Source organism: Ranitomeya variabilis, chromosome 6, assembly GCF_051348905.1.
Source record: "Ranitomeya variabilis isolate aRanVar5 chromosome 6, aRanVar5.hap1, whole genome shotgun sequence".
Taxonomy (NCBI): Eukaryota; Metazoa; Chordata; class Amphibia; order Anura; family Dendrobatidae; genus Ranitomeya; species Ranitomeya variabilis.
The window spans coordinates 111,446,962-111,735,319 of NC_135237.1; the positions used below are offsets into that span (position 1 = coordinate 111,446,962).

The 288,358-nt window shown below is 45.5% G+C and overlaps 1 long non-coding RNA gene across 1 annotated transcript; it reads left to right on the forward strand.

Annotated features, from left to right (window-relative positions):
* Positions 1-812: 812 nt before the first annotated feature.
* LOC143781938 (uncharacterized) lies at positions 813-2,131 on the forward strand. Its single transcript, XR_013216841.1, has 3 exons — positions 813-907; positions 1,730-1,925; positions 2,080-2,131. It is a non-coding gene; the product is annotated as an uncharacterized LOC143781938 (long non-coding RNA).
* The last annotated feature ends 286,227 nt before the right edge of the window (positions 2,132-288,358 follow it).

A 288,358-nucleotide genomic window follows, 5' to 3' on the forward strand; every position in this document is an offset into this window, starting at 1 on the left:
TTGTATTGTATTGTTCTGGGCTGCTATATGCCATTCTATTTTCAATTGTATTTTACCTTTTTTTGGGGGGGTTTAAACTCTGATGGTTTTACGTCGTTTTCCCTATGGCTTCCGTATGTATCTCCTTTCTTGAATGTTTCCATTGACAAGTGTGTAGTATGGCCTTTATATTAATAATTTTTTTTTGTTGGGGGCCTTTTTTTAAAAATTTATTGTGTTTTCTTTTCTATTTGACTATGTTTTATCTTTTGGGTTGCTGTATATTGTAACAGCGGTTGACCCGTAATGTTTATTGCTTATTATCTAGAATGGTATTTAGCGCCTTTTTCTGATGTATTTCTGTGGATGTCACCAGATGGTGTTGTTTTGGATCATGTCTTGTTGTAATTGTAAATTATGGCGTTCATTAGTTTGCTATTTCATTGTGCCTTTTTTTTTCTGTATTTATTTTTTTGATAATTTTGTAGCTTTTGAAAATTTTACATAGGTGTCTATTTTTGCTTAATTTTGTTTGGGTCTATTCTTGTATTGTTTCTTCGATTTTATTCTCTTGCAATGTATGGCATTGTGGTGTCGCTTTTTGAGTTTGCATTGTCCTATCAGTCAACAGTCAATTGTGGTTTTTTAATGTTTTGGGCCTATTTTATTGTATGTGGCATTGGATGTGATTTTTTGCTCATTTTTTCATTGCAGCACAAACTTGCAAGAATGCCAAGTTCTTCAGAACATAGCCAATCGGCGCGGGGGAGTGCGGTGAGTAATTATGTCCAGTTGCTTACTATTAGCTGCCATTTGTAGCATTGACAATAATTTTTGTATACAATTTTTCCAGGCTTCTTCAAGTGAGGGGGAAGGCAGTCAGCGGGAGCAGAGAGATCGGGGCCAAGATGTGGCGTCAGGCCGGCGAGTGAGTATTTTTTTTTTTTATCTTTTTTTTTTCAGTAGCATCCTGCTGTGAGGAACATTACATTTGAGGAGCATCCTGCTTTCACTAGGGATGTTTACTAAGCTTAGGCCCCCGTCACACATACCAAGATCGCTAGCGAGATCGCTGCTGAGTCACTAGTTTTGTGACGCAACAGCGACCTCAGTAGCGATCTCGCTATGTGTGACCCGTACCAGCGATCAGGCCCCTGCTGTGAGATCGCTGGTCGTGTTGGAATGGCCTGGGCCGTTTTTTGGTCGTTGAGGTCCCGCTGACATCGCTGAAGTGGTGTGTGTGACACCGATCCAGCGATGTCTTCCCTGGTAACCATGATAAACATCGGGTTACTAAGCGCAGGGCCGCGCTTAGTAACCCGATGTTTACCATGGTTACCCGGGTGCTGCAGGGGGACTTCGGCATCATTGAAGACAGTTTCAACGATGCCGAAGTCGTTCCCCTGATCGTTGGTCGCTGGAGAGAGCTGTCTGTGTGACAGCTCCCCAGCAACCACACAACGACTTACCAACGATCACGGCCAGGCAGTATCGCTGGTCGTGATGGTTGTTAAATCACTATGTGAGACGGGGCCTTTATACATTATAGATTTTCAGGGCAGCAAGTATTGGGGGAAGGTAAAATAAAGTTGAACTCCCTGCACACAAACATTCCAAAACACAGGTGTAGAAAACATCAATATACATACATCAAATGGCAAAGGATAGGGCAGAGGTACCTATCATGCCAGGTGCTGGTGGTTGTTAATATTTGCATATTTTTAACCTATTTGTTTTCTAATTTTTCTAGGTTTCACAACGGGCCCAAGGAGAGAGTGTAGATGTGGACCTCCTTATTTCAAGCATCCAGGAGCGGGGCCCGTTGTGGGACAGCCGTGACCCTCGGCACATGGACCAGGTGGTGTCTAGGCGTTTGTGGGCAGAGGTGGCAAACTCGCTGTGGGATGGCTTTGACAGTGCCTCAGCGAAGGACAAAGGCACCTTTAGTGAGTATTGCAGATACGCTGCTATGACCCATCTTGCTAGGATAAACACAACCGTGTGTGATGCGATCAACGCCTACACTTTGCATCGCACACGGTTGTTTTATCCTTTTACAATGCTAAATATGTAACAATTTTTTTGTCTTTACATTAACAGTGAAAAAGTTGAGGACCAGATGGCGATCCATAAAGGACCGTTTCAATAAGGGGATTCATGCTGAGGAGGAGCAAGCTCGGAGCGGTGCTGCTGCGTCAAATTCTGTGCCCTACAAGTACAACAGGGCCCTCCAGTTCCTAAGACCGGTCCTTACCCGCCGACAGTAAGTATTTTTGCCACATACCATATTGCACAGCCACATTGTACATTGCCCAGACACATAGCATATTGCACAGCCACATAGTACATTGCCCAGCCACGTACATTGTGCATCCACATAGTAGATTTCCAGGCCACTATATCGCAGCCACATAGTACACGTTCGAGCTACATATACACATAGTATATTTCCAAAGGAACATAGTATATTGGCCATCCATGTAGTCATCGTAGCATTTTGGCCATCCTTTAACCCTAGTGGAATGGTATATAGCCCATTAGTAATTTTTTGGGTTAGGCGTGAGTCATTGTAGTCCATGACAGGTTACGTTCTGATATACAAAAAGTAGCCGCACTCAAGTCTTGATTCAAAATGTGAGAAATTCTTTTAATTCAAGTGCACAGGCACCACCAAATAATTTTTACAGAGAAAACAAGTGATTGCGGACAATACGGTTGACGTTTCGACCTGCTACGGTCTTTTTCAAAATCTCACTGCAAGAACAAATGCAACATATAAGTGTGCTGTACAGGTATACATACATAAAGAAAAAACATATATAATGCCTAAGGACAAAAACTAAACTTCCTAAATAGAGCCACAAGATCTACATATATGTTTTTTTTAAAAAATAACAATATATACAAGAATAATATATACATATAAATATCCACAAGTTGCAATATACTAAGTATACTAAATACGGACACATCTATGTCCTAGGACAATAAATAGTAGCATATAGAAGTAAATGGAAATACCCTGAAATCAGGTTGCGTGCGAAGACTGTTCAAAAGAACATTACTGTACTGAGACATAATACTGGGCAAAGAGTAAGCATATAATACTGGGCTAAGAGCAAGCACATAAATATATAGAGCACTGTTCAAGACGCCATAATAATGTACTGACCTTAAGTAAGCAGAGTAGTTTAGGAAGAAGAAAAATAGGGAGAGAGTCCCCAAGGACTAGAGAAAAGCAGAGAGGACATGGTTAAATATATGGTAAACTGGAAACAAAAGGAGGCAAAGGGTGTTGGCACATCATTAAAGCGCAGTTTTTACCAGCTCTAAGTAGACTTCAGGAGTAAGGTGTCCGTCTCATTGGTGGTGCAGTGGCTGGTATAGCCGCTGTAGGCGCTTTAAATACACCGCAGAAGCGGTCATAACTGGTGTCTGTTGTCGTGCCCCCCTATGTATTGAGAGCGAGGTCTGCACCACAGAGCGGCGTGCGTCTCAGACCGGCGCCTGCGCAGTGGTTGCCAGGTTCGGGGATAGGTATTGCAGCTGCGCATTTAGACCAGGGAGGGCGGAGCATGCGCAGTACCGTTTAGGGTGACCGAACCAATGAGCGCTCATATAGGGGGGAGTGTAAATGAATGGTAGCGGCGATCAGGAGGCAGGAGTACTCAGCGCTGAGCATAGGAAACACTTATATACATGAGAGATGCCTCCTGTCATGTGGCAACTAGAGGCAATGATCACAATGAGGCTGGGATGTACATTAGACGGGAGGAAATATGGGAAGAAAGGGGAAGGACTCCATGGAAAATAATAGAGTGAAATGCAGCAGGGGAAAGAATATAGATACATGAAATATATAGTTCCACATATAAGGACCATAGCCATGGTACTGTAGAGGAGTATCCCCCTTTTTTTCCTCCTCTACAGTACCATGGCTATGGTCCTTATATGTGGAACTATATATTTCATGTATCTATATTCTTTCCCCTGCTGCATTTCACTCTATTATTTTCCATGGAGTCCTTCCCCTTTCTTCCCATATTTCCTCCCGTCTAATGTACATCCCAGCCTCATTGTGATCATTGCCTCTAGTTGCCACATGACAGGAGGCATCTCTCATGTATATAAGTGTTTCCTATGCTCAGCGCTGAGTACTCCTGCCTCCTGATCGCCGCTACCATTCATTTACACTCCCCCCTATATGAGCGCTCATTGGTTCGGTCACCCTAAACGGTACTGCGCATGCTCCGCCCTCCCTGGTCTAAATGCGCAGCTGCAATACCTATCCCCGAACCTGGCAACCACTGCGCAGGCGCCGGTCTGAGACGCACGCCGCTCTGCGGTGCAGACCTCGCTCTCAATACATAGGGGGGCACGACAACAGACACCAGTTATGACCGCTTCTGCGGTGTATTTAAAGCGCCTACAGCGGCTATACCAGCCACTGCACCACCAATGAGACGGACACCTTACTCCTGAAGTCTACTTAGAGCTGGTAAAAACTGCGCTTTAATGATGTGCCAACACCCTTTGCCTCCTTTTGTTTCCAGTTTACCATATATTTAACCATGTCCTCTCTGCTTTTCTCTAGTCCTTGGGGACTCTCTCCCTATTTTTCTTCTTCCTAAACTACTCTGCTTACTTAAGGTCAGTACATTATTATGGCGTCTTGAACAGTGCTCTATATATTTATGTGCTTGCTCTTAGCCCAGTATTATATGCTTACTCTTTGCCCAGTATTATGTCTCAGTACAGTAATGTTCTTTTGAACAGTCTTCGCACGCAACCTGATTTCAGGGTATTTCCATTTACTTCTATATGCTACTATTTATTGTCCTAGGACATAGATGTGTCCGTATTTAGTATACTTAGTATATTGCAACTTGTGGATATTTATATGTATATATTATTCTTGTATATATTGTTATTTTTAAAAAAAAACATATATGTAGATCTTGTGGCTCTATTTAGGAAGTTTAGTTTTTGTCCTTAGGCATTATATATGTTTTTTCTTTATGTATGTATACCTGTACAGCACACTTATATGTTGCATTTGTTCTTGCAGTGAGATTTTGAAAAAGACCGTAGCAGGTCGAAACGTCAACCGTATTGTCCGCAATCACTTGTTTTCTCTGTAAAAATTATTTGGTGGTGCCTGTGCACTTGAATTAAAAGAATTTCTCACATTTTGAATCAAGACTTGAGTGCGGCTACTTTTTGTATATTTGAAGTCGGATGTTTAGCCAGCACCTTCATTGAACTTTACAGTGTGCCCATTATATTATATTCTCTTCTGGATACGGTACTTTATGTTGATGGTTGCACCTGTTTCCTGATGTCTACGAATACCTTTGCCTTCGATGAAGTAACAGCATCTAACATTCTATCCAAAGTTACGAATTCGAGTGAATTTTTACGGACACCCGCACAAGATATTAGAAGCAAGGACTATGAAAAAGAACGCCGAAGACTGATGTCGTATGATTTACATTCCATCACCCTGGCGGAGTATTACAAGTTGAGCCGCATCCCGAGGGGCCTCCGATGTAACTTACGTCCTACATTATTCGCAGATAAACCCGACTACTGTGAAAGGTACAAACAAATTCTAAATAAGTGTTCACTGGATCTTATCCTTCTCACTATTGAAACCCTCCAGACGGCTATACTCGAGACAGAAACCAAGGTGAAATCGATAGAAGAACAACTCTGCTCTACCATCTCCAACACAGATTGGCAGAACCTGAAAACTAAGACAGATAAAATTATAGAGGACAATCGGAAAACACTTCAAGAAAAAAAGAGGAACAAATTCTACAGGGACTCAGAAGACTACAGATTGGAACGTGTCTACAAATGGAACGAGTCTACAAGCTTTGGCCAAGGTCGAGGATACTATTCCTCAAGACGACCCGGCTCCTTCAGCTCCGACAGCAGTGGGTCTTCACACCAGGGTCGTTTTTTAGGGAACAGACCACCTGGAAGGGGCAATCCGAGACAACGTGGAGGAGACCGACTAGGAGGTCCAAACGTAAATACAACCGATCGCATGGTGACGAGATCACAGGTAGGAACACAAAATCTGTGATAAACATATCCTCCTATACTCTAAATCCCATTGAATTAGCAGTCTTACAGAAGGGTCTTTCTTTTTGCCCAACCCCCCCATGGGATAGTTTTAAACTTGAGCAGGATCTACAATACTTTTATCGCAGCATAAGATTAAAAACACATTTTGGTTTACAAGATAACCCTTTCAGTAATAGACCCCCTTTCAATGACAATAGTCAAAGCCCCGAGCTATCGATTTCCTCCCTGGGTCTCTATAACAAGAGCTCGTTTCGCCCACCCTGCACATATCATGCAGCAGAGGCAGTTATTGATTTAATTCAAAGGGACACCCAGGATTTACTCTTAAAACAACAAAAGGGAGGCTTCCCCACAAGACACAATATTTCATCCATAGAGAAACAGGCTATAGATTCCCTACGTACCAACAAAACTATAGTTATCAAACCAGCAGATAAGGGTGGGGCCATAGTCATCATGAATCATCACGACTACGTTAAAGAAATAAACAAGCAGCTAAGCGATACATCCACTTATCAGAAGCTATCACATGACCCCACCCCCAACATTAAATCCAAAATTGATGGAATTCTTGAAAAATACCTTGCCAATAACTGTATAGACCAAAAAACAGCCACCTTTTTAACAAATGCATGTCCTACAATACCGGTTTTTTATGTGCTTCCAAAAATACATAAATCCTTGTCAAATCCCCCGGGCCGCCCCATTGTGGCATCAACGAATTCCATCCTTTCTCCCTTGTCCATTTTCCTGGAAAAATGCCTTACTCCATTTGTCAAAAAGACCAAATCATTTGTCCTCGATACAGGTCATTTTATCGGTATAACCAAACAGATCTCCACCCTATCACCACAATGCCTCCTGGCAACTCTGGACGTCAAGAGCCTTTACACGGCGATCAAACATGACTTAGGCCTGGAGGCAGTGGGCAACCTCCTACAGACCTCTGACTTAGGTCCACAAGCCCAACATCTTATACTAGATCTCCTCTCTACTGTCCTTAGAGAGAATTATTTCCTGTTTGGTGACCAGTTTTTCCTACAAACCTGCGGTACCGCCATGGGGTCCAACATGGCACCAGCATATGCCAACATTTACATGGACACATTTGAGAAAGAATATATATACAACAACGTCCTCTTTATGTCACATTCAAAATGTTGGCTCCGGTACATAGATGACGTTTTTTGTCTATGGGACGGACCAGCAGACACCTTCTCCCTCTTTGTATCGCAGATCAACGGGATCAGACCCGAATTACAGTTTACACCCAACTGGGACACCAATAGGATTCCATTCCTAGACACCTTGGTCAGTAAGAACAACCAAGGTGGTCTAGACACCGATATCTACACAAAGCCTACTGATTCTAATAACCTGCTCTTGTTTTCAAGTTGCCATCCTAAGTCTACACGTGAGAGCCTTCCTTACTCCCAATTCCGCAGGGTCACCAACATTGTGTCAAACACTAACCTAACGGAGTCTCGATTAGATGACATGGTAAAAAAATTTAGAGACAGAAATTATCCTGACAGGATCCTTCAAAAAGAAAAAGCAAGGGCCCTTGAGTACCTCCCTTCTAGACCACGATCCCTTAAACAGGAACGAATTCCGTTCATACACACACATCATCCCACGATGCCCCTGGTCTATAAAACCATTAATAAACATTGGCCCCTGCTCAAGGAGGCCTACCCACAGGTAGCTGCCTTTCAAGCTCCAGCACTGATGTGCAAACGTAGACCAAGGAACTTTAGGGACAACTTGGTCAAGGCCGACATCGGCAGCTTCATCAAACAACCAAGACAACAATTCCTTGGAACTCAAAGGACGGGTACATTCCCCTGTCTAGGATGTGCCTGTTGTGCTAACGTAATTAAATCAAGTGAGTTTACACATCCACACACGGGTAAGAAGTTTAACATCAAGGGATTTTATACTTGTGAAACTAATTTTGTTGTGTACTTGATCAAGTGCCCCTGTGGTCTCATGTACGTGGGTGAAACCATACAACACGTACGTGACAGAATCTCCAGCCACAAGTCTACCATTAGACTTAAGAAAACCTGGCTTCCACTTCCCCATCATTTTGTCTCAGCCAACCATTCCGTGTCTCAACTCCGGTACCAGGTAATTGAAAGAGTGGAACGACCAAGACGGGGCGGTGACCATATAAAACTTCTCAAGGAACGAGAATCATTCTGGATTTACACACTGCAGACTCTGGCCCCTAAAGGCCTTAATAGAGAACTGGACTTCACCTTCTAAAATAATACGAGCCGAGTGTATATTAATCATCTTGTGTTTTATTCCTTGTATGTCACTGTATCAAGACAGCCTTTCTAATTATTCTTTGCCTTTTTTCCCCCTTCTTCTATAGACTTCATAGGTATGAAATGCAGGAAAACCCTATATTTTTCCACCACAATCTACCACTCTTGGTAAGTTTACCATGATCATGGTTTTAATTTTTTATTTTTTTTTTTTCCTTTTTTTCATCTTTTTTTTCTTTTTTTCATTTTTTTCAATTTTTTTTCAATTTTTTTTCATTTTTTTTCAATTATTTTTCAATTTTTTTTCAATTATTTTTCAATTTTTTTCATTATTTTTCATTATTTTATTCTGTATATTTCTTTACTTAATTTCCTTATTACTTAGTATCCATTTATTTTTATTTTTATTTTATTTTTATTTTTATTTTTATTTATTTTTGTCATTTAATTTCATCATTAATTCCTCAATTGTTTCCAGCAATTTACTACAACACTCGTTTTGTTTTCTGTTTTTTGTTTTTTCTTTCACACTTTTCACTTCTCTTTGTTTTATTTTATTTTTATTTTTATTTCTATTATTTATTTTTATTTTTATTTCTGGCCTTTATTTTTTATTTATTTTTCATTTTTATTATTTATTTTTTATTATTTTTATTCCTATTTTTATTTTTTATTTTTTATATTTTTTTATTTTACTACTTAGATTTCTGCAGAATACACATCTTCTATCTATCCCCCTTTTTTTCCTCCTCTACAGTACCATGGCTATGGTCCTTATATGTGGAACTATATATTTCATGTATCTATATTCTTTCCCCTGCTGCATTTCACTCTATTATTTTCCATGGAGTCCTTCCCCTTTCTTCCCATATTTCCTCCCGTCTAATGTACATCCCAGCCTCATTGTGATCATTGCCTCTAGTTGCCACATGACAGGAGGCATCTCTCATGTATATAAGTGTTTCCTATGCTCAGCGCTGAGTACTCCTGCCTCCTGATCGCCGCTACCATTCATTTACACTCCCCCCTATATGAGCGCTCATTGGTTCGGTCACCCTAAACGGTACTGCGCATGCTCCGCCCTCCCTGGTCTAAATGCGCAGCTGCAATACCTATCCCCGAACCTGGCAACCACTGCGCAGGCGCCGGTCTGAGACGCACGCCGCTCTGCGGTGCAGACCTCGCTCTCAATACATAGGGGGGCACGACAACAGACACCAGTTATGACCGCTTCTGCGGTGTATTTAAAGCGCCTACAGCGGCTATACCAGCCACTGCACCACCAATGAGACGGACACCTTACTCCTGAAGTCTACTTAGAGCTGGTAAAAACTGCGCTTTAATGATGTGCCAACACCCTTTGCCTCCTTTTGTTTCCAGTTTACCATATATTTAACCATGTCCTCTCTGCTTTTCTCTAGTCCTTGGGGACTCTCTCCCTATTTTTCTTCTTCCTAAACTACTCTGCTTACTTAAGGTCAGTACATTATTATGGCGTCTTGAACAGTGCTCTATATATTTATGTGCTTGCTCTTAGCCCAGTATTATATGCTTACTCTTTGCCCAGTATTATGTCTCAGTACAGTAATGTTCTTTTGAACAGTCTTCGCACGCAACCTGATTTCAGGGTATTTCCATTTACTTCTATATGCTACTATTTATTGTCCTAGGACATAGATGTGTCCGTATTTAGTATACTTAGTATATTGCAACTTGTGGATATTTATATGTATATATTATTCTTGTATATATTGTTATTTTTTAAAAAAAACATATATGTAGATCTTGTGGCTCTATTTAGGAAGTTTAGTTTTTGTCCTTAGGCATTATATATGTTTTTTCTTTATGTATGTATACCTGTACAGCACACTTATATGTTGCATTTGTTCTTGCAGTGAGATTTTGAAAAAGACCGTAGCAGGTCGAAACGTCAACCGTATTGTCCGCAATCACTTGTTTTCTCTGTAAAAATTATTTGGTGGTGCCTGTGCACTTGAATTAAAAGAATTTCTCACATTTTGAATCAAGACTTGAGTGCGGCTACTTTTTGTATATTTGAAGTCGGATGTTTAGCCAGCACCTTCATTGAACTTTACAGTGTGCCCATTATATTCTCTTCAGGTTACGTTCTGAGTCAGGGTAGTTCTGATTGCAGGAATAATGATGACGTCTCGATCACATGATCCTAACGTCATGGCCATTCCTGCGATCAGATCAACAAAGTCTTTTTTTTAAAGTTTTTGGGTTTTTAAATTTTATTCTTGACTTTAAATTTTCTACTATTTTTTTTGACATAGGCATTATCTAGATTTGTTTTTTTAAGATGACAGGGGTATGCATTGCCTTTGCCAACTTGAATTAACAGTCATTATCTGCCGTCGGTATGTCCATGATTGTTATCGTGAGCCCTAATGCTCAGCTGGCGATAACAATCAGCAATTTATTATAGGCCACACAGACTGAGAGACAGGGGATTGTAATGTTTTGTTGTGTCATGTAATGTAAATTTTTTTACAGGAGTTGGCGTATGTGATAGTTTATTAATTGAAGACTAATTTTTTCCTTTTCTTTTCACAGGACACACAGCAGCACCCTCCAGCGAGCTCCCCCCTGTGAAGCGGAACTTCATGGATCGCCATCTGACCCGTCACAGCCCTCCCACAGCGGCAGCAGGCTTGCACCACCATCATCTGGAGAACCGGCTGCCGGTACATCAGGTTTTCCCCTGCCCGAGGCCTCTGGCGCACCTTCGTTCGGGAATTCCCGACAGCGCCAGCGGGCCTCGGACAGGCCAGCCATGCCCGAATTTTTGCACTTGAGCACGGTGTTCCAGAATGGTTTCAAGGCGATGACCGATAAAATGTCCAGTATCGAACGTCGCCTTGAAGCCATTGAAGCCGAGCTCTCAAATCCGGCAAAACATTTTTTAAGCACAATTGCTAAGGGCATGGTGGAAAACCTTACGCCGGAACTCCAGATTTCGGTGATGCAGGACTGCAACAATTCTTATGTGAGGGCTCTGCAGCAGTCTCGGGTCGCGCAGTCAGCGACACTGCCCGTAGTGCCGTCGCTGGCTAGCGTGACTCCGACTACTGCTGCAGAGTCACTCCAGCCACCCCACCCTGGTCCAAGTGCCGGGCGACGCCACCACAGGCACCATACCAGTGTGCGGCCCACTCCTGCTCCTGCCAGGCCCTCATCCTCCCGTAGGAGTGCTTCTGGGGGAGATGCCGCAGAAGGCAGGAAAAGAAAAAAAAAACACATAAGAGGAGGCACACAGACACACACACAGAGGCACAGGTTCTGGCTGCTCCAGGACAGACACCATCTCGTCGTGGCTCTAGCCACAGCAGGAGCAGCCAGGGCCAACCAAGCCAAAAACGCAGGCGGCTTGTGTTGCCTCCTCCCTCCTCTACTGACGAGGCGGTCTCCCTAGTGTACCCTGCGGGGGGTTTGGACCTGCCATCAAGCCTCCTCGAGTATGGCGGCTCCTCCTCCTCCTCCTCCTCTACCACTCCCACTCCCAGGTCCAGAACTAGAAGCTACCGGTCACCGGTGGTAGCGGATGTTGATCCCCCCTCGGCTGTTGATACCCCCTAATTTTCTTTTCCCTTTTTTTCTGTTTCCCCTCAATAAAAATTTATTTTTTTGTATACAATATTTGGTCTTCTTTTCAAGTACACTGCTCGGTAATTCACTCCGTGCGTCGTTTATTTGTGCTTCAAACACCTCATATATGCAATGTCAGACAGTATTTTTGGATTTTTTAATTTGACCGTTTCTTTGGGTGTCTTTCATTGCTGTATGAGGCGTTTCCAAACACTAAAGTGTATGAGTTGTTTTCAAAGAAAAAGGGTATGTGTCCACGCTCAGGATTGCATCCGGATTTGGTCCGGATTTTAATTCAATATTTGTAGCCAAAACCAGGCGTGGGTAATAAATACAGCAGTGGAGCATATGTTTCTATTCTACTTTTCCTAATTGTTCCACTCCTGGTTTTGGCTTACAAATATTGATGAAAAAACCTGAGCAATTCAGGATGCAATCCTGAACGTGGACACATACTGTAAAGGTACCTTCACACTTAACAATGCTGCAGCAAAACAGACAACGATGCAATTCACTGCAGCATCGCTATTTGGGAGCTGGAGAGCGGTCTGTGTGACCGCTCTCCAGCGACCAACGATGCCAAGGTCCCCGGGTAACCATGTTAAACATCGGGTTGCTAAGCGCAGGGCGCACTTCCGATGTTTACCCTGGTTACCAGTGTAAAATGAAAAAAAAAAAAATATTCACAATCGCATCCCCCGGCGTCAGCTTCCCTGCACTGACTGAGTGACGTCCCTCACAGCAACGCTGTGCTGTGCATTCACTTTACGGCCGGCGCTCACTCAGTGCAGGAAGTGGACGCCAGGGGACGCGAAGATGAGTATATTTATTTTTATTTTTTAGTTTACAATTAACACTGGTAACCACGGTAAACATCGGGTTACTAAGCGCGACCATGCGCTTGGTAACCCGTTGTTTACCCTGGTTACCAGTGTAAAACATCGCTGGTATCGTTGATTTTGCTGTCAAACACAACGATACACGGCGATCTGACAAACAAATAAATATGGTATGGTATAAATTTTGTCTTGGAAGCAGGGTAGAAAACGTAAGAAAATTTTTTTATTAAAACACAACATTTTAAAAACAAAGGTTTCCAAGTTTTTTAGATAAGGCACATTTACATTGGTGAACTATTTTTAGCATAGTCACACCAGAATACAGTCCAACAGTTTATTACACCATTGAATCTTGCCATGACAGACGGCCAACATCTGACACAAAATAGGCCGCAAAACGGTCCCTCATCTGCGCAATTTCCACACTTGTCCTCAGAGGATGATCATGGAAATTGGGCAATGGGTTGGCTATGGTTTCATCCAGATCAACGTTCAGTCTCTCTTTGGCCAGAATAAAATTGTGGAGAACCACACACGCCTTCACCACCTCATCCACTGTCTCAGTTTTCAGATTAATGGCGGATCCTAATATCCGCCATTTAGAGACAAGGATGCCAAAGGCGCACTCCACAGTCCTTCTGGCCCTGGACAGTCTGTAATTGAACACCCTTTTCGTGTGGTCCAAGCCCCGACTTGAGTAGGGTTTCAATAGGTTGGCAGACATTTGGAATGCCTCATCCCCAACCACAACAAATGGCATCGCAGGGCCTTCGGTGTGGGGAAGAGGTCGTGGCTGGGGGAAATTGAAATTGTTGCCATATAATTTTTGGCCCATATCAGACTCTTTGAATGTGCGCGAGTCATTTGACCGGCCAAAAGCACCAATGTCGACTGCCAGAAAACGGCAGTCCGCACCGGCAATTGCCATCAGCACAGTGGAAAAATATTTTTTGTAGTTATAGAAAAGGGATCCACTTTTCCCTGGCTTGGTAATACGAATGTGCTTGCCATCCACCGCGCCAATACAGTTTGGAAACGAACACACTTCCTCAAATTTCTCGGCGTTGGCCAACCAGATATCGCTTGTAGGGACGGGTAAAAATTCTTCACGGAGGTTATCCCACAAAGCGCGGCAGGTCTCAGCAATAATTCCCGAGAGAGTGGAGACTCCAATCCGGAACTGAAATTGAAGGGATCGCAAGGTCTCTCCGGTAGCCAGGAAACTGCCAAGAAGATAAAGAAATTACATTAGTACATTGCAATTTATAAGGGTATGTCTCCACTGTCCGGAGACGCGGCGCTATCGTTGCAGCGGCGAAGCCGGTCGGCGATAAGCCCCGCCCCCTTCCTGGGACGCGATGGTGCCGGATGTGTACAGTACACATCCGGGATCATCGCACCCCTCGCCGTAGGGCCCTGTGATATACCTTGCGGGGACGCTGCGTCCCCGCAAGGTGTACGGACATGCTGTGTTCTGAAAAGACGCGCAGCATGTCCGGAGTCGCAGGGCCTCCGCGTGCGGGTTTCCACGCATAGTGGAGACGGGATTTCATAAAATCCCCTCCACTATGCTGGAACATCTGGACGCTGCTTGTTTGACGCTGCAGCGTCAAACAAGCAGCGTTTACTGACCGTAGAAACACAGCCTAAAAGTACATTGACCATACCACCCCCAAAAAAAATTAAGAAAAAAAAAAAAAAAAAAGGGAAGATGTGAACGTAGCCGAACATATCTCAGTCATTCAAACAGCTACGTACCGTAGAGTCACCAGCAGCCGTTCCTCTGCGGAAATAGCTCTCCGGAGCTGAGTGTCCTGCCTGCTAATGGCTCCTTCCACCCGACGCAGAAGATACCGGAAGCTCTCCTGAGACATCCTGGTGTACTCGAAATATTTCTCCAGGTTCTCATTCAGTTCGCCAAACAAGCTATGGTATGCTCCACGGCTCTCCCGGACTTCCAAGATAGGGTGTATCCAAAATCGGCGATGAATCCATCTCCGTTTTTCTCTTTCTCTTTGATGAGCACAGGCGACAGCATAGGCATGAGCCAAGGCAAATTCCATCTCCATATCCATGACGATACTGTCCATGGGACGCTCCATCATGAATACCAGCAAAATGGGAGGAATTCATGTCTGCCATGGTATATATACACAATTACATAAACACCAACCCTCTTCTAGCCATTGGTGGTCCTTATCTATTGTGTAGACACTTTTTTTTGGGGGTGGGATGAAGAATGACTCACTGCTCAAAAAAACGCATGCGGCGCAAAACGCTGCGTTTTTTGTTGAAAACGCAACTGCGTTTACAAAAAACGCTGCGTTTTGCGCCGCATGCGTTGAACGCATGCGGCGCAAAACGCAGCGTTGTGTATGCGTTTTGCTGCGTTTTTGTTTGCGTTGTGCGTTGCGGCGACGACGCTGCGGCGCACAACGCAAATGTGAACGTAGCCTAAGACACAATGACAGCCCTAATTTCACTGCAGAGCCATTACTTTTTTCTTGAGCACAACAGACATAAGTGTGATACTGACACACTCAGTAAATCATGAGAGCTGATGATAGAGTTTGTAATGTGATACAGTGAAATGTAGCTGCATTGCACTTTCCCCCTCAATGACTGATGCAGGAAGTTAGACCAGGAGATCACAGCTGTATTATTACATCCCTCTCACTGAGAACTCTGCTCTAAGCTTCTTCCTTCATTTGATTACTTTGATTGCTGCAGCCTGCTTATGACTGTTCAGCATTATACAGGTAAAAGAAGTACACACACCCAGGTTACAATGGCTGATAACATCCACTTGCACATTTAAAATAAGTTAACTCATTAGCTGCCAAATATTTTGATTGGTAATCCCTCCTCATAGGAGAGGATAAATAAAAACAAAAATTATATTCTGCAGCCACTATTACATCCTCTGACCAGTTCAGCATGAAAAATTTTGGTGAAAGGTCCTCTTCTACTAAGTGTAATATGATCAAAATGTGTCACTGCAGTTAAATATGGCAGTTAGGCCGGCGTCACACTCGGCGTAAGACAATACGGTCCGTAAAAAGTTCCCAGGCTGCAGTTCATGAGAACATCCAGCAGGGGAGCATCACCGCGACTGAAGGAAATGTAGGTCAATGACCTACATTTCTTTCATTCGCCGGGGAATTACAAGCACGAGCACAGCTGCATTTCCAGGGCTCCTGCTTGTAAATTATTTTAACCCCTTCAGATGGATTACCTCGTGGGACGTGACGGGTCAGCAGAAGGTATGTATATTGTGGGTTTATTGTTTTGCCAAGCGAGGGTCTGCAAATGGATTGAGAGAACAATAAAATATTAAAACAACCGCTGTGTTTATTTCATTAAAATACTTTTAAATCATGTGTGTGTGTGTTTTTTAACCCTTTCAAACAATTGGATTAATAATGGATAGGTGTCATAATTGACGCCTCTCCATTATTAATCTGGCTTAATGTCACCTTACAATAGCAAGGTGGCATTAACCCTTCATTACCCCATATCCCACCGCTACACGGAATGGGAAGAGAGTGGCCAAGTGCCAGAATAGGCACATCTTCCAGATGTGCCTTTTCTGGGGTGGCTGGGGGCAGATGTTTTTAGCCACGGGGGGGCCAATAACCATGGACCCTCTCTAGGCTATTAATATCTGCCGTCAGTCACTGGCTTTAACACTCTGGCGGAGAAAATTGCGCGGGAGCCCACGCCAATTTTTTCCACCATTTAACCCTTTATTTTAGCAGCTACAGCGCTGAAATTTTGCACATACACACTACTAACATTAGTAGTGTGGAATATGCAAAAAAAAAGGGGATATGAGATGGTTTACTGTATGTAAACCATGTCTCATATCCTGTCGGGTTTAGGCAGGAGAAATGAAAAGCCGGCAATTGAATTACCGACTTTTCACTAACACCGCTGCGTATTTCTCGCAAGTCACACTGCTGGTCCGTGTGGAATCCGTATTTTTCTCGCCCCCATAGACTTTCATTGGCGATTTTTTTGCGCAATACGCTGACAAACGCAGCATGCTGCGATTATGTACGGCCGTAGAAAGCCGTATAATACTGAACCGTAATATACGGCTGATAGGAGCAGCCCCATTGAGAATAATTGTGCCGTTTATTTAGCGAGTTTTACGGAAGTATTTTCTGCGCTCTTACGTCCGTAAAACTCGCCAGTGTGACGCCGGCCTTAGTGCAAGAGATAGGGAAGTCCATTGAATTTTTGTATTGCAGATAAGACCTTTTTTAGTAATAATTCCCAGCAGAATTTAATTCAACTCCTTTCTGCCATCAGACGGAATAGTACGTCTGATGGCAGAACCCACGCTTTGATGTGGGCTCCGACGGTGAGCCTGCATCAAAGCCAGGACATGTCAGCTGTTTTGAACAGCTGACATATGTCCGCAATAGGCGTGGGCGGAATCGCGACCTGCCCGGCCGTGCCTATTAACTAGTTAAATGCCGCTGTCAAACTCTGACAGCAGCATTTAACAAGCGCTTACGGCGACCCCTGTCACGTGATTGGGGATCATCGGTGCATTGGCATAAGAACCAGAGGTCTCCTTCAGACCTCTATGGTTGTTCATGCCAGATTGCTTTGAGCGACACCCTGTGGTCGACGCTCATAGCAATGCTGTAATTCTACCACATAGAGGCAAACTGAGCATCACCCCTATGTAGCAGAGCCAATCAGGCTATGCCAGCTTCTAGCCTCCCGTGGATGCTATTGAAAAATGTCAAAAGTTAAAAAAAGGTTTTAAAAAATATGAAAAAAATAAAAAAAACATAAAATATAAAGTTCAAATCACCCCCCTTTCGCCCTGTTCAAAATAAAACAATAAAAAAAAATCAAACCTGCACATATTTGGTATCGCCGCCTTCAGAATCACCCGATCTATCAATAGAAAAAAGGATTAACCTGATCGCTAAACGGCATAGCGAGAAAAAAATTCAAAACGCCAGAATTACTTTTTTCGGTCGCCGCGACATTGCATTAAAATGCCATAACAGGCGATCAAAAGAACGTATCTGCACTGAAATGGTATCACTAAAAATGTCAGCTCAGCGTGCAAAAAATAAGCCCTCACCCAACCACAGATCACTAAAAATGGAGATGCTACAAGTATCGGAAAATTGCGCAATTTTTTATTTATTTTATTTTATTTTTTAGCAAAGTATGGAATTTTTTTTCACCACATAGATAAAAAAAGAACCTAGACTTGTTTGGTGTCTATGAACTCATAATAACCTGGATAATCATAATGGCAGGTCAATTTTAGCATTTATTGAACCTAGCAAAAAATCCAAACAAAAAACAAGTGTGGGATTGCAATTTTTTTGCAATTTCACCGCACTAAGGGTATGTGTCCACGTGCAGGAAACGCTGCGTGTTTGACGCTGCGCAGAGCCGCAGCGTCAAACACGCAGCGTCCAGATGTTACAGCATAGTGGAGGGGATTTTATGAAATCCTGTCTCCACTATGTGTGGTAACATGCACCCGGCGGCCCTGCGATAACGGACATAAGATCGCAGCATGTCCGTGTACCTTGCGGCGACGCTGTGCCGCCGCAAGGTATATCACAGGGCCCTATCTGTGGGGTGCGATGATGCCGGATGTGTGCAATGAACACATCCGGCATCATCACGTCACAGAAGGGGGCGGGGCTTAGGACGGAGCGGGTTTGCCGCTCCGTCCATACCGCCGGCCATCCTGAAGGTGGACACATACCCTTTGAATTTGTTTCCATTTTCTAGTACACAACATGGTAAAATCAATGGTGTCATTCAAAAGTACAACTCGTCCCACAAAAAACAAGCCCTCACATGGCCATATTGATGGAAAAATGAAAAGTTATGGCACTGGGAAGGAGGGGAGCGAAAAACGAAAACGCAAAACCGAAAAATGCATTGGGGTGAAGGGGTTAAAAATAATTAGGCCTAATATTGGGGTTCAGCCAGGAGGCTCTATTTACTAATCAAATAAATTGGGACAAAACTGTTTTGCAGTGAGGAATCAGGAGGCCCCATTTACTCTTAAAAATCGTTATTCCTAATATTAGGGTTCAGCAAGGAGGCTCTATTTGCTTATCCAAATCATTTGGGATTAAACTAGGTTGCAGTGAGGAATCAGGAGGCTCCATTTGGTCATCAAAATCGTTACGTATAAGAGCGTTGTTCAGGCACACCATTTAAAAAAAAAAAATAGTGATTGTTCATTTAGTGACGTGACTAACAGGCATGAGCCTAAAGTTTTGAAACAGCAGATTAAAAGAGGGGAAGACTGCATACAACATGAGTGGGAAAAAGCGAAGTCATAGTGGAAGGAGGAATAGGCTTGGTGTTCAACATGTACGTGGGTTAGGTGTTAATGTTGAAAGCTCAACTGTACAAACACCTTCTCATCCTATCCAAAGACCACTGACAAAATCTGTTACTGGATGGGCTACTTCACTCCCTTTCTTTGGCAGCCACCTAGCAGTGCGCCTTGTAGATGAAAGAGTATGTGCTCCAGTGGATGGCAAGCGCTGCATCAAGTGGCCTCTTCTCTTCTTCCTCCAACTTAACATCACACACAGTACCCCAATCACCCTTGTTTTCCTCCTCATCACAAATTTCCAAACACCCAACTCACTGTGGGGAACCACAGATGGGCCATTCTGCGGAGCTGTTCACACACTCTATTCCATGAGCATCAAATGTCTGCTCCAAGATTCACAGAATCCAGAGGAGGAAAGCATCTGCACTGATGCCTAAAGTTTTTTCATGTTGGATCCAGGACCGAACGAAGTAGGGTTAGAGCAGAATCCAGACCCTCATTACCAGATGTTAAACAACAGAGGTGGACGTGATCCTGATGAGACTCAGATACCTGACTATACTGTGGTGTCAGGGCAGGAAGAGGAGGATGACTCTCAGGGTGAGGAGTGGGAGAACAGAAAGGATGATGATGACGTTGTAGATCCCAGCAGAAGAGGTGGAAGAGGAGGAAGATGTGGAGGTTATGTTGCGGCTTCCCATATTAACACGAAGTGATGCAACTACATCAACCACTGCATCATCAGCCACAACTCTGGCTGTGACCAGCACCGGTCATGATTCTGCAGTCCATAGGATTGCCTAGCCTGGGCCTTTTTTGAGACTGCAAAGGCTGACTCTACTCAAATTATATGCCAAATTTGCCAAAAAAACTCAATAGAGGCAAAAATTTGAATAATTTGACAACTACATGAATGAACCAGGATAAACATGCCTTAGTCTGGAAATCTCACTGCACTAAAATGGAGACTAGCAGTCCTCACTAACCACCCACCATCCCATCAACCACATCTGCTGCTTCATCCTCCTCTGTCACTGTGCCAAGTGTTCTCACACAGGTCTCCAGCAGCAGAAACTCCACTTGTTTACCCCCTACAGTCAGGTGGAGTGAAAGCCCATCAGATGTTACAGAAATGGACATGCTTGCTGTTTTTGTGCCATCTAGCACAGCACATCTTTTTCAATCCACCATAACATCTCTGCCTGCACCTCTCTCAGCCCAGCAGTTTCTCCTGTTCACCCTACTCCACCCGCTCTTAGCACAGCAGCCTGCCCTTGATCCCACAGTTGTGGTTACATAAAAGAATGATTCCTCCTACAAATTTCAAAGCTAAGAGCTTGAACTCCACCATCTCCAATCTGTTGTCCATCAAAATTCTGCCTTTCCTGCTGGTGGACACAGGTGGTTTCCAAAAGTTGATGGCCATCGCAGTTCACCAGTACCAGTTGCCCTGTTGCCATTACTTCTCTAAGAAAGCTGTGCCTGCGCTACACCAGCATGTTGCAGACAACATCACCTGTTCCCAGAAAAAATCAATGTCTGTCAGAGTGCATTTCACCATTGACACCTGGACAAGCAAACATGGTCAGGGGCATTACATCTCGCTAATTGGGCACTGGGTGTTATGATCCTGGTGGCAAGGATCGCAAACTGACCTGCTAAGTAACAGAAATCCTTAGGACAAGCTCTGGGGATGTGGGAGCTATACTGACCGCAACCCTGATTCTATCAATACACACTATAGGCAGCCGTGGAGCGTTACCTAAAATCCTAGACGCCTCGTCACAGCCTGAGAAACTAGCTACCCCTAGAGAGAAAGCAAGCCTCACTTGCCTCAGAGAAATCACCCCAAAGTTTTAGACAGCCCCCCACAAATAATAACGGTGAGTTAAGGGGAAAACACAAACGTAGAAATGAAAACAGGTTTTTAGCAAATGAGGCCCGCTAACACTAAATAGTAAGAAGACAGCAAGGGATCTGTGTGGTCAGTATAAAATGCTATCAAAAATAATCCACGCAGAAATTACAAGAACCCCCACACCGACTCACGATGTGAGGGGCGCAACTCTGCACCCCAGAACTTCCAGCAAGCGAAAATATTACATATAAGCAAGCTGGACAGAACTCATCATATACAGAGAAACATTTTCAAGGAAATAATGAGCAAACATAAACTAGCAAGACTTAGCTTCTCTGGAGGAGACAGGTAACAAGGAAAGTCCAGAGAGAACAGAACCAGTACTGACTACAACGACAGCAGGCAAAAAGTGAAGGTCCAGGTGGAGTTAAATAGGGGCCAGACTAGCAGAAACGAGGCAGCTGGATTCCAGCCACAGACCCGCAGTAAGCACTAAAGGCCACCAGAGGGAGCCCAAGAACAGAACTCACACAATACCACACATGACCACAGGAGGGAGCCCGAGAACGGAATTCACAACAGTACCCCCCCCTTGAGGAGGGGTCACCGAACCCTCACCAGAGCCCCCAGGCCGATCCGGATGAGCCAGATGAAAGGCACGAACCAAATCAGCCGCATGGACATCAGAGGCGACAACCCAGGAATTATCCTCCTGACCATAGCCCTTCCACTTAACCAAGTACTGAAGCTTCCGTCTCGAAATACGAGAATCCAAGATCTTCTCCACCACATACTCCAATTCTCCCTCAACCAACACCGGAGCAGGAGGATCAACAGAAGGAACCACAGCACCACGTACCTCCGCAATAATGACCTATGGAACACATTATGAATGGCAAACGATGCTGGGAGGTCCAAACGAAATGACACAGGGTTAAGGATTTCTAAAATCTTATAAGGACCGATGAAACGAGGCTTGAACTTAGGAGAGGAAACCTTCATAGGAACGAAACAAGAAGACAGCCATACCAAATCCCCCACACGAAGTCGGGGACCCACACAGTGACGGCGGTTAGCAAAGCGCTGAGCCTTCTCTTGTGACAACGTCAAATTGTCCACTACGTGGTTCCAAATCTGTTGCAACCTATCCACCACAGAATCCACCCCCGGACAGTCCGAAGGCTCAACCTGACCTGAGGAAAAATGAGGATGAAAACCAGAATTGCAAAAAAAAGGTGAAACCAAAGTAGCAGAACTAGCCCGATTATTGAGGGCGAACTCAGCCAATGGCAAAAAGGACACCCAATCATCCTGATCAGCCGAAACAAAACATCTCAGATAAGTCTCCAAGGTCTGATTAGTTTGCTCAGTTTGGCCATTCGTCTGAGGATGGAAGGCCGACGAAAACGACAAATCAATGCCCATCTTAGCACAAAAGGACCGCCAAAATCTGGACACAAACTGGGATCCTCTGTCAGACACAATGTTCTCCGGAATCCCATGCAAACGAACCACATTCTGAAAAAACAGCGGCACCAAATCGGAGGAGGAAGGCAGCTTAGGCAAGGGCACCAAATGGACCATTTTAGAAAAACGATCACAAACCACCCAGATGACAGACATCCTCTGAGAGACTGGAAGATCCGAAACAAAATCCATGGAAATATGCGTCCAAGGCCTCTTTGGGACAGGCAAAGGCAAAAGCAAACCACTGGCACGAGAACAGCAAGGCTTGGCCCAAGCACAAATCCCACAGGACTGCACAAAGGAACGCACATCCCGTGACAAGGACGGCCACCAAAAGGACCTAGCCACCAAATCCCTGGTACCAAAAATTCCAGGGTGACCCGCCAACACCGAAGAATGAACCTCGGAAATAACTCTACTGGTCCATCTATCCGGGACAAACAGTCTCTCCGGTGGACAACGGTCAGGTTTATTGGCCTGAAATTCCTGCAGCACCCGCCGCAAATCAGGGGAGATGGCAGACAGAATCACCCCCTCTCTGAGGATACCAGCCGGTTCAGAAACTCCCGGAGAGTCAGGCACAAAACTCCTAGAAAGGGCATCAGCCTTCACGTTCTTTGAACCCGGAAGGTATGAAACCACGAAATTGAAACGGGAGAAAAACAGCGACCATTGAGTCTGTCTAGGATTTAACCGTTTGGCAGACTCGAGATAAGTCAAATTCTTGTGATCCGTCAAGACCACCACACGATGTTTAGCTCCCTCAAGCCAATGTCGCCACTCCTCAAATGCCCACTTCATTGCCAACAACTCCCGATTACCAACATCATAATTCCGCTCGGCAGGCAAAAACTTTCTTGAAAAGAAAGCACATGGCCTCATCATAGAGCCATCAGAGTTTTTCTGCGACAAGACAGCCCCTGCTCCTATCTCAGAGGCATCAACCTCGACCTGGAAAGGGAGAGAGACATCCGGCTGATGCAAGACAGGAGCCGAAGAAAACCGACGTTTCAGCTCCTGAAAGGCCTCCACGGCTGCAGGAGACCAATTGGTCACATCAGAACCCTTCTTGGTCAAATCCGCCAAAGGCTTAACAACACTAGAGAAATTAGTGATGAAGCGACGGTAAAAATTAGCAAAGCCCAAGAACTTCTGAAGACTCTTCACTGATGTAGGTTGAGTCCAGTCATAAATAGCCTGGACCTTAACTGGATCCATCTCAATAGTGGAAGGAGAAAAAATAAAGCCCAAAAAGGAAACCTTCTGGACTCCGAAGAGACATTTAGAGCCCTTCACAAATAAGGCATTGGCACGCAGGACCTGAAATACCATCCTGACCTGCTTCACATGGGATTCCCAATCGTCAGAAAATACCAAAATATCATCCAGGTACACAATCATAAATCTATCCAGATACTTTCGGAAGATGTCGTGCATAAAGGACTGAAACACGGAAGGTGCATTAGAGAGCCCAAAAGGCATCACCAAGTACTCAAAATGGGCTTCGGGCGTATTAAATGCCGTTTTCCATTCATCGCCCTGTTTTATACGCACAAGATTATACGCTCCTCGAAGATCTATCTTGGTGAACCAACTAGCCCCCTTAATCCGAGCAAACAGATCAGACAGCAATGGCAAAGGATACTGAAATTTGACCGTGATTTTATTTAGAAGGCGATAATCTATACAAGGTCTCAGAGAACCATCCTTCTTGGCCACAAAAAAGAACCCCGCACCCAAAGGGGACGAGGACGGGCGAATATGCCCCTTCTCCAGAGACTCCTTTATATAACTCCGCATAGCGGTATGTTCTGGTACAGATAAATTGAAAAGTCGTCCCTTAGGGAACTTACTACCAGGAATCAAATTTATAGCACAATCACAATCCCTATGAGGAGGTAGGGCACTGGATTTGGGCTCATCAAATACATCCTGGTAGTCCGACAGAAATTCAGGGACTTCAGAAGGAGTAGAAGCAGCAATGGACACCAAAGCAGTATTGCCATGAATCCCCTTACAACCCCAACTTGACACAGACATTGCTTTCCAATCCAGGACTGGATTATGAGCCTGCAGCCATGGCAGACCCAACACGACAACGTCATGCAAATTATGTAACACAAGAAAACGAATCACCTCCTGATGTGCAGGAGTCATGCACATAGTCACTTGAGTCCAGTACTGAGGCTTATTCTTGGCCAATGGCGTAGCATCAATTCCCTTTAGTGGAATAGGAAATTGCAAAGGCTCCAAGATAAAACCACAGCGCCTGGCAAATGACAAATCCATCAAGTTCAGGGCAGCACCTGAATCCACAAAAGCCATAACTGAGTAGGATGACAGGGAGCAAATCAAAGTAACAGACAAAATGAATTTGGGCTGTACAGTACCAATGGTGACAGATCTAGCGAACCCATTTGTGCGCTTAGAACAATCAGAGATAACATGAGTTGAATCACCACAGTAAAAGCACAACCCATTCTGACGTCTGTGATTCTGCCGTTCAATTCTGGTCAGAATCCTGTCACATTGCATAGACTCAGGCTTCTGCTCAGAAAATACCGCCAGATGGTGCACAGGTGTAACAACTCTGCTGGCATCACGGCATGGCCTCGCATTTCTCACTCTATCTTACCCACTGCTCCAGGTCATGATGTGGTTTCTGTTTCTTGCCAGCTCCATGTTCTGTGTCTCTGCTCTGCATGCTTCATAGTTCTGTGTATAGAGGGGCGGCGCCTGAACTCTCTGGTTCTTATAGGAATCAGGTGCATCTGTCCAATCTGTTCCTGACCAATTGCCAGGAGACCTCCAGTATTTAGTTCAGCTCCACCCAGTGGTCTGGGCCTGTGCAATGTGTTAGCTCAGTTAGTGTCTTGCTTCTGAGTTTGCCTGGCCTTTCTCTGAGTTACTCCCTCTCTGGAGGATTCTCCGTGTTATTTCCTTGGTCTTGTTGTCCGCCCACCAGGAGGCAGTATATCCTGGTCCCAGTGTCTTTGTCCTTGTGTCTTGTTCCATTGCCTTGTCTGTACTTAGTCTTACCTCGGTCTCCTTGTCTTTGGCTTCCTTCCCTGTTGTCTTTCCTTGTATTCTCAGTCTGCTTACACTCCGCACTCTTGCAGCTCTGCCTGCTCTGAACCTTTGTGACTTTACCTCTGCTCCTCACTTCTGCGTTTCTGCTCCTTTCTACTCAGCTTATCTTCTGCTGTTGCAATTATCCCTTGCTGCAGCTTCTCTCCACATTCCTTGTGGCTCTGCTCAGCTTTGCTGCAGAGACCTCTCCCGCAGCTCCTCTCCGCTCCTTGCGGTTCTACCTGGCTCCGCTCCTTGCGGTTCTACCTGGCTCCGCTCTTTGCGGTTCTACTTCTCCTGCACTTGGCTCCGCCGCCAGCTCTTGGCTCCGCCTCCTGCCTGTCTGCACTTGGCTCCAGCTCTTGGCTCCGCCTCCTGCGGTTTTGCACTTGGCTCCACCTCCTGCTCTTGGCTCCGCCTCCTGAACTTCTGTTCTTGGCTCTAGCTCCTGTGCTTTCGCTCTGCATCCGCTCTTGCAGTCTTTTTCTACTTATTCCTAAGTCCTCGTGTCTGAACAGGTTCTTACCCGTTCTACATACCTGCCTGCAGACCGGTCCCTACCGGTTCTTCCAGTGTGCCAGTCTTGTCCACCAGTCCTGCCAGAGAGCCAGCCGTGCCTGCCTACCTGAGAGCCAGCCATGCCCGCCTGCCTGACAGTGTTCCTGTTGTACCCGTCTGCCTGCCTATGTGCCAGCCGTGCCCGCTTGCTTGTCTATGTTCCGTTCCCCGGTGGGATCAGCAGCCACAACCAGACTCCACCCTGGAGTGGTACCTGGTAGCTTCCTATTGCACAAGTCTGACCTCACCATCAGAGGCTCCAGCGAACACCTAGGAAGCTACTTAGTTACGCCCCTTCCAGGGAGGTTTGGTCTGTGGTCCAGTGGGGCCACTCCCCCGCACGCCCGTGCCAACCAGTCTGGGCGTGAGCATGACAGTTTGCACAGGCCATGGCCTCCGCTGTATCCCATGTCCTACCGCTCGCAGAGCATGATGAACTTTTTTCCTGCCCGTATGAGCAACCTGAAAAATTTGTTCCACCAAGGGTGGTTCAGATTGAAGAGACCTCTGACCCAATTATTGTCTCTAATGCTCTCTTCAAGCAACTTCAGGCCTATGAGCAGGAGCACTACCCAGCTGACCCACCTAGGTTCTATGGGAATCCTGAAGAATGCCAGGGGTTCCTGAAGCAGTGCTTACGCTACATCCTGCAGAATGCAGCTTGTTTCCCCTCTGACTGGGTCAAGGTGGGTTACATCATGTCCTACCTGGCCGAAGATGCTCTAATATGGATTACTCCCCTCTGGGAAGCAGGGGATCCTATCGTCATGAACCTAGGGGCCTTCCTGGTGGCCTTCCGTAAAGTCTTTGACAAGCCTTGTCCTGCTGCTCCTGTTAAGTCTTCCCCATTTAGATCCGAGAGGTGCTCCAGACGGGCGAAACCCGTGAAGAAACCCCCACGTCAAGCCATGACCGTCTGTGACCCTCCTGTTCCTCTACCCGTTAAAGCAGCTACCTATGTGAAGCCTAAGAAGGTTGATGAGAGTGGGCTGGTAAAGCAGCAGCCTGAAATCAGCCATAAGAAGGGCATACAATGTCGCTGCGGTTGTGAGGAACACCTGGATGGCCTCTGTCCAGGGGATCTTAAGCTCCAAAACCTCGGGCTAGTTGGAGAGGCTGCCCCTGGCGAGAGTACTTCCTCTCCATCTAAGTTAATGACTGTTTCTCTGCCTTCTGGGAGCTTTGGTGTGTTTAAGACGCCTATCATACGGAGTCGGTGTATGGTCTCCGTTTTACAGCTCCAGAACCCGGTGTGGCCGTTGCCTGATAATGGCCGAACCCTGCTAAAGAGCAGTCTAGTCCTGCAAGGACAACTACAGCTCCAAGTTGGAGCCTTATACACGAAGAAGTTTGTCTTCCACATGCTGTCTGTTATGCCCATGGGTCATTCTGAGCCAAGGACTCTACCACCCGCTCTGGTCAAGGGTTCCAGCAAAGTGCTTCGTTTGAACTTACCCAGTCTTGAGAACTGTCTGGTTCCCATGCGTCAAAGACACTCAGCAGTGTCATCTTCTTCAGCTGGTCTGCTAGTCGACGAGTCAAGGTGTGCTGACGTCACCGAAGATGGGGAAACGGTGACTATGTCTCCACACATCTCCAGCGACTATACCAGTAAACACTTAGTAGTCGAGTCAAGGTGTGCTAATGTCACCGAACATGGGGAGGCGGTGACTATCTCTCCACACATCTCCAATGACTATACCTGTAATCCGTTCCTAGGAACATCCCCGCCGCTTGGACGATTTCTTCTGGATAACGGGCACAAGATGGTTCCTATGTTTATACCTTCTGCGTCCTTATGGCCGGCTGGTGAAGACTTCAAAACAGAAGTTTGTTCACCTCAATTGTTCTCTGACCCGGTGGAGCTGATGCTCTCCACACTCATCTCTAGTGACTTTTCCTGTGTTCAGTATCCGGGAGCTTCTCTACTACCTGTTGGGCAAAATTTGAATCCTATGAGACGGTTTCCAGTTTCCAAGTGTCTGGCTGTTGAAGATATTAAGACGGCAGCATTCAAGTCCCTGTTACCTATGTACCTAGAGGAGGTGGTCCTGCTCATTGTGGAAGCTAACCCTGTTGAGTACCAAAAGACTTTGTTTTCTGAGATACCTGGTGACCCTCCTGCCGCCTTCTACCCTGAAGATGTCATGTTGGCCTGGACTATGTGTGCTCCCATCCTTCTTCTACAAGTTATTCTGGTGGGCTTGAAGAAGAGGGGCCGTAAAGGGGGGGTACTGTAACAACTCTGCTGGCATCACGGCATGGCCTCGCATTTCTCACTCTCTTACCCACTGCTCCAGGTCATGATGTGGTTTCTGTTTCTTGCCAGCTCCATGTTCTGTGTCTCTGCTCTCTGCATGCTTCATAGTTCTGTGTATAGAGGGGCGGCGCCTGAACTCTCTGGTTCTTATAGGAATCAGGTGCATCTGTCCAATCTGTTCCTGACCAATTGCCAGGAGACCTCCAGTATTTAGTTCAGCTCCACCCAGTGGTCTGGGCCTGTGCAATGTGTTAGCTCAGTTAGTGTCTTGCTTCTGAGTTTGCCTGGCCTTTCTCTGAGTTACTCCCTCTCTGGAGGATTCTCTGTGTTATTTCCTTGGTCTTGTTGTCCGCCCACCAGGAGGCAGTATATCCTGGTCCCAGTGTCTTTGTCCTTGTGTCTTGTTCCATTGCCTTGTCTGTACTTAGTCTTACCTCGGTCTCCTTGTCTTTGGCTTCCTTCCCTGTTGTCTTTCCTTGTATTCTCAGTCTGCTTACACTCCGCACTCTTGCAGCTCTGCCTGCTCTGAACCTTTGTGACTTTACCTCTGCTCCTCACTTCTGCGTTTCTGCTCCTTTCTACTCAGCTTATCTTCTGCTGTTGCAGTTATCCCTTGCTGCAACTTCTCTCCACATTCCTTGTGACTCTGCTCAGCTTTGCTGCAGAGACCTCTCCCGCAGCTCCTCTCCGCTCCTTGCGGTTCTACCTGGCTCCGCTCCTTGCGGTTCTACCTGGCTCCGCTCTTTGCGGTTCTACTTCTCCTGCACTTGGCTCTGCCGCCAGCTCTTGGCTCCGCCTCCTGCCTGTCTGCACTTGGCTCCAGCTCTTGGCTCCGCCTCCTGCGGTTTTGCACTTGGCTCCACCTCCTGCTCTTGGCTCCGCCTCCTGCACTTCTGTTCTTGGCTCTAGCTCCTGTGCTTTCGCTCTGCATCCGCTCTTGCAGTCTTTTTCTACTTATTCCTAAGTCCTCGTGTCTGAACAGGTTCTTACCCGTTCTACATACCTGCCTGCAGACCGGTCCCTACCGGTTCTTCCAGTGTGCCAGTCTTGTCCACCAGTCCTGCCAGAGAGCCAGCCGTGCCTGCCTACCTGAGAGCCAGCCGTGCCCGCCTGCCTGACAGTGTTCCTGTTGTACCCATCTGCCTGCCTATGTGCCAGCCGTGCCCGCTTGCTTGTCTATGTTCCGTTCCCCGGTGGGATCAGCAGCCACAACCAGACTCCACCCTGGAGTGGTACCTGGTAGCTTCCTATTGCACAAGTCTGACCTCACCATCAGAGGCTCCAGCGAACACCTAGGAAGCTACTTAGTTACGCCCCTTCCAGGGAGGTTTGGTCTGTGGTCCAGTGGGGCCACTCCCCCGCACGCCCGTGCCAACCAGTCTGGGCGCGAGCATGACAACAGGTTTGCGCTCCCGCAAACGCCGATCAATCTGAATGGCCAACGACATAGACTCATTCAGACCCGCAGGCGTGGGAAACCCCACCATAACATCCTTAACGGCTTCAGAAAGACCTTTTCTGAAAATTGCTGCCAGGGCACACTCATTCCACTGAGTGAGCACAGACCATTTCCTAAACTTCTGACAGTAAACCTCTGCTTCATCCAGACCCTGAGAGAGAGCCAGCAAAACCTTTTCTGCCTGGTCTATTAGATTAGGTTCCTCATAAAGCAATCCAAGCGCCAGAAAAAACGCATCCACATTTAGTAATGCAGGATCTCCTGGCGGCAGAGAGAATGCCCAATCTTGAGGGTCACCACGTAACAAAGAAATAATAATTTTAACTTGCTGAACAGGGTCACCAGAGGAACGAGGTCTCAGAGAAAGGAATAATTTACAATTATTTTTGAAATTCAAAATCCTAGATCTATCTCCAGAGAATAACTCAGGAATTGGTATTTTAGGCTCTGACATAGGACTGTGAACTACATAATCCTGGATACCTTGTACCCTTGCAGTGAGATGATCCAGACTAGAGGACAGACTCTGAATGTCCATGTCTGCAGCTGAATTCTGAACCACCCAGAGATTAAGGGGAGGAGAGAGGCTAGCCAAACTGCAGAGGAAAAAAAAATGAACTCAGGATCTCTCTTATCCCTCTTTTGCGATGCATTAACTCTTTTTTGGCCTGCTGTACTGTTATGATCCTGGTGGCAAGGATCGCAAACTGACCTGCTAAGTAACAGAAATCCTTAGGACAAGCTCTGGGGATGTGGGAACTATACTGACCGCAACCCTGATTCTATCAATACACACTATAGGCAGCCGTGGAGCGTTACCTAAAATCCTAGACGCCTCGTCACAGCCTGAGAAACTAGCTACCCCTAGAGAGAAAGCAAGCCTCACTTGCCTCAGAGAAATCACACCAAAGTTTTAGACAGCCCCCCACAAATAATAACGGTGAGTTAAGGGGAAAACACAAACGTAGAACTGAAAACAGGTTTTTAGCAAATGAGGCCCGCTAACACTAAATAGTAAGAAGACAGCAAGGGATCTGTGCGGTCAGTATAAAATGCTATCAAAAATAATCCATGCAGAAATTACAAGAACCCCCACACCGACTCACGATGTGAGGGGCGCAACTCTGCACCCCAGAACTTCCAGCAAGCGAAAATATTACATATAAGCAAGCTGGACAGAACTCATCATATACAGAGAAACATTTTCAAGGAAATAATGAGCAAACATAAACTAGCAAGACTTAGCTTCTCTGGAGGAGACAGGTAACAAGGAAAGTCCAGAGAGAACAGAACCAGTACTGAATACAACGACAGCAGGCAAAAAGTGAAGGTCCAGGTGGAGTTAAATAGGGGCCAGACTAGCAGAAACGAGGCAGCTGGATTCCAGCTACAGACCCGCAGTAAGCACTAAAGGCCACCAGAGGGAGCCCAAGAACAGAACTCACACAATACCACACATGACCACAGGAGGGAGCCCGAGAACGGAATTCACAACACTGGGTGACTCAGTTGGCTGTGGGGGCAGGCGATCAAGGGGCTGCTCCATAACTCTTGTAATCCCAAAGTCTTGCAGGACAAACCTCTGTATCTAACATTTCCTCCACTGCTTCTGGGTTCTCCACCTCTTCTCAGGCAGTGTTAAAGTTAACATGCCTTGGAGATGACAGTCACACAACAACAAGAGCTGTGGACAGCTATCCAGGCTGAGTTAGAGCAATGGCTGTCTCCACCGAACCTGCAGCAAGGGAAGGGCATGTGCAATACCGATGCAAACTTGGTGGCGGCCCTACGTCGGGTCAACCTCACACATGTGCCTTGCATGGCTCACTTCCTCAACCTTGTGGTACAGGAATTTTTCCGCTACTGTCACGGCCTTGATGCGCTACTGCAGAAATCACAGTAACTGTATACTCACTTCTGACAATCGCATCCCGCAGGTCATCGACTTGCATCACTACAGAGGTCTTTTGGCCTACTGGTTAACCGCTTCAGTTGTAATGTTTCGACAATTGGAATTCCACTCTGCACATATTGCAGCAACTGTGGCAGCAGTGACAAGTCCTGGTGTAGTATGTCCTTTTGTATAGCATGGGCCAATGCAGTACAGACGTGGTGCAAATCATGTTTGCAGAGTGGGCACAGATGAAACACCTGTGCACCTTTCTGCACAGTTTCAAAATAATTACTAAGATGGTTAGCGCTGACTAGGGTTGAGCGAAACGGATCGGTCATTTTCAGAAATCGCCGACTTTTAGGCAAAGTCGGGTTTCATGAAACCCGAACCGATCCTAGTGTGGGATCGGCCATGCGGTACACGATCAGAGCGCCAAAGTCGTGTTTCATATGACGCTGTCACCGCCGTTTTTCATCCAATGAAGGAGGACGCAGAGTGTGGGCAGCGTGATGACATAGGTCTCGGTCCCCACCATCTTAGAAAAGGGCATGGCAGTGATTGGCTTGCTGTCTGCGGTGTCACAGGGGCTATAAAGGGGCGTGCACGCCGACCGCCATCTTACTTCTGCCGATCTGAGCATAGGGAGAGGTGTTGCTGCAGTTAGTCAGAAGCAGGGACAGAGTTAGGGAGGAAATATAAACCCCCAAACCGCTTGTGCTGGAGCGATTTTCACTGTCCCACACCACCTTTTTGTGCAGGGACAGTGGAGGTCGTATTTTAGTGCAGCAGCTGCATAGCTGTGTGCACGGTGCTGTGCAAACCAACTGCTTTTTTAAAAGCAAAATTCCTGTTGCTCCTTTCTGCACAGTTACCTATCTTGTTTATTTGTCCACATTTTTGTGTTCAGCAGTCCTTTTTATTGCTGCCATACTTGTCCTGAGCTCATTGTAGGGAGCTTCCTTTTTTTTTTTTTTTTTTAAATAATAATTCCAGCCACTTTCTGGCACGTTCATAGTGTTGTGTTATACCACTGGGCCAGAGTTGTGGTTCTGTGTCTCCCCCCCAAAAAAAGGGAGATTAAAATTCGCACACAGTGTATATTCTGCTGTACTGCTAGTGTGTCGTATATATCAGGCAGCCACTTTCTGCCACATTCATAGTTTACAGTTATACCACTGGGCCACAGTTGTGGTTCTGTGTCTCCCCCCCCAAAAAAGGGAGATTAAAATTCGCACACAGTGTATATTCTGCTGTACTGCTAGTGTGTCGTATATATCAGGCAGCCACTTTCTGCCACGTTCATAGTTTACAGTTATACCACAGGGCCACAGTTGTGGTTCTGTGTCTCCCCCCCAAAAAAAGGGAGATTAAAATTCGCACACAGTGTATATTCTGCTGTACTGCTAGTGTGTCGTATATATCAGGCAGCCACTTTCTGCCACGTTCATAGTTTACAGTTATACCACTGGGCCACAGTTGTGGTTCTGTGTCTCCCCCCCAAAAAAAGGGAGATTAAAATTCGCACACAGTGTATACAGGTCCTTCTCAAAAAATTAGCGTATAGTGTTAAATTTCATTATTTACCATAATGTAATGATTACAATTAAACTTTCATATATTATAGATTCATTATCCACCAACTGAAATTTGTCAGGTCTTTTATTGTTTTAATACTGATGATTTTGGCCTACAACTCCTGATAACCCAAAAAACCTGTCTCAATAAATTAGCATATCAAGAAAAGGTTCTCTAAATGACCTATTACCCTAATCTTCTGAATCAACTAATTAACTCTAAACACATGCAAAAGATACCTGAGGCTTTTAAAAACTCCCTGCCTGGTTCATTACTCAAAACCCCCATCATGGGTAAGACTAGCGACCTGACAGATGTCAAGAAGGCCATCATTGACACCCTCAAGCAAGAGGGTAAGACCCAGAAAGAAATTTCTCAACAAATAGGCTGTTCCCAGAGTGCTGTATCAAGGCACCTCAATGGTAAGTCTGTTGGAAGGAAACAATGTGGCAGAAAACGCTGTACAACGAGAAGAGGTGACCGGACCCTGAGGAAGATTGTGGAGAAGGACCGATTCCAGACCTTGGGGAACCTGAGGAAGCAGTGGACGGAGTCTGGTGTGGAAAGGCGTGTGCAGGAAATGGGCTACAGGTGCCGCATTCCCCAGGTAAAGCCACTTTTGAACCATAAACAGCGGCAGAAGCGCCAGACCTGGGCTACAGAGAAGCAGCACTGGACTGTTGCTAAGTGGTCCCAAGTACTTTTTTCTGATAAAAGCAAATTTTGCATGTCATTCGGAAATCAAGGTGCCAGAGTCTGGAGGAAGACTGGGGAGAAGAAAATGCCAAAATGCCTGAAGTCCAGTGTCAAGTACCCACAGTCAGTGATGGTGTGGGGTGCCATGTCAGCTGCTGGTGTTGGTCCACTGTGTTTCATCAAGGGCAGGGTCAATGCAGCTAGCTATCAGGAGATTTTGGAGCACTTCATGCTTCCATCGGCTGAAATGCTTTATGGAGATGAAGATTTCATTTTTCAGCACGACCTGGCACCTGCTCACAGTGCCAAAACCACTGGTAAATGGTTTACTGACCATGGTATTACTGTGCTCAATTGGCCAGCCAACTCTCCTGACCTGAACCCCATAGAGAATCTGTGGGATATTGTGAAGAGAAAGTTGAGAGACGCCAGACCCAACACTCTGGATGAGCTTAAGGCCGCTATTGAAGCATCCTGGGCCTCCATAACATCTCAGCAGTGTCACAGGCTGATTGCCTCCATGCCACGCCGCATTGAAGCAGTTATTTCTGCCAAAGGATTCCCGACAAAGTATTGAGTGCATAACTGAACATTATTATTTGATGGTTTTTTTGTTTGTTATTAAAAAACACTTTTATTTGATTGGACGGGTGAAATATGCTAATTTATTGAGACAGGTTTTTTGGGTTATCAGGAGTTGTAGGCCAAAATCATCAGTATTAAAACAATAAAAGACCTGACAAATTTCAGTTGGTGGATAATGAATCTATAATATATGAAAGTTTAATTGTAATCATTACATTATGGTAAATAATGAAATTTAACACTATATGCTAATTTTTTGAGAAGGACCTGTATTCTGCTGTACTGCTAGTGTGTCGCATATTTCAGGCAGCCACTTTCTGCCACGTTCATAGTTTACAGTTATACCACTGGGCCACAGTTGTGGTTCTGTGTCTCCCCCCCAAAAAAGGGAGATTAAAATTCGCACACAGTGTATATTCTGCTGTACTGCTAGTGTGTCGTATATATCAGGCAGCCACTTTCTGCCACGTTCATAGTTTACAGTTATACCACTGGGCCACAGTTGTGGTTCTGTGTCTCCCCTCCAAAAAAAAGGGAGATTATAATTCGCACACAGTGTATATTCTGCTGTACTGCTAGTGTGTCGTATATATCAGGCAGCCACTTTCTGCCACGTTCATAGTTTACAGTTATACCACTGGGCCACAGTTGTGGTTCTGTGTCTCCCCCCAAAAAAAAGGGAGATTAAAATTCGCACACAGTGTATATTCTGCTGTACTGCTAGTGTGTCATATATATCAGGCAGCCACTTTCTGCCACGTTCATAGTTTACAGTTATACCACTGGGCCACAGTTGTGGTTCTGTGTCTCCTCCCAAAAAATGAGGAAGTCTGGTGGAAGAGGCCGTGGGCGGGGGTTGTCAGCTGGTACTGATGGTGGTGCTGCATCTGGTGGTAGTGGCAAAAGCACAGTAGCACCTAAGGCTGGAGGTGTTGAGCCTGCGTCATCGTCTGGCTACACAAGGCCTCGAAGGCTCCCTTACCTGGGAGAAGGAAAACAGCTTTTAAAGCCAGAGCAGCAGGAAAAAGTTTTGGCTTTCCTTGCTGACTCAGCCTCTAGCTCTTTGGCCTCCTCTTCCCAAAGTTCGAAATGTCACAGCAGCCAGTCGACAGTGGATGCTCCCGGTCAGGAACAAGACGATTCCTTGTGTCCTTCTCCCAAACCAAAAGTGAAGGATGCGTCAGGCGACACAACAGGTTACTCCATGGAACTCTTTACACATACCGTGCCTGGGTTAGAAAGGGAAATTGTATCCTGCCCATTACAAGAAGATTCGGACATGGAGTGCACTGATGCACAGCCACAGCTAGATTATGATGCTGTTCCATTGAGTCAGATCACTACATTGCCCTCGCAGTTTGCTGAGCCACAATCTGACCCTGATGAGACTATGGTGCCCTGTCCCGAACGCTTTAGCACCTTACACGGTGACACTGAGGAAGGTGCACATGACATTGAGGAGGAGGAGGTGATAGATGACACAGTTGTTGACCCAGATTGACAGCCATTGGGGGAAGAGGGTGGCGCTGCCAGTAGCTCAGAAGCGGAGGAGGGTTATCCGCAGCAGCACCAATCTACATCGCAACAGCTGTCATCTGGCAGGCCCGTATCAGGCAAAAAACATTTGACAAAACCAGTTTTAGGACAGCGTGGCCATCCTGTGAAAGTTGCACAGCGTGCAATGCCTGAAAAGGAATTCCATAGTAGGAAGAGTGCAGTGTGGCATTTTTTTGACCAAGATCCCAATGATCAGTCAAAAGTGATCTGTAAAAAATGCTCAAAGACCTTTAGCAGAGGGAAGATTCTTAACAATTTAAATACAACGTGCATGCGTAGACATTTAAACAGCATGCACTTGCAAGCCTGGACTAACTACGTAACGTCCCGTACCATTGGTGCACCAGGTCTGAATGAAGGTAGTCAGCACCGCAACATTGCTTCCCTCACTGTAAGCCCACCGATTAGGACACCAGCAGCAGCAAATGTGGAGGGATCGTCGCTAGGCGAATGCAGTCAGGGAGTCAGAAGGTTATTGGTAGGAAGCACCGTATGTGAGCCAACATCACCAACTCACTCTCAATCTGCCATGTCCACAACCACCACCACCGCTAGTTCCACCATAGGCAGCTCTCCAGTCCAGCTCACCCTAGAAGAGTCTCTTGTTAGGAAACGAAAGTACTCATCCTGTCATCCACGTACACAGGGTTTGAACGCCCACATTGCCAGACTTATCTCGTTAGAGATGATGCCCTACCGGTTGGTTGAAAGCGAAGCTTTCAAAGCCCTGATGGCCTACGCAGTACCACGCTATGACCTACCCAGTCGCCACTTCTTTGCGAGAAAAGCCATCCCAGCCCTCCACCAGCATGTCAAAGACCGCATTGTCCATGCACTGAGGCAGTCTGTGAGTGGGAAGGTGCACCTCACAACAGATGCATGGACCAGTAGGCATGGCCAGGGACATTACGTGTCCATCACGGCGCACTGGGTTAATGTCGTGGATGCAGGGTCCACAGGGGACAGCAATAGTGGGACAGTTCTGCCTAGCCCACGATCTAGGAAACAGTTGGCTGTAGATGTTCGCCACCACACCTCCTCCTCCTCCTCCTCCAGAAGCGAAAGCTTGTCAACAGAGCGCTGTCGCATGACCACTCCAGCTGCAGCTGCCAGTGCTGCACACGAGGTGTCCCATTACGGAACAGCTAGTGGGAAGCGTCAGCAGGCTGTGTTTGAAATGAAGTGTTTGGGCGACAACAGACACACCGCGGAAGTTCTGGCCGAGTTCTTGCAGCAAGAAACTCAGTCATGGCTGGGCAGTGTACATCTTGAGGCAGGCAAGGTAGTCAGTGATAATGGAAGGAATTTTATGGCTGCCATAGCCCTCTCACAACTCAAACACATACCTTGCTTGGCTCACACTTTGAACCTGGTGGTGCAGTGCTTTCTTAAAAATTATCCGGAGTTACCAGCCCTGCTCTTGAAGGTGCGAAGACTTTGCTCGCACATCCGCCGGTCGCCCGTACACTCCAGCCATATGCTGAACCATCAGCGATCGCTCAGTCTTCCACAGCACCGCCTAATTATCGACATTGCAACAAGGTGGAACTCCACACTGCACATGGTTCAGAGGCTGTGTGAACAGAGGTGTGCTGTCATGTATTTGTGGGAGGATACTCATACACGGGCAGGCAGTTGGATGGCTGACATGGAGTTGTCTGGTGTGCAGTGGTCCAAGCTACAAGACCTCTGTCAAGTCCTTCAGTGTTTCGAGGAATGCACACGGCTGGCAAGTGCAGACGACGCCATCATAAGCATGAGCATCCCACTTATGCGTCTGCTGATGCAAAGTTTGATGCACATCAAGGAGCTGGCGTCTGCAGCCGAGGAGGAGGGAATCCTTGATGACAGTCAGCCATTGTCTGGTCAGGGAACTGTCCAGGACGAGGTGGCGGTCGAAGAGTATGAGGAGGAGGATGATGGGGATGACTATGTATGGGAGGAGGATGCTTCTCAGGGGCCACTTGAAACTGGTGGCGTTGCAAGGTCAGGTACAGGTTTCTTGCGGGACACTTGTGATGTGGATTTCCAAGAAAGTGCTCCTCAACCCAGCAGGACCAGTGTATTGACAACAGGAACATTGGCCCACATGGCTGAGTATGCCTTGCGTATTTTAAAAAGGGACCCCCGCATTGTCAAAATGATGACCGATGACGATTACTGGTTGGCCTGCCTCCTGGATCCACGCTATAAAGGGAAAATGCAAAACATCATGCCACATGAGAACCTTGAGCAAATATTGGCTACCAAACAAGCCACTCTTGTAGACCGTTTGGTTCAGGCATTCCCAGCACACAGAGGCGGTGATGGTCCTCAAACTTGCCGTAGGGGGCAACATGACAGAGGTGCTAGAGGTGCCGAAATCCGAATTGGCGTTGGACAGAGGGGTTTTCTGACAAGGTTTTGGAGTGATTTTTCAATGACCGCTGACACAACAGGGACTGCTGCATCTATTCAAAGTGACAGGAGACAGCATTTGTCCAGTATGGTTACAAACTATTTTTCATCCCTTATCGATGTTCTCCCTCACAGGTCATTCCCCTTTGATTACTGGGCATCTAAACTAGACACCTGGCCTGAATTGGCAGAATATGCTTTACAGGAGCTCGCTTGCCCTGCTGCCAGTGTGCTTTCAGAAAGAGTCTTCAGTGCTGCTGGTTCAATACTGACCGAAAAAAGGACACGTTTGGCTACCCAAAATGTAGATGATCTAACCTTCATTAAAATGAACCAATCATGGATTGGCAATTCTTTTGCCCCACCTTCCCCTGCTGACACCTAGCTTGGGTGATAAATGACTCGCTTTTGCCCACCTCTTACTGACTTTTCCAATTCCTCCATTTGCAGCTGCTGAATGTCAATCATAGGCCATTTTTATACCTCCCTAAATGGGCTGACTCCCTTCACAGGACCGTGGTCACCACTTGGCGCAAGCACCCATGCAAGTGCCGTTTGCCTGGACAGGTGGGTGCGCCCACTCTACCTTTACTAAACAAAGCGTTTGAATCTACAGGCTTTCGGCCTCTATCAACAATATGAAACTGCATTTGCCCTGGTGCTTGGTTTGGGCCTAGTCATGTCTGCTGCTGCCTCTTGGTTTCCTCAAAGAAACAAAGCTGAGTTTGAATCTACAGGCTTTCAGCCTCTATCAACAATATGAAACTGCATTTGCCCTGGTGATTGGTTTGGGCCTAGTTACATCTGCTGCTGCCTCTTGGTTTCCTCAAAGAAACAAAGCTGCGTTTGAATCTACAGGCTTTCGGTCTCTATCAACAATATTAAACTGCATTTGCCCTGGTGCTTGGTTTGGGCCTAGTTACATCTGCTGCTGCCTCTTGGTTTCCTCAAAGAAACAAAGCTGAGTTTGAATCTACAGGCTTTCGGCCTCTATCAACAATATGAAACTGCTTTTGCCCTGGTGCTTGGTTTGGGCCTAGTTATGTCTGCTGCTGCCTCTTGGTTTCCTCAAAGAAACAAAGCTGCGTTTGAATCTACAGGCTTTCAGCCTCTATCAACAATATGAAACTGCATTTGCCCTGGTGCTTGGTTTGGGCCTAGTTACATCTGCTGCTGCCTCTTGGTTTCCTCAAAGAAACAAAGCTGAGTTTGAATCTACAGGCTTTCGGCCTCTATCAACAATATGAAACTGCATTTGCCCTGGTGCTTGGTTTGGGCCTAGTTATGTCTGCTGCTGCCTCTTGGTTTCCTCAAAGAAACAAAGCTGAGTTTCAATCTACAGGCTTTCGGCCTATATTTAGAATTTGAAACTGTATTTGGCCTACTAGTTTGGTTGGGCCCTACTAACGGTGTCTGCTGCTGCTTGTTGTTGTCCTCCACTGAACAAAGCAATGCTGCCTGTTTACTCCTGTAACCAATTTTTTCCAGCTTTTAGCCTCCTTTTTTATTTTGGGCCTATATCTGTGTTTCCTCCTCATCCTGCCTATTACCCAGCCACTGCTTGATGGGTCTGCTGGTACATTGACCCAGACCACTACATTCCCCTTGCACTCTACACAGCCAGAATCTGACCCTGCTGAAAGTCAGGTCCCCCTTCCCGCATACTATACCACCTTACACGGGGACAAAGAGGAAGGTGCATATGAAAGTGCAGGTTCCTTCATGAGGTGGGGGGGCATACTCGTTGGTGACGTCACTGTCACAGGGCCCGTCATAGTACGCAAAAGTGTCACTGTCGGTGGGAGGCGCCCCCGCCGTCAAACACAACGCCGTACTTTGAGGGGCCCTGTGCCAGTGGCAATGCGAACGAGTGTGCCCCCCCTGCTTGCTCATGATCACAGCACTTGCAAAGTTGAAATACTTACCTCTCCCTGCTCCACCGCCGTGACGTAGTCCGCGTTTCCTGGGACCACGAAAAACTTGAGCCAGCGCTACTCCCCCCACAACTGTTGCCAAATTACCCCCAAATTTTCAATGGCTAACTATTATTATAAGGTAAATTAAGATTGACAAGCTTAAGTAACAATAATTGATGTTTTTGACATTAAAATGGGCTCGGTAGGTGTTTTCCTGTCCTCCACTCACTGCCGACTTTTATTCCCCATTGACTTGCATTGGGTTTCGTGTTTCAGTCGGCCCCCGACTTTTCGCAATGATCGGCCGATTTCACCCGATCCTTACTTTTGACAAAGTCGGGTTTCGCGAAAACCGACTCAATCCTGAAAAAGTAAAAGTCGCTCAACCCTAGCGCTGACCATGCCATCATCAGAATCATTATTCCGGTCATTTACATGGTGGAGCACACTTTGAGCAGTCTGTGTGAGGAGGTGATGGTCCCGAAGGAAGAGGTGGACGCAGAGAAGGATACAAAAGGGATTACAATATCTCAAAGTTGAGTAATCGAAGGGGGCTCATGGTACCATACAAATTCTTAGTGAAGGTACAGGAGCTGAGAAACAAATTAAGGAGGAGGAAAAGGTGATGGATATGCAACAGTCAGGAGCAGAAGAGGATAATTATCCCTGTGCAGTCCATGGTTGGTGGGAGGGAACAGAGCTAGCAACCTTGAGAGGCACCAATCTAACCCAAGAAGAGGTTTTAACTGGCTAAAAAAGATTAAAATAGATAAATCTCCGGGTCCGGATGGCATACACCCACGAGTACTAAAAGAACTAAGTAATGTAACAGACAAACCATTATTTCTTATATTTGGGGACTCTATAGCGACAGGGTCTTTCCACAGGGCTGGCACAAAGCAAATGTGGTACAAATATTCAAAAAGGGCTCTAAAAGTGAACCTGGAAATTATAGGCCAGTAAGTCTAACCTCTATTGTTGGTAAAATATTTGAAGTGTTTCTGAGGGATGTTTTTCTGAATTATCTCAATGGGAATAACTTTTTAACTCCGTATTAGCATGGATTATGAGGAATTGCTCCTGACAAACCAATCTAATCAGTTTTTATGAAGAGGTAAGCTATAGACTGGACCAAGGTGAGTCATTGGATGTGGTATATCTTGATTTTTCCAAAATGTTTGATAGCGTGCCACACAAGAGGTTGGTACAAAAAATGAGAATGCTGGTTCTGAGGGAAAATGTGTGTAAATGGGTAAGTAACTGGCTTAGGGATAGAAAGCAGAGGGTGGTTATAAATTGTATATTCTCTAACTGGGTCACTGTGACCAGTGGGGTACTGCAGGGGTTGGTGTTGGGGCCTATTCTCTTCAACTTATTTATTAACGATCTGGTAGAAGGTTTGCATAGCAAAATATTGATATTTGCAGATGATACAAAACTATGTAAAGAGTCAATACAAGATAGTATGCTGCTACAGATGGATCTGGATAAGGTGGAAAGTTGGGGCAAGAGGTGGCAGATGCGGTTTAACAATGATTAATGTAAGGTTATACACATGGGAAGAAGGAATCAATATCACCATTACATACTGAACGGGAAACCACTGGGCAAATCTGACATGAAGAAGGACTTGGGGATCCTAGTTAATGATAAACTTACCTGGAGCAGCCAGTGCCAGTCAGTTACTGCCAAGGCAAACAGGATCATGTGGTGCATTAAAAGAGGTCTGAATACACATGATGAGAGCATTATAATGTCTCTGTACAAATCCCTGGTTAGACCACACATGGAGTACTGTGTACAGTTTTGGGCACCGGTGCTCAGGAAGGATATAATGGAACTAGAGCGAGTACAAAGGAGGGCAACAAAATTAATAAAGGGGATGGGGGAACTACAATACCCAGAGAGATTAGCAAAATTAGGATTATTTAGTCTAGAAAAAAGACGACTGAGGGGCGATCTAATAACCATGTATAAGTATATAAGGGGACAATTCAAATATCTCTCTGAGGATCTGTTTATACCAAGGAAGGTGACGGTCACAAGTGGGCATTCTCTGCGTCTGGAGGAGAGAAGATTTTTCCACCAACATAGAAGTGGATTCTTTACTGTTAGGGCAGTGAGAATCTGGAATTGCTTGCCTGAGGAGGTAGTGATGGCGAACTCAGTCAAGGGGTTCAAGAGAGGCCTGGATGTCTTCCTGGAGCGTAACAATATTGTATCTTACAGTTATTAGGTTCTTTAGAAGGATGTAGATCTGGAGATTTATTCAGATGGAATATAGGCTGAAATGGATGGACAAATGTTGCTACTCTGTTAGATCCATGGTAAAAGAGTATATTTTGCCAGATGTGTGATGCCCCAGAGTCCTGGTTGTCACAGCGGCATTGCTTTCCTCTCAGGGAGAGTGATGTCACGCTTGGAAGCAAGGGAAGATCTCTTCTATCAGGTAACCACAAAGCACACAACATGTTCACACTCCAGGCCAGAAGGGGGAGCTCTGAATCTGGTTTTCAGGGGAACTCCCCTATTGATATATTCTGGCTTGGAGAAAAAGCAGTCAGTCGGTCCAGGAAGACCAAGAGAGAAGGAAGTCTGTCAGAGGGACAAAGCAGAGAGAGAAGGCCAGACAGCAGACTGGAGCAGTCTGAGGCAGGAAGGAAAGTTTGGGAAAGCCAGAGAGGAGCTTGTCATGGAACTTCAGCTGAGGCAGAGCTGGTATGATAGGAGAATAGCTGAGCAGATGTGGGGGTCTGCAGCTCCTGGCGGAAAGGGGAAAGAAGAGAGACATGTGAGGAGCCATGCGGCCACGAGAAAGAGCTGCAGCTCCAGGACATGGAAACAGAGAAGGAAGAACAGTGTAAAGTGAGCATGCAGGAGAGCGAAGTGCAGGAGGGCGACACCAGGGGAGGACAGCAGCATGTGGGCTATCTCCCTGTGGAGCGCAGATTCCCGGTACCCGGAAGACCGAGGTTGTGTCAGACTCTAGGAGGCACAGCAGAAACCGGCAGGACAGCTGGATTATTACACGTAACCTGTCCGCCCTAATACCCAGGAGACACAGTGACACAGAGCCCGGGTCATGATAGAGACCCTGTGACAAGCCTCGAGTCACCTGTCATATGGGTTTGTGTCCTAACCTTCATGGATGATAGAGAGAACTGTGAGGACCTTGCCAGAAGCCATAGGCAGTAAGAGATTACAACATCACCGTGCTTATAGGAAGGCTTCTAACTCCACCTGGTAAAGGGGACTCTGAGCTTGCTTCCAAGCCGGCTGGACCCTGCCTTACCTGTGATCTGGTGCCCTGGACTGCGGTTGCCTGAAGCCTTCAGTAAACCAGGTAAAGAGACTGAAAACCTGTGTCCTCCGTTGTTTATTGCACCACTCACCATCCTCATCTATACACCGGGAGCCCTGGGGACCTACTTCACCTGTGGGAAGTTATACCATCCTAGCTGTCATAACATCACCCCAGAGGACCCCTTTAACCCCTTCCCGACATTTGACGTACTATCCCGTCGAGGTGGGGTGGGCCCGTATGACCGCCGACGGGATAGTACGTCATAGCCGATCGGCCGCGCTCACGGGGGGAGCGCGGCCGATCGCGGCCGGGTGTCGGCTGCATATCGCAGCTGACATCCGGCACTATGTGCCAGGAGCGGTCACGGACCGCCCCCGGCACATTAACCCCCGGCACACCGCGATCAAACATGATCGCGATGTGCCGGCGATGCAGGGAAGCATCGCGCAGGGAGAGGGCTCCCTGCGGGCTTCCCTGAGCCCCCCGCAGCAACGCGATGTGATCGCGTTGCTGCGAGGGTCTTACCTCCCTCCCTGCCTGCTCCAGACCCGGATCCAAGATGGCCGCGGATCCGGGTCCTGCAGGGAGGGAGGTGGCTTCACAGAAGCCTGCTCAGAGCAGGCACTGTGAAGCAGCCTGCACTTCTCGCAGATCGGTGATCTGTCAGAGTGCTATGCAAACTGGCAGATCACCGATCTGTATTGTCCCCCCCTGGGGCAAAGTAAAAAAGTAAAAAAAAAAATTTCCAAATGTGTAAAAAAAAATAAAAAAAAATATTCCAAAATAATGAAAAAAAAAAAAAAATATTATTCCCATAAATACATTTCTTTATCTAAATTAAAAAAAAAAACAATAAAAGTACACATATTTAGTATCGCCACGTCCGTAACGACCCAACCTATAAAACTGCCACACTAGTTAACCCCTTCAGTAAACACCGTAAGAAAAAAAAAAAAAAAACGAGGCAAAAAACAACGCTTTATTACCATACCGCCGAACAAAAAGTGGAATAACACGCGATCAAAAAGACTGATATAAATATCCATGGTACCGCTGAAAACGTCATCTTGTCCCGCAAAAAACAAGCCGCCATACAGCATCATCAGCAAAAAAGTAAAAAAGTTATAGTCCTGAGAATAAAGCGATACCAAAATAATTATTTTTTCTATAAAATAGTTTTTATCGTATAAAAGCGCCAAAACATAAAAAAATGATATAAATGAGGTATCGCTGTAATCGTACTGACCCGACGAATAAAACTGCTTTATCAATTTTACCAAACCCGGAACGGTATAAACGCCTCTCCCAAAAGAAATTCATGAATAGCAGGTTTTTGGTCATTCTGCCTCACAAAAATCGGAATAAAAAGCGATCAAAAACGGTCACGTGTCCGAAAATTTTACCAATAAAAACGTCAACTCGTCCCGCAAAAAACAAGACCTCACATGACTCTGTGGAGCAAATGTGGAAAAATTATAGGTCTCAAAATGTGGAGACGCAAAAACTTTTTTGCTATAAAAAGCGTCGCTGGTTTCACACTTGCGTTTTTGTCTGCAGCGTTTTTTGCACAAAAAAACGCATGCGTTTTTTCCCTATATTTAACATTGAAAACGCATGCGGTTTTTTTGTACGCGTTTGGTCGCGTTTTCAAACGCATGCGGTTTTTTTCTGCATGCGTTCATTTTCAGAAATACAACCTGCAGTATTTTCTTGCGTTTTTAAGCACATGCGTTTGTTTGCGTTAAAAACGCATGCATTTTTATCGAAAAAAACAGAAAACACACTGAAAAGCCACCCACCACCATCAAGGTGATAGAGATCCAAACCCTAACCCTAACTCTACCCCTAACCTCACCCCTAACCGTTTAATGAACATTTTCTGACAGTCATAGTGCCACGTATTTCAGTGCCACGTATTTCAGTGCCACGTATTTCAGTGCCATGTATTTCAGTGCCACGTATCACGTATTTCAGTGCCACGTGTTTCAGTGCCACGTATTTCAGTGCCACGTATCACGTATTTCAGTGCCACATATTTTAGTACCACGTATTTCAGTTGCACGTATTTCAGTGCCACGTATTTCAGTGCCACGTATTTCAGTGCCACGTATTTCAGTGCCACGTGTTTCAGTGCCACGTATCACGTATTTCAGTGCCACGTATTTCAGTGCCACGTATTTCAGTGCCACGTATTTCAGTGCCACGTATTTCAGTGCCACATATTTAAGTGCCACATATCACATATTTCAGTGCCACTTATTTCAGTGCCACGTATTTCAGTGCCACGTATTTCAGTGCCACGTATTTCAGTGCCACGTATTTCAGTGCCACGTATTTCAGTGCCACGTATTTAAGTGCCACGTATTTAAGTGCCACGTATTTAAGTGCCACGTATCACGTATTTCAGTGCCACGTATTTCAGTGCCACGTATTTCAGTGCCACGTATTTCAGTGCCACGTATTTCAGTGCCACGTATTTCAGTGCCACGTATTTCAGTGCCACGTATTTCAGTCACGTTTAGGGTTAGGGTTAGGGGTAGGGTTAGGGTTAGGGCTAGGGTTGGAGGTAAAGTTAGGGTTGGGGCTAAAGTTAGGGTTGGGGCTAAAGTTAGGGTTAGGGTTTGGATTACATTTACGTTTGGATTAGGGTTGGGATTAGAATTATGGGTGTGTCAGGGCTAGGGGTGTGGTTAGGGTTACCGTTGGGATTAGGGTTAGGGGTGTGTTTGGGTTAGGGTTTCAGGTAGAATTGGGGGGTTTCCACTGTCCAGGCACATCAGGGGCTCTCCAAGCGCGACATGGCGTCCAATCTCAATTCCAGCCAATTCTGCGTTGAAAAAGTAAAACAGTGCTCCTTCCCTTCCGAGCTCTCCCGTGCGCCCAAAAAGGGGTTTACCCCAACATATGTGTTATCAGCGTACTCGGGACAAATTGAACAACAACTTCTGGGGTCCAAGTTCTCTTGTTATCCTTAGGAAAATAAAAATTTGGGGGGCTAAAAATCATTTTTGTGGGAAAAAAAAGATGTTTTATTTTCACGGCTCTGCATTATAAACTGTAGTGAAACACTTGGGGGTTCAAAGTTCTCACAACACATCTAGATAAGTTCCTTGGGAGGTCTAGTTTCCAATATGGGGTCACTTGTGGGGGGTTTGTACTGTTTGGGTACATCAGGGGCTCTGCAAATGCAACGTGACGCCTGCAGACCAATCCATTTAAGGCTGCATTCCAAATGGCGCTCCTTCCCTTCCGAGCTCTGTCATGCGCCCAAACAGTGGTTCCCCCCGACATATGGGGTATCAGCGTACTCAGGACAAATTGGACAACAACTTTTGGGGTCTAATTTATCCTGTTACCCTTGTGAAAATACAAAACTGGGGGCTAAAAAATCATTTTTGTGAAATAAAAAAAAGAATTTTTATTTTCACGGCTTTGCGCTATAAACTTTAGTGAAACACTTGAGGGTTCAAAGTTCTCAAAACACATCTAGATAAGTTCCTTGGGAGGTCTAGTTTCCAATATGGGGTCACTTGTGGGGGGTTTGTACTGTTTGGGTACATCAGGGGCTCTGCAAATGCAACGTGACGGCTGCTGACCAATCCATTTAAGTCTGCATTCCAAATGGCGCTCCTTCCCTTCCGAGCTCTGTCATGCGCCCAAACAGTGGTTCCCCCCCACATATGGGGTATCAGCGTACTCAGGACAAATTGGAAAACAAATTTTGGGGTCCAATTTATTCTGTTACCCTTGTAAAAATACAAAGCTGGGGGCTAAAAAATCATTTTTGAGAAAAAAAAAAAAAATTATTTTCACGGCTCTGCGTTATAATCTGTAGTGAAACACTTGGGGGTTCAAAGCTCTCAAAACACATCTAGATAAGTTCCTTAGGGGGTCTACTTTCCAAAATGGTGTCACTTGTAGGGAGTTTCAATGTTTAGGCACATCAGGGGCTCTCCAAACGCAACATGGCGTCCCATCTCAATTCCAGTCAATTTTGCATTGAAAAGTCAAATGGCGCTCCTTCCCTTCCAAGCTCTGCCATGCGCCCAAACAATGGTTTACACCCACATATGGGGTATCAGCGTACTCAGGACAAATTGCACAACATTTTTTGGGGTCCAATTTCTTCTCTTACCATTGGGAAAATAAAAAATTGGGGGCAAAAAGATCATTTTTGTGAAAAAATATGATTTTTTATTTTTACGGCTCTGCATTATAAACTTCTGTGAAGCACTTGGTGGGTCAAAGTGCTCACCACACATCTAGATAAGTTCCTTAGGGGGTCTACTTTCCAAAATGGTGTCACTTGTAGGGAGTTTCAATGCTTAGGCACATCAGGGGCTCTCCAAACGCAACATGGCGTCCCATCTCAATTCCAGTCAATTTTGCATTGAAAAGTCAAATGGCGCTCCTTCCCTTCCAAGCTCTGCCATGCGCCCAAACAATGGTTTACACCCACATATGGGGTATCAGCGTACTCAGGACAAATTGCACAACATTTTTTGGGGTCCAATTTCTTCTCTTACCCTTGGGAAAATAAAAAATTTGGGGCAAAAAGATCATTTTTGTGAAAAAATATGATTTTTTATTTTTACGGCTCTGCATTATAAACTTCTGTGAAGCACTTGGTGGGTCAAAGTGCTCACCACACATCTAGATAAGTTCCTTAGGGGGTCTACTTTCCAAAATGGTGTCACTTGTAGGGAGTTTCAATGTTTAGGCACATCAGGGGCTCTCCAAACGCAACATGGCGTCCCATCTCAATTCCAGTCAATTTTGCATTGAAAAGTCAAATGGCGCTCCTTCCCTTCCAAGCTCTGCCATGCGTCCAAACAATGGTTTACACCCACATATGGGGTATCAGCGTACTCAGGACAAATTGCACAACATTTTTTGGGGTCCAATTTCTTCTCTTACCCTTGGGAAAATAAAAAATTGGGGGCGAAAAGATCATTTTTGTGAAAAAATATGATTTTTTATTTTTACGGCTCTGCATTATAAACTTCTGTGAAGCACTTGGTGGGTCAAAGTGCTCACCACACATCTAGATAAGTTCCTTAGGGGGTCTACTTTCCAAAATGGTGTCACTTGTAGGGAGTTTCAATGTTTAGGCACATCAGGGGCTCTCCAAACGCAACATGGTGTCCCATCTCAATTCCAGTCAATTTTGCATTGAAAAGTCAAATGGCGCTCCTTCCCTTCCAAGCTCTGCCATGCGCCCAAACAATGGTTTACACCCACATATGGGGTATCAGCGTACTCAGGACAAATTGCACAACATTTTTTGGGGTCCAATTTCTTCTCTTACCCTTGGGAAAATAAAAAATTGGGGGCAAAAAGATCATTTTTGTGAAAAAATATGATTTTTTATTTTTACGGCTCTGCATTATAAACTTCTGTGAAGCACTTGGTGGGTCAAAGTGCTCACCACACATCTAGATAAGTTCCTTAGGGGGTCTACTTTCCAAAATGGTGTCACTTATAGGGAGTTTCAATGTTTAGGCACATCAGGGGCTCTCCAAACGCAACATGGCGTCCCATCTCAATTCCAGTCAATTTTGCATTGAAAAGTCAAATGGCGCTCCTTCCCTTCCAAGCTCTGCCATGCGCCTAAACAATGGTTTACACCCACATATGGGGTATCATCGTACTCAGGACAAATTGTACAACAACTTTGGGGGTCCATTTTCTCCTGTTACCCTTGGTAAAATAAAACAAATTGGAGCTGAAATAAATTTTGTGTGAAAAAAAGTTAAATGTTCATTTTTATTTAAACATTCCAAAAATTCCTGTGAAACACCTGAAGGGTTAATAAACTTCTTGAATGTGGTTTTGAGCACCTTGAGGGGTGCAGTTTTTAGAATGGTGTCACACTTGAGTATTTTCTATCATATAGACCCCTCAAAATGACTTCAAATGAGATGTGGTCCCTAAAAAAAAATGGTGTTGTAAAAATGAGAAATTGCTGGTCAACTTTTAACCCTTATAACTCCGTCACAAAAAAAAATTTTGGTTCCAAAATTGTACTGATGTAAAGTAGACATGTGGGAAATGTTACTTATTAAGTATTTTGCGTGACATATGTCTGTGATTTAAGGGCACAAAAATTCAAAGTTGGAAAATTGCAAAATTTTCAAAATTTTCGCCAAATTTCCATTTTTTTCACAAATAAACGCAAGTTATATCGAATAAATTTTACCTTTAACATGAAGTACAATATGTCACGAGAAAACAATGTCAGAATCGCCAAGATCCGTCAAAGCGTTCCAGAGTTATAGCCTCATAAAGGGACAGTGGTCAGAATTGTAAAAATTGGCCCGGTCATTAACGTGCAAACCACCCTTGGGGGTGAAGGGGTTAAGCAGCATCGGTCCCACTGACTGAATACCACAGGTGGCATCACAAACACAAACTTTATTAAACCCTTAAAAGACCTTTCCCTTTATTTGGGCACCCAGGGCCACGGACAGGGTCGCCGCCACCGTGACATCCCCCTTTAAGTACCGGACCCATTACTGAGTACCCCACGGCTCTGGCGAGTGACTCAGATGCTGGGTCTTCATCTGCTGTGTTGGCTGTAGTGGAAGACGTGTCGGTCCCTATTATACTATTTCTACTCTCGTGAAATTGATGCAACTTTGTTGGTGTCTGCCACCAATTGTTGGAAATGTGGAAATTCCTGATTGGGTCTCTCCATCTGCTGGGCTGGCTGAAGTGGAAGAGATGTCGCTCCCCATTGTACTGTTGCAAAAAAACTTTTGAAATGTGAAGACTTCAAGTTGGATCTCCATCTGGTGGGATGCCTGTAGTGGAAGGTGTGTCTGAGGCCTATTATACTATTTCTACTCTGTGGAATTTGATGCCACTTTAGTGGTGTGTGACAAGAATATTTTGAAATGATGAAACTCCAAGTTGCCTGTAGTGGGTTGTCTGTAGTGGAAGGTGCACAGAGGTTTATTATACTGTTTTTACTATGTGAAAATTGATGTTTCTTTAGTTGTGTGTGACAATATTTTTTTGAAATGTGGAGACTCCAAGTTAGGTCTCCATCTGGAGGGATGCCTGTACTTGAAGGTGTGTTAGAGGACTATTATAGTGTTTCTACTCTGTGGAAATTGATGCCACTTTAGTGGTGTGTGACAATCATTTTTTGAAATGTGGAGAATCCAAGCTGGGTGTCCTTCACGTGTGTAGCAGTAGGGCTCCCAGACAGGCAGGCCTACAATAATTTTCACTTAACTGTGTTACTATCCTTACATTTTTATTCATTTAGTACTCTATGAAACTGATATTTGTACCATCTGATTGTGAATGGGTAAAAAAAGCTGTTGAGAGGTATCGGGGCTCCCAGCAAAAAAGTCTTACATCGCTCCCTTAAACACCAGGTCTTAATTGAAACTTCAATTCAAAGCTCATTGTAAAATGTTCTACTGTGGGTCAATTGGTCAGTCAACAACCTGTTTTACTTTCCTTACATTTTTCTACCAATAGAACTCTATGAAACTTATGCTTGTGCCATCTGAGTGTGGCTGGGAAAAGAAAAATCTGTTGCGTGAGGTACAGTGCTCCCAGCAAAGAAGGCTTACACAGCTCTCTTAACCATCAGCCCTTAATTTAAACTTCAATTCAAAGCTCTAACTGCTGACCCAGACCCTGATACCTCATGCTTGGCCCATGGCTGACTTCTGCTTTGCCATTAGCAAATTTGTACTGTGGGTCTATTGATGCTACCTTGCCTCTTCCTAGAAGTCCTGCACATCATGGCTTTGGTGATTTATGAATTGTCACTACATTATGCATCAATCAAGTCATAGTAAAGCACTGTCCTCATTACATCCACAATCAGCCAACCAGCATCTTCGCTTTATACACTGTGTAAGAGGGTCACTGGAGGGGAGATATGTTTTACTGAAATTATTAGCTACAGAACCCAGAAGCATGCTCTGGCATGTTATGTGTATACAGGAGTTAATCGGCCATGACAGGGTCAGAGGGACGGTTTTTGTGAACAGATAAACAGTGGGGCGGGACAGTTGTTCACCATATCTCTACCCTAGTGTGTAGTCCAGGAGGCAAAATGTAAGCATTTGGACTCACTGAGGGTTCGGTGTGCTCTGAAGGTGAGCAGACCTCCAGAGCTGTGCTCATATTAAATCGGAGCCGAACCCTATTTCTGAGAGGGCAGACCCCGCAGTGATACAGACTGTTATGAGTACTGTTTTTTATGCCAGCAAGACTAAATATGTTCAGTCCAATATTTGGTGTTATTTCCTCTATGTGTATAATAGATCAATGGCCAAACTTATATGTGCTAAAAAACAAGGAAATGTGAAATATGTGAAATATGAATAGCATACTGGCTTATGAACTTTATGAACAAACACATGAGATTTTTAGCACAAGATTTGCAAACGTTGTGAGCCCATTCACCAAAACGTCAAGGTAATCTCAGATCGAATGGGTAACTACACTGACTGTCTGGTGTGAACACTTACCTATGGTATCTGAGCTGAATGCCTAATGTGAACACTTGCTTATGGCTAATGACAGGGTAAAGCCTACTTATATAGGACGCTCAGAACCAATTGTGTTGAGATGTAATTAAAACATGGAGAAGGGCAGGGCGTTCAAGTCAGAAAATAATATATAGTAAATAGATCAACTGACCGAACAATATATATATATATATAAATAGTTTGTAGCCAAAAAAAGTCAAATATATAATAGATCAATGGCCAAACTTATATGTGCTAAAAAACAAGGAAATGTGAAATATATGAAATATGAATAGCATACTGGCTTATGAACTTTATGAACAAACACATGAGATTTTTAGCACAAGATTTGCAAACGTTGTGAGCCCATTCACCAAAACGTCAAGGTAATCTCAGATCGAATGGGTAACTACACTGACTGTCTGGTGTGAACACTTACCTATGGTATCTGAGCTGAATGCCTAATGTGAACACTTGCTTATGGCTAATGACAGGGTAAAGCCTACTTATATAGGACGCTCAGAACCAATTGTGTTCATAAGCCAGTATGCTATTCATATTTCACATATTTCACATTTCCTTGTTTTTTAGCACATATAAGTTTGGCCATTGATCTATTATATATTTGACTTTTTTTGGCTACAAACTATTTATATATATATATATATTGTTCGGTCAGTTGATCTATTTACTATATATTATTTTCTGACTTGAACGCCCTGCCCTTCTCCATGTTTTAATTACATCTCAACACAATTGGTTCTGAGCGTCCTATATAAGTAGGCTTTACCCTGTCATTAGCCATAAGCAAGTGTTCACATTAGGCAGTCAGCTCAGATACCATAGGTAAGTGTTCACACCAGACAGTCAGTGTAGTTACCCATTCGATCTGAGATTACCTTGACGTTTTGGTGAATGGGCTCACAACGTTTGCAAATCTTGTGCTAAAAATCTCATGTGTTTGTTCATAAAGTTCATAAGCCAGTATGCTATTCATATTTCACATATTTCACATTTCCTTGTTTTTTAGCACAGATAAGTTTGGCCATTGATCTATTATATATTTGACTTTTTTTGGCTACAAACTATTTATATATATATATATTGTTCGGTCAGTTGATCTATTTACATTTCCTCTATGTGTACATATTCTATGAACTCTACATATGGACCTTTTGTGAATATAGTTTTTTCGTTTACTTATTCTTATTCACAGTGCATCTGCGGAAGATCAAATGACCGAAACGTTATGCATATTGTGTGGGATACCTTTGTATAATAAACTATTACCAGATTTCATTGATTACAAGTGCCAAGTTCCTTGTTTGCTATATTGGGGATGGATCGCACTTCAGCGCCACGACAACAGTAGTCTTATTCTTATCTAATTTCTTGAATCTCCATGAGTCATCTTGTTTCATTGCGCAACACGCAGAGTTTCTCTCATTTGTTACTCTAAAATTTGATTTTTTTTGGGGGGGGATGTTTCCTCTGTTGAATATGACAACTGTATATCAAAATTATTATTATCATCATTATGAACGTAATACACAAAAGGGGCAGGAACATAGTAAATTATTTAAAGCAAATCTGTCGGCTTAACCCCTTCATGACCTTGGGATTTTCAGTTTTTCCGTGTTCATTTTACGCTCCCCTCCTTCCCAGAGACATAACTTTTTTATTTTTCCGTCAATATGGCCATTTGAGGGCTTATTTTTTGTGAAACAAGTTGTACTTTTGAACAACATCATTGGTTTTAGCATGAAGTGTACTAGAAAATGGGAAAAAAAATTCCAAGTGCGGTGAAATTGCAAAAAAAGTGCAATCCCACACTTGTTTTTTGTTTGGCTTTTTTATTAGGTTCACGAACTGCTAAAACTGACCTGCCATTGTGATTCTCCAGATTATTACGAGTTCATAGACACCAAACATGTCTAGGTTCTCTTTTATCTAAGTGGTGAAAAAAAATTCAAAACTTTGCTAAAAAAATAAATAAATACAAAATTGCGCCATTTTCCGATACCCGTAGTGTCTCCATTCTTCATGATCTGGGGTCGGTTGAGGGCTTATTTTTTGTGTGCCGAGCTGGCATTTTTAATGATACCATTTTGGTGCAGACACGTTCTTTTGATCGCCCGTTATTGCATTTTAATGCAATGTCGTGGCGACCAAGAAAACGTAATTCTGACGTTTCGAATTTTTTTCTCGCTATGCCGTTTAGTGATCAGGTTAATCCTTTTTTTTATTGATAGATCGGGCGATTCTGAACACGGCGATATCAAATATGTGTAGGTTTGATTTTTTTTTAAATTTTTTTATTTTGAATGGGGCGAAAGGGGGGTGATTTAAACTTTTATATTTTTTTCACATTTTTTTAACTTTTTTTTTAACTTTTGCCATGCTTCAACAGCCTCCATGGGAGACTAGAAGCTGGCACAACTCGATTGGCTCAGCTACATAGCAGCGATCATCAGATCGCTGCTATGTAGCTGAATTGCAGGTGTGCTATGAGCGCCGACCACAGGGGGGCACTCACAGCTAGCCAGAATCAGTAACCATAGAGGTCTCAGGGACCTCTATGGTTACCATTCTGATGCATCGCTGACCCCCGATTATGTGACGGGGGTCAGCGATGCGCCGATTTCCGGCCGGATGGCCGGAAGTGCCGGTTAAATGCCGCTGTCAGCGTTTGACAGCGGCATTTAACTAGTTAATAGCGGCGGGTGAATCGCGATTTCACCCGCCGCTATTGCGGGCACATGTCAGCTGTTCAAAACAGCTGACATGTCCCGACTTTGATGCGGGCTCAGCGCCGGAGACCTGCATCAAAGCAGGGGATCTGACATCGGACGTACTATCCCGTCCGAGGTCAGAAAGGGGTTAAAGGGAACAAGACACCAAAAAGTGATATGTTGGTTAAAAAATAATGTGTGTGTGTGTAGAGAGATAGAGATAGAGATATACTGTATATAGAGTACAGATAGATACATATATAGAGATAGAGACAGAAATAGAGAGAGAGATACTGATAGATAGATACAGAGAGAGAGATCTATATCTGTATATACTGTACTGTATATACATAATTTTTCTATACAGTTTTGATATTCTTTTATTTTACAATTCACTATCTATATTTAAAACAAAAACATAGAAATCTTGCAATACTAGTAAAATAATATAATATAAATATTAAAAAAATATAATTTTATACTGTCCACAAGAACATATACTAGATGCATATTTTATCTGTTGTACAGAAAGAAGACTTTCAGCAGTCTCATTTTTACAGATAGATCGAGCAATAGATAGAGAAAAACTGTAAAATCTATAAAGATATCTCCAAAGAGGGGACATATCATCCTCATATTGAACATATGGGATTAATTATACCTGGGAAAATGAGAAAGAGCTGAAACTTCAACCTCCATTGAAGTAGGACCTCTTGCCATAAACAGGTATTTACAACAGGGGATTGGCTGAAAGCCTAGGATTCATATACTCAGAGGCGAGAAGTATACTTCCGATGCAAGAGCTTCCTCTGATCAAATGAATTATCTCAGACACTGTGGAGCCAGTGGACAGTGATGAATATTGGGGTCTGCATTGATCAAATATTTATGGAGGGTATATTTTCGGCGTTGTGTTGAAGTAATGAATATAATGCATTCACTCACATCACCATAAGACCGGCCTAGCACCTCCAACTTAATATCCGTCAGATGAATGATGCTATTCATGCCATGTTTCATCATGTGTTACATGCTGTCTCATAATCTTCTAAAGACCTAAAACATCCAACGATCAGACCCCCATGTGAGCTCACTAAGGAGATGTATGTGGGTGTAACCTTGATCTAATAAAAATCAGAGTTTGATTTTTTGTCGTTTGTCAGTGATGGAAGACACAGCACTCTGGGGTTCTGTCTGCTGCTCTAAGGAGTTGCTCTAAGGAGTACCTTCCTCCGCTAAACTCTGAGCCATTTCCGTGACACATGTTTAGTATTTTTCTTTTGTTAGCCCTTTTATCGTATGTGATTTTTATGATATGTGATTGTATGTAACTTTATATTGTTTTGTTCCCATTTTGTAATATTTTTATATATTTTTTATAATCACTGCCTACTTTTCCAGATTAAATATGTAAAATTTAATAGCTCATTCCTCTTGCTCTGTAAACCCAACCCCTGAAGCCATACGCTACCTCTCGGGTGTCACATCGGCCTGTATAAATTATTGACAGTGGCAGCTAGGTTTTCTTGGGTTATTGGGAAGCTTGGCAATTACTGTACCATAATATATTGTGTATATATATTCCATGTGTTGGATGTGTATATACCATATGTTCACTGTGATCTTCCTAATATCCAGCCTAGTAGAGAAAGCGGTCTTGTCCATCAATCGTCAGCCAATTGCATAATTGTCTTGATGATTGGAGGCGGCGGAGTACTGGTTTGTAAACATTGGGCAATGGTGGGGAGATATCTGTGGGATCTGCAGACTGTTCCCCAGACAGATAAGATTACAATGAAAGGAAACACACTACATAATACAAGAACTACCATTCAGAATAGGTGTAGCCTTTATACAAACAAACAGGGTCTGAGTCAGTCTATTGAATGGTGCTGCTGCTGCTGAAATAGACTGGAAGTTGGAGTCTAATATTAGGTCTAGTGATCTTTGTGGAAATTGCAAGATTTTTTTTCAATAACATATACATAGTGATATGAAAAATAAATATAACAAATTGTACAGAATACATTTAACATAAAAATCTGCTCTAAGCATTAGGTACAGTCATTTTTTTTGCTTACACATTCCTTGTAAGATAAGCTGACAGATATTGGAGCACGATATTGTAGCTGTAAATCCAGAACCCTAGTAGCTAAAAGTGTAAAAAAAAAAGTGTTAAAAATAAATGTATGTCATTTGGCTAACAGAAGGGCTAAAGCAAGGCAACATAGGCTGTCAGATCAACGTGAAGTTGTTTCCAAATAGGGTCACACCACTTATTGCTGCGAATAGTTATACAAGGAATCTGCATTGAATATGACGGGGAATCATTGAGTGATCCCTACGTAGGTCACAATGTTAATTACATTTGCACCGAGGGCTTCTAATTAGAGAAAAGTGACTTTTAGCATTTAAGCATTTGCCTAATTCAGTCATCCAAGTGTTTGGATTTCATGCTATAATTATTAGCCAGGAAGGTCAGGAGCAGGACGTTTGCTTGCTATATTACTACCACTGGCCGCTATCAGTTCTAATGTTATACTAAGGAAGTTATTTTTATATAATTATGGGCCCAACAAACACTTTTCAGTGGAAGGTTTAGAAATAATGTTATGATAGTTTCAAGCATATTTTTAGAAGGCAAGTTTGTGAACATGTCCAAGTTCCTGTTTCATACACACCCAGTTCTATTTTTAATGCTGCTTCAACTTTTTTGACCCATAAACAAAGTGAATTTTAGAGCCGGAAATATGTTCTATTCAGGTCTTTACTGTAATGATAACATTATTATGTATTTCTTCTGCTATTCTTGTAATGGTTTTGTTCAGTGCAGGAGTCTTTTTTTATAACTTTTTAACAAATTCCAGAAGGAGTTTAAATTGTTTATTTTTCTTTAAAGGGGCAGAGGTGTATCATGGGGTGAGGGGCTTCTGCCATGGGTGGAGCCTGCAGGGGGTGCCATCAGGCCACCTAATCAAGCGGTCCAAAGTGTTTCCCCTGGCAGCAGCATTTTGCCCCCCCAATGGACTGGGAGTCGGACATTCTCTGAGCCAGCTGTCAAACTTTCAAATGCAAGTACAATTAAAGCCCTGACCGCCAAGTCAGGGCAACACCAGCACCGTGACCAGGTCACATCATCATGCTGCCTACATTACTCACCAGCGGGCAGAACATTGGTGGTAAGTGCTCCTGACCAGTGGAGCTGAAAACACAGAAGATGAGTGGGTGTGAACACTATATGGTGAGTGTTGGTTTGGGTGCAGGCACAGTATGATGAGTGTGGGGTTGGATGTGGACACAGTATGAGGACCCAGGGGGAAAATGTATGGGGGGATGGGTTTACACACAGTATGGTGAGTGGGGGATGCAAAGTATGGGGAGCAAAGGTGGGAATGTATGCGGACACTGTATGGGGAATAACTGGGGGTATGGGTGCAGACACAGTATGGTGAGTGGGTGGAGGGGTGTGTACAGTATGAGTAGCAAGCAGAAAAATATATGCGGACACAGTATGGGAAGCAAGGGTGATGGGATGGATGCAGACACAAAATGGGGAGTCCGGGGGATGTGTAAGGAGGCAGTATCGAGAACAATGGGGTAAATATATGGGAAGACAGTATGCATAGCAGGTGGGATTTGAGAGGAGACAGTATGAGAAGGGAGAGGAAATGTGTGTGGAGACTATTTAGGGGAATAATGTGAGGAGACAGTATGGGGGAAGAATAGTGTGAGTGGACTCAGAATCAAGACTGAGTAGTGTGGTGGCTTGCATGGGGCACAGTGTAAGGACACAGCCAGGAGGGAACAGTATGCCAAGGAGGGGGAGTGTGATGAGGGGGAACAATATAAAGACTGGGCCCAATAGGGGGGACACAATTTGAGATGAGAGTCTGAAGAGGGGGCCCAGTATGGTAAGGAGGGGTCAATGTGGAGAGCATGTACTATGAGAGGGACAGTGTGGAGGTCATATTTTGTGCAGGGAATATAGTGAGGGGCAATTATTTATTCAGGGGTTCAGCTTAGGGCAGATATTTTTATTCAGGAGAATTGTAATGACACTGCTAATTTTTAATGGCAACGTGTCAAGATGTGCTGCAAAAGACCAGAGAAGATGGAAGTCTGCAGAGACGAGTTGTGGATGAGAAAACTCATCATGGAGTCTAAACAAGATGAAGAAAAGAAAGAGAACAATTCCAGTCGGAGACAATGTAATCTGTCAGGTAGCTCGTGTCTCCCCTTTTCCTCATAGTTTGTAAGCTTGCGAGCAGGGCCCTCATTCCTCCTGGTATCTGTTTTGAACTGTGATTTCTGTTATGCTGTAATGTCTGTTGTCTGTATAAGTCCCCTCTATAAGTTGTAAAGCGCTGCGGAATATGTTGGCGCTATATAAATAAAATTATTATTATTATTATTATTATTATGTAATGGTTTTTTTGTGATTCTGACTAATTCTCATGTTTGAATTTATGTTATGAGCATTAAAGGGGTTGCCCAAGATTGTGATAAGTTTGCAGTCATTCTATGTGACTGCAGACTTCTGAAATATGACAGTGAATATTGCACACTGACAAGATTCTCTGGTGTTGGTGATTTGCATACATGTGGTCACAAGCCAACTAGACATGGGTGGCCTCACTGAATAAAAATAAATTGAGCGAGTCCTGAGTCCTGACACATTTAGTCATAGTGTTGTCAGAAGTATACAAATCACATGCTTGTGCTGACATGAAGCCCTGTAGCATGCCAATCTTAACAGCGTGTAATATATTCACTGTCAGGATTCAGCTCTGCTTGCTTGGAAGAGCAGCTCGTTGGCATGTGACTTAGTGTGTAAATCGCATATGTGTTTTGGGGGGTGGGCGCCAAACTGAATTCTTGCCCTGGGTGCCATAAAACCTAGATACACCTCTGTAAAGGGATGTTTTGGGCTTAGCAAATAAATAAATAGCGATAAGCACTTTGAATAGTTGTATTTTTTTTTTTGCCACAATGCAGAATTGCATGAAAAAGTGTACAACTTTTGATGTTTTAGTCTATGTGCACACGGTGCGGATTCGTGTGCGGATTTTTCACTGTTTTTGCAAAATCCGCAGGTAAGACGCAGATTTTCTGCACCATCTCTGCACCCATTAAGTAAAGCTTACTTGCATTTTTTCGAAAATACACAGCGCAAAAAAAATCTCCAAAAACTCATCATGGAAACATAGCCTTATACTTTCCACTCCTGATTTTGGCTTACAAATACTAAGGTATAATACTGACCACATACTGAACACGAGAACGTGGCCTAAGACTGGCATCCGAAACACCAGTCTTAATAATTCTTAATCACAGAGTTTTTGAAGCATTCAAAAACTAGGAGTTTTCTGGTGGAAACTACTTGAAGAAAGGGTACTTCTTCTGGCAGTTTTTTCACATTTTTGACAAGTTTTTGAACAATATAGGAAGACTTTATTCCTGCAGCATTTTTTGTTTGTTTCTTGCAGCCTTTTGATTGAACAATGTCTAGTTTGGTGCTAATTTCATCAGGAGCCTCTTCAAAGAAGTGACATCCGCTTTCCTTTTTTTCCACCAGTCATTTTTCAAAACCTGAAGCAAACCTGACAAAAACGCTCCAAAGGCTGAACTTATGACCAGTAAAGTGGTTTTACAACTGAAAAAAAACACAGGAAGACTCTTTCTGGGATGATTTAGTGAATCCTGCTTTGAGCAGGGGGTTGGACCAGATGACCCAGGAGGTCCCTTCCAACTCTAACATTCTATGATTCTATGATTCTTTCTAGCAATTTGATAAACATCTTTTTCATGCATTTTCTAAAGCAGACCAACTCTCAAAAAACAACTCTAATTAATCTATGTGCACATAGTCTTATTGTTTGCATAGTTAGATACAATTTGCAATACACTTTCTGTATCGATTGTTGATGATTTTCAAGAACTCTGTTTTCTGTTATTCTATATGTAGCTAGGTTTTGGATCAGAATTTATGATAATGTGATGGACGCACAGGGGCAGGATTACAACTGTAGTGCAGTTACCAAAGCGTTGTTCTAACAAACCGTGCACCAATGCAAGGAGCTGGATAGAATTTTATGCACTCACATATGGGTTTGAATAAATCATTAGATTTCTTTTCTGAGAATCTGTCTGCTATTCCTTCCTGTTCCCTCTGGTGACTTGCCCACGATCTGCAATGTGTGTGATATCCTACACTCATTATTGCATTTTTTTTGCAAAATCGACCCTTATTTCCTGCTGGACTGCACTTACACACTGTATGATTTCACATATTATTCAATGTTAAATGATCAATAAAGCATTCATATGTTAATAGATGGGGCTTTTTTAGCACTACTTGTCCTTGATGGTAGTTCAATTACTCTGCCAATTAAATGACTGTGAATAGACCTCTTGAAAGTAAATGAAAAACTGTATATTTAAAATATCAGAATAGGATATTTTTTAAATATTTCACTTCTCTTTTGGTTTAGATTAGTTTAGAATTGTATACTTTCCACATATATATATTTCATTTTTCATCTTCATCGCATTGCTACATCATCCAGCTGTTAACAAGTGAGTCTATGAGAAACATGTTTCATTTTTGCTACGGCATAGTAAATGGGTGCAGGGAAGTGAAGGACTAGGGTGTTTCAGAAGCAATACCATCTATATTTCTTTTTTATTAATGGGAACCTATCACGTAAAATAACATGAGGTAACATGAGGTTAATCTACACTTAATAGTGTCCTGACACCTTGCGGCACCTGTACTGAGAGCCCTGCTGCCAGGAGGAAATTAACTATTCCTCATAGTAATGTTTGACATTCAGTTATGGGGCGGCTCACAGTCTCAGGCCAGTTTCACACGTCCTGATATATCCAGTACCGGAAAAAAACAGTACCGGAGATATCTGTGTCCGTGTGTGTACTACGTGCTGCACACAAGTGGCAACCGTGTGCCACCCGTGTGCCGCATCAGTACCACACGGACGGCCACCGGGGAAGAAGCGCTACAGTAACCGCTGTTCCCCGGCTGCTGGGTGCTGAAGCTGGCTCTCAATCATTCTGATATGATGCCCATATGATGCTGATATTCTCAGGCTGTTAAAGGGCCATTGATATAGGCCCCCCTACCCTAAAAACAGCAGCCCGCAGTTGCCCAGAAAAAGCTGCAGTCTGCTGTTTTTAGACTGGGGGGCCTATATCAATGGCCCCTTACCAGCCTGAGAATAGCAGCCCCCAGCTGTGAACTTTAGCAAGGCTGGTTGTCAAAAATGGAAGGTCCCCGCGCCTTTTTTAAATTATTTATTTAAATAATTATAAAAACAGCGTGGGGACCCCTCTATTCTTGATAACCAAGCTTGCAGAAGCTGACAGCTGAGGGTTGCAGCCCCCAGCTGTGAGTTTTGTCTGGTTGGTTCAAGAAATTAGTGGGGAACCCAATTCGGATTTTTCATTCATTTATTTAGTTAGATCACAGGCGGCGGCTGTGGAATACGCCAGTCATCTGCTCCTGCTGTCACTGTTATTAGTGGCAGCAGGTGTCAGATGATGGGGGTAAGAGTCCCAAAAGCTCCCCCTGCTGTCATCGTTCGGACATCAATGTCCTCTGCTCGCGCCGATTGCCGACAGAGCAGGGGAGAATGATGAGAGCTGACTTCAGCACCTGCCACCGGGGAACAGCGCTTACTGTAGCACTTCTTCCCCGGCGGTCGTCCGTGTGACACTGATGCATCACACGGATGGCATCCATGTGTTTACACGGACCCATTGACTTGAATGAGTCTGTGTGAACGGTGCAGCGGCACAAAAACGGACATGTCTACGTGTGGGTCACTCGGACACACAGTCCATGAAAAAACACAGATATGTGCACAGACCCATTAATTTGAATGGGTCTACATGTGTCAGTGTCTCCGGTACGTGTGAAAACTGTAACCAAACGTACTGGAGACACTGACATGGGAAAGAGGCCTCAGTCACTGTGCATAGATACTGGTGGATGAATCCACACCCTGGCAAAGAGTAAGACCCAGCCCTAATGCTGAGCCTGCTGTCAGTCAGTGCCAGGAACGCAGTTACAGCCACCGCTCTCTAGGCACAGAGCAGTGACTACAACCATACAGGTGCCACCCCTGTGACTGAAAGCGCGAGCCAGGAGGGAGGAATAAAGTTAAGTCTCAGGGTTCTCAGTGCAACAGCTGCATGGTGTCAGAACACTATTAACCTACATATTAACCCCTTTACCTCCAAGGGTGGTTTGCACGTTAATGACCAGGCCAATTTTTACAATTCTGACCACTGTCCCTTTATGAGGTTATAACTCTGGAACGCTTCAACGGAACCCGGTGATTCTGACATTGTTTTCTCGTGACATATTGTACTTCATGATAGTGGTAAAATTTATTTGATATTACAGTCATATGAAAAAGTTTGGGCACCCCTATTAATCTTAAGCTTAATGTTTTATAAAAATTGTTTTTTTTGCAACAGCTATTTCAGTTTCATATATCTAATAACTGTTGGATACAGTAATGTTTCTGCCTTGAAATTAGGTTTATTGTACTAACAGAAAATGTGCAATCTGCATTCAAACAAAATTTGACAGGTGCATAAGTATGGGCACCCTTATCATTTTCTTGTTTTAAATACTCCTACCTACTTTTTACTGACTTACTAAAGCACTTTTTTTTGGTTTTGTAACCTCATTGAGCTTTGAACTTCATAGCCAGGTGTATGCAATCATGAGAAAAGCTACTTAAAGTGGCCACTTGCAAGTTGTTCACCTGTTTGAATCTCCTCTGAAGAGTGGCATCATGGGCTCCTCAAAACAACTGTCAAATGATCTGAAAACAAAAGATTATTCAACATAGTTGTTCAGGGGAAGGATACAAAAAGCTGTCTCAGAGATTTAACCTGTCAATTTCCACTGTGAGGAACATAGTAAGGAAATGGAAGAACACAGGTACAGTTCTTGTTAAGGCCAGAAGTGGCAGGCCAAGAAAGACATCAGAAAGGCAGAGAAGAATGGTGAGATCAGTCAAGGACAATCCTCAGACCATCTCTAGAGAGCTGCAGCATCGACTTGCTGCAGATGGTGTCACTGTGCATCGGTCAACTATACAACGCACTGTGTTTTTTTGCCACCATGCATAACGCCTTTTTGTATTACCAAACAACTCAATCTTGGTTTCATGAGTCCACAGGACCTTCTTCCAAAAAGAAATTGGCTTCTCCAAATGTGCTTTTGCATACCTCAGCCGACTCTGTTTGTGGAGTGCTTGCAGAAACGGCTTCCTTTGCATCACTCTCCCATACAGCTTCTCCTTGTGCAAAGTGTGTTGTATAGTTGACCGATGCACAAAATTTTTTTATAAAACATTAAGCTTAAGATTAATAGGGGTGCCCAAACTTTTTCATATGACTGTACCTGCGTTTATTTGTGAAAAAAATGGAAATTTGGCGAAAAGTTTGAAAATTTCGCAATTTTCCAACTTTGAATTTTTATACAATTAAATCACAGAGATATGTGGAGCGCCCCCACGTGCAAGGGCAATGGGGTACTCGTTACCGGGTCCTTCGGTTCGGGGAATGTCACGGTGGCCCGACCCGGTCCGTGGCCCTTCTGAGGGGCGCCCAATTAAAGGTGTAGTCTGTATGGTGTTTGTGACGCCACCTGTGGTATTCGGTCAGGGTGACCGACGCTGCTTAGGGGTCCGCTGGGGTGATGGAATGGCAGCTAGATGGTATACCTTCCCACAGGTGAAGTATGTCCTCAGGGCTTCCCAGATGTGTAGGTGGTGATGGTGGACGGTGTAAGGTGCAATGAATAACGAGGACACAAGGGTTGCAGTCTCTTTACCTTTTACTGAAGACTTCAGCGTCTACAGTCCAGAGTACCGTTCACAGGGCAGGCAGAGTCCGGCTGGTCCGAAGGCATATCCAGAGTTCTCTTAACCAGGTGGAAATCAGTAGCCTTCCTACTAGCGCCTGTATGTTGTAGTACCTCCCTGCTGAGCACCACGGGATAGTCCTCACAACTTTCGTGGATGTTTTGTATGTTCTCTCTCTCTCTGTCCCCCAGATGGTCTGGATAGGACAACCCGTATGACTGGGATAGCCTGGGGCTTTTTTGTAGGGACCCTAGAGACGCCCCGACCCCCACAATTTGCCACCGTGTCTTCTTAGGTATTAAGGTCGGGCAGCCAACTTGGAATTGACTGTCCTGCCAGTCTCTGAAGTAATGCATAGAGTCAATTACTCCCTCGGTGTTCCGGCCACCGGCTACGCGCCTGAGAAGGAGGCTGCCGATCTCGGGGCAGAACTCCTCCCGGTATTATCTCCTTGTGCTGTGACTTCGTTTCTCACTCTCCACAATACACTTCTCCTTGTGTCCTTTCTTAGGATGCTGCCGCACATGGGGCAGGCGCAGCTCCGTGACTCTCTGTCTCGTGCTAGACCTCTGTCACGATCCCACCCCTGACAGGGACCCTCTGTCTGCAGCTCAGATGTTCCTCCTTTTCCCACTGTCTGCCTGACAGGAACTCTCTGGGTCGAGACCCAGGCAGCGTTTGACAAACTTTCTATCCAACCCACCAGTTTTACCCTTCTGTGAGGAGTGCCCTAATAGATAGGAGCAAGGCTCCCCCTGGTGGACTGGAGTGTGAAGTGTCGTGTGTGACTGTGATACCTGGCAAGGTGAACTCCTTTAGTACCATCAGACGTAATATCACTCCCGCTGGTGAAACAGCAACATCACTGCATCAACCAGGACTCTGGGGCGCTGCATTCCCCCCCCCCCCCCATTAAATCCAGTACTCCGGGACTGGGAAAAGAAGAACAACAATACATGTTAGCAAAAGACATACAACATTTTTGGAATGCTGTAAACAAATTAATTTAACAGTGCTTCCCTTTATTGGAGGTGAGGACACTTGAACGTTACAAACAAGAACATATTTACATTGTGCAATAAACAGTTGCTAACGCAATTACCCATACGAGTATTCTATCTATTAATTACTAAGTGTTATCTCAACAATAAATTGACATTTCTTTATTCTTCTCTAAGGGTACCGTCACACTAAGCGACGCTGCAGCGATACAGACAACGATGCCAATCGCTGCAGCGTCGCTGTTTGGTCACTGGAGAGCTGTCACACAGACCGCTCTCCAGCGACCAACGATGCCGAGGTCCCTGGGTAACCAGGGTAAACATCGGGTTGCTAAGCGCAGGGCACAGTGTAAAATGTAAAAAAAACAAACTACATACTCACCTTCGCGTCCCCCGGCGTCCGCTTCCTGCACTGACTGAGCGCCGGCCCTAACAGCAGAGCGGTGACGTCACCGCTGTGCTGTGCTTTCACTTTATGGCCGGTGCTCAGTCAGTGCAGGAAGCGGACGGCGGGGGACGCAAAGGTGAGTATGTACTGTTTGTTTTTTTACATTTTACACTGGTAACCAGGGTAAACATCGGGTTACTAAGTGCGGCCCTGCGCTTAGTAACCCGATATTTACCCTGGTTACCATTGTAAAACATCACTGGTATCGTTGCTTTTGCTGTCAAACACAACGATACACGGCGATCTGACGACCAAATAAAGTTCTGAACTTGAATCAACGACCAGCGATATCACAGCAGGATCCTGATCGCTGTTGCGTGTCAAACACAACGATATCGCTATCCAGGACGCTGCAATGTCACGTATCGCTAGCGATATCGTTTAGTGTGACGGTACCTTAAGTGCAAAGTCTACTAATCCATGTAAAGATAAAAAAAAGTGCACTTACCCGTATTCGATAGTCACAACTTTATTTGGACATGGTACAAAAATTGCAGGGAGGGATGTGAAACAACGTGGACAACGGCCGTTTCGTGCCTCAGCACTTCAACGGGTCCTTTCACTGAAGGGGAATGCAGAGGAATCCTATACACACCTGTAACAAATGTGACTCCTCCTTCTAATCCCGTCAGTGAACAAAACACATATAATTCTAAACGTGAACAAGAAAAATCAACACATTAAAACATAATTAAAAACACAGCACCAAGAAAATATAAATATACACGTATATTGCGTTCATTTCTGAGAGATCTTAGAGGAACACAGTCATGTCTATCCTTTCATTGAGACCAAGAGGTCCCAATGCGCCTGCGCGTAATATCCATCTCCCTTCTCTTTGCAGTAGAAGGCGTTGCAGATCACCGCCTTGTCGGGGTAAGGAGACCTTCTCTAATCCTGCAAACCGCAAGGTCTGTGCATTACCCCCGTGATGGTTTCTGACATGATTAATAAGTTTCGGGACCCCCTTCCCTGTTCCCTTATTCTCACAAATAATGGTCGAAATGTCTTACCGATATAATAGAACCCGCAGGGACAGAAAATCACATATACTATATGGGTGGATCTACAAGATATAAATTCCCTAACCACATGCTCAATACGGGTAAGTGCACTTTTTTTTATCTTTACATGGACTACAAGGTGTTTTTTGGAAGTTGCACCCCGTTACTATATTAAAAGGTATTTTTGTCGGCTGTTCCTACAAGCAAGGGGTGTTTGCCATTACAGAGTTTAATCAGATTAACAGCTGTGCGGAGGATCTTTTTTTCTTTTTTATTTTTTCAAGATTGCAAAGTCTACTAACCATCTATCTATGGCTCCCTAGAGGACTCACTAACCCCTACGGGTTCATTTTATGGAAATGCTGAACAGGCTTAACCCCCACTACAGGCTTGACCGTATCTTTCTTCCAACTTCCTCTTGTCCTCAATTTTATTTACAGTACATCATTAAACATTTTACTCTCAACATTTTCAAACATTTCTTATCACTAGTTTTCTAACTACATACTATTACTAGGTATAAATATTATTACTATCTAACTTCTTAAGGCAACACTATCATGTTTCAACTAAGTGCAACAAGTGAACATTCCCTTTAAGAGGGAATCCAAGTCCTTTTTGAGGTAAGGCAAATAATCACATCACTAATTTTTCCAAGTTTTCTTTAAAGCGGTATGACGTGATCTGAGGGACCCGTTATGAACCCCCAAACGTTGGTCTTGGGTGGGCTACAAGACGTGTAATCCTGACCCGGAATTCTACCAACGGATTTTTCTTCAGGTCTGTAAGGCAAAGCAGTTAGTTTCACAGCATAATTAACAGCAGTTTCTGTTAAGAGGCAGTCTCTGTAAAAGCCTCTTATATAAAACCAGTAGAGAGCACCTTTAGGAAGGTGCAAACTATTTACAGGCAGTTTGTGAATCATCACCGTCCATGATTCGGTAGTCCTTTTGTAAAATAGAAAACTTGTGCAAAACTTGAAACAAAGGGATCCCTTTAAGAGTTAACCTTAGACGGGTTTTAAAGCAGCAAGGAAGGAATAAACAGTTAACTATTTACAAGTCGTGGTTTCAAGGTTTATTCTAACAATTCAGGAGGTGGCCCTTTTGGGTGCTGACCACCACCTGCTACCACATAGAGTGCATCCGCACTCCGGATAGGGGTCTGTGTACTCACAGTTCTCCTTGGAGTAATGGTCCAAAGGCAACTTGTGCACAGGGAGGTAGGGCATGAGCCACCTGCTCTGGTGGGGAGCCATAAGATGGTGGCACGGTCACTTCCGGTTTGTATTTGCGAACGTGAAGAGCATACCATCCTTTGTCTCCCCAATGATGGGTGTATCGAACGCGGTCACCTGGGTAAAGATCCAGGCCAGGGTGTGTCATGTCGGACGCTGTTCAGACCAGGTCGTTCGACAGACAGCGGTAATTCCGCTTTTGACCACTATGTGCTCATTGGCGTCAGCTAGATTTTATCTAGCTGGTCCAGGGTTAAATTACCTGGTGCTCGGATTGGAAGCTGGGCCATGCCCACTGCCTTTAAATAGTTCTCCTGAACATTGGGAGTCGCCGATTATAGCTTCTGTCTTGTGCATGTTATCTCGGTCTGGAGTGGTGAGCTAGTAGTTGGAGTATCGTTGCTGGTGGTGTATTTCCCTTTGTCTTATTTGCTCCTTCCTATATTTGTATTTGTTTTGCCATTTGCATTTATAGTGTATTCCTGAGTGACTGCGGCGTGGTGCTTATTTTTCCGTTATCCTTGCCTGTGCTAACTGTGAGTATTGGAGGGTGGACTCTTCACTGGGTGGTGGGTTGTGGTTTCAGCCTAGGGTTGAAACAGGAGATAGGGCGAGGGTGGAGGCCCAGACATGCACACTGTTATGACCCCAATGGCGAGGGTCTCAGAGGAACGTGGAAGTCTGCAGAATACAAAAATCCAGCTCATAGGGCAGTGGTAGCTGGGTTGACCATATATCTACTCCTAACGCCAACACTAGAAGTAGCCGGGGATCATTCCTACGTTGATTCTAGATGACACGCTCCAGCCGGAGAATCTAGCTACCCCTAGTAGAGGAAAACAAAAGACCTTTCTTGCCTCCAGAGAAGGGGACCCCAAAGCTGGATAGAAGCCCCCCACAAATAATAACGGTGAGGTAAGAGGAAATGACAAACACAGAAATGAACCAGGTTTAGCACAGAGAGGCCCGCTTACTGATAGCAGAATAAAGAAAGGTAACTTATATGGTCAACAAAAACCCTATCAAAATCCACACTGGAAATTCAAGAACCCCCGAACCGTCTAACGGTCCGGGGGGAGAACACCAGCCCCCTAGAGCTTCCAGCAAAGGTCAGGATATATATTTGGAACAAGCTGGACAAAAATACAAAACCAAAACAAAATAGCAAAAAGCAAAAAGCGGACTTAGCTGATATAACTGGAACCAGGATCAGTAGACAAGAGCACAGCAGACTAGCTCTGATAACTACGTTGCCAGGCATTGAACTGAAGGTCCAGGGAGCTTAAATAGCAACACCCTTAACTAACGACCCAGGTGCGGATAAAAGGAATGACAGAAAAACCAGAGTCAAAAAACTAGTAACCACTAGAGGGAGCAAAAAGTAAATTCACAACAGTACCCCCCCCTTAGTGAGGGGTCACCGAACCCTCACCACGACCACCAGGGCGATCAGGATGAGCGGCATGAAAGGCACGAACTAAATCGGCCGCATGAACATCAGAGGCGACCACCCAGGAATTATCCTCCTGACCATAGCCCTTCCACTTGACCAGGTACTGAAGCCTCCGCCTGGAGAGGCGAGAATCCAAGATCTTCTCCACCACGTACTCCAACTCGCCCTCAACCAACACCGGAGCAGGAGGCTCAGCAGAAGGAACTATAGGCACAATGTACCGCCGCAACAAGGACCTATGAAATACATTGTGCATAGCAAACGACACAGGAAGATCCAGACGAAAAGATACAGGATTAAGGATTTCCAATATCTTGTAAGGCCCAATAAAACGAGGTTTAAATTTGGGAGAGGAGACCTTCATAGGAACAAAGCGGGAAGAAAGCCATACCAAATCCCCAACGCGTAGTCGGGGACCCACACCGCGGCGGCGGTTGGCAAAGCGCTGAGCCCTCTCCTGTGACAACTTCAAGTTGTCCACCACATGATTCCAGATCCGCTGCAACCTATCCACCACAGAATCCACCCCAGGACAGTCAGAAGGCTCCACATGACCCGAAGAAAAGCGAGGATGGAAACCAGAGTTGCAGAAAAAAGGCGAAACCAAGGTGGCGGAACTAGCCCGATTATTAAGGGCAAACTCAGCCAACGGCAAGAATGTCACCCAATCGTCCTGATCAGCAGAGACAAAACACCTCAAATAAGCCTCCAAAGTCTGATTGGTTCGCTCCGTCTGTCCATTAGTCTGAGGATGGAAAGCAGACGAAAACGACAAATCAATGCCCATCCTACTACAAAAGGATCGCCAGAATCTGGAAACGAACTGGGATCCTCTGTCTGACACAATATTCTCAGGGATGCCGTGCAGACGAACCACGTTCTGGAAAAACACAGGAACCAGATCGGAAGAGGAAGGCAGCTTAGGCAAAGGAACCAAATGGACCATCTTGGAGAAGCGATCACATATCACCCAGATAACGGACATGCCCTGGGATAGCGGAAGATCAGAAATGAAATCCATGGAGATATGTGTCCAAGGTCTCTTCGGGACAGGCAAGGGCAAGAGCAAACCGCTGGCACGAGAACAGCAAGGCTTAGCTCGAGCACAAGTCCCACAGGACTGCACAAATGACCGCACATCCCTTGACAAGGAAGGCCACCAAAAGGACCTGGCCACCAGATCTCTGGTGCCAAAAATTCCCGGGTGACCTGCCAACACCGAGGAATGAACCTCGGAAATGACTCTGCTGGTCCACTTATCCGGGACAAACAGTCTGTCAGGTGGACAAGACTCAGGCCTATCAGCCTGAAATCTCTGCAACACACGTCGCAGATCCGGAGAAATAGCTGACAAGATAACTCCATCTTTAAGAATACCAACAGGATCAGCGACTCCAGGAGCATCAGGCACAAAGCTCCTAGAAAGAGCATCGGCCTTCACATTCTTTGAACCTGGTAAATACGAGACAACAAAATCAAAGCGGGAGAAAAACAATGACCAGCGGGCCTGTCTCGGATTAAGGCGTTTAGCAGACTCGAGATACATCAGATTTTTGTGATCAGTCAAGACCACCACACGATGCTTAGCACCCTCGAGCCAATGACGCCACTCCTCAAATGCCCATTTCATGGCCAACAACTCCCGATTGCCCACATCATAATTTCGCTCGGCAGGCGAAAACTTCCTAGAGAAAAAGGCACAAGGTTTCATAACAGAGCAACCAGGGCCTCTCTGCGACAAAACGGCCCCTGCTCCAATCTCTGAAGCATCCACCTCAACCTGAAAGGGAAGTGAGACATCGGGCTGGCACAAAACAGGCGCCGAAGTAAACCGGCGTTTCAACTCCTGGAAAGCCTCCACGGCAGCAGGAGCCCAGTTAGCTACATCGGAGCCCTTCTTGGTCATATCCGTCAAAGGTTTCACAATGCTAGAAAAATTAGCGATAAAACGACGGTAGAAGTTAGCGAAACCCAAGAACTTCTGTAGACTCTTAACTGACGAGGGCTGAGTCCAATCAAGAATAGCTCGGACCTTGACTGGGTCCATCTCCACAGCAGAAGGGGAAAAAATGAACCCCAAAAAGGGAACCTTCTGTACACCAAAGAGACACTTTGAGCCCTTGACAAACAAAGAATTTTCACGCAAAATTTTAAAGACCAACCTGACCTGCTCCACATGCGAATCCCAATTATCAGAAAAAACCAAAATATCATCCAGATAAACAATCAAAAATTTATCCAGATACTTCCGGAAAATGTCATGCATAAAGGACTGAAAAACTGAAGGCGCATTGGAGAGCCCAAAAGGCATCACCAAGTACTCAAAATGACCTTCGGGCGTATTGAATGCGGTTTTCCATTCATCACCTTGCTTAATGCGCACAAGGTTGTACGCACCACGAAGATCTATCTTGGTGAACCACTTGGCACCTTTAATCCGGGCAAACAAGTCAGACAACAGCGGTAAAGGATACTGAAATTTGACAGTGATCTTATTTAAAAGCCGATAATCAATACAAGGTCTCAAAGATCCGTCCTTTTTTGCCACAAAAAAGAATCCCGCACCAAGAGGGGAAGAAGACGGACGAATATGTCCTTTCTCTAGAGACTCCTTGATATATGAACGCATAGCGGTATGTTCAGGTACCGACAGATTAAACAGTCTTCCCTTAGGAAATTTACTGCCTGGGATCAAATCTATAGCACAGTCACAGTCCCTATGAGGAGGCAGTGCACTGGACTCAGACTCACTGAAGACATCCTGATAATCAGACAAATACTCCGGAACTTCCGAAGGCGTAGAAGAAGCAATAGACACAGGCAGGGAATCCCCATGAATACCACGACAGCCCCAACTTGAGACTGACATAGCCTTCCAGTCCAGGACTGGATTATGGGTCTGTAACCATGGCAGCCCTAAAACAACCAAATCATGCATTTTATGTAAAACCAGGAAACGTATCACCTCGCGGTGTTCAGGAGTCATGCACATGGTAACCTGTGTCCAATACTGCGGTTTATTTGCTGCCAATGGCGTAGCATCAATACCCCTAAGAGGAATAGGATTTTCTAATGGTTCAAGAGTAAAACCACAGTGCTTAGCAAATGACAGATCCATAAGACTCAGGGCAGCACCTGAATCTACAAACGCCATGACAGGAAAAGACGACAGTGAGCAAATCAAAGTTACAGACAGAATAAATTTAGGTTGCAAATTACCAACGGTGACAGGACTAACAACCTTAGCTATACGTTTAGAGCATGCTGAGATAATATGTGTAGAATCACCACAGTAGTAGCACAAGCCATTCCGGCGTCTATGAATTTTCCGCTCATTTCTAGTCAGGATTCTATCACATTGCATTAAATCAGGTGTCTGTTCAGACAACACCATGAGGGAATTTGCGATTTTTCTATCACATTGCACCGAATTAGGTGTCTGTTCAGACAACACCATGAGGGAATTTGCGGTTTTGCGCTCCCGCAACCGCCGGTCAATTTGAATAGCCAGTGCCATAGTATCATTCAGACCTGTGGGAATGGGAAAACCCACCATAACATTCTTAATGGCTTCAGAAAGGCCATTTCTAAAATTAGCGGCCAGTGCACACTCGTTCCAATGTGTCAGCACGGACCATTTCCGAAATTTTTGGCAGTACACTTCAGCCTCGTCCTGCCCCTGAGACATAGCCAGCAAGGCCTTTTCTGCCTGAATCTCAAGATTGGGTTCCTCATAAAGTAAACCGAGCGCCAGAAAAAACGCATCAATATCAGCCAATGCCGGATCTCCTGGCGCCAGCGAAAAAGCCCAATCCTGAGGGTCGCCCCGTAAGAACGAAATAACAATTTTTACTTGCTGAGCAGAGTCTCCAGATGAACAGGGTCTCAGGGACAAAAACAATTTACAATTATTCACAAAATTCCTAAACTTAAACCTGTCTCCGGAAAACAGTTCAGGAATCGGTATTTTAGGTTCTGACCTAGGATTACTGATAACATAGTCTTGTATGCCCTGCACACGAGTAGCCAGCTGGTCCACACTTGTAATCAAGGTCTGGACATTCATGTCTGCAGCAAGCATAGCCACTCTGAGGTAAAGGGGAAGAAGAAAAAAAAAAAAAAAAAAAAAAAAAAACTCAGAATCTTCTTTCTTATAATCCCTCTTCTGCAATGCATTAAACATTTAATACTGGCCTGGCAAACTATTATGACCCCAATGGCGAGGGTCTCAGAGGAACGTGGAAGTCTGCAGAATACAAAAATCCAGCTCATAGGGCAGTGGTAGCTGGGTTGACCATATATCTACTCCTAACGCCAACACTAGAAGTAGCCGGGGATCATTCCTACGTTGATTCTAGATGACACGCTCCAGCCGGAGAATCTAGCTACCCCTAGTAGAGGAAAACAAAAGACCTTTCTTGCCTCCAGAGAAGGGGACCCCAAAGCTGGATAGAAGCCCCCCACAAATAATAACGGTGAGGTAAGAGGAAATGACAAACACAGAAATGAACCAGGTTTAGCACAGAGAGGCCCGCTTACTGATAGCAGAATAAAGAAAGGTAACTTATATGGTCAACAAAAACCCTATCAAAATCCACACTGGAAATTCAAGAACCCCCGAACCGTCTAACGGTCCGGGGGGAGAACACCAGCCCCCTAGAGCTTCCAGCAAAGGTCAGGATATATATTTGGAACAAGCTGGACAAAAATACAAAACCAAAACAAAATAGCAAAAAGCAAAAAGCGGACTTAGCTGATATAACTGGAACCAGGATCAGTAGACAAGAGCACAGCAGACTAGCTCTGATAACTACGTTGCCAGGCATTGAACTGAAGGTCCAGGGAGCTTAAATAGCAACACCCTTAACTAACGACCCAGGTGCGGATAAAAGGAATGACAGAAAAACCAGAGTCAAAAAACTAGTAACCACTAGAGGGAGCAAAAAGTAAATTCACAACAGCACACCATCAGTGAGTGTAAACTCTGGGAGAGGGTCAGTCAGGGTTTCCCTAGTCTGAGGGAAATCTCAGGGACCCGGGTTATTAGCTCTTTCCTGCCTAGGTCTCCCGTGACATTATAATCGGCCAACATTATTTCCATGGATCCCTGTTGTGAATTTGGATTCTGGGCTCCCCCGGTGGCTACTGGTGGAATTGAACTGGTGTCTTCATCTTCTCTGTTCACCTGTTCCCATCAAGATGTGGGAGTCGCTATATAACCTTGCTGCTCTGTTAGTTGCTTGCCGGTCAACAATGTTATCAGAAGCCTCTCTGTGCTTGTTCCTGCTCCTAGACAACTACTAGATAAGTTGGACTCTTGTCCATGTTTGTTTTTGCATTTTGTTCCAGTTCACAGCTGTAGTTTCGTTACTGTGTCTGGAAAGCTCTTGTGAACGGGAATTGCCACTCTGGTGTTATGAGTTAATGCCAGAGTTTTAAAGTAATTTCTGGATGGTGTTTTTGATAGGGTTTTCAGCTGGCCATGAAAGTGTCCTTTCTGTCTTCAGCTATGTAGTAAGTGGACCTCAAATTTGCTAAACCTATTTTCATACTACGTTTGTTATTTCATCTCAACTCACCGCCAATACATGTGGGGGGCCTCTGTCTCCTTTCGGGGTATTTCTCTAGAGGTGAGCTAGGACTAATATTTTCCTCTGCTAGCTTTATTTAGTCCTCCGGCTGGGCTGGGCATCTAGAATCAACGTAGGCATGCTACCCGGCCACTGCTAGTTGTGCGTTAGGTTTAGTTCATGGTCAGCTCAGTTCCCATCTTCCAAGAGCTAGTTCCTATATATGCTTATGCTATGTTCTCTTGCCATTGAGATCATGACAGTTTGACCGGCCCGCAAAGTGTTAATTGTTTGGGCTGAAGCAGGAGAAAAAGAAGTGTTGAAGGGAAATTTTTTTTTTTTTTTTTTTCTTTCCCCTCAGAGTTTTGCTGCCTAGCCCTTAATTGCTGTCTAGCTGCTTCTTACCTCCTCTTAACCCTTGAATGGCTCTGTGTCCACCTGTTTGTAATGGATCTTCAGAGTGTAACTGCAGGTTTGAATAATCTCGCCACGAAGGTACAAAATTTGCAAGATTTTGTTTGTCATGCACCTGTATCTGAGCCGAGAATTCCTTTGCCGGAATTTTTCTCGGGGAATAGATCCGGGTTTCAGAATTTTCGAAATAATTGCAAATTATTTTTGTCTCTGAAATCTCGCTCTGCCGGAGACCCTGCACAGCAGGTCAGGATTGTGATTTCCTTGCTCCGGGGCGACCCTCAGGACTGGGCTTTTTCATTGACACCAGGGGATCCTGCGTTGCTCAATGTGGATGCGTTTTTTCTGGCCTTGGGGTTGCTTTATGACGAACCTCATTTGGAGCTTCAGGCAGAAAAAACTTTGATGTCCCTATCTCAGGGGCAAGATGAAGCGGAAATTTACTGCCAAAGATTCCGTAAATGGTCTGTGCTTACTCAGTGGAATGAGTGCGCCCTGGCGGCGACTTTCAGAGAGGGTCTCTCTGATGCCATTAAGGATGTTATGGTGGGGTTCCCTGTGCCTGCGGGTCTGAATGAGTCCATGACAATGGCTATTCAGATCGATAGGCGTTTGCGGGAGCGCAAACCAGTGCACCATCTGGCGGTGTCCACTGAGAAGTCGCCAGAGAGTATGCAGTGTGATAGAATTCTGTCCCGAAGCGAGCGGCAGAATTTTAGACGGAAAAATGGGTTGTGTTTCTATTGTGGTGATTCTACTCATGTTATATCAGCATGCTCTAAGCGCACTAAAAAGCTTGGTAAATCTGTTTCCATTTGCACCTTACCGTCTAAATTTATTCTATCTGTGACCCTGATTTGCTCTTTGTCATCTATTACCACGGACGCCTATGTCGACTCTGGCGCCGCTTTGAGTCTTATGGATTGGTCCTTTGCCAAACGCTGTGGGTATGATTTAGAGCCTTTGGAGACTCCTATTCCTCTGAAGGGGATTGACTCCACCCCATTGGCTAATAATAAACCACAATACTGGACACAAGTAACTATGCGTATTAATCCGGATCACCAGGAGATTATTCGCTTTCTGGTGCTGTATAATCTACATGATGATTTGGTGCTAGGATTGCCTTGGCTGCAATCTCACAACCCAGTCCTCGACTGGAGAGCTATGTCTGTGTTGAGCTGGGGATGTAAGGGGGCTCATGGGGATGTACCTGTGGTTTCCATTTCATCATCCATTCCCTCTGAAATTCCTGAGTTCCTGTCTGACTATCGTGACGTCTTTGAAGAATCCAAGCTTGGTTCGTTACCTCCGCACCGAGAGTGCGATTGTGCCATAGATTTAATTCCGGGTAGTAAATACCCAAAGGGTCGTTTATTTAATCTGTCTGTGCCTGAACATGCTGCTATGCGAGAATATATAAAGGAGTCCTTGGAAAAGGGACATATTCGTCCATCGTCATCTCCCTTAGGAGCCGGTTTTTTCTTTGTGTCAAAAAAAGACGGCTCTTTGAGACCATGTATTGATTATCGGCTTTTGAATAAAATCACTGTTAAATATCAATACCCATTGCCGTTGCTGACTGATTTGTTTGCTCGCATAAAGGGGGCCAAGTGGTTCTCTAAGATTGACCTTCGTGGGGCGTATAATTTGGTGCGAATCAGGCAGGGGGATGAGTGGAAAACCGCATTTAATACGCCCGAGGGCCACTTTGAGTATTTAGTGATGCCTTTTGGTCTTTCTAATGCTCCGTCAGTTTTCCAGTCCTTTATGCATGATATTTTTCGCGATTATTTGGATAAATTTATGATTGTGTATCTGGATGATATTCTGATTTTTTCGGATGACTGGGACTCTCATGTCCAGCAAGTCAGGAGGGTTTTTCAGGTTTTGCGGTCTAATTCTTTGTGTGTGAAGGGTTCTAAGTGTGTTTTTGGGGTACAGAGGATTTCCTTTTTGGGATATATTTTTTCCCCCTCTTCCATTGAAATGGATCCTGTCAAGGTTCAAGCTATTTGTGATTGGACGCAGCCCTCTTCTCTTAAGAGTCTTCAGAAATTTTTGGGCTTTGCTAACTTTTATCGTCGATTTATTGCTGGTTTTTCGGATATTGCTAAGCCATTGACCGATTTGACTAAGAAGGGTGCTGATGTTGCTGATTGGTCCCCTGATGCTGTGGAGGCCTTTCGGGAGCTTAAGCGCCGTTTTTCCTCTGCCCCTGTGTTGCGTCAGCCTGATGTTGCTCTACCTTTTCAGGTTGAGGTCGACGCTTCTGAGATCGGAGCTGGGGCAGTGTTGTCGCAGAAAAGTTCTGACTGCTCCGTGATGAGGCCTTGTGCCTTCTTTTCCCGTAAATTTTCGCCCGCTGAGCGGAATTATGATGTTGGGAATCGGGAGCTTTTGGCCATGAAGTGGGCTTTTGAGGAGTGGCGCCATTGGCTTGAGGGGGCCAGACATCAGGTGGTGGTATTGACTGACCACAAAAATTTGATTTATCTTGAGACCGCCAGGCGCCTGAATCCTAGACAGGCGCGCTGGTCATTATTTTTCTCTCGGTTTAATTTTGTGGTGTCATACCTACCGGGTTCTAAGAATGTTAAGGCGGATGCCCTTTCTAGGAGTTTTGAGCCTGACTCGCCTGGTAACTCTGAGCCCACAGGTATCCTTAAGGATGGAGTGGTATTGTCAGCCGTTTCTCCAGACCTGCGGCGGGCCTTGCAGGAGTTTCAGGCGGAGAGACCTGATCGTTGCCCACCTGATAAACTGTTTGTTCCTGATGATTGGACCAGTAGAGTCATCTCTGAGGCTCATTCTTCTGCGTTGGCAGGTCATCCTGGCATTTTTGGTACCAGGGATTTGGTGGCAAGGTCCTTCTGGTGGCCTTCCCTGTCACGAGATGTGCGAGGCTTTGTGCAGTCTTGTGACGTTTGTGCTCGGGCCAAGCCTTGTTGTTCTCGGGCTAGTGGATTATTGTTGCCCTTGCCTATTCCTAAGAGGCCTTGGACGCACATCTCGATGGATTTTATTTCAGATCTGCCTGTTTCTCAGAAGATGTCTGTCATCTGGGTGGTGTGTGACCGTTTTTCTAAGATGGTCCATTTGGTTCCTCTGCCCAAGTTACCTTCTTCTTCCGAGTTGGTTCCTCTGTTTTTTCAAAATGTTGTTCGTTTGCATGGTATTCCTGAGAATATCGTTTCTGACAGAGGGACCCAATTCGTGTCTAGATTTTGGCGGGCATTCTGTGCTAGGATGGGCATAGATTTATCTTTTTCGTCCGCTTTCCATCCTCAGACGAATGGCCAGACCGAGCAGATTAATCAGACCCTGGAGACATATCTGAGGTGTTTTGTGTCTGCTGACCAGGATGATTGGGTTGCTTTTTTGCCATTGGCGGAGTTCGCTCTCAATAATCGGGCCAGCTCTGCCACTTTGGTGTCCCCGTTTTTCTGTAATTCGGGGTTTCATCCTCGATTTTCCTCTGGTCAGGTGGAATCTTCGGATTGTCCTGGAGTGGATGCTGTGGTGGAGAGATTGCATCAGATCTGGGGGCAGGTGGTGGACAATTTGAGGTTGTCCCAGGAGAAGACTCAGCTTTTTGCCAACCGCCACCGTCGTGTTGGTCCTCGGCTTTCTGTTGGGGATTTGGTGTGGTTGTCTTCTCGTTTTGTCCCTATGAGGGTCTCTTCTCCTAAGTTTAAGCCTCGGTTTATCGGCCCGTATAAGATATTGGAGATTCTTAACCCTGTTTCCTTCCGTTTGGACCTCCCTGCATCTTTTTCTATTCATAACGTTTTTCATCGGTCATTATTGCGCAGGTATGAGGTACCGGTTGTGCCTTCCGTTGAGCCTCCTGCTCCGGTGTTGGTTGAGGGTGAGTTGGAGTACGTTGTGGAGAAAATTTTGGACTCTCGTGTTTCCAGACGGAGACTCCAGTATCTGGTCAAGTGGAAGGGATACGGCCAGGAGGATAATTCTTGGGTGAATGCATCTGATGTTCATGCCTCCGATCTGGTTCGTGCCTTTCATAGGGCCCATCCTGATCGCCCTGGTGGTTCTGGTGAGGGTTCGGTGCCCCCTCCTTGAGGGGGGGGTACTGTTGTGAATTTGGATTCTGGGCTCCCCCGGTGGCTACTGGTGGAATTGAACTGGTGTCTTCATCTTCTCTGTTCACCTGTTCCCATCAAGATGTGGGAGTCGCTATATAACCTTGCTGCTCTGTTAGTTGCTTGCCGGTCAACAATGTTATCAGAAGCCTCTCTGTGCTTGTTCCTGCTCCTAGACAACTACTAGATAAGTTGGACTCTTGTCCATGTTTGTTTTTGCATTTTGTTCCAGTTCACAGCTGTAGTTTCGTTACTGTGTCTGGAAAGCTCTTGTGAACGGGAATTGCCACTCTGGTGTTATGAGTTAATGCCAGAGTTTTAAAGTAATTTCTGGATGGTGTTTTTGATAGGGTTTTCAGCTGGCCATGAAAGTGTCCTTTCTGTCTTCAGCTATGTAGTAAGTGGACCTCAAATTTGCTAAACCTATTTTCATACTACGTTTGTTATTTCATCTCAACTCACCGCCAATACATGTGGGGGGCCTCTGTCTCCTTTCGGGGTATTTCTCTAGAGGTGAGCTAGGACTAATATTTTCCTCTGCTAGCTTTATTTAGTCCTCCGGCTGGGCTGGGCATCTAGAATCAACGTAGGCATGCTACCCGGCCACTGCTAGTTGTGCGTTAGGTTTAGTTCATGGTCAGCTCAGTTCCCATCTTCCAAGAGCTAGTTCCTATATATGCTTATGCTATGTTCTCTTGCCATTGAGATCATGACAGATCCCATGGTTTCCATAACCCGCCTGTTGGAGGCGCTGTCCCTACAGGTCACTGAGTTAAGGGGGGCAGTGCAGCAACAGGGACTAGCAGTGTCTAATGTGCAAACCGGAGTTACAGGTAAAGTTGCTGAGCCTAAGTTTCCTTTGCCTGAAAAATTTGCTGGGGAATGCAGTAAATTTGTTTCTTTTCGTGAAGCTTGCAAACTATTTCCGTATGCGCCCATTCTCCTCCGGTAATGAGGCTCAGCGTGTGGGCCTGGTGTTGTCATTATTAAGCGGGGATCCCCAAGCATGGGAGTTTACTTTGCCATCTGATTCTGCTGCATTTGACTCTGTGGAGAGTTTTTTTCCTCTCTTGGAAACATTTACGATGAGCCTGACAGAATGGCTCTAGCAGAATCTAAGATACGCACTATTCGCCAGGGGGAGCGTGTTGCAGAGGATTACTGTTCTGAATTTCGCCGCTGGGCGGTCGACACACAGTGGAATGAGTTTGCGATGCGGAGTTTCTAATAGGGTTAAAAAAGCCCTCCTGATGTACGAGACTCCTGCTTCACTAGATTCCGCTATGAGTCTTGTTGTCCGCATTGATCGCCGTTTGCGTCAGGGGGATCATAAGACGCCGCCTGTGGGTGAAGGTTTAGGTTCACGTGAGGTTGCTGCAGGTGAGCCCATGGAACCTATGCAAATCACAGGGGTATCACATGTTAAGAATCGAGCCCCTGTACTCAGGAAGCCGGGAGCCTGTCCTCTGCTGTCAAAGAAAGACGCAACGGCGGAAAAACTTTTAAGCTCAGAGGGTGTGGAGGAGTCTAATCTGAGCTTATGTATATCCTCCATGATGGTTTCTCAGTGCATGCTCCCTGCCAAAGTTGTTGTCGCTGGCAGAGAGCTGCCAATCACTGTTTTTGTGGATAGTGGCTCTGCCACAAATCTCATTGATGAGGAGTTTGCGCGCACTGTTGGTTTTAGGATCGAAAAACTGCCTCATCCTATCCGTGTGGTCACCATCAATTCTGCTCCTCTCCCACAGGGGGAGATTACTGAGTTTGTGGCTGAGGTTAAACTCCACATTGGGGTTCTTCATTTCGAGCAGGTTACATGTAAGGTGCTCAAGAGTCTTCCGGCACAATTGGTTCTGGGTTTCCCATGGTTGTCTACACACAACTCGGTTATTGACTGGAAAACTCAGGACTAGTGTTGAGCATTCCGATACCGCAAGTATCGGGTATCGGCCGATACTTGCGGTATCGGAATTCCGATACCGAGATCCGATACTTTTGTGGTATCGGAATCGGAAGTTCCCAGTGTATGGTTCCCAGGGTCTGAAGGAGAGGAAACTCTCCTTCAGGCCCTGGGATCCATATCCATGTAAAAAATAAAGAATTAAAATAAAAAATATTGATATACTCACCTCTCCGGAGGCCCCTGGACATCACCGCTGGTAACCGGCAGCCTGCTTTGCTTAATTGAGCACATTCAGCACCTTCCATGACGTCACAGCTTCTGATTGGTCGCGTGCCGCTCATGTGACCGCCACGCGACCAATCACAAGCCGTGACGTAATTCTAAGGTCCTAAATTCCTAGAATTCGGAATTTAGGACCTGAGAATGACGTCACGGCTTGTGATTGGTCGCGTGGCAGTCACATGAGCGGCACACAACCAATCAGAAGCCGTGACGTCATGGAAGGCCCTAAACGCGCTCATTTTAAGCAAAGAAGGTTGCCGGTTACCATCGGTGATGTCCAGGGGCCTCCGGAGAGGTGAGTATATCAATATTTTTTATTTTAATTCTTTATTTTACACAGTAATATGGATCCCAGGGCCTGCAGGAGAGTTTCCTCTCCTTCAGACCCTGGGAACCATCAGGATACCTTCCGATACTTGGTGTCCCATTGACTTGTATTGGTATCGGGTATCAGTATCGGCGATATCCGATACTTTTCGGGTATCGGCCGATACTATCCGATACCGATACTTTCAAGTATCGGACGGTATCGCTCAACACTACTCAGGACATAATTCAGTGGAGTGATTTCTGTCAGGAGAATTGCTTGGCCACATGTGTTTCTGCTGTGACTCCAAGCGTTCCTGAGTCACTTTTGGATTTTGTGGATGTGTTCTCTGAGAAGGGTTGTTCAGAGTTGCCACCACATCGCTCCTATGACAGTTATATCAGGTTTAAACCAGGGGCCAAGTTGCCTAAAGCAAGGATGTTTAACATCTCAGGTCCGGAGAGACAAGCGCTAAAGGATTACATTGCTGAAAGTTTGAGCAAAGGGCACATCAGGCCTTCGTCCTCACCAGTGGCAGCAGGGTTCTTCTTCGTTAAGAAGAAAGATGGTGGACTATGGCCGTGTCTGGATTTCAGGGAGTTGAGCCAGATTACGGTTCGTGATCCATACCCCATGCCATTGATACCGGATTTGTTCAACCAGGTGGCAGGTGCTAAGTGGTTTACCAAGCTTGACCTCAGGGGGGCGTACAACCTCATAAGAGTCCGTCAAGGTGATGAGTGGAAGACGGCTTTTAATACCCCTGAGGGTCATTTTGAAAATTTGGTGATGCCATTTGGGTTGACAAACGCACCTGCAGTGTTTCAACATTTCATAAATGATGTGTTCTCGCATGTTTTGGGGAAATTCATTATTGTGTACCTAGATGACATCCTCATATATTTTTGCGACCGTGATACTCATTTAGATCATGTCAGGCAGGTGTTACAGCTCCTCAGAGAGAATAAGCTGTATGCAAAATTGGAGAAATGTGTATTTTCAGTACAGGAGTTGCCTTTCTTGGGCTATATTGTGTCTGCTTCTGGTTTTAAATTGGACGCCGCCAAGGTGCAAGCGATGTTGCATTGGGCCTGATAACCTAAAAGCACTTCAGCGGTTCCTTGGGTTTTCTAACTACTATAGGAAGTTTATCAAGGATTTTTCTGTCATTGCTAAACCGCTAACTGACATGACTAAAAAGGGTACCGATTTCTCCGTTTGGCCTGAGGCTGCTGTGTGCGCATTTGAATCTCTTAAAAACAGGTTTGTTTCAGCTCCCATTCTGGTGCAACCAGATGTATCGAAACCTTTTGTTGTAGAAGTTGATGCGTCTGAGGTTGGTGTGGGGGTGGTGTTGTCACAAGGCTCCTCCTTGAGCGGTTTGCGTCCGTGCGCCTATTTTTCCAAGAAACTGTCGCCCGCCGAACGTAACTACGATATTGGCAACAGAGAGTTGTTGGCAATCAAATTGGCCTTTGAGGAATGGTGACACTTCTTGGAGGGGTCGGTTCATCAGGTTACTGTTATTACCGACCATAAGAATTTGCTTTATTTGGAGTCTGCCAAGCATCTGTCTCCCAGGCAGGCTTGCTGGGCATTGTTTTTCACGTGGTTCAACTTTGTGGTCACTTACAGACCTGGTTCTAAAAACACTGAGGCGGATGCTTTGTCCAGGTGTTTCCCGGGGGGAGAGCCTCGGGAAGATCCAGTACCCATCCTCCAAAAGGGTGTTGTGGTTTCGGCTCTCACTACCGAGGTTGAGGCTGAGATTGCCGAGGCTCAGGAGGAGGTACCATCTGAGCTTCCCGTCAACAAAACGTTTGTACTGCTTCATCTACGCTTAAAGGTTTTGGCGGAGCATCATGATGCTGTCCTGGCTGGCCATCCAGGGGTTAGGGGTACCTTGGAGTTGGTGTCACGTCGGTTTTGGTGGCCCAAGATCCGACAGGATGTGGTCTCATACGTGTCAGCTTGCACCATGTGCGCTAGGACTAAGACGCCCCGCTCCCATCCTGTTGGCACACTACTTCCTCTTGAGGTACCTAGTAAGCCATGGACGGAAATCTCCATGGATTTTATCACTGACTTGCCCTCCTCAGCTGGGAACACGGTCATCTTGGTGATTGTTGATCGGTTCTCAAAAATGTCGCACTTTGTGTCTTTGCCTTCGTTGCCTAACGCTAAGACTCTGGCTCAGGTATTTGTGCAGGAAGTGGTCAGATTTCATGGGGTTCCATCTGACATCGTTTCTGATAGGGGGTCTCAGTTTGTGGCAAAATTTTGGAAAGCATTTTGTTCACGGCTGGGGATCAAGTTGTCTCATTCTTCGGCGTTTCATCCTCAGTCAAATGGTCAGACCGAGCGTATGAATCAAAATTTGGAACAGTACTTACGCTGCTTTGTTTCAGATAACCAGGAGGAGTGGTCGACGTTCCTTCCTTTGGCTGAGTTTGCCATCAATAATCACCGCCAGGAGTCTTCTGGGGAGTCTCCGTTTTTTTGTGTTTACGGGCTACATCCTCAATTTTGTACTTTGAGTCAGAGGGGCTCTTCCGGCGTTCCGGAGGAAGACCAGTTAGGAGCACAATTGTCATCAGTCTGGAGGAGATTTAAACAGCGCCTGTTGAGTGTGGGTGCTAGGTACAAACGTGTGGCTGACAGTAGGCGTGTGCCAGGTCCGGACCTGAGTGTGGATGACTGGGTGTGGTTATCCACAAAAAACATAAGACTCAAGATACCATGCCTTAAATTGGGTCCACGGTTTATTGGTCCATTTAGGGTCTCCGCCGTCATTAACCCAGTAGCATACCGGTTGGAGCTTCCTACAAGATACACAACGTGTTCCACAGATCTCTTTTAAAGAAGGTGGTGGGTTCCGTGGACGCGGCGCCTATGCCACCTCCAGTCTTGGTGGATGGTAATTTGGAATTTGAAGTCTCCAAGGTGGTTGACTCTCGTGTAGTGCGCCGCACTTTACAGTACTTGGTACATTGGCGTGGTTATGGGCCTGAGGAGAGGTCCTGGGTACCAGCCTCGGACGTTCATGTGGATCGGCTGGTCAGGTTTTTTCACCGCCGCCATCCGGACAAGCCGGGTCCTATAAGCCGTGAGGGCCCTGGGGTCCCTCGTAGAAGGCAGGGTACTGTCATGTCGGACGCTGTTCAGACCATGTCGTTCGACAGACAGCGGTAATTTCGCTTTTGACCACTATGCGCTCATTGGCGTCGGCTAGATTTTATCTAGCTGGTCCAGGGTTAAATTACCTGGTCCTCGGATTGGAAGCTGGGCCATGCCCACTGCCTTTAAATAGTTCTCCTGAACATTGGGCGTCGCCGATTATAGCTTCTGTCTTGTGCATGTTATCTCGGTCTGGAGTGGTGAGCTAGTAGTTGGAGTATCGTTGCTGGTGGTGTATTTCCCTTTGTCTTATTTGCTCCTTCCTATATTTGTATTTGTTTTGCCATTTGCATTTATAGTGTATTCCTGAGTGACTGCGGCGTGGTGCTTATTTTTCCGTTATCCTTGTCTGTGCTAACTGTGGGTATTGGAGTATGGACTCTTCACGGGGTGGTGGGTTGTGGTTTCAGCCTAGGGTTGAAACAGGAGATAAGGCGAGGGTGGAGGCCCAGACATGCACACCATCAGTGTAAACTCTGGGAGAGGGTCAGTCAGGATTTCCCTAGTCTGAGGGAAATCGCAGGGGCCCGGGTTATTACCTCTTTACTGCCTAGGTCTCCCGTGACAGGGTGTCCCTCGATGAGATGCGCCTCCACATCTCACCGATTCACGAATACCTCCAAGGCGAGACCGGGCTCTTTGATGAAGCCCCAACCCCCCTGTAAATGGAAGGTACTGATGACTCCGTAGCGCTGCGGGCCCCAGTCCTCCTCAGCCGTCTGTCTGACCCGGGCTTTAGCCTGGAGGTCTTTTTCCCGTTCAGCCTGACGTCAGAGTTCCTTCTTTCTGGCCCACTCCTCCTCCTGTCGGCGTAGTTGTTGGCGATAGTCCCGCTGGTTGATGACCTCAATGCTCTCTCCTTCTGACTGGGCCTCTCTGGGGAGCCCGATCAGGTTGGTGGTAGCGCGGGTCCACTTAAATGTCATCCACTCCCCCTGGAGGCTTACAGGCTGATTGGTTGGCTGCAGTGGGACGTCAGCGGTCTTTAGAGTCTCCCAGGGCCTCTCGCATTCGATGCAGCTACACACCTGTCCGGGTGGTTGTGGCGGGGATGAGTCCACATCTATAAGCAGGGGTCCTTCAGTCAGCCGGGCAGGGTCGATGTCGTTACCTGCCTCCGCGGCGTCTCCGGCGTCGGCCTCCTTTTCCACAGGCGGAGGTGCCAGTGACTGGTGATGACGTGGCCCCTCGCTGGTGGCAGTTGCACGCTGACACAGGCTCCGGAGCTGACGGCATAGTTCCTCCACTTCCGCCCCGAGGATCTCCTGGTCCACGCAGCCTGTAAGGGTTCGCTTGGCTCCCATTGGCTGGGACTGGTGCGGGCTTTCTCCCCTTTTCCGGGCAACCTCCGCTTGCCATGTTACCAACCAGGTCCTGCCTCGTGACGTCCAGTGATCCTTGCTCCTCCTCGTCCGGAGGACGACTCCTTCTTCCTCCACCATCCCAGACTAGGAGGCGGACCTTTCTTGTTGATGGGCATATCTCTCAGACATAGTATTATCTGTGAGGGGCTTGCTCTACTTTCGCGCCGTTCTTCCAAGCTACTCCCACGACAACACGCCCCATTCCTTCTGCATGCCACAAGGTGCTGTAATAGCAGCGGTTTTGGCGGGAATTTTGGCGGCAAATGGCAATACACAGTCTTTAAGCAAATCACAGTTCCAATACAGTTCCTAGGCACACATGACCTGATTCTTTAGGCTTAAGTAGATCCTGTTCGTGACGCCAAGATTTGGAGCGCACCCACGTGCAAGGGCAATGGGGTACTCGGTACCGGGTCCTTCGGTTCGGGGAATGTCACGGTGGCCCGACCCGGTCCGTGGCCCTTCTGAGGGGTGCCCAATTAAAGGTGTAGTCTGTACAGTGTTCGTGACGCCACCTGTGGTATTCGGTCAGGGTGACCGAGGCTGCTTAGGGGTCCGCTGGGGTGATGGAATGGCAGCTAGATGGTATACCTTCCCACAGGTGAAGTATGTCCCCAGGGCTTCCCAGATGTGTAGGTGGTGATGGTGGACGGTGTAAGGCGCAATGAATAACGAGGACACAAGGGTTGCAGTCTCTTTACCTTTTACTGAAGACTTCAGCATCCACAGTCCAGAGTACCGTTCACAGGGCAGGCAGAGTCCAGCTGGTCCGAAGGCATATCCAGAGTTCTCTTAACCAGGTAGAAATCAGTAGCCTTCCTACTAGCGCCTGTGTGTTGTAGTACCTCCCTGCTGAGCACCATGGGATAGTCCTCACAACTTTTGTGGATGTTTCTGATGTTCTCTCTCTCTCTGCCCCCAGATGGTATGGATAGGACAACCCGTATGACTGAGATAGCCTGGGGCTTTTTTGTAGGGACCCCAGAGACGCCCCAACCCCCACAATTTGCCACCGTGTCTTCTTAGGTATTAAGGTCGGGCAGCCAACTTGGAATTGACTGTCCTGCTGGTCTCTGAAGTAATCCATAGAGTCAATTACTCCCTTGGTGTTCCGGCCACCGGCTACGCGCCTCAGAAGGAGGCTGCCAATCTCAGGGCAGAACTCCTCCCGGTATTATCTCCTTGTGCTGTGACTTCGTTTCTCACTCTCCACAATACACTTCTCTTCGTGTCCTTTCTTAGGATGCTGCCGCACGTGGGGCAGGCGCAGCTCCGTGACTCTCTGTCTCGTGCTAGACCTCTGTCAGGATCCCACCCCTGACAGGGACCCTCTGTCTGCAGCTCAGATGTTCCTCCTTTTCCCACTGTCTGCCTGACAGGAACTCACTGGGTCGAGACCCAGGCAGCGTTTGACTAACTTTCTATCCAACCCACCAGTTTTACCCTTCTGTGAGGAGTGCCCTAATAGATAGGAGCAAGGCTCCCCCTGGTGGACTGGAGTGTGAAGTATTGTGTGTGACTGTGATACCTGGCAAGGTGAATTCCTTTAGCACCATGAGACGTAATATCACTCCCCCTGGTGGAAGAGCAACATCACTGCAGCAACCAGGACTCTGGGGCGCTGCATATGTCACACAAAATACTTAATAAGTAACATTTCTACTTTACATCAGCACAATTTTGGAACCAAATTTTTTTTTCGTTAGGGAGTTATAAGGGTTAAAAGTTGACCAGCAATTTCTCATTTTTACAACACCATTTTTTTTTAGGGACCACATCTCATTTGAAGTCATTTTGAGGGGTCTATATGATAGAAAATAACCAAGTGTGACACCATTCTAAAAACAGCACCCCTCAAGGTGCTCAAAACCACATTTAAGAAGTTTATTAACCCTTCAGGTGTTTCACAGGAATTTTTGGAATGTTTAAATAAAAATGAACATTTAACTTTTTTTCACAAAAAATTTACTTCAGCTCCAATTTGTTTTATTTTACCAAGGGTAGCAGGAGAAAGTGGACCACAAAAGTTGTTGTACAATTTGTCCTGAGTACGCCGATACCCCAAATGTGGGGGTAAACCACTGTTTGGGCGCATGGCAGAGCTCAGAAGCGAAGGAGCGCCATTTGACTTTTCAATGCAAAATTGATTGGAATTGAGATGGGACGCCATGTTGCGTTTGGAGAGCCCCTGATGTGCCTAAACATTGAAACCCCCCAAAAGTGACACCATTTTGGAAAGTAGACCCCCTAAGGAACTTATCTAGATGTGTGGTGAGCACTTTGACCCATTAAGTGATTCACAGAAGGTTATAATGCAGAGCTGTAAAAATAAAAAATCATATTTTTTCACAAAAATGATCTTTTTGCCCCCAATTTTTTATTTTCCCAAGGGTAAGAGAAGATATTGGACATCAAAAGTTGTTGTCCAATTTGTCCTGAGTACGCTGATACCCCATATGTGGGGGGGAACCACCGTTTGAGCGCATGGCAGAGCTTGGAAGGGAAGGAGCGTCATTTGGAATGCAGACTTAGATGGATTGGTCTGCAGGCATCACATTGCGTTTGCAGAGCCCCTAATGTAACAGTAGAAACCCCCCACAAGTGACCACATATTGGAAACTAGATCCCCCAAGGAACTTATCTAGATGTGTTGTGAGAACTTTGAACCCCAAAGTGTTTCACTACAGTTTATAACGCAGAGCCGTGAAAATAAAAAATCTTTTTTTTCCACAAAAATTATTATTTAGCCCCTAGTTTTGTATTTTCCCAAGTGTAACAGGAGAAATTGGACCCCAAAAGTTGTTGTCCAATGTGTCTTGAGTATGCTGATACCACATATGTTGGGGTAAACCTCTGTTTGGGCACACGGGAGAGCTCGGAATGGAAGGAGCACTGTTTTACTTTTTCAACGCAGAATTGGCTGGAATTGAGATCGGACACCATGTCCTGTTTGGAGAGCCCCTGATGTGCCTAAGGAGTGGAAACCCCCCAATTATAACTGAAACCCTAATCCAAACACATCCCTAACCCTAATCCCAAGATAAACCCTAACCACACCCCTAACCCTAATCCCAACCCTATTCCCAACCATAAATGTAATCAAAGCCCTAACCCTAACTTTAGCCCCAACCCTAACTTTAGCCTTAACCCTAGCCCCAACCCTAACCCTAACCCTAGCCCTAACCCTAGTCCTAGCCTAACCCTAACCCCTGCCCTAACCCTAACCATAACCCTAGCCCTAACCCTAGCCCTAACCCTAGCCCTAACCCTAACCCTAGCCCTAACCCTAATGGGAAAATGGAAATAAACACATTTTTTTAATTTTTTAATTTTTCCCTAACTAAGGGGGTGATGAAGGGGGGTTTGATTTACTTTTATAGTGGTTTTTTTAGCGTATTTTTATGATAGGCAGCCGTCACACAGTGAAAGATGCTTTTTATTGCAAAAAATATTTTTTGCGTTACCACATTTTGAGAGCTATAATTTATCCATATTTTGGTCCACAGAGTCATGTGATGTCTTGTTTTTTGCGGGACGAGTTGACGTTTTTATTGGTAACATTTTCGGGCACATGACATTTTTTGATCGCTTTTATTCCGATTTTTGTGAGGCAGAATGATCAAAAATCAGCTATTCATGAATTTCTTTTGGGGGAGGCGTTTATACCGTTCCACGTTTGGTAAAATGGATAAAGCAGTTTTATTCTTTGGGTCAGTATGATTGCAGCGATACCTAATTTATATCATTTTTGTATGTTTTGGCACTTTTATACGATAAAAACTTTTATAGAAAAAATTATTATTTTTGCATCGTTTTATTCTGAGGACTATAACTTTTTTATTTTTTCTTTGATGACGCTGTATGACGGCTCGTTTTTAGTGGGACAAGATGACGTTTTCAGAGGTACCATGGTTATTTATATCTGTCTTTTTGATCGCGTGTTATTCCACTTTTTGTTTGGCGGTATGATGATAAAGCGTTGCTTTTTGCCTTGTTTTTTTTTCCAGTGTTCACTGAAGGGGTTAACTATAGGAATCCACTATAGGAATCCGCAGGTTTAAAAACGCAGGTGAAATCAGCACAAAATCTGCAGAAAACCTGCAGGGAATTCAATTTAGGTTTTTTAGAGATCATTTCATCTTCAACTTGCTTAACTGTTCACAATAACAGTAATTTTGACCAGAGGTGTCCAAACTTTTACATGCGAATGTAGTACAAACGCTCTGGAAAAGTGCTATGGCTCATCATCCGCCAAAAGAAATCCAGTGAATTATGCGCTCCCAAATCCTAATACCTCTATCCCTTTGGAACCCCAAATTGCCTAAACCACATTTAGTGCCCATATGTTTGGCATTTCTGTAGCGATCAGAGCCCACCTAATTTACAGGTGCGTGTGTGAAGTAGCACAAACTGGGCATAATGTACTGGGTACTATAACGTACTGGACACTACAATGTACAGTCACTACAATAGCAGATTTGCAGTTTTCACTCAGCAACATCCACTACTGCTTGTTTCTGGAAAACGCCCATGGAGTCAAAATCGTCACTACATCTGCAGATAAATTTCCAAAGGGGTATACATTCCAAAATGGGGTTACTTGATAGGGGATTTTGCTTTTCTAGTACTTAGGGGCTCTGTATATGAAGTCCGCAAACTATTCTAGGAAAATCTGTGCTCCAGGAGGCAGATAGCGCTCCGTCCCTCACAAGTCTCGCCGTGTGGCTAAGCAGTACTGTATAGGCAAATATGGGGTATTTTCACGTTCAGCCGAACTTGTGTGACTCATTTTAGGGCCATTTTTACCCATTTCCCTGTGTAAAAATGTAAAATCTGGGGCTAAAACAGTTTTGTGGAAAAAAGGTAATCATTTTTTCTTTACTGCCCAATTGTGTAAGGTTCTGTGACACACCTATGGTGTGAAGTTGATCACTGCACCCCTAGATGAATTCATTTAGAGCTGTTGTTTGGAAAATGGGTTCACTTATTGGGGTTTCTGCTGTTCTGGTGCCTCAAGGGCTCTCCAAGTGGGTCACGGCACCCGCAAACCATAACAGTATAATCTGAACTCCAATATGGCGCTTCTTCCATTCTGAGATTTGTACTGCACCTCAAAAGTAATTATCAACCACATATGGAGTATCTGCATACTCAGGAGAAATTACACAACAAATTGTATTGTGCATTTGTTTCTGCTACCCTTGTGAAAATAAAAAATTGGGGGCTAAAAGAACATTTTAGTGGGAAAACTGTGAATTTTTATTTCCGCAGCTCTACATTATAAACTTCTGTGAAGCACCTTGGGGTTCAAGGTGCTCACCACACATCCAGTTACATTACTTTACATGTGTAGTTTCCAAAATGTGGTCACTTGTGTTGGTTTCCACTGTTTAGGCACATCAGGGGCTCTCCAAATGCATCATGGCATACGCTACTGATTCCAGACATTTTTGAGTTAAAAAAAGTCAAAAGTTGCTCCTTCCTTTCTGAGCCCTACCATGCACCCAAACAGTAGTTTTCCTCCACTTGAGGTATCAGCATACTCAGAAGAAAACACACAACACATTTTAGAGTCCATTTTCTCCTGTTGCCCTTGTGAAAATAAAAAATTTGGAGCAAAAGTGAAATTTGTGAGAAAAAAATGAAAAGGTAGTTTTTTCCTTTTAGGCTACTTTCACACTAGCGTCGTATGACGCACGACGAATTGCGTCGTTGTGATGTACTGACGCTATCAGTGAATGCGCCACAGAACGGGGCAGCGGATGCTGTTTTTCAACGCATCCGCTGCCCCATTGTGAGGTGCGGGGAGGAGGGGGCGGAGTTCCGGCCATGCATGCGCGGTCGGAAATTCTGGACACGACGCACCAAAAAACGTTACATGCAACATTTTTTGGCGGCGATGGTCCGACTCAACACGACTCAACCCTCGCACGACGGTTGCGACGTGTTGCAATGTGTCGCACTGCGTCGCTAATTCTAGTCTATGGAGAAAAAACGCATCCTGCAAGCACTTTTGCAGGATGTGTTTTTTCTACAAAACGAAGCATAGCGACGTGCAGTGCACGACGCTAGTGTGAAAGTAGCCTTACATTGCATTAAATCATGTGAAGCACCTGGCTGCTATCAGTGAAATCATTAATGGTTATCTGCCATGCTGAATACACTTTGGAATTGGCACACAAATAATCAAGATCCACTGCTTTCAGCTTTTTTTGCTATTGCTGACCAATGACGTCCCAGATGCTGGACAAGCACAGAGATGTTGAAGGCCACGGAAGAACAATTAGGTGACACAAACTACTCACAGTCACATGAACAAAATGTGGCATGGCATTTAAAAACATACTTTAAAGCTGCCGGTAGAGTAAGCTGCAAGGAAGACTAGTCCTTTAGGCAAATCACTGGTGGCTAGTGTTGAGCGATACCTTCCGATATTTGAAAGTATCGGTATCGGATGGTATCGGCCGATATCCGAAAAATATCGGATATCGCCGATACCGATACCCGATACCAATACAAGTCAATGGGACACAAGTATCGGAAGGTATCCTGGATGGTTCCCAGGGTCTGAAGGAGAGGAAACTCTCCTTCAGGCCCTGGGATCCATATTAATGTGTAAAATAAAGAATAAAAATAAAAAATAGGGATATACTCACCCTCTGACGCGCCCTGGTAGTAACCGCTGTAACCGGCAGCCTCCGTTCCTAAGAATGAGCGAGTGAAAGACCTGCGATGACGTCGCGGCTTGTGATTGGTCGTGTGACCGCTCATGTGACAACTCACGCGACCAATCACAAGCCTCGACGTCATCGCAGGTCCTAAACTCCTCATTCTTAGGAACAGAGGCTCCCAGTTACATCGGTAAGGTCCAGGGGCCGCCGCAGGGGTGAGTATATCCATATTTTTTATTTTAATTCTTTATTTTTTACATGAATATGGATCCCAGGGCTCCTCTCCTCCGGACCCTGGGAACCATACACTGGGAACTTCTGATTCCGATTTCCGATATCACAAAAATATCGGAACTCGGTATCGGAATTCCGATACCCGATACTTGCGGCATCGGAATGCTCAACACTACTGGTGGCTTCTCCCTGTCTGCTTCCCTTGATTGACAGGTCTCTTCTTGTGTGTGCATAGGAAGAGACCTATCAGTCATTAGCATCTGGTGGGCAGAAGCCACCGGGGACCCTCCATTTCGACCAGTCTCCGGTGCAGCTTATAAAGTATGTTTTTTCTCAGAAATGCTGGAGCATTTTAGAGTAAAACATACCTGTCTGAGATCATACATGCTTGATATATGCTACCCGTGGATGAGAAAGTATGCATGCTGTCCGGTTCCCTTTAATATACAAGGTGGGCTATTTATATGGATACACCTAAATGAAAAGGGAATGGTTGGTGACCGAGATCGGCACGCTGAATTTGCAGAATGGACAAAACAAAAATTGGAACAGGACCCTCAGTTTACACAGAACATTATATTCAGTGATGAGGCAAACTTTTTGGGGTAGGCCATTTATATGGATACACCTAAATAAAATGGGAATGGTGATAGTTTTCTTGCGTAGGGTGTCTTGCATTGAAATCTGCTGCAATGACCCGGGTACTGCGTTCACCAGACATCAACACAATTTCTATCTGCTCCTCGTGTGTTAACCTCTGTGACATGTAAACAAAGAGAAACTTGTAAATAACTCATGAAAGAATAAAGTTATGTTAAAACCAAGCACACCATTGTTTTTCTTGTGAAATTCTCAATAAGTTTGATGTTTCACATGACCTTCTTCCCATTGAAAAATATAAACTTGGATCCAAAATGTCTGATTTCAAAATGGCCACCATGGTCACCACTAGTGATGGGCAAGTACTAAAATGCTCGGGTGCTTGATGCTCGGGTCAAGCAATTTGCAATACCTGGGTACTCAGACAGAACAACGAGCCCAATGTAAGTCTATGGGAGACCCGAGCACTTTTACCGCCATCACCACTGGGGGTCATTTTAAGGTCTAAAATGTCTGAAAATGATAGAAACACTGCTCAAATGACATGGGAAAATCACAGCTGTAAACAATGTTGTCAGAGTTTCACGCCATTTTTACAGGTGCACCAAAAAACATACAAAACCGAAACCCAAATGGATTTTGCTGTGAAATATGTTAAGGAACATCCTTTCCAGGGTAATGACTTATATATAAGGCAAAATAATTAACTCTAAACAAAAATGTTCCTCCACCACTTGGGCTATGTTCACACGCATCGTTTTTGATGCGTTTTTCAACTTTAGCATTGCTTTCACTGGGAAATGTCAGTGTAACATTTAACACCCCTAGCTGGCCATGTGATGTGTGACACATAAGCAGACACATCTTGTTTCATTAATGAAGGAGGGACTCTTAAAGTCACAGAGCCTTTATTTAGAGGGGCATCAGGCGCCATTAATCTTCTTAAAGGGCCATTAAACAGTGGGTCTCTTTATACTGTTATTGCCTATGCAGTGAGTGGCTGGGCAGCCAAAAATTAGGACGCACACCAGTACCCCTTTCATGAGAAGTACAGGAGGGCCTACTGAAAAAATGTTGCATTGAATGCAAAGTCTGCCCTGCACCAAAGTTACAAGCACCCCAATAACCCTTACAGCAGACGTACTTGAGGGCCTCAGGACAAAATTTTCCCATTAGAAAAAAGTGTGTCTCCCACACTGTTTGCTTATGCAGTGAATGCAAGGCCTGCCCTGCACCAATGTTACATGCACTCCAATAACCCTTTTAAACCATGTACTGAAGGGCCGCATGAAACAAAAGTTCCCATTATTTTTTTTATTATTATTACTATAAATTTTGTCCATTAAGTGAATGCAAGGCCTGGCCATAATTTGCATGCACCACAACCCCCCCTTGGAAGAAACGTGGAGGAGGGTCTCATAAAAAATTTTTAACATTACAAAGGAGCACTTCACCTAAACTTGGAATGCCCATACACTAAGTGCATGGGCCGATAAACATTTCCCCATGGGGGTAAAAAAAAAAATTTTAAATTTGTTTATGGCCATCATACACCCTTGCAAAAAACTAGAGTGGCTGTAGCATCACGGAATACGTTCACGCTCGTGTTCTAGTGTTGGTGTCTGAATAGATGTGGAGGATGTACTCCTATGAATGTTTTCCCAATTTAAAGGAGTGGGTCTCCTATACTTGTAATGCCCATACACTAAGTGTAAGAGCTGACAAACATTTCCCTCTGGGGGTTCTCCTTTTTAAAAAAAATAAAAAATTATTTACGGGCATCATGAACACCCTTACCAAAAATTAGAGTGACTGTGGCATCACGGAATACGTTCACACTCGTGTTCTAGTGGTGGTGTCTGAATAGACGTGGAGGATGTCCTCCTATGAATGTTTTCCCAATTTAAAGGAGTGGGTCTCCTATACTTGCAATTGCCATACACTAAGTGCATGGGCTGACAAACATATCCCCATGTGGGGTACATTTTAAAAAAAAAAATTTCTGGCCTCAGAGACACGCTTGCAAAAAAATAGACTGGCTGTAGCATCACAGAACACGTTCACCCTGGCATTTGAGTGGATGATGAGGATGAGGAGATGGAGGAGGAGGACACCAAATAGCCAAAATCAAGAAGCGTATACCCATGTGTGGGTGTGAAGAGGTACACCTCCCAAAAAGACATTGTATTGGAGGTTATTAGTGATGAGTGAGTGTACTCGTTGCTCGGGTTTTTCCAGATACGCTGAATACATGTGAGGAATGCCTGTTTGTTAGGGAATTCCCACATGTATTCAGTGTATCTGGAAGCCGTAAATTATGCAACTGAGGCAATGAAAACTATATCTCCGAGCAATAGCAAATACTTGGAGGTCACCCGAGTGTGCTCTGGAAAACCCGAGCAACGAGTATACTCGCTCATCACTAGAGGTTATGTTTCACTGTTATCATTTGGTGGTGTAGAGAAGTCTGGCCCATTCCAGCCCTTGTTCATTTTTATGTCAGCCTGTCTGCATTTTCAGTTGACAGGCAAATGCGCTTATCTGTTATAATTCCACCAGCGGCAATAAAAACCTGGCTGACAAAACGCTAGCAGCAGGGCAGGCCAGGACCTCCAAAGCATAGAGAACCAGTTCATGCCATGTGTCCAGCTTGGATACCCAATAATTAAAAGGCACAGAGGAATCACGGAGGACATTGGTACGGTCAGCAAAGTACTCCCTCACCATCTTCCCAAACATTCCATTCCTTGTGACATTACCCTGCACCTCTGGGCCAGGGCAATGGGAGGGTCTGAAAAAACTGTCCCAGAACTTTGCCAGTGTTGCCCTGCCATTGCTGGATTGGAGTTGTGTCTCTCTCACCTGTACTCCTTGGTTGTCCAGCGCACTGTGACATCTGCCGCCAGCGTATTCAGATGGGAATTTTTTAATAATTCCGCAACAGTGGCACTCTGGTACTGCACCATTTTAGCACACCTGTCTGCCTCTGGAACAAGAGATTGAAAGTTCTCCTTGTAGCGTGCGTCTAAAAGTGTCACTACCCAGTAATGACTGTCACCCAAAATTTTTACAATACGAGGGTCACAGGAAAGGCAGGGCAACATAAACTCAGCCATGCATACCATGGTGTGGTGTCCTCCTCCTCCTCAAACTCCTCCTTCTCCCTGTCCTCAGGCCATCCACGCTGAACAGACGGTGTGACAGTTGTGCTTGTAGTACCGGCTATACCGCATGAAAGTAGATTCTTTTCTATGTCTATGTCTATGAAGCACAGTTATTCTTGAGGATACTTGACACAAATAAATCCTTGTCTTAGTCCAGGCACAGATAGATATGCTTATTAGGCAGTTCAAATCATATCTTAGCTCAACCAGGGAGGCCTGGTTAATAGTCTCAGGTTATTGCAAAGGAGCAACAGCTTACATGACCAGCAAATGCAGATGGAAGTAAACACGAACAGCAGATGAAGGAGGATTACTGGAAACTTGTGTATGCAGCAGGAACTCAGAGCAGAATAGCAGGATCACCACACAGGTTCACAGGAGCAGGTGTATAGCCAGGGAGTAATCAGAGGTCAGGAGCTGGATGCAAGGCAGAATACTCTAGCACAGACTGAAGGCTGGGGTGGAGTTTTATAGCAGGAGACACAGTGCACATGAGACCAAAGACGCCATCTTGAAAAGGGCCGTAATGCACAAAAGGTAAAAAATGTTCAGAGTCCTGACACCCTGTATGGGTCCTTGCTCAATGTCCTCGGGCTCCGCCTGCAATGCATCCTCTTTCATTGTGAGCAGAGAGCTTTTCAGAATGCAGAGAAGCGGGATGGTGACAATAATTATGGCGTCATCGCTGCTCACCATCTTGGTAGACTCCTCAGAGTTTTGCAGGATGGTACAGATGTCTGACATTCATGTCCACTCCTGAGATCTTATGTGTTGAGTCTGAACTGAATAACAACGGCCTCGTTGATGCTGGTAGTCAACAACTGCCCTCTTCTGCTCACAAATCCTTTCCAACATATACAGTGTAGAGTTCCAACTTGTGGGGACATCACACACCAGTTGGTGAGCCGGAAGCTGCAAACGCTGCTGAAGCATGCAAAGGGCGGCTGAAGCTGTAGCTGACTTTCTAAAATAGGCACACAGTCAGCGTACTTCCATAAGCAGATCCAGCAGCTCCAGGTAGGTTTTGAGAAAACATTGAACAATGAGGTTAAGCACATGGGCCAGGCATGGCCCGTGTGTGAGCTCGCCTCACCTCAGTGCTGCCACAAGGTTCCAGTCATTGTCACACATGACCATGCCTGGCTGTAGGTTCATCGGTGTCAGCTACAGATCTAATTGCTCTTTCAGAACTGTCCACAACTCTTCAGCATTGTGCAGTTTGTCACCTAAGCAGATTAGCTTCAGCACAGCCTGTTGGCGCTTGGCTGAGGCAGTGCTGCAGTGCTTCCAGCTTGTGACTGATGTGCTACTTTCAGAGATGGAGGCTGAAGAGGAGGCAGAGGATGAGGTGCAGGAGCTGTAGACTGTGGGGGCAACCCAGATTGACATAGGGCCCGCAATCGTCGGGGTTGGGAGGACGTGTACAATCCCACGGTCCGACTGGGTCCCGGCTTTCTCTATGTTAACCCAGTGTGCCGTCAGCGAGATGTACCATCCCTGCCCACAAGCACTTATCCATGTGTCCGTGGTTAGGTGGACTTTCCTAGTAACAGCATTGTTGAGGGCACGGCTAATGTTGTTGGACACGTGCTTGTGTAATCCCGGGACGGCACACCGGGAGAAATAGTGACGGCTGGGGACCGAATACCTTGGTATGGCCACCGCCATCAGGTTGCGGAAAGCTTCCGTCTCCACGAGCCTAAAAGGCAACATTTTGAGCACAAGCAGATGAGAAATTTGTAAATTTAGTACTGTAGCCTGTGGGGCGTTAGAGGCGTACTTCCGCTTGCATTCCAATGAGTATGGTATGGACAAATGAAGGCTGCTCTGGGACAAGGACATGGACGGGCTCGATGACGGTGCTAGTTGAGTCTGGGTAATGGCAGGTGCAGGGCAGGAGGCATCTTCACATGCAAGATGGACAGGGGATAGGCTTTCACGCACAACAGTGGAAGAAGGAGTGGTGTTACCCGCAGCCACTGTTCCTGGTGCCTGTGGTTCAGCCCACAAAGTCGGGTGCTTTGCTGCCATGTGCCTGATCATGCTGGTGGTGGTTAGGCTGGTAGTTTTGCTACCCCTGCTGATGCGGGCATGGCAGGTGTTGCAAATGGCCTGTTTGGGGTTATTGGCAGAGTCTTTAAAAAACAACCAGACTTGTGAAGACCTTACAGTTGGACTGGCAACTTCCGTCATGTTGGTGTTGCGTGGAAAGGTTGCCCGCCTTCTCTCTGTGAACACCACACTGCGTCTTCCTGCCTGTTGGGGTGCTATGCCATTCATCCCCTGTGTGCTGATGTCCTCGCTATTCATGGCCTCCTGCCAGGTTGGGTCAGTTACTATACCATCCACCACCTCTTCTTCCACTTCCGCACCCTGGTCCTCCTCCTGATTTTCTGGCAATTGTGTCTCATCATCGTCCACCTCTTGAGACATGTTAACACTGTCACCTTCGTGTGACCATGGCTGCTCCAATATTTGGGCATTGCTACATGGAATCTCATCTTGCCTCACTTCAAGTGGACAAGGAGAGAGGCCAGAATCGATAAATGGAAAAGTGAACAACTCTTCGGAGTGTCCAAGTGTTGGATCAGTTGTCTCAGGGCACTCAGCATGGTGGGAGGATGGAGAATCAGGGTGAGGAATATGTGCTCTAGAGTCACGGCTACTCAGACTTGACCGTGTGTAAGACAGGGTGCTGGTGATGGTGGCAAAGTGACTGGAAGCATTATCCGGCATACAACCAACTACCTTTTCACGCTGCTCTGGTGTCAAGAGTGCTGTTCTACCGTGCCCTATGAATTCTGACAGGAATCTGTTGCGAGAAGATGTGGGTGTTTGTTGTGGCCCACTTTCAGCTTGCCCATGGCCTTGACCTCTGCATGCACCATCACGTCCCACTTCCCCGTCCCTTGCCACGCGCCTTGCCCATTTTAATGAAAAGGTGAATGCAAGCCTCGACTCTAATCTAATGACACAATTTGTAGGCCACAGATAGATGAGGCATGTCATGGAAATACCACACTCTAATATATGTGGCCTGTATTTTTTAATTTTTTTCCCCAAAATAGTGTTTAGAGCTAGGGTAACACACAGCAAAAAAAGGTTAATGGAAGCCTCAAAAGTGCACTTTGTAGCCCACAGATAGATGAGGCGTGTCACGGAGATACCACACAGGAATATATGTGGCCTGTATTTTATAATTTTTTAGCCCAAAATATTGTTTAGAGCTAGGCTAGCACACAGCAAAAAAAGGTGAATGGAAGCCTCAAAAGCACACTTTATAGCCCACAGATAGATGAGGCGTGTCACGGAGATACCACACTGTAATATGTGTGGCTTGCATTTTGTTATTTTTTACCCCAACATAGTGTATAGAACTAGGGTAGCAGACAGCCAAAAAAGTGGAATGTAGGTCCGAAAAGCAACTATTTGAGGAGCACAGATAGACCAGGAGTCTGACGGAGATAGAACACTGTTAAATATGTGGCCTGGATTTTTTTGGGCCCACCAAAATTGGGTCAATAAGTAGGCTATGACACTAAAAAAAAAATAAATGTTGGAGACCCAAGCTCCCGCCAAATAATCCCGGAAATGCTCGGTGCTCGCCGAGTACGCAGAGTACCAAGTAGTGGCGAGCATGCTCGCTAATCACTAGTCACCACCCATCTTGAAAAGTTTCCCCCTCCCTTATACTAATGTGTCACAAACAGGAAGTTGATATCACCAACCATTCCCATTTTATTTAGGTGCATCCATATACATGGCCCACCCTGTAGACTTTGCAACTATCTTCTGAACTTTCTGTATATCATTGCTATCATGTGTACGGGGTAATGTCTTCTGTTGAGTGTCAATATTAATCTTCAGGATTCGATTAAAATAATTTTAGGTAATCCACTTAATGAATTTATCCAAGATACTGTGCATGCTGCAAAAATGTAAGCTGTCTATCCAGCAAATGTTTCAAGTGTAGCCTTGTAGTATTAGAACAAAAAGACACATAGCATATACAGTTTAATGGCTATTATAATCTATGGGCATGTCGGTGTGTATGTTAAGAGAGATGTGATTTTAGCCAAATTAATAATTTCTGTACAGCGTTTGCATTTAGGGCCAGGGTCAGACTAACGTAAATTCTTTCATCCAAGAGAATTGGGCTGATTATGTAAATCACACGCTGTTCAAACTCTGATCAGAGATTGAACCGAATGTCAGCATAAGGCCATTCAATTTCAAATTAAAAAATCAGTCAGTAGAACTGCCCCATTGAAAACCATTGGTCTGAGTGCTGTCTGATAAAAAAAACTGATAGCACTCGTCCGATGTATACAGCGGTGTGAGCGAGCCCTGGAAGTGATAATCTATTGGATATCGAATTTAGCTGCTTTTGGTAATTATTTTTTCTATATAAAGGTCTATGGCATTAGGGTCTGCGCTGCGTTATTTGATGCTACGTACTAACTATCTGGCATTTAATATATTGAAAACATTGCTTCACTGTGAACAGCGATTGCTTGCAGTGCACGCTTTACAAATCTGTCACTTTAAATGGAGCAATCAGCTGTGGCTGTGACAGAATTTATTCTTCTCTAACTGTGGGCGCTGATAATCAGTCTTGTGCGTGGTGTGTTGACACATCTCCATTAATTGCAAGGTGTGCCTAGCTATGCACTCAGTAAAGTCAAACAATATTGAATGGAGTGCACACAATATTCTGGAAAGTGCCCAATCACTCATCACCAGGAACAGCTGAAAGCATAGAGAGCCATTGGCTATTTACTTAAGGGTTGTAAAATGGGTCTCGGCCTGTACTGTATAACCTGCAGTTGATGATCAATTAATGCTCTTGTTTCATTAGATAGTTGGGAATATTCAGGAATAAGACATTTATTAAAACTTGTGATCTTAAATAATTGAACTTTATTCCCTATATATGATTTCTGGAGTTGATCCCAAGTAGAAATGAGCAAACTTGTTCGGAAAATGTTCGCCAATCACAAATTCGTCACGAACATTGAACATTTGGATTTGTGTCCGGATTCCTGGCACATTTCGGTGAATGATCGAGATTCCACTAATTCTGTGATCTTGGCGGTGGTTCTGATCACAGTAAGATCTTTACTGTCTTTACCTGCGAGAACACACTGTCAGATGTCAGCATGACACCGTAGCTGTCACTGTGACCGACGGTACTGTAAATCATTACAGCCGGTCAGAGAGCCACAGTTCATTTGACAGCGTGAGCCCGGAGCTGTCATCGGAAGTTCATCAGCTGGTGCCTGCGCTCTAATTAATTAATTAAAAACAAAAAAACGGCGTGGGTTCCCCTGTATTTTTGATAATCAGCCAGGCAAAACTGACAGCTGCAGGCAGCAACCCTAAGCTGTCAGCTTTTATCAAAATTATTTAAATGAATAATAAAAAAGTGGGGTCAGAGACAGCAGTTGCCTCTGATGGGAGTAGTTATCAGCTAGTACATGTGCTAAAAATAAATAATTTAAAAAAAGGCAATGAGTCCCCCCATTTTTGATTACCAGCCTTGCTAAAGCAGACAGCTGGGGGCTGGTATTCTCAGGCTGTTAAGGGGCCATGTATGTTGGCCCCCCAGCCTAAAAATATCAGCCACTAACAAAAGGCGCATCTGTTCAATACGCCAATTCTGGCACCTTGCCAGGCTCTTTCCACTTGCCCTGTGGAGGTGGCAAGTGGGGTTCATATTTGTGGGGTTGATGTCACCTTTGCATTTTCTTGGTGACATTAAGCCCGTGGCTTAGTAATGGACAGGTGTCTATAAGATTTATTTAAATAATTAAAAAAGCAGCATCAGTACCCCATTATTCTTGATAACCAATCATGCTAAAGCTGACAGCTGAGGGTTACAGTTTTGCATGGCTGGTTATCAAAAATACAGGGGAACTCATGCCACTTTTTAAAAAAATATATTTATTTGGAGTGCAAGAGCTGAATACTCCCATCAGCCATGCCTGCTCTCGCAGTTATTATGGAAAAAGGAACACATGGGCTACTTGCACAGTGAACAAGTCTGTAGGAACATATTCACACACCACCAAGAAACTTGAAGACACAAAAGAGCATAGTAAAACCAAAAACACTCAGTTTCCTCTCTGAACCCTGTTCACACAAGTAATATAGATGATCAGGTTTTTAAATACATCAGATAGGGATTGCATACATCAGTTAGGACTGCTCTATATGGGTATACCTTGATGTTTGGTGGAGCAGCTTAGTATACATTTTTTGCAAAAAACGTATCAACCAAATACCATGTTTTTTACATCTTTTTACTAGCACTTGCGGATTACTGTGATTTTTTTTAAACTGAGTGTTTTTGGTATTACTATGCTCTTTTGTGTCTCGCAGTTATTAGTGGCAGCAGGTGTCTGCTGATGGGAGTAGTAGTCCCATCAGCTGACGCCAGTGACCGGAGGTAAACTTTTTTCCTCCGATCATAGCTGTCATTTGACAGCGTGGCAAACACTGGATGTTCTGGCCCCCCATTCAAGTGAATGGGGTCCGGGTACTGTTCTGGTACCCAAACAGAACATTTTTTTACCTATTTGCCTAACCCACCAAACCCAAACATCCAGGGGTTCGCTCATCTCTAATCCCAAGAATTGGGTTCTGAATCCCATGAACAAATAATAATAATAATAATAATAATAATCTTTATTTATATAGCGCCAACATATTCCGCAGCGCTTTACAGTTTAACAGTTTCAAACAACAATCACAGGTAACAATGTTAACAAAACAATAATAAAGCAAAATAAGACGACCCTGCTCGTGTGTTATGACCCCAGTGGACAGGGTCTCAGAGGAACGTGTAAGTCTGTGAGATTCAAAAATCCAGCTCATAGGGCTGTGGTAACTGGGTTGACCAAATAGCTACTCCTAACGCCAACACTAGAAGTAGCCGGGGATCATGCCTACGGTGATCGCTAGATGACTCGCGCCAGCCGGAGAATCTAACTACCCCTAGGAGAAGAAAACAAAGACCTCTCTTGCCTCCAGAGATAGGGACCCCAAAGCAAGATACAAGCCCCCCACAAATAATAACGGTGAGGTAAGAGGAAATGACAAACACAGAAATGAACCAGGTTCAGCAAAGAGAGGCCAGCTTACTAATAGCAGAATATAGCAAGATAACTTATCTGGTCAACAAAAACCCTATAAAAATCCACGCTGGAGATTCAAGAACCCCCGAACCGTCTAACGGTCCGGGGGGAGAACACCAGCCCCCTAGAGCTTCCAGCAAAGGTCAGGATACAGATTGGAACAAGCTGGACAAAAATACCAAACTAAACAAAAGCAAAAAGCAAGGAAGCAGACTTAGCTTGAAATACAGGAACCAGGATCATAGGACAAGAGCACAACAGATTAGCTCTGATTTCCACGATGCCAGGCATAGAACTGAAGGTCCAGGGAGCTTATATAGCAACGCCCCTGAACTAACGGCCCAGGTGAGGATATAGGAAAAGACAGAAGCTCCAGAGTAAAATCACTAATGACCACTAGAGGGAGCAAAAAGCAAAATCACAACAGTACCCCCCCCTTAGTGAGGGGTCACCGAACCCTCACCACGACCACCAGGGCGATCAGGACGAGCGGCGTGAAAGGCACAAACTAAATCGGCCGCATAAACATCAGAGGCGACCACCCAGGAATTATCTTCCTGACCATAGCCCTTCCACTTGACCAGGTACTGAAGCCTCCGCCTGGAGAGACGAGAATCCAAGATCTTCTCCACCACATACTCCAACTCGCCCTCAACCAACACCGGAGCAGGAGGCTCAGCAGAAGGAACCACAGGCACAACGTACCGCCGCAACAAGGACCTATGAAACACGTTGTGGATAGCAAACGACACAGGAAGATCCAGGCGAAAGGATACAGGATTAAGGATTTCCAATATCTTGTAAGGACCAATAAAACGAGGTTTAAATTTGGGAGAGGAAACCTTCATAGGAACAAAGCGGGAAGAAAGCCACACCAAATCCCCAACACGTAGTCGGGGACCCACACCGCGGCAGCGGTTGGCAAAGCGCTGAGCCCTCTCCTGTGACAACTTCAAGTTGTCCACCACAAGAGTCCAGATCCGCTGCAACCTATCCACCACAGAATCCACCCCAGGGCAGTCAGAAGGTTCCACATGACCCGAAGAAAAACGAGGGTGGAAACCAGAGTTGCAGAAAAACGGCGAAACCAAGGTGGCGGAACTAGCCCGATTATTAAGGGCAAACTCAGCCAACGGCAAGAAGGTCACCCAATCGTCCTGATCAGCAGAGACAAAACACCTCAAATAAGCCTCCAAAGTCTGATTAGTTCGCTCCGTCTGTCCATTAGTCTGAGGATGGAAAGCAGACGAAAACGACAAGTCAATGCCCATCCTACTACAAAAGGATCGCCAGAATCTGGAAACGAACTGGGATCCTCTGTCTGACACAATATTCTCAGGGATGCCGTGCAAACGAACCACGTTCTGGAAAAACACAGGAACCAGATCGGAAGAGGAAGGCAGCTTAGGCAAAGGAACCAAATGGACCATCTTGGAGAAGCGATCACATATCACCCAGATAACAGACATGCCTTGAGACACCGGAAGATCAGAAATGAAATCCATGGAGATATGTGTCCAAGGTCTCTTAGGGACAGGCAAGGGCAAGAGCAACCCGCTGGCACGAGAACAGCAAGGCTTAGCTCGAGCACAAGTCCCACAGGACTGTACAAATGACCGCACATCCCTAGACAAGGAAGGCCACCAAAAGGATCTGGCCACCAGATCTCTGGTGCCAAAAATTCCTGGGTGACCTGCCAACACCGAGGAATGAACCTCGGAAATGACTCTGCTGGTCCACTTATCAGGCACAAACAGTCTGTCAGGTGGACAAGAATCAGGCCTATCAGCCTGAAATCTCTGCAACACATGTCGCAGATCTGGAGAAATAGCTGACAAGATAATACCATCCTTAAGAATACCAACAGGTTCAGCGACTCCAGGAGCATCAGGCACAAAGCTCCTGGAAAGAGCATCGGCCTTCACATTTTTTGAACCTGGTAAATACGAGACAACAAAGTCAAAACGGGAGAAAAACAATGACCAGCGGGCCTGTCTAGGATTCAGGCGTTTAGCAGACTCGAGATACATCAGATTTTTGTGATCAGTCAAGACCACCACACGATGCTTAGCACCCTCGAGCCAATGACGCCACTCCTCAAATGCCCATTTCATGGCCAACAACTCCCGATTGCCCACATCATAATTTCGCTCCGCAGGCGAAAACTTCCTAGAGAAAAAGGCGCAAGGTCTCATAACAGAGCAACCAGGGCCTCTCTGCGACAAAACGGCCCCTGCTCCAATCTCTGAAGCATCCACCTCAACCTGAAAGGGAAGCGAGACATCAGGCTGGCACAAAACAGGCGCCGAAGTAAACCGACGTTTCAACTCCTGGAAAGCCTCCACGGCAGCAGGAGCCCAATTAACCACATCGGAGCCCTTCTTGGTCATATCCGTCAAAGGTTTCACAATGCTAGAAAAGTTAGCGATAAAACGACGGTAGAAGTTAGCGAAACCCAAGAACTTCTGAAGACTCTTAACTGACGAGGGCTGAGTCCAATCAAGAATAGCTCGGACCTTGACTGGGTCCATCTCCACAGCAGAAGGGGAAAAAATGAACCCCAAAAAGGGAACCTTCTGTACACCAAAAAGACACTTTGAGCCCTTGACAAACAAAGAATTTTCACGCAAAATTTTAAAGACCATCCTGACCTGCTCCACATGCGAGTCCCAATTATCAGAAAAAAACAGAATATCATCCAGATAAACGATCAAAAATTTATCCAGATAGTTCCGGAAAATGTCATGCATAAAGGACTGAAAAACTGAAGGGGCATTAGAGAGCCCAAAAGGCATCACCAAGTACTCAAAATGACCTTCGGGCGTATTGAATGCGGTTTTCCATTCATCCCCTTGCTTAATGCGCACAAGGTTGTACGCACCACGAAGGTCTATCTTGGTAAACCACTTGGCACCTTTAATCCGGGCAAACAAGTCAGACAACAGCGGCAAAGGATACTGAAATTTGACAGTGATCTTATTTAAAAGCCGATAGTCAATACAAGGCCTCAAAGATCCATCCTTTTTAGCCACAAAAAAGAATCCCGCACCAAGAGGGGAAGAAGACGGACGGATGTGTCCTTTCTCCAGAGACTCCTTGATATATGAACGCATAGCAGTATGTTCAGGTATCGACAGATTAAACAGTCTTCCCTTAGGAAATTTACTGCCTGGAATCAAATCTATTGCACAGTCACATTCCCTATGAGGAGGCAATGCACTGGACCTGGACTCGCTAAAGACATCCTGATAATCAGACAAATACTCCGGAACTTCCGAAGGCGTAGAAGAAGCAGTAGACACAGGCAGGGAATCCTCATGAATACCACGACAGCCCCAACTAGACACTGACATAGCCTTCCAGTCAAGGACTGGATTATGGGTCTGTAACCATGGAAGCCCCAAAACAACCAAATCATGCATTTTATGTAGAACGAGAAAACGTATCACCTCGCGGTGTTCAGGAGTCATGCACATGGTAACCTGTGTCCAATACTGCGGTTTATTTTCTAATGGTTCAAGAATAAAACCACAGCGCTTAGCAAATGAGAGATCCATAAGACTCAGGGCAGCACCTGAATCTACAAACGCCATGACAGGATAAGATGACAGTGAGCAAATCAAAGTTACAGACAGAATAAACTTAGGATGCAAATTACCAACGGTGACAGGACTAACAACCTTAGATATACGTTTAGAGCATGCTGAGATAACATGTGTAGAATCACCACAGTAGTAGCACAAGCCATTCCGGCGTCTATGAATTTTCCTCTCATTTCTAGTCAGGATTCTATCACATTGCATCAAATCAGGTGTCCGTTCAGACAACACCATGAGGGAATTTGCGGTTTTTCTATCACATTGCATCACATCAGGTGTCTGTTCAGACAACAACATGAGGGAATTTGCGGTTTTGCGCTCCCGCAACCGCCGGTCAATTTGAATAGCCAGGGACATGGTATCATTCAGACCTGTGGGAATGGGAAAACCCACCATAACATTCTTAATGGCCTCAGAAAGGCCATTTCTAAAATTAGCGGCCAGTGCACACTCGTTCCAACGTGTCAGCACCGACCATTTCCGAAATTTTTGGCAATACACCTCAGCCTCGTCCTGGCCCTGAGACATAGCCAGCAAGGCTTTCTCTGCCTGAATCTCAAGATTGGGTTCCTCATAAAGTAAACCGAGCGCCAGAAAAAGCGCATCAATATCAGCCAATGCCGGATCTCCTGGCGCCAACGAAAAAGCCCAATCTTGAGGGTCACCCCGTAAGAATGAAATAACAATTTTTACTTGTTGAGCAGAGTCTCCAGACGAACAAGGTTTCAGGGACAAAAACAATTTACAATTATTCCTGAAATTCCTAAACTTAAATCGGTCTCCTGAAAACAGTTCAGGAATCGGAATCTTGGGTTCAGACCTAGGATTTCTGGTAACATAATCTTGTATACTCTGCACACGAGCGGCAAGCTGGTCCACACTTGTAATCAAGGTCTGGACATTCATGTCTGCAGCAAGCTTAAGCCACTCTGAGGTAAAGGGGAAAAGAAAAAAAAAAATGAGAGAGGGAAAAAAAAACCTCAAAATTTTCTTTCTTATAATCCCACTTCTGCAATGCATTAAACATTTAATACTGGCCTGGCATACTGTTATGACCCCAGTGGACAGGGTCTCAGAGGAACGTGTAAGTCTGTGAGATTCAAAAATCCAGCTCATAGGGCTGTGGTAACTGGGTTGACCAAATAGCTACTCCTAACGCCAACACTAGAAGTAGCCGGGGATCATGCCTACGGTGATCGCTAGATGACTCGCGCCAGCCGGAGAATCTAACTACCCCTAGGAGAAGAAAACAAAGACCTCTCTTGCCTCCAGAGATAGGGACCCCAAAGCAAGATACAAGCCCCCCACAAATAATAACGGTGAGGTAAGAGGAAATGACAAACACAGAAATGAACCAGGTTCAGCAAAGAGAGGCCAGCTTACTAATAGCAGAATATAGCAAGATAACTTATCTGGTCAACAAAAACCCTATAAAAATCCACGCTGGAGATTCAAGAACCCCCGAACCGTCTAACAGTCCGGGGGGAGAACACCAGCCCCCTAGAGCTTCCAGCAAAGGTCAGGATACAGATTGGAACAAGCTGGACAAAAATACCAAACTAAACAAAAGCAAAAAGCAAGGAAGCAGACTTAGCTTGAAATACAGGAACCAGGATCATAGGACAAGAGCACAACAGATTAGCTCTGATTTCCACGATGCCAGGCATAGAACTGAAGGTCCAGGGAGCTTATATAGCAACGCCCCTGAACTAACGGCCCAGGTGAGGATATAGGAAAAGACAGAAGCTCCAGAGTAAAATCACTAATGACCACTAGAGGGAGCAAAAAGCAAAATCACAACATCGTGAGAGCTTACAATCTACAATGAGGTGGGGGCGATACAAAGTACAGGTGTGTATTTACAATGATGTATTTACAATGATGGTCCAGCCATCTTCAGGGGGTGGGGGACAGATGGAGATAGTGAATGGGCTACAAACACACAAACATAAAATGACCTTGATTAGTTAATGTGGTAGGCAGCTCTGAACAAATGTGTTTTGAGGGAGCTCCTAAAACTATGCAAGTTGTGGATGGTCCTAATATCTTGAGGTAGAGCATTCCAGAGGATTGGTTCAGCACGGGAGAAGTCTTGGAGTCAGAATGGGAGGTACGGATTAGTGCCGAGGTTAGTCGAAAGTCATTTGCAGAGTGCAGCAGTCGGCTAAGCCGATAGACCAAAATGAGGGAGGAGATGTAAGGAGGTGCCGCACTGTGGAGAGCTTTGTGGGTGAAAACAAGAACTTTGAATTGTATCCTGTAATGAATGGGCAGCCAGTGTAATGACTGGCGAAGAGCGAATGCATCTGAGTAACGATTAGCCAGATGGACAACCCTGGCTGCTGCATTAAGGATAGACTGGAGAGGGGAAAGTCGAGTTTGGGGGAGGCCAATTAATAGAGCATTACAGTAGTCCAGGCGGGAGTGGACCAGGGCGACAGTGAGGGTTTTTGTTGTCTCCATGGTAAGAAAAGGGCGGATTCTAGAGATGTTCTTTAGGTGTAAGCGGCACGAGCGGGCAAGAGATTGTATATGGGATGTGAAGGAGAGATCGGAGTCAAACAAAACACCCAGACAGGGTGCCTGCTTCCGGGGTGTTATTATGGTGCCACCTGTTATGGACTGGTAATTTAGGAGCGACATGCGACTAGCTCTGGGCAGGTGGTAACTATACAGATCGCAGTCCCTGATCTTAACACAACACTAGCAGTAGCCGTGGAATGTTCCTGTCACTCCCTGGACATCTCGTCACAGCCGGAGAACTAGCTACCCCTAAAGGAAGAAATAGGAAAGCTATCTTGCCTCAGAAAATCCCCAAAGGATAGAACAGCCCCCCACAAATATTGGCTGTGAGAGTAGAAGGAAATGACATATGTAGTATGAAACAAGATTTAGCAAAGGAGGCCAATTCTAGCTAGATAGACAGTAAGGAAAGAAACACTGTGCGGTCAGTAATAAAAACTAGAAAAAGTCCACCGCAGAGATATGCAAAAATCTCCACACCTGACTAAAAGTGTGGAGGGCAAAATCTGCAGCCCAGAGCTTCCAGCTTAGCTAAATAGATACATACTGATAAGCTGGACAAATGAACAAAACATAAATGTGCTGAAGAATAAGTCCACAACAAGTGGACTGCAAAAGGACAAGCAAGGACTTAACTGTGCTGAAAAGGTCAGAGAGTCAGGGAAATCCAAGAGCCGTGCCTCCAGGCAAGAACAATTGGCAACTGGCATTGATTGAGGGATAAAGCCAGACTAAAATAGCCGAGCAGAAAGAAGATCAGTGGAAGCAGCTGCTGATACTAAATCCAAGAAGCAGCTATACCACTCAAAACCACAGGAGGGAGCCCAAGAGCAGAATTCACAGAAGTGCTACTTACAACCACCGGAGGGAGCCCAAGAGCGGAATTCACAACAGTACCCCCCCCCCCTTGAGGAGGGGTCACCGAACCCTCACCAGAGCCCCCAGGCCGATCAGGACGAGCCAAGTGAAAAGCACAAACCAAATCGGCGGCATGGACATCGGAGGCAACCACCCAAGAATTATCCTCCTGGCCATAACCCTTCCACTTGACAAGATACTGAAGCCTCCGCCTCGAAAAACGAGAATGCAAAATTTTTTCAACCACATATTCCAATTCCCCCTCAACCAACACTGGGGCAGGAGGATCAACAGAGGGAACCACAGGTACCACATATCTCCGCAACAACGATCTATGGAAAACATTGTGGATGGCAAAAGAGGCAGGAAGGACCAAACGAAAACATACTGAACTGATAATCTCAGAAATCTTATAAGGACCAATAAACCGAGGCTGGAACTTAGGGGAAGAAACCTTCATAGGAACATGACGAGAAGATAACCAGACCAAATCCCCCACACGAAGCCGAGGACCAACACACCGACGGCGGTTAGCAAAACGCTGAGCCTTTTCCTGAGACAACGTCAAATTGTCTACCACATGAGTCCAAATCTGCTGTAACCTGTCCATCACGGAATCAACACCAGGACAATCAGAAGGCTCAACCTGCCCTGAAGAAAAACGAGGATGGAAACCAAAATTACAAAAAAAAGGCGAAACCAAAGTAGCCGAACTGGCCCGATTATTAAGGGCAAACTCGGCCAACGGCAAGAAAGCCACCCAATCATCCTGATCAGCCGACACAAAGCATCTCAAATAGGTTTCCAAGGTTTGATTAGTTCGCTCAGTTTGGCCATTTGTCTGAGGATGGAACGCCGAAGAAAAAGACAAATTAATGCCCATCCTAGCACAAAAGGAATGCCAAAACCTGGAGACAAACTGCGAACCTCTGTCAGACACAATATTCTCTGGAATGCCATGCAAACGAACCACATGCTGAAAAAACAATGGAACCAAATCAGAGGAGGAAGGCAATTTAGACAAAGGTACCAAATGGACCATTTTAGAGAACCGGTCACAAACCACCCAGATAACAGACATCCTCTGAGACACAGGAAGATCCGAAATAAAATCCATTGAAATATGCGTCCAGGGCCTCTCAGGGACAGGTAAAGGCAAAAGCAACCCACTAGCGCAGGAACAGCAAGGCTTAGCCCGGGCACAGGTCCCACAGGACTGCACAAAAGAACGCACATCCCGCGACAAGGAAGGCCACCAAAAGGACCTAGCAACCAAATCCCTGGTACCAAAAATCCCAGGATGACCGGCCAACACAGAACAATGGACCTCAGAAATTACCTTACTTGTCCATCTATCAGGAACAAACAGCTTCCCCACAGGACAGCGGTCAGGTTTATCAGCCTGAAATTCCTGAAGCACCCGCCGTAAATCAGGGGAGATGGCAGAAAGAATCACCCCTTCTCTAAGAATGCCAACCGGCTCAAGAACTCCAGGAGAATTAGGCAAAAAACTCCTAGAGAGGGCATCCGCCTTAACATTCTTAGATCCCGGAAGATACAAGACCACAAAATCGAAACGGGAGAAAAACAGGGACCATCGAGCCTGTCTAGGGTTCAGCCGCTTGGCTGACTCGAGGTAAATCAGATTCTTATGATCGGTCAAGACCACAACGCGGTGCTTGGCTCCCTCAAGCCAATGTCGCCACTCCTCAAATGCCCACTTCATAGCCAACAACTCCCGATTGCCGACATCATAATTGCGTTCCGCAGGCGAAAACTTTCGGGAGAAAAAGGCGCATGGTTTCATCAAGGAACCATCAGAATTCCTCTGTGACAAAACGGCCCCTGCCCCAATCTCAGAAGCGTCAACCTCAACCTGAAAAGGAAGAGACACATCAGGCTGACGCAAGACCGGGGCAGAAATAAATTGGCGCTTAAGCTCCTGAAAGGCCTCCAGAGCCTCAGAGGACCAATTTGCCACATCAGCGCCCTTCTTCGTCAAATCAGTCAGGGGCTTAACCACACTAGAGAAGTTGGCAATGAAACGGCGATAAAAATTAGCAAAGCCCAAAAATTTCTGAAGGCTCTTCACAGATGTGGGTTGAACCCAGTCATGAATGGCTTGGACCTTAACAGGATTCATTTCTATAGACGAAGGAGAAAAAATAAACCCCAAAAAAGAGACCTTCTGGACCCCAAATAGGCACTTAGACCCCTTCACAAATAGAGCATTATCACGAAGGATCTGGAATACCATCCTGACCTGCTTCACGTGAGACTCCCAATCATTGGAAAAAATCAAAATATCATCCAAATACACAATCAAGAATTCATCAAGATAATTGCGAAAAATATCATGCATGAAGGACTTAAATACAGAAGGAGCATTAGAAAGCCCGAAAGGCATCACCAGGTATTCAAAGTGGCCTTCGGGCGTATTAAATGCAGTTTTCCATTCGTCACCCTGTTTAATACGAACAAGATTATACGCCCCTCGAAGGTCAATCTTGGTAAAACAACTAGCCCCCTTAATCCGAGCAAACAAATCAGAGAGCAAAGGTAAAGGGTATTGGAATTTGACCGTGATCTTATTAAGAAGGCGATAATCAATACAGGGTCTCAAGGAGCCATCCTTCTTGGCAACAAAAAAGAATCCTGCTCCCAATGGTGACGAAGACGGCCGAATATGCCCCTTCCCTAAAGACTCTTTAACATAGCTCCGCATAGTAGCATGCTCTGGCACAGACAGATTGAAGAGTCGGCCCTTAGGGAACTTACAGCCAGGAACCAAGTCGATAGCACAATCACAGTCCCTATGAGGAGGAAGGGAACTGGACTTGGGCTCATCGAATATATCCTGGAAATCTGACAAAAATTCAGGAACATCAGAAGAGGGGGAAGAGGAAATTGACATTAAAGGAACGTCACTATGTATCCCTTGACAACCCCAACTAGTCACAGACATCGATTTCCAATCCAACACTGGATTGTGTACTTGTAACCATGGAAAACCTAGTACAACAACATCATGTAAATTATGCAACACCAGAAAACGACAATCTTCCTGATGTGCTGGAGCCATGCACATAGTCAGCTGAGTCCAATACTGAGGTTTATTCTTGGCCAACGGTGTAGCATCAATACCCCTCAAGGGAATAGGACTCTGCAAAGGCTGCAAAGAAAAGCCACAGCGCCTGGCGAAATCTAAGTCCATTAAATTCAGGGCAGCGCCTGAATCCACAAATGCCATGACAGAGAAAGATGACAATGAGCAAATCAGGGTCACAGACAGGAGAAACTTAGGCTGTACAGTACTAATGGTAACAGATCTAGCGACCCTCTTAATACGCTTAGGGCAATCAGAAATAGTATGAGCAGAGTCACAACAGTAAAAACACAGCCCATTCTGACGTCTGTATCCCCTCTGTTCCGCTCTAGTCAGAATCCTATCACATTGCATAGGCTCAGGATTCTGTTCAGAGGACGCTGCCATATGGTGCACCACTTTGCGCTCGCGCAGGCGCCGATCAATCTGAATGGCTAGGGACATAGATTCGCTCAAACCAACAGGCGTGGGGAACCCCACCATAACATCTTTAAGGGCTTCTGAAAGACCCTTTCTGAAAATTGCTGCCAGAGGATCCTCATTCCATTTAGTGAGCACAGACCATTTTCTAAATTTCTGGCAGTACAATTCTGCGGCTTCCTGACCCTGACACAGGGCCAAAAGTGTTTTCTCAGCATGCTCTACAGAGTTAGGTTTGTCATACAATAATCCGAGCGATTGAAAAAATGCATCTACATTAAGCAATGCCGGATCCCCTGGCTCAAGGGAGAATGCCCAGTCCTGAGGGTCACCACGCAGCAGAGAAATAACTATTTTAACTTGCTGAGTGGGGTCACCAGAGGAACGGGGTTTCAGAGCAAAAAACAATTTGCAGTTATTTTTAAAGTTCAAAAACTTAGATCTATCCCCGTAAAACAAATCTGGAGTAGGAATTCTAGGCTCTAAGGCTGGAGTCTGAACAACATAATCTTTGATACTCTGAACTCTTGCAGCAAGCTGATCCACACGAGAAAACAAACCCTGAACATCCATGTCTGCACCCAAATCCACCCAGAGATTAAGAGGAAGGAAAAAGACAAAACAGACTAAAGAAAAAAAAAATGGCTCAGAACTCTTTTTCTTTTCCTTCTTTTGAGATGCATTCAACTCATTCTTGGCCAGTTGCACTGTTATGGACTGGTAATTTAGGAGCGACATGCGACTAGCTCTGGGCAGGTGGTAACTATACAGACCGCAGTCCCTGATCTTAACACAACACTAGCAGTAGCCGTGGAATGTTCCTGTCACTCCCTGGACATCTCGTCACAGCTGGAGAACTAGCTACCCCTAAAGGAAGAAATAGGAAAGCTATCTTGCCTCAGAGAAAATCCCCAAAGGATAGAACAGCCCCCCACAAATATTGGCTGTGAGAGTAGAAGGAAATGACATACGTAGTGTGAAACAAGATTTAGCAAAGGAGGCCAATTCTAGCTAGATAGACAGTAAGGAAAGAAACACTGTGCGGTCAGTAATAAAAACTAGAAAAAGTCCACCGCAGAGATATGCAAAAATCTCCACACCTGACTAAAGGTGTGGAGGGCAAAATCTGCAGCCCAGAGCTTCCAGCTTAGCTAAATAGATACATACTGATAAGCTGGACAAATGAACAAAACATAAATGTGCTGAAGAATAAGTCCACAACAAGTGGACTGCAAAAGGACAAGCAAGGACTTAACTTTGCTGAACAGGTCAGAGAGTCAGGGGAATCCAAGAGCCGTGCCTCCAGGCAAGAACAATTGGCAACTGGCATTGATTGAGGGATAAAGCCAGACTAAAATAGCCGAGCAGAAAGAAGATCAGTGGAAGCAGCTGCTGATACTAAATCCAAGAAGCAGCTATACCACTCAAAACCACAGGAGGGAGCCCAAGAGCAGAATTCATAGAAGTGCTACTTACAACCACCGGAGGGAGCCCAAGAGCGGAATTCACAACAGCCACCCACGGAGAGGGAAATGTCAGATTTAGGGAGGTTAGTAGATGGCGGGAGCAGAAGACGTTCAGTTTTGTAGAGGTTGAGTTTCAGATAGAGAGCGGACATGATGTTGGAGACTGCGGACAGACAGTCAGTGGCGTTCTGTAGTACAGCGGGGTAAGGTCAGGGGATGACGTGTATAGTTGTGTGTCATCAGCATAAAGATGGTACTGAAAGCCAAATCTGCTGATGGTCTGTCCAATTGGGGCTGTGTAGAGGGAGAAGAGAAGGGTTGCCAAGGACTGAGCCCTGAGTTACCCCAACAGTGAGAGGAAGAGGAGATGAAGAGGAACCAGAGAACAGAACACTGAAGGAGTGGTCAGAAAGATAGGAGGAGAACCAGGAGAGAGAAGTGTCCTTAATGCCTAGTGACTGGAGCCTAGAGAGTAGGAGAGGGTGGTCAACAGTGTCGAAAGCTGCTGAAATGTCGAGAAGAATGAGCAGAGAGTGGTCACCATTACATTTTGTTGTCAGAAGGTCATTGGTCACTTTGATGAGTGCAGTTTCTGTTGAGTGTAATGGGCGGAAACCGGACTGTGAAGGGTCTAGGAGGGAATGAGTGGAGAGGTATCTGGTAAGGCGGGAGTAGATCAGGCGCTCCAAGAGTTTCGAGATGAAGAGGAGATTGGAGACCGGTCTGTAGTTGTTTGTGCAGGATGGGTCGAGGGTGGGTTTTTTTAGTAATGGAGTAATGATAGAGTGTTTGAAGGAGGAGGGGAAAATGCCAGAGGAGAGGAAGAGATTAAAGATTGTGGTTAGGTGAGTTGTGACAACTGGAGAGAGAGACTGGAGGAGGTGTGAGGGAATGGGGTCGGTGGTGCATGTAGTCGGACGAGAAGAGGAGAGGAGCTTGGAGACTTCTTCTTCTGTGATGGGATCGAATGTGGAGAGTGAGCCAGGGGAGATGCAGGGAGGGATGGGAGTCATTGCACTTGGTGTCTGGGAGCGGATTTCCTGATGGATATTGTCTATTTTCTCTATAAAGTGGGAGGCCAGGTCATCAGCACAAATGTCTGTGATAGGATCTTGTGCTTTTGGCCTGAGGAGGGAGTGAAAGGTGTTAGAAAGTTTCTTGGGGTTGCTGGATAGTGAGGAGATCAGGGTGGTGTAGTAGGTCTGTATGGCGAGGTGAAGGGCAGAGTTATAGGTGCTTAACATAAATTTGAAGTGTGTAAAGTCTTCTGGTTTGCGTGTTTTCCTCCATAAGTGTTCAGCACTCCTAGAGCATCGCTGGAGAAATCGGGTTTGCTATGTGAGCCAGGGCTGTTTCACTCTGTGTTTGGAGGTTCTGAGGGTGAGGGGAGCTACTTGTTCAAGGGTGCTTCTAAGAGTGTCATTGTAGTGATGTACAGCCAGATCAGGACATGAAAAAGAAGAGATTGGGGACAATGATGAGTGTAGGGATTCTGAAAGTGTATGAGGGTTAATGGCATGTAGATTTCTGAATGTTTCGTAGGTAGGAGAGTGCTGGGGTGGGGGAGGAATTGTGAGTGTGAAGGATAGAATGTTGTGGTCAGAGAGGGGAAGCGGTGAGTTATCTAGGTAGGAGATTGAACAGAGCCGGACAAAGACCAGGTCCAGGGTATTACCGACTTTGTGTGTTTCAGAGTGTTATGATCTGGTGGCCTAAGAGCAGCATGGGACGTACTCTGGAGAAGGTGGTACCTGTACTGACCGCAGACCCTGAACCTAACACCGCAACTAGAAGTAGCTGTGGAATGTAGCTAGCGCTCCCTAGACATCTCGACACAGCCGGAGGACTAATTACCCCTAGAGATAGAAAAGGGAAAACTATCTTGCCTCAGAGAAAATCCCCAAAGAACAGGCAGCCCCCCACAAATATTGACTGTGAGAGGAGAGGGAAAAAACATACACAGACTGAAATGAGAATTTAGCAAAGGAGGCCACTTCTAGCTAAATAGAAAGGACAGGACAGAGTACTATGCGGTCAGTATTAAAACACTAGAAAATATCCACCACAGAAAATACAAAAATTCCACAGCTAACTAAAGACATGGAGGGTATATCTGCATCTCCAGAGATACCAGCTTGGCTAAACAAATCCTTATACAGACCAAGCTGGACAAGACAAAACATGGAAAATAACTGAGCAATAAGACCACGGCATGTGGACAGCAAAATCAAGGCCAGAAATTATCTTTGTTGAAAAGAACTGCAAAGCAGAAGAGACCAGGCAGGGATGTGAATCCTCCAGGAACAATGGACAACTGGCACTGACTAAAGGGTGAAGCAAGACTAAATAGCCCTGTCCAAATTGCAAAAAGTGAAAACACCTGATAAATGCTGTGATTCAGAGACCGCAGCGCTACCACTTACACCCACCGGAGGGAGCCCAAGAGCAGAATTCACAACATCAGAGGTTCAGAGCTGTGAGAGGCCTAGAGAAGTGGTTAGTGATAGAAGCTGGGATGCAGATGTGGAAGTGGGGCTGTTAATGGGGATGTTGAAGTCTCCCAGGATAAGGGTTGGAAGTTCTGAGGACATGAAGTGCGGCAGCCAGGCTGAGAAGTGGTCCAGGAAGTGGGTGGGTGAGCCTGGGGGCCGGTATATGACCGCTACTCTGAGGGATAGGGGACGAAAGAGCCTGATGGTGTGGACCTTAAAAGAAGGGAATGAGAGTGATGGAACTGGGGTATAATCTGGAACGTGCATTGTGGGGACAGGAGTATGCCGACTCCAACACAAGGTCTGTTTGTGGGTCTTGAGGAATGGGAGAATTGTAAGCCACCATGAGAAATGGAGACAGTGTCAGAGTCCTGGATCCAGGTTTCAGTGAGGGCCAACAGATTCAGAGAGTTGTTCACAAAGTAGTTGTGCAGGAAAGGAAGCTTGTTACATACAGACTGTGGATTCCAAAAATTGAAATTGAAAGAGAGAGGTGAGGGAGTGTAAGTAAAATTAATAAGGTTAGTATGGTTTTAATATGAGGTAGGGTAGCGGTTGAGGTTGGGGGATGGGGGACCGGGGTTGGGGGAGATGTCCCCCAAAATCAGTAGGAGTAAGAAGAAAAAGATAAAGTTTTTGGAAGTGTATGAAGTTTTTTTGTGCAGTGTGTTTGGGCAAGATGGTGTCAGGACTCTGAACATTTTGATTACTTTTTGTGCATTACTGCCCTTTTCCAAGATGGCGTCTTTGGTCTCATGTGCACTGTGTCTTCCTGCTATAAAACTCCACCCCAGCCTTCAGTCTGTGCTAGAGTATTCTGCCTTGCATCCAGCTCCTGACGACTCCCTGGCTTTGCACCTGCACCTGCATCTGCACCTGCACCTGCTCCTGTGAACCTGTGTGGAGATCCTGCTACTCAGCTCTGAGTTTCTGCTGCATACATCGGTTTCGAGTAATCCTCCATCTGGCTGCTTGTGTTTGTTTCCATCTGCATTTGCTGGACATGTAAGCTGTTGCGGCTCTGCTTAAACCTGAGACTTTTACCCAGGCCTACCTGGTTGTGCTAAGATATTATTTGAACTGCCTTATAAGCATATCTATCTGTGTTTGGACTACCAAGGACTTATTCGTGTCAAGTATCCTCAAGAATAATTGTGCTTCATAGACTTTCTGCGTGATTGCATTTTCCTCTGAAGTTTCCTATAGACTGTTAAACTGCGTTTAATATTTACACCAAGTGTCGTGGACTTGAGTTTCTCTCTGCACCTGTTTGAATCACCGTGTGATAATATAGACTTTACCACTTATAAAACTGCGTCCTGTAGTTGTCTTGTTCCATGCAAAGAGTCTCCTGAGTTATCCCTTATAATCATTACAGATGGGCTGAGGTTTTCCAGGAAGGTGAGAAGTGCATGGGAGCTGTACATGGGAGAGGGAAGGAGTGAGGAGGTGATGTATATGAGTCGTGATGGAGGGGGTATTGGGCGGTGAATGTGGATTGCAAGGGAGCATAGGAGGATAGGAATAAAGCACCTTGATAGAAGGGAGAGCAGAGTGTGGGTTACCTGACTCCTGCCCTGACTAACTGCCATGGAATAACTGCTGTATCACGACGCTTATCCTCGTGACGCTTTCCTTCTGGGACGCTTGCGTGCACCCCCACATGCGTGCACCCCTAAGGATGGTTCGAAATTTATAGTCCAGACTGCTGGGTCAGAAGAGATGGATTGTGGCACCTGGGTGGGGATAATTTGGGAGCTGGGGCCAGCACACCAGGGGGTGGTTAAATGATCAAACACATTGTGGCTGGCAACATGCTTAAACACCTTCACTTGATAGTATCTAGAGTGGCCACAGTCATGGATATACATTAAACAGTGAGTAGATCGTACAATGCAACAAATGAAATATACCAATCATTAAGCAGGCAAATTAAAATATGTTGCTAGATGGTAGAGTGGCAGATGACAGACAGCAGACAGAAAGCAGATGAAGTGTATACCATTAGAGTCTATAGCAGCAGATGAGACAGCAATCAGAGGTAGGAAGTTGCACCATTTGAATATGTTGCAGGAGACAGCAAGCAGAGGGACTTTATACCATTAGAGTCTATAGCTGCAGATGAGACAGCAATCAGAGGTAGGAAGTTGCACCATTTGAATATGTTGCGGGAGACAGCAAGCAGAGGGACTTTATACCATTAGAGTCTATAGCAGCAGATGAGACAGCAATCAGAGGTAGGAAGTTGCACCATTTGAATATGTTGCAGGAGACAGCAAGCAGAGGGACTTTATACCTGTATGAAGAGAGAAGATGGATGTTAGTTCTGTGCCATGGAATAACTGCTGTATCACGACGCTTAGCTCCGTGAAGCTTTGCTTCCGTGATGCGTGCACCCCCACAAAGAACAGGCCTATGGAGATCAGTGCAACTGTGCGCATACTCAACCTCTGCTCTATTCATCATCTATAGGCCTACTTGAGAGGTCCCATAGACAATGAATAAAGTGCTATTTCCGAATGTTGAGAATACAATATATGGCTTGTGCACCTCTACTGCACTTCATACAGGAAGGAGATCTACAGTGCCTCCTTCCCAGGTTCCAGGGCCCCAAATCAGTAAGTTATCACTTTTGCTATGTACAGCTGGTGAAATAAGTATTGAACAAGTCACCAATTTTCTAAGTAAATATATTTTTAAGGTGCTATTGACGTGAAATTCTCACCAGATGTTGATAACAAGCCATCCAATCCACACAGGCTAGGACGTCAAACCATAGATGGCCATACATTGTGTTACGTATAATAATGAGAAATGACACAGGGAAAAAGCATTGAACACATGATGAAAAAGCCATAGAAAGTCATGACACCAGCAGAAGTCTATCAGTAATTATCAATCCTGTCACTTAGTGAAAAATAATATCAGCTGGTTCAACTGATGGCCTATAAAAAGGTCTCATTACCAATGTGCTATACAAGAAACATCTCTTGATGGATAAACCAGTGAGCTGTCTCAACACCTTTGCAATCTTCTTATAGCTAAACATACTGATGACATTGGTTACAGAAGAATTTCTAAACTACTGAGGGTTCCAGTGAGCAATGTTGGGGCCATAATGCAAACAGTGGAAAGGACATAATTTCACCATAAACCGGCCACGGCTAGGTGCTCCCTGCAGGATTTCAGACAGATGAGTGAAAAGAATGATCAGAAGATTTGTCCAAAATACAAGGACCACCTATGGAGAGATATAGAAAGACCTGGATCAGCAGGAACAATTGTTTCAAAGAAACCTAGGATTAATGCACTCAACTTTCATTGCTGAACAAAAAGCATGTTCAAGTCCATTTAAAGTTTGCTCAACAACATTTAGACAAGCCTGTGAAATACTGGGAGAATATATTGTGGTCAGATGAGACCAAAATTGAACTCTTTGGGTGCCTTAATACACACCATGTTTGGATGCCAAAAAGCACTGCATATCACCCCAAAAATACCATACCAGTAGTGAAGTTTGGAGAAGGTAACATCATGCTGTGAGGCTGTTTTTCAGCATACAGCACTGGCAAATTTACTTTAATTGAAGGAAGATGAATGGATAAATGTACCGAGATTTTCTTGATTAAAATCTGCTGCCATCTACCAGGATGATCAAGGTGAAACAAGGGTGGACATTTCAGCTAGACAATGATCCCAAACACACAGCCAATGAAACTTACCATTGGTTTTAGAGAAAGAAAATAAAGCTGCTTGAATGGCCCAGCCAATATCCTGACCTAAATCCAACAGAAAATGTATGAAAGGGGTAAAAGATCAGAGTTCATAGAAGGAACCCACCAGACCTTCAGGATTTGAAGAGTGTTTGTGTGGAAGAATGGGCCAAAATCACACCTGGGCAATGCATGCGACTAGTTTCTCCATACAGGAGGCATCTTGAAGATGTCATTACCAACAAAGGCTTTTGAAGGAAGTATTAAATAATTTTCAGTAAGCGTGTTCAATACTTTTTCCCTGTGTCATTTCTCATAATATCATATATATATAACTTAATTTATGAACATCTAAGGTTTGATTTTTTTTGGATGGGTTGTTAGTGACATCTGAAGAGAATTTCCTATCAATAGCACCTTTTGAAATATATTTACTTAGAAAATTGGTGACGTGTTCAATACTTATTTCACCCTCTGTATATGAGTTAATTTACTATTTTGGGAATAAAATTGTAATTCAAATTATCACTTAAAGAAAGACTGAACAATTAATAGTAAAACGCAATGGCTCCATGATCTATTTTTATTTTATTTTTTTAAACTCTGTTAATGCTTAATGGCAAATAATCAGAATGCATTGCAAAAGTAAAAGCAAGAGAGGAATCCTGGTACATAATGAGTATGTCTTGGCTTATTTAATAATGTATACTTTATAATTGGAATGGGAATTTACTAACAACTCCTGTAAGTTTATAGCAATAACTCCATGTGGAGACATATATATATGTATATATATATATATATATATATATATATATATATATATATATATATATATATATATATATAGTACATAGGTGAATATACCCCTTAATCCCCCCTTACTTTCCTTTATGTATTCATAGAACTAAATAACTGCTTTCTGCAGTCACCACTTTGGGATGCAAAACAGCATATAAATGTATTTTTGATTTCAAAATATTTTTTTCAATAAGTAACTGTTGTTAATTAGACTTTTTTGGCTCCCTCTAGTGGTTACTAGTGATATGACTCTGGGATTTCCTTCCCTCTGTCTGCACCCAGCTGGGTCGTTACTTCAGGGGTGTTGCTATATAAACCTCCTGGAATCCTAGTCCAGTGCCTGGCATCGGTGATATCAGACACATTCTGTATGCTCCTGTTTGCTGGTCCTGGTTCGTGTTATATTAAGCTAAGTCTTGCTTCTTTGTTTTTTGGGTTATTTGTTTGCTATCATTTTTGTCCAGCTTGTACTAAATGTGATTCCTGACCTTACTGGAAGCTCTAGGGGGCTGGTGTTCTCCCCCCGGGCCGTTAGACGGTTCGGGGGTTCTTGAATTTCCAGTGTGGATATTTTTGATAGGATTTTTTGCTGACCATATAAGTTATCTTTCTATATTCTGCTATTAGCTAGTGGGCCTCTCTTTGCTAAATTCCTAGCTCATTCTTATGTTTGTCTTTTCCTCTTACCTCACCGTTATTATTTGTGGGGGGCTTCTATCCAACTTTTTGGGGTATTTCCTCTGGAGGCAAGAAAGGTCTTTCTTTTCCCTTCTAGGGGTAGTTAGCTCTCCGGCTGGCGCGAGACGTCTAGGATCAACGTAGGAACGTTCCCCGGCTGCTGGTATTTGTGGTGCTAGGATTAGTTATATGGTCAGCCCAGTTACCACTGCCCTATGAGCTGGTTTTCTGCATTTACTGACTTAGCATTATTCCTGAGACCCTCTGCCATTGGGGTCATAACAGTATGCCAGGCCAATATTGAATGTTTAATGCATTGCAGAAGTGGGATAATAAGAAAGGAAATTCTGAGTTGTTTTTTTTTTCCCTTCCTTCTCTTCCTCCCCTTTACCTTTGAGTGGCGTGTGCTTGCTGCAGACATGAATGTGCAGACCTTGATTACAAGTGTTGACCAGCTGGCAGCTGGTGTGCAGGGTATACAAGATTTTGTTACCAGTAGTCCTATGTCTGAACCTAAAATACCTATTCCGGAATTGTTTTCTGGAGACCGATTTAGGTTTAGGAATTTCAAGAATAATTGTAAATTGTTTCTTTCTCTGAGACCCCGTTCATCTGGAGATTCTGCTCAGCAAGTTAAAATTGTTATTTCTTTTTTACGGGGCGACCCTCAGGATTGGGCTTTCTCGCTAGCGCCAGGAGATCCGGCATTGGCGAATATTGATGCGTTTTTTCTGGCGCTCGGATTGCTTTACGAGGAACCCAATCTTGAAATTCAGGCAGAAAAAGCCTTGCTGGCTATTTCTCAGGGTCAGGATGAAGCTGAAGTGTATTGCCAAAAATTTCGGAAATGGTCCGTGCTTACTCAGTGGAATGAGTGTGCTCTGGCCGCAAATTTCAGAAATGGCCTTTCTGAAGCCATTAAGAATGTGATGGTGGGTTTCCCCATTCCTACAAGTCTGAATGATTCTATGGCGCTTGCTATTCAAATTGACCGGCGTTTGCGGGAGCGCAAAACCGCTAATCCTCTGGTGGTGTTGTCTGAACAAACACCTGATTTAATGCAATGTGATAGAATTCAGACTAGAAATGAACGGAAAAATCATAGACGTCAGAATGGGTTGTGTTTTTACTGTGGTGATTCTACACATGTTATATCAGCATGCTCTAAACGCCTAACAAGGGTTGTTAGTCCTGTCACCATTGGTAATTTGCAACCTAAATTTATTTTGTCTGTGACTTTAATTTGCTCTTTGTCTTCTTACCCTGTTATGGCGTTTGTGGATTCAGGTGCCGCCCTGAGTCTTATGGATCTGTCATTTGCCAAGCGCTGTGGTTTTGTTCTTGAACCGTTAGTAAATCCTATTCCTCTTAGAAGTATTGATGCTACGCCATTGGCGGAAAATAAACCGCAGTTTTGGACGCAGGTGACCATGTGCATGACTCCTGAACATCGGGAGGTGATTCGTTTTCTTGTTCTGCATAAAATGCATGATTTGGTCGTTTTGGGTCTGCCATGGTTACAGACCCACAATCCAGTCCTGGATTGGAAGGCAATGTCTGTGTCAAGTTGGGGCTGTCAGGGAATTCATGCTGATTCCCCGCCGGTGTCTATTGCTTCCTCTACTCCTTCGGAAGTTCCTGAGTATTTGTCTGATTATCAGGATGTATTCAGTGAGTCCAGATCCAGTGCTCTGCCTCCTCATAGGGACTGTGACTGCGCCATAGATTTGATTCCAGGTAGTAAATTTCCTAAGGGAAGATTATTTAATCTGTCAGTACCTGAGCATGCCGCAATGCATTCATATATCAAGGAGTCTCTGGAGAAGGGGCATATCCGTCCATCCTCTTCCCCTCTTGGTGCGGGATTCTTTTTTGTGGCTAAGAAGGACGGATCTTTGAGACCTTGTATTGACTATCGGCTACTGAATAAAATCACTGTAAAATTTCAGTATCCTTTGCCTCTCTTGTCGGACTTGTTTGCCCGGATTAAGGGTGCCAAGTGGTTCACCAAGATAGATCTTCGTGGTGCATACAACCTTGTGCGCATTAAGCAAGGTGATGAATGGAAGACTGCATTTAATACGCCCGAAGGTCATTTTGAGTACTTGGTGATGCCTTTTGGGCTTTCTAATGCTCCCTCAGTATTTCAGTCCTTTATGCATGATATTTTCCGGAAGTATCTGGATAAATTTATGATTGTTTATCTGGACGATATTCTGGTTTTCTCTGAAGATTGGGACTCACATGTGGAGCAGGTCAGGATGGTGTTTCAGGTTTTGCATGAGAATGCCTTGTTTGTTAAAGGCTCAAAGTGTCTCTTTGGAGTACAGAAAGTTCCCTTTTTGGGGTTTATTTTTTCCCCTTCTGCTGTGGAGATGGACCCAGTCAAGGTCCGAGCTATTCATGAGTGGACTCAACCCACGTCAGTTAAGAGTCTTCAGAAGTTCTTGGGTTTTGCTAACTTCTACCGTCGTTTTATCGCAAATTTTTCTAGCGTTGTTAAACCTTTGACGGATATGACCAAGAAAGGTTCTGATGTTGCTAACTGGGCTCCTGCAGCCGTGGAGGCGTTCCAGGAGTTGAAGCGCCGGTTTACTTCGGCGCCTGTTTTGTGCCAGCCTGATGTCTCACTTCCCTTTCAGGTCGAGGTGGATGCTTCTGAGATTGGGGCAGGGGCCGTTTTGTCACAGAGAGGCCCTGGTTGCTCGGTAATGAGACCATGTGCTTTCTTCTCTAGGAAGTTTTCGCCTGCTGAGCGGAATTATGATGTGGGCAATCGGGAATTACTGGCCATGAAGTGGGCATTTGAGGAGTGGCGTCATTGGCTCGAGGGTGCTAAGCATCGTGTGGTGGTCTTGACTGATCACAAAAATTTGATGTATCTCGAGTCTGCTAAACGCTTGAATCCTAGACAGGCCCGCTGGTCATTGTTTTTCTCCCGTTTTTACTTTGTGGTCTCGTATTTACCAGGTTCAAAGAATGTGAAAGCTGATGCTCTTTCAAGGAGCTTTGTGCCTGACTCTCCTGGAGTAACAGAACCTGTTGGTATTCTTAAAGAAGGAGTTATTTTGTCAGCCATTTCTCCTGATTTGCGACGTGTGTTGCAGAGATTTCAAGCTGGTAGACCTGACTCTTGTCCACCTGACAGACTGTTTGTCCCTGATAAGTGGATCAGCAGAGTCATTTCCGAGGTTCATTCCTCGGTGTTGGCAGGTCATCCGGGAATTTTTGGCACCAGAGATCTGGTGGCTAGGTCATTTTGGTGGCCTTCCTTGTCACGGGATGTACGGTCATTTGTGCAGTCCTGTGGGACTTGTGCTCGAGCTAAGCCTTGCTGTTCCCGTGCCAGCGGGTTGCTCTTGCCCTTGCCTGTCCCAAAGAGGCCTTGGACACATATTTCCATGGATTTCATTTCTGATCTCCCGGTGTCTCGGGGTATGTCTGTCATCTGGGTGGTATGTGATCGCTTTTCAAAAATGGTCCATTTGGTGCCTTTGCCTAAGCTGCCTTCCTCTTCCGATCTGGTTCCTGTGTTCCTTCAGAATGTGGTTCGTTTACACGGCATTCCTGAGAATATTGTGTCTGACAGAGGATCCCAGTTTGTTTCCAGGTTCTGGCGATCCTTTTGTGCTAGGATGGGCATTGATTTATCATTCTCGTCTGCCTTTCATCCTCAGACTAATGGACAAACTGAGCGAACTAATCAGACTCTGGAAGCTTACTTGAGGTGTTTTGTTTCGGCAGATCAGGATGATTGGGTGACCTTCTTGCCGTTGGCTGAGTTTGCCCTAAATAATCGGGCTAGTTCCGCTACTTTGGTTTCGCCATTTTTCTGCAACTCTGGTTTCCATCCTCGTTTTTCCTCGGGACATGTGGAGCCTTCTGACTGTCCTGGAGTAGATTCTGTGGTGGATAGGTTGCAGCAGATCTGGAATCATGTGGTGGACAACTTGAAGTTGTCACAGGAGAAGGCTCAGCGTTTTGCCAACCGCCGCCGCGGTGTGGGTCCCCGACTTCGTGTTGGGGATTTGGTGTGGCTGTCTTCTCGATTTGTTCCTATGAAGGTCTCCTCTCCTAAATTTAAGCCTCGCTTCATCGGTCCTTACAAGATATTGGAAATCCTTAATCCTGTGTCCTTTCGCTTGGATCTTCCGGTTTCGTTTGCCATTCACAACGTGTTCCATAGGTCTTTGTTACGACGCTACGTTGTGCCTGTGGTTCCTTCTGCTGAGCCTCCTGCTCCGGTGTTGGTTGAGGGCGAGTTGGAGTACGTGGTGGAGAAGATCTTGGATTCTCGTCTCTCCAGGCGGAGGCTTCAGTATTTGGTCAAGTGGAAGGGTTATGGTCAGGAGGATAATTCCTGGGTGGTTGCCTCTGATGTGCATGCGGCCGATTTGGTTCGTGCCTTTCACGCTGCTCATCCTGATCGCCCTGGTGGTCTTGGTGAGGGTTCGGTGACCCCTCCTTAAGGGGGGGGTACTGTTGTGAATTAGACTTTTTTGGCTCCCTCTAGTGGTTACTAGTGATATGACTCTGGGATTTCCTTCCCTCTGTCTGCACCCACTGGGTCGTTACTTCAGGGGTGTTGCTATATAAACCTCCTGGAATCATAGTCCAGTGCCTGGCATCGGTGTTATCAGACACATTCTGTATGCTCCTGTTTGCTGGTCCTGGTTCGTGTTATATTAAGCTAAGTCTTGCTTCTTTGTTTTTTGGGTTATTTGTTTGCTATCATTTTTGTCCAGCTTGTACTAAATGTGATTCCTGACCTTGCTGGAAGCTCTAGGGGGCTGGTGTTCTCCCCCCGGGCCGTTAGACGGTTCGGGGGTTCTTGAATTTCCAGTGTGGATATTTTTGATAGGATTTTTTGCTGACCATATAAGTTATCTTTCTATATTCTGCTATTAGCTAGTGGGCCTCTCTTTGCTAAATTCCTAGCTCATTCTTATGTTTGTCTTTTCCTCTTACCTCACCGTTATTATTTGTGGGGGGCTTCTATCCAACTTTTTGGGGTATTTCCTCTGGAGGCAAGAAATGTCTTTCTTTTCCCTTCTAGGGGTAGTTAGCTCTCCGGCTGGCGTGAGACGTCTAGGATCAACGTAGGAACGTTCTCCGGCTGCTGGTATTTGTGGTGCTAGGATTAGTTATATGGTCAGCCCAGTTACCACTGCCCTATGAGCTGGTTTTCTGTATTTACAGACTTAGCATTATTCCTGAGACCCTCTGCCATTGGGGTCATAACAAGTAACATCAATGTGTTCAAAATAAAATATATGACATGCAGTACACAGAGAGATGGACTCCTGCTCTTCTCTCCATGTAGTACACAGACAGAAGCAGCTGCCGCATGGTATACTGAGCTGTGTGGCTGTGAATCCAGCATTAAAGTAAAATAAATTTAGTAGAAGCTACAGCACGACGTGCCTGGTCTTTTACTTTGCTAACTGCTCCTCATTCTTTCTCCTCCTCAAACCCCCTTCATTGACTTCAATATATGTTATGTAACCAGATAACTGACCTTGATGGCAATCTTGCTTTGACCAAGACAGATTTGAGTTGTTTTTTTCCAAGTAGATAATGAGTTCAGAAGGCAGTGGAGGTGAAAAAAATGACTCATAAGTGAAGAAAAAAGCAATTCCTCTGATCTATGTTATAATGTTTCTTGTATTCTTTTATTTATACAATTATTTTTTTCTTACGTTTGTTTTATGTGCAGTAGTGTTACCTACTATGCATGATGTAGATCCAGGTATTTATAATATTTTTCTTCTCTAAATGATGTTTTATTAACTTGTTCAGTTTAAAATCACATCTCAATTTACACATGATAATTATGGTTTCACTAGTGACAGACTATTCACAGGAAAATGTTTATAATAAGAAATGCATTGCACGGAGAAAACATAGGGAAACGGCAGGTGGCTTAATTAAATGCCGACACATTCTATGATTTAGTTCCTTAATAACCAGGTGTCATCTTACTTAATGCTGCTAGTGTATACACTGCTGCTTAACCACATCCTGTATAGAGCAGGTCTGTTTTGTGTCCTCATTTACGCTCAGAATTAATGGCTGCTTGCAGAACTGATATAGAAAATCTTGCATAAGCCTAAATCAATTTGCGATAGAACAGCATTTATATTCTTATAATTATACAGTATTTTTATGGTGGCATTTGAAGTAGAAGAGTATTAAAATTAAAAAAATAATAATTGTCTGCAATTAGAGCACAATACACTTCTGTCAGAACTAGAGAGGAGGAGATCAGGCAGAATTAGAATTTGCCTGTTTGCGCAGATTTTCCCTGGAAATTATTCAATGGATTAAAATGTCCATTATTGTACTCTGGGGTCTCTATAGTCCACAAAGCAAAGTAAATGTAACATGTACAAGACAAAACAAAAATCCTCATGTTCACCTTACCGCTAACCTCTCTGACCTTGGCGCTCCTCAACGTCACCAATCTGGTCTTTGCCACATTTTCCTATTGTCGCCACTAGCACTGATATCCTCAAGCAAAAGGTCACAACATCTTGACTTCATGACGTGCGTTATGACGTTATGCTTGCAAAAGCTCGATTTCAGCGCGAGCGCTGGCAATAAGATGTTGCGACGATTACAGCACGTGTAAATAATATTACGTCAAACTCAGCTAATCAGCTCCCTGCTCTGCCGGGAACTCATGCAGAGGACATCGGACGTTGAGATGAAGTGACGTCATCACGCCGTGCAGCGCCCACTGCTGCACCAGATGGAAGAGGAGATTGAGCTGTACTGGAAAGGGAGCCTGGATTAGATGTGTATAAGCTTTTTTTTTATTTTTTATTTTTATTCTATTATTTGTCTAAGCTCACTTTGGGGAAATTACACAAGGGCCTGGCTATAGGGACATTACATGAAAGACTGGTTATAGGGACATTTAAAGAGGGGCTGGCTATGGGGACATAAGGGACTGGCTATGGGTACATTGCAAGAGGGGGCTGACTATGTGGACATAAGCAGCTGACTATGGGGACATTACAATAGGGGCTGGCTATGTGGACATAAGGTGCTAGTTATGGAGACATTACAAGTGGGCCTGGGTATGTGGACAAAAGGAGATGGCTATGAGGACATTACAAGAGGGACTAGCTACAGGGACATAAGAGACTAGCTATGGGGACATTATAAGAGGGGCTGGCTATGGGGACATAAGATGCTGACTTTGGGGCCATTACACGAGGGGCTGGATACAGGAACATTACAAGAGGGGTTGGCTATAGGGACATTACAAGAGGGGCTAACTATGGGGACATTACAAGAGGGGCTGTGGGAACATAATAGGAGGGTGACAATACTGTATTATCTTCTGTTGGATACCTTATATTGTGGGCTGTGGTGACCATACTGTACAGGGGACTGAGGAGTGCATTATACTGTATATTGTGGGGCTGTGGTGGATATTATACTAAGTGGGGTGCTGTGGGGGACATTATATTGTACATATGAGGCTGTGGGGCCATTATACTGTATTGGTGACTGGAGGGCCATAATACTGTATGGGATGTTGTGAGGTCATCATCTATATAATGGGGGATGTAGTGGATATCATACTGCATGGGGGCTGGGATCGACATCATAGTGTATATTTGGGGTTGTTGTGGATATTATACTCTTTATTGTGCTGTGGTGGATATCATACTGTGTGGGGTGCAATATACTGTATATAAGCAGCTGTCAGACCATTATACTGTATCGGTGTTTTGGGGCCATAATGCTGTATGGGTGCTGTGGGGACTATCATATTATATAATGGATGGCTGTGGTGGACATCATACTCCTTGAAGGGCTGTGATGTAGTGATGTGTGTAGTTCATAAGGGGAGAGATTGTGGAGCCCATATACCATAGGAGGCTTATTTAGGTCTTAATATGGACAGATATTTTCTCTAGTCACCTTCCACGATGGCATACGGAGGTTGCCTCTTTGCCCTGATGGGGAACAGGAAATATGGAGAGCTTAAAAGGCCCTCCCTCCTCACACTCGTCAGTGTCTTTCCTGTTCCCCATGGGACAGAGAGAAGTTTGTGTGCTGTGGTGGCCGGTGATTACAGTACCCTGTTAGGCTTTTGCCTTCTCTATAGCCGGGCAGCATAGGGACGTGTCTCACCTCCCCCGTCTTGCTGCTCCTGTGGTGCCGCCTGCGGTGTCCTCAGGACCTTCTCCTAGCCTTCCCGCACCCCCTCGAGTATAAAGCAGGCCAGTGATCCCGACCGGAGTCCTCCCTGAGCTCTCCGGTCTCCTCTCCCTCCGCGTGCCGACCGGCATCCAGGAAGTGATCGCGCGCATCACTTCCGGTTCATCCTGCTCCTCAGACGCAGCGCTTCCGCCGGCAGCACCTCGTGCACAATGCTGTTCCTCCACTACAGGACCCAGGATGGAAGGAGGGAGTCCGTTCATCGCTGGGGGGCAGGGGCCTGCTGATTAGTATAAAACCTGCCTGAAAACATCGCAGGTAAGACTGTCTTGCGGTAATGGAAGGCAATACCTGCCATGCATCTGCAGAGCCCAGCGCTGCCCCTGCCACAGTAAGTGTTGCAGAGAGGGGGTCCTTACAAAGATAACCTAGGGGGCTCCCTTTTTCTGAATCTACTCTCCCTCTCGTTCCAGGGAGACAAGTCTACCCCTAAAGCATCTATAAAGAAAAAAATGTGCCATCTGCAATGTCAAATTGCCCTCATTATGGGATAAAAAGCTCTGCCAAATATGTACTGACAAAATAGTCAGGGCAGACCAACCCTCCCTCTTGGAAGAAATCCGCTTGCTTGTTAAACAAGAGGTGCAGTCTTCCCTGGCAACCTTTACCCCTCCAACGCCCCCACCTCCTTCTCCAGCCAAGAAAAGGAAAATTCAGGTTGAGGATACCGAATCTGAATCAGACCTCTCCGATGCCTCATTCTCTGGTAGACGGCAAGAACCTATGTCGCCCGTAGCCTCCGAAGCCAGAAAATATCTGTTTTCCTCAGATTGGATTGAGGATCTAGTGTCTGCCGTATGCAGCACTATGGGGCTGGAGGAGGAACCAGAACCCCAGTCCATTCAAGATCAAATGTTTGGGGGGATAACCAAAGGGAAACGCATGACTTCGACCTGGTGGGGGGAGACTCTCAAAATTTCTTCCTCAGTGGCAAAATATCACCAGTTGCCACTGGGCCCTCAATGTCATCAAAGAGAACCTATTAATAGAGTTTATTTCCTCCCCTCCACAGGGTCTGAAGGTCACCTCCCTTCCCCCCTTAAGAGACTGAACAACGTTGCTAGCAGGTCTCAGAAACCTAATGAATTCAAACGTAATATCTCAAGTTCCAGAATCAGAAAGAGGTCTGGGACATTACTCCCGACTATTTTCAGTACCCAAGCCTTCGGGCGAGTCTCGTATCATCATAAATTTGAAAGGTCTCAACTAGCATGTGAAATACTGCAGGTTCAAAATGGAATTGATAAAATCCACCATTCCTCTGATAAGTCCTCACTCCTTCATGTCAACCATCGACTTAAAGGAGGCATACTTTCATATCCCAATTCACCCGAGACACCGGCAGTATCTTAGGTTTGCGGTACAGAAGGATCACCTGATAGAGCATTATCAGTTCAACGTCCTTCCGTTTGGAATCTCCTCTGCACCAAGAGTTTTCTCCAAGATAATGTGGAAAGTAGCTTCCTTTATCTGGAACCAAGGCATCTGTATAATGCCTTACCTGGACGACCCGCTTGTAGTGGCCTCCACCAAGACGATGCTGGAATCTCATGTATCAAAGACTCTCAATATTCTAACATCAATGGGGTGGGTCCTGAATCTGAAGAAATCCCAGCTACGGCCCTCCAAATCCAGGAAGTTCCTGGGAGTTCTCTTGGACTCAGCAAAACAAATGTCTATTCTTCCAGAGGACCACAGTCTAACCTTAGTAACAAAGGTCAAGAAGTTCAGAGGCACAAGATCTCCTACACTCAGGGAGTGCATGTCACTTCTGGGTTCCATGACGGCCTGCATCCAATCAGTACCCTGGGCTCAGGCCGATTTCAGGATCCTTCAGGCTCATAATCTACAGAACTGGAACGGCCATCCCAGATCTTTAAACTAAAGGCTACACACACCGGGTCAAGTCAGAGCCTCCCAAGCATGGTGGATAAACTTAAAGAATCTTCACAAAGGTGTCAGCTGGACTCAAGTCCCACTGACTATAATCACAACAGACGCCAGCAAAAGGGGCTGGGGAGCGATGGTAAACAACATCTCTATATTAATAGCCCTGTTATGGCCAAAAAGGAGTTGGTACAATCTGATCATTGATCTACAGGTAGACGGGCCAATCCAATAACCAGCAGAGAATGACCTGCTCTTGCAAGGACCCATTCATCACCTGGATCCCCAGAAATGGAAACTAGCTTACTGAAGCCCAGGTGCTAAAAGCTAAGGGGCTATCGGACTCAATCATTGCTACACTTCAGAGATCAAGGAAACCAGTAACCAACGCTATATACAATAAGGTCTGGAAGAAGTTTTTGTCTTTCTGCCTCCCTAATCTACCAGATCCCCTCTATCCAAATTTGTCACAAATTCTAGATTTTCTACAGAAAGGCTTAGAAATAGGCCTCAAGCCTAGTACATTAAAGGTCCAGGTCTCCGCCCTCAGTTCCTTCTTTGACCAGGATCTGGCAAATCATCGCTGGATTAAGAGGTTCATGACATCACCTGTAGAATGAACCCTAAATCACAATTGGTGGTTCCCTTACGGGACCTTAACTTAGTACTACAGGGGCTTACAGGTCCTCCATTTGAGCGCTTATCCTCTTGTTCTCCGCAAAATCTTGTCTACAAAACAATCTTTTTGGTGGCTATAACCACTGCAAGAAGAGTAGGAGAACTTCAAGCCATATCAATAAGAGAGCCCTACTTGTCTATTAGGGATGACTCCATAGTACATAGTTACATAGTTACATAGTTATTAAGGTTGAAGGAAGACTTTAAGTCCATCTAGTTCAACCCATAGCCTAACCTAACATGCCCTAACATGTTGATCCAGAGAAAGGCAAAAAAAACCATGTGGCAAAGAGTAAGCTCCACATTGGGGAAAAAAATTCCTTCCCGACTCCACATACGGCGATCAGACTAATTCCCTGGATCAACACCCTATCAAGGAATCTAGTATATATAACCTGTAACATTATACTTTTCGAGAAAGGTATCCAGTCCCCTCTTAAATTTAAGTAACGAATCACTCATTACAACATCATACGGCAGAGAGTTCCATAGTCTCACTGCTCTTACAGTAAAGAATCCACGTCTGTTATTATGCTTAAACCTTCTTTCCTCCAGACGTAGAGAATGCCCCCTTGTCACTGTCTCAGGTCTTTGATTAAAAAGATCATCAGAAAGGTCTTTGTACTGTCCCCTCATATATTTATACATTAAAATAAGATCACCCCTTAGTCTTCGTTTTTCCAAACTAAATAGCCCTAAGTGTAATAATCTATCTTGGTATTGCAGACCCCCCAGTCCTCTAATAACCTTGGTCGCTCTTCTCTGCACCCGCTCCAGTTCAGCTATGTCTTTCTTATACACCGGAGACCAGAACTGTGCACAGTATTCTAAGTGTGGTCGATCTAGTGACATGTATAGAGGTAAAATTATGTTCTCCTCATGAGCATCTATGCCTCTTTTAATGCATCCCATTATTTTATTTGCCTTTGTAGCAGCTGCCTGACACTGGCCACTGAATATGAGTTTGTCATCTACCCATACACCCAGGTCTTTTTCATTGACGGTTTTGCCCAGAGTTTTAGAATTAATCACATAGTTATACATTTTTTACTTCTACCCAAGTGCATGACCTTACATTTATTCCCATTAAAGCTCATTTGCCATTTATTAGCCCAAGCGTCTAGTTTACATAAATCATCCTGTAATATAAAATTGTCCTCCCCTGTATTGATTACCCTGCAGAGTTTAGTGTCATCTGCAAATATTGAAATTCTACTCGGAATGCCCCCTACAAGGTCATTAATAAATATGTTAAAAAGAAGAGGGCCCAATACTGAATCCTGTGGTACCCCACTGCTAACCGCGACCCAGTCCGAGTGTGCTCTATTAATAACCACCCTTTGTTTCCTATCCCTGAGCCAGCTCTCAACCCACTTACACATATTTTCCCCTATCCCCATTATTCTCATTTTATGTATCAACCTTTTGTGTGGCACCGTATCAAAAGCTTATGAAAAGTGCATATACACTACATCTACTGGGTTCCCTTGGTCCAGTCGGGAACTTACCTCTTCATAGAAGCTGATCAAATTAGTCTGACATGAACGGTCCCTAGTAAACCCATGCTGATACTGGGTCATGAGGTTATTCCTCTTCAGATACTCCAGTATAGCATCCCTTAGAAAGCCCTCCAGGATTTTACCCACAGTAGAGGTTAAGCTTACTTGCCTATAATTACCGAGTTCAGTTTTTGTCCCCTTTTTGAATATTGGCACCACATTTGCTATACGCCAGTCCTGTGGTACAGACCCTGTTATTATGGAGTCTTTAAAGATTAAAAATAATGGTCTATCAATGACTGTACTTAATTCCTGCAGTACTCGGGGGTGTATCCCATCCGGGCCCAGAGATTTGTGAATTGTAGTGACTTTTAGACGCTGCCGTACTTCCTGCTGGGTTAAGCAGGTGACACTTAATGGGGAATTTTTGTTATCACTGATCATATTGTCTGCCATGGGATTTTCTTTTCTAAATACTGATGAAAAAAAGTCATTTAGCATATTGGCTTTTTCCTCATCCTCATCCACCATTTCACCCAGACTATTTTTAAGGGGGCCAACACTATCATTTTTTAGTTTCTTACTATTTATGTAGTTAAAGAATATTTTGGGATTATTTTTACTCTCTCTGGCAATGAGTCTCTCTGTCTCAATTTTTGCTGCCTTGATTTGCTTTTTACAGAATTTATTTAATTTTTTGTATTTATTTAATGCCCCATCACTACCTACTTCCTTTAATTCTCTAAATGCTTTCTTTTTGTCACTTATTGCGCCCCTTACAGCTCTATTTAGCCATATTGGTTTCCTCCTATTTCTAGTATGTTTATTCCCATACGGTATATACTGTGCACAGGTCCTATCCAGGATGCTAATAAACGTCTCCCATTTTCTTTGTGTATTTTTGTGTCTCAGGATATCGTCCCAGTTAATTGCACCAAGATCCTCTCTCATCCGTTGGAAATTTGCCCTCCTGAAGTTTAGTGTCCGTGTAACCCCTCTATTACACATCTTATAAAGGATACATGAAAACGTATTATTTTGTGATCACTATTCCCCAAGTGACCCCCAACTCTTATATTTGATATGCGGTCTGGCCTGTTGGTTAATATTAGGTCTAGCAGTGCCCCCCTTCTTGTTGGGTCCTGAACCAGTTGTAAAAGGTAATTGTCTCTCAAAGTTGTCAAAAACCGATTACCTTTGCTGGAACTGCAGGTTTCATCTCCCCAATCTATTTCAGGGTAGTTGAAGTCCCCCATAATAAGGACTTCTCCTTGAGTCGCAGCTTCATCTATTTGCTTTACAAGGATATTCTCCATTGATTCTATTATTTTTGGAGATTTATAACAAACCCCTATCAGTAATTTATTATTTTTCCCCCTCCCCTTATCTCCACCCACAGGGACTCTACATTTTCATTAAATTCACCTATATTATCACACCGGATGGGTTTTAAGGACGATTTTACAAACAGACACACCCCTCCCCCTCGCTTATCTGTACGGTCATTTCAGGCTATAGCCCTGCAAGTTAACAGCCCAGTCATGGCTCTCATCCAGCCATGTTTCAGATATCCCCAAGTAGTACTTCGTCTCGCCCCTTCCTTTCTTCCAAAGGTAGACTCCGAATTCCACCGCTCTCAGGAAATTGTTTTACCTTCCTTCTGCCAAAATCCAGTGAATACAAAAGAAGAAAGATTCCATACTCTTGACGTTAGATGTATTGTACTACATTATTTAGAGCAAACCAACTCTTACAGAGTAGACCAAAATCTATTTGTCCATATCTCTGGACAGAATAAAGGGAAGAAAGTAGCGAAAAGCACTATTTCTAACTGGATTAAGAGCGCTATAGCAGAAGCATATCTCGCTCAAGACAAAATTCCCCCAGTAGAGATCAAGGCCCACTCAACTAGATCCATTTTAGTCTCCTGGGCAGAAAGAGCAGGTGCATCCGCAGAACAAATCTGAAGGCAGATACATTGTCTTCATTACATACTTTCTCCAAACATAATAGATTGGACATATTGCCCAACAAAGATTTAGTCTTCGGCCAGAAAGTTCTCCAGGCCGTTGTCCCAACAAGTGCCAAATTAGTTGGTATTCCTCCGTGTGCAGTCGTGGAAGGTGACTAGAGAAAATAGAATTAGACTTACTGGTAATTCGGTTTCTAGGAACCTTCCACGACGGCGCTAGTTCCCTCTCTATACTCCTGGATATAAAATCTGGGATCCAAGGAAAACTGGTTTTATGGGTTTTCATTTATAAGTCACTGACGAGTGGGAGGAGGGAGGGCCTATTAACCTCTCCATATTTCCTGTTCCCCATCAGGGCAAAGAGGCAACCTCCGTATGCCATCGTGGAAGGTTCCTAGAAACCGAATTACCCGTAAGTCTAATTCTATTTTTATGTAGAGGGCATTTTATTTTTTATTTTTAAAGACAACATGTTGGGATGTGTTGCAGAAGACCGGAGAAGAGGGAAGTCTGCACAGAAGAGCTGTGGATGTGAAAAGTCATCAAGACATCTGGACAAGATGGAGACAAAAAGAAAGAAACTACTCAATCGGAGAAGATATCACCTATAAGGTACCTGGATGTAAATGTTTACTTGTTGATATTGACTATATCTCATCAGTACTGTGGTTCCTGTATAGTCCACAGTCTGATAATGACTGATAACAATATTGTTAAAGACATACTGAGAGTTGACATTACAATTGATTGTTTAACTAAGATTGGTGATGTATTCATGTACTGATAGTGATTCTAGTGACTTATTCATGTACTGATATGGTACTGGTGTTGTATTTATTTACTGACAGTGGTTCTTGTGATCTATTCATGTGCTGATGGAGGTTCTAGTGATTAATTGATATACTAAAAGTATTTCTGGTGACAAATGTATCTACTGATGGTGGTTCTGATAATGTATTCATGTACTGATGGTGGTTCTAGTGATCTATTAATTTACTGATGATGTTCTGGTGCAGTTTTTATGTACTGTTGATGGCTATGGTGATGTATTCATGTACTGATGAGGATTTTGGTTTCGTATTCATATACTAGTGATTGTTCTGGTGATGAATACATCACCAGAACAATCATCACTATGTGAATAAATCACCAGAGTCATCAATGGTACATGAATACAGCACCAGAATAACCATCACTATATGAAGATGTCACCACAACCACCATCAGGACAGGAATGCAAGACCACAGCTACCATCAGTACATGAATATGTCAACAGAACCACTATCCAAATAGGTATATAGTGTTAGGTTAGGGCTAGTGGAACGCACCAAATGAATATATGATTTTATTATGATAGATGCGTTCGCAGCCCGGGGTCCACCGTGCAGGAGAACCTGCTGTTAGCAAATAGCGGAACTAAATGACGGTGTTAGCTAACTCTGTTACTTCACAGAGCAGCCGTGAATTCAAAGCACTGCACCCTGTTAGACTCCACAGAGGCACAGGCTACTGCCTAAACAAGAGCAGTCAGTGGTCATGCATGCACACGAAACTCCTCGCCGGAGGTGCCAGCATTCTAAGGGCTTATTTTGGCCTGGTCCCTGAATACCCAAGCATACAAACTCCTTGCCGGAGGTGCCAGCATTATAGGGGCTTATTTCAGCCAGGTCCCTGAACACACTCATACAAGACCACACTGGCGCAAAGTACATAAATAAAGAGCAATACTAGCGCATGGCCGTGTGGCCATGCGAGCCTTAAATAGTTGCAGCACGTTCAGGACCTTCCTGGAAGGACCAATGAGAGGCTTCCACAGGGCATGAGCACCTACAGGACCTTAGCTGCAGTGTCTGATCATGTGACCCTCGATCTCCACTGAGAGATCTTACACTGGGCATGCTCAGAACGAGAAAAGCAGGACTTAGTCCCAGAAGCGTCTGCTCACCGCTGCCCAGCACTGACTTCAATGGCAGAAGCAGGAAAAGCAGCAGTAACTCTCTGTACAGAGCCAGACTGAGCGAGCCGCTGGGACCGAAGTCTCCACTGAGCAGACTCCACTGCGGCAGGAGAAGAATGGGAGACCGCAGCGGAGATGGCCCGAGATTCCCCCTGTGCAGAGACGGGAACTCGACCCCTAACATTACCCCCCCTAGGGCCCCCCCTCCTTGGACCTCGCTACGCTCAAAGGCAGCAATGAGCTGCAGAGCCCGAATGCGCTCAGCAGGCTCCCAGGACCTATCCTCAGGACCGTAACCCTTCCAGTCCACCAAATAAAATTTTTTGCCACGAACCACCTTGCACCCCAAAATAGCGTTCACCTCGTAATCGTCCATAGACAAACCCGATGTCCCGGCAGATGACTCGGAAAACCGGGACATGTACACAGGTTTCAAGAGGGACACATGAAAGGTGTCGGTGATACCCAGGCGTGGCGGAAGGGCTAAACGGTAGACCACAGGGTTAACCTGTTCGAGGACCTTGAAAGGACCCAAGTAGTGAGGTGCAAACTTTGTAGACTCAACACGCAGCCTGATATTACGGGCGAAGAGCCACACTAAGTCGCCAGGAGCAAAGGTCGGAGCGGGGCGCCGATGTGCATCGGCGGAGGACCTCATTCTCTCCTTGGAGGCCTGAATGGCATCCTGAGTGCGGTCCCAAATATCCCGTGCCTCCACAGCCCAGTCTGCCACCCTGGAGTTGGCAGAAGACACGGGCATTATCACAGGTACCCGCGGATGCTGACCATAGTTGAGGAGGAATGGGGTTTGTCCAGTGGAGTCGGCTACCGATTGTTCAGCGCAAACTCTGCCCACGGTAGCAAGGATGCCCAGTCATCCTGCCTGGCTGAGACAAAATGTTGCAGATATGTGACCAAGGTCTGATTGGCCCTCTCTACCAATCCATTCATCTCGGGATGATATGCGGAAGAGAAATTTAACTCAATGCTGAGAAGATGACAAAGCTCTCTCCAGAACCGAGACGCAAACTTGGGACCCCAGTCACTGACAATTTTGTCTGGCATACCATGTAGGCGGAAGATGTGCTTTATGAACAACGCTGCCAAGGCCCGTGCCGAAGATAACCGTGGAAGCGGCACCAAATGCACCATTTTAGAAAAATGATCAGTGATGATAACCCAAATGATGGTACAGCCCCGAGACTTGGGCAAACCCACCACAAAGTCCATCCCAACCATCTCCCAGGGCCTGTCTGCCACCGGCAATGGATAGAGTAACCCAGCTGGCCGTTGTCGAGGAGACTTATTTTTGGCGCAGGAGACACACGCCTGAATATAATCCCTGACATCACGGACCATATGTGGCCACCAGTACGTCCTCACCAACAGCTCAGATGTCCTTTTTGTCCCAAAATGCCCACCCACCCTGGACGAATGAGCCCACGAGAGAACCTCCGGTCGCAAACTGGATGGTACAAAAGTCTTGCCCGGAGGCACAGACTCTAGCGAAACCGGAGCTACGGTTCTCAGACTCTCGGTGGGGACAATAAGCCGAGGCTCCTCTTCCTCCTCCACAGATGACACAACGGAGCGAGAGAGAGCGTCGGCACGAATGTTCTTCTCCCCCAAAAGAAAATGGAGGGTGAAATGGAACCGGGAGAAGAACAAGGACCATCTAGCCTGGCGAGAATTTAACCGCTGGGCTGTCTGCAGGTACACCAAATTTTTATGGTCTGTGAAGACTTGGAAGGGAAAACGAGCTCCCTCCAAGAGAGTCTCCACTCCGAGAAAGCCAACTTCATGGCCAGCAACTCCCTGTCCCCGATGGAATAATTCCTCTCTGCTGGTGAGAAGGTCTTAGAAAAGAAGAAGCAAGGATGCTTCCGACCTTGAGCATCTTTTTGGAAAAGGACCGCTCCAGCACCAACAGATGAGGCATCCACCTCCATGATAAATGGTTTGTCTACATTGGGGCGATGTAGGATGGGCACGCTAGCGAAGTGTGACTTTATGGATTTAAAGTTCTTGGAGACCTCCTCAGACCACAATTTGGGATTTGCTCCTTTCTTGGTAAGGGCAACCAAGGGAGCTACCAAAGTTGAGAAGTGTGGAATGAACTGTCGATAGTAGTTAATGAACCCCATAAAGCGCTGCACCGCTTTAAGAGAATGGGGTTCCTGCCAGTCCATCACAGCCTGTAGCTTGGCAGGATCCATAGCCAAACCCTGGGCAGAGATGATATAACCAAGAAATGGCAAGGACTCCTGCTCAAGCACACACTTCTCCAACTTGGCGTAGAGGGAGTTTGCCCGTAAGAGGTCAAAGACTTTGCGAACATCTCTCCGATGGGAGTCAATATCTGGAGAGTAGATGAGAATATCATCCAGATAGACTACGACCGAGGTGGTGAGCATATCTCGGAAGATGTCGTTCACAAAGTCTTGGAAAACGGCTGGGGCATTACAGAGCCCGAAGGGCATCACCAGATACTCATAGTGCCCATCCCTGGTGTTAAAAGCCGTCTTCCATTCGTCCCCCTCATGGATGCGAATCAGGTTGTAAGCACCCCGCAGATCTAATTTTGTAAATACCCTTGCTCCCCGTAGCCTATCAAAAAGCTCAGATATCAGGGGTAATGGGTATTTGTTCTTAACGGTGATGGCGATAAGACCCCTGTAATCAATACATGGACGCAGTTCTCCATTCTTCTTCTGAACAAAGAAGAACCCAGCCCCAGCAGGCAACACTGACTTCCTGATGAACCCTCTTGCCAGATTCTCTTGGATGTACTGAGACATAGCCTTTGTCTCCGGGAGAGATAATGGATAAACTCGACCCCGGGGAGGCTCAGTACCAGGCAAGAGGTCAATAGGGCAGTCATAGGGGCGGTGAGGCGGAAGGGTCTCCGCCGCCTTTTTGGAGAACACGTCCGCATGAGACCAGTATTGCTTGGGGAGAGAGGATAGATCTGCGGGTACCTCTGTAGTAGCAACCTGAACGCACTCCCTTTGACATCTACCCTCACAAGACTCACCCCATCCCAAAATTCTGCCTGAGGACCACTCGATATGTGGAGAGTGGTCCCGTAACCAAGGTATTCCCAACAGGACCTCATGAATTCCCTCAGGTATGACGAGCAGAGATATTGTCTCCTGATGAGATGGCGACATGGACAGAGAAAAAGGAATGGTCTGATGAGTTATCTGTGAGGGCAGTGTCAGACCATTCACCACTCGTACCGTAACTGGTTGCGCTAGCATAACCAGGAGTATTGCATGACGTTGGGCGAAGGCAGAAGACATAAAATTGCCCTCCGCCCCAGAATCCACGCAGAGCTCTACTGGGTGGGAGTATGAGCCAATAATAATTGTCCCCTTAAAGGACAATTTTGAGGCAAACGTCGCCGTGTCTAGTGTACCTCCACCGACTACCACTAGAGACTGACGTCTCCTCGACCGCTGGAAACATCTGGTGGCAAGATGTCCAGACTGCTGGCAAACATGACAGACCTTGGGTGCCCAAGCGGTCCAGGACTTAGAACCCGCTCGAGACACTTTCCTGGATTCATGTGACTCAGGAACCTGGACCGGAGATTCCAGAGGCTTGGCGAAGGTGGGAGCCAGCCGAAACCTCTGCCTACACTGGGCTCGCTCTAACCTCCGCTCATTAAAACGGAGGTCAATATGGGTAAAGACAGTTATTAACTCCTCCAGTGTGGCTGGAATCTCCCTAGTGGCCAGAGCGTCCTTATCAGCCAGCCCCCTCCAAAATATGGGGATAAGGGCTTTATCTGACCACTCCAGCTCTGAAGCTAAAGTTCGGAAACGGATGGCAAATTGGCTGACCAAGGACTCACCCTGAGTTAATGCCAGCAGTTGGAGCGTTATATCATGGGTGACTTGAGGTCCTAGGAAAACCTGTTTCAGAGTGCTCAGAAACAACAGAGCACTCTGCACCACACGATCGTCATGCTCCCACAGCGGTGTAGCCCATTCAAACGCCCTGTCCGACAAGAGGGACACAATAAATCCCACCTTAGCCCGCTCTGTGGGAAAACGTGCAGCCAGTAGCTCGAGGTAAATAGAGCACTGACTCATGAATCCCCTACAAGATCTGCTTTCTCCAGAAAATTTTTCTGGCAGCGGGAGGCGTGAAAATGTCGGAACAGGGGTGGCAGTGGACAAGGTGGCTGCAGCCACACTAGCAGCCTGTACAGCAACTGCAGAAATATCCACAGCTGAGGTTGAGCTCCTGAGAGCCGCCAACCTACCCTCCAGCTGCTGGATATACCGCAAAGATTGCTGTATGTCCGCCATTTACTAGCCAGACCCTGGCGCTAGTATTATGTTAGGTTAGGGCTAGCGGAACGCACCAAATCAATATATGATTTTATTATGATAGATGCGTTCGCAGCCCGGTGTCCACCATGCAGGAGAACCTGCTGCTAGCAAATAGTGGAACTAAATGACGGTGTTAGCTAACTCTGTTACTTCACAGAGCAGCCGTGAACTCAAAGCACTGCACCCTGTTAGACTCCACAGAGGCACAGGCTACTGCCTAAACAAGAGCAGTCAGTGGTCATGCATGCACACGAAACTCCTCGCCGGAGGTGCCAGCATTCTAAGGGTTTATTTTGGCCTGGTCCCTGAATACCCAAGCATACAAACTCCTCGCCGGAGGTGCCAGCATTCTAGGGGCTTATTTCAGCCGGGTCCCTGAACACACTCATATGCAGCGCCCCCACCGCCGCAGGGCCGAGGGGTACCCGGAGCCGGGCCTCTGAGTCTCTGCTCTGGGGTTGTCACGGTGGCTAGGCCCGGTCTGTGACCCTGCTGCTGAGGGGCGCCCAATAAAAGGGATGACAGTTTGGTGTGTGGTGCAGGACGCAATCAATCACAAGGACACAGGGGTGCAGTCTCTTTACCTCTTTACTGAAGGTCTCTGGGTCCTCAGTCCGGAATACGGTTCACCAGGCTGCGCAAGTCCGGCCGGTCCAATGGCACCTCCAGAGTTCTCTTTGCAGGTGGAAATCTGTGCCTTCCTGCTAGCGCTATGTGTTGTGGTCCTCCCCTGCTGTGCTTACGGGATAGTCCCCACAACTGTTGTGTCTGTTTCTCATGTTCCCTCACAACTCGATTAGATGATGTTCTGCTAATCCTCCGTCCCTCCCTGATGTTACGGTTGGGACGCACCCATATGACGGGTAGGCTCGGAGCTCTTCCGGGACCCTAGAGTCGCCCCTCTCCAAAGGTTGCCCCCTATGTCTGCGTAGGTGATTTAGGTGAGACAGCCCGCCTGTGACTGACTGTCCTGCCGTTGGTTTGAAGTATTGCCTGGAGCTCTATACTTCCTCGGCGTTCCGGCCACCGGTTGTTTGCGCCTCAGTAGGATGTTGCCTCGGTCTTACAGCACGACTCCTACTGGTATTCTCCTTATGCGTTGATCTCGTTTCTCACTCAGCACAATAAATCTCGCTTCTTATCCTTTCTTGGGGCACCGCCGCTATACTGAGCAGGCACGGTCCCGTAACGTTCCTTCTCGTTGCCAGGCCTCTGTCAGGATCCCACCCCTGACAGGGACCCTACCAAATCTTCCCCAGCAACACCCTCTGCCACAAGGTGTTGCCTGGTTCCAACCCAGTCAGCTTTCTGGTCTAACTTCCTGCCTGACCCCCAGTTTTACCAGTATGTGAGGAGTGGCCTAATGAATAGTACCCTTAGCTCCCCCTGGAGGCCCGACTGTGAAATGTATTGGTGTATGTGATACCTGGTCAGATGAACTCCTTCAGTGCCATCAGACGTACCATAGCCCCCCATAGTGGCGGAGCCACAGTACTGCAACGACCAGGACTCTGGGGCGCTGCACATACAAGACCACACTGGCGCAAAGTACATAAATAAAGAGCAATACTAGCGCATGGCCGTGCGGCCATGCGAGCCTTAAATAGTTGCAGAACGTTCAGGACCTTCCTGGAAGGACCAATGAGAGGCTGCCACAGAGCATGAGCACCTACAGTACCTTAGCTGCAGTGTCTCATCATGTGACCCTCGATCTCCACTGAGAGATCTTACACTGGGCATGCTCAGAACGAGAAAAGCAGGACTTAGTCCCAGAAGCATCTGCTCGCTGCTGCCCAGCACTGACTTCAATGGCAGAAGCAGGAAAAGCAGCAGTAACTCTCTGTACAGAGCCAGACTGAGCGAGCTGCTGGGACTGACATCTCCGCTGAGCAGACTCCACTGCGGCAGGAGAAGAATGGGAGACCGCAGTGGAGATGTCCCGAGATTCCCCCTGTGTGGAGATGTCCCGAGATTCCCCCTGTGCAGAGATGGGAACTCGACCCCTAACATATAGCACCAGAACCACCATCAGTTTTGTTGCAAACTGTATTTGTTTCATGACTAGTGTTGAGCATTCCGATACCGCAAGTATCGGGTATCGGCCGATACTTGCGGTATCGGAATTCCGATACCGGTATTCCGATACTTGCCGCGTATCGGATACCGGAATCGGAAGTTTCAAAATTCAGAAATTCAGCCAATGAGAATGATTCCAAGTGTGGGCACATCCTGTTTAGCATGGAGGGCATGAAAGTACTGGCAAGGCTGTGATTGGCTGCTGAAATGATGTCATGATGCAGTTTAAAAGTCGCTGGCGCCATTTTGCGATCACTCTGCTGTGAATTCAGTTAGTGACAGGACGCTGTTTGCTGACTGAGGGACAGTTTAGAGATAGCGATTTGCTTCTTTGTGCTTTCCAAAGGCTAATTTAGCAACCGCTGTGTTCACCTACTAGTCACCTTGCTTTTGCCTTGTAGCGCTGTTTTCACAGCGATCTGCAAGGTCTGTGTGTGTGTGTGTGTGAGTGCAGCCCACTCTCTAGTCTGAGTGCAGCCACATAGGCCATCCATAGCTGGTTGTATTCAGTTCAGGGAGGGTGGTTCATTGCCTCATACTGTTTTTTTTTTTTTTTTTTTTTTTTTCAAGTAGTGTAGTCTGCTGCTAATTTATTAAAAAAAATCCTATTAGTGTCTTTCCACCCGTCTCCAGCTAATTTGTGGAAAAACACTACATAGGATAAAGTAGAGGAGGGTTTTTGGGCCTTGCAGCGCCGTTTACGGCTGTCTGCACGGTCTCCGTGTGACTGCAGCTCGCCCTGTAGTCTGTGAGCAGCCGTAGCCTGGTTGTCTGCAGCTCAGGGTTGTTCACTGCGTCATACCGCCAAATCAATTTTAATTTTTTTTCAAGTAGTGTAGTCTGCTGCTAATTAATTAAAAAAAATCCTATTAGTGTCTTTCCACCCGTCTCCAGCTAATTTGTGGAAAAACACTACATAGGATAAAGTAGAGGAGGGTTTTTGGGCCTTGCAGCGCCGTTTACGGCTGTCTGCACGGTCTCCGTGTGACTGCAGCTCGCCCTGTAGTCTGTGAGCAGCCGTAGCCTGGTTGTCTGCAGCTCAGGGTTGTTCACTGCGTCATACCGCCAAATCAATTTTAATTTTTTTTCAAGTAGTGTAGTCTGCTGCTAATTAATTAAAAAAAATCCTATTAGTGTCTTTCCACCCGTCTCCAGCTAATTTGTGGAAAAACACTACATAGGATAAAGTAGAGGAGGGTTTTTGGGCCTTGCAGCGCCGTTTACGGCTGTCTGCACGGTCTCCGTGTGACTGCAGCTCGCCCTGTAGTCTGTGAGCAGCCGTAGCCTGGTTGTCTCCAGCTCAGGGTTGTTCACTGCGTCATACCGCCAAATCAATTTTAATTTTTTTTCAAGTAGTGTAGTCTGCTGCTAATTAATTTAAAAAAATCCTATTAGTGTCTTTCCACCCGTCTCCAGCTAATTTGTGGAAAAACACTACATAGGATAAAGTAGAGGAGGGTTTTTGGGCCTTGCAGCGCCGTTTACGTCTGTCTGCACGGTCTCTGTGTGACTGCAGCTCTATCTGTTGTCAGTTCAGCCCCCAAAAAAGAAATAAATAATAAAGTTCACCAAACACACCAGTTACACCACTTTACATTTGTGTAGGCCACATTAGCTCATATTAAAGTCTAGTCCACACTTTAGAAAATTAGTGTTTCTTATACCTGTTAGGAGGAGTTGCTCAGGAATAAGCACACAAATCCGTTAGTACTTTTCTGCTTATCTTTATCAGTCAACCAAGATGAAGAAGGCAGTGAGTAAGGCACGTGGGCGTGGGCGCGGAGCAGGGAGGGGACGTGGGGATTCTGTGCCTGCTGCGGGCACCGGTGACTCATCAGCACCCACTTTCACCAGGCAACAGTCGTTCATGCGCAGCTTTGTGTCAGAGCGCCGTACACCGCTGCTGCGTGAAGACCAAATTGAAGCCGTTGTCGGATGGATGGCAGCTAATGCATCAACTTCCATTAGTGCCACATCCTCTCAGACACAGAGCACTGGAGAGCAGCCATCTGTCTCTTCACCACCTGCCAAATTGCCCAGGCAGACAGAGAGCCCAGGACAGGAGCCGTCTCTACTTCTGTTCTCTGAATCTCTTGGCTTGGAAACAGGGGGCCAGCCAAGCAGCATTGGAGAAATGGAAGAAGAGGCAGGGTGCAGTGATGCCCAACAGCTTTTTCTGTCTTCCTCTGAAGAGGCGGGTGGGCCAGTGGCTCCGGTCACCACATCGCAGGCCGCATCAGCTGATGATGACACTCAGGTGCCACTTACTGGTGCGTGCTCTGCTGCTGAGACTACCCAGGAGGAGCAGTTGGGGGCAGAGGGTAGTGTAGATGATGAGGTCCTCGACCCATCTTGGCGTGAGGGACAGGAAGGTGGTGGGAGCAGCTCTGAGGAAGAGATTCCCCGTACGGCCCAAAGAGGGAGAGGGAGGGGGAAGACTGCGGATCCTGCAGCCTCCGCTTTGGCACCCGTTAGGAGCATGTCTCTTCCAAAAGCCAAAAAGGGCGCTCCCAAGACTTGCAGTGCCTGGTCCTTTTTTGACACAGTTGCAGATGACATTTGCTATGTCAGATGCAACGTGTGTCATCACAAAGTCAAAAGAGGTCGAAATGTCAGCAGCCTCAATACCTCCAACATGTGGAAACATGTGCGCACCAGGCACCCGGCGTTGTTAGAAAAACACACTGAAGAGGTAGGCCAACCAACAGCGGCAGCTACCACCTCTTCAGCTCGTGTTGCCTCTTCCTCTAGCTCACACGCAGCTGGTTCGGCTTCCTCCCAGGATCGCCGTGGAAGAACCTCTGGCCCTGTTGTCCAGAGACCCGCTGTAATTCCACCCGCAGCACCACTTTCCCAGTCATCCACACACTCCCAGCCCAGTCTACAGCCATCGGTAGTACAGGCATGGGAGAAAAGGCGGCCTTTCTCGTCAAACCACCCACGAGCACAGGCTCTGACTGCAGGCATTGCCAAACTTCTTTCACTGGAAATGCTGTCATTCAGGCTGGTGGAGACTGACAGCTTCCGTGACTTGATGTCATTGGCAGTCCCACAGTACAATGTGCCCAGCCGCTTTTACTTCAGCAGGCAAGCCGTCCCTGCCCTGCACAAGCATGTGGAGGGACACATAAAACACGCGCTACTGAACGCCGTCAGTAGCAAGGTCCACCTCACCACCGATGCGTGGACCAGTCAACATGGACAGGGGCGATACCTTTCCCTCACTGCCCATTGGGTTAATGTCGTTGAGCCGGGTACAGACCGTGCGAGTGGCGCAGGACGTGTCCTGCCCACTCCAAGGATTGCAGGAATCCATTCTGTACGCATTGACTCCTCCTCTTACACCAGTTCCTCAGAATCATCGCTGCAGGAGCCGTCACAGTCCACCTCCACATGGACCCGTGATGAACGTGTACCTGTTACGAGCGACATGAGCACAGCCGTGGCCAAACGTCAACAGGCCGTCTTGAAATTAATTTTTTTGGGGAATCGTAGCCACACAGCGCAGGAGCTCTGGAATGCCATCAAGCAGGAGAGCGATGTGTGGTTTGTGCCAGCGAATCTCCAGCCAGGCATGGTAGTGTGTGATAATGGCCGAAATCTGGTGGCAGCTCTGGGCCTCGGCAACCTCACTCACATCCCATGTCTGGCACATGTGCTCAATTTGGTCGTGCAGAGCTTTTTGAGGGACTATCCGGATCTTGATGCACTGCTGCACAAGGTCCGCCTAGAGTGTGCTCACTTGCGGCGTTCCAGCACGGCAAAAGCGCGCATTGCGGCTCTGCAGCGCCGACACCGCCTGCCGGAACATCGCATCATATGTGACCTACCTACCAGGTGGAATTCCACGTTACATATGTTGGAGCGGTTGTGTGAGCAGCAGCAAGCTGTAATGGAGTACCAGCTGCTTCAGGCGCAAAAAAGTCGCAGTCAGCGCCGTACAGACTTCACAACCACAGAGTGGGCCACTATGAATGACGTCTGCCAGGTTTTGCGTCCCTTTGATTATTCCACGCGGATGGCGAGTGCAGATGATGCACTAGTCAGCATGACTGTCCCCCTTATCTGCCTGCTTGAAAAATCACTGCAAGCGCTAAGGGATGATGTTGTGGAAGAGGTGGAGGATGAGGATTCACCATTTCCATCATCTTCTGGACAGTCAGCGCCACGTGGTTCCTCACAAACGCTTAGGCAGGGGACAGTTTGTGAGGAGGATGAGGAGGAGTCAATGGAGGAGGAAGACATCCGTCCAGAGGAGGGAGTTACCGAATTGTCCAGTACTCAGTGTGTACAGCGAGGGTGGGGTGATGACTAGTGTTGAGCATTCCGATGCTGCAAGTATCGGGTATCGGCCGATACTTGCTGTATCGGAATTTCCGATACCGAGATCCGATATTTTTGTAATATCGGATATCGGTATCGAAACAACATTAATGTAAAAAGGTGTAAAAGAAAGAATTAAAATAAAAAAAATCGCTATACTCACCTCTCCGACGCAGCCGGGACCTCAGCGAAGGAACCGGCAGCGTTGTTTGTTTAAAATTCGCGCTTTTACTTGCTTACGTGAATTCCCGGCTTCTGATTGGTCAGGGCGGCCATGTTGCCGGGACGCGGACCAATCACAGCAAGCCGTGACGAAATTACGTCACGGCTTGCTGTGATTGGTCCGCGTCCCGGCAACATGGCCGCCATTAACCAATCACAAGCCGTGACGTCACGGGAGGCTGGACACGCGCTTATTTTGAAAAGCGCGCGTGTCCAGCCTCCCGTGACGTCACGGCTTGTGATTGGTCACGGCGCCATATTGCCGGGATGCGGACCAATCACAGCAAGCCGTGACGAAATTACGTCACGGCTTGCTGTGATTGGTCCGCGTCCCGGCAACATGGCCGCCATTAACCAATCACAAGCCGTGACGTCACGGGAGGCTGGACACGCGCTTATTTTGAAAAGCGCGCGTGTCCAGCCTCCCGTGACGTCACGGCTTGTGATTGGTCACGGCGCCATATTGCCGGGATGCGGACCAATCACAGCAAGCCGTGACGAAATTACGTCACGGCTTGCTGTGATTGGTCCGCGTCCCAGGAACATGGCCGCCATTAACCAATCACAAGCCGTGACGTCACGGGAGGCTGGACACGCGCTTATTTTGAAAAGCGCGCGTGTCCAGCCTCCCGTGACGTCACGGCTTGTGATTGGTCACGGCGCCATATTGCCGGGACGCGGACCAATCACAGCAAGCCGTGACGTAATTTCGTCACGGCTTGCTGTGATTGGTCCGAGTCCCGGCAACATGGCCGCCCTGACCAATCAGAAGCCGGGAATTCACGTAAGCAAGTAAAAGCGCGAATTTTAAAGAAACAACGCTGCCGCTTACAATCGCCGAGGTCCCGGCTGCGTCGGACAGGTGAGTATAGCGATATTTTTTATTTTAATTCTTTATTTTACACATTTATATGGTTCCCAGGGCCTGAAGGAGAGTTTCCTCTCCTTCAGACCCTGGGAACCATCAGGAATACCGTCCGATACCTGAGTCCCATTGACTTGTATTGGTATCGGGTATCGGTATCGGATTGGATCCGATATTTTGCCGGTATCGGCCGATACTTTCCGATACCGATACTTTCAAGTATCGGACGGTATCGCTCAACACTAGTGATGACGAGCGGGCAGAGATCACGCCTCCAGCAGGGGACAGCGTTTCTTGGGCAGTTGGCAGTCTGCAGCACATGGTGGATTACATGCTGCAGTGCCTGAGAAACGACCGCCGCATCGCCCACATTCTCAACATGTCTGATTATTGGGTGTTCACCCTCCTCGATCCTCGCTACCGGGACAACGTAGAAAGCCTCATCACACCGTTGAACCGTGAGCGAAAAATGCGGGAGTACCAAGACACACTGGTCAATTCCATCATCTTCTCCATTCCAACTGAGAGAAGTGCTGCTAGTGCATTCCAAAGCAGCTCAGTGCGTCCAGGCAGTGGTGGAGGCTCTGCACAAAGAGGGAGCAGAAGCAGTGCCTCTGCCCAAGGCAAGACCAGTATGGCCCAACTGTGGCAAAGTTTTCTGTGCCCCCCACAAAAGTCTACACCATCACAGACGGCTCCAGTCAGCAGGAGGCAACGGTTCCGTCAGATGGTGACAGACTACATGTCTTGCCCTCTTGCTGTACTCCCAGACGGCTCTTCCCCTTTCAAGTTTTGGGTCTCAAAGCTGGATACATGGCCAGAGCTAAGCCAGTATGCATTGGAGGTGCTGTCTTGCCCTGCGGCCAGTGTATTATCGGAACGTGTCTTTAGTGCTGCAGGTGGTGTACTAACTGACCGTCGCATGCGACTATCCTCCGATAACGTTGACCGGCTTACTTTCCTGAAAATGAACAAGGCCTGGATCTCGCAGGAATTTGCCACTCCTCCTCCTGATTAAATAATTAGGTCACTGTATACCTTATCCAGGTCTCCTGTTGTGTTCATCTTTCTACCACCTGAACTTAAATTCCTGTGCTCCAACACCGCCAGTTGAGGCTCAGAAGTGCCGTCTGCACAGTCAAAACATACGACCCAGTGTTATTGGGTTTCAGTAACGTCAGCTGATCCCCAGCTGTGTAGCCGGCAATGTGTCATGCGACCGCCACGCTGACACAACAACTGAAATGTAAGGGAATCTGTCCCCCCCCCCCCCCAAGGCGTTTGTTACTGAAAGAGCCACCTTGTGCAGCAGTAATGCTGCACAAGGAAAAGGTAGCTATTTTTGTTTAGCTCCTTGCACACGCAGAACTTAACACTTATAAAATGTGTCCCCTGCAACCGTAAAACCGTCCCGGAGGTGGGACTTTCCTTCGTAATGTGACGCAGCACAGCCGTCATTCCTACCCCCCCGGCGCCGCGCACCGGCTCCTCAGCGTTGTTTTATTCCGTCCCGGAGCCTGCGCTGTTATGTTATCCCGTGGCCAGGCACACTTAGCGCTGCCCGTCTTCTGGCATCATTTGGTGTCAGGATGGCTGCGCCTGTGCGGCCGCGCTGGCAGAGAGCCCGCCTCGCAGTGTCTTCTGATTTAATCCCACTGGGGGCCTGGGATCCATGGACATGCGCAGTGCATATCTGAACCTCCACCTCTCACTCATTTCCCTATGGCTTCTTCAGACTGTTCGGTGTCAGCTGGTCCCTAATAGCATGCCACGGCCGTGACACCGCACAGTCTTAAGAAGCCGTAGGGAGGGGAGTGAGAGGCGAGGATATGCACTGCGCATGTCCATGGATCCCAGGCCCCCAGTGGGATTAAATCAGAAGACACTGCGAGGCGGGCTCTCTGCCAGCGCGGCCGCACAGGCGCAGCCATCCTGACACCAAATGATGCCAGAAGACGGGCAGCGCTAAGTGTGCCTGGCCACGGGATAACATAACAGCGCAGGCTCCGGGACGGAATAAAACAACGCTGAGGAGCCGGTGCGCGGCGCCGGGGGGGTAGGAATGACGGCTGTGCTGCGTCACATTACGAAGGAAAGTCCCACCTCCGGGACGGTTTTACGGTTGCAGGGGACACATTTTATAAGTGTTTAGTTCTGTGTTTGCAAGGAGCATAATGAAAAGAGCCACCTTTTCTTTTTGCATCTTTTGTGCTGCACAAGCTGGCTCTTTCAGCTACAAACGCCTTGGGGGGGGGTTAAAGGTTCCCTTTCGACTTTCTCAGGCTTCGGCCTACATTGTGTTCCTCTGCTTTTCCACCTGTCCCTGGGCTCCAACACCGCCAGTTGCCGTCCAGAAGTGCTGTACGCACAGTCAACAGTCGCTCCTCTGTTATTGGGGTTCAGTAACGTCAGCTGTTCCCCTGCTGTGTGTGTGGCAATCCCTCCTACCTCCTCCAACCTCCTCCTCCTCCACCTGTCCCTGGGCTCCAACACCGCCAGTTGCCGTCCAGAAGTGCTGTACGCACAGTCAACAGTCGCTCCTCTGTTATTGGGGTTCAGTAACGTCAGCTGTTCCCCTGCTGTGTGTGTGGCAATCCCTCCTACCTCCTCCAACCTCCTCCAACCTCCTCCTCCTCCACCTGTCCCTGGGCTCCAACACCGCCAGTTGCCGTCCAGAAGTGCTGTACGCACAGTCAACAGTCCCTCCTCTGTTATTGGGGTTCAGTAACGTCAGCTGTTCCCCTGCTGTGTGTGTGGCAATCCCTCCTACCTCCTCCAACCTCCTCCTCCTCCACCTGTCCCTGGGCTCCAACACCGCCAGTTGCCGTCCAGAAGTGCTGTACGCACAGTCAACAGTCCCTCCTCTGTTATTGGGGTTCAGTAACGTCAGCTGTTCCCCTGCTGTGTGTGTGGCAATCCCTCCTACCTCCTCCAACCTCCTCCTCCTCCACCTGTCCCTGGGCTCCAACACCGCCAGTTGCCGTCCAGAAGTGCTGTACGCACAGTCAACAGTCCCTCCTCTGTTATTGGGGTTCAGTAACGTCAGCTGTTCCCCTGCTGTGTGTGTGGCAATCCCTCCTACCTCCTCCAACCTCCTCCTCCTCCACCTGTCCCTGGGCTCCAACACCGCCAGTTGCCGTCCAGAAGTGCTGTACGCACAGTCAACAGTCGCTCCTCTGTTATTGGGGTTCAGTAACGTCAGCTGTTCCCCTGCTGTGTGTGTGGCAATCCCTCCTACCTCCTCCAACCTCCTCCTCCTCCACCTGTCCCTGGGCTCCAACACCGCCAGTTGCCGTCCAGAAGTGCTGTACGCACAGTCAACAGTCCCTCCTCTGTTATTGGGGTTCAGTAACGTCAGCTGTTCCCCTGCTGTGTGTGTGGCAATCCCTCCTACCTCCTCCAACCTCCTCCTCCTCCACCTGTCCCTGGGCTCCAACACCGCCAGTTGCCGTCCAGAAGTGTTGTACGCACAGTCAACAGTCGCTCCTCTGTTATTGGGGTTCAGTAACGTCAGCTGTTCCCCTGCTGTGTGTGTGGCAATCCCTCCTACCTCCTCCAACCTCCTCCAACCTCCTCCTCCTCCACCTGTCCCTGGGCTCCAACACCGCCAGTTGCCGTCCAGAAGTGCTGTACGCACAGTCAACAGTCCCTCCTCTGTTATTGGGGTTCAGTAACGTCAGCTGTTCCCCTGCTGTGTGTGTGGCAATCCCTCCTACCTCCTCCAACCTCCTCCTCCTCCACCTGTCCCTGGGCTCCAACACCGCCAGTTGCCGTCCAGAAGTGCTGTACGCACAGAGCCAAACACCTCGCCAATGTGTTAGTGGGGTTCAGCACCGCCAGCTGTTCCCCTGCTGTGTATACGGCAACGTGTACTGCGACCGCCACGCAGTCACAACAAGTTTACTTTAAGGGAACCTGTCCCCCCCCCCCCCAGGCGTTTGTTACTGAAGGAGCCACCTTGTGCAGCAGTAATGATGCAAAGGGAAAAAGTGCCTCTTTTCGTGGTGCTCCTTGCACATGCGGAACCTAACAGTTATGAAATGTGTCCCATCACAGCGTAAAACCGTCCGGTAGGTGGAACTTTCCTTTGTCGTGTGACGCAGCACAGCCATCATTTTTACCCCCTTGGCGCCGTGCGCCGCCTCCTCAGCGTTGTTTGAATCTGTCCCGGAGCCTGCGCTGTTAGGTTAGCCCTTGGCCATGCACACATTTTGCGCTGCCCGTCTTCTGACATCATTTGGTGTCAGGCTGGCTGCGCCTGTGCGGGTGCGCTGGCCGAGATCCCGCCTCGCAGTGTCGTCTAATGTAATCCCACCGCGGGCCTGTGATCCGTGTCCGTGCGCAGTGCATATCCTCGCCTCTCACTCCCCTCCCTACGGCTTCTTCAGACTGTGCGATGTCAGCTGGTCCCTAATAGCATGCCACGGCCGTGACACCGCACAGTCTGAAAAAGCCGTAGGGAGGGGAGTGAGAGGCGAGGATATGCACTGCGCACGGGCACGGATCACAGGCCCGCGGTGGGATTACATTAGACGACACTGCGAGGCGGGATCTCGGCCAGCGCACCCGCACAGGCGCAGCCAGCCTGACACCAAATGATGTCAGAAGACGGGCAGCGCAAAATGTGTGCATGGCCAAGGGCTAACCTAACAGCGCAGGCTCCGGGACAGATTCAAACAACGCTGAGGAGGCGGCGCACGGCGCCAAGGGGGTAAAAATTATGGCTGTGCTGCGTCACACGACAAAGGAAAGTTCCACCTACCGGACGGTTTTACGCTGTGAGGGGACACATTTCATAACTGTTAGGTTCCGCATGTGCAAGGACCATAATTAAAAGAGCTAAGTTTACCTTTTCCAGCATTAGTGCTGTACACAATGGCTCTTTCAGCTACAAACGCCTGGGGGGGGGGGGGGTTAAAGGTTTCCTTTCAACTTGCTCGAGTGCAGGCTTCGGCCTACACTCCGCTCCCCCTGCTCCTCCTGCTGACCCTGGGCTCTAACACCGCCAGTTGTGGCCCGGTACTGCTAGCTGCACAGAGAAAAACACCAGCCAATGTGTCAGTGGGGTTCAGCACCGCCAGCTGTTCCCCTGCTGTGCAGCCGGCATCGTGTCCTGCAAAAGCCACGCAGACACAAGAACTGAAATTGAAGGGAACCTGTCCCCCCTCCCCCAGGCGTTTTTACGTTATCCAGCCACCTTGTACAGCGGTAATGCTGCATGTGTGCAAGGTGGCTCAGAAACGTATTCTCCTCGCACATGTGGAACTGAAAACACGTCTGCAATGTGTCCTCTGTGTGACCATTTAACCGTCCCGGTGGTGTGACTTTCCTTTGTAATGACACGCTGCAACCCCCTTGGTAGCGCTGCCCGTCTTCTGGCATCATTGTTTGGCTGGCTGCGCCTCTGCGGCCGCCCTGACCCACACAACGCCCCTCGGTGTCTTATTTATTGGGACTGCGAGGGTGTGATTGATGGGCAGGATCAGTGCATCAGTTCGCCTGTCCCTCCTCTCCTTCCGCCTTCTTCGGACTGTGCGGCTTCATGGCCGTGGCATGCGATAAGGGATCAGATGACGCCGCACAGTCTGAAGCGGGTGTAAGGACCCGAGTGTGAGAGGCCAACATATGTGCTGCGCCAGGCCCTGAATCCCAGCCCCGCAGTGTTTTTACAATGTTAAGACACTGCGGGGCTGGGATTCATGGTCATCGCGAACCGCACCGGCCGACATTAAATGATGTCAGAAGATGGGCAGCGCTAACAGCGCTAGGCCAGGGGATAACACGACAGCGCAGACTCCTGTACAGCAAATAACAACGCTCAGGAGGCTGCACCCAGCACCAAGGTGGGATTCTTGACATCTGTGCTGCGTCTCATTACAAAGGGAACTCGCGCCTCCAACACAGTTTGACTGTATAAAGGGCTAAATGTTATACGTGTTTCATTCAGCGTGTGCAAGGAGCGAAATTAAAAGAGCAACCTTTGACTTGTGCAGCACTACTGCTGCATAAGCTGTGGCTCTTCTACTTTCTAACCCCTGGGGGGGGTTAAAGGTTACCTTTGAAATTGGTTCAAGTAGGCTTCGGCCTACACTCTGCTCCCCCTGCAGAGCCCGGGCTCCAACACCGCTAGTTGCTGTCCGGAAGTGCTGGCTGCACAGAGCCAAACACCTCGCCAATGTGTCAGTGGGGTCCAGCACCGCCAGCTGTTCCCCTGCTGTGTAGCCGGCAACGTGTCCTGCGACCGCCACGCAGACACAACAGACCCAAAGCTGCCGCCAGTGCAGGCTTCGGCCTACACTCCCCTCCCCCTGCTCCTGCTCCTCCTCCTCCTGCTGACCCTGGGCTCTAACAAACCGCCAGTTGGGGCCCAGATGTGCTAGCTGCACAGAGAAAAACACCAGCCAATGTGTCAGTGGGGTCCAGCACCGCCAGCTGTTCCCCTGCTGTGCAGCCGGCAACGTGTCCTGCAAAAGCCACGCAGACACAAGAACTGAAATTGAAGGGAACCTGTCCCCCCTCCCCCAGGCGTTTTTACGTTATCCAGCCACCTTGTACAGCGGTAATGCTGCATGTGTGCAAGGTGGCTCAGAAACGTATTCTCCTCGCACATGTGGAACTGAAAACACGTCTGCAATGTGTCCTCTGTGTGACCATTTAACCGTCCCGGTGGTGTGACTTTCCTTTGTAATGACACGCTGCAACCCCCTTGGTAGCGCTGCCCGTCTTCTGGCATCATTGTTTGGCTGGCTGCGCCTCTGCGGCCGCCCTGACCCACACAACGCCCCTCGGTGTCTTATTTATTGGGACTGCGAGGGTGTGATTGATGGGCAGGATCAGTGCATCAGTTCGCCTGTCCCTCCTCTCCTTCCGCCTTCTTCGGACTGTGCGGCTTCATGGCCGTGGCATGCGATAAGGGATCAGATGACGCCGCACAGTCTGAAGCGGGTGTAAGGACCCGAGTGTGAGAGGCCAACATATGTGCTGCGCCAGGCCCTGAATCCCAGCCCCGCAGTGTTTTTACAATGTTAAGACACTGCGGGGCTGGGATTCATGGTCATCGCGAACCGCACCGGCCGACATTAAATGATGTCAGAAGATGGGCAGCGCTAACAGCGCTAGGCCAGGGGATAACACGACAGCGCAGACTCCTGTACAGCAAATAACAACGCTCAGGAGGCTGCACCCAGCACCAAGGTGGGATTCTTGACATCTGTGCTGCGTCTCATTACAAAGGGAACTCGCGCCTCCAACACAGTTTGACTGTATAAAGGGCTAAATGTTATACGTGTTTCATTCAGCGTGTGCAAGGAGCGAAATTAAAAGAGCAACCTTTGACTTGTGCAGCACTACTGCTGCATAAGCTGTGGCTCTTCTACTTTCTAACCCCTGAGGGGGGGTTAAAGGTTACCTTTGAAATTGGTTCAAGTAGGCTTCGGCCTACACTCTGCTCCCCCTGCAGAGCCCGGGCTCCAACACCGCTAGTTGCTGTCCGGAAGTGCTGGCTGCACAGAGCCAAACACCTCGCCAATGTGTCAGTGGGGTCCAGCACCGCCAGCTGTTCCCCTGCTGTGTAGCCGGCAACGTGTCCTGCGACCGCCACGCAGACACAACAGACCCAAAGCTGCCGCCAGTGCAGGCTTCGGCCTACACTCCCCTCCCCCTGCTCCTGCTCCTCCTCCTCCTGCTGACCCTGGGCTCTAACAAACCGCCAGTTGGGGCCCAGATGTGCTAGCTGCACAGAGAAAAACACCAGCCAATGTGTCAGTGGGGTCCAGCACCGCCAGCTGTTCCCCTGCTGTGCAGCCGGCAACGTGTCCTGCAAAAGCCACGCAGACACAAGAACTGAAATTGAAGGGAACCTGTCCCCCCTCCCCCAGGCGTTTTTACGTTATCCAGCCACCTTGTACAGCGGTAATGCTGCATGTGTGCAAGGTGGCTCAGAAACGTATTCTCCTCGCACATGTGGAACTGAAAACACGTCTGCAATGTGTCCTCTGTGTGACCATTTAACCGTCCCGGTGGTGTGACTTTCCTTTGTAATGACACGCTGCAACCCCCTTGGCAGCGCTGCCCGTCTTCTGGCATCATTGTTTGGCTGGCTGCGCCTCTGCGGCCGCCCTGACCCACACAACGCCCCTCGGTGTCTTATTTATTGGGACTGCGAGGGTGTGATTGATGGGCAGGATCAGTGCATCAGTTCGCCTGTCCCTCCTCTCCTTCCGCCTTCTTCGGACTGTGCGGCTTCATGGCCGTGGCATGCGATAAGGGATCAGATGACGCCGCACAGTCTGAAGCAGGTGTAAGGACCCGAGTGTGAGAGGCCAACATATGTGCTGCGCCAGGCCCTGAATCCCAGCCCCGCAGTGTTTTTACAATGTTAAGACACTGCGGGGCTGGGATTCATGGTCATCGCGAACCGCACCGGCCGACATTAAATGATGTCAGAAGATGGGCAGCGCTAACAGCGCTAGGCCAGGGGATAACACGACAGCGCAGACTCCTGTACAGCAAATAACAACGCTCAGGAGGCTGCACCCAGCACCAAGGTGGGATTCTTGACATCTGTGCTGCGTCTCATTACAAAGGGAACTCGCGCCTCCAACACAGTTTGACTGTATAAAGGGCTAAATGTTATACGTGTTTCATTCAGCGTGTGCAAGGAGCGAAATTAAAAGAGCAACCTTTGACTTGTGCAGCACTACTGCTGCATAAGCTGTGGCTCTTCTACTTTCTAACCCCTGAGGGGGGGTTAAAGGTTACCTTTGAAATTGGTTCAAGTAGGCTTCGGCCTACACTCTGCTCCCCCTGCAGAGCCCGGGCTCCAACACCGCTAGTTGCTGTCCGGAAGTGCTGGCTGCACAGAGCCAAACACCTCGCCAATGTGTCAGTGGGGTCCAGCACCGCCAGCTGTTCCCCTGCTGTGTAGCCGGCAACGTGTCCTGCGACCGCCACGCAGACACAACAGACCCAAAGCTGCCGCCAGTGCAGGCTTCGGCCTACACTCCCCTCCCCCTGCTCCTGCTCCTCCTCCTCCTGCTGACCCTGGGCTCTAACAAACCGCCAGTTGGGGCCCAGATGTGCTAGCTGCACAGAGAAAAACACCAGCCAATGTGTCAGTGGGGTCCAGCACCGCCAGCTGTTCCCCTGCTGTGCAGCCGGCAACGTGTCCTGCAAAAGCCACGCAGACACTTGCTCTTGGACCTTCTGCTCCCCATCCTGGTTCCAGTACCGTCAGCTGGTTCCGGGCAGAGCCTTTGGCTTAGGTGCCTCCCTTTGGTATCCGAGTTCCACCAACGTCAGGTGGTCCTTGGTAGTGCTTTCAGGCACGGGTACCTCCTGCTTAGTAACCGGGTTCCAGTAACGTCAGCTGGTCCTCGGTAGTTCCATTGGCTCTTGGACCTTCGGCTACCCATCCGGGTTCCAGCACCGTCAGCTGGTTCTCGGCAGTGTCTTTTGCTCTTGTACCTTCTGCTCCCCATCCTGGTTCCAGTACCGTCAGCTGGTTCCGGGCAGAGCCTTTGGCTTAGGTGCCTCCCTCTGGGTATCTGAGTTCCACCAACGTCAGGTGGTCCTTGGTAGTGCTTTCAGCACAGGTACCTCCTGCTTAGTAACCGGGTTCCAGTAACGTCAGCTGGTCCTCGGTAGTTCCATTGGCTCTTGGACCTTCGGGTAGCCATCCGAGTTCCAGTTCCATCAGCTGGTTCTCGGCATTTTCTCAGCCTTCTTGTACCTTCTGCTACATTTCCAAGTTCAAGAGACTAAACACGATGACCCGGAAGACCACCCCTAAGATGACGACGACACCAGAGACGACAACCACCGTGATGACGACGACCCTGGAGACGATGACCCTGAAGACCACCCCGATGACGACGACCCCGGAGACCACCCCGATGACGACGACCCCGGAGACGACGACCCTGGAGACGACGACGACCTGGAAGACCGAGAAGCAGAAGAACAAGAGGCTGCAGAACAAAGAGCAGAAGGACATTAAGCATAACACAAAATATCAGAGCAAAAAATATTATGTAAATTATAAGCAGAAGAAGACTAAGCAGTGTATGGGGGTGAGTCCGTTCCTCCTCGTGGTGCCCCTGGATAAAGCCTGATGCTGCAGGCCAAACTGAACGCGGACAAATGTAACTGTTTTGTGACAGGCAGAACGGAAGGTGTAATCTTCAAACTTTTATAGATAACAACTACGGGAATGCCTGTCACAAATAAGAATATGATGAAGAAGTAGAATATGATGAAGATAATAGTAAACTAAAAACAATATGAACAATGTAACCCAAAAAATAATAGGTAGAAGATGAAGAAGAAGATGAATAAGGTGAAGAAGTTGATGTCAAAGAAGCTGATGATGAGGATAATTAAGAAGAAAGCGTGGGAGAAGTAAAAAAAAAGGTGAAGGGCGTGGAAGCAGTGAAACATCAATATCTGACATTAAAAAAAAAATTAACATAGTCAAATTCTTTCTAACGCCGAACGTCATAAAAAAAAACGCAAAATCCTGCTATTCTATTACATTGGGCTAAACCTCTGTGCCTTTAATATCTCCGCCACGTCCCCCAATACATCCTACATTATTCTTAGTTGTTTTCCTTCATGTAGAATGAACCTACAAGTGTATAAAGGGTTTCTTTTAATTCCGATATTTTCGTCCCATTGACTTGTATTGGTATCGGGTATCGGTATCGGATTGGATCCGATATTTTGCCGGTATCGGCCGATACTTTCCGATACCGATACTTTCAAGTATCGGACGGTATCGCTCAACACTATTCATGACGGATATAAAAATGATCATTCGTATTAATGGGATCTGTTTAACTTTCATTGGACTATCCGCCAAATGCTGCACACCTTAATTGAAACCAAATGGCCCCCATTATAGTTAAGCAATATTAGTTTACGTGACTGTCCTCGGGTTTGACATTTAAAATATAGGATTTCACGGATAAATATTGCTATTTTTCCCTGGTATTGTGTAAATGGTCTAAAGGAATGAATGTTTCCATTTCTAATTATGAAATCACACTTCCTGTTGAACCTCACGTAAAACATGTAATAATTCTATTGTAAGTGGTAGTCAGAGCTTGTTAACTGGCCTATCGGAGGGGGAGAGGGAGCATTACGGGTCCTGTTACTTTAGTCTCTGACTCATTCCTTTACAAGGACGCTGAGGGTTCATCTGCCTAGGGCACCAAAATACCTCGTCTCGGCCCTGTCTAGAAGCAGTTTGCAGTAAAGATGCAGTTGAAGGAGAAAGAACTGAACGGTGGCTAGTCCAAGACACACAGCAACTGAACACAAAACTGTACTGAGTGAACACTCAACCACCTCAGTTGTGTGCAAGTAATCCTTAAAAGGCCTTGGATGATGATGTCCTTGAGGCACGTCAAACATCTTGTGAAGACAGATGTGGAGCATTGTAAGGTATGGGGTTTTTTTGTTTTCTTTTATCTTTAGGACTAGAGTGGTGAATTGAGGTAATTGTAGTTTGGGAGCCACCTATCTGATACGAGACTGAATACCACATATTTGATATGGGGCCAAATGATTTATACATATTTCTTTCCCCTTCATATCTGTGCTTTCATGATGTGTGTAACTGTTACGTCTGTATTCACTTACTTGTAATTATTGATATATAATTTCCATGTGTGTTTTGTGTGCTGTATATATGTACATACTGTATATATGTATGTTAATTTTTTTAGACTTTCGATGGTTTTACTAACCTATGCCATATAATTTTATTCAGATAATTATGTTTTCACTTTTTTTTGTTTTGTTTGCTCACTTTGCAGTCACTGAACACTTTGCATTGGTCATGTCATCACTTGTCTGTGCACTTTTACACCTATAAGTACCATCTGTTATATCTTTCATGCTTGCTGCATAACAATTATGCCAATCTTATCACTGTTATTAATATTTTTTAGCACTTGTACAACGGTGACACCATAGATTGAATAGGGAAGATGAAAGAGAAAAAATTGTATTATTATTAGGATTTTTTAATTTTTATTTTTATTTTTCTACTGCTGACATTGTAATGCAGACATTGCAACCATATAGCCCAGTGAGTTCTCCCATAACATTATATACTATGTGTACGCATACACATTTATTATCAACCCACTTTTGGACTGGCACCTAATGCGGACGTGTAGTCGATCTCCTGATTCGACCTTGTTTAACCTCAAAAGTGTCAGGGTCCCTCTGTATGTGTAAGGCCTCATACCTATTTGCGAGAAAAACGGACGAGTGCAATCTGATAAAAAATTGGATTGCACTTGGACCAATGTTATTCAATAGGTGACATCTCATTTGTGATTTTTTTTCTCAGCCGAAATCGGACTGAGAAAAAATTTGCAGCATGCTGCGATTTGCTGCGATTCTCGGACGAGACTCGCCAATGCAAGTCAATGTGTGCGAGAAAAAAATCGCAAAACACTCGCACTTTGCGAGTGCTGTCCGATTTTACGCACCGGTGTCCTTTGAAAACCCGGTAATTCAGTGTGGTGTACAGTAAAATCACACTGACAGGTTACAATAGAATAGATATATACACATAGAATATTCATATGTCAGTGAGACACACACACATATATATATATATATATATATATATATATATATATATACATATATATATATACAGTTAGGTCCATATATATTTGGACAGAGACAACATTTTTCTAATTTTAGTTATAGACATTACCGCAATGAATTTTAAACAAAACAATTCAGATGCAGTTGAAGTTTAGACTTTCAGCTTTCATTTGAGGGTATCCACATTAAAATTGGATGAAGGGTTTAGGAGTTTCAGCTCCTTAACATGTGCCACCCTGTTTTTAAAGGGACCAAAAGTAATTGGACAATTGACTCCAAGGCTATTTCATGGATAGGTGTGGGCAATCCCTTCGTTATGTCATTCTCAATTAAGCAGATAAAAGGCCTGGAGTTGATTTGAGGTGTGGTGCTTGCATTTGGAAGGTTTTGCTGTGAAGTAAACATGCGGTCAAAGGAGCTCTCCATGTAGGTGAAACAAGCCATCCTTAAGCTGCGAAAACAGAAAAAACCCATCCGAGAAATTGCTACAATATTAGGAGTGGCAAAATCTACAGTTTGGTAAATCCTGAGAAAGAAAGAAAGCACTGGTGAACTCAATGCAAAAAGACCTGGGCGCCCACGGAAGACAACAGTGGTGGATGATCGCAGAATAATCTCCATGGTGAAGAGAAACTCCTTCATAACAGCCAACCAAGTGAACAACACTCTCCAGGAGGTCGGCATATCAATATCCAAATCTACCAGAAAGAGAAGACTGCATGAAAGTAAATACAGAGGGTTCACTGCACGGTGCAAGCCACTCATAAGCATCAAGAATAAAAAGGCTAGACTGAACTTTGCTAAAAAACATCTAAAAAAGCCAGCACAGTTCTGGAAGAACATTCTTTGGACAGATGAAACCAAGATCAACCTCTACCAGAATGATGGAAAGAGAAAAGCATGGCAAAGGCATGGTACAGCTCATGACCCAAAGCATACCACATCATCTGTAAAACACGGCGGAGGCAGTGTGATGGCTTGGGCATGCATGGCTGCCAGTGGCACTGGGTCATTAGTGTTTATTGATGATGTGACACAGGACAGAAGCAGCCGAATGAATTCTGAGGTATTCCGAGACATACTGTGTGCTCAGATCCAGCCAAATGCAGCCAAACTGATTGGTCGTCGTTTCATACTACAGATGGACAATGACCCAAAACATAAAGCCAAAGCAACCCAGGAGTTTATTAAATCAAAGAAGTGGAATATTCTTGAATGGTCAAGTCAGTCACCTGATCTCAACCCAATTGAGCATGCATTTCACTTGTTAAAGACTAAACTTCAGACAGAAAGGCCCACAAACAAACAGCAACTGAAAACCACCACAGTGAAGGCCTGGCAGAGCAACAAAAAGGAGGAAACACAGCGTCTGGTGATGTCCATGAGTTCAAGACTTCAGGCGGCTATTGCCAACAGAGGGTTTTCAACCAAGTACTAGAAATGAACATTTTATTTAAAATTATTGAATCTGTCCAATTACTTTTGGTCCCTTTAAAAACAGGGTGGCACATGTTAAGGAGTTGAAACTCCTAAACTCTTCATCCAATTTTAATGTGGATACCCTCAAATGAAAGCTGAAAGTCTGAACTTCAACTGCATCTGAATTGTTTTGTTTAAAATTCATTGTGGTAATGTTTATAACCAAAATTGGAAAAATGTTGTCTCTGTCCAAATATATATGGACCTAACTGTATATGCAAAATGTGTGTCTGGGTGATACTGCAGTTTGTGCATTGCTTGTCTGCTGGCTATTTAGTATGTACTTTGTGCATTACTACATTCCTTGGTTTTTGGTGGGTTTTACTTTATACTGCCCAATGTCATTGTATGCTCATCCCATATTTATACTTATTCAGATTATTTGTGATGCATTTCTTGGTTGTGTTGCATCTTGATGGTTTGCGCTTACCTTTGTGTACTGCTTTATGTGCTTACTGACTACGCAATTTATATTTGGGTGTTTTTACACTCCCTGTAATTAGCTGGGTTTTACTTCTCACTGCCCTTCTTTAATATACCTGTTACTGTAGATTATATATGTATTATACATTTCTACTTATCCATGCAGTTTGCAGCTCATTTTTCTGTGTGGATAAGCACTCCATATATTTTTTTTAATGTATGTTTTTTATATATGTATTATAACAATAAAATATATTTACCATCATACGGTGTGCAATATTTGTAGATGTTTGTCATTGTAACCTGTATATTTCACATAGTGTTTGTCATAGAAAATATTAAGATCCATAGCACAGCTCCAAGGAGGGAGCATTCACCCCCCTCTTCTCTCACGCCGAACTTCCGGTAGGAAAAAAAGATGACTTTCTAAACCTCTTTTAGTAGTAGAATTACATACTTTAACATATGGGAAGTGAGGAAATTACCTATAGCTGAAATGTGACAGAACTAATTAAAATTCCCTTTGAAGCCTAGACACCCTCGGGGACAGGTAATTAAGACAGAATACCTATTGTGTGAATGGGTATGAAGTTTCGTATTTGTTTGATTAGAGGAGGGGCAGAGGGCTCCTCTTCTGGATGAGCTGTTATGATGAAAGAACTTCTGCATGCTTTGTGTCTCCAATGGAAAGTTATAAATATTGAGGTTTGTATTGGCACAATATTTATAGATTTTTGACATTGTAGCGAGGGTACAGACGTGATACACTCACTCACTAGAATCACTCACTCACTACAATCCCTCTAATTAAATAACCCCCTGATAGATGGTGAACAGAGTCATGTTTGGTCTCTGGGTAATAGTAAAATCATGATAAAAAATATGACCATAGTATATTATACCTGTGTGTTGTGAATTCCGTTCTTGGGCTCCCTCCGGTGGTTGTAAATGGCATTTTTGTAAATTCTGCCCTTGGGCTCCCTCCGGTGGTTTTAAGTGGAACTGCTGCTCCTTGGATTTAGCTTAGCAGCTGCTTCCACTGATCGTCTCTCCTGCTCTACTATTTAGCCTGGCTCTGATCTTCAGCCTGTGCCAGCTGTCAATGTTTCTTGGTTGGATTCAGATCTCTCCTTGGATTTCCTTGTTAGTCGGTCCAGTTCAGCAAAGATAAGTCCTTGCATGTTCATTTGTTGTCCACTTGCTGTGGACTTAATCGTTCAGCTCATTTTATGTTTGCTCTAGTCCAGCTTGTCAGTATTCCATATTCAGTTAAGCTAGAAGCTCTGGGGAAGCAGATTTGCCCTCCACACCGTTAGTCAGGTGTGGAGATTTTTCGTAAACTCTGTGATGGAATTTTTTAGCTTTTAATACTGACCGCACAGTATCCTTTCCTATTCTGTCTATCTAGTTAGAAGTGGCCTCCATTGCTAAATCCTGATTTCATTCTGTGTATGTCATTTCCCTCTCTACTCACAGTTCATATTTGTGGGGGGCTGTCTGTCCTTTGGGAATTTTCTCTGAGGCAAGATAACTTTCCTGTTTCCATCTTTAGGGGTAGTTAGCTCTCCGGCTGTGACGAGATGTCTAGGGAGTGACAGGAACATTCCACGGCTACTTCTAGTGTTGTGTTAGGTTCAGGAACTGCGGTCAGTAAAGATACCATCTCCTTAGAGCTCGTCCATGTTGCTCCTTAACCACCAGGTCATAACAGTACAGCTGGCCAGCAATGTATTGAATGCATCTCAAAAGAGGGGAAAAAAAGTTCTGAACCATTTTTTTTTCTCTGCAGCCTGTTTTGTCTTTTTTTTCCCCTTAATCTCTGGGTGGTTCAGGATTTTGGCGCTGACATGGATGTTCAGAGTTTTGTTGTGGATTCTATTTTTGGGCTCCCTCTGGTGGTTACAACTGGTACTGGGTGACTTTGGTGGGTGGCGGTCTCTGGTTTCCACCTGTCCATCAGAGGCTGGGTGTTTCCTATTTAACCTGGCTTTCCTGTCATTCCCTTGCCGGCTATCAATGTATCAGTGTGTCTCTGTTACCTGCTCCTAAAGCCTTCAAGACAAGCTAAGTTCTGATTTCCCTGTTTCATGTTTGCTTTCATGTTTTTAGTCCAGTTTGCAGATATGTAATTCTCTGCTACTGGTTGCTCTGGTGGGCTGAAATTACCACTCATGTACCATGAGTTGGCACATGAGTTCAAGTAATTTCAGGATGGTATTTTGAAGGGTTTTTAAGCTGACCGCGCAGTGCACCTTTTGTATCCTCTGCTATCTAGCTTAAAGCGGGCCTCATTTTGCTGAATCTATTTTCATAACTACGTTTGTGCCTTCCTCTCATTTCACCGTCATTATATGTGGGGGGCTGCTATTTCTGTGGGAATATTTCTCTGGAGGCAAGATAGGTCTGTGATTCTTCTGATAGGGGAAGCTAGATCTCCGGCTGGCGCGAGGCGTCTAGAGTCCCCCCAGGAACGCTCCCCGGCTACTGTTAGTTGAGTGTTGAGGTTCAGGATCGCGGTCAGCTCAGGTTCCATCACCCTAGAGTTCGTCCTGTTTTTGCCCATGTTATTTGTTAAATTCCCTGCCATTGGGAACATGACAGTATAGCCGGCCCACAGAGTGTTAATTGTTTGGGCTGAAGCAGGAGGAAAAGAAGTGTTGAAGGGTAATTTTTTTATTTTTTTATTTTTTTTCCCTCAGAGTTTTGCTGCCTAGCCCTTAATTGCTGTCTAGCTGCTTCTTACCTCCTCTTAACCCTTGAATGGCTCTGACCTTAGCTGTTTAACATGGATGTCCAGAGTTTGGCTTCCAGCCTGAATAATCTTGCTGCAAAAGTTCAAAACATACAGGATTTTGTTGTTCACACTCCTATGTCTGAACCTAGAATTCCTATTCCAGTGTTTTTTTCTGGAGATAGATCTACCTTCCTGAATTTCAGGAACAATTGCAAATTGTTTCTTTCTTTGAAATCTCGCTCCTCTGGAGACCCTGCTCAGCAGGTCAAGATTGTAATATCTTTCCTGCGGGGCGACCCTCAGAATTGGGCATTTGCATTGGCACCAGGGGATCCTGCATTGCTCAGTGTGGATGTGTTTTTTCTGGCACTGGGATTGCTCTATGAGGAACCTAATCTGGAGATTCAGGCTGAAAAGGGTTTATTAGCCCTCTCTCAGGGGCAAGATGAAGCGGAAGTATATTGTCAAAAATTTCGGAAATGGTCGGTGCTTACTCAGTGGAATGAGTGCGCCCTGGCTGCAAACTTCAGAGATGGTCTTTCTGAGGCCATTAAGGATATTATGGTGGGGTTCCCTGCGCCTGCAGGTCTGAATGAGTCTATGGCTATGGCCATTCAGATTGATCGGCGTTTACGGGAGCGCAAACCTGTGCACCAGTTGGCGGTGTCTTCTGAACGGGCACCTGAGACTATGCAATGTGATAGAATTCAGTCCAGAAGTGAACGGCAAAATTATAGGCGGAAAAATGGATTGTGTTTTTATTGTGGTGATTCAGCTCATGTTATATCAGCATGCTCTAAACGCACAAAAAAGGTTGATAAATCTTTTGCCATTAGTACTCTGCAGTCTAAGTTCATTTTGTCTGTAACTCTGATTTGTTCACTGTCATCCATTTCCGTCGATGCCTATGTGGATTCGGGCGCTGCCCTGAGTCTTATGGATTGGTCATTTGCCAAACGCTGCGGTTTTAGTCTGGAGCCTCTGGAAGTTCCTATTCCTTTGAAGGGAATTGACTCTACACCATTGGCTATGAATAAACCGCAGTACTGGACACAAGTGACCATGCGCATGACTCCCGTTCATCAGGAGGTGATTCGCTTCCTTGTACTGTATAATTTACATGATGTACTAGTGCTTGGTCTGCCATGGTTACAAACTCATAATCCAGTCCTGGATTGGAAAACAATGTCTGTGTTAAGCTGGGGATGTCAGGGGGTTCATGATGATGCACCTCTGATTTCAATCGCTTCATCTACTCCTTCTGAGGTCCCTGCGTTTTTGTCTGACTATCGGGATGTTTTTGAGGAGCCTAAGCTCAATTCGCTCCCTCCTCATAGGGATTGTGACTGTGCTATAGAATTAATTCCTGGCAGTAAGTTCCCTAAGGGTCGTTTATTTAATCTGTCAGTGCCAGAGCATACTGCTATGCGGAATTATATTAAGGAGTCCTTGGAAAAGGGACATATTCGTCCATCTTCGTCCCCTCTGGGAGCAGGTTTTTTTTTCGTGGCTAAAAAAGATGGTTCCCTGAGGCCTTGTATAGATTATCGCCTTCTGAATAAGATTACAGTCAAATATCAGTATCCATTGCCATTATTGACTGATTTGTTTGCTCGCATTAAGGGGGCTAGGTGGTTCACTAAGATAGATCTTCGCGGTGCGTATAATCTTGTGCAGATAAAGCAGGGTGATGAGTGGAAAACCGCATTTAATACGCCTGAGGGCCATTTTGAGTATTTGGTAATGCCTTTTGGACTTTCTAATGCTCCTTCAGTCTTTCAGTCCTTTATGCACAATATTTTCCGTGAATATCTGGATAAGTTTATGATTGTGTATTTGGATGATATTTTGGTGTTTTCTGATGACTGGGAGTCTCATGTTCTACAGGTCAGGAAGGTGTTTCAAGTCCTGCGGGCCAATTCTCTGTTTGTGAAGGGCTCAAAATGTCTCTTCGGAGTCCAGAAGATTTCTTTTTTGGGGTACATTTTTTCTCCTTCTGCTATTGAGATGGATCCCGTCAAGGTTCAGGCGATTTGTGACTGGACACAACCTACATCTGTTAAGAGTCTTCAGAAGTTTTTGGGTTTTGCTAATTTTTATCGTCGGTTCATTACTAATTTTTCCAGTGTTGTTAAACCTTTGACTGATTTGACTAAAAAGGGTGCTGATGTTGCTAATTGGTCTCCTACGGCTGTGGAGGCCTTTCAGGAACTTAAGCGCCGGTTTTCTTCTGCTCCTGTGTTATGTCAACCAGATGTTTCACTTCCCTTTCAGGTTGAGGTTGATGCTTCCGAGATTGGAGCGGGGGCGGTTTTGTCACAGAGAAGTTCCGATGGCTCGGTGATGAAGCCATGTGCGTTCTTTTCTAGAAAATTCTCGCCCGCCGAGCGCAATTATGATGTGGGTAATCGGGAGCTTTTGGCCATGAAGTGGGCATTTGAGGAGTGGCGTCATTGGCTTGAGGGTGCTAGACATCGTGTGGTGGTCTTGACTGACCACAAAAATCTGATTTACCTTGAGTCTGCCAGGCGTCTGAATCCTAGACAGGCTCGTTGGTCGTTATTCTTTTCTCGTTTCAATTTTGTGGTTTCATACCTGCCAGGTTCAAAGAATTTGAAGGCGGATGCTCTTTCCAGGAGCTTTGTGCCTGACTCTCCTGGAGACTCTGTGCCTACTGGTATCCTTAGGGATGGGGTAATATTGTCCGCCGTCTCCCCAGACTTGCGACGTGCATTGCAGGAGTTTCAGGCAGATAAACCTGATCGTTGTCCACCAGAAAGACTGTTTGTTCCGGATGATTGGACCAGTAGAGTCATCTCCGAAGTCCATTCTTCTGTGTTGGCTGGTCATCCTGGAATATTTGGTACTAGAGATTTGGTGGCCAGGTCTTTTTGGTGGCCTTCCTTGTCAAGGAATGTGTGCACCTTTGTGCAGTCTTGTGAAGTGTGTGCTCGGGCTAAGCCTTGCTGTTCTCGGGCCAGTGGGTTGTTGTTACCCTTGCCTATCCTGAAGAGGCCTTGGACGCACATTTCCATGGATTTTATTTCAGATCTCCCTGTCTCACAGAAAATGTCCGTTATCTGGGTTGTGTGTGACCGCTTTTCTAAGATGGTTCATTTGGTATCCTTGCCTAAGTTGCCTTCCTCCTCTGAGTTGGTTCCTTTGTTTTTTCAGAACGTGGTTCGTTTGCATGGGATTCCGGAGAATATCGTTTCTGACAGGGGATCCCAGTTTGTGTCTAGATTTTGGCGGACATTTTGTGCTAAGATGGGCATTAATTTGTCTTTCTCGTCTGCATTCCATCCTCAGACGAATGGCCAGACGGAGCGAACTAATCAGACCTTGGAAACTTATTTAAGGTGTTTTGTTTCTGCTGATCAAGATGACTGGGTTGCCTTTTTGCCACTGGCCGAATTTGCCCTTAATAATCGGGCTAGTTCTGCTACTTTGGTTTCTCCTTTCTTTTGTAATTCGGGGTTTCATCCTCGTTTTTCCTCTGGTCAGGTGGAGCCTTCAGATTGTCCTGGAGTGGACGTGGTGGTGGACAGGCTACATCAGATTTGGAATCAGGTGGTGGACAATTTGAAGTTGTCTCAGGAGAAGGCTCAGCAGTTTGCTAATCGCCGTCGCCGCGTGGGTCCCCGACTTCGTGTTGGGGACTTGGTGTGGTTGTCTTCTCGTTTTGTCCCTATGAAGGTCTCTTCTCCTAAGTTCAAGCCTCGGTTCATCGGTCCTTATAAGATCTTGGAGATTCTTAACCCTGTATCTTTTCGTTTGGATCTCCCAGCATCGTTTGCTATTCATAATGTGTTCCATCGGTCGTTATTGCGGAGGTATGAGGTGCCCGTTGTTCCTTCGGTTGAGCCTCCTGCTCCGGTGCTGGTGGAGGGAGAATTGGAGTATGTTGTTGAGAAGATCTTGGATTCTCGTGTTTCCAGACGTAAACTCCAGTATTTGGTTAAGTGGAAGGGTTATGGTCAGGAGGATAATTCCTGGGTGGTCGCCTCTGATGTTCATGCGACTGATTTGGTTCGCGCCTTCCATAGAGCTCATCCTAATCGCCCTGGGGGTTCTCGTGAGGGTTTGGTGACCCCTCCTCAAGGGGGGGGTACTGTTGTGGATTCTGTTTTTGGGTTCCCTCTGGTGGTTACAACTGGTACTGGGTGACTTTGGTGGGTGGCGGTCTCTGGTTTCCACCTGTCCATCAGAGGCTGGGTGTTTCCTATTTAACCTGGCTTTCCTGTCATTCCCTTGCCGGCTATCAATGTATCAGTGTGTCTCTGTTACCTGCTCCTAAAGCCTTCAAGACAAGCTAAGTTCTGATTTCCCTGTTTCATGTTTGCTTTCATGTTTTTAGTCCAGTTTGCAGATATGTAATTCTCTGCTACTGGTTGCTCTGGTGGGCTGAAATTACCACTCATGTACCATGAGTTGGCACATGAGTTCAAGTAATTTCAGGATGGTATTTTGAAGGGTTTTTAAGCTGACCGCGCAGTGCACCTTTTGTATCCTCTGCTATCTAGCTTAAAGCGGGCCTCATTTTGCTGAATCTATTTTCATAACTACGTTTGTGCCTTCCTCTCATTTCACCGTCATTATATGTGGGGGGCTGCTATTTCTGTGGGAATATTTCTCTGGAGGCAAGATAGGTCTGTGATTCTTCTGATAGGGGAAGCTAGATCTCCGGCTGGCGCGAGGCGTCTAGAGTCCCCCCAGGAACGCTCCCCGGCTACTGTTAGTTGAGTGTTGAGGTTCAGGATCGCGGTCAGCTCAGGTTCCATCACCCTAGAGTTCGTCCTGTTTTTGCCCATGTTATTTGTTAAATTCCCTGCCATTGGGAACATGACAGAGTTTGTTCTCTCGTGTGGATCAACTTGCTGCAAGGGTACAGAGTATCCAAGATTATGTTGTTCAGACTCCGGTTTTGGAGCCTAGAATTCCTACTCCTGATTTGTTTTTTGGGGATAGATCTAAGTTTTTGAACTTTAAAAATAACTGCAGATTGTTTTTTGCTTTGAGACCCCGTTCCTCTGGTGACCCCATTCAGCAGGTGAAAATTGTCATCTCTCTGCTGCGTGGAGACCCTCAGGATTGGGCATTCTCCCTTGAATCAGGGGATCCGGCATTACTTAATGTAGACACATTTTTTTCAAGCGCTCGGATTACTGTATGATGAACCTAATTCTGTGGATCAGGCAGAAAAGACCTTGTTGGCCCTGTGTCAGGGTCAGGAAGCGGCAGAATTATACTGCCAGAAATTTAGAAAGTGGTCTGTGCTCACTAAATGGAATGAAGATGCTCTGGCTGCAATTTTCAGAAAGGCTCTTTCTGAAGCCCTTAAAGATGTTATGGTGGGGTTCCCCACGCCTGTTCGTTTGAACGAATCTATGTCTTTAGCCATTCAGATTGATCGGCGCCTGCGCGAGCGCAAGGTTGTGCACCATATGGCAGTGTCCTCTGAGCAGAGTCCTGAGCCTATTCAATGTGATAGGATTTGGACTAGAGCAGAACGGCAGGAATTCAGACGTCAGAATGGGCTGTGTTTTTACTGTGGTGATTCTGCTCATGCTATTTCTGATTGCCCTAAGCGTACTAAGAGGGTCGCTAGGTCTGTTACCATTAGTACTGTGCAGCCTAAATTTCTCTTGTCTGTTACCCTGGTTTGCTCATTGTCATCCTTTTCTGTCATGGCATTTGTGGATTCAGGCGCTGCCCTGAAATTAATGGACTTAGAGTTCGCCAGACGCTGTGGTTTTTCTTTACAGCCTTTGCAGAGCCCTATTCCCTTAAGGGGCATAGATGCTACACCATTGGCCAAGAATAAACCTCAGTACTGGACTCAGCTGATCATGTGCATGGCTCCAGCACATCAGGAAGATTGTCGTTTTCTGGTGTTGCATAATTTGCATGATGTGGTTGTACTGGGTTTTCCATGGTTACAGGTACATAATCCTGTGCTGGAATGGAAATCTATGTCTGTGACTAGTTGGGGTTGTCAAGGGGTACATAGTGACGTTCCTTTGATGTCAATTTCCTCTCCCCCCTCTTCTGAAGTTCCTGCGTTTTTGTCAGATTTCCAGGATGTATTTGATGAGCCCAAGTCCAGTTCCCTTCCTCCTCATAGGGATTGTGATTGTGCTATTAACTTGATTCCTGGCTGTAGGTTCCCTAAGGGCCGACTTTTCAATCTGTCTGTGCCAGAGCATGCCACCATGCGGAGTTATGTTAAGGAGTCTTTGGAGAAGGGGCATATTCGGCCCTCTTCGTCACCATTGGGAGCGGGATTCTTCTTTGTTGCAAAGAAGGATGGCTCCTTGAGACCCTGTATTGATTATCGCCTTCTTAATAAGATCACGGTCAAATTCCAATACCCTTTACCTTTGCTTTCTGATTTGTTTGCTCGGATTAAGGGGGCTAGTTGGTTTACTAAGATTGACCTTCGAGGGACGTATAATCTTGTTCGTATTAAACAGGGTGACGAATGGAAAACTGCATTTAATACGCCCGAAGGCCATTTTGAATACCTTGTGATGCCATTCGGGCTCTCTAATGCCCCATCTGTGTTTCAGTCCTTTATGCATGATATCTTCCGGAATTATCTTGATAAATTCATGATTGTATATTTGGATGATATTTTGATTTTTTTTCCGACGATTGGGAGTCTCATGTGAAACCGGTCAGGATGGTATTTCAGATCCTTCGTGCTAACACTTTATTTGTGAAGGGGTCTAAATGCCTATTTGGAGTTCAGAGGGTTTCTTTTTTGGGTTTTATTTTTTCTCCCTCGGCTATAGAAATGGATCCTGTTAAGGTCCAAGCCATTCATGATTGGATTCAACCCACTTCTGTGAAGAGCCTTCAGAAATTTTTGGGCTTTGCTAATTTTTATCGCCGTTTCATTGCCAACTTTTCCAGTGTTGTTAAGCCCCTGACCGATTTGACGAAGAAAGGCGCTGATGTGATGAAATGGTCCTCTGCGGCTGTTGGGGCCTTTCAGGAGCTTAAACGTCGATTTACTTCTGCCCCTGTGTTGCGTCAGCCGGATGTTTCTCTTCCTTTTCAGGTTGAGGTTGACGCTTCTGAGATTGGGGCAGGGGCCGTTTTGTCTCAGAGAAGTTCCGATGGTTCTTTGATGAAACCGTGTGCCTTCTTCTCCAGAAAGTTTTCGCCTGCAGAGCGTAATTATGATGTCGGCAATTGGGAGTTGTTGGCTATGAAGTGGGCATTTGAGGAGTGGCGACATTGGCTTGAGGGAGCCAAGCACCGCATTGTGGTCTTGACCGATCATAAGAATCTGATTTACCTCAAGTCTGCCAAGCGGTTGAATCCTAGACAGGCTCGATGGTCCTTGTTTTTCTCCCGTTTTGATTTTGTGGTCTCGTATCTTCCGGGATCTAAGAATGTTAAGGCTGATGCACTCTCTAGGAGTTTTTTGCCTGATTCTCCGGAAGTCCTTGAGCCGGTTGGTATTCTCAAGGAGGGGGTGATTCTTTCTGCCATCTCCCCTGATTTACGGCGGGTGCTTCAGGAATTTCAGGCTGATAAACCTGACCGCTGCCCAGTGGAGAAACTGTTTGTTCCTGATAGATGGACCAGTAAGGTAATTTCTGAGGTTCATTGTTCGGTGTTGGCTGGTCATCCTGGGATTTTTGGTACCAGAGATTGGGTTGCTAGGTCCTTCTGGTGGCCTTCCTTGTCGCGGGATGTGCGTTCTTTTGTGCAGTCCTGTGAGACTTGTGCCCGGGCCAAGCCTTGCTGTTCCCGCGCTAGTGGGTTGCTTTTGCCTTTACCAGTCCCTGAGAGGCCTTGGACGCATATTTCCATGGATTTTATTTCGGATCTTCCTGTCTCCCAGAAGATGTCTGTTATCTGGGTGGTTTGTGACCGGTTTTCTAAGATGGTCCATTTGGTACCTTTGTCTAAATTGCCTTCCTCCTCTGATTTGGTTCCATTGTTTTTTCAGCATGTGGTTCGTTTGCATGGCATTCCGGAGAATATTGTGTCTGACAGAGGTTCTCAGTTTGTTTCTAGGTTTTGGCAGTCCTTTTGTGCTAGGATGGGCATTGATTTGTCTTTTTCTTCGGCGTTTCATCCTCAGACAAATGGCCAAACTGAGCAAACCAATCAGACCTTGGAGACCTATTTGAGATGCTTTGTGTCTGCTGATTAGGATGATTGAGTGGCCTTCCTGCCGTTGGCCGAGTTTGCCCTTAATAATCGGGCTAGTTCGGCTACTTTGGTTTTGCCTTTTTTTTGTAATTTTGGTTTTCATCCTCGTTTTTCTTCAGGGCAGGTTGAGCCTTCGGATTGTCCTGGTGTGGATTCTGTGATGGACAGGTTACAGCAGATTTGGACTCATGTGGTGGACAATTTGACATTGTCTCAGGAAAAGGCACAACGTTTTGCTAACCGCCTTCGGTGTGTTGGTCCCCGGCTTCGTGTTGGGGATTTAGTTTGGTTATCTTCTCGTCATGTTCCTATGAAGGTTTCTTCCCCTAAGTTCAAGCCTCGCTTTATTGGTCCCTATAAGATTTCTGAGATTATTAATCCGGTATCTTTTCATTTGGCCCTTCCTGCCTCTTTTGCCATCCATAATGTTTTCCATAGATCTTTGTTGCAGAGATATGTGGTGCCCGTTGTTCCCTCTGTTGATCCTCCTGCCCCGGTGTTGGTTGAGGTGGAGTTGGAATATGTGGTGGAGAAGATTTTGGATTCTCGTTTTTCGAGGCGGAGGCTTCAGTATCTTGTCAAGTGGAAGGGTTATGGCCAGGAGGATAATTCTTGGGTTGTTGCCTCCGATGTCCATGCCGCCGATTTGGTTCGTGCCTTTCACTTGGCTCGTCCTGATCAGCCTGGGGGCTCTGGTGAGGGTTCGGTGACCCCTCCTCAAGGGGGGGTACTGTTGTGAATTCCATTCTTGGGCTCCCTCCGGTGGTTGTAAATGGCATTTTTGTAAATTCTGCCCTTGGGCTCCCTCCGGTGGTTTTAAGTGGAACTGCTGCTCCTTGGATTTAGCTTAGCAGCTGCTTCCACTGATCGTCTCTCCTGCTCTACTATTTAGCCTGGCTCTGATCTTCAGCCTGTGCCAGCTGTCAATGTTTCTTGGTTGGATTCAGATCTCTCCTTGGATTTCCTTGTTAGGCGGTCCAGTTCAGCAAAGATAAGTCCTTGCTGTTCATTTGTTGTCCACTTGCTGTGGACTTAATCGTTCAGCTCATTTTTTGTTTGCTCTAGTCCACCTTGTCAGTATTCCATATTCAGTTAAGCTGGAAGCTCTGGGGAAGCAGATTTGCCCTCCACACCGTTAGTCAGGTGTGGAGATTTTTTGTAAACTCTGTGATGGAATTTTTTAGCTTTTAATTCTGACCGCACAGTATCCTTTCCTATTCTGTCTATCTAGTTAGAAGTGGCCTCCTTTGCTAAATCCTGATTTCATTCTGTGTATGTCATTTCCCTCTCTACTCACAGTTCATATTTGTGGGGGCTGTCTGTCCTTTGGGAATTTTCTCTGAGGCAAGATAGCTTTCCTGTTTCCATCTTTAGGGGTAGTTAGCTCTCCGGCTGTGACGAGATGTCTAGGGAGTGACAGGAACATTCCACGGCTACTTTTAGTGTTGTGTTAGGTTCAGGAACTGCGGTCAGTAAAGATACCATCTCCTCAGAGCTCGTCCATGTTGCTCCTTAACCACCAGGTCATAACACCTGTGATCCTCAGGAGTGGTAATATCCTGGAAATTGGAAATCTCAATATTTTCTGAAACTGAAACCACATCCCATGGCCAGCCCTGTTGTGAATCATCAAGGGGAGGTGGGTGGGTGTAACTTAAGTGCTGATAAAAGGACAAAGAGAATTATGATCTGTGTTCATGCAGAGAGATAAATGTCAATGCTTGCATAATTCCAATTTAATGGACACTTCAAATGAAAATGCTCTCCTTTGCTAGCTTAGCCATCACTGTCACTAGCGTAGTAAGTTTCTTTTGTTTTATCCTTTTATTTTATGTAAATTTGTATGCTGTATTGTTTTGTCCCCTTTGTAAAATTTTTGTATATTTTTTATTAACACAGCCTATCCTTCTGAAACAAATATAAAATGTAATACTTCTGTTCCTTTTGTTCTATAAACCACTCTTCTGTAAGCCATGTGCTACCAGAAACCATGTGTTTGATCGGCCTATAAACGATTAGCAGCAAGTAGTTCTTTGGTTACCATGGAGTTTGGAGTATACAGGGTATATACAGTGGGGAAAAAAGTATTTAGTCAGCCACCAATTGTGCATGTTCTCCCACTTAAAAAGAAGAGAGTGGCCTGTAATTGACATCATAGGTAGAACACAACTATGAGAGTCAAAATGAGAAAACAAATCCCTAAAATCACCTTGTCTGATTTGGCAAGATTTATTTTGCAAATTATGGTGGAAAATAACTATTTGGTCACCTAAAAACATGCAAGATTTCTGGATCTCACAGATATGTAACTTCTTCTTTAAGAGGCTCCTCTATCCTCCACTCATTACCTGTAGTAATTGCACCTGTTTGAACTTGTTATCAGTATAAAAGACACCTGTCCACAACCTTAAACAGTCACACTCTAAACTCCACCATGGTGAAGACCAAAGCGCTGTCAAAGGACACCAGAAACAAAATTGTAGCTCTGCATCACACTGGGAAGACTGAATCTGCAATTGGCAAGCAGCTTGGTGTTATGGATCCAAAGAACACCATACCTACTGTGAAAAATGGGGGTGGCAACATCATGCTTTGGGGCTGTTTCTCTTCAAAGAGACCAGGATGACTGATCCATGTACATGAAAGAATGAATGGGGCCATGTATCGTGAGATTTTGAGTGCAATCCTCCTTCCATTAACAAGGGCATTGAAGATGAAATATGGATGGGTCTTTCAGCATGATAATGATCCAAGCACATCACCAGGGCAACGAAAGAGTGGCTTCTTAAGAAGCATATGAAGGTCCTGGAGTGGCCTAGCCAGTCTACAGATCTCAAGCCGTAGAAAACTTTTGGAGGGAGTTGAAAGTCCGTGTTGCCCAGCGACAGGCCCAAAACTTCATTGCTCTAGAGGAGATCTGCATGGAGGAATGGGCCAACATACCACCAACAGTGTGTGCCAACCTTGTGAAGACTTATAGAAAATGTTTTGACCTCTGTCATTGCCAACAAAGGATATATAACAAAATATTGAGATGAACTTTGACCAAATACTTATGTTCTACCATAATTTTCAAAATAAATCTTGCCAAATCAGACAAGGTGATTTTCTGGATTTGTTTTCTCATTTTGACTCTCATAGTTGTGGTCTACCTATGATGTCAATTACAGGCCTCTCTCATCTTTTTAAGTGGGATAACTTGCACAATTGGTGGCTGACTAAATTTTTTCCCCCCACTGCATATTTTATGCGTTGGAATCCGATGTGTATATACCATATGCTCACTGTTAGTTCTCCAATAACCAGCCTATTAATGGTAGCAGCCACAGCCTCATCCGTTAATCATCTGCCAATAGTGTAATTGTCCTAACAACAGGGGGCAGCAGAGTGCTGTTTATGACAAAAAGGTAAGAGTGGGGTGGTTCCACTAGCTGTGATCTTTGACAATTGTTGACAGCGGTGGGATCTGTGTGATCTCTCCAGTGTTGTGGTTTCCTGCATTACGAATCAGAACAAATACTGTTATGCTTACCCAGAGATCACAAGGTATACCTCTGCTTCGACTCCAGTGATCAGCTAGGGTTGAATTTCCAGGCATAGCTATAGGGTCCACTTCCTCATTTGAAATTTCTTGGCCCACGCGGTCCTTGAAAACTCCTCTAGAAACCTTACTCCATGTGGAGTAAGGGAAGGGGGACTTGAGTAAGATGCCCAAAAAAAATACCGCAAATGGTAGGTTGCATTTAATGAATGGGTCTAAAACACTTGGATAAACAAAGTTGTATAAGTAAAAGACTTAACACAAATTAAAAAGTGTCAAAAAACGTACAGAGAATAAGGTGCAAATACTTAAGCCACTAAAAAAGGAGAAAATTACTCCAGAAAACTGGAGAAACACCAACAATGAATTGGGGCCAAAGTGTTGAGTTTTCCAAAGGAGAACAGTTCAAATGGGGGAATCCTTTCTTTTTTTTTCACTAAGAATTTGCAAAATTTTGCTTGAAAAATATATTTTCTTAATCCAGACAACTTTTTCACATTCTAGTTTTATGATGCAGGCTGAATTTCTAACAATGTTGAAGATTTTCATAGCTTTCTTTTGTTTAATAAGAGACAAGGTTGAACAGGTCACAAGAGATAATAATGAGTATTTTAATTATCGACTATCCCAACAGTGAGTTGCAATGCACTGATAATACTTTCATTATAATTATCCATCCAGATCACACACATTTCTCCATTCTTTGATATCATCTCACGTTTTGGTATTTTGATTTTTTTTATAAATTTGCCTTACAGGGTAATATATAAAAAAGCATGAGTTCTCTTTCTGGCTTGTGTGTTATATTACTGGCTTTATAAACATCTGCTACTGTAGTGTTATCGCAGTCTTCGCCATCCCCTCGGGAACATCTGTCAGACACAAAGTGATTTCTTTCGTGTAACTAAACAGTTGATTTGGAAAAGAATAAGACTCTGGTAAAAGTAAATATACAGTTCTGCGTGCATTGGGAAAATAAAGCCCGAAACCTTGTTATAGCTGTGATGTAAATGGCCGACCGGGAATTCAAATGAATACTTAGTGAAAGTCAGATTTCAGTTTACTAGTTGTATGGAGGTGTTTTATGAGGTTTGAAGATAGCAATCAAAGACTAAAATAGAGTTATGTGTCGCATTTCCAAATACATAAATCATGTTATGCTCGACTATTGATGTGATACAGTAATTGAAATCAAATAATTCATTTCTACATACAGAAATGAAGATTTATAGTAGATGCTCAGTGTGTAAAATGTAGTTATAGAATATGATAGCTGAGTAAATGGTACCTGTATTTTGTTGACAGTGATAAAGGGAATCTGTCACCAAGTTTTTGCTACCTAATCTGAGATCAGAATAGTGTAGGGCTAGAGACCCTGATTCCAGATATGTGTCACTTACCGTGCAGCTTGCTGTAGTTTTGATAAAACCACTACATTATGCTAGAGATTATAACTAGACGACTACTTGGACTGCTGCTAGATAGTCTAACCACACTCCCAACACTGATTGGCAGCTTTCTGCCTATGCACAGTGTACACAAAAGCTGCCAATCAGTGGTGTGGGAGAGGTTATACAGAGCTCAGCATTCAGAGAACTGGTAAATCTGCAGCAGGTAAAAGTGTGATTTTACCAAAACTGCAGCAACCATCAAAGAAAGTGACACATTACTGGAATCAGGGTCTTTGCCCTTAGAAGATGCTGCTCTCAGATGGAGTGCGAAACACCAGGACGGTACTTAAGGCACACTCCTCTGCTGCCAGTTGAACAGTCACTTTATATATAATATGAGGGCTGACACATGCTCAGTCCAGAAACAGAAAGTTCATATTCTGTAGGATTGTACTTCTAGCGACCACCAACTTCCAAGCAGTAATTATAGAAATAGCAGCAATTAAAGGGAGCCTGTCAAGTCTAGAAACGCCATTTACCAGCAGATATAGTGGTAATCTGCAGGTAAATAGCATTTAAAACCTGTTTAGTCAAGTAGCTGGAGCAGGCAGAAAATGTAATTTTATCCTCCCTGCGCTCACTCACTTTCTGTCATTGGGTACGGTGAATGGAGCTGCTATATTCAACAATCACCATACAATGAGCATGGTTGCAACCACTCCACAGCACGCTAATTGTCATGACCGTGTATGGCCAATATGGCTCCCCTTATTATACAACCCCCACCCACCAATTGAGATAAACCCACTCACAATACAAATAAAGACGTGACACCAAATTCTTTTGGATAATTATGGCCACAGCGGCCAGTTTATTAACAAACAAACAAAAACATTTATTCAACATTAGCATAATTTATGCAAATTAGAGGGGAGGGTTCTTGGAGCCCACTGGGAAAAATTCTGGCTTAAATTATTTTGGCAAAACCAAAAAACATAAAACACCTCAATTTTACCTCCAGCCGTACCACCAGCTCGAGGGCACCATAATTCCCGTTTTGGGAAAAATTAACCACCACCAGCTCCCAGGGTAAACACCCCGTCCAGAGCCTGTAACCAAAATGCCAGAACACCAAACCCGTTTGACTGTCCGGAATTTCCTTCAAATTCCTTCGCCGCTGAATCCGCATAAACTCCAAGAACCCCAACCCCCCGCCCCAGCCACTGTGACAAAATAATATCAACCCTTACACGTGCGAACTAAAAATCCTACCTCTCCATAAATCTAACACATCAACCCCAACTACAACTAACCACCTACAACAAAAAAAAACCAAAAAGGGGGAGGGCGGGTGGGTCACTCACAGTACTTCCTAACTGCCAGTGTGCCCCATTTTCCCGCACTTTTCATTATATAGCCCCCCCACAACCCCCACTCACAACCCCTCCCACACCTCCTAACAGCCAATAAAATTCACTCAATTTTAATTAAAAAGGAGCCCATGCCCAAGCACAGTCATGGGGGGCCTACATTCAGCTCCGCCTATTCCTGCCCCCTCCTGCCTTGTCTGTACACACTCTGCAGAGTAAGCTGACAATCAAAGTACTGAGTTCCCGCAGCTGCATGATTTGTTGCTGCTAGACAGCCTGACCATATGTAGGGATTCCCTAACAAACAGGCAATCCCCACATGTATTCAGGCTGCCTAGCAGCTGCCAATCCTGCAGCTGCGGCGACAACAAACATAATCTCCGAGCACTAACAAATACTAACAGACTACCCGAGCATGCTCAGAAAAGCCAAGTAACGAGCACACTCGCTCATCACTAACAGTGAGTCATGACTGTAACAGCCCCTGAACCACCTCCATAACAGGAAGTGGGAAGCTACAGAGAGAATAAAACTTCATTTTCTCTTTGTACGTGCTGCTCCAGTTAGTTCTGCAACACTGGATTTAACTACTTCCCGACATGTGTCGTGTATGTACGGCGCTGCAGGAGAAATACATTTACTTAGGTAAAAGCAAAAATAAACAAAAAAAGTACACATATTTAGCATTGCAGTGTCCATAATGACCCAACCTAGAAAACTATACCACCAGTTAACCTATTCAGTGAACATCGCAAAAAAAAATTAGGCAAAAAACTTTGCTTTAACATCACCGCCAAACAAAAAGTGGAATAAAAAGATGATCGTAAATAAAAATGGTATGTTTGAAAATGTCATCTTGTCCCGCAAAAAACAAACTGCCATACAGCTCCATTAGAGGAAAAATTAAAAAAAAAGTTTTTTCGTGTGATATGACTCTCTGATTTAACCCCTTCCCGACCTTTGACGCCACGTAGGCGTCATGAAAACCCGTGCCAATCCGACCCATGACGCCTATGTGGCGTCATGGAAAGATCACATCCCTGCAGATCGGGTGAAAGGGTTAACTCCATTTTCACCCGATCTGCAGAGACAGGGGGAGTGGTACTTCAGCCCAGGGGGGGTGGCTTCACCCCCCCGTGGCTACGATCGCTCTGATTGGCTGTTGAAAGTGAAACAGCCAATCAGAGCGATTTGTAATATTTCACCTATGAAAATGGTGAAATATTACAATCCAGCCATGGCCGATGCTGCAATAGCATCTGCCATGGCTGGAGACCCCGATCTGCCCCCCACCCCACCCCACCGATCGCCCCCCCAGTCGTCCTTTCTGCCCCGATCTCCTGTCCGCTCCCCTCCTCCCTCCTGTCCGCTCCCCCGGTCCTCTTGTCCGCTCCCCCGGTCCTCCGATCCCCCCCCCCGTGTTCCGATCCCACCCCCCCATACTTACCTAGCTTCGATGTCCCTCCCGGTGTCTGGCCGTCTTCTCCATGGGCGCCGCCATCTTGGAAAATGGGGGGCGCATGCGCAGTGCGCCCGCCGAATCTGCCAGCCGGCAGATTCATTACAAGTACATTTTGATCGCTGTGGTATGTTCTATCGCAGCGATCAAAATAAAAAAATAATAAATAAACCCCCCCCTTTATCACCCCCATAGGTAGGGACAATAATAAAATAAAGAAAATATATTTTTTTTCTTTTTCCACTAGGGTTAGGGTTAGAACTAGGGTTAGAACTAGGGGTAGGGTTAGGGTTAGGGGTAGGGTTAGGGTTACAGGTAGGGTTAGGGGTAGGGTTATGGCATGTGCACACAGAGCGGATCGGCCGCGGATCGGCAGCGGATCCGCAGCGGATCGGCAGCGGATCGGCCGCGGATCCGCAGCGGATCGGCCGCGGATCCGCAGCGGATCGGCAGCGGATCCGCAGCGGATTGGCCGCGGATCCGCAGCGGATTTGCCGCGGATCCGCAGGGGATTGGCCGCGGATCCGCAGCGAATTGGCCGCTGCGAATTCGAAGCAGTTTTCCATCAGGTTTACAGTACCATGTACACCTAAGGAAAACCAAATCCGCTGTGCCCATGGTGCGGAAAATTCCGTGCAGAAACGCTGCGTTGTATTTTCCGCAGCATGTCAATTCTTTGTGCGGATTCCGCAGCGTTTTACACCTGTTCCTCAATAGGAATCCGCAGGTGAAATCCGCACAAAAAAACACTGGAAATCTGCTGTAAATCCGCAGGTAAAACGCAGTGCCTTTTACCTGCAGATTTTTCAAAAATCGTGCGGAAAAATCTCACACGAATCCGCAACGTGGGCACATAGCCTTAGGGTTAGGGTTGGAATTAGAGTTAGGGTTGGAATTAGGGCTAGGGTTTGAAATAGGGTTAAGATTAGGCTTGTGGTTAGGGTTACGGATAGGGTTAGGGGTGTGTTGGGGTTACAGTTGTGGTTAGGGTTGGGATTAGGGTTACGGTTGGGATTAGGGTTAGGATTAGGGTTAGGGTTGGAATTAGGGTTACGGGTGTGTTGCGGTTAGGGTTGTGGTTAGGGGTGTGTTGGGGTTAGGGTTGTGATTAGGGTTATGGCTACAGTTGGGATTAGGATTAGGGGTGTGTTGGGGTTAGTGTTGAAGTTAGAATTGAGGGGTTTCCACTGTTTAGGCACATCAGGGGTCTCCAAACGCAACATGGCGCCACCATTGATTCCAGCCAATCTTGCGTTCAAAAAGTCAAATGGTGCTCCCTCCCTTCCAAGCCCCGACGCGCGCCCAAACAGTGGTTTACCCCACATTTGGGGTACCAGCGTACTCAGGACAAACTGGGCAACAACTGTTGGGGTCCAATTTCTCCTGTTACCCTTGCAAAAATAAAAAATTACATATTTTCACGGCTCTGCGTTATAAACTTCTGTGAAGCACCTGGGGGTTATAAGTGGTCACTATGCATCTAGATAAGTTCCTTGGGGGGTCTAGTTTCCAAAATGCGGTCACTTGTAGGGGAGCTCCAATGTTTAGGCACACAGGGGCTCTCCAAACGCGACATGGTGTCCGCTAACGATTGGAGCTAATTTTCCATTCAAAAAGTCAAATGGCACGCCTCCCCTTCCGAGCCTTGCCGTGCACCCAAACAGTGGTTTACCCCCACATATGAGGTATCGGCATACTCAGAAGAAATTGCCCAACAAATTTTAGGATCCATTTTATCCTGTTGCCCATGTGAAAATGAAAGAATTGAGGCTAAAAGAAATTTTGTGTGAAAAAAAGTACTTTTTCATTTTTGCGGATCAATTTGTGAAGCACGTGGGGGTTTAAAGTGCTCACTATGCCTCTAGATGAGTTCCTTGGGGGGTCTAGTTTCCAAAATGGGGTCACTTGTGGAGGAGCTCCAATGTTTAGGCACACAGGGGCTTTCCAAACGCGACATGGTGTCCGCTAACAATGGAGATAATTTTTCATTCAAAAAGTCAAATGGCGCTCCTTCCCTTCCGAGCCCTGCCGTGCGCCCAAACAGTGGTTTACCCCCACATATGAGGTATCAGCGTACTCAGGACAAATTGGACAACAACGTCCCTGGTCCAGTTTCTCCTTTTACCCTTGGAAAAATAAAAAAATTGTTGCTACAAGATCATTTTTGTGACTAAAAAGTTAAATGTTCATTTTTTACTTCCATGTTGCTTCTGCTGCTGTGAAACACCTGAAGGGTTAATAAACTTCTTGAATGTGGTTTTGAGCACCTTGAGGGGTGCAGTTTTTAGAATGGTGTCACTTTTGGGTATTTTCAGCCATATAGAACCCTCAAAATGACTTCAAATGTGAGGTGGTCCCTAAAAAAAATGGTTTTGTAAATTTTGTTGTAAAAATGAGAAATCACTGGTCAAATTTTAACCCTTATAACTTCCTAGCAAAAAAAAAAATTGTTTCCAAAATTGTGCTGATGTAAAGTAGACATGTGGGAAACGTTATTTATTAACTATTTTGTGTCACATAACTCTCTGGTTTAACAGAATAAAAATTCAAAATGTGAAAATTGCGAAATTTTCAAAATTTTCGCCAAATTTCCGTTTTTTTCACAAATAAACTCAGAAATTATCGACCTAAATTTACCACTAACATGAAGCCCAATATGTCACGAAAAAACAATCTCAGAATCGCTAGGATCCGTTGAAGCGTTCCTGAGTTATTACCTCATAAAGGGACACTGGTCAGAATTGCAAAAAACGGCAAGGTCATTAAGGCCAAAATAGGCTGGGTCATGAATTGGTTAAGGGCATAAAAATTAAGTTTGAAAATTACAAAATTTTCACCAAATTTCCATTTTTTTCACAAATAAATGCAAGTTATATAGAAAATTTTTTACCACTATCATGAAGTACAATATGTCATGAAAAAACAGTCTCAGAATCAGTGGGATACGTTGAAGCGTTCCAGAGCTATAACCTCATAAAGGGACAGTGGTCAGAATTGCAAAAATTGGCCTGGTCATGAAGGTGAAGACAGGCTCGAGGGTGAAGGGGTTAAATTCTAGTTGCCTGCAGATTACTCCTATACCTGCAGGTAAGTAATGTTTCCGGATGTAACAGGTTCCCTTTAAATGGAGAGGTTCATTTACTCATCCCACACCGCATGATCGCAGGTTGCAGATGGATTACCTGGTTTATCAGCTCAGAATTGCGCTATTTTGGTCACTCATCTCCAGACAAAAAAAATGGAATAAAAAGAAACTAATAACCGGAATGTATCCAAGTATGGTACCAATAAAAACTACTGTACAGTTTTCCAGGCAGCTACAATTATAGGTATTACAAAACGGCAACCAAATGTTTTTTGAAAAATTGTTTAAATAACAATGTATAATAATAAAAATGTATAATAATAAAAATAAATGCAGTAAAATATAAATACATGTAAATAAATTTGGTATTACTTTAATAGTACTGACCTGAAAGATAAAGTCACCAGGTCATTTGTACCCGAAGAATAATGCATTCTTTTCACTATTTCCTCCCACTTAGAATTATTTCCTATTTTTCAGGACATTACTGGGAAGGGTTTAACTCAAACTACAACTCAGTCTACCATAAGCAAGTTCTCATACTGCTTGGTTAATGGGGGAGGAGATATGACTTCAAAAGGGGTGGAAAAAAATAACCACAGTTACAGTGGCTGAATATACCCATTCAGATAACGATCTATTTGTATTGGGGCCTCATCACTTTTTACTGACAGATGATGTCAGAGCAATTTGATGTCAATTTGATGTCAGAGCTGATCATTATATTTTTAGGGAGTATGATCTGCCTGCCGAGGGGTCTGGCATTAACCCACTTCCCTTTCCATGTTGAAAACGCAAACGTTCATCCAACCAGAAGAGATAGTGGCTGCACAATTGTTTGGCTGACAACTCTCTCATGTGTATAGGCAGCTTTAGCCAGTGTATTGGATGGAGAAGTCATGCCTATGCTGGTCACATTTGTTCCTGTGGCCTGGAACCACGTCCCTGGACAAACAGGCCTGCTGCATGGCAAGGTCAGTTGCTCATAGATTTTCATGCGGGATGACAAATACTGTGGATATTTTTTTTTCATATTCTCTATTTCCATTCAATCCATCTAAGACTCTTTATTTTGGAAAGGACATAAGACAAGGTTTAAAACATGAATACTTCCTAAATGCAAATGTACTGCAATTGTACATCATGGTATATAATGTATATAGATGGGGGAAGGAACACTTGAGCTGTACATGCTGCTTTATTTTAGCTGTATAAGCAGATAACAACCAATCTCGAAAATATTAACACCTTCTTTAAAAAATTGCTGTATTGGCTCTTTTTCATGAAATATGTGGCTACGAGGCTATTCCTGTGCACCATTAAAGATATCAGAAGGAGATTATTAAAAGAAATCTCTGGCAGCTCCACAGGAAATAGTCTGAGGGCGGCAAATGTCTGTTTTAATATCACTGCCGCAACTAAAGTAATGACTTAGAATAGAGAGGATCCCCTTAAGGAAGACATGTGAACCATGAAATTCCAGTTAATTCCATTGTTACATTTTGTTTTGAACATCAAATCCCCTCTGGGGCTGAACAGCTTATTTCCCATCTTGCTAGAGGTTTTCCTCGTTGGACCATTGAAAGTATTAAATCAGCATTTTGGATCATAGACAGAACACATGAGGATTGTTACTCCATCTCGCTGTGTAAACCAGTAATATACATCCCTTAGAATTTCCCAGAAGAAATAATTTATTTTTCTTAATTGAGTATTTCATTGCCTAGGTCTGTAGCTAGGGCAGGTTCATACAACAAACATCTCCCTTTGATCAGCTTGCTGGATTTTAACTGCATGTTACTGGAAAGTCTATTATATGGGCTCAGATCATGCTACAAATAGGGCAAGTACAGGAAAATCATTTCATGGTTGGCTCCCATAAGATTAGACTTGTCAGTTAGAAATGTAGGATTGATGAACCATGATTGTTCATTTAGGTTATCACCCATATCACAATGAGCTTATACCTATTATTCTATATTATATCCTTTTACATTTTCTTCTACTAAAGGTTAAAAAGTCTTTAACAAGAAAGTTTCATATCGAGAAATGCTATTTACCTGCAAATAACGGGTTAATCTGCAGGTAAATAGCATTTATATATCTATATATATAATTGTCTAAGAGTTTTTCCGTCTGTCTGTCTGTCTGTCTTTCTGTCTGTCTGTCTTTCTGTCTGTCTGTCTGTCTGTCCTGGAAATCCCGCGTCTCTGATTGGTCGAGGCCGCCAGGCCTCGACCAATCAGAGACGGGCACAGCATGGCGACGATGATGTCATAATGGAAATCCCGCGTCTCTGATTGGTCGAGGCCGCCAGGCCTCGACCAATCAGCAACAGGCACAGTATCGACGTAGATGTCATAATGGTTGCCATGGCGACGATGATGTCATAAAGGTTGCCTCGACCAATCAGCAACGGGCACAGTCTGCCGCGAATTCTGGAATCATCATTGTCCATATACTACGGGGACATGCATATTCTAGAATACCCGATGCGTTAGAATCGGGCCACAGTCTAGTACTATATAATTGTCTAAGGGTCACTTCCGTCTGTTTGTCTGTCTGTCTGTCTGTCACCGAAATCCTGTGTCGCTGATTTGTTGCGGCCCGAGGCCGCGACCAATCAGCGACGGGCACAGTCCGGCCGCGAATTGGCCCCTCCCTACTCCCCTACAGTCAGTACCCCCTCCATACTCGCCCTCAGTCAGCGCCCACATAGCGTTAACCGGACTGCCTTACACCGTGACATAATGCAGTGTAAGACAGTCCCTTAACGCTGCCATTAACCCTCTGTGTGACCAACTTTTTACTATTGATGCTGCCTATGCAGCATCAATAGTAAAAACATATAATGTTAAAAATAATAAAAATTCATTATCTACTCACCCTCCGGCGGCCCCCGGATCCAGCCTAGGCCTTTCCAGCTCCTCGCGAGCCTCTCCGGTCTCGAGAATGCCTTACGGCAATGACCGGAGATGACGTAGCTACATCATCACGTGTTATGCCTGCAGCATTTCCGGGTCCGTCACCGCTTTTGACAAGTGTGACCAACTTTTTACTATTGATGCTGCCTATGCAGAATCAATAGTAAAAAGATCTAATGTTAAAAATAATAAAAAAAAATAAAAAATCGTTATATTTTCACCTTCTGCCGCTTCCGCAGCAGCTTTTCCTGCAGCTTGCTATGCTCCGGTCCCACCACTTCGCTGATTGGTCGCGCCCAGCCGATGCGACCAATCAGTGACATTGGCGCGGGATTTAGACACCGCTTCGCTGATTGGTTGTGCGCGATCAATCAGTGACATTGCTGCAGGATTTAAATCATGCTTCCCTGATTGGTCGCGCCCAGCCGGCGTGACCAATCAGCGACATTGGCACGTGATTTAAATACCGCTTCACTGATTGGTCACGCTTGGTCACGGCCAGCTCGCGCGACCAATCAGCGAGATTGCCGCAGGATTTAAATCACGTTTCGCTGATTGGTCGCGGCCAGCCGGCACGACCAATCAGCAACATTGGCGCGGGATTTAAATCACGCTTCGCTGATTGGTCGCAGCCAGCCGGCGCGACCAATCAGCGACATTGGCGCGGGATTTACTATTGATGCTGCTTATGCTTATGCAGCATCAATAGTAAAAAGATTCAATCTATATATATAATTGTCTAAGGGTTTTTCTGTCTGTCTGTCTGTCCCGTTTATTCATTCGCTGATTGGTCGAGGCCGCCTGCGACGGGCACAGTATCGACGTAGAAATCCTGCGTCTCTGATTGGTCGAGGCCGCCAGGCCTCGACCAATCAGAGACGGGCACAGCATGGCGACGATGATGTCATAATGGAAATCCCGCGTCTCTGATTGGTCGAGGCTGCCAGGCCTCGACCAATCAGCGACGGGCACAGTATCGACGTAGATGTCATAATGGTTGCCATGGCGACGATGATGTCAAAAAGGTTGCCTCGACCAATCAGCGACGGGCACAGTCGGAATCATCATTGTCCATATACTACGGGGACATGCATATGCTAGAATACCCGATGCGTTAGAATGACTTTTTTTAATTTTTAGGTTTCACAACGGGAGGATGATCTGATAGAGAATGACCTCCTTATCACCCTGGTTCAGGAGCCAGTCCCGTTGTGGGACACCCGGGATCCACTGCACTCAAACAACATCACGATCCGGCGGTTATGGAATGAGGTGGCCCAAGCGATGTGGGATGGCTGGTACAACGCCCCGACACGGGTCTGAACTGCATTTGGTAAGTATTGCACTCCAGTGTGAAGTAGCAGAGACCTTGGCCGTGCTCACTCGACTGTGTGTGATGAAAGAAACTCTCTGGAGTTTCTCTCATCACACACAGTTGTGTGAGCACGGCCAAAAGTACTTTTTCTGATGACAATTTTTTTTTTAACAGTATCCAAAGTCAAAACACGTTGGCGTTCGATGAAGGACCGCGTCAACAAGGACCTGCGTCAAGAGAGCCGTGTTCCCAGTGGTTCAGGAGCAAGGATCAGACGCTACAAATACCATTGCGTTCTTTCATTTTTAAGACCGGTCCTTGCCCAGAGAACGTAAGTATTTATCACGTGCATTAGGTTGTATTGTATTGTCATAATCTGTATTTTTACATTCCACAGGATTTTGCGTCTGGAAAATTTTTGATAGTAATTTTCTTTTTCCTTTTTTCACAGCACATACAGCACTACTGTTGGCCCAGGTTCTGGAGCGGTCCTTCATCCGACAGCCACGAACCCATCCCAGCCATCCAGCAGCGCAGCAGCAAGTGGGCCTTCCACACTAACTGGAGACCAGGGAGCTGGTCCATCAGGTCTTCCCCCTTCGCAGTCCTCTTTCACTGGCCCCTTTTTTTTGGGCTCATCCCGGCAGCGGCAGAGGGCTTCAGACAGGTCACTCATGCCCGAGTTTTTGCACTTGAGCTCGGTTTTACACGACGCAATCAAGGCTTTGGGTGACCGAATGGATGTTTCACATAACCTCTTAAATGCACGTATCCAGGAGGTCAGCAAAAGCCTTGATCAAGTGAAAGCCGACTTCCAGAGGCCAGCACATCATTTTTTTAATCAAATTGAGCAGGGCATGTCGGAACACCTTACTCCTGATCTCCAGCTGAGTGTCATGCAGGCCTGCAATGCTGCTTACGTGCAGGCTATGCAGCAGAGTCGGCATTTCCAGCAGACAGTGGGGGCATATCCACCTGTGCCTTCACTGTCACGATTGACCTCAATGTCAACCTCTGCTGCATTCCACTGCATGGCCACCTCAATTCCTTCCACAGCCGGACACCACTACAGCACCACCACCATGCCGAGTGCAGTTGGACATCCCACCGCCACCACCATGACATCCGCTGCTCCTGCTTGGACCTCCTCCACTGACACCACGATGCAGCAGGACCCTGGCATGGCCTTTCGTACCGCTAACCACCACCATGCAGCAGGATCCTGGCATGGCCTTCCGTACCGCCACCACCACGATGCAGCAGGACCCTGGCATGGCCTTCCGTACCGCCACCACCACGATGCAGCAGGACCCTGGCATGGCCTTCCGTACCGCCACCTCCACGATGCAGCAGGACCCTGGCATAACCTTCCGTACTGCCACCACCACGATGCAGCAGGACCCTGGCATGGCCTTCTGTACCGCCACCTCCACGATGCAGCAGGACCCTGGCATGGCCTTCCGCTCTACAAGCGCTATGGACTCTGGCATGGTTGCACGCTCTACGAGCACTATGGACTCTGGCATGGCTGCATGCTCTACGAGCACTATGGACTCTGGCATGGCTGCACGCTCTACGAGCACTATGGACTCTGGCACAGTGCAGCCGGACCCTGACAGGTCACCCGCCACCACGCCACGCCATATGAGCCCACCAAGACCTCCCACAACCAGGCAAACCAAAAAGAAATTACAAAAAAAAACAAAAAACAGAGGACTCTTAGCATTCCTCCCCCTTCACCTCCCAATGTGTCTGTAATGTCAGGTTTGTCTCACCCTTCCAGTGTGTCTCAAGCCTCTCATGTGTCAAGCCCCATCCCCGAACTTCCAGACCCTTCTAGTTTCATTGCCCATTCTCCTGCCACCTCTGCGTCGTCCACAGTTAGCCAGGCCTCAGTGCTTCACACCCCCCGTTTACATCACTCTACCCCAAGCCGGCGCAGTAAATAAATTTTTGGGTTGTTACAAAATAAAAAAGTTTGATTTGCCACAGTTATGTTTGGTTTATTGTGTCTTCCGCATGCAGGCTACACACACCGTGCGCCAAGAAACTTCACCACACACTTACTTTTTGGGCCACATCATATCTCCAGTAGTTAAAAATAAAAAGACTGCAGCTTTGTGTGTCTTTAGTATACATATATGAGGTGGGCCAAAAAATATTACATGTATCTCCATAATCTCTTTTTGTCTGTGCCTAGTGTGGCAGTCTGAAGAGAAAATGGTGGAAATACAGTGCAGACCTCTACTGAACAGGTCAGGTGTCAAAAAACTCATTAGTTATGACACCTGACCTGTTGAGTAGAGAACTGCTTTGTATAACCACCATTTTCTCTTCATACATAATCTATTACACACAACTTGAGGGACAATGGTGGTCACACACTACATATCTATGCTCACCTGCACAGGTGTCAGAAATTGTGAATTCATGAGCCTGTATATGTTTATCATGAATTCATTATTTCTGACACCTGACTTGATGAGTATAGATAGTGTGACAGTGATTGTCTCTTCAGTTTGTGTCCAATGGATACAGGAGAAGAGAATCATGACGCAATGACGTCAACAAGCTTACTAATAAAGCAACATGGCTGCTATTACTAGTAGTATGTGGCCAGTGTTTTATATCAGTGTTTGTAAGCCAAAACAATGAGTGGAACAATTAGAGGTAAATTATGATATTAACATAATAACTAGCACCTCTGCTTTTATCACCCACTCCTGGTTTTGGATTACAAAAACTGATATTAAATACAGATCAAATACTGCCTGTTTTAGGACAGCCTTGGTTTGGAGAGGGAAAAGATAGGAGACATGGTCAACACAACAAAAACTAAAGTTTATTAATGAGAAATATTATAAAGTTTTTTAATGAGAAATATTATTATCATTGTAGAAAATTACTGGTACAGATCGAATTACAACAGGACCTTTACACAACATTGTCCTGCCATGACACACGTCCAATATCTGAATCGAAAAAGGCAGCAAATTGGTCCCGCATGTGACCAACGGCTGCAGTTGACCGCAGCGGGTGATGCTGGAAATCGGGCAGTGGGTGTGTAACTGGTTCATCCAGTTATCCAGTTCAATGTTGGGTTGCTCCTTAACCATTATATAATTGTGCAGAACCACACAGGCTTTGACCACCTCGTCAACTGTTTCCACTTTTAGATTTATGGCTGATGCAAGAATGCACCATTTAGCGACCAGAATGCCAAAGGTACACCCTACAGTTCTTCGGGCCCTGGTCAGTCTGTAGTTAAAGATCCTTCTAGTGGGGTTCACGTCCCACTAATAGGGCTTCAGTAGGTTTTCACACATCTGAAAGGCCTCATCCCCAACCATAACAAATGGCATCGGTGGACCTTGAGTGTTGGGGAGAGGTTGTGGTGGGGGAAAATTGAAATTGTTGCCATACACACGGCGGCCCATATCCGAGTTCTTGAAAGTCTGAGAATCGTTGCCACGGCCAAAAGCTCCAATGTCCACGGCGATGAAGCGACAGTTCGCATCGGCTATTGCCATGAGCACAACAGAAAAATATTTTTTGTAATTGAAGTACTCCGATCCTGTTCTGGCTGGTTTGATAATGTGAATGTGCTTTCCATCCACCGCTCCTAAACAGTTGGGGAAATCACACACACTCCAGAATTTTTCTGCAATTTCAAGCCACATGTCGACGGTGGGTAGGGGTATAAACTCATCCCGGAGTACATTCCACAAAGCCCGGCAGGTGTCCACAGCTATTCCGGACAGGGTGGATATTCCAAGCCGGTATTGGAAGTGGAGGGATGATAAACTCTCTCCGGTTGCCAGAAATCTGTAAGAAAAGCAAACACAAAAAACATTACAATCTATTCTTTTTATGGTGTGGTTACGCTAAAGAAAGAAAGGAAAATACCCCCAAAAAACATGTCAGAAAACACTAAATTTGGACTGTCATTGGTTTAGATTTTGAACGTACCTTAATGTAACCAGCAGACGTTCCTCCAGTGGAATCGCTCTACGGAGCTGGGTGTCCTGTCGCCGTATGGCTCCTTGGACACGAGAAAGCAAATCCCGGAACGAGTCTTGCGACATCCTAGTGTATTCCTGGAATTTCTCCGGGTTGGCATTAAGCTCGGCATAGAGCGTGTGGTAGGCTCCACGGCTCTCACATAGTTTGATAATGGGGTGCCTCCAAAAACGCCTACGTTGTCTCCTTCTCCATCTTTCGCGATTTCTGTCTTGCTCCCAAGCAAAAGCACAGGCAAGAAACAGCTTGAAGCTGAAATCCAGGTTGAAATAAAAGCTCTCCATGCAAAGATCCATCATGACACAGGATACAGTAGCAAACTGTTATAATTTCAGTAGCCCTAGGGTCTATATATAGAGATCCCATAATACATTCCCTCTGTAGTCCCATTGGCGGTGTCTGGTTATCTTGATTTTTCTCTTGTGAAATTTCTCATCATGCGTACCAAAAACGCAAACGCAGGAAAAAACGCATATAAACGCGTACAAACGCGGCGTTTTTTTAACCGCATGCAACACCGCATGCGCCTAAAAAACGCTGCGTTTGTACGCGTTTATATGCGTTTTTTCCACCACTTGCAGATGCGTTTTAAATGCTGCGGATTTAAACGCTATTGTGAAACTAGCCTTAGACATACAGCCTTAAAAGGAACCTGTCAGCAGGTTTTCACCCCCAAACTATTTATATGTGCATGTAGCTCTTTCAAAGACAAGTGCACCAATTCTTTTACCTGATCAGTCTGATCCTCCATTACTGAGAAATCAGGGTTTGAAATGATATGCAAATGAGACCAAAGAGCTATTTGTAGATCTGAAGCCTCTGTCACTCCAGCTTTATTCCCTGCCCAGTGCAGCCTCCTCCTGCTTGACTGACAACCTCTATTCTCTATGACGTTAGGTAAGAGAGCCGCCAGTCAAAAATGGGCGGGAATAGAGCTGGAGTGACAGAGGCTTCTGATCTACAGCCTCATTTGCATAAAAATTACATTGTGAATTTCTCAATAGCGAGGAGGAATGGATTGGTCATGTAAAGATTTTGCTGGACTAAACTTTGAAGGAGCTACATACAGATATTAATAGTTTGGGGTGTGAAATCCTGCTGATAGATTTCCTTTAATTATACTACTAGGATTAAAGATATAACGATTAAAAGCATAAAACCTCAATAAAAATATCTGTGAGTTATTGCAATTTTGTTTTATTCTTTCTCCATTTTTAACATGTTTGACCACATTTGAATTGAATATGGATACCAACCATCGCTTATTGATCTTTTGGCAGCAAATCTACTTACATAAATCCTGGCTATGCGCAGGTTCTGATGATTGAACACTGAGCAGTAATAACAAGTAATAAAACTGAAGTTGTCCAAACTAATTAGATAACAGTTGGCTAAACAGTTGTTCTTTCTTATCTTTACATATGTAAAGCATGCAGCGCTGGAGTCCTGGGTTCAAACCCCACCAAGGACAACATCTGCAAAGAGTTTGTATGTTCTCTCCGTGTTTGCATGCGTTTTCTCCGGTTTCCTCCCACACTCCAAAGACATACTGATAGGGAATTTAGATTGTGAGCCCCATCGGGGACAGCGATGATAATGTGTGCAAACTGTAAAGCGCTGCAGATTATGCTAGCGCTATATAAAAATAAAGATTATTTTTTATTATTATTATTATTATTATTATGTTACTTATGCCTGCTCAGCTAAGTTGCTTCCATTGCTGCCTACAGTGCGGAGAGAGAAGTCCCCACTGTTATACTGTACGCCTCTGGAAAGAGTTTATCATGCAACAAAATGGGGCATTGAAATAAAACATACAAGATCCTTCAAATGCTCTTATGAGAAAGTTGAGAGATCTTTATTTAAATTAGATGATTGGTTGACCCCAGCTGATTTAGCTGATGTGCATTTAATGTGTGTGGGGCCTTAAGATTCAATATGCTGGATTTCAGTCAGTTTTTTCCCTGAAATCTCCCTTGCATTGAAGATCAATTGGTTTTAATCTATCTTCAGATTAAAAAAAAAAATCTTTCATCTTTTTTATTATTATTATTATTATACATTTTTATAGCGCCATTTATTCCATGTCACTTTACATGTGAAAAAGGGGGCAAATATAGACAAATACAATAAACATGAGCAAAAAACAAGGCACTAACAGCTACAGAAGGAGGGAGGACCCTGCCTGCGAGGGCTCACAGTCTGCAGGGGATGGGTGAGGATACATTAGGAGGGGTTAGGGCTGGTTGTGCGGCGGTTCAGTAGGTTGAGGATCACTGCAGGCTGTAGGCTTGTCGGAAGAAGTGAGTTTTCAGGTTCTTTTTGAAGGTTTCTATGGTAGGCGAGAGTCTGATGTGTTGGGGTAGAGAGTTCCAGAGTATGGGGGAAGCACGGGAGAAGTCTTGGATGCAGTTGTGGGATGAAGAGATAAGAGGGGAGTAGAGAAGGAGATCTTGTGAGGATCGAAGGTTGCGTGTAGGTATGTACCGGGAGACCATGTCACAGATGTATGGAGGAGACTGGTTGTGGATGGCTTTGTATGTCATATTAAGGGTTTAGGAAGCCATTGAAGGGCTTGGCATAGGAGAGAGGCTGGGAAATAGCGGGGAGACAGGTAGATTAGTCAGGCAGCAGAGTGTAGAATGGATTGGAGTGGTGCCAGAGGGGAGGCCAGAGAGTAGGAGGTTGCAATAGTCAAGGCGGGAGATGATAAGGGCGTGCACTAATGTTTTTGTGGTTTCGTGGTCAAGGAATGCGTGGATCCGGGAAATATTTTTGAGTTTGAGAGGCAGGAGGAGGCAAGAGCTTGGATATGTTGCTTGAAAGAAAGGGCAGAGTCGAGGACCACCCCGAGGCACTGAGCATGCGAGACTGGGGAAAGTGAGCATCCAGGGCTGGCTCCAGGTTTTTGAGGGCCCCAGGCGAAAGAGTCTCAGTGGGCACCCCTTTAACACATACCACGATTCATGATGCACAGATACAGCAGAGAAATATAGCACAGCCACGTAGCATATAACACAGCCCACTGTTGTGAATTACGTTCTTGGGCTCCATCCTGTGGTTGCGAATGGTATTTTTGGGAGTTCTGCTCTTGGGCTCCCTCTGGTGGTTTCAAGTGGAACTTAGCAGCTGCGTTCACTAATCGGTTTCCTGGCCTTGTTATTTAACTGGGCTTTTGGCTTTAGTGGATGCCAGCTGTCAATGTATTTTCTGTGGATTCAGTCCTTTCCTGGAAGTTCTCTGTTGGCCAGTCCATTTTCAGCTTAAAGGGAACCTGTCACCATGTTTTTGGAAGATGGGATAAAAATAGCGTTAAATAGGGGCAGAGGTGGGCGTTACATTAGTGTGTTTGTTATGCGTTTATTACCCACCTAAGTTGCCGAAATACCTTTGCAAAGTCTCCGTTTTCGCCTGTCAATCAGGCTAGTCTGGTCAGATGGGCGTTGTCTTCCCCCAGATTTTGCGTAGTTTTCCGTTGGTGGCGTAGTGGTGTGCGCATGCCCAAGGTCCCGAATCCTCTGCCAGGGGATTTCAAAGAGCGCGGTGTCCGTTATTGCATTGGTGATCGGTGGGCGCGGCCATCTTCCTTTGGCCGCGCGTGCGCAGAAGCGGCGCTCTGCTGGCCGCGGCATCAGGAAAATGGCCGCGGGATGCCGCGCGTGCGCAGATGGATATCGCGGCGGCCATTTTCCTGAAGCCGCGGCCAGCAGAGCGCCGCGGCAAGCAGAGCGCCGCTTCTGCGCACGCGCGGCCAAAGGAAGATGGCCGCGCCCACCGATCACCAATGCAATAACGGACACCGCGCTCTTTGAAATCCCCTGGCAGAGGATTCGGGACCTTGGGCATGCGCACACCACTACGCCACCAACGGAAAACTACGCAAAATCTGGGGGAAGACAACGCCCATCTGACCAGACCAGCCTGATTGACAGGCGAAAACGGAGACTTTGCAAAGGTATTTCGGCAACTTAGGTGGGTAATAAACGCATAACAAACACTCTAATGTAACGCCCACCTCTGCCCCTATTTAACGCTATTTTTATCCCATCTTCCAAAAACGTGGTGACAGGTTCCCTTTAAGATAAGTCTGCTACTTTTTGGGTGTTTCCCTGCTTATGACCTTCTGTTCAGTTCAATTTATGTCTCTTTTGTCCAGCTTGTCATTATGAAATATTCCGGCTAGTTGGAAGCTCTGGGGTCGCAGATTTTCCCCTCCACACCGTGAGTCGGTGTGGTGGTTATTTTTGTAAACTCTGCGTGGATTTTTAGTTTTTATACTGACCGCACAGCAACCTATCCTATCTCTGTCTATTTAGATAGTATTGGCCTCCTTTGCTAAAATATCTAGTTTCATTTCTGAGTTTGTCATTTCCCTCTCCACTCACCGTCAATATTTGTGGGGGGCTATCTTCCTTTGGGGGTTTCTCTGAGGCGAGATAGCTTTCCGTTTCCATCTTTAGGGGTAGCTAGTTCTTAGGCTGTGCAGAGGCGTCTAGGCAGAGTTAGGTACGCTCCACGGCTATTTCTAGTGTTGGTGTTAGGAGTAGGGATTGCGGTCAGTAAAGTTACCACCTCCTCAGAGCTAGTCCTATTTTTGTTTTACCCACCAGGTAATTTCAGTGCTGCTCCATAGTGAGTCCATGATTGGTTTTGACCACCAGGTCATCTCAGTACCGCTCCGTACCCACCAGGTCATAACAGCCCATGTAGTATATAACACAGCCCACGTAGCATATAGCACAGACATGTAGCATAAAACACAGCTCACGTAGTATATAACACAGCCCACATAGCATATAGCACAGCCACATAGCATATAACAGCAACGTAGTATATTGCATTGCACAGCCCACGTAGCATATAACAAAGCCCACGTAGTATATAGCACAGCCACGTAGCATCTAACACAGCCCACGTAGTATATAACACAGCCCACCTAGTATATAACACAGCCCACCTAGTATATAACACAGCCCATGTAGTATATAACACAGCCCACGTAGTATATAACACACAGCCACGTAGTATATAACACAGCCCACATAGTATATCACACAGCCCACATAGTATATCACACAGCCACGTAGTATATCACACAGCCACGTTGTATATAGCACAGCCATGCAGTATATAACACAGCCCAAGTAGTATATAACACACAGCCACGTAGTATATAGCACAGCCCACATAGTATATAACACACAGCCACGTAGTATATAGCACAGCCCACGTAGTATACTGTATAACACACAGCCACATAGTATAACACACAGCCACACGGTATATAACACAGCCCAAGTAGTATATAACACAGCCCACGTAGCATATAGCACAGCCACATAGCATATAACACAGCAACGTAGTATATTGCATTGCACAGCCCACGTAGCATATAACAAAGCCCACGTAGTATATAGCACAGCCACATAGCATCTAACACAGCCCACGTAGTATATAACACAGCCCACGTAGTATATAACACAGCCCACCTAGTATATAACACAGCCCATGTAGTATATAACACAGCCCACATAGTATATAACACACAGCCACGTAGTATATAACACAGCCCACGTAGTATATCACACAGCCCACATAGTATATCACACAGCCACGTAGTATATCACACAGCCATGTTGTATATAGCACAGCCACGCAGTATATAACACAGCCCAAGCAGTATATAACACACAGCCACGTAGTATATAGCACAGCCCACGTAGTATATAACACACAGCCACGTAGTATATAGCACAGCCCACGTAGTATATAACACACAGCCACATAGTATAACACACAGCCACACAGTATATAACACAGCCCAAGTAGTATATAACACAGCCCACGTAGTATATAACACACAGCCCACATAGTATATAACACAGCCAGGTAGTATATAACACAGGCAGCCCAAGTAGTATATAACACAGCCACGTAGTATAACACATCCCAAGTGGAAGACACCCTCACTCACTGCTTCAGTTCACCGTCACGCCGTTGCCCCCATTGTGGACAGAGGGTTCGTGTACTGTCCGTGCACTTGACTGCTGCTCGTCTTGCTTGGCGCTGGACCTGGCCATTGTCCCCGTTGTGGACAGAGGGTGCACCGTCCGTGCACCTGCCTGCTGCTCATCTTGCTTGGTGCTGGACCTGGAGTGGACGGTGGATGAGCTCTTAGGATGACGAGCTCTCACCCGGCCGGAAGTGATTACACAGATGACCGCTGGCTGGAAGAAGTGACTCGTATCCATGGTGATGGGCTTGATGGCAGTGACGGTGAGTATTCCTGCAGCTGCGCAGGAGCTCTGTGCGGCTTGCTGCCGGGCGGGGATGACAGATGTGCTCCTCCTCGGTGCCTCCGAGTCCTGGCTGGCTGGGAGTTGACTGTCACACTCAGACACAGCACAGGGATGTAGTCCGGCTGCGGGGGCCCCCCAGGAGCACATCAGTGTGTGTGTGTGTAATGTACTGTTACTACCGTAAATGGGCCCCCCGTCTCGCCAGGGCCCCGGCACTTGCCCGGGTGCGCCGGGTGCTGACGCCGGCCCTGTGAGCAGCCATTGACATTGATGGATAGGTCTGGTGGAGGGGTAGAGTGAGATGGGGGAAAGATGATAAATTGTTTTGTCCATGTTCAGTTTTAGAAAGCGAGCAGAAAAGAAGGCCGAGATAGCAGACAGTGTGGGATTTTGGTTAGTAAGGAGGTGAGGTAAGGTCCGGATAGGTAGATCTGCGTGTCATCGGCGTAGAGATGATACTGCAAACCATGGGATTCTATGAGCTGTCCCAGGCTGAAGGTGTAGATGGATAAGAGTAGGGCTCCTAGAACTGAGCCTTGAGAAACACCGACAGACAAGGGGCGAGGTGAGGAGGTGGTGTGGGAGAGGGAGGCACCAAATGATCAGTCTGTTAGATATGAGGAGAGTGGTCCACAGTGTCAAAGGCAGAAGACAGGTCCAGGAGAAGGAGGACAGAGTAGTGTCGCTTGCTCTTGGCAGCTAGTAGGTCATTGGTGACTTTAGTTAGCACAGTTTCAGTTGAGTGATGGGGTTGGAAGCCAGATTGTAACTGGTCAAAGAGGGAGCAGGAGGAGAGGTGGGAGGACAGTTCAAGATGGTCATGCTGTTCCAGTTGTTTTGAGGCATAAGGGAGAAGAGATATCGGGCAATAGCTAGACACAGAGGATGGATTGAGGGAGGGCTTTTTGAGGATGGGGGTGATCTTGGCATGTTTGAAGGATGAGGGGAAGACACCAGTTGTGAGTGAGAGGTTGAAGAGGTGTGTTAGGGTTGGGATGAAGTCTGTGGCGAGGTTAGGGATGAGGTGGGGCGGGAGCAGGTCAAGCGAGCAAGTGATGAGGTGTGATCTTGACAGGAGGGTGGAGAGCTGATCTTCTGTCATGGTGGAGAAGCTGGTTTTGTAGGAACAGGGTTGAGCAGCTAAGAGGGGCATTGGGCGCTGTGGGCCAAAGCTTTCTCTGATCGTATCGATCTTCTGTTTAAAGAAAGAGGCAAAGTCTTCAGCAGAAATGAGAGGGGAGAGAGGAGGTGCTGGGGGACGGAGTAGCGAATTGAAAGTGTTGAAAAACTGTTTAGGGTTGTGAGACAGGGAGGCTATGAAACATGAGAAGTAAGTCATCTAACAAAAATGCACAATTATTTAATAATACAGGCTTTTCATACTGTACCTAAAACTTGCAGGAGGTACTTAGCAATAATTCTCACTGACGTAGCAAGATAACCAAAAGGATTATTACTTAAAGGGGCACTATGTGACTGCAGACTTGTGAATCCTAACAGCACGCACAGTGAGCACAGTCAGGATTTTCTGGCACTGAGCGGACGCATAACAGCAAGTATGCGATTTACATACTTCCAGAAACATTCAGACAAGACGTGCCTGGCCTCACTTAATTCACTTGTATGGCGCGAGGCAGTGTCTACTCAGCACGTGACTAAATGTATGCCAATCGCATACTTGTGGTCACACGCCTGTCCACTCCTGGTCGCGGAGAATCCTGACAGCAAGCACTGTACACTGTGAGGATTCACAAGTCTCCAATCAAATAGAGTGACTGCAGATCTGAATCTCAAGACTGGACCACCTCTTTGCAGTTTGTATAGTGTATGAACTCAATATCATCCCAAAGTTTGTTAGTATGTTACTATGAAATTACATCAATTGTTAAAAGAAAACAGACATTCTTTCCAAATCATACCAAGTACAAGAAAAATTATCTTCCAGTCACATGTAAACAGGTGCTTAGGATGCAACAGCGCAGAAGATGAAGACACAGCGGTAACTTAACCAAATATTATTTATTACTCCAACACAGCAATTTGAATGATTCAGATACAAAATTAAACAAGATTAGAAGATTATTAGGGGGAATAAAATGTTTTACAATTTAAACGTAAATCAGTTCTTCAGATAGAAGCAGCAGTAACAGTTATAATGAAACCCTATCATACAAGGCACTAAACATTTACAATAAACACAGGCATCTCTATTCTATTACTATGTCCTATGGTGCATCACTAGTGTTGAGCGATACCGTCCGATACTTGAAAGTATCGGTATCGGAAAGTATCGGCCGATACCGGCAAAGTATCGGATCTAATCCGATACCGATACCCGATACCAATACAAGTCAATGGGACACCAAGTATCGGACGTTATCCTGTATGGTTCCCAGGGTCTGAAGGAGAGGAAACTCTCCTTCAGGCCCTGGGATCCATATCAATGTGTAAAAGAAAGAATTAAAATAAAAAATAGGGATATACTCACCCTCCGACGCAGCCTGGACTTTACCGCCGTAACTGGGAGCCGTTGTACCTAAAAATGCGCGCTTGAAGGGCCTTAGATGAGGTCACTGCGCTCTGATTGGTCCGTAGCGGTCGCATGACCGCTACGCGACCAATCACAAAGCAGTGATGTCACCTAAGGTCTTTCAAGCGCTTGAAATACCTTAGAAGACGTCCGCAGCTTCTGATTGGTCGCGTAGCGGTCGCGTGACCGCTACGCGACCAATCACAAAGCAGTGACATCTTCTAAGGTATTTCAAGCGCTTGAAAGGCCTTAGGTGACGTCACTGCTTTGTGATTGGTCGCATAGCGGTCACGCGACCGCTACGGACCAATCAGAGCGCAGTGACCTCATCTAAGGCCCTTCAAGCGCGCATTCTTAGGTACAACGGCTCCCAGTTACGGCGGTAAAGTCCAGGAGCCGCCGGAGAGGTGAGTATATCCCTATTTTTTATTTTAATTCTTTATTTTACACATTGATATTAATCCCGATACCGATTCCCGATACCACAAAAGTATCGGATCTCGGTATCGGAATTCCGATACCCGCAAGTATCGGCCGATACCCGATACTTGCGGTATCGGAATGCTCAACACTATGCATCACATTTAGCCTTGTACCCATCACCGCCGTTACCCTGTCACTCTGGTGGGGATGACAGACACCGTCCAGGTCCTAGCAGGAGTCTATGCTGCTACAGCGTTAGGCCGCAAGTCCCTTCTTATTGAGTCACTTCTAGCATGAAAACCACAAAAAGAGGAAAAATCCTCCAATATTCAAGAAAACAAACCAAAAACAGGCAGAGATGCTTACCTGTCTAAATGGGCCTCAATACAATTGCACTGACAGGGTGCAGCGGACCCAAGTAAAATGGCAACTGCACAGGTGCAATACCAAATGAAACAGCCAGCCTTCAATCAGGGATTGGCCGTGTGCTAACTATAATGCATCCTGTGTGAACAGAGGCCACAGTGTACAGAACCATTTGGGCCCAACTGCACCCCGAAAAAAATACCTGTCATACCATTTAGACAGGTATGTACTGTATCTCTGCCTGTTTTTGGTTTGTTTTCTTGAATATTGGAGGATTTTTCCTCTTTTTGTGGTTTTCATGTTAGAGTAGGACTGGCAAACGTAAGGACCTTGGCGCGGGTTGCCAGCTTACATATTATGGCCAGAATATCAACCAATACCTTACATATATTGATATGTTTTTTTTTTGCATGTTGTATTTTTTTCGGGGTGCAGTTGGGCCCAAATGGTTCTGTACACTGTGGCCTCTGCTCACACAGGATGCATTATAGTTAGCACTGGGCGGCCCGCCATAGGGCATTATTAATAGGCTGAGAACCAGATGCTCTGCATTCCTTGTGTGAACACGCCTCATACAGAGTATATATTTTAGTGCATTGGTGTGCCACACAGCCAATCCCTGATTGAAGGCTGGCTGTTTCATTTGGTATTGCACCTGTGCAGTTGCCATTTTACTTGAGTCCACTGCACCCTGTCAGTGCAATTGTATTGAGGCCCATTTAGACAGGTAAGCATCTCTGCCTGTTTTTGGTTTGTTTTCTTGAGTCACTTCTAGCACATGTTGCACTGGCTTCCTCCGTCCCCTGAAGTGCAGCTCCGGTTCCCTGGGTAACGTACTTCTGAACCTAATGTCGTAGATCTCATGTTAGCTTCTTGTGGCTCTCATCCCGCTCACTCGATTCTGGCTCTGTTCACTTAGATCCAGTCTTGGTCCCTCGGTTCCTCACTTGGGTCTGGTCACTCAGTCATTCTGGTCATTCGGTCCTTGTCTTCGATCAGGTCACTCAGTTGTTCTCAGTTTTGGTCTTGGTCTGGTCAGTCGGTTCTTTTCTCGGTTCTATTTCCAATCTGGTCACTCGTAATGGTGGCTATAAACAAACCTTGCTGCACCGCTCATCTGGTACAGGTTCAGGCATCAACTCCTTCCCTAACTGCGACACAGCTATTACCTGACCTGGTGTCTCCTTCAATCTCTTCCCCTCAGGAACCATGTGCGCCGTTACACAGTTCCTGCTGATACAAGTATTTCCACTTTCTCTTGTCCTACAATGTGGACAGCTTACTTGCAGAATCCCTGTTATGCATTAACTGTGGAAATCTTCCACTTGTCCATCTTCTTACACAGACAATAGGTCTAACCAATATCTGGGATCTTTGGTAACAGATTTCCACTCCACAGGAATATTGGTTTGTCTGGATTTACAATAAGTTATCAAGAAAATGTAACAGAATTGAGATGTCCTTTTGTAAATAATGCTGAGTTACAGAATTGGTGCTGACTGTGCGCTTATTACAAAAATCTCTAATAAATGAGATGTCTTCTGATAAAGGGGCTTTTTATATCAATTTTGCTAGAGTTCTACAGCTGTGAGTCTGCGCCATATACTTTATTGTACAGAGCATATGTCATGGACTGCACTGGTTTAATTTTACTATATTTATGTTTTCAGAGTGCATATTATTGTCATCTCCACATATTTTATATCTTTATCTTTCTTAGGGACCCCTATACTTTTTAATCTGTCCTTATTTTAGTTGTACTTCTCCCTTCAGTCCACATTACTTACAGTATATTGTATATTATTGTTATATTATTGTTCAATACATTTTTCACATTTCAGCTATAGCGCTTACCGAATAAACTGCAGAGGGAACCCGGATACCTGGATCACTCCTGCTGATCAGCCATCCGGTGCCGGAGCAACATGTGTCGCGGCTGTTTCACTGTCACAACACATGCATGGAGAGACTGTTTGTCGGGCTCTCCATGCATGTGTTGTGACAGTGAAACAGCCGCGACACCTGCTGCTGCGGCACCAGACTGCTGATCAGCAGGAGTGATCCAGGTATCCGGGTTCCCTCTGCAACTTATTCAGTAAGCGCTATAGCTTGCAGAATAAGGAGGGAGCCAAACATATTCGCTCATCTCTACTCTCTATCTTCTGTATATAGAATCCACTTATTAATATTGTATTATCTATTTTGCAAGAGCAGCAATTGATAAGGACTCCCTCCTTTTGGGTCTACTGTCATTTCTATATTTAAAATTATAGTGTTCACAAATGTTCTGATAACTGCAGGCACCACAATGACTAATGAAGGTGCCAGGGACTGCGAGGGTTAACAAAATAAGATGGGATGATATCTTTTGAAATTGGGTTTTGGAAAATGTTTATTGGTCATAAGGGAAAGAGGGAGGATCAAAGAGGTATATAGGTTAGAACGGGAAAGTTTCCCCCCTCTTTCCTACTTGTATCCTGAGGTAAGAAAAACACCGGGAGCAGAGCAGGTACCAGAATGGCTGATACCTTGGAAAGAATGGTGCTGGAGTGGGTGGCACAGGACGGTTCTTCATGGCTCCTGGAGGTTTTGGCAAGGACACAGCAACAGAGTGCGGTGGATCCTATCCGGCGTGGAATAGATTGATCTCCGGCACCTTGGGGTTGGCCTCATTGGTGGTTTCAGGCACCGAACTTGCTCTCCCCAAGCCCCCGCCCAAGAACTGTGAGAGCAGTACATCTTGCTCGCACAGGCACAGTGGTGAGCGTGTCGCCAGAATGACAATGTCATCATCACGAGACCAGCGGCAGTGGGTCATCGCCAAATGGGCACAGAATTATTTGACCTGTGGTCAGCGGTGCCCGCGGAGCCAGGAGGTATGGGACCTGCCAGCGGGGTGGCAGCCGGAGCAGGTCCTTTCGCCACAAGCAAGGGTCATTGGTCCATAAAGGAGGGGGTGGGGTCTCTCCCATCATTGATGCTGGGCCTACTGTGAAAGGAGTTGCAGGACGGGCAGCAACAGGGATCACCTCAGGTAGGCAGACCAGCTTGCATAGCAGGCCCCCCTCTATTGCCACAAGAGACTGCAAGTCTGATGCCAGAATGCAGAGAGTGGGAGGAGAGCGGCTAGCTGAGGGTCCCAAACAGAGGAATAGTTATACCCCTCTGCCATCAGTGTTCTGGAAGGACAATACTACAGGGCAGCTTGGGACAGCTGTGCCTGGCGTTTCTTTGGAGGCAACCCCCTGTACATATGAGACTCTTCCATGGGAGCATGCTGCTGTAATCGGGGTTGGGGATAGCGATAGTGGCAGTAGGAGGGACTTTACATCAACTAGCATCAGGCTGGTTGCTGGTTCTCCGTTGCTTTTTACAGTAAGTGAGGGCGGCAGTGGCATCCAGAGCCGTAGAAATCGTAATGGCAGGAGCAGAATTGGACATTGCAGATATGATCGTAAAAAGAGGAGACTCCTTCATTGTCCAGTATAAACACAAAGGATAAAAGACTCGACCAATAATGGTATGCACACCCATAAAATATGTGAAAATATCAAAAAATGTTTAATTACACCTCAAAGAACATGACAAACATATAAAACCATTTAAAAAGGTCTGAATACAGAACCATGAGTCACCACCCCTAAGCACAAATATCATGAAATAACAACACGACATGGATAAAGTGCTATATATGTACAAAATTTATCATGTCTAAACATGTAACAGTCCAATATGACATACATGAATATATAAAGGCCGAAACAAATGCATGCGTGAACCTGTAGTCGTACACTGACAGATAATCTAGCAATACAATTACTGCAATTCAGTGTTTGGTATATAACAGTATAAAGTGTTATATCAGCATGCTGTTTAGCCAAGATGATGGCAGTACCAAGATAGGTATATACATGCGGGCTACAAGCATGTGCTAAAAAGCCTCAAGTATGACATACATGAATATATAAAGGCCGGAACAAATGCATACGTAAACCTGTTGTCGTACACTAACAGATAATCTAGCAATAAAATTACTGCAATTCAGTGTTTGGTATGTAACAATATAAAATGTTATATCAGCATGCTGTTTAGCCAAGATGATAGCAATACCAAGATAGGTATATACCGTATTTTTTGGCAAATAAGACGCACCGTACTATAAGACGCACCCCAAATTTGGGGTGGAAAATGCAGAAAAAAAGATTTTTTATAAGATGGGGGTCCGTCTTATTGTCCGAATTTAAGATCTCTTACCTGAGGGCAGGCAGTGGCAGAGCAGGGTCACAGGAGGCATGGTGGTGGCAGAGGTGAGGTGATGCTGAGGTGCGGTGGGCGGAACGGCGTGCACCTGAGCAGGGTCCCACCCTGCTTAGGTGGGCAACGCCATGGCCTGGTGTCCATGGGGAGGTTGCTGTGGCAGTTGCAGACGTGCGGTCACTTCCTCAGGTGGCAGCGGCCAGGGTCCCTTCCACATTTGAGGTGACGCCACAGCAGTAGTGAAGGAGAGCAGCAGAGCTGGGTGGTTTTCCTGGTGGCGGCGGGCTTACCGGCATTGTGGCGGCGACAGAGGTGCGGGCATGATGTGGCACGGTGAGCTGTATGGCGTGAGCAGGTCCCATCCATATTTGAGGTGAATCCGCGGCCCGGTATTGATGGAGAGCAGCAGAGCAGGGTGAGTTAAGGATTTTTCCGGTGGCGGCGGCCATCTTGCTGAGGCCGCGGGTGCGCAGATTCACTACTCTGCGTCCCAGGGCTTCAGGAAAATGGCCGCGGGAGGCCGCGCGTGCGCAGATGGAGATCGCGGCGGCCATTTTCCTGAAGCCGAGTTCGCAGATTGAGATCTCGGCTTCAGGAAAATGGCCGCCGCGATCTCCATCTGCGCATGCGCGGCCTCCCGCGGCCATTTTCCTGAAGCCCTGGGACGCAGAGTAGTGAATCTGCGCACGCGCGACCTCAGCAAGATGGCCGCCGCCACCGGAAAATACCGTAACTCACCAGCGCTGCTGCTCTCCATCAATACCGGGCCGCGGATTCACCTCAAATATGGATGGGACCTGCTCACGCCATACAGCTCACCGTGCCACATCATGCCCGCACCTCTGTCGCCGCCACAATGCCGGTAAGCCTGCGTTCCGAATATAAGACGCACCCCCCATTTTCCTCACAATTTGTTTGGGGAAAAAGTGCGTCTTATATGCCAAAAAATACGGTAGATGCGGGCTACAAGCATGTGCCCGAAAGCCTCAAATAGGCATACACTGGTACTCCCCTGCAATCAAATAATAACCCAATGGGTGCCAAGATGTAAGAAAAAATGGGGGGAGTAAAGAGAGGAAAAAATATTCCAAAGGAACGGCATGAACTCTGAACAATGGTATACCATGAGCCCAGATACCTAATGGAGACAGGAGACAGGCTTAAGGGGTGAGGCGAGAGCCCCACGCGTATCGCTGCGGACGCAGCTTCGTCAGGGGTTATTATTTGATTGTAGGGGAGTACCACTGTATGCCTATTTGAGGCTTTCGGGCACATGCTTGTAGCCCGCATCTATATACCTATCTTGGTATTGCTATCATCTTGGCTAAACAGCATGCTGATATAACATTTTATATTGTTACATACCAAACACTGAATTGCAGTAATTTTATTGCTAGATTATCTGTTAGTGTACGACTACAGGTTTACGTATGCATTTGTTCCGGCCTTTATATATTCATGTATGTCATACTTGAGGCTTTTTAGCACATGCTTGTAGCCCGCATGTATATACCTATCTTGGTACTGCCATCATCTTGGCTAAACAGCATGCTGATATAACACTTTATACTGTTATATACCAAACACTGAATTGCAGTAATTGTATTGCTAGATTATCTGTCAGTGTACGACTACAGGTTCACGCATGCATTTGTTTCGGCCTTTATATATTCATGTATGTCATATTGGACCGTTACATGTTTAGACAGGATACATTTTGTACATATATAGCACTTTATCCATGTAGTGTTGTTATTTCATGATATTTGTGCTTAGGGGTGGTGACTCATGGTTCTGTATTCAGACCTTTTTAAATGGTTTTATATGTTTGTCATGTTCTTTGAGGTGTAATTAAACATTTTTTGATATTTTCACATATTTTATGGGTGTGCATACCATTATTGGTCGAGTCTTTTTTCTTTTGTGTTTATAGTGTTTCATTCACTGACCAGGTTTTGCACCCCATCTCCATTTGTTGTGCAGGGGTGCACCACTTATATCAATTATCCTTCATTGTCCAGGTCATCATATTCATAGGCATCTTCCATGGAATCATCACCAAGGCCATTCACCCAAGACCAAGTTCCGGACCTACTGGTTTAACCCAGAATGGATCCGTTCTACCACCACAGTCTGGGGCAGCAGTTGGAATGACTGAAACGCCTGCTGGGGGTGAGTTGACCTGCAGTGTGCCTTGGCCCACGGCAGCTGCTGCGACGCATATTAACTGTGATAGTTTTAATGATATGTTAAAGGGTTTTTTAGCAGGGTTGGAGCAGACAGATGGCAGGTCTGTTGGTATGAGTTCAACAGGGGAACATTCGATTTTGCCTGGGCAGCCAGACATTAGCACCAACTTTGTTTTTCGTGATTCAATGTTTTGCGGTGTAACCCCATTAGAAACTCAGGTGTCCACGGAAACGAGGAAAAAAATATTAAAACATCACTTCGTGGATGTTTGGTCCCTTGTTCCCGTGGATCACATGACGGTCGACAAGGAATGGACTTTTGAGTGGGATTCGGATAAAAAGGCAAAAGTGTCAAACCGTTCGGTAATTGGATTCAGGGTTTTTCTGCTTTGGCTTTCATTCTGGCTCAGCATTTTCCAGAGAAAGTAGCAGAGCTTTTTGTTTATCTAGATACGATATCTAGCGACTTTACGCTGCACGGAGGTGCAGCTTGGTAGCGCTATGACGAAGAGTTTAGGCATTGCTTGTCTTTGTCAGCTGCCTTAGGGTGGGCATTAAAGGCAACTGATGTATGAATACAGCTGATGATAATGTTGTAACGCCCGCAGTCATGCTCTTCCTTTCACAGGGAACCCATTACGGGGGCACCGTCAACTTCAGCAGCGGCACATCGTCCAACAGGAGCGTGCTGGATATTCATCAAAGGGTACTGCAGGTTTTTTGCTACATGCAAATTTAGGCACAAGCGTACAGTGTGCGGAGGCATGCACTCAGCACTCCGCTGCTTTAGGAGAGTTAAACAACCTGAAAAAGTTACAGTCCCCCATTCAGAAGAAAATGTTGCTGTGCATTCAAGAGATGCTGCATTGGTTAGAGCAGTACCCCAGGTAAAGAGAAGCAAGCCTTCTTTTTCAAGTTTTTTCTTTCAGATTTCGGATCCCCTTCCAACCTTCATCAGGTGGCATTTAGTGATGAGTGAATATACTCGTTACTTGAGATTTCCCGAGCACGCTCGGGTGACCTCCGAGTATTTTTTAGTGCTCGGGGATTTAGTTTTCCTCACCTCAGCTGAATGATTTACATCTGTTAGCCAGCTTGATTACATGTGGGGATTCCCTAGCAATCAGGCAACCCCCACATGTACTTATGCTGGCTAACAGATGTAAATCATTCAGCTGCGGCGATGAAAAGGAAATCTCCGAGCACTAAAAAATACTCCGAGGACACCCGAGCTTGCTCGGGAAATCTCGAGTAAAGAGTATATTCGCTCATCACTAGTGGTATTTTTTCCAAAAATTTGAAGTCGGTTTTGGAGCACCAAGAAGAGACAAGGGTAAAAATACTAAAGGAAGTTGGGGCGTCTTGCATGGCTGGCCCCTTTGTTTCCCCTCCCTTCTCTAATTTGAGAGTATCTCCTCAAATTTGGTTCCAAAAAAAGGAAAAGGGCAAGTTTTGTCTAACACAACATTTGTCATATCCTCCTGGGGATTCAGTTAACAATGCTATTTCAAAGGAGGAGACGGCAGTGTCGTATACTTCCTTCGATGTAGCTGTGCAATGGGTCAGGTCGGTGCTATAGGAAGGGTGCATTGTTGGCTAAGTCGGATATACAGTAAGCTTATCGTGTTTTCCCAGTTCACCCATCATGCTACCATATCTTGGGTTGCATGTTGGATGATTGCTATTTTGTGGATATGTGTCTGCCTATGGGATGCTCAATCTCATGCTACTATTTTGAGTTTTTTTCTTCATTCCTTGAGTGGATGGTGCGTTTTGAGTCGGGCATTCCATAAGTTAATGTCAGGGAGAGACTTGGTGAGCGAGAGCTAATGACCCGGGCTCCTGCAATTTCCCTAAGACTAGGGAAATCCTGACTGACCCTCTACCTGAAGTTTACACTGATGGTGTGCATGTTCAGGCCTCGAACCTCACCCTAACTCCTGAGCTCAGCCCTAGGCTGAAACCTCCACCCACCACCCAGTGAAGAGGTAATACTTAAATATCCACAGTTAGCACAGACAAGGGTAAAGGAAAATATACACCACGCCGCAGACACTCAGGAATACACTATAAATGTGCAGGGCAAAATAAACACAAATATAGGAAGGAGTAAATAAGACGAAGGAATATACACCACCAGCTACGAATCTCCAACCACCAGCTCTCCACTCCAGACCGAGATAACAACGCAAGACAGAAGCTATAATCGGCGACGCCCAATGATCAGGAGAACTATTTAAAGGCCATGGCAATGGACCAGCTTCCAATCTGAGGATCAGATAAATTAACCCCAGAACAGCTAGACAAAATATAGCAGACGCCAATGAGTAAATAGTGGTCAAAAGCGGAATTACTGCTGTCTGTCGGACGACCTGGTCTGAACAGCGTCCGACATGACAGTTAAACATTATTTAGACAACTTTCTTTTCATCAGTTCGGGCAACGACAACACTTGTGCTTATCTGTTGCACGCCATTTGCTGGAAAAAATAGGGGTTCCAATTGAAAGTGAAAAAACGGAAGGTCCAGTTTCAAATCTTTCTTTCTTAGGCATTGAGTTGTACACAGTGGCTATGGTTTTTCGTTTACCATATGATAAATTGGAAAGTTGACATCTCTTATAAATCAGTTAATGATGGCGAGGAAAGTCAGGTTAAAGCAGGCTCAATCTCTTTTAGGTTTGCTGGTTTTTGCCTGTAGGATAATTCCTATTGGATGAGTTTTTTCTAGATGCTTGTCTTTGGCGACGAGGGGTGTAGAAAGCCCCAACCATTTTGTCAGAATTTCTAGGTCCATAAAGGAGGATTTGCAGTTATGGCAAACCTTTTAACCCTCTTTTGATGAAAAAGTGATATGCCAGAAGTATGAAGTGTCAAACTTTGATTCACAGTTAGTTACGGATAATTCCTTATCATCATCTTCTTTGCCCTTGTTAGCTTTGCTAAGGCATTTAGTCCTCAGGTGCCTTCAGCATGTTTAGAGCATGGATAATAAAGTTACGGATGCTTTGTCTTGTTCGCAGATAGAGCTTTTCAGGGAGCTACATCCATGGGCAGAAGAGACAGGTTTCAGTTGCCCAGACCACTTGTGGATCATTGTTGAGCGGAGTTGGCGTACTTAGTGTAGACATTGGTGGCTCACTCGATGTGGAAAAGTCATGGTACGGCATGGATTGAGCGGATGATGTTTGCGGTGGGGCAATTTTCCTGCGAATGATGGGTCTCTTTTGAAAACTACTCTGTTGTTGCTGGAAGTTTGGAGGAGTAGAGGCCTGTCTGTCTTTAGCCTGCAAAAAAAGGCTATCGGGAGTAGCTTTAATGCTAAAACTTTGGGGTTGTAGAGATATACCAAAGGAATTTATTATCAGACAGATCGTAAAAGGTTGGAAAAAAGAGAAGCAATTGCAGGACAAGAGGCATCCTGTGTCTTTTGCTTTATTGTCACAGCTTATTAGCTGTTTAAAGATGGTTACTCACAGCCCTTTTGAAGCATGTTTATCTTATGCTGCTTTTTCTTTGGCATTTTTCGGAGCACTAGGTGTCTGGGAGTTAGCTGCACTAAGCACAAAAGGTGTGGGCGGTTTGGCAGCAGGTGATGTCATCATTCTTCAAGGTTGTTTAAATGTGTGCATATGTAATTCAAAAATGGATCAGGAAGGGAAAGGTTTTTGGCTTACAATAAAAGCTCTAGGGGGTCCATTTTGTTCGGTACAAATAGTGAAACAATATATGGTCGAGCAACTGGCTTGTGCCCAATTTTTGGTTCATGAATCTGGTGCGTCTCTGACTTTGTACCAGTTCAAGACCTTATTCAAAGCTTAACACAGGTTGGTAAGGATGCATCGCAGTTTGGGACACATTTTATCAGGATAGGAGCGACTACGGAGGCTAATTCTGTAGGTTTGGGTGAGGAAGCAATAAAGCAGCTGGGTAGGTGGAAATCTTCGTGTTTTCAGATGTATGTGAGACAGGACTTCTTGTGATTTGGAGATAGTGAGTTTTATTTTTGGTTTATTTTGCAGATAAGTCAACACCTCATATATGGATCATCGGCCATTCGTTTATACATTGGGCAGAAAGACGGGCGAGTGTGCGCCCTTTGGGCCGGAACTTAAGTAAATTTGGAGCCATTTTTCACTGGGAAGGTTATCGTGGTCTGAGGTGGTTTCAGATACTCGGTAGGATAGAGGCAATAAGCAAGTTATGCGCAAATCCCATTGTCTTAAGGTACCGTCACACTAAACGATATCGCTAGCGATCCGTGATGTTGCAGCGTCCTGGATAGCGATATCGTTGTGTTTGACACGCAGCAGCGATCAGGATCCTGCTGTGATATCGCTGGTCGTTGATTAAAGTTCAGAACTTTATTTGGTCGTCAGATCGCCGTGTATCGTTGTGTTTGACAGCAAAAGCAACGATACCAGCGATGTTTTACAATGGTAACCAGGGTAAATATCGGGTTACTAAGCGCAGGGCCGCGCTTAGTAACCCGATGTTTACCCTGGTTACCAGTGTAAAATGTAAAAAAACAAACAGTACATACTCACCTTCTGATGTCTGTCACACGTCCCTCGCTGTCCGCTTCCTGCACAGACTGAGCGCCGGCCGTAAGTGAAAGCACAGCGGTGACGTCACCGCTCTGCTGTTAGGGCCGTCACTCACAGTCAGTGCAGGAAGCGGATGCCGGGGGACGCGAAGGTGAGTATGTAGTGTTTGTTTTTTTACATTTTACACTGGTAACCAGGGTAAACATCGGGTTACTAAGCGCGGCCCTGCGCTTAGCAACCCGATGTTTACCCTGGTTACCCGGGGACCTCGGCATCGTTGGTCGCTGGAGAGCGGTCTGTGTGACAGCTCTCCAGCGACCAAACAGCGACGCTGCATCAATCAGCATCATTGTATGTATCGCTGCAGCGTCGCTTAGTGTGACGGTACCTTAAGTCATACACGCGGGGGTAACAATTTGGGAAAAATAAAGTTAGCTGAACTAACTAACTAACTAAAATCTGATTGTACAAGGTTTAGAAGGGGCTCAAGAGAAAGTATAGCGGGCACCACAAGGAATGAAAAAATCTGGGATCAACCATATGCATATATAAGAGACCATAAAACACTAAACAAGAAAAAGGATATGAATACCACTGGGATCAACCAAAAAATGACTTTATTAGTACAAAAACACACAGCAAGGTAGAACACACATTTAAAAACATTTAAAACCCAAAAAACAAGCACATGGTCAATACACTATATGCAATGCCCCCAGCAAGTGGAACACAAATACCAACCAGCACCCAATAAATTGTAATATATCAAATAGATGGCATCTGTATGTACATGTCCAATCAAAGCTGCCCATCTACTACCAGCTATACCCTACCTATATCCTACAAATAAACCACACAATAGTGTTAGGAACCGGACACAGATTTCATATCCTAAACATAGTTACCAAAATAGTGCCACACCAGGACAGGTGCCACGAGGTAGTTGTAAGCATAACCCCCAAGCCTGGGAGCAGAACATATACTAAGGTCCAAGGTTCTAAAGGTAGAGCCCACAAAGATGGGCGCCAGGTAGAGATGCAGCAGCAAAAATAAAGGTGCTCGTGCTGGGGGGATGAGAGCCCCACGCGTATTGACGCTACAAGAGCGTCTTCATCAGGGGAGATATAAAGTAAAATCGCCCGACCCTGCTTTTATGTAGTAAAATAATAAGGCATAATATTTACCACCTGTGAGGATGCGCGGCGTGCAGTTTTCTCAGAGCGTGTGCTAGCCGATTACCATTTCCGGTTCAAAAGGCACTCCACCATCGCGCCTGCGTAGGGGAATAACCCAGCCAGCAGATAGAGGCTGCGCACTGGTGAGCGCCTCTCCAGTGTGGGATTTTGTCACAGCCCAAGGAGCAACAGGCTAATCATGAGCTGCGCCTGCGCAGTCCAGCAAAAAGGAGTTTTATAAAGATCGAAAAACACCATAGTCAGCGCCTGCGCAAATGAGCAGCCCTGTCACACTAGTTTAACCCATTACAGGTCTCAAAAATAGTAAACGCAGCCACAGTACTATGATTTGCCATAAGAACGCCGATACAATACATGCGCTTGCGCACAAAGAAGGAGCCACTTATATACAGAGAACGCCTGCGCAGCATAGCCACAGAGGAAGAAGTACAGTATGTAAATATAGTGAGGAGCTTGCAGCCCCATCAAACTTACAGTCCCCCCGCTCAGGACAAGTGTTAGGGACCCAGAAAGCTGGGTCACCGAGACCACTAAAGTTTTGTGTAGCCCAGGTGCTGATGACACCATGATTTAAGGAAGAGTTTTTGGACCGGTCCAAAGAAGGGGGGGACCCATGCACCTACAGTATAGCGGTAAGAGAGCCTCCCTCTAGTGAGGGTGCATAATGAAGAATGGCCGCACAATATAACAACCCAGCTAAAAAGAGAGCCAGACAAGGATAATAAGTTGTACCAAAAAAGGTATTTCTTATAAGTACGCTCTTAATAACATCTTTTTTTTTTTTTTTTTTATAAAAAATATTAATACTGAATACCATTAATTCTAAAGACAGACATGGACCGCCAGTAGTGCTCAACCAAACACAAAATAGCAAACCCTAACCAATGGAACCCAAAGGGCCAAAACACTAGATTAGATATAATAAAGAACTGCGGGCATTGCTTGACACGTGACCACCAACCATACCCTGATACTCCTATCCCATCTGTTGGTATAAACTGGGAGTCCCATAAATGACAAAACAGGGGAGCAATAATACACATTGTATAATACAGTCAAATGGCAAATAATGCTTCGGCAAGATATGGCAGATGCAAGTGGTCCAGTCGTAGATGGAGACGATGAATCAAAAATGGAAGGACCAGTCATCCCAAAGAAGTATATATTCCACCTAGGAGGGGGCCGAAAGAAGGTAAGTATGTCCGCAGGCTCTGAAACAAGATATAAAACATAAGTATACCGGTGCACAGACACAGACACAGGAGTATGGAGCAAGGGCCCACATCCCTCATGTTTGCTTATAAAAGCCGGTGTACAGAAGTTCCTCATTTATACCCACCGGGGCCAAACTATTGAGGTTGTAGATCCATTTGGATTCCCTCCTTAAAAGCTCGGGTACCACGCTCCCACCCCTAATGTCAGTCCTGACTGCTTCCAGACCCATGACCCTTAACCCCCTTGATGATCCCCCATGATGGTATAGAAAATGTGCGGCCACCGAGGAGAGCTGCTTACCTTTATCAAAGTCCTTCTGGGCCGTGTTGATATTGGATAAATGCTGCTGTGTCCGACGCCTCAGTTCCTGCGTAGTATAGCCAACATAGAGCTTCGGACAACTACAAATTAAAGCATAGACAAGGTTTCGAGTATGACAGTTAAAGTAACCAGTAACCTGGATCCTGTCCGGACTGCTCGGGAAAAATATCCCTTTATCAGCTATCACATAACTACAGATATTGCACCTACCACACGGATAGGACCCATGGATGCTACTGCCCGTCCCTGTTTTAATGGTTGCCCGTCTGAAGTGGCTTGACACAAGTTCATCCTTCAAATTCTTAGACCTTCTCGCCACCATCTTGGGGGTGTTCGAAAGCCATGGTAAAAGCTTGGGTTCTGTCAGCAGAATATCCCAGTTCTTTTTAAGAATCGCATGTACATCACTCCATTGATTGTGATAAGTGGTAACAAGGTTGATGGTCCGAACTGGGGTCCTGCTTTTGGGCTTTAAGGTCTCCTCACGTGAAACCTGCTGAGAATGCCCTACGGAGGCGTGATGGTGGAGTGCCTTTTGAACCGGAAATGGTAATCGGCTAGCACACGCTCTGAGAAAACTGCACGCCGCGCATCCTCACAGGTGGTAAATATTATGCCTTATTATTTTACTACATAAAAGCAGGGTCGGGCGATTTTACTTTATATCTCCCCTGATGAAGACGCTCTTGTAGCGTCGATACGCGTGGGGCTCTCATCCCCCCAGCACGAGCACCTTTATTTTTGCTGCTGCATCTCTACCTGGCGCCCATCTTTGTGAGCTCTACCTTTAGAACCTTGGACCTTAGTATATGTTCTGCTCCCAGGCTTGGGGGTTATGCTTACAACTACCTCGTGGCACCTGTCCTGGTGTGGCACTATTTTGGTAACTATGTTTAGGATATGAAATCTGTGTCCGGTTCCTAACACTATTGTGTGGTTTATATGTAGGATATAGGTAGGGTATAGCTGGTAGTAGATGGGCAGCTTTGATTGGACATGTACATACAGATGCCATCTATTTGATATATTACAATTTATTGGGTGCTGGTTGGTATTTGTGTTCCACTTGCTGGGGGCATTGTATATAGTGTATTGACCATGTGCTTGTTTTTTGGGTTTTAAATGTTTTTAAATGTGTGTTCTACCTTGCTGTGTGTTTTTGTACTAATAAAGTCATTTTTTGGTTGATCCCAGTGGTATGCATATCCTTTTTCTTGTTTAGTGTTTTATGGTTTAGAAGGGGCTGCATTGCTCAGGCCACAGCAGTGGAGACTATGGGTAAGGACACTAGCAGATATCCCTAACATTGTGACTTCATCCTAAAATGATACATACTAAATTATTGGCTAAATGTCATTGTGACTGGCTCGGCTGCTTTTCGGACTAGTAGCACTTTATACTTGGATATAATCCTTATGAAATTGGCACTTTAAAGATTGTATGAATTTACTATATTTGGCATTTTTAGTGGCTGTGCCATGAAATGTGACAGTGACATTTATTAATTGTAGGTTTTCTGTTTTTGTGTCCTCCCATCCACATATTTATGCTGTCCCTGGGTATTATACCTGTGAAGTCAGCTTTTCCACCCTGTCGATATCTGATTGTCTTTGTTGGTTATCTTATATAATTTACCTGTGTTTGTTAAATAAATTATTTGGTTTTTATTCAGGACTTTTTGTACTCTTTTTGGTTCTCTTGTGTTCTAAGGTTTAGAAGATTGTTTCCTCAAAAATGTGTTTTAGTTTGCTCTGAAGTGGTGCCTCGTAAATGTTGGAGGGGAACACACGAACTGAAGGTTTTGGAGAGGGCACGGAGATTGCTGAATATGAGGGTGTCCCATTTTTTACTTTCTACAGGAGGGGTGGACATTCAGCATCATATGTTGGAGGGTGATAATGGTGATTTTCTGCTGGCCGATGGCGTTCACTTGAACTCTATAGGTAACAACATATTGTTAAATTGTTTGACGGAAGGTGTGGAACATGCGTTATCCTTGGTGGGTGGTGGTGGTTGGAGCGTGGAAGAGGCTTTTCGACCTCCTCCCTTGGCTGTAAATTTTGGCCCATTGTAATACATGCTCACAGGGTACAGAGACAGGCATGTTGGGAGTTGCTACAGAAAAAAATTTGGGTCAAGTGATTGTGGTGTTTTAATGAAGGAAATTAATAAAATATAGCTGTGATCATTTTTCCACCCAACAGGAAGTTGTTTTTGGTCTTATTTCGGGCTTTAAGAAATCAGAAATCATCCTGGGCAAGGTTATATACAGCTCTGACAAAAATAAGAGCCCACCACATCAAAACCCTGTCATGGGTAGACCAATCTCCAGACCTGAACCCCATTGAAAACCTGTGGAAAGTAATCAAGAGGATGATGGATAGTCACAAGCCATCAAACAAAGAAGGACTGCTTAAATTTTTGCGCCAGAAGCAGTGTGAAAGACTGGTGGCAAGCATGCCAAGACGCATGAAAGCTATGATTAAAAATCATGGCTATTCCACAAAATATTGATTTCTGAACTCTTATTGAGTTAAAACATTAGTATTGTTGTTTCTAAATGATTATGAACTTGTCTTCTTTCATTATTTGAGGCCTGAAAGCTCTGGGGGTTTTTTTTTTAATTGTGACCATTTTTTTTGTCAGAAAAAAATACATTTATTGCTTGGAAATTCGGAGACATGTTTTCAGAAGTTTATAGACTAAAATAACAATTTACATTTTACCAAAAATATACATATAAAGAGAAAAATCAGACAAACTGAACATTTTGCAGTGGTCTATTAATTTTTGCCAGAGCTGTATATAAAGCAGTCTGAGAATTTACTTTGGATTGTAAGGACACGTGCACACTTTCAGTACTTAATCGATATTTTACCTTAGTATTTGATAACCAAAACCAGGAGTGGGTGATAAATACAGAAGTGGTGACGTGTTTCTGTTATACTTTTCCTCCGATTGTTCCACTCTTGGTTTTGGCTTACGGGTATGTGCACACATTGCGGATTTAGATGCATTTCCGCAGCGTTTTTGGACACGCGGAATTGCCACAAATCCGCAGTACGTTGGGCACCCAATGTTAATCAATGGGAAATACAAAACCGGGGTGCACATGCTGCGGAAAAAAAATGCGCGCAATTGAAGAGTTTTCTTTTCCGCAGCACGTTAATTCTTTTTGTGGATCTGCAGCGTTTCTGCACCCGTTGACTTCCACTGATTTAGTCAGATCCGCAGCACAACTGCAGGTTTAAAAAGATCTGCGGTTTTGTTGCGGAGTTGTGTGCGAGAAACGCTGCAGATCGGGAGGGGGAACAGTGTGTGGGTGGAGACTGTGTGTGTGGGTGGAGACTGTGTGAGTGCAGAGAAGATGTGTGTGTCTGTGTGCGGGTGTTTGTGTGTGTCTGCAGTGGTCTGCGTGTGTCTGTGGGGCTGTGTGTGTGTGTCTGTGTGTGGGGGTCTGTGGAGCTGTGCAGGGATGTGCGGGGGTCTGCGGGGCTGTGTGGGTGTCTGTGTGTGGGGGTCTGCGGGGGTATGTGTGTCTGTGTGGGTGTACCTGGGTGTGTGCGGGGCTGTGTGTGTGTGCGGGTCTGTATATAGGCAGGCATCGTCCGATGGGACTACTAGTCCCATCCGGCTATGCCTGCTACAGTGACAGCTAGCCGGATGATGGGACAGCTGTAGTCCCATCATCTGCCTACTGTGTTCAAGTGTAAAAAAACCAAAACACATACACACATACAGTACAGACAGTACATACAACATACAACATACAGAACATACTTACCAATCACCTAGTCCCCGAAGCCCTCGATCACCTGTAAGAAATATAAAAATAATAAACCAACAATATACTTCTTGATCTGCCATAATCCATGTAATAACGAGTGTCCCACGACGATCTCCCGTGGAGAGCTGTTACATCAGCAGATGCGACCGCTCTCCAGGGACACCGGCAATACAATGACGGAAGGTATCCTTCCACACTGTATCCCTCCGCCGCTGTGAGTACAGTATAGTTCATACTGTCACTTGCGGCCCAGCTGCGTGGGAAAATTCTTACACAGCAGTGCCGTAAAGTTAGAGCAATTAACTCATTGAACCCTCAGTGATAACACTGCAGGAGCCATTGTCTCCTGTCAGTGTGTCACTGGAGGCCTATAGAGCTGTCACATCTCCTGATGTGACAGCTCTATAGGTGAGATCGTCATAGGACACTCGTTATTAATTGGACTGCGTCGGACAGGGAGTATACGGTTGGTTTATTATTATTTTTTGCAGGCGATCGATGGCTTTGGGGAATTAGGTGTAGTTGTAAGTATGGTGAAATTAAGAATATTAAAATACTTTTTTCTGGCTGTGTCTTTTTTTTAACTCTTTCACTACTATAGGATTAGTAATGGATGGGTGTCTTAATGACGCCTCTCCATTACTAACCAGGCTTGATGTCACCTTACAATACAACAGTGACATTAACCCCTTATTACCCCATATGCCACCGCTGCAGGGCAGTAGGAAGAGAGAGGCTAAGTGCCAGAATTGGGGCATCTTACAGATACGCCATTTCTGGGGCAGCTGGGAGCTGGTATTTGTAGCCGGGGGGCAATATCCATGGCCCCTTCCTAGGCTATGAATATCAGCCCGCAGCTGTCTGCGTAGCCTTTCTGGCTATTAACTATAGGGGGACCCCACGTCATTTTTTTGTGGTGTCCCCCTATTTTAATAGCCAGTAAAGGCTAAATATACAGCTGTGGGCTGATATTCATAGCATTGCAAGATCCATGGGTATTAACCCCTTCCCAGGCTACAAACATCGGCCCCCAGTTACTGACTTTCCCACTCTGGACTTGAAAATTGCGAGGGAGCCCACACAATTTTTTTTTCCATTTTTTGTAAATTAAGCAGATATTGCATTTAAGGCTGGGGTCACACTTGTGAGAAACTTGCATGAGTCTCGCACCTCAATACCCAGCACTGCCGCCGGCACTCGGACCGGAGTGTGCGGCTGCATGTATTTCTATGTAGCTGAATGCTCCAGTCCTGCGTGCCGGTGGCAGTGCCGGATCTTGGGGTGCAAGACTCGGGTGAGTTTCTCGCAAGTGTGACCCCGGCCAACGCAGATTTTGTGTGTGTCTTTATTTAACTCTTTATGTACCATTTTCTTATGTTTTTTACTAAACATCGGGCTTGGTATTATCTATCTATCTATAGATATATCTATCAATCTATAGATCTACCTATCTATCTATAGATCTATCTATCTATTTATCTATCTATAGATGTTGTGTCCCCACATGAGGCGAATGGAGGTGTGGTTGACTAATAGGGGTTGTGAGAGATTCGTACCTTCCGTTTCCTCGATGCAGGGCAGACAGGACCAATGCTGTTTAGCATCCAGAGAGATGATGGACACCAGGGATTGTGCAATCCAGACTTGTTTATTTGTAAATCTAGACATACAGCGTACAATGGTTATACAGTAACTTCTCCAGAGTTATCTATCTATCTATAGATCTATCTATTATCTATCTATCTAGCTGTGTGTGTAAGCATTATTCTTCAATGGAGTATGTAAATGAACATGAGGTTGGACAAGAAATGACATCACAATTCTTTTTTTTTCTTTTTTTGTTCAATAAAAGATCTTTATTTAGCTTTCAAAAACGCATACAAATCTGCACTGTGGTAACTTAGTCTGAGGGTCCTGTTTTTATCACACAAAACTCCAAACTCTCCTCATAGACACAAAGTTAGGCCTCCTTCACATGTACGTGTCTCCAGTAGAGTTGAGCGACTTTCATTTTTTTAAGATCGAGTCGGGTTTTGTGAAACCCGATTTTGTCCAGAGTCGAGTCGAGTGCAGTCGGCCGATTATCGCTAAAAGTCGGGGATCGACCGAAACACGAAACCCAATGCAAGTCAATGGGGAAGCATAGTCGGCAGTGAGTGGAGGCCAGGAAAACACCTACAGTGCCCATTTTAATGCCAAAAACATCCATTCTTGTTTCTGAAGCTTGTCAATCTTAATTAACTTTATAATAATAGTTGGGCATAGGGAATTGGGGGTCATTTGGCAAAAGTTGTGGGGGGAGTAGGGCCGGCTCAAGTTTTTCGTGGGCCCAGGAAATGCGGACTACGTCACGGCGGTGTTGCAGGGAAAGGTAAGTATTTCAACGTTGCAAGTGCTGTGATCCTGAGCAAGCAGGGGGGGCCCACTCGTTCGCATTGGCACTGGCACAGGGCCCCTCAAAGTACAGCGATGTGTGTTTGCATGGCGGGGGCGCCTCCCACCAGCAGCGACACTTTTGAGTACTCTGAGGGGCCCTGTGCCAGTGACGTCGCCAACGAGTATGCCCCCCCACCTGATGAAGGAACCTGCACTTTCATCTGCACCTTCCTCTCTGTCCCTGTGTAAGGTGGTATAACATGCGGGAAGGGGAACCTTACTTTCAGCAGGGTCAGATTCTGGCTGTGTAGAGTATAAGGGGAATGTAGTGGTCTAGGTCAATGTACCAGCAGACTCATCTAGCAGTGGCTGGGCAATGGGCAGGATGAGGAGGAAACAGATATAGGGCCAAAGAATAAAGTAGGCTAAATGCAGTTCAAAATTGGTAACAGGACTAAACAGGCGGCATTGCTTTGTTCAGTGGAGTAGCAAACCCAAGAGCAGCAGACACTGTTTCAAGGGCATAACCACACTAGTAGGCCAAATGCAGTTTAATATCTGATAGTATAGGGCGAAAGCCAGAATGTGGAAGCTCAGCTTTGTTCAGTTGAGGACAACACCAGGCAGGGGCAGACAGACACCTTTAGTAGGCCGGAACAGCCAATTGCATTTTTAAAAATGGTAATTTGGAACTGAAGGTTGAAGCTCAGCTTTATTCAGTTGAGGACAACACCAGGCAGGGGCAGACAGACACCTTTAGTAGGCCGGAACAGCCAATGGCATTTTTAAAAATGGTAATTTGGAACTGAAGGTTGAAGCTCAGCTTTATTCAGTTGAGGACAACACCAGGCAGGGGCAGACATTCACCTTTAGTAGGCCGGAACAGCCAATTGCATTTTTAAAAATGGTAATTTGGAACAGAAGGTTGAGGCTCAGCTTTATTCAGTTGAGGACAACACCAGGCAGGGGCAGACATTCACCTTTAGTAGGCCGGAACAGCCAATTGCATTTTTAAAAATGGTAATTTGGAACAGAAGGTTGAAGCTCAGCTTTATTCAGTTGAGGACAACACCAGGCAGGGGCAGACAGACACCTTTAGTAGGCCGGAACAGCCAATTTTTAAAAAAAACAGCAGTTAGTAAGAGGCAGAAGGTAGAAGCTCAGCTTTATTCAGTTGAGGACAACACCAGGCAGGGGCAGACAGACACCTTTAGTAGGCCGGAACAGCCAATTGCATTTTTAAAAATGGTAATTTGGAACAGAAGGTTGAAGCTCAGCTTTATTCAGTTGAGGACAACACCAGGCAGGGGCAGACAGACACCTTTAGTAGGCCGGAACAGCCAATGGCATTTTTAAAAATGGTAATTTGGAACTGAAGGTTGAAGCTCAGCTTTATTCAGTTGAGGACAACACCAGGCAGGGGCAGACATTCACCTTTAGTAGGCCGGAACAGCCAATTGCATTTTTAAAAATGGTAATTTGGAACAGAAGGTTGAAGCTCAGCTTTATTCAGTTGAGGACAACACCAGGCAGGGGCAGACAGACACCTTTAGTAGGCCGGAACAGCCAATTTTTTAAAAAAACAGCAGTTAGTAAGAGGCAGAAGGTAGAAGCTCAGCTTTATTCAGTTGAGGACAACACCAGGCAGGGGCAGACAGACACCTTTAGTAGGCCGGAACAGCCAATTGCATTTTTAAAAATGGTAATTTGGAACTGAAGGTTGAAGCTCAGCTTTATTCAGTTGAGGACAACACCAGGCAGGGGCAGACATTCACCTTTAGTAGGCCGGAACAGCCAATTGCATTTTTAAAAATGGTAATTTGGAACAGAAGGTTGAGGCTCAGCTTTATTCAGTTGAGGACAACACCAGGCAGGGGCAGACATTCACCTTTAGTAGGCCGGAACAGCCAATTGCATTTTTAAAAATGGTAATTTGGAACAGAAGGTAGAAGCTCAGCTTTATTCAGTTGAGGACAACACCAGGCAGGGGCAGACAGACACCTTTAGTAGGCCGGAACAGCCAATGGCATTTTTAAAAATGGTAATTTGGAACTGAAGGTTGAAGCTCAGCTTTATTCAGTTGAGGACAACACCAGGCAGGGGCAGACAGACACCTTTAGTAGGCCGGAACAGCCAATGGCATTTTTAAAAATGGTAATTTGGAACTGAAGGTTGAAGCTCAGCTTTATTCAGTTGAGGACAACACCAGGCAGGGGCAGACACCTTTAGAAGGACGGAACAGCCAATTTTTTTAAAAACAGCAGTTAATCAGAGCCAGAAGGTAGAAGCTCAGCTTTATTCAGTTGAGGACAACTTGAACTAGGGACTGCAGACAGACTTTGCAGGCTGTCCCCTGTGTGGACCATGCATCCAATACATTAACCCATTTAGCCACAAAGGACACGTAACCTTCCGTGGCCAGGCCTACAGGTCCATGTGTCTGTTGTCAGGTATACCTTTGGACTGACAAATTGACAGAATGCAAGGACAATGCGGTCTTTAACATGCAGGTGGAGGGGTGGGATGGCTTTTCTCGCAAAAGAATTGTCAACTGGGTAGCTCATAGCGTGGTATATCGTAGTTCATCCTGGCTTTATTAATATTAAATTAAATAAAAAAATAGGCTCAAGGCACTTTATTATTGGTTCCAGGGGTACACGGGCAGCAGTGGTCAGGTGATTGGAGGCCTAGTGGAAGGAGGGACCTTAGACAGGCTTCGAAGGCCTAACATAATAAAATGGGCTGGCGGTAGGCACTTTATTATTGGTTCCAGGGGTACACGGGCAGCAGTGGTCTGGTCAGTGGAGTGTTGTGAATTTGCTTTTTGCTCCCTCTAGTGGTTACTAGTTTTTTGACTCTGGTTTTTCTGTCATTCCTTTTATCCGCACCTGGGTCGTTAGTTAGGGGTGTTGCTATATAAGCTCCCTGGACCTTCAGTTCAATGCCTGGCAACGTAGTTATCAGAGCTAGTCTGCTGCGCTCTTGTCTACTGATCCTGGTTCCAGTTATATATCAGCTAAGTCTGCCTTTTGCTTTTTGCTATTTGTTTTGGTTTTGTATTTTTGTCCAGCTTGTTCCAAATCTATATCCTGACCTTTGCTGGAAGCTCTAGGGGGCTGGTGTTCTCCCCCCGGACCGTTAGACGGTTCGGGGGTTCTTGAATTTCCAGTGTGGATTTTGATAGGGTTTTTGTTGACCATATAAGTTACCTTTCTTTATTCTGCTATCAGTAAGCGGGCCTCTCTGTGCTAAACCTGGTTCATTTCTGTGTTTGTCATTTCCTCTTACCTCACCGTCATTATTTGTGGGGGGCTTCTATCCAGCTTTGGGGTCCCCTTCTCTGGAGGCAAGAAAGGTCTTTGTTTTCCTCTACTAGGGGTAGCTAGATTCTCCGGCTGGCGCGTGTCATCTAGAATCAACGTAGGAATGATCCCCGGCTACTTCTAGTGTTGGCGTTAGGAGTAGATATATGGTCAACCCAGTTACCACTGCCCTATGAGCTGGATTTTTGTATTCTGCAGACTTCCACGTTCCTCTGAGACCCTCGCCATTGGGGTCATAACAGTTTGCCAGGCCCGTATTAAATGTTTAATGCATTGCAGAAGAGGGATTATAAGAAAGAAGATTCTGAGTTTTTTTTTTCTCCTTCCCCTTTACCTCAGAGTGGCTATGCTTGCTGCAGACATGAATGTCCAGACCTTGATTACAAGTGTGGACCAGCTGGCTACTCGTGTGCAGGGCATACAAGACTATGTTATCAGAAATCCTAGGTCAGAACCTAAAATACCGATTCCTGAACTGTTTTCCGGAGACAGGTTTAAGTTTAGGAATTTCGTGAATAATTGTAAATTGTTTTTGTCCCTGAGACCCTGTTCATCAGGAGATTCTGCTCAGCAAGTAAAAATTGTTATTTCGTTCTTACGGGGCGACCCTCAGGATTGGGCTTTTTCGCTGGCGCCAGGAGATCCGGCATTGGCTGATCTTGATGCGTTTTTTCTGGCGCTCGGTTTACTTTATGAGGAACCCAATCTTGAGATTCAGGCAGAAAAGGCCTTGCTGTCTATGTCTCAGGGGCAGGACGAGGCTGAAGTGTATTGCCAAAAATTTCGGAAATGGTCCGTGCTGACACATTGGAACGAGTGTGCACTGGCCGCTAATTTTAGAAATGGCCTTTCTGAAGCCATTAAGAATGTTATGGTGGGTTTTCCCATTCCCACAGGTCTGAATGATACTATGGCACTGGCTATTCAAATTGACCGGCGGTTGCGGGAGTGCAAAACCGCAAATTCCCTCATGGTGTTGTCTGAACAGACACCTAATTCGGTGCAATGTGATAGAAAAACCGCAAATTCCCTCATGGTGTTGTCTGAACAGACACCTGATTTAATGCAATGTGATAGAATCCTGACTAGAAATGAGCGGAAAATTCATAGACGCCGGAATGGCTTGTGCTACTACTGTGGTGATTCTACACATGTTATCTCAGCATGCTCTAAACGTATAGCTAAGGTTGTTAGTCCTGTCACCGTTGGTAATTTGCAACCTAAATTTATTCTGTCTGTAACTTTGATTTGCTCACTGTCATCTTATCCTGTCATGGCGTTTGTAGATTCAGGTGCTGCCCTGAGTCTCATGGATCTCTCATTTGCTAAGCGCTGTGGATTTACTCTTGAACCATTAGAAAATCCTATTCCTCTTAGGGGTATTGATGCTACACCATTGGCAGCAAATAAACCGCAGTATTGGACTCAGGTTACCATGTGCATGACTCCTGAACACCGCGAGGTGATACGTTTCCTGGTTTTACATAAAATGCATGATTTGGTCGTTTTAGGGCTGCCATGGTTACAGACCCATAATCCAGTCCTGGACTGGAAGGCTATGTCAGTCTCAAGTTGGGGCTGTCGTGGTATTCATGAGGATTCCCTGCCTGTGTCTATTGCTTCTTCTACGCCTTCGGAAGTTCCGGAGTATTTGTCTGATTATCAGGATGTCTTCAGTGAGTCTGAGTCCAGTGCACTGCCTCCTCATAGGGACTGTGACTGTGCTATAGATTTGATCCCAGGCAGTAAATTTCCTAAGGGAAGACTGTTTAATCTGTCGGTACCTGAACATACCGCTATGCGTTCATATATCAAGGAGTCTCTGGAAAAAGGACATATTCGTCCGTCTTCTTCCCCTCTTGGTGCGGGATTCTTTTTTGTGGCAAAAAAGGACGGATCTTTGAGACCTTGTATTGATTATCGGCTTTTAAATAAGATCACTGTCAAATTTCAGTATCCTTTACCGCTGTTGTCTGACTTGTTTGCCCGGATTAAGGGTGCCAAGTGGTTCACCAAGATAGACCTTCGTGGTGCGTACAACCTTGTGCGCATTAAGCAAGGTGATGAATGGAAAACCGCATTCAATACGCCCGAAGGTCATTTTGAGTACTTGGTGATGCCTTTTGGGCTCTCCAATGCGCCTTCAGTTTTTCAGTCCTTTATGCATGACATTTTCCGGAAGTATCTGGATAAATTTTTGATTGTTTATCTGGATGATATTTTGGTTTTTTCTGATAATTGGGATTCGCATGTGGAGCAGGTCAGGTTGGTCTTTAAAATTTTGCGTGAAAATTCTTTGTTTGTCAAGGGCTCAAAGTGTCTCTTTGGTGTACAGAAGGTTCCCTTTTTGGGGTTCATTTTTTCCCCTTCTGCTGTGGAGATGGACCCAGTCAAGGTCCGAGCTATTCTTGATTGGACTCAGCCCTCGTCAGTTAAGAGTCTTCAGAAGTTCTTGGGCTTCGCTAACTTCTACCGTCGTTTTATCGCTAATTTTTCTAGCATTGTGAAACCTTTGACGGATATGACCAAGAAGGGCTCCGATGTAGCTAACTGGGCTCCTGCTGCCGTGGAGGCTTTCCAGGAGTTGAAACGCCGGTTTACTTCGGCGCCTGTTTTGTGCCAGCCTGACGTCTCCCTTCCCTTTCAGGTTGAGGTGGATGCTTCGGAGATTGGGGCAGGGGCCGTTTTGTCGCAGAGAGGCCCTGGTTGCTCTGTTATGAAGCCTTGTGCCTTTTTCTCTAGGAAATTTTCGCCTGCCGAGCAAAATTATGATGTGGGCAATCGGGAGTTGTTGGCCATGAAATGGGCATTTGAGGAGTGGCGTCATTGGCTCGAGGGTGCTAAGCATCGTGTGGTGGTCTTGACTGATCACAAAAATCTGATGTATCTCGAGTCTGCTAAACGCCTTAATCCGAGACAGGCCCGCTGGTCATTGTTTTTCTCCCGCTTTGATTTTGTTGTCTCGTATTTACCAGGTTCAAAGAATGTGAAGGCCGATGCTCTTTCTAGGAGCTTTGTGCCTGATGCTCCTGGAGTCGCTGATCCTGTTGGTATTCTTAAAGATGGAGTTATCTTGTCAGCTATTTCTCCGGATCTGCGACGTGTGTTGCAGAGATTTCAGGCTGATAGGCCTGAGTCTTGTCCACCTGACAGACTGTTTGTCCCGGATAAGTGGACCAGCAGAGTCATTTCCGAGGTTCATTCCTCGGTGTTGGCAGGTCACCCGGCAATTTTTGGCACCAGAGATCTGGTGGCCAGGTCCTTTTGGTGGCCTTCCTTGTCAAGGGATGTGCGGTCATTTGTGCAGTCCTGTGGGACTTGTGCTCGAGCTAAGCCTTGCTGTTCTCGTGCCAGCGGTTTGCTCTTGCCCTTGCCTGTCCCGAAGTGACCTTGGACACATATCTCCATGGATTTCATTTCTGATCTTCCGCTATCTCAGGGCATGTCCGTTATCTGGGTGATATGTGATCGCTTCTCCAAGATGGTCCATTTGGTTCCTTTGCCTAAGCTGCCTTCCTCTTCCGATCTGGTTCCTGTGTTTTTCCAGAACGTGGTTCGTTTGCACGGCATCCCTGAGAATATTGTGTCAGACAGAGGATCCCAGTTCGTTTCCAGGTTCTGGCGATCCTTTTGTAGTAGGATGGGCATTGATTTGTCGTTTTCGTCTGCTTTCCATCCTCAGACTAATGGACAGACGGAGCGAACCAATCAGACTTTGGAGGCTTATTTGAGGTGTTTTGTCTCTGCTGATCAGGACGATTGGGTGACATTCTTGCCGTTGGCTGAGTTTGCCCTTAATAATCGGGCTAGTTCCGCCACCTTGGTTTCGCCTTTTTTCTGCAACTCTGGTTTCCATCCTCGCTTTTCTTCGGGTCATGTGGAGCCTTCTGACTGTCCTGGGGTGGATTCTGTGGTGGATAGGTTGCAGCAGATCTGGAATCATGTGGTGGACAACTTGAAGTTGTCACAGGAGAAGGCTCAGCGCTTTGCCAACCGCCGCCGCGGTGTGGGTCCCCGACTACGCGTTGGGGATTTGGTGTGGCTTTCTTCCCGCTTTGTTCCTATGAAGGTCTCCTCTCCCAAATTTAAACCTCGTTTTATTGGGCCTTACAAGATATTGGAAATCCTTAATCCTGTATCTTTTCGTCTGGATCTTCCTGTGTCGTTTGCTATTCACAATGTATTTCATAGGTCCTTGTTGCGGCGGTACATTGTGCCTGTAGTTCCTTCTGCTGAGCCTCCTGCTCCGGTGTTGGTTGAGGGCGAGTTGGAGTACGTGGTGGAGAAGATCTTGGATTCTCGCCTCTCCAGGCGGAGGCTTCAGTACCTGGTCAAGTGGAAGGGCTATGGTCAGGAGGATAATTCCTGGGTGGTCGCCTCTGATGTTCATGCGGCCGATTTAGTTCGTGCCTTTCATGCCGCTCATCCTGATCGCCCTGGTGGTCGTGGTGAGGGTTCGGTGACCCCTCACTAAGGGGGGGGTACTGTTGTGAATTTGCTTTTTGCTCCCTCTAGTGGTTACTAGTTTTTTGACTCTGGTTTTTCTGTCATTCCTTTTATCCGCACCTGGGTCGTTAGTTAGGGGTGTTGCTATATAAGCTCCCTGGACCTTCAGTTCAATGCCTGGCAACGTAGTTATCAGAGCTAGTCTGCTGCGCTCTTGTCTACTGATCCTGGTTCCAGTTATATATCAGCTAAGTCTGCCTTTTGCTTTTTGCTATTTGTTTTGGTTTTGTATTTTTGTCCAGCTTGTTCCAAATCTATATCCTGACCTTTGCTGGAAGCTCTAGGGGGCTGGTGTTCTCCCCCCGGACCGTTAGACGGTTCGGGGGTTCTTGAATTTCCAGTGTGGATTTTGATAGGGTTTTTGTTGACCATATAAGTTACCTTTCTTTATTCTGCTATCAGTAAGCGGGCCTCTCTGTGCTAAACCTGGTTCATTTCTGTGTTTGTCATTTCCTCTTACCTCACCGTCATTATTTGTGGGGGGCTTCTATCCAGCTTTGGGGTCCCCTTCTCTGGAGGCAAGAAAGGTCTTTGTTTTCCTCTACTAGGGGTAGCTAGATTCTCCGGCTGGCGCGTGTCATCTAGAATCAACGTAGGAATGATCCCCGGCTACTTCTAGTGTTGGCGTTAGGAGTAGATATATGGTCAACCCAGTTACCACTGCCCTATGAGCTGGATTTTTGTATTCTGCAGACTTCCACGTTCCTCTGAGACCCTCGCCATTGGGGTCATAACAGTGGAGGCCTAGTGGAAGGAGGGACCGCAGACAGGCTTCGAAGGCCTAACACAATAAAATGGGCTGGCTGTAGGCACTTTAAAATTGGTTCCAGGGGTACACGGGCAGCAGTGGTCTGGTCAGTGGAGGCCTAGTGGAAGGAGGGACCGCAGACAGGCTTCGAAGGCCTAAAATAACAAACAATAGGCTCATGGCAGTTTTACAGCGGTTACATGGATACACGGGCAGCTTGGTGGTGAGTGGAGGAGTATTTAAAGTAGGGACCGCAGACAGGCTATCAAAGGCCTAAAATAACAAACAATAGGCTCATGGCAGTTTTACAGCGGTTACATGGATACACGGGCAGGCAGCTTGGTGGTCAGTGGAGGAGTATTTAAAGTAGGGACCGCAGACAGGCTATCAAAGGCCTAAAATAACAAACAATAGGCTCATGGCAGTTTTACAGCGGTTACATGGATACACGGGCAGGCAGCTTGGTGGTGAGTGGAGGAGTATTTAAAGTAGGGACCGCAGACAGGCTATCAAAGGCCTAAAATAACAAACAATAGGCTCATGGCAGTTTTACAGCGGTTACATGGATACACGGGCAGACAGCTTGGTGGTCAGTGGAGGAGTATTTAAAGTAGGGACCGCAGACAGGCTATCAAAGGCCTAAAATAACAAACAATAGGCTTATGGCAGTTTTACAGCGGTTACATGGATACACGGGCAGGCAGCTTGGTGGTGAGTGGAGGAGTATTTAAAGTAGGGACCGCAGACAGGCTATCAAAGGCCTAAAATAACAAACAATAGGCTCATGGCAGTTTTACAGCGGTTACATGGATACACGGGCAGGCAGCTTGGTGGTCAGTGGAGGAGTATTTAAAGTAGGGACCGCAGACAGGCTATCAAAGGCCTAAAATAACAAACAATAGGCTTATGGCAGTTTTACAGCGGTTACATGGATACACGGGCAGGCAGCTTGGTGGTGAGTGGAGGAGTATTTAAAGTAGGGACCGCAGACAGGCTATCAAAGGCCTAAAATAACAAACAATAGGCTCATGGCAGTTTTACAGCGGTTACATGGATACACGGGCAGGCAGCTTGGTGGTCAGTGGAGGAGTATTTAAAGTAGGGACCGCAGACAGGCTATCAAAGGCCTAAAATAACAAACAATAGGCTTATGGCAGTTTTACAGCGGTTACATGGATACACGGGCAGGCAGCTTGGTGGTGAGTGGAGGAGTATTTAAAGTAGGGACCGCAGACAGGCTATCAAAGGCCTAAAATAACAAACAATAGGCTCATGGCAGCTTTACAGCGGTTACATGGATACACAGGCAGCTTGGTGGTCAGTGGAGGAGTATTTAAAGTAGGGACCGCAGACAGGCTATCAAAGGCCTAAAATAACAAACAATAGGCTCATGGCAGCTTTACAGCGGTTACATGGATACACAGGCAGCTTGGTGGTGAGTGGAGGAGTATTTAAAGTAGGGACCGCAGACAGGCTATCAAAGGCCTAAAATAACAAACAATAGGCTCATGGCAGCTTTACAGCGGTTACATGGATACACAGGCAGCTTGGTGGTGAGTGGAGGAGTATTTAAAGTAGGGACCGCAGACAGGCTATCAAAGGCCTAAAATAACAAACAATAGGCTCATGGCAGTTTTACAGCGGTTACATGGATACACAGGCAGCTTGGTGGTGAGTGGAGGAGTATTTAAAGTAGGGACCGCAGACAGGCTATCAAAGGCCTAAAATAACAAACAATAGGCTCATGGCAGTTTTACAGCGGTTACATGGATACACGGGCAGGCAGCTTGGTGGTCAGTGGAGGAGTATTTAAAGTAGGGACCGCAGACAGGCTATCAAAGGCCTAAAATAACAAACAATAGGCTTAAGGCAGTTTTACAGCGGTTACATGGATACACGGGCAGGCAGCTTGGTGGTGAGTGGAGGAGTATTTAAAGTAGGGACCGCAGACAGGCTATCAAAGGCCTAAAATAACAAACAATAGGCTCATGGCAGCTTTACAGCGGTTACATGGATACACAGGCAGCTTGGTGGTCAGTGGAGGAGTATTTAAAGTAGGGACCGCAGACAGGCTATCAAAGGCCTAAAATAACAAACAATAGGCTCATGGCAGCTTTACAGCGGTTACATGGATACACAGGCAGCTTGGTGGTGAGTGGAGGAGTATTTAAAGTAGGGACCGCAGACAGGCTATCAAAGGCCTAAAATAACAAACAATAGGCTCATGGCAGCTTTACAGCGGTTACATGGATACACAGGCAGCTTGGTGGTGAATGGAGGAGTATTTAAAGTAGGGACCGCAGACAGGCTATCAAAGGCCTAAAATAACAAACAATAGGCTCATGGCAGTTTTACAGCGGTTACATGGATACACGGGCAGGCAGCTTGGTGGTCAGTGGAGGAGTATTTAAAGTAGGGACCGCAGACAGGCTATCAAAGGCCTAAAATAACAAACAATAGGCTTATGGCAGTTTTACAGCGGTTACATGGATACACGGGCAGGCAGCTTGGTGGTGAGTGGAGGAGTATTTAAAGTAGGGACCGCAGACAGGCTATCAAAGGCCTAAAATAACAAACAATAGGCTCATGGCAGCTTTACAGCGGTTACATGGATACACAGGCAGCTTGGTGGTGAGTGGAGGAGTATTTAAAGTAGGGACCGCAGACAGGCTATCAAAGGCCTAAAATAACAAACAATAGGCTCATGGCAGCTTTACAGCGGTTACATGGATACACAGGCAGCTTGGTGGTGAGTGGAGGAGTATTTAAAGTAGGGACCGCAGACAGGCTATCAAAGGCCTAAAATAACAAACAATAGGCTCATGGCAGCTTTACAGCGGTTACATGGATACACAGGCAGCTTGGTGGTGAGTGGAGGAGTATTTAAAGTAGGGACCGCAGACAGGCTATCAAAGGCCTAAAATAACAAACAATAGGCTCATGGCAGTTTTACAGCGGTTACATGGATACACGGGCAGGCAGCTTGGTGGTCAGTGGAGGAGTATTTAAAGTAGGGACCGCAGACAGGCTATCAAAGGCCTAAAATAACAAACAATAGGCTTATGGCAGTTTTACAGCGGTTACATGGATACACGGGCAGGCAGCTTGGTGGTGAGTGGAGGAGTATTTAAAGTAGGGACCGCAGACAGGCTATCAAAGGCCTAAAATAACAAACAATAGGCTCATGGCAGCTTTACAGCGGTTACATGGATACACGGGCAGGCAGCTGGTGATGAGTGGAGGAGTATTTAAAGTAGGGACCGCAGACAGGCTATCAAAGGCCTAAAATAACAAACAATAGGCTCATGGCAGCTTTACAGCGGTTACATGGATACACAGGCAGCTTGGTGGTCAGTGGAGGAGTATTTAAAGTAGGGACCGCAGACAGGCTATCAAAGGCCTAAAATAACAAACAATAGGCTCATGGCAGCTTTACAGCGGTTACATGGATACACGGGCAGGCAGCTTGGTGGTGAGTGGAGGAGTATTTAAAGTAGGGACCGCAGACAGGCTATCAAAGGCCTAAAATAACAAACAATAGGCTCATGGCAGCTTTACAGCGGTTACATGGATACACAGGCAGCTTGGTGGTCAGTGGAGGAGTATTTAAAGTAGGGACCGCAGACAGGCTATCAAAGGCCTAAAATAACAAACAATAGGCTCATGGCAGTTTTACAGCGGTTACATGGATACACGGGCAGGCAGCTTGGTGGTCAGTGGAGGAGTATTTAAAGTAGGGACCGCAGACAGGCTATCAAAGGCCTAAAATAACAAACAATAGGCTTATGGCAGTTTTACAGCGGTTACATGGATACACGGGCAGGCAGCTTGGTGGTGAGTGGAGGAGTATTTAAAGTAGGGACCGCAGACAGGCTATCAAAGGCCTAAAATAACAAACAATAGGCTCATGGCAGCTTTACAGCGGTTACATGAATACACGGGCAGGCAGCTGGTGATGAGTGGAGGAGTATTTAAAGTAGGGACCGCAGACAGGCTATCAAAGGCCTAAAATAACAAACAATAGGCTCATGGCAGCTTTACAGCGGTTACATGGATACACAGGCAGCTTGGTGGTGAGTGGAGGAGTATTTAAAGTAGGGACCGCAGACAGGCTATCAAAGGCCTAAAATAACAAACAATAGGCTCATGGCAGTTTTACAGCGGTTACATGGATACACGGGCAGGCAGCTTGGTGGTCAGTGGAGGAGTATTTAAAGTAGGGACCGCAGACAGGCTATCAAAGGCCTAAAATAACAAACAATAGGCTCATGGCAGCTTTACAGCGGTTACATGGATACACAGGCAGCTTGGTGGTCAGTGGAGGAGTATTTAAAGTAGGGACCGCAGACAGGCTATCAAAGGCCTAAAATAACAAACAATAGGCTCATGGCAGCTTTACAGCGGTTACATGGATACACGGGCAGGCAGCTTGGTGGTGAGTGGAGGAGTATTTAAAGTAGGGACCGCAGACAGGCTATCAAAGGCCTAAAATAACAAACAATAGGCTCATGGCAGCTTTACAGCGGTTACATGGATACACAGGCAGCTTGGTGGTGAGTGGAGGAGTAGTGCAAGGAGTGTCTGTCCCAGTACTCCCAAAATATAAATAGATGTTAATGTCTCGCAAAACAACCAAAACAAAAAAAAAGGTGGCATACTTAGGTACAGGGGTGGGCTCATCTACTGAGTTTCTGACATAGTAATTTGGCAGTAACTATTTAATGGTGCCAATATAGGACACAGACACAGACTACTTTAAGTTGCATCATAGATGTCTACAAATTTGTATTGTCAGTGCCAGACATTGAATGATGTCAGCGAATAGACTAAAGATTGGTGGAGCTGTGCGACATAATTTTGCACGTGGTAGAGCACATTTTGAGCTGGGGTAGGGGGGAACTCTCTTGAGGCCGGCGGGACCGCCCCAGGGCCCCTCATGTTACAACGGTGTGTCTGACGTTGGGTGCGCACCACCACCGCCAGAGACACTACATTGTACTATGAGGGACCCAGTAGCAATGCCGTCAACCAAAAGCGAGCACACCCACCTCTTCAGACAAACAGCAGTCTCACGGGTGCTTGCGCCAAGTCGCGATACCACGGCCCCGTGTGGGGAGTTTTGCCATTTAGGGAGGTGTAAACATGTCGTATGCTGTACAATCAGCTGCAGCAAATTAGACATTAGAAAAGTAATTCACAGGCAAGAGCTTTTCATAGGAAAGCTAGGTGTCGGCCGGGCAAGGTGGGGCAAAAGATTTCGAAATCCAGTTGTGGTTCATTTTAATGAATGTTAGATCGTCAACATTTTGGGTAGCCAGACGAGTCCTTTTTTCGGTTAATATTGAACCTGCAGCACTGAATACTCTTTCTGATAGGACACTTGCTGCCGGGCAAGCAAGCTCCTGCAATGCATATTCTGCCAATTCTGGCCAGGTGTCTAATTTGGAGGCCCAGTAATCAAATGGGAATGACGGTTGAGGGAGAACATCGATAAGGGATGAAAAATAGTTAGTAACCATACTGGACAAATGTTGTCTCCTGTCACTTTCAATTGATGCAGCAGTACCTGTCCTGTCTGCGGTCATAGCAAAATCACTCCACAACCTGGTCAGAAAACCCCTCTGTCCAACGCCACTTCTGATGTGTGCACCCCTAACACTCCTAGTCTGCTGCCCCCTGGAGCTCGTGTGAGAACGATCACGTGCGCTGTGTGCTGGGAATGCCTGAAGCAAACGGTCAACAAGAGTTGATTGTTTGGTTGCTAATATTAGTTCCAAGTTCTCATGTGGCATAATATTTTGCAATTTGCCTTTATAGCGTGGATCAAGGAGGCAGGCCAACCAGTAATCGTCATCGTTCATCATTTTCGTAATGCGTGTGTCCCTTTTTAGGATACGTAAGGCATAATCCGCCATGTGGGCCAAAGTTCCAGTTGTCAAATCTCCGGTTGTGATTGGTTGAGGGGCAGTTGCAGGCAAATCTACGTCACTTGTGTCCCTCAAAAAACCAGAACCCGGCCGTGACACGCAACCAATTTCCTGTGCCCCCGGGAAAGGTTCGGCATTAAAAATATACTCATCCCCATCATCCTCCTCGTCCTCCACCTCCTCTTCGCCCGCTACCTCGTCCTGTACACTGCCCTGACCAGACAATGGCTGACTGTCATCAAGGCTTTCCTCTTCCTCTGGTGCAGACGCCTGCTCCTTTATGTGCGTCAAACTTTGCATCAGCAGACGCATTAGGGGGATGCTCATGCTTATTACGGCGTTGTCTGCACTAACCAGCCGTGTGCATTCCTCAAAACACTGAAGGACTTGACACATGTCTTGTATCTTAGACCACTGCACACCTGACAACTCCATGTCTGCCATCCTACTGCCTGCCCGTGTATCCTCCCACAAATAAATAACAGCACGCCTCTGTTCGCACAGTCTCTGAAGCATGTGCAGTGTTGAGTTCCACCTTGTTGCAACGTCTATGATTAGGCGATGCTGGGGAAGGTTCAAAGACCGCTGATAGGTCTGCATACGGCTGGCGTGTACAGGCGAACGTCGGATATGTGAGCAAAGTGCACGCACTTTGAGGAGCAGGTCGGAGAACCCAGGATAAGTTTTCAATAAGCACTGCACCACCAGGTTTAAGGTGTGAGCCAGGCAAGGAATGTGTTTCAGTTGGGAAAGGGAGATGGCAGCCATGAAATTCCTTCCGTTATCACTCACTACCTTGCCTGCCTCAAGATCTACTGTGCCCAGCCACGACTGCGTTTCTTGTTGCAAGAACTCGGATAGAACTTCCGCGGTGTGTCTGTTGTCGCCCAAACACTTCATAGCCAATACAGCCTGCTGACGCTTGGCAGTAGCTGGCCCATAATGGGACAACTGGTGTGCAACAGTGTCATCTGCCGATGGAGTGGTTGGCAGACTGCGTTCTGTGGAAGAGCTGTAGCTTCTGCAGGAGGACGAGGAGGAGGAGGAGGAGGGGGTGCGAACGCCTACAGCCAACTGTTTCCTAGACCGTGGGCTAGGCACAACTGTCCCTAAATTGATGTCGCCTGTGGACCCTGCATCCACCACATTCACCCAGTGTGCCGTGATGGACACATAACGTCCCTGGCCATGCCTACTGGTCCATGCATCTGTAGTCAGGTGCACCTTTGTACTCACAGATTGCCTGAGTGCATGGACGATGCGCTGTTTAACATGCTGGTGCAGGGCTGGGATGGCTTTTCTGGAAAAAAAGTGTCGACTGGGTAGCTCGTATCGTGGTTCAGCGTACTCCATCAGGGCTTTGAAAGCTTCGCTTTCAACTAACCGGTAGGGCATCATCTCTAACGAGATTAGTCTAGCTATGTGGGCGTTAAAACCCTGTGTACGCGGATGCGAGGATAAGTACTTCCTTTTTCTAACCAGAGTCTCATGTAGGGTGAGCTGGACTGGAGAGCTGGAGATCGTGGAACTTTCGGGTGTGCCGGTGTACATGGCAGACTGAGAGACGGTTGGAGACGGTATTGTTTCCGCCGGTGCCCTAGATGCAATATTTCCTCCTACAAAACTGGTGGTTCCCTGACCCTGACTGCTTTTGGCTGGCAAAGAAACCTGCACAGATACTGCCGGTGGTGCGGAAAATGGTGGCCTTACAGTGACGGAAGGGATGTTGCGTTGCTGACTAGCTTCATTGGCCGAGGGTGCTACAACCTTAAGGGATGTTTGGTAGTTAGTCCAGGCTTGAAAATGCATGGTGGTTAAGTGTCTATGCATGCAACTAGTATTTAGACTTTTCAGATTCTGACCTCTGCTTAAGCTAGTTGAACATTTTTGACAGATGACTTTGCGCTGATCAGTTGGATGTTGTTTAAAAAAATGCCAGACTGCACTCTTCCTAGACTCGGATCCCTTTTCAGGGATTGCAGACTGAGCTTTAACCGGATGGCCACGCTGTCCTCCAACAGGTTTTGGCTTTGACACGCGTTTTGGGCCAGATACGGGCCCGGCAGATGGAACCTGTTGCGATGTTGATGCCTGCTGCGGCCCCTCCTCCACCTCCGCTTCTGAACTACTGCCGCCTGCACCCTGTTCCCCCAATGGCTGCCAATCGGGGTCAATAACTGGGTCATCTATTACCTCCTCTTCGAGCTCGTGTGCAACTTCGTCTGTGTCACTGTGTCGGTCGGTGGTATAGCGTTCGTGGCGGGGCAACATAGTCTCATCAGGGTCTGATTGTGGATCTGTACCCTGAGAGGGCAATGTGGTGGTCTGAGTCAAAGGAGCAGCATAGTACTCTGGCTGTGGCTGTGCATCAGTGCACTCCATGTCAGAATATACTTGTAATGGGCATGGCCTGTTAAATGTTTCACTTTCTAAGCCAGGGACGGTATGTGTAAAGAGCTCCATGGAGTGACCCGTTGTGTCGCCTGCTGCATCCTTCTCTCTTGTTGTAGTTTTTGCTGAGGAGGACAAGGAAGCGACTTGTCCCTGACCGTGAACATCCACAAGCGACGCGCTGCTTTTACATTTACCAGTTTCGGAAGAGGAGGCAAAAGAGCTAGAGGCTGAGTCTGCAATGTAAGCCAAAACTTGCTGTTGCTGCTCCGCCTTTAAAAGCGGTTTTCCTACTCCCAGAAAAGAGAGCGTTCGAGGCCTTGTGTAGCCTGACGACGAAACTGGCTCCACAGCTCCAGACTTAGGTGGAATATTTTTATCCCCACGACCACCTGATGCTCCACTACCACTACCATCATTACCAGCTGACAATGAACGCCCACGACGACCTCTTGCACCAGACTTCCTCATTGTTTTAAAATCTTAACCAAAGTAACTTTATTTGTTGCTGTCAAACAACTTACACGGTGAGCTATAACTTCAGTATGATTTCAATATCCCTTAACAGGTTGGTGAGACCACAAGGAAAATCAGGCACAATGTTACACACTCTGTTTTCTGTGGCACAAAATCACAGAGATGACACACACGCAGGACTGTCACTCAAGCACTAATGTCAATATTAATCTCCCACCTAATTTATTTCTTTTTTTTTTTCAGGGAGACTTTAGAAACCAAATAATATTAAAAAAAACAAAAAAATAAATAGGCTTTCTATGGCCCACTGAATGAGAGAGGTGGCACACCCAGGAGTCAAGACTGGCACACAAGCTGAAAGGGCAATATTACTCTCCCACTGTTTTTTTTTTTTTTTTTTCAGGGAGACTTTAGAAACCAAATAATAAGAAAGAAAATAAATAAATAAATAGGCTTTCTATAGCCCACTGAATGAGAGATAGCACACACAGCAGTGGCACACAAGCCCTGACTGAGGCCAATATTTTTCTCCCACTGATTGATGTAGTGTTTTTGTGTTGAGGTAGATTTTAGAACACAAATCAAGGAAAAAAAAAAAATGCTTTCTATGGCCCACTGAATGAGAGAGGTGGCACACCCAGGAGTCAAGACTGGCACACAAGCTGAAAGGGCAATATTACTCTCCCACTGTTTTTTTATGTATTTTTTGTTTTTTAAGGGAGACTTTAGAAACCAAATAATAAGAAAAAAAATAAATAAATAAATAGGCTTTCTATAGCCCACTGAATGAGAGATAGCACACACAGCAGTGGCACACAAGCCCTGACTGAGGCCAATATTTTTCTACCACTGATTGATGTAGTGTTTTTGTGTTGAGGTAGATTTTAGAACACAAATCAAGGAAAAAAAAAATGCTTTCTATGGCCCACTGAATGAGAGAGGTGGCACACCCAGGAGTCAAGACTGGCACACAAGCTGAAAGGGCAATATTACTCTCCCACTGTTTTTTTATGTATTTTTTGTTTTTTAAGGGAGACTTTAGAAACCCAATAATATTTTAAAAAAAAAATAAATAGGCTTTCTATGGCCCACTGAATGAGAGAGGTGGCACACCCAGGAGTCAAGACTGGCACACAAGCTGAAAGGGCAATATTACTCTCCCACTGTTTTTTTAAGTTTTTTTTTTTTATTTTCAGGGAGACTTTAGAAACCAAATAATATTAAAAAAACCAAAAAAATAAATAGGCTTTCTATGGCCCACTGAATGAGAGAGAGATGGCACACCCAGGAGTCAAGACTGGCACACAAGCTGAAAGGGCAATATTACTCTCCCACTGTTTTTTTTTTGTTTTTTTTTTTTTCAGGGAGACTTTAGAAACCAAATAATAAGAAAAAAAATAAATAAATAAATAGGCTTTCTATAGCCCACTGAATGAGAGATAGCACACACAGCAGTGGCACACAAGCCCTGACTGAGGCCAATATTTTTCTACCACTGATTGATGTAGTGTTTTTGTGTTGAGGTAGAATTTAGAACACAAATCACGGAAAAAATAAATAGGCTTTCTATGGCCCACTCAGTGAGAGATGGCACACACAGGGATGGCACTGTAGCAGAAATGCCAATCTTAATCTCCCACAAAAAAAAAAAAAAACAGGGACTGTCCTACAATTACTATCTCCCTGCAGTAATCTAAGCCAGGTATGGCAGGCAGCAATAGGAGTGGACTGATGCACAAATTAAATAAAAAGTGTGGACAAACAAAAAAGATAGCTGTGCAGAAAGGAACAAGAGGATATGTGCTTTGAAAAAAGCAGTTGGTTTGCACAGTGGCATACACACAGCAATACAGCTATCACGGAGCCTTCTAGGGCAGCCCAATGAGCTACAACGCTGAGGAAAAAAAAAAAAAAAAATAGCTTCCACTGTTCCTGCACACCGAAGGTGGTGTTGGACAGTGGAAATCGCTACAGCACAAGCGGTTTGGTGGTTAGTGGACCCTGCCTAACGCTCTCCCTGCTTCTGACGAAGCGGCAGCAACCTCTCCCTAAGCTCAGATCAGCAGCAGTAAGATGGCGGTCGGCGGGAACGCCCCTTTATAGCCCCTGTGACGCCGCAGACAGCAAGCCAATCACTGCAATGCCCTTCTCTAAGATGGTGGGGACCAGGATCTATGTCATCACGCTGCCCACACTCTGCGTTCACCTTCATTGGCTGAGAAATGGCGCTTTTCGCGTCATTGAAACGCGACTTTGGCGCGAAAGTCGCGTACCACATGGCCGACAAGCACAGGGGTCGGATCGGGTTTCATGAGACGCCGACTTAGCCAAAAGTCGGCGACTTTTGAAAATGATCGACCCGTTTCGCTCAACCCTAGTCTCCAGTACATGTAGCATTCGCTTTCACATGTACCGGAGACATGCATCCACATGTACCCATTATAACCTATGGGGCTGCGCACATGTCCGTGTGACCCACACATATACAGTACATGTCAGTTTTTTTCCGGCAGCACAGATGACAAGGGCCAATAAAATATGGGTCCATGTAAACACATATAGCCCACAGATGTTATCCCTGTGACATCTGTATGCCATCCATGTGACATGTAAATAAGACACGGAATAGAATGTAGAATAGAAATGCCAAATTTTTATGTGTTAAAAATGTGTAAAGATAATAGATAGATACAGTTGAAACCAGAAGTTTACATACACTTTATAAAAAGACACATATGCATGTTTTTCTCAATATCTGGCATGGAATCAGAATAAACCTTTCCCGTTTTAAGTCAGTTAGGATTACCATAATTATTAATATTTGCCAAATGCCAGAATAATGAGAGAGAAAAAAGTTTAAAAGGCATTTTTATTACTTATTGCAAAGTCATAAGTTTACATACATTTCATCCGTATTTGGTACCATTGCCCTTAAACTGAATGACTTGGGTCAAATGTTTGGGATATCCTTCCACAAGCTTCTCACAATAGTTGGTTGAAATTTGGGCCCATTCTTCCTGACAAAACCGGTGTAACTGATCCAGGTTTGTAGGTCTCCTTGCTCGCACCGGCCTTTTCAGCTTTGCCCATACATTTTCAATAGGATTGAGATCAGGGCTTTGTGATGGCCACTCCAAAACATTGACTTTGTTATTATTAAGCCACTTTGTTACCATTTTGGCAGTATACTTCGGGTCATTGTCCATTTGGAAAATCCATTTCCGCCCAAGATTTAACTTCCTGGCTGATGTCTTGAGATGTTGCTTCAGTATTGCCACATAATCTTCTTTTCTCATGATGCCATCTATTTTGTGAAGTGCACCAGTCGCTCAAATGAAGACAAATGAAATATTTCTCCCAGAAAATTATTGCAGTTACCCATGTTTTGTTAAACACGTTTACTTTCTTTGTGTGTATTGGAACAACACAAAAAATAACAGAAAAAAGGCAAATTGGCCATCATTTTCACTCGAAGCTCCACAATTGTTGGCACTCTCAGCTTAATATTTGGTTGCACACCCTATAGAATAAATAACTGTAATCAATCTCTCCCTATAATCATCAACAAGCTTCTTACACCCCTCAGCTGGAATTTTGGAACTACTCTTCTTTTGCAAACTGCTCCTGATCTCTCATATTTGAAGGTTAGTGTTGAGCGATACCTTCCGATATTTGAAAGTATCGGTATCGGATTGGATCGGCCGATATCCAAAAAATATCGGATATCGCCGATACCGATACCCGATACCAATACAAGTCAATGGGACACAAATATCGGAAGTGATCCTGGATGGTTCCCAGGGTCTCAAGGAGAGGAAACTCTCCTTCAGGCCCTGGGATCCATATTCATGTAAAAAATAAAGAATAAAAATAAAAAATATGGATATACTCACCCTCGGACGAGCCCTGGCTGTCACCGCTGCAAGCGTCTGCCTCCGTTCCTAAGAATGCAGAGTGAAGGACCTTCGATGACGTCGCGGTCACGTGAGCGGTCACATGAGAGGTCACGCGACCAATCACAAGCCGCGACGTCATCGCAGGTCCTACACTCACTGCATTCTTAGGAACGGAGGCTGCCGGTTGTACCGCTGAGGTCCAGGGTCCGTCGGAGGGGTGAGTATATCCATATTTTTTATTTTTATTCTTTATTTTTTACATGAATATGGATCCCAGGGTCTGAAGGAGAGTCTCCTCTCCTCCAGACCCTGGGAACCATACGCACCGCACACGCCTGGGAACTTATAGGAACTTCCAATTCCGATTTCCGATATCACAAAAATATCGGAACTCGGTATCGGAATTCCGATACAGCGAATATCAGCCGATACCCGATATTTGCAGTATCGGAATGCTCAACACTATTGAAGGTGCCTTCTGCCAACAGCAATTTTAAGATCTCCCCACTGGGATTTAGATCCGGACTCATTGCTGGCAACTTTTCTCCAGCAATTTTGTTTCCATCCATTTCTGGGTGCTTCTTGAAGTGTATTTGGGGTCATCATCTATTATACTTTTCCTCTGATTGTCCCATTCCTGATTTTGGCTTGCAAATACTGTTGTAAAATACAGACCTAATGCAACATGCAATGAATGTGACCTAATTTGCGCTGTAGATGGTGGGCAATTGCCCAGTTCCGCTCCCTCCTAATTCCGGCCCTGCACACCCCAAAGACATACTGATTTAGGAATTTAGATGCCCAAATGTGGACAGCAACAATAATGTCTGTAAAGTTCTGTGGAATTTGCTGGCGCTACAGTATATAAGCAAAGCATAATAATACAGCATTGTGCAGTAATCAGCTAGTTAAACAATGATGAGGCCCCAGGGTTTGATTGAGCACTACTCTGTGTATCAGTCTGCTAAACTCTATTCATTAAGATGAGCACGCCTTTTAACGAATCAGGCGCATCTTAAAAGTGGCGTGCACCTCGCCACAAATCTTACTCCAGTCACTGACCGGAGTAAGATTACTAGCTTAAGGGATGCCACAGTTTATCATGAATTACATGAGTTGTCGCATCACTCGCATAATCTGGCAAAACTGGGTGAAACTGGTGAGAAAACTTCAAAAGTCGCAATATTTTTACGAAACCTCAAGTTGTGCAATAATTTTGTAACTTCTGAAAGTGTTTCACATCAAATTTCCAGCGAAGACAATGTGTGGACAGAGTCTAATTATAAATGTCAGTGCTAAGTACTATACAGATACATCTCTTACTGACGGACAGCTGAAATAAAATAAAAAAAACACTGGTTTTATAATGGATGACAAAAATGATCTCAGGGCAACAAAACTAATTTACATCAGGGTCTACAGTGTTAAATATCCTTTTACATCACAGAATAAAGACTACATTAAAATGAGAGCTCCATATGAATGAGACAGAGGTCTGCTGCTCGGTAGGCTTAAGATAAAAGAAGCTGTAAAATAAACCTATCAATGTCTATTATTCAAGGTAATCCCTCAATATGGATTGTACAAATGTGATACAAGTGTCTGACTATGTCATTATAGTGTGATCATACAGAGAGTACACCAATTCAATGGCTCAAAAATCAATTCTATTTATACACTTAACAGGGGCAGAGGATGATCTGCTGCAGCCGGAGGACACAGCGCTCGATATACACACGGTCATCAGACATTTTTGCATTTCATTTTTCCTCTGCAGTTAATTGTCACATAGGCTATTTATTCATCACATGCCTGTCTATAATAAGTCTCTATTGAGTCATTCATTATAATCCTAGCCTTTAATCACATGATTTAAAATAGCAGTCTCACAATTATCATTTAGATATAGTCATTGTTATATAAGAAAATCATTTTATAGTTAACCCTTTGGTCTAAAAGAGCACCAGTGACCGGCCATTTTATTTTTTTTTTTTTGCAGCAATTTTTTGTGTAATTGACAAAGATACACGAGACCTTGTTTTATGTGGGAGAAACAGTTTTTTGGTGATTTTGGGGGTGCATAAAAATTACAGTTTAATTTATTAGATGTTTTTTTTTTTTTATACTTTTCACACTTAACACAGATAATGAATAGCCTCTTCAATTAATTTTCAAGTCATTACAGTTGAGTGGATACCTAATGAGTGTAGGGTTTTAGATGTCTCCATTCCAAAGATTATTGCAATAAAAGGCTCTTCGAAAACAAAAAAAACAGACAAGCTGAACTGTTAGGCTATGTTCCCATTATGAGTATTTTTGATGCTGCAGTTTTTGTTAGTGTGCCATGTTTTTATAAAAGCTGCTTTGTTTTTTTACTAGTATTTGGCTAAGACAAAAACCTTATTGATAAGGTCATGTGTGGATTACATGATTTTTAGTCCGTTTTCTGCTGCGGAAATGCACTAAAATTGAAAGTGCATTTTTTACCTGAAAATATGAAACTTTGGCCTCTTTTCGACCTCCTTTCCTGGGGTGTCAGCCTTTTTTGCTGCACATCAAACATAGTCCAAAGTTTTCACACTTTTAAGATCAAATGGAGTCCAAAGTCAATATCTGTTGAGTGCTTTCATATGAAATCCCCGGACGGTGTCAAAAATGGGGCCTTGAATGGGGCCTAAATATATTTAAAAACCATTGACAAATGTAATCTATGATTGCTGGGGGCCCAACCGCTGGAATCCCCCCTGACCCTGGAGGTCCTAATGGTGGTGCGCATTCACTTCTGTAGAACTGATAGATCCATCTAAAATTAAAAAAAGCCGGCGTCCATCTTGGTTGCTAGAAAATATTGATAAGTTTTACTCTGCTTCATATATTATACTTACGGTGGTTGAGACCTACCAACTACGTACTGAAATGGAATAAAATGTCACCTATATTTTTTCACATACCAGACACTTCTATTTTTGTATGTGGTATATTTGCACAAGATGGATCCCTTGAGGTTAAAGATGGGCGAACCAGAATAGTAAAGTTTGGGGTCCGCAATGAACACCTAGCATTCTTGCATGGACGCTGAACACGGACTTCTCCTGTCCTTGTTACTATTCAGATTCATCACCCGAACCCCACACTGTTAACAGCGAGAGCAAGCGCTGCTTATGGGAATATTCATCAGCCAGCATCTGTGCTATAAATAAATAAATCATTAAAAATATGATGTTGTGTCTCTTCTATTTTTGATAACCAGCACAGGCAAAACGAACAGCTGCAGGCTGCAACCCTTAATTTGGACGCAATGCAACCCTTGGCTTTCAGCTTTATCATGGCTGGTTATCAAGAATAGAGGGGTCCCATGCAGTTTTTTAATTATTTAAACAAATAATTAAAAATGTGTCCCCCCCCCATTTTTGACAACCAGCCAAGCTAAAGCAGACAGCCAGGGGCTGGCATTCTCAGACTGGTAAGAGGCCATGGATATTATCCCCCCCAGCCTAAAAACAGCAGCCTGCAGCCGCCCCAGAAAAGGCGCATCTCTTAGATGTGCCAATTCTGGTGCTTTGCCCAGCTCTTCCCTTCCTTGGTGCGGTGGCAAGTGGAGTAATAGTTGTGGGGTTGGTGTCAGCTGTTTTATGACCGCTGAAATCAATCCCAGAGGTTAGTAATGGAGAGGTGGGTTCGGGTACTGATCTGGTACTCAAGCCGAACTTTTTTTTCGATGTTCGACCAAACCTGCCAGACTCGAACATCCACGGATTGGTTCACCCATCACTACTTGAGGTCTTGGACTTTGCGTTCTGGTAATAGTCTGCTGATAGCTAATCTCAATATTGATATTAGCTATCTTCCTTCAGTCCCAGTTAATAGAGCAGTGATCAACCATACACTCCCCTTCTCCATTCACACTTTGTCTTTGGGGTCCACTGATCTTCCTTCATATCCCTTTAGTAGTGTATATAAGCAGAAATTATAACAGCCTATTTGTTCTCCACCATCCCTTTCCATGACATGAAAATATCTTTCATTAAGCTGTGATTTTTCTTTTATGCACTTTTTCTATGCATACATAGTATAATCTATAGATTCAGTCTGAAGACTAGGGACAGAATAAATAACCAAAGCATCCATAATAAATCAGGCACCAAGCTCTGCAGCAAATGCCTTTCCAATCTGTTATTGTGGTCAGATAACTAACGCCACTCAGTCTATGTCCCCAAGGGGCTAACAGGCTTAATTGCTTATTCCAGGCACGTGTACACTTGGCTAATTTCACAAATACATTCATGTAGCCTATTACTATGTTTTGAAGAGTAGTAGGACAAAGCATACAAACTCCTTGCAGATGCCACCACCAATGATGGAGCTCACCCCAGGATCCTAGCGCTGGAAGGCAGTATTTAAATTCCCATACACACAACTATATAATAAACAATTTTTGAAAGCTCAGCACTTGCCAGATAGCTCCTGAATAGATTTTTTTGATGTCTAGCAATACCTGATGCTGACAGCAGGTTTCTAGATCTCTGCTTGCAGTCACACATTTAAACCCTTAGTGACCGAGCCATTTTTGACCTTAATAACCAAGCCAATTTACAATTCTGACCACTGTCACTTTATGAGGTTATAGCTCTGGAACACTTCAACATATCCCACTGATTCTGAGACTGTTTTTTCGTGACATATTGTACTTCCAATTTTCAAACTTTTAATTTTTGTGCCCTTGAATCAGAAAGTCATATCACCAGGGTCGGACTGGTCGTCTGGCAATTCTGGCAAATGCCAGAAAGGCCTGTATGGACATGGGCTGCCTTGTCTGCTAAGTTGTTAACAGAATCGAACTTCTCAAGATACCCAAACTGTTAAGAGTTGTGATGGAGCACAAAGTTGCTGACTCCGTCACTTACCCCAGTAGCCCATGGGTATCTTTAAACATATTGGTCTCGTAGAAAATCTTTCTTTCCTCCATCCAGGGTAATATTAGTAATATATTCCATCTGGTTCATGGGGACGGGGACAACATGGGCCTGTGTGATATCAAATGCCAGGATTAAATTTCAGCCCCAGTCCGCACCTGCATATCACACAAATTAGTTAATAAATAGTATTGTCCACTTTATGTCAGCACAATTTGTTAGGACATTATAAGGGTTAAAAGTTGACCAGTGATTTCAAATTTTTACAACAAAATTTACAAAACCATTTTTTTAGGGACCATCTCACATTTAAAGTCACTTTGATGGGTGTACATGACAGAAAATACCCAAAAGTGACACCATTCTAAAAACTGCACCCCTCAAGGTACTCAAAACCACATTCAAGATGTTTATTAATCCTTCTGGAGCTTCATGAGAATTAAAGCAATGTGGAAGGAAAAAAATAGCATTTAACTTTTTTCACAAAATAAATTATTTAGACACAAACTTTTTTTATTTTCACAAGGGTATCAGGAGAATATGGACAACAAAATTTGTTGTGCAATTTCTCCTGAGTACACCAATACCCCATATGTTGGGGAAATCCACTGTCTGGGCACATGGCAGGGATCAGATTGCTTGACTTTTTGAACGCAAGATTGGCTGGAATCGATGGCAGGCACCATGTCGCGTTTGGAGACATCCTGTTGTACCTAACTCCAACCCTAACACAGCCCTAGACCCAACCTTAACCACAACACAGCCCTAACCACAACCTAAACCCTAACTACAACCCTAACCCCAACACACCCCTAACCCCAGCCCTAACCCCTAACCCTAATACAACCCTAACTCCAACACAGCCCTAACCCCCAACACAATCCTAACCCCAGCTCTAACCCCAACCCTAACTGCAAAGAATGGAAACAAATTAAAAAATATATATATTATTTTTATCTAACAATGGCGAGTTTGATTTACTATTTTTTTCTTATTTTGACCACTGTGATAGGGACTATCACAGTGATCAAAATGAACCAATAGGAAAAATCTCCTATTGTTGCCGGGTAGCGGCTGGCAAATCTCGGCTGGCGCACTGCTCATGCGCCTGCCATTTTCTTTCAGGAAGATGATGTGGAGGGTGGAGAGATGGAGCAGGAGGGTCCGGGGGAGGTTTTCTCTCTCATCTGGTATGCTAGATCATATCAGAGGAGAGAGAAATTAATGGAAAACCAGTCTTTTTTTGGGGATTAACGTTATTCAGTGAATAACAGTGAACACGTGACAGGGAGGGTAAAAAACTACCCAAATCATGTTCTCCGTGGTCTCCGCTATCCCCAGAGATTTTCCGAAGCTGGGGGGCGCTATGCACTTATTTCTCAGCACCGGTAAAAAGCGGCACTGAGGAATATGTACCATTAACTGCTGCCGTTAAAAGGTGTATTGGCGGTCGTTAAAGGGTTAAACCCTTTTTGATGATAAATGCATTGTCTCATTAGACCACATTGAGTATTTGGTGAGTTATTTTACCTCAGTGTTTGTAAGCCAAAATCAGGAATGTAACAATAAGAGGAAAAGTATAATAGAAACACGTCACCACGTTTAATAATAATAATAATAATCTTTATTTATATAGTGCCAACATATTCCGCAGCGCTTTACAGTTTAACAGTTTCAAACACAGCAGTCATAGGTAACAATGTTAACAATACTGTAATAAAGCAAAATAAGACAAAATAAGACGACCCTGCTCGTGAGAGCTTACAATCTACAATGAGGTGGGGAGATACAAAGTACAGGTGTGTATTTACAATGGTGTATTTACAATGATGGTCCAGCCATCTTCAGGGGGTGGGGGGTAGATGGAGATAGTGAATGGGCTACAAACACACAAACATAAAATTACTTTGATTAATTAACGTGGTAGGCCGCTCTGAACAAATGTGTTTTGAGCGAGCGCCTAAAACTATGCAAGTTGTGGATGGTGTATTCTTCACCTACTCCTGGTTTTGGCTTACAAATACTGAAGTGAAAAACACATCAAATACTCTACATGTGCATGTGGCCTAAAGGTTCCTTTTTAATTAGGCTATGTTCCCACAATGAGTTTTTGAGGAGCTTTTTACATTGTGTAAAATGCAAGTTACCTGTTTTACTTACTAGGTGCATAAATGCTGCAGAAAATCTGCAACATCAAAAACTCACCAAAAGCTCATGGTGGGAACGTAGCTTAACGGATAGCGGTGAATATTGCGAATGTATAATGGATGCATCTTGGAATCTTGTAAAACATACAGATACAGTATATTATAAATCCGCTTTATTTGCTGAAACCATAATATTCCTTTAACACTAGACAGAGACTGAGAACCTGATCACTAACCCAGGTTGGAACACAGTGGTCAGGATCACAGGCAGTTGATACTATTGTTGCTTTTGTCTCTTGTCCTTCTTAGTAATTGAAAATTGATAGAGAGAAATTTAGGGTATGTGCACACGCTGCGGATTTTGCTGCGAATCCGCAGCATTTCCGCAGCTGCGGATCCGCAGCGGTTTCCCATGCATTTACAGTATCATGTAAAGCTATGGGAAATGAAATCCGCAGTGCACATGCTGCGGAAAAAAACGCGTGGAAACGCAGCAGTTTATTTTCCGCAGCATGTCAATTCTTTGTGCAGAATCTGCAGCGGTTTTTCACCTGCTCCAATAGAAATCTGCAGGTGAAAACCCGCAGCGGAATCCGCAGTAAAAACCGCGATAAATCAGCAGGAAAAACCGCAGCGGTTTTGCACTGCGGATTTATCAAAACCCCTGCGGAAAATTCAGCAATGGAATCCGCAGCGTGTGCACATTGCCGTAGGGTATGTGAACATGTTTAGTATGTGTAGCAGATTTTTCTGCTGCAAATACCAAAGTGTTCACAAGAAAAACACTGCATAAAACACTTGCATTTTTGCTGTCATTTTGTGTTCGTTTTTACTTGCCTATTTACTTTATGAGGAAATTCCGCACAGAAAACTCAACATACCCACAAGAGACATTGACTCGTTGCAAATTCGAGACACGCAGCGCAGATTAGTTTACGCTAAGGAAGAAAGAAGCACAGTGGGCAAGAGATTTCTATAAATTCCGTCCAATTTGCTGGAATTGTAGGACGCCTAAAAAGTTCAAATCTCCAAGGAAAAAATAATAATTTTCAGAAATTTCATTCAATTTTCTGGTAATGTAAAATGCTGCATTTTGTCTGCTGCAAGAAAGTGTGAAAAAAAACATGTGAACAAGCCCTTATATGGTTTTGGCCATTTCTGAAAATAATTAATAATTGACAGTTTACCTTTGCCGTGTAATGAGTTTTTGCACCACATGGCTTATATGCCATACAACAGTCGAGGACTTCTAGTTTATGATCATTGCCCAATCACAAAGATAATACCCTCGCTGTGAGATTGTGTTACCCCCTTTTCAAGTGTATATAAAAAAAACATTAGCTACGGAAGAAGATATTTCTTCTCTCGGGTTTTATTATGCTGACATTTAAATCAAGCTTGGCTAAAAGTGAAATTTTCATAACATCACTTTATTATAGAACTTACACCTGCTGACAATGGGTGATGTATGCTTCTTTGTAATTCTAAATGGAGAACAGATCTTCCTCTAAATCATGATCTTGTCATGCTGGTAAATCATTCTTCCCTGCAGAAGACATCCAGAGCACAGCACAGTCTGCTTCAGCAAATTTCTCTACTTTTCTGTTTTATTCTGGATTACATGATGCAGACCGGCTGATATGTTTCCATGAGAAGAAGAAATCCATTTCATTTGTATGTCATGTATTTTACATCATATAACCAAAAATTAAGAGCTGACTATTTATCAGGTCTATCTATCTATTTATCTATGTATAAAAAAGCACAGCAACACTCTGTGAATGCCAAGACATATAGTGTCAATGGAAATATCTTCCAACCGCATTGTCCCTCAGCAAGATGTACTTCCAAAAAAAGCTAAGGTTCTTAGCGCATAAATTGGCCAATTCCTGTGTGCCCATCAACCACGGCAAGGTGACACTTCTTTGATGGGTGCTATCATAACCCTTCCCTATTCTACTATACATGCCACTTTCGGGCTAAAAAGCCTACAATAATGGACAAACATGTCTCTCCTGGGCTGAAAGCCTACAATTTGATTGGGCATGTAGAATTGGTTGAGAACACAGGTCAATGGGAGGAGTGCAGTGTCAGCGCAGAGGGAGCCACCCCCTCCAAATCAGCTATACAAAAAAAAAACTCCTCCCATTGACCTGCAGGTATTCTCAACCAATTCTACATTCCCATTCAAATTGTAGGCTTGCAGCACACTAGAGACATGCCCAGCGACAGGCCTAAAACATCACTGCTCTACAGGAGATCTGCATGGAGGAATTGGCCAACAAACCACCAACAGTGTGTGCCAACCTTGTGAAGACTTACAGAAAACGTTTGACCTCTGTCATTGCCAACAAAGGATATATAACAAAATATTGAGATGAACTTATGTTAATTACCAAATACTTATTTTCCACCATAATTTGCAAAATATATCTTGCCAAATCAGACAAAGTGATTTTGTGGATTTGTTTTCTCATTTTGACTCTCATTTTTGTGGTCTACCTATAATGTCAATTACAGGCCTCTCTCATCTTTTTAAGTGGGAGAACTTGCATAATTGGTGGATGACTAAATATTTTTTTCCCCACTGTATAGGTCTTGTACTAAATCTTGATTTCCTTCAAGCAGAGTAATATAAGTAATAGAGACCCCAACCTGGGTTAAGGGACAGAGCATGGGCCAGGGAGCTTTCAAATGCCAGGGCTGAATTTTAGTCCCAGATGGAAAATATTAGAAGTATTGGTAATTTTGACATGAAATTTGTAAATACAATTTGGCAGAGAAAACATTAAACCTGAGGCACAGCTAAAGGAAAATTTTGAACATATGGTTTAGGATCATCCAAGAAAATCCATTAGCATAGTACAGTGTGGGAGGATGTTGTAGTTATGTAGATCATGTTTAGATATATGGACAGGACAATGAGAAGCGTGCTCACACATCTCCACACTTATTAATAGACACCAGTTTATTTACAGCTGTGAGTGTACAATTCATACATAATCTAAGTAATTAAATTATTGCAGCTTTTCCTCATTCCTCAGCTTGTCCTTAGCAAGTCATTCATCACCCTTGAGATCTCTATCTTCCATTTCACATACATTTTACTGCTCTCTGTAATTCATCTCCTCCTGAAATGTAAATGTCACAGCCAGGGTTTTTATTACTTACTGATTCCGGATTCAATGACATATACGGTGTGTAACTGAAGCCAAAATCAGCTGAGCTTTGTCATTACACGCTGGACACCTGACACATCTCCATGCTGCAATCAGTGCAGGTATAAACATGTCCAACCCAAATTCAGTTTTGTTTTATTGACTATATTCTTCATCACGAAGTCCACAGATATTCTAATAAATACTAATGTGAAAGGGAAAAAAAAACTAAATAAAACACAAAAACAGACTACAGTCATGGCCAAAAGTATTCACACCCCTGCAATTCTGTCAGATAATACTCAGTTTCTTCCTGAAAATGATTGCAAACACAAATTCTTTGGTATTATTATCTTCATTTAATTTGTCTTAAATGAAAAAACACAAAAAGAATTGTCCTAAAGCCAAATTGGATATAATTCCACACCAAACATAAAAAAGGGGGTGGACAAAAGTATTGGCACCATTCGAAAAATCATGTGATGCTTCTCTAATTTGTGTAATTAACAGCACCTGTAACTTACCTGTGGCACCTAACAGGTGTTAGCAATAACTAAATCACACTTGCAGCCAGTTGACATGGTTTAAAGTTGACTCAACCTCTGTCCTGTGTCCTTGTGTGTACCACATTGAGCATGGAGAAAAGAAAGAAGACCAAAGAACTGTCTGAGGACTTGAGAAACCAAATTGTGAGGAAGCATGAGCAATCTCAAGGCTAGAAGTCCATCTCCAAAGACCTGACTGTTCCTGTGTCTACCCTGCGCAGTGTCATCAAGAAGTTTAAAGGCCATGGCACTGTGGCTAACCTCCCTAGATGTGGACGGAAAAGAAAAATTGACAAGAGATTTCAAGGCAAGATTGTGCGGATGTTGGATAAAGAACCTCGACTAACATCCAAACAAGTTCAAGCTGCCCTGCAGTCCGAGGGTACAACAGTGTCAACCCGTACTATCCGTCGGCGTCTGAATGAAAAGGGACTGTATGGTAGGAGACCCAGGAAGACCCCACTTCTTACCCACCCCGAGACATAAAAAAGCTAGGCTGGAGTTTGCCAAAACTTACCTGAAAAAGCCTAAAACGTTTTGGAAGAATATTCACTGGTCAGATGAGACAAAAGTAGAGCTTTTTGGGCAAAGGCATCAACATAGAGTTTACAGGAGAAAAAAAGAGGCATTCAAAGAAAAGAACACGGTCCCTACAGTCAAGCATGGTGGAAGTTCCCTGATGTTTTGGGGTTCCTTTGCTGCCTCTGGCACTGGACTGCTTGACTGTGTGCATGGCATTATGAAGTCTGAAGACTACCAACAAATTTTGCAGCATAATGTAGGGCCCAGTGTGAGAAAGCTGGGTCTCCCTCAGAGGTCATTGGTCTTCCAGCAGGACAATGACCCAAAACACACTTCAAAAAACACTAGAAAATGGTTCGAGAGAAAGCACAGGAGACTTCTAAGGTGGCCAGCAATGAGTCCAGACCTGAATCCCATAGAACACCTGTAGAGAGATCTAAAAATGGCAGTTTGGAGAAGGCACCCTTCAAATATCAGGGACCTGGAGCAGTTTGGCAAAGAAGAATGGTCTAAAATTCCAGCAGAGCATTGTAAGAAACTCATTGATGGTTACCGGAAGTGGTTGGTCGCAGTTATTTTGGCTAAAGGTTATGCAACCAAGTATTAGGCTGAGGGTGCCAATACTTTTGTCTGGCCCATTTTTGGAGTTTTGTGTGAAATGATCAATGTTTTGCTTTTTGCTTCATTCTCTTTTGTGTTTTTTCATTTAAGACAAATTAAATGAAGATAATAATACCAAAGAATTTGTGTTTGCAATCATTTTCAGGAAGAAACTGAGTATTATCTGACAGAATTGCAGGGGTGTCAATACTTTTGGCCATGACTGTATGGTGATGTGCTTCTCATCATAGGATAGGATTAGTGATGAGCGAGTGTGCTCGTTACTAGTGTTGAGCATTCCGATACCGCAAGTATCGGGTATCGGCCGATACTTGCGGTATCGGAATTCCGATACCGAGTTCCGATACTTTTGTGATATCGGAAGTCGGAATCGGATCCATCTTCATGTAAAAAATAAAGAATTAAAATTAAAAATATGGATATACTCACCTCTCCGGCGGCCCCTGGACCTTACCGATGTAACCGGCAGCCTCCGTTCCTAAGAATGAGCGCGTGAAGGGCCTTCGATGACGTCGCGGCTTCTGATTGGTCGCATGACCGCTCATGTGACCGCTCACGCGACCAATCACAAGACGCAACGTCATCGCAGGTCCTTCACGCGCTCATTCTTAGGAACAGAGGCTGCCGGTTACATCGGTAAGGTTCAGGGGCCGCCGGAGAGGTGAGTATATCCATATACTCACCTCTCCGGCGGCCCCTGAACCTTACCGCTGTAACCGGCGGCCTCCGTTCCTAAGAATGAGGAGATTAGGACCTTCGATGACGTCGCGGCTTGTGATTGGTCGCGTGAGCGGTCACATGAGCGGTCACGCGACCAATCAGAAGCCGCGACGTCAGCCGCGACGTATTCGAAGGTCCTAAATGCCTCATTCTTAGGAACGGAGGCTGCCGGTTAACAGCGGTAAGGTCCAGGGGCCGCCGGAGAGGTGAGTATATCCATATTTATTATTTTAATTCTTTATTTTTTACATTAATATGGATCCCAGGGCCTGAAGGAGAGTTTCCTCTCCTTCAGACCCTGGGAACCATCCAGGATACCTTCCGATACTTGAGTCCCATTGACTTGTATTGGTATCGGGTATCGGTATCGGCGATATCCGATATTTTTCGGGTATCGGCCGATACTATCCGATACCAATACTTTCAAGTATCGGAAGGTATCGCTCAACACTACTCGTTACTCGAGTTTTCCAAGCATGCTCGGGTGTTCTCCAAGTATCTTAGGCGTGCTCCTAGATTATGTTTGTGCCTCTGCAGCTGCATGATTTGAGGCTGTTAGACAACCTGAACAGATGCAGGGATTGCCTGTTTGTTAGGGAATCCCCACATGTATTCAGGCTGTCTAGCAGCCGCAAATCATGCAGCTGCGGGAACTCAAACATAATCTCCGAGCACACCCAAGATACTTGGAGAACACCTAAGCATGCTCGGAAATCTCGGGTAACAAGCACACTCGCTCATCACTAGATAGGATAAAAAAGGAAAAGAAAAAAGTAAACTAATCTCTTATACTCTGTGAGTGACAGAAAGCGTTCCTCACACAAGACACGGAGCTCCATGCGCTTTCATTTCGACTTTCAGCTACCAGACATTCTAGCCTACTGGATGAGGAGAGTATGCCAAAGCAGGGCTCACAAGTAAAGCACTTACTAATTGTGGGGATGACTGGTCCTCAGTCCCCCTTATCCATATAAACCTTCTCTACCCAGCTACTTTTCAGAGCAGAGTCGAAGAGAAGCATCTGCTCTATTGACGTGAAGTCACCAGAAGCTGCAGGGGCAGTCTGTGACCATTCTGAGCCAAAAGAGACTGGCACTGAGCAGGAGAAGCAGGAAGTTAGTAACTGCCTGCCTGTATGTTCTTAGGCCCATAAGAAAAAAGTTAAATTGTCCCGGATTACTTTAATTATCTTACGTATGAGCAGCTATTCCTGTTAGAGAGGGACGTTCCTTCAAGTTGTTTTCATAAAGATGACTTTAAAGGGCTTGTGCTGCCTTAGGCTACAAGTCTGTAGTTACTCTATGTGACCGCAGACATGTGAATCCTCACATTGCATGCACTGCACAGATTCTCTGGTGCTGGCACCGGGAGTGGCATGGGCGTGACCGCAAGTATTCGATTTGCATACATGCAGTCACATTCCGACTAGACGTGCGCAGTCTCGGTCATTAAGGAATGTGGCTGGAAGTATGCAATTGACCGCTCGCTCCCAGTGCCAGCACCAGTGAATCATCATTGCAAGTATGCATGATGTGAGGATTCACAAGTCTGCAGTCTCATAGAGTAACTGCAGATTTGTAGCCTAAGGTTGGACAACTCTTATAACAAAGAGGACATTTTAAACAGAGTAAAAAAGACTATGAATGCCACACACAAGCACTTACACGCCTTGGCATGCTATCAATGAGGTTATTAATGGTTGTCTGAGGAAACCTGCATGGCCATGCAAAATGACATTAGCCCCCTCGCTGATACTTCAGCAGTGTAGAAAATGGTGCCAGGCAAGTTCTATTTTTTCTAAACAACTCGAATATCAAAATTAATTTGCGTGAAATTGGGAATCTCAGGAAATTCAATGCAAACTCGATCCTCTGCGGATCAATGCGCTCATCTCTAAAATCTATGTTATATACAGAGAACTATTGTAGCTAGCACAAGTCAGAGCTGGAAATTATAAAGTGTAATATCTCTAATCAACTACAGTGGGGTGAAAAAGTGTTTGCCCCCTCCCTAATTTTGTATTCTTTTGCATGTTTCTCACACTTAAATGTTTCAGATCAGCAAACAAATGTGAATATTAGACAAAGATTACACAAGTAGACGCAAAATAATTTTTTTAAATTAAGGTCTTTATTATTAATTGAAAAAGAAATCCAAACCTACAGGGCCCTATGTGAAAACCTGATTGCCCCTAAACCTAATGACTGTCATCCTTAGCAGCAACAACTGCAATCAAGCGTTTGTGATAACTGACGATGAGTCTTTTACAACACTCTGGAGGAATTTTAGCCCAGAGGTCATGCCACAGCATCTCAATCAGATTACGGTCAGGACTTTGACGAGGCCATTCCAAAGTCTTAATTTTGTGTTTCTTAAGTCACTCAGAGGTGGACTTACTGGTGTATTAGAGATCTTTTTTAGGGATCATTGTCCTGCTTATCAAGTGAGCTTCAGCCTGAGGTCACAAACAGATGACCGGACATTCAGGATTTTTTGGTAGACCACAGAATTCATAGTTCCATTTACCACAGTAAGTCTTCCAGGTGCTGAAGCAGCAAAATAGCCCCAGGCCATCACACTACCACCACATTTTACTGTTGGTATGCTATTCATTTTCTGAAGTACTGTGTTATTTCTACACCAGATTTAATGAGACAAACACCTTACAAATAGTTCAACTTTTTCTTGTCAGCCCACAAAGTATTCTCCCAAACGTCTTGGGGATAATCAAGAAGTTTTCTAGCAAAACTGAGACAAGCCTTTATGTTCTTATTGCTCAACAGTGGTTTTTGTCTTAATACTCTGCCATGCGGGCCATTTTTGCCAAGTTTCTTTCTTATGGTCGAACCATGAACATTGACCTTAACTGAGGCAAGTGAGGACTGTTGTTGTGGGGTCTTTTGTGACCTCTCGGATGAGTCATCTCTGTGCTCTTGTGGCAATTTTGGTTGACTGGCCACTCCTGGGAAGGTTCACCACTATTCCATGTTTTCGCCATTTGTGCAAAAAGGCTCTCACTGTGGTTCGTTGAAGTCCCAAAGCTTTATAAATGGTTTTACAACCTTTTCCAGACTGATAGATCTTAATTACTTTGTTTCTCATTTGTTCCAGAATTTCTTTAGATCGCGTCATTATCCCTAGCTTTTGAGGATCTTTTGGTAGACTTCACTTTATCAGGCAGGTTCTATTTAAGTGATTTCTTGATTGGGAAAATGTGTGGCAGTAATCAGGCCTGGGTGTAGCCAGAGAATTTTAACTCAGCTTCCCAAAGATGTGATAATCCACACTTAATTTTTGTTTTAGGGGGGGGGACAATCACTTTTTCACACAGGGCCCTGTAGGTTTGGATTTCTTTTTCCCTTAATAATAAAGCCCTTCATTTAAAAACTGCATTTTGTGTTTACTTTTGTTAGTTTTGTCAAATATTTAAATTTGTTTTTGATCTGAAACATTTAAGCGTGACAAACATGCAAAAGAATTGGAGATAAGGAAGGGAGCAAACACTTTTACACCACTGTATATGTAGTTATAAATTAAAAGGGAGATTACAGGTTCAGCAAATAAATGTAATTTCTGGTATTATTAAAAATCACTAATTTCTCTATTACTCCAATATAGATTTTATGTATTAATTTCTAGTGGATTTCAGTTACCTCTTTTGTCACTCACGTTTCCACTCCTTGGAATAGGGCTCTCATTCCTCTGGTATTGAATTGTACAGTGCTGCCGATTTACAATACAGAGGCTGTTCCGACTGAAGAACAGGGTATTGAAATGCCCAATTGTACTAGAGTGATGACCACAAGTGTGTCCCATTGCTTCATTCATTCTATCAGAATATTACCACAACTCAAAAGTTAAAATCTTGCAGAATCCAGAAATTCCAATTTTTTCTGGCTACATTTTAATGAAGTTTTCCAATTCTTTAACATCAGTGAATACTATCATTCCTGCACTTGTCGTCTTAATTATTAATGTTGGTACAGTACTTGTACTGTTAGCCAATGCCATCTTTGTAAACAGCACAGAATAGCATTGCATGAAGCACTTTCCTTTTCTGTTATATTCCCCAATGCTAGCAGTAGCTAATGATTCCTGTAATGTGCCATTGTATTCTATGGAGGACATACAGTATTATCGAATGAACAATGTATGTGTTATACCACTAACTAAAGTTAATAGCAGACGTAGGAGAAATAACATCCACTACACATGCTACATTTAGAATGTCTAGATTAAAAAAAGTTCTAGAGAAGTGGCAATGATGTAACAATCCAACCCACAGTGTTCAGTTACATTTTTATATTACTAAGGCTCCCTTCACACTGGGTTCTTCACCAAGTTCAGTAGTCCTGTCGGGGCTTGTTCTGAACCTGCCGCAAAATGGAATACAGACGTATGATGGAGCCAGAAACTATAATGGTGCCGACAAAGTCACCCTGTGCAATGTCGTACATCAATTTTGGACATATACACCTATTGGAGGTGGTCACTGAGATGCAGTCTACTATGTCTATCTGTCCGCCTCCAGCAATTATATGCACCTAAAAATGTTGGCACCATGATAGTCTATGGTCCTGTAAGTGGATACGACCAAATCTTGGTTTGGTTTCATCGCACTAATTTTCACCTACACATTTTCAATCAATATAGATGTCACTTCATTACATAATATTATTTAATGTAGGCACTCACACGTTCACATTATTTTTCATCACCTGTTAATTTATCTTATTTTAGACCCATACACGCTTCTCCAGTAAAATGTGATCACACCCCATTATATTTATAACCATCCCTATATGGGCCTCAGGGACACATATTGGATAATTTATAAAATGTGGTGATTATGTTACACATTTCCACTATGTCTCTGTCATATCTATGTCCATATATCATTCTATATCATTGTTTGAGACACTGTTTTTATGTACAGTGGGGTACAGAAAGTATTCAGACCCATTTAAATGTATCACTCTTTGTTTGATTGCAGCCATTTGGTAAATGCAAAAAAATTCATTTTTTTCAAATTAATGTACACTCGGCACCCCATCTTGACTGAAAAAAACAGAAATGTAGAAATGTTTTGCAAATTTAATAAAAAGAAAAAACTGAAATATCACATGGTCATAAGTATTCAGTCCCTTTGCTCAGAAACTCTTATATAAGTCACATGCTGTCCATTTCCTTGTGATCCTTCTTGACATGGTTCTACTCCTTCATTGGAGTCCAGCTGTGTTTAATTAAACTGATAGGACTTGATTTGGAAAGGCACACACCTGTCTATATAAGACCTCACAGCTCGCAGTGCATGTCAGACCAAATGAGAATCATGAGGTCAAAGCAACTGACCAAGGAGCCCAGAGACAGAATTGTGGCAAGGCACAGATCTGGCCAAGGTTACAACAGAATTTCTGCAGTACTCAAGGTTCCTAAGAGCAAATGGCCTCCATAATCCTTAAATGGAAGAAGTTTGGGACCACCAGAAGTCTTCTTAGACCTGGCCATCCAGCCAAACTGAGCAATCGTGGGAGGAGAGCCTTGGTGAGAGAGATAAAGAAGAACCCCAAGATCACTGTGGCTGAGCTCCAGAGATGCAGTAGGGAGGTGGGAGAAAGCTCCACAAAGTCAACTATCACTGCAACGCTCCACCAGTCAGGCCTTTATGGCAGAGTGGGCGACGGAAGCCTCTCCTCAAGACATATGAAAGCCTGCATAGAGTTTGCTAAAAAACACATGAATGACTCCCAGACTATGATAAATAAGATTCCCTGGTCTAATGAGACGAAGATAGACTTTTTTGGTGATAATTCTAAGTGGTATGTGTGGAGAAAACCAGGCACTGCTCATCACCTGCCCAATATAATCCCAACAATAAAACATGGTGGTGGCAGCATCATGCTATGGGGGTATTTTTCAGGTGCAGGGACAGGACGACTGGTTGTCATTGAAGGAAACATGAATGCGGCCAAGTATAGAGAAATCCTGGATGAAAACCTCTTCTAGAGTGCTCTGGACCTCAGACTTGGCCGAAGGTTCACCTTCCAACAAGACAATGGCCCTAAGCACACAGCTAAAATAATAAAGGAGTGGCTTCAGAACAACTCTGTGACCATTCTTGACTGACTCAGGCAGAACCCTAAAAATAAAAAATAGTACCATTTTGCTGCATCCCTCATTTATCAACACCTTTTTCTGACTTTTTAAAACTGTAATAAATAAACTGTGTTATGTAATAAAATATATTTCTTAAAAAAATGTAAGTATTCAATTATTTTTTGTCGCTAAGCTACAAATATGCTTAGTTCATGATTATACTGCAATGTGAAAGGAGCTTAACAAGTATATTACCTGGGTACTTGACAAAGATCAGCTACCTTCAGGCTTCCCAAATATATTGTCTTCTGACTAAAGGTTTGTATAACTGTGAAAATGGGAATAGTGCCCTTATGCATGGTGACAACCTTAGTATCCCTAATGTAACTATATGTAATGCCTGATCTCCTGAGACCCCCTATGATCATTAGAATAGAGTTTTTGAGAAGTTTTAATAGAGCGGAGATAGAGCATACCCACTACAGCTGCATTTAATATTTATGGGACTGACAAAGATAGCCAAGCATTGTATGTAATTTCCCTTGTTAATCCTATAGAGCAGTCCAAACAGTCAGGAGTGGCGCACTCAATAAGAGTAGGTGCCCAAAGGAAAAAATAGTAATCTATAGAAAGTAAACCTTTGGCACTCAAAAATTAATCCACAGTAGATTTGGCTTCGAAGAAATCTTTATTCATAACATTCAGCCGGTATTCAGTAAAGAACAGACATCAAAATGATCAGACGTTTCGGCAAAATAATGCCTTTTTCAAGGAATTCTACAATATTAAAGAAAATAACAATAAGCAATAATAACCATTTGTTCAGCGTAAAAGGCTGAAGAGGGGAAAAAAAGTCCACCCAGGACGTGCAGCTGAATGAAAGTAGTGTCGAGCAAACAGAACCAAGCCTCTTGTATTAAAGAAAGAGTATAAAATGGATCTGATGTCCAACCAACATAAAAAACAATAAGGAAGTGATAAAGACACTAAGTCTTTAAAAGTTCGATCTAAATACAGCCTATAAGTCACCAGGGGGTGAATAAAGAGACAACACAGAAAGATAGAAAAAATCTAAGGGAAATCCATGCTACTGTGCAAGTACCCATGCAAGACACCAAGAAAGGAAATCCTCAAGAAAAACCCACGCAATAAATACCTGTCTATGGTAATCAATGCACTAAGTGTATCATTAGCCGTAAGGCTAATATCTTAAAAGGTGCTACAAAAACGAAGGTAAAAAAACATAAGTATCCAAAAAAACAATAGTGCCCTATGAATATACATGAACCACTCAGTGCAGGCAACAATACAATATAATCTACCTGTATACCTGTAGCGGGTGACACGCCGGTTCCTATTATTGGAATCCGCAGGTGAAATCCACACAAAAATCACTGGAAATCCGCGGTAAATCCGCAGGTAAAGCGCAGTGCGTTTTACCTGCAGATTTTTCAAAAACAGTGCGGAAAAATCCGCACACAAATCCACAACGTGGGCACATAGCCTTAGGGTTAGGGTTGGAATTAGAGTTAGGGTTGGAATTAGGGTTAAGACTAGGGTTAGGGGTGTGTTGGGGTTAGGGTTGGGATTAGGGTTAGGGATGTGTTGGGGTTAGTGTTGGAGTTAGAATTGAGGGGTTTCCACTGTTTAGGCACATCAGGGGGTCTCCAAACGCGACATGGCGCCACCATTGATTCCAGCCAATCTTGAGTTGAAAAAGTCAATTGGTGCTCTCTCCCTTCCGAGCCCCGACGTGTGCCCAGACAGTGGTTTACCCCCACATATGGGGTACCAGCGTACTCAGGAGAAACTGGACAACAACGTTTGGGGTCAAATTTCTCCTGTAACCCTTGGGAAAATAAAAAATTGCAGGCTAAAAAATCATTTTTGAGAAAAGAAAAATTATTTTTTATTTTCATGGCTCTGCGTTATAAACTTCTATGAAGCACTTGGGGGTTCAAAGTGCTCACCACACATCTAGATTAGTTCCTTTGGGGGTCTAGTTTCCAAAATGCAGTCACTTGTGGGGAGTTTCTACTGTTTAGGCACATCAGGGGCTCTGCAAATGCAACGTGACACCCGCAGAGCATTCCATCAAAGTCTGCATTTCAAAATGTCACTACTTCCCTTCCGAACCCCGACGTGTGCCCGAACAGTGGTTTACCCCCACATATGGGGTATCAGCGTACTCAGGAGAAACTGGACAACAACTTTCGGGGTCAAATTTCTCCTGTTACCCTTGGGAAAATAAAAAATTGTGGGCTAAAAATAATTTTTTGAGAAAAGAAAAATTATTTTTTATTTTCATGGCTTTGCGTTATAAACTTCTATGAAGCACTTTGGGGTACAAAGTGCTCACCACACATCTAGATTAGTTCCTTGGGAGGTCTAGTTTCCAAAATGGGGTCACTTGTAGGGGAGCTCCAATGTTTAGGCACACAGGTGCTCTCCAAACGCGACATGCTGTCTGCTAATGATTGGAGCTAATTTTCCATTCAAAAAGCCAAATGGCGTGCCTTCCCTTCCGAGCCCTGCCGTGCACCCAAACAGTGGTTTACCCCCACATATGGGGTATCATCGTACTCAGGAGGAACTGGAAAATAACATTTGAGTTCCAATTTCTCCTGTTACCCTTGGGAAAATAAAAAAATTCCGGGCTAAAAAAATCATTTTTGAGGAAAGAAAAATTATTTTTTATTTTCACGGCTCTGCGTTATAAACTTCTGTGAAGCAGCTGGGGGTTTAAAGTGCTCACTATGCATCTAGATAAGTTCCTTGGGGGGTCTAGTTTCCAAAATGGGGTCACTTGTGGGGGAGCTCCAATGTTTAGGCACACAGGGGCTCTCCAAACGCGACATGGTGTCCGCTAACGATTGGAGCTAATTTTCCATTCAAAAAGTCAAATGGTGCGCCTTCCCTTCCGAGCCTTGCCGTGCACCCAAAAAGTGGTTTACCCCCACATATGAGGTATCGATACACTCAGGAGTAATTGCCCAACAAATGTTAGGATCCATTTTATCCTGTTGCCTATGTGAAAATGAAAAAATTGAGGCTAAAAGAATTTTTTTGTGAAAAAAAGTACTTTTTCATTTTTACGGATCAATTTGTGAAGCACCTGAGAGTTTAAAGTGCTCACTGTGCATCTAGATAAGTTCCTTGGGGGGTCTAGTTTCCAAAATGGGGTCACATGTGGGGGAGCTCCAATGTTTAGGCACACAGGGGCTCTCCAAACGCGACATGGTGTCCGCTAACGATTGGAGATAATTTTTCATTCAAAAAGTCAAATGGCGCTCCTTCCCTTCTGAGCCTTTCCATGCACCCAAACAGTGGTTTACCCCCACATATGAGGTATCGGTGTACTCAGGAGAAATTGCCCAACAAATTTTAGGATCCATTTTATCCTGTTGCCCATGTGAAAATGAAAAAATTGAGGCTAAAAGAAATTTTTTGTGAAAAAAAAGTACACACAGGGTCTCTCCAAACGCGACATGGTGTCCGCTAAAGATTGGAGCCAAAAGTCAAATGGCGCTCCTTTGCATCCGAGCCCTGCCGTGCCCCCAAACAGTGGTTTACCCCCACATATGAGGTATCAGCGTACTCAGGACAAATTGGACAACAACTTTTGTGGTCCAGTTTCTCCTTTTACCCTTGGGAAAATAAAAAAATTGTTGCTAAAAGATCATTTTTGTGACTAAAAAGTTAAATGTTCACTTTTTCCTTCCATGTTGCTTCTGCTGCTGTGAAACACCTGAAGGGTTAATAAACTGCTTGAATGTGGTTTTGAGCACCTTGAGGGGTGCAGTTTTTAGAATGGTGTCACTTTTGGGTATTTTCAGCCATATAGAACCCTCAAACTGACTTCAAGCGTGAGGTGGTCCCTAAAAAAATGGTTTTGTAAATTTTGTTGTAAAAATGAGAAATCACTGGTCAAATTTTAACCCTTATAACTTCCTAGCAAAAAAAAAATTTGTTTCCAAAATTGTGCTGATGTAAAGTAGACATGTGGAAAATGTTATTTATTAACTATTTTGTGTTACATAACTCTCTGGTTTAACAGAATAAAAATTCAAAATGTGAAAATTGCAAAATTTTCAAAATTTTCGCCAAATTTCAGTTTTTTTCCCAAATAAACGCAGAAATTATCGACCTAAATTTACCACTAACATGAAGCCCAATATGTCACGAAAAAACAATCTCAGAACCGCTAGGATCCGTTGAAGCGTTCCGGAGTTATTACCTCATAAAGGGACACTGGTCAGAATTGCAAAAAACGGCCAGGTCATTAAGGTCAAAATAGGCTGGGTCATGAAGGGGTTAATTCTGCTCAATATTAAGTTATGCAATTAATATTAATATAAAATGCTTATAAATAATATTCAGCCTCTGGTTCAGACCTCCATAACAGTCACGGTCTCTCATGTGGCCTCTTGGGAAAATTAATGGCCGACCCCTTCTATAGACTATGAATGGAACTGGCGCTCTTTTGTACGACTTCTACTCCACTTAATCTCTTGATAAGTAGAACAAGGTTTGGTGCCCTGTTCTTAGTGATCAAGGTGCGCTCCAGGGATAGGAGCTACTAGGAATTAGGCATTATTCACATATAATGTGTGTCTTGTACATTTTGGGAATGTTCCTTTAATTCCTTCATGACTGGGCTATTTTCATTTTTGTTTTATTTTTGTTCTTCCCTCCTCTTCTTCCAAGGGCCACAACTTTTTTATTTTTTCATTCACTTAGCTATATGAGGACTAATTTTTTTACGGGACGAATTCCACTTTTGAATATGACACCTTTCATTTTCTTATGTGATACACTAGAAAGTGAGAAAAAAATTCCAAGTGCGATGAAATTGCAAAAAAAGTGGAGTTCCACGATATTTTTGGGGAGCTTTATTTACCATGTTCACTATATGGTAAAACTGACCTGGCAATATGATACTCCAGGTCAGTATGAGTGAGCAGATACCAAACATGTAGATAGGTTTTTTATATTTAAATATTTTAAAAAATCGGAAATTTGTAACAAAGTAAACATTTTTCCTTTTGTAACCATATTCCGAGACCTGTAACGTTTTCAATTTTCAGGATATGGGGCTGTGTGAGGGCTTATTTTTTGTATCCTGAGCCGATGTTTTAACTTAATCCATTTTAAGATAGATACAATGTTTTGATCGCCTCTTGTTGTATTTTACTGCAATGTTGTGGTGACCAAAAAAAAACATAATTCTGGAGTTTCGATTTTTTTCTCATTACACCATTTACTGATCGGATTAATTTATTTTGTGTTTTGATAGATTGGACATTTCTGAACTCGGCGATACCAAATATGTGCATTTATTTATTTTTTATTTTATTTTTAATGGTGCAAAGGAGGGTGATTTAAGCTTTTATATTTTTTGCATTTTTCTCATATTTCAAAAAACATTTTCTTCTCATTTTTTACTGAACTTGTTAGTCACCTTAGGGCAGTGATTTTCAACCAGTGTTCCGCGGCACACTAGTGTGCCGGGACACATGGTCGGGTGTGCCGCGGGGAAAGTTCCCCAAACTATGCTTTAACCCTTTCTACCCTTTCAATTTGCGCTGCCTGGCACAAGCATCTCAGTCAGTGCAGGGCCAGGCACACATAGGGGTTAATGACACAGCCAGCCAGCGTGACATTGTGGGCGGAGAGTTCTCCTGCTCTACTCTCCTGGCTGCAAGCAGTGCTGAACTTATCAGGCACAGGCAGATTCCCGGAGCTCCTACCGGCACCTGAGTGAGTGCCATGCTATCATTATCGTTGTATGTTCTGACAGTCTACTCTGGGTGACCTGGGGCGGCCATGGGCTGGGCGGCTGCAGCTGACATATATATATATATATACTACAGCAGCCGCCCAGCCCAGGCCCCCAGCACAGCCTGTATAGATACAGTGTATATAATATATATACAGGACAGGTGCTGGGGGCCTGGGCTGGGCGGCTGTTGAAGTATATACACTGCACAGTACCTCTCCTCCTGTATATATACACTGCACAGTACCACTCCCCTGTATATATACACTGCACAGTACCACTCCTCCTGTCCTGTATATATACACCACACAGTACCTCTCCTCCTGTATATATACACTGCACAGTACCACTCCTCCTGTATATATACACTGCACAGTACCACTCCTCCTGTCCTGTATATATACACTGCACAGTACCACTCCTCCTGTGTATATATACACTGCACAGTACCACTCCTCCTGTATATATACACTGCACAGTACCACTCCTCCTGTATATATACACTGCACAGTACCACTCCTCCTGTATATATACACTGCACAGTACCACTCCTCCTGTATATATACACTGCACAGTACCACTCCTCCTGTATATATACACTGCACAGTACCACTCCTCCTGTCCTGTATATATACACCACACAGTACCTCTCCTCCTGTATATATACACTGCACAGTACCACTCCTCCTGTATATATACACTGCACAGTACCACTCCTCCTGTATATATACACTGCACAGTACCACTCCTCCTGTATATATACACTGCACAGTACCACTCCTCCTGTATATATACACTGCACAGTACCACTCCTCCTGTATATATACACTGCACAGTACCACTCCTCCTGTATATATACACTGCACAGTACCACTCCTCCTGTCCTGTATATATACACCACACAGTACCTCTCCTCCTGTATATATACACTGCACAGTACCACTCCTCCTGTATATATACACTGCACAGTACCGCTCCTCCTGTCCTGTATATATACACTGCACAGTACCACTCCTCCTGTCCTGTATATATACACTGCACAGTACCGCTCCTCCTGTATATATACACTGCACAGTACCGCTCCTCCTGTATATATACCCTGCACAGTACCACTCCTCCTGTATATATACACTGCACAGTACCACTCCTCCTGTCCTGTATATATACACTGCACAGTACCACTCCTCCTGTCCTGTATATATACACTGCACAGTACCTCTCCTCCTGTATATATACACTGCACAGTACCACTCCTCCTGTATATATACACTGCACAGTACCACTCCTCCTGTCCTGTATATATACACTGCACAGTACCACTCCTCCTGTCCTGTATATATACACTGCACAGTACCACTCCTCCTGTATATATACACTGCACAGTACCACTCCTCCTGTATATATACACTGCACAGTACCACTCCTCCTGTCCTGTATATATACACTGCACAGTACCACTCCTCCTGTATATATACACTGCACAGTACCACTCCAAGGAGTTCCCCATTCTGGCCAACAAAGCTATTTTGACATTGCTCCCATTTTCGACCACATATCTATGTGAGCTGGGCTTCTCAAGCTTGACTGCGATAAAAACAAAACAGGGAGACTGAGAACTGTTGAGGAAGAGCTTCGTGTGTGTCTTTCCACCATTCCTGCCAGGATATCCCTTTTGTGTTTATCGAAACAGGCCCAGGTTTCACACTGAGTGAGTATAAATACATTTAGAATCTATATTATTAACTATATGTAGAATATGTACTGTTTTAGTGTCATTTTGTGCCATTTTGGTTGGTGGTGTGCCCCGGGATTTTTTAAGTATAAAAAGTGTGCCGCGGCTCAAAAAAGGTTGAAAATCACTGCCTTAGGGGACCTGAAACTATGATCATCTGATCAAACACATAACAAAATAATCTCCCTCAATCTGGGGCTCCACGTAAGATCTCACCTTGTGGGGTCAAAATGATCAACGTTGAGCAAAAATCCCCGAACCACACGGGGGGACCTAGTGAATGACCTGCATAGAGCTGGGACTACCATAACAATGGCTACCATCAGTAACACACTACACTGCCAGGGACTCAGATCCTGCAGTGCCAGACGTGTCCCCCTGCTTAAGCCAGTACATGTCCGGGCCCATCTCAAGTTTGCCAGAGAGCATTTGGATTATCCAGAAGAGTATTGGGAGAATGTCATATGGTCTGATGAAACCAAAGAACTGTTTGGTAGAAATAAAACTCATGTGTTTAGAGAAGACAGAATGCTGAGTTGCATCCAAAGAACACCATACCTACTGTAAAGAATGGGGGTGGCAACATCATGCTTTGTGGCTGTTTCTCTGCAAAGGGACCAGGACAACTGATCCGTGTACATGAAAGAATGAATGGGGCCATGTATTGTGATATTTTGAGTGCAAACCATCAGCATGGGCATTGAAGATGAAACGTGGATGGGTCTTTCAGCATGATAATGATCCCAAGCACACCACCAGATCAACAAAAGGAGTGGCTTCATAAGAAGCATATGAAGGTCCTGGAGTGGCCTAGCCAGTCTCCAGATCTCAACCCCATAGAAAACCTTTAGAGGGAGTTGAAAGTCCGTGTCACACAGCGACAAGCCCAAAACATCACTTCCTCCGCATGGAGGAATGGGCCAACACACCACCAACAGTGTGTGCCAACCTTGTGAAGACTTACAGAAAACGTTTGACCAAAGTCATTGCCAACAAAAGATATATAACAAAATATTGAGCTGAACTTTTGTTAATGACCAAATACTTATTTTGCACCATAATTTGCTAAATAAATCTTGCCAGATCAGACAAGATGATTTTCTGGATTTGTTTTCTCATTTTGACTCTCATCGTTATGGTCTACCTATGATGTCAATTACAGGCCTCTCTCATATTTTTAAGTGGGAGAACTTGCACAATTGGTGGCTGACTAAAAACTTTTTTCCCCACAGTAGAAGTTCAACAATAAATAAACCAACAGAGGAAAATTATGTCCAGGAGAGCGATAAAACATGAAGTGGAGGTTCTGGTAAGGGTAGTGGGAGTATTCAGAAGTTCACAATAAGGGTTATGTTAGTGGGTAGAAGATGCAGGTGATAGTTCACAATGAAGGTAGAAGGTAATGGTAGGAATAGTCATGATGTAAAAGCAATTATATGTTTGTCTTACATTATAATTAAATGATCTCACATAAGTAGCACAAGCAAATATTGAAATCATGGTATAGATACAATCATTTACTCAGGTACTAACTACATTGTACCATGTTATGATTATCATAGACAGGAATAGACTTCCCTAAATCTATCCTATATTTATCATAACCGTTTTACTCTTTAACATTTTACGACATATGATTTACAGTTATGTTGTGATGTCTGTGCCTTTGATGCGGGCTCGCACGCTGAGCCCGCATATTTCCCAGTGGATGATGGCTGATTTATTTAGTCATCATCTGTCTCTATCAGTGACAGTTAACACGCGCTGGCAGTGGGGAGCAGAATTCCACGCGCCCATCAACCTGCCCATGTTATGATCAAGCGGCGCCAATGGGTTGCATGACAGTCAGGGCTTTGCATGAAGACCCCTGTGCCCAGTGTCAGACTGAGGTGACAAGAGCCCACCAGTAACATTGACTTTGGGTGGCCCACTTTTCACCTGCATGCAAATATTATACTACCTTCATTCACAAATTTACCTATATCTCTATATAATAATAAACTGGGTAGCGTGGTTATGATGAGATGCTGCTTTTTTCTGTACAAAGTGAATCACGTGAATTATTCTAAGTACTGCCCATACAGTGGGGTTGGGGGCCCAGATCTACACAGGGGCCCACCGGGGGATTCCCGTTACCCTGTGGGCCAGTCCAAGCCTGCCTGTGCCTGTCGTTACAATTCTCCTGTGAAAGCTAGGGTTTAGCTGGCGTTAATATGAGATAATTATATCAGTGGCCTTGTATGTCTTCCATTTTCTTATTATTGCTCCCACAGTTGATTTCATCACACCAAGCTGCATGCTTATTGCAGATTCAGTCTTCCCAGCGTGGTGCAGGGCTACAATTTTGTTTCTAGTGTCCTTCAACAGCTCTTCGGTCTTCACCATAGTGGAGTTTGGAGTGTGACTGTTTGAGGTTGTGGACAGGTGTCTCTTATACTGATAACAAGTTCAAACAGGTGCCATTACTACAGATAATGAGAGGAGGACAGAGGAGCCTCTTCAAGAAGAAGTTACAGGTCTGTGCGAGCCAGAAATCTTGCAGGTTTTTAGGTGGCCAAATACTTATTTTCCACCATAATTTGCTAAATAAATCTTGTAAAATCAGACAAGGTGATTTTCTGGATTTGTTTTCTCATTTTGACTCTCATAGTTGTGGTCTACCTATTATGTCAATTACAGGCCTCTCACATCTTTTTTAGTTGGAGAACTTGCACAATTTGTGGCTGACTAGATACTTTTTTCCCCACTGTATATCCTGTGCTTTCTGTATGTATTTGCATGGATGCCACCACCCTGTTCCATGTAAAACAATTGCCTTGGTATCACAGGCTCAATGCATTCTGTGAGTATATGTGCAACAGTTATGCATTGCTTTTTTTCTTGTACTAACCCTTATCATTTGAATTTTATGCAAATCTTGTATTTTTATATGTTTGTGTATAAAAATATAGCATCTTGGCTTGATTGTCACAAAAGAGATGTCCATTTTCCTTTTTCCAGCAGTGACTTTGTGATAAAGACCCAGGATTGTGTCGAAATGTAATACATGTCTCTTACGTCCCTGCACCTATTAAAGTCTACATACATGTCTGTACGATTGACTTTAAAGTTGGACTTCTGAAAGGAAGATTTTAATGGACTCAGAAAGAGGGTAGGAAAGGTCCAGTGGCCGGATGTTCTAAAGGACAGAAATGTCCAAGAAGGATTGGAGATTTTGCTAAATGAAATTCTTACTGCATCGGTAATAATCCCGAAAAGAAGGAAAAATTGGAAGTATTTAAAGAGAACAGGATGGATTAACACAAGACTTACCGTATATAATCGAGTATAAGCCAAGTTTTTCAGTGCTTTTTTCTGTGCTGAAATGCCCCCCTCAGCTTTTACTCGAGTGGGGGTCCCAGAAAATGGAGGGGGAGCGGTAGCGGCTAAAGAAAAGATGAATATTCACTGCGCTGGCATACCAGGATGGGGATGGGGGCCAATCATACCAGGATAGGGATAAGGAACCATGCATTCAAGGATAGGGATGAGGAGCCATGCATACCAGGATAGGGATGAGGGGGCCATGTATACCAGGATAGGGATGAGGGGCCATGCATATCAGGATGGGGACAAAGAGCCATGCATACCAGGATGGGGGTGAGGAGACCATGCATACCAGGATAGGGATAGGGGCCATGCATACCAGGATGGGGATGTGGAGACCATGCATATCAGGATGGCGTTGGGGGCCAATCATACCAGGTTAGGGATAAGGAGCCATGCACACCAGGATAGGGATGAGGAGCCATGCACACCAGGATAAGGATGAAGAGCCATGCACACCAGGATAGGGATGAGGAGACCATGCATACCAGGATAGGGATAGGGGCCATGCATACCAGGATGGGGATGTGGAGACCATGCATAGCAGGATGGCTTTGGGGGCCAATCATACCAGGTTAGTGATAAGGAGCCATGCACACCAGGATAGGGATGAGGAGCCATGCACACCAAGATACGAATGAGAAGCCATGCATAACAGGATAGGGATGAGGAGACATACACACCATGAGAGGGATGAGGAGCCATGCGTACCAGGAAAGGGATGAGGAGCTATGCAGACTAGGATGGAGACGTAGAGCCATGCAGTGTAGTTTGAAAAATTGTTTCATGTAAATGCAGCTTTAAGCTCGTTGATTGGTTCCCACTCTTTCCAACTTAAATACAGAAGCAGAGGGGGCAAAGAGTAGAGAACATATGACCACACTGTCTGACTAGGTAATGGAAAGCTGAAGCAGCACTGTAGTAGCAAAGGGAGCAATCCAGGGATTTCAATTAAATATACATGTAGATATAGTGCAAAAAAGGTAGTACCCCAAGATTCAAGTAAATAGAAAAAATTGTGACTTTATTAAGCCATGTGGTTACAGCAACATTTCAGTTTCTCCTGCATAGAGATGAGTGGATCTGAACGGTAAAGTCCAAGGTTTGTACCGGAGAGAGACCATTTTCCAGCTCCAACGTTTAGGCCCCCCTTGATTTCTATGGGGTTCTGGGTTCAGGTTTGGACTAACTTTCAGTCAAACCTGAACTTTCACGGGTCTGCTCATCCCTACTCCTGAAATCTTTTTCATTTTTTTATTCATCCAAAATTCGAAAGTAAAGCAGCTTTGCAGTTATTCTGCCATAAAGGCTTGACAAAGGTTCCAGGAGAAACTGAAACGTCGCTGTAACCACATGGCTTCATAAAGGCACAACATTTTCCTTTTACATTATCAGACTACACCCATGGTTTTATTGCAGTCTGTGACAATGAGGACACTGACACTTTGGTCGGCATTGGAGCAGTATACACAAAAGTCGCAGGACATTTTTTCATCCAAAGTAATTGCAAAGATGTTTTACTTTTTAATTTTGGATCAATACAAAAGTTGATCGCCCTAGTAAGTTTAGTCTTTGGAGATTTAATTAATATTATTTCAGATAATATATATCACCTATCCACAGGATACATGATAAGAGAATGGGGGTCCAAAATTCTACATGAATGTAATTGAGTGCTAGTGTGCATGGGTTTATGAGAGCAATAATGTGCATGCCTGACCCCCACTTCAATAGACAGTGAATGGGCGATTGGTGATGCAGCGCCCCAGAGTCCTGGTCGTTGCAGTAACGTCGCTCTGCCACTAAGGGGAGTGATGTTACGTCTGATTGCACTAAAGGAGTTCACCTGACCAGGTAACACACACACTACATTTCACACTCCGGCCACCAGGGGGAGTGCTTCTATCTAGTAGGCCACTCCTCACACTCTGGTAAAACTGGGGGGTTGGACAGGAAGACAGGAAGAAGTAGCTGGGAAGAGCTAGAGAGAGGACCTGTCAGGGATGGGATTCTGACAGATTCCTAAGAAAGGACAAAAAGTGAGAAAACGGGAATACAGCAAAGAGGCGATAGGACCAGAAGGAGTCGTGCTGTAAGATCGAGGCAACATCATTCTGAGGTGCAAACAGTCGGTGGCCGGAACGCCGAGCAAGTAAGAGACTCTAAGCTTTACTGCAAACCACGGCAGGATAGCCAATTATAGGTTGGCTGTCTCACCTAAAACACCTAAGCAGACAACGGAGGCAGCTGTGGGAGAGGGGCGACTCTAGGGTCCCGGAAGAACTCCAGGCCTACCCCGTCATACGGGTGCGTCCTAACCATATCATCTGGGGGACGGAGAGAATGAGCATCAGAGACAGACAGAATCAGTTGTGAGGACTATCCCGGGGTGCTCAGCAGGGAAGGACTACAACACACAGGCGCTAGAAGGTAGACGCTGATTCCCACCTGTTAAGGGGACTTCTGATGTGCCTTCGGACCGGCCGGTCTCAGACAGCCCGGTTAACAGTGCCCTGGATTGGACACCTCGAGACCTTCAGTAAAGAGGTAAAGAGACTGCAACCTGGTGTCCTCGTTATTCACCGCGACCTGCACCGCACCACAACATCATCACATTCTCAACTTTCACCTGACGCCCCTCAGCAGGGTCACGGATCGGGCCTAGCCACTGTGACAACCCCAGAACCGAGACGCAAAGGCCGGATACCGGGTGCCCCTCGGCCCTGCGGCAGTGGGGGCGCTCCAACTTGGCGTCACGAACAGGATCTACTTAAGCCTGAAGAATCAGGTCATATGTGCCTTGGAACTGTGCTTTATTGTGCTTGGACTGTGACTTATTGCAAAGACTGTGAATTGCTAATTGCCGCCAAGAGTTCCCGCCACAAGTCGCCATCGCCGCGCACGGAGGGAGGAGCCTTAGCTTCGTGGGCAGAACCGGTCAAGAGAAGCGCGGAACGATGAAGCGCGGTAAAGTGCCAACTCCGGAAGAGGAACTCCGACCCCCAGCAGGTTAGTGGGAGGAAGGGACAGCCATGTCCGAGTCGGGAGGAGCGGAGGCGGCGGTCGCAGCCGTGGACACAGGGGCAGCTCCGATCCCCGCAGCGGACGTAGCCGCGGCCCTAATACCACCACCGATTGCTGCAGAACCCACTGCCCCCATCAGCCAGTCGGCCGCTACCACAAAGGCCATAATGCCCTTCTCTATGCCGTACCTGCCCGGAGCGGCCTGGCTCCCACGATACTCCGTGGAGTCGCATACGTTCACTGACTTTAAAGAAGGGATCTGCAGCCTGCTTGAGTTCTATCCCCTGACAGAGCCTCAGAAGGTCCATATGATAATCAGCCAACTCTTGGGGCGGCTCTGAGAGAAGTGAAGTCCTGGCCCGCCGCGGATGAGGGAACGGCACAGTAGGTTTTTGCAAAGCTTAAAGCCACCTTCGATACCTGTACTGCTACAGAAATTAAATTGACTTTCTATGGATGTAAACAGAGACCGCAGGATAGCTTACGGGACTATGCCCTTAATCTCCAGGAGACGCTGCGGGCCATTAAGCAGAGTGACCCCGGCAGCATGCAAGATGAGGATAAACTCCTGAAAGAGCGGTTCATTGAGGGGCTCCTGTGCAGTCAACAAAGGGGCCAATTACAATTCTTGGCCATGCAGAATCCAGACTTGACTTTTGCGCAATTCAAGGATAAAGCTATCCAGGCGCTGCAGGAGCGACAGCCCAGCCGTACAATACCACCCAGGCGTCCCGCTCTCACATACCACCAGGAGGTGGCGCCGGATGCCCCAGTCGCCGCCGAGGCCAACGCCCAGAGCCTAGAGGACGACTCCCCTGCAGGACTCCGCCTCCAGATGCAGGAACTGACCAAGAGCGTTGCTGCCCTAGCCCGGACGGTGCAGTCCCTACAGGAGGCCCCCAAGGAGAAGATCCAGCTGGCCTCCAGACCAGAAGATGTCCCCTGGATGCGACAGAGGAGGACTCCGCCAACCAGAGGCCGGGACGACGATCGCTTCCATCGGGACGGACGACCCATCTGCCGCCGCTGTCACCAGGTGGGCCACCTGGCAAGGTACTGTCCTTTAAACGAGCAACCCCTGGGGCAAAGGGCCAACCCCCAGGAGTAGGACGATCAGGCCCGCAGCATTGGAGAGCCAAATACGTTGGAGGGCGGCCAGTTCTTCCTGTTGTGATCGACGGTATCCCCATGAACGCTCTGCTGGACACCGGTTCTCAGGTGACGACTATGCCTTACGTGCTTTTTAAACGGTATTGGGAGGACACCGATATTACTCGTGGCCCCGATGACGATTTCACCATCATAGCCAGTAATGGTCAGCCGTTGCCACAAGTGGGGTATAAAGAGGTCACCATCAAGGTGGGGCAGGTGGAATTGAAGGCCCAGGGTATTGTAATTGTTGATATTGACCGCCGTGAATGTAATCCCATGATGAATATTGGCACCAATGTTATAGAAAATTGTCTTGCAGAAGTTATCGTCTTGTTGCAACAGGTAGCAGAAACTGCTGGCTACAGTGAACAACGCGCCCTGCAAAAAGAAATCAGAGCTCTGATGCAGAGACAGCAGGTAGAGCTGACTGGTGATGAAATTGGTCGTGTCACTGTGAGTGATTCAAATCCTATCGCGATACCTCCCAGGAGTGAGATGTTGATATGGTGTCGGGCAGCCATAGGCCTCAGGGGTAAGGACTACCAGGCCCTGGTAGAACTCGTCTATTCAGACAATAGGCCCACTCTCCTAACAGCCAGGGGGGTGGTCGACGTCCGCCAGGGGAGGGTGCCAGTACGTGTCCTTAATTGTGGGGAGGAAGAGGTCCATCTCACCAAGTATGCCACGCTTGCCAAACTATTCGCTGTCAATAATAGTGTGATACAGACACCTGGACCCTTGGCCCCGTCTAACCTGGCGGATGACAACGGTTCTGCAGGGCACTTGAAAGATTGGTGTCGGGAATTGCATGTGGGCACTGACTCCACCCCATCCCATCAGAAACAGGGGGCCTACAGGGTGGTTCACGAGTACGAGCGGGTATTTAGCAAACACCCCTTAGATTTTGGACAGGTGAAAGGGATCCAACATCATATCCCCACGGGAGATCACCGGCCCATAAAAGAGAGATACCGCCCTGTACCCCCAGCTCATTACCAGTGTGCCAAGGACATGTTGCGAGAAATGAAGGAGGCTGGGGTGGTGAGAGACAGTTGTAGCCCCTGGGCAGCTCCATTAGTCCTTGTTAAAAAGAAAGATGGCACAATGAGGATGTGCGTTGATTACAGGCAGTTGAATCGCATTACACATAAGGATGCATACCCACTGCCCAGGATAGAGGAGTCTCTGGCTACCTTAAAATCTGCTAACTACTTCTCTACCTTAGATCTCACCAGTGGGTACTGCAGGTTCCCGTGGCGGAGGCGGACAAAGAGAAGACGGCCTTTACGACGCCGATGGGTCTCTGTGAATTCAACTACATGCCTTTCGGATTGTGCAATGGCCCGGGGACGTTCCAGAGGATGATGGAGTGCTGTCTGGGGCACAAGAACTTTGAAACTGTACTGCTGTATTTGTATGATGTCATTGTCTTCTCTAAGACCTACGAAGACCATCTGAAGCACCTGGCTGAGGTGTTTGAAGCCCTGTCCAACTTTGGCTTAAAGGTGAAACCGTCCAAATGTCATCTGCTGAAACCCAAAGTGCAGTACCTGGGCCATGTGGTGAGCGCTGAAGGAGTAGCCCCAGACCCCGACAAGGTCACGGTGATCCAAGACAGGTCGAAGCCCAGCAACCTCCACGAAGTCCGGCAGTTCCTCGGGCTGGTAGGCTATTACCGAAGGTTCATCAAGGACTTCACCAAGAAGGCCACACCCTTGCAAGACCTGTTGGTGGGCCAATCAAAGAAGACCAAGGGGAAGAACGCCCCATTTGACTGGAACGAGGGGCTGGAAGGATCCTTCACTTGTTTGAAGTCAGCACTGACGGGAGAAGAGGTACTGGCCTACCCCGAATACGACCAACCGTTTGTGCTGTACACGGATGCCAGCAATGTGGGATTGGGAGCCGTGCTGTCCCAGGTCCAGAAAGGCAAAGAGAGGGTGATCGCTTACGCCAGCAGGAAGCTCCGTCCCACGGAAAGGAACCCTGACAACTACAGTTCCTTTAAACTGGAGTTCCTTGCCATCGTCTGGGCAGTGACAGAGAGGTTCAAACACTACCTGGCCTCGGCAAAGTTCACCGTCTTCACAGATAATAATCCGCTGACACACTTGGATACAGCCAAACTCAGGGCCTTGGAACAGCGGTGGATGGCCCTGCTATCCAACTACGACTTCACCATCAAGTACCGGGCAGGAGGCAAGAATGCGAATGCCGATGCCTTGTCCCGGATGCCCAATTTGCCAGAAACGGGGGAGGACCCGGAGGCACTTGAAGAGATAGAGTTGCCTGCGTTCCATCGCCCCAAAGCCGCTCAGTACTCCCATCATGTGAAGAACCGGTACAAGAACCAACAGAATGCCACGCTGAATCCCCTGCCCCATCACGGATGGGCGGAGACCCAGGATGGTGACCCAGCGGTCCGTCAAATGAAAGAGCTACTGCCGCAGGCAGGGTTGCATCCTGGCCCAGATGATCCACAGGAGACCTGACAGCTGTGGAAGGGGAGAAGCAAACTGTTTATCCATGATGGCAAGCTGTGCCGGAGGAGTATCGACCCACGTACTCATGAATTGGTATGGCAGATAGTGGTGCCGAGGCGAGATGCGCCTATGGTTCTGGGAGCCTACCACGATGGAGCCGGACACTTCGGATGGAAGAAGCTGGAGAGTCTACTCCGAGGGAGGTTCTATTGGATTGGCATGAAGAGAGCCATTGAGAAGTGGTGTCGGGAGTGCGGTCCATGTAGCCTACGCAGGAAGAACCGTGACAGCCAATGGGCTCCCTTGCAGCCCATCATCACCAAACGGCCGCTCGAACTGGTCGCGCTGGATCATGTGAAGCTGACACCTAGCCGGTCAGGCTATATCTACGCTCTTACCATCGTAGATCACTACTCCAGATTTTTGGTGGTTGTACCTGTCAAGGATCTAACGGCCAGGACGGCTGCCAAGGCCTTCCAGCAGTACTTTTGTAGGCCCCATGGGTACCCGGAGAAGGTACTGACCGATCAGGGAGCAGCATTCGAAGCAGAGGAGTTCCAAGAGTTCTGCCATCTGTACGGGTGTAAGAAGATCAGAACCACACCGTACCATCTCCAAACCAACGGGATGTGTGAAAAGATGAACCAAGTGGTGATCGACTTACTGAAGACCTTGTCCGTAGAGGAGCGGAACCTGTGGCCGACAAAGCTGCCTGACTTGGTGGACATATGCAATCATATCCCAGTAAATTCCACCAACTGCACTCCAGCGTACCTGATGCGAGGAAGATCTAGCAAGTTACCCGTTGACCTGGACATGGGGGTCCTAGTCGCCGAAGATACCTCGCCGGATGCAGATTGGGATGCAGAAAGGCAGCGAAAGTACCGCAAAGTACACGAATGCGTGGAAAGAAGTCTCGCCCAGGCTAGACAAAAACAAGAAAGAGACTACAACCAGCATGCTCCTGCGATTCCCTTGTCACCCGGTGAGCACGTACTCAAACGAAAGAGGAGGCTACACAAACTCGACGACCAATGGGAAGCGGAACCGTATACCGTCCTGCCATCCGATTTCGACAACACGAAGGTTTGTCTCATCAGCAAGGATGGAGGGGAGACCTCGACGGCGATATCCAGGGACCACCTGAAAGTCTGCCCTGATAAGTTGAGAGAGAGGGAAACGGATCCAGGAACCTCCCCACCTGTAGAAAGGGAGAAGATGATACACACTGTTCTTGGTGATTTTCCCCAGTCCTGGACTCAGATAAATCAGGCTATCGTGGTACCTGTTCTAACGTTCCGCCAGCCGGACCCACCAGAACTAATTGTGGTGCCAGATCATCCAGGCCCGCAATCTCAGCAAGCCTTACCTGAAGATGCCATGTCAACCGTTAAACCGGCAAATCCTCCCTCTGCTATCGGCGAATCTGCTGTACCCACTGTTGGTAGCAGCAGCCCTGAGAGCTCCAGCCTGCCAGTGCTACCCAGACTCACTAGAAGCGTAGCTAGAAGACAGTGCACTACACCAGCGGTAGCAAGCATAGCGGGCCCTGTTAGGCCAATAGCAACCCCAGCGCTGCGAAGGTCCACACGCAGCACCAAGAATCAAACTCCCCTCTGCTACAAAACTTGGAGGTATTAGTGAGGGCTGCTATTTAGTTGAAAACGTTTGTGTGCATATCTTTTGTTACAGGTTTTAAAATGGACAAACGGAGTAATGGACAGTGAATTGCTCCAAAAACTTCTAAAGGGGACCCCTTTGTTTACCCGGGGTCCCCGCTGTTTCAACCATTGAACTGAGAGTCATAAACTGTGCATGACCTAACTTTCGCAACGTTCAAGAGTCCTCACCTCCCATAAAGGGAAGCACTGTTATGTTTAATTGTTTATGATATTTCACAATTTTGTGTGTTTTCTGTTAACATGTATTGTTGTTCTTGTTTTCCCAGTCCAGGAGTACTGGATTTAACCGGGGGGGGGGAGTGCAGCGCCCCAGAGTCCTGGTCGTTGCAGTAACGTCGCTCTGCCACTAAGGGGAGTGATGTTACATCTGATTGCACTAAAGGAGTTCACCTGACCAGGTAACACACACAGTACATTTCACACTCCGGCCACCAGGGGGAGTGCTTCTATCTAGTAGGCCACTCCTCACACTCTGGTAAAACTGGGGGGTTGGACAGGAAGACAGGAAGAAGTAGCTGGGAAGAGCTAGAGAGAGGACCTGTCAGGGATGGGATCCTGACAGATTCCTAAGAAAGGACAAAAAGTGAGAAAACGGGAATACAGCAAAGAGGCGATAGGACCAGAAGGAGTCGTGCTGTAAGATCGAGGCAACATCCTTCTGAGGTGCAAACAGTCGATGGCCGGAACGCCGAGCAAGTAAGAGACTCTAAGCATTATTGCAAACCACGGCAGGATAGCCAATTATAGGTTGGCTGTTTCACCTAAAACACCTAAGCAGACAACGGAGGCAGCTGTGGGAGAGGGGCGACTCTAGGGTCCCGGAAGAACTCCAGGCCTACCCCGTCATACGGGTGCGTCCTAACCATATCATCTGGGGGACGGAGAGAACGAGCATCAGAGACAGACAGAATCAGTTGTGAGGACTATCCCGGGGTGCTCAGCAGGGAAGGACTACAACACACAGGCGCTAGAAGGTAGACGCTGATTCCCACCTGTTAAGGGGACTTCTGATGTGCCTTCGGACCGGCCGGTCTCAGACAGCCCGGTTAACAGTGCCCTGGATTGGACACCTCGAGACCTTCAGTAAAGAGGTAAAGAGACTGCAACCTGGTGTCCTCGTTATTCACCGCGACCTGCACCGCACCACAACATCATCACATTCTCAACTTTCACCTGACGCCCCTCAGCAGGGTCACGGATCGGGCCTAGCCACTGTGACAACCCCAGAACCGAGACGCAAAGGCCGGATACCGGGTGCCCCTCGGCCCTGCGGCAGTGGGGGCGCTCCAGTGACACCTGTGGAGTAACGCACAGGGAACTTTGGGACCCCGCTTCTTAGAATCAGTGTGGATCTATGTTCTAGGGCTACCAGCCTTTATACATTTTTCACGTATCCTGTGGATAGGTGATAAATGTGGTTTATGGGCTGTAAGGAGGCTAATGGCCGTGTAGTCGATGGAAGTTATGTGTCACAGAGATGGCTGCTCTCTGTGATGTAGCCCGGAGTATTTTCTCTAGTGCACGTAATCACTAAGAGGTTTGTTTGGCGCACCTGTGACCAGGTTACGGGTAGCTATAAGAGATGTGCGCGTCTGGCTACCCACATACCTCACCTCTGGGTGTGGTTAACAGCCTATATAATGGAGGCTGCTTTTTGGCACTTGGTCTGTGACTGGAGGCAAGGAGGCCTCCAGTGTGTGTTTGCTGACCTGAGCGGGCGGACCTGCAGTGCTATATGAACTATTTGTTTTTCCTGTTTGTTTTCCCTTTGTGCGGCAGAAGGCCATATTTTGTTTGCTTAAACTTAAGCAAGTTTAACTAGCTAATAAACCTGGCTGAACATTTTATGAAAACTGCTTCCTCTTGTTACCTCAACCCGTAGCTAAGTGAGTAAAACCTTACAAGTGGTGTTAGACGTGTGGGCAGTGTTCCCAGCAAGAGACCAACAGGCTGTTGTTACGGCAGATCCAGCTGAGCCAGTAGGAACAACGGCAGCAGATGCAGCTTCTGGCAACTGCCATCCAGGGCAGGACGAGCGCCCCAACCCCCAAGTCCGGCTGATGACGCCACGTCCGGAAGGCAGTAAGACGGGCTTTGCAGAAAAAGACTCCCAGGGATGATGTTGAGACCTTCCTGATGGTGTTTGAAAGGGTTGCCAAAGAGGGAGAAACTCCGGCCAGAGCAGTGGGCAGTGGTGCTGGCGCCATACTTGACAGAAGAACCCCAGAAGGCGTACTATTTATTTAGCTTTGCAGGATGTCAAAGAGTATGTCAAGCTAAAAACTAAGATTCTCGCGCACTTGGGGGTGACAATGTCTCTCAGGGCATAGTGGGTTCACCGTTGGGCGTAAAACTGGGACAAACCACCTCGCTCCCAAATGTTTGACCTGTTGCACCTGGTCCAGAAGTGGCTGCAGCCAGAGTTCTGTACGCCTGCACAGATGGTAGATGCACTCCCTGCTGTAGCCCATACAGACGTTGGATG